The 288,358-nt window shown below is 43.9% G+C and overlaps 2 protein-coding genes and 3 non-coding genes across 8 annotated transcripts; 1 reads left to right on the forward strand and 4 right to left on the reverse strand.

The window, feature by feature from the left end:
* The first annotated feature begins 2,174 nt into the window (after nucleotides 1–2,174).
* ACTR2 (actin related protein 2) lies at nucleotides 2,175–35,319 on the forward strand. Its single transcript, XM_032497694.1, has 9 exons — nucleotides 2,175–2,352; nucleotides 9,015–9,125; nucleotides 14,475–14,690; nucleotides 17,935–18,007; nucleotides 21,427–21,563; nucleotides 22,986–23,135; nucleotides 25,614–25,759; nucleotides 29,187–29,319; nucleotides 32,636–35,319. The coding sequence occupies exons 1-9, from the start codon at nucleotides 2,305–2,307 to the stop codon at nucleotides 32,804–32,806; spliced, it is 1,185 nt and encodes a 394-aa protein (XP_032353585.1). The 5' UTR covers nucleotides 2,175–2,304; the 3' UTR covers nucleotides 32,807–35,319.
* A 35,530-nt stretch (nucleotides 35,320–70,849) lies between these two features.
* SPRED2 (sprouty related EVH1 domain containing 2) lies at nucleotides 70,850–183,293 on the reverse strand. Of its 4 annotated transcripts, none has more exons than XM_032497696.1 (7): nucleotides 183,276–183,293; nucleotides 180,117–180,780; nucleotides 101,851–102,028; nucleotides 94,657–94,825; nucleotides 92,411–92,475; nucleotides 76,651–76,800; nucleotides 70,850–74,178 (listed from the first exon to the last, which is right to left on the reverse strand). In XM_032497696.1, exons 2-7 carry the CDS (start codon nucleotides 180,140–180,142, stop codon nucleotides 73,513–73,515), a joined length of 1,254 nt encoding a protein of 417 aa, XP_032353587.1. In that variant the 5' UTR covers nucleotides 180,143–180,780; nucleotides 183,276–183,293; the 3' UTR covers nucleotides 70,850–73,512. The 4 variants fall into 4 exon arrangements, with proteins under 4 accessions (XP_032353587.1, XP_032353588.1, XP_032353586.1 ...); XM_032497697.1 differs by lacking the exon at nucleotides 183,276–183,293 and adding an exon at nucleotides 169,352–169,471 and having other exon boundaries at nucleotides 180,117–180,791; XM_032497695.1 differs by lacking the exon at nucleotides 183,276–183,293 and having other exon boundaries at nucleotides 180,117–180,792.
* TRNAA-UGC lies at nucleotides 81,903–81,974 on the reverse strand. The gene has a single exon. It is a non-coding gene; the product is annotated as a tRNA-Ala (tRNA).
* On the reverse strand, nucleotides 97,268–97,340 carry TRNAT-AGU. Its single transcript has one exon. It is a non-coding gene; the product is annotated as a tRNA-Thr (tRNA).
* TRNAG-ACC lies at nucleotides 134,729–134,800 on the reverse strand. Its single transcript has one exon. It is a non-coding gene; the product is annotated as a tRNA-Gly (tRNA).
* Nucleotides 183,294–288,358: the final 105,065 nt, after the last annotated feature.

Raw genomic sequence — 288,358 nt, forward strand, 5'->3', positions numbered from 1 at the left:
GACCTCGTGCATGCTAAGCACACATTCTACTACTGGGCTATACCCTCCCCTTTATTTAATTTCGTAAAGAGGAAAAGTAAAAGGACACAGAAATGTTTGAGTTCAATTTGCTGAGACCATTTAAATAAACTTACAGAAAAATTGCAGAATGCTAGGCACTGGGGCCACAAATGTAAGACATGTAATTTATGAACTAATGTACTGTTCAGCAGGTTGAGGTCCCTCAATGACTACTGAAGCTGATTCAGGAAAGACATATTCCCCTGAGGCCTCCTACCCATCCTAACTTCTCAAACTTCCAACAACTATGGCAGCTTTATTTTGAGCTATTTTATATGTTGGGTTTCCATATAAGATTAAATTTGAATAAAGCATTCTATATCTTTATAAAGGTTTGTAAACCACTGTCTAATAAAAGAACAAAGTGAAAACTGAGAGGCAGCCTCGTATTATAATGCTGTTACTGGGGGGGTCATGATCCAAGTTTATTCTTGTCATTATATATATACAGCCATGTGAAAGGCACAATTCTAGTTCTCACCACTCAAAAATGACGGCATTTTTTTCTGGATGAATTTTAATATCATTCCTCTAATAAATATTTGTTGAGTGTAATACGCACAACAATTCATATATCCACAGTAAACTAATAGCAAAGAAAGAGAGTGAAGAGCACCTTGAAGGTTATCAGCAGTCTTCATAGATGTAACAGCTGGGTCTTGGAGCATGAGAAGTTTCCCAATTGATTAAAAAGAAAAAAGGTAGAGGCATTATAGAGAGAACTGCATGTTTAAGAGTATGGAATTAATAAGTAGCTACCACTACTGAATGGACGCTTACTCTGTGCACAGAATTTTATCCTCACAACAACACATAGAAGTAAAAATTATCATCCCCATGCATATATAGACAAGGGTATGCCCAGGTCACAGAATTCCTGAGTAGTAGGGCCATATTTGGAACTAGGGTTGTCTGATTTGAAAGCAGAGACTTTGGGTTCAAATAGGTACTTATACTTTATGTCGTGGGCACGCAACATGATGATGGTGACACAGGTTGGTAGAAGAGTTACCAGAGACCAAGAACAGTTTAGGAAAGTTTGATAGTTACACTTCTATAGGCAACAGCAGGCCACACAGGCAAGGGGAGCCTGCGTGAGAACCGGGGGTGGCTGTTCAGGGTCTTTTATTGGGGGTAGGGACTACAATGATCAAATCGTGCACAGGCACCCGATTGTAAGATCTGTCGGGGACTTCTCTGAACACTAGATTTTACAATTTTGGTAAAGGCAGGATGTGAGGCCTGTCCGCCCAGGGTATTGTGAGCAGGGCTATCTCTTCGGGCGGGCCCTGAGTTTTTTCAGGGTAAACACACATCAAGAGATGGGTTTTTTAATCCTACAGAAATGCAGTGGCCCTGCAATGGGGAGTGGGGGTTAAGGTATCAATGTCTCCAGGCACAGAGACCCCAGAAGTGAGGGGCTTATGACTCAGAGAGTGCCAGCCAGCTTCACAGTTCAGAGGTGTGATGCAACATGGTGCTGCTAGAAGGGAAGTGGTGAGAAATGTCGCTCACTTGACTAAGGGCAAACTGGGCAAAGATGGGTTGGGCTGGATTTGGAGGTACCACTATAAATTCATGAGTTCATGTCTGTGTACCCATCCCATCTCTGTCCACTGAACAGGCCTATTAGCAATAACACACCAAGCCATGTTCAATGGTGGGGTTAGCACGGGTGTCTCGGTTTGCTCCCGCCCTCCCAGCAGGCTTCTCTGAACACTAGTCACATTCTACAGTCACATTCTACTGTCATCTCGTGACAGACCCGGTTCCTTCACCTGCCTGCGCCTTCTGCAGCCAAGAAAACAGCTCCCTCAACTCCTGCCACGCCTTAGGGAAGGAGAAAGCCGCGCCCACCAGCTAGGCTACCATCAACGCCCGGGAAAGAGCCGGTAACCAGAAGCCGACAGGAAGAACTTGGGTGGGCGGCGACCGCGAAGGCGGAACTGGAGAGTGAGCCTGCGCCGGCTCCGCCGGCGGGGCCTCGAGCTCCTTTGTTTCTTATTGGAGCTCACCGCTGCCAGTCTCCGCCTGCTCCCTCATGTCTCCACCTCTTCCGCTCAGCACTCAATTAGATGGTGGGCGGGGCCGGGCGGCCACTTCCGGTTGGGGGAAGAAAGTTGGGCCGAGGGAGGGGCCGGGAAGAGGGAGGAGGAGGAAGAGGAACGGGCCGGACGGCGGCAGCTCTAGGTTGTTCTGCGGCGGCGGCGGCTCCGGCGTCTCCGGCTCTCTTCCTGGCGGACGATGGACAGCCAGGGCAGGAAGGTGGTGGTGTGCGACAACGGGACCGGGGTAAGCGCTCGGCGGGGAGGCTGCGGCGGCTACAGTTCTGGGCTGGGATGTGTGGGGGGCACGCGGGCCCTAGGCGCCCAGGGCTGCACCCGTGGGCCCTCGGTCGCGGGGGCCAAGGGGCGCGGGTCAGCGCTTCCCGCCTCCGCGGGTGTAGGGAACGAGCAGGCCGGGCCTGGCCTTGGTTTCCCCGAACCCGCCACCCTACAGCTCGGGGTCAGGCCGGCGGGCAAGGCCGGAGCTGGATGGGGTTCCCACCTGCTGCGGGCCGGGGCTGGCTCCCCGCTGGAGCCGCGGCAATTCGACTTAAGGACCAGAGGGCTAAAAGATTGGGTTTGTGTGTTCCAGAAGGGATCCTTTCCCCAGGGTCGCCGGTATGTAAAAAGGAGAAAGACCCAGAGGCCTTCCTCTTCCTGTATAGTGAAGATTCGGAACGGCAGGCAGGAAACGGGTTTAAAGAAAAAAGGGAAGTGCTGTCATGCAATGAACCTCAGTCCTTTCGCAGTGTCTAAGGTTTTTTTTCCCCCTTGGTTTTTTTTTTTTTTTTTTTGAGGGAAGGGGAGGCCACATCGGCAACGCATCATTTACTTTTAGTTCTGGATGCTGGAAGTTTGGCCCAGGCGCAACCCTGCAGAGACCAGCATGTTCCAGTGGATGATCTTGGGAGATACAGCACCCCTCAAGGCCCAAGTGTTTATTCCATTAGCCTTAGGGGAAGTTAATCAGTTGGGTACCCCTCCTTTTTCCCCTTACTTGCATAGTACAGACAATGTGAGTATTTAAGATTCTAAAATGCAAATTGTAAAAATCTGAGTAAAACACTGATTTAGAAGTTATTTGCAAGTTGTTTCTTTCAATCGCCCTCTCCCCATTTAAAAAAAGAGTATTTTTCACCAGCAAAGTCAGCAGGTTAGGAGACAGAAATGTTATTTATTTTGGATGAGTTCTGTGGTGATGACTCCCCGCTACGTTACAACAATGTAATCATTTTGGAGTTGCAATATTTTGTGAATTTTATCCTCTTCCTTCCATAAATGTAACATATGAATTAGAACAGATTTAATTTGAACTTTAAAGCACTTTGGAAACTGGATTGTTGAGGGGGAAAGAGCTGATATTCACTGTCTTGGTTGAATTTGTTACAGACTTTTACAAGCAATAGTTACACTAGCTTTATCTGAACTAAGTTAAAAAACGGATGAGAGTAAGAAGGGGTTTATCATATAATGGGACATCCATGCAAAATGGAATAGTCCTTAGAGAAAAGGAGGCAGATCTACCACTCTGGAAACATGTTTAAGATTTACTAAGTTTTAAAAAGGTTTTACAGACATTCCATTTACGTGACAGTTCTTTATTCAAGATATTTTAAAATATCTTTATTAAAGGTAAATTTGTGTGTCCACAAGTTTGTGTATGTATGTGAAGGTTTTGGAGGGATTCATAAGAAATGTATGTTCATCATGGTTGCTATGAGACTAGGGATAAGTGACCTAAGGTGGGAAGGACTTCATGACTCTTCTGACTTATTGGGAGAATGTTCTTAGTTTAACAATACATGTTTTGTTAAAAAACAATCTTGAAGTTAGCTATAAACGTGTATTACTTTTACAGTTAAAACTCAGTTAAATGTGCTTTTTGAAATTATTAGCCTGTTTCCACTGTACTCTCAGAATGACCTCTAGATGGATGTAAAGCTTTAAAATTTGAATTGAAAATAGTTTGTTCTGTGAATGTCAGCTTTTCTCTGTAGAAATTGGAGTCAGTTATATTTTAATGGGTTCCTCCACTCTGAAGGATAGTGAACCCTGTTTTTGTAGTGTATTTGAGTTTTTTCATAGTGTTCAGTTAGAACAGGAATATTAACCCGAAGCTTATTTTTATGTTACTGTTTTATTAGTTTATTAGAAAACTGATTGTGTATTATTGCTTAGTCTTCCATCTAATCCATAATTTAAGGATCTTGTTCCTTAAGACAAGAGATCAGTTATTATGACAAATGGGAAAAGCATAGTTAATTCAAATAAAAGCATATTTGGTGTTTGTTTCTAGTTAGTTTAAAATCTTATCCAGGTTTTCTATAGACATAGTTGACTTCAAGGAAATAGCTCTTGTATAGTATGTAGTCAGGAATGCTATGATAGTTCTGAAAATTTAGAGGATTAGTAATCACTTAGATTTTGTATTTTTTGCCACGTATACTTCATAGTCATCTTGATTTTATTTAGGTACCCAAAGGTCTTATAATTCCTCTGTGATTAAATAAAAGAAGATATTAAAATTTGATTTCTAAAAACTTGTTGGAATAGTTACTGCTCTAAAGCAACTTGCTTCTTACATATTTCAGGTTTTAAAATTATAGGCTACTTGAGAACTTGGTAATTTTTTTAAACCCCTCTGGCAGGCCCTAAATTGAATGCTCTGAGTAGGAGAGTTCTTGTGATCACATGCTGGTCCTGCTCCTCTTCCTCACCAGCTCCCAACCAGACCAGTGTCTCATTAGGGCCTCCTAGAGGACAAAAATTCAATGGATTCCAATGCCCTATGTGCTTCATCCTCACAACCTTTCAAACCCAAAATGTAGCCGCTGAAAGTAGCCGGATAGGTGAGAATGTGGAGATCTGCTTAGGTTCAGATGCCTTTCAGGAGTTGGGCCCAGGCCCCTGGTGGTGTGTATTCTTTTACCAAACTTGGGTGGTTTCATCAGCATTGAGTTAGTTCACCAACAATAAAGACATCTGGAGTGCTGAATGCAACTGGTATAATTTTTAGGGTCTAGTGATACAGAGTAGCTTATAATGTTAGGATAATTATTCTTGTACAATTCACATTTGTAGTTGATTATGGGGTGCTTTATCAGGCTTATACAAACTTAAATGTAGAATTTAGGAGTGTTTGAAGTAGAAACAAGTCAGAATCAAATTTGGTTTCACTTTGCAAAATGCTTTGGAATATATAGAATAAATACTTTGGTAGTCTAAGATCAGAATAATCACTGTGCAGTTAAATTAATATCTTACATTAATAAAGGAGAAATACAAATTGAATTAGCCCAAATGAGGCTTTATTAATCCCAGTTTAGTTTTTGAGGGAAGAAAGTTACTTTTAGAGCAAATGTAGATTGACTTTGTCTTCATTTTTTGCTTAAAAGAATATTATACTGTTCATGTTCTTACCATTTGATGACTCAGTGGGAAGTAAGGCAGCCTGCTTAAACCACAGTGCTGTGAAGAGGAAACTATATATGGTAAAATCTGTTTCTTAAACACAGCCGTATCACACACAACGAGAGAACTAAGTGACCAAGTCTTAAAATGATTCGAGTGGGGGAGGGATTTCAAGAATTAAAATGATGCCAAAAGAGTAGTTTAGAATATTTTCTTTGTATTTTATTACATCATGGTTTAGATCTTTTAAAAAATTAGTGACTTTTTGCAAGAAAGGAAATGCCAGATTGTCTGTTAGTTGTGTATTATTGAGAAATAGATACTTGTAATTAAATTCTTGTCATTGTAGCTATTAATGCTTTTACATTTAAAATAATGTGAAATAGTGTAGCTACTGCCATTTGACCAAACATCTAGTACCCTGTAGGAATGCCAGCACTGAATTACTGTGGCAGCATCTACTTCCAATGAACTACTGCATAAGCAGAATAAATAATTTCATTAATAAGTGATTGATATATTTAATTTGAACTAAAGGCCAAATTTCCATTTTTTGTAAAGCACAGGAATAGTAATTTCCAATTATTTTTATAGTTTCAGGAGTTATCAATTTTTGTCTTCTTACCTTAGGCCCTTGGCAAGTATCTTGTCCCTTAAAATATACTCAAACAAGAATTTTAAGATACAAACTACCCATCTGAACAGTTATAGTCAGTAAATATTGAGTGTTGTGATAATGGCTTTGCCGTGTTGCTTGTCTCCCAATATGTGGCTCAGAATGAGGGAGGAGGAATGTCAGCCTTCCCTGCCTCCTCCCTGCACCAGGACTTGACTTGTGCCCCATGCCATGTTCCTCCTCCCACCTACAACTTCTGTTATGACTTCTCACTTAAATCATTTGTTTTTGTTTAGTATGCTGAAAATGCCCTTACAAAATGATAGATTCTTTTTTCATTCATTCATTGTATCATTTTCTTTAAGAACATTTATACCCACATGAGCATTTTCAGCCTGGTAAATGGACACTTTTGACCCACCCAGTGTCCTTATCTGTTTGTTACTTTAAAATAAACTTGAGAATTTAATGTCTATATAGTATTTGCTTTCTATTTTTGGAATATATGTGTATATTGTGACTAATGTGATATGAGGCTGGTGATCGTGACAAATTTTAAGTTTTATAGAAATTTGGGTATGGTTGGGATAATGAGGTTCTTTGCCCTTGTATATGATTTCAGTTCCTATCAAGTGAGCTAGCTTTTGACTTAAGGACAAAAGAGTTTGATTTTTGAAAAGAAGGATAGGAGAGGTTTGTTTTTTTGTTTTGTTTTGTTTTGTTTAATTTGAATGGACTAGAAAATAGTAGGTATTCTTTTCCTCCATGGCAGTTGTCTCTCCAGCTCTGTCTGGGTTACACTGGTAAATTATTTGGAAAGACTTTGTGGAAAAATGGACTAGCACTTCTGATTTCTGTTAAACACTTTTTTAGGATGGAAAGTATGTGATACTTCTTTACTGTCAACCACTGTTCAAGTGGAGAGCTAGCTAGGTAAGAGCAAGCAGGTTGTCTGTTGCACGTGCCATCATATCACACTAACTTCTGTCTTGAAAGATAATACAGTAAGAATTGCATCATAGTTTCAGAAACAGGTAGGTATACCTGAAAAACACCCTGGCCTTGGTGGCTCAGTGGTAAACTGACCAGGACTAGGTTTTGTGGATTTGGAAGGCAACATCTGAAGAGTATGTTCATTATAGGTTCATTATACAGGTTCTAAGATGTAAACATGAGCTGAGAGGATAGGTGGTATTGGAAATATGAAATTTTAAAATTTTAGACAGATGTTTTTCACACTGGTAGCTTTATTCTGCTGAAGACATGACTTCAACATTTTTAAAAGCTCTATTTATAAAAGACTTGAAATTATGCATGGCAAAATGTTCTAGGCTATTTATAATTTAAATGTGGTTGGTTCTTCAACATTTCCAACAAGGTTGTCTTTGAAATATAAAAATTTTGCATATTGAAGGGTTAGTCAGAAGTCAGTTTAAGGTTGTTGCTAACTTTTACCGCTATCAAAATAGTTCCTTGTACATAATAGCTTTCTGTCAAGGGGTGGGTTTCTGTCCATTTTTGTGTTATTACTGTCATCCATCACATTCAGATACTGTTTTTTCTCCTCAGTTCTTCTAGGAGATCAGTATGATGGGTATCTCTTCCAGGTCAGCATGAGTAAGTGAGGAAATCTCTAAAGTAGGCAGAGTAAGAGATGACAAAGTTAATGGAGAAGATAAAAATAATCAGATTTTACAATCCCAGAATGAGGTAAAAGGTCACTTTATTTCCTCCTCTCTCAACATGTGATATTTAAAATGATTTGGTTTTCAAATTTTTAAAAGATTATTCAGTGAAATCTCAGGCAGTCTATGGTGCCTGAAGCCATGGAACAATAGACTTTGTCAATATTACACATAGTCTCTATATTCAAATAATCATTGTATCGTACTCTCAGATCAACAGCAAAACTTTTTATATTTATTGATCAGTTATTTAATATGCACTTACTATGCATCAGACGCTATTCTAGGTGCTTGAGATTCATCAATAGATACAAAAATCCTTGCAAGACGTAGCTTACGTTGAAAAAAGGCCTGTTAAGGGAGAGGGTAGAGACTCCAGATTGCATTTCCTTATATAGCTTCTTCCTCCCACCCTGAAGTTTTTAATTGCCTTATCCTTGTAATGGTTGCTCTTAAAAATAAGACTAAACAGACTGTATTATTGGTATAAGAATGAAAAACCCTTGGTTCTATTTTTATTTTTACTGTTATATCTCCTAGAATATCAGTTTCGTACCCATAAAATGGAAGTAGTATCAGAATCACTGGTTTGTCCTTATTGGAGAAGTACACTACTGAATATGAAATGATGTTACCTGGTATTACTAAATACATGCGTCTAAATGTAAAAATGTAAATAGCCCAAAAAGCCTAATAAATGTTTATTTTAACATGATGCTAGTCCCAATGCCATTTGATCTTCCCATTTTGGAAAATGAGGTTGTTTAAGTGAATTGCTAGAAATGAATGAAAGCCTGCTTTGGAGTTAAAGCTTTAGTTCTGTTCACTTTCTAACATTTCTCTTTTAAAAATAGTAGAATTTGTTGAGTGAATTTGTTCCTTCCCCACCGTGTGTCAAGGCAGCAGGCTCAGCATGAACTCAGCTTGGCTCGCTACTCTCTTGAGGCTTTCCCTGTGATGGGGAGACCTAAGATACTAAAGAAGCAGCTAACCGATAGAGTGACAGGAGCTCTGGTCATAGTGCTATAAAGGAAGTAAATGAAGGATATGATAGATGGGGTGACTACTTTGGGTAATTTGAAAGCACCAAAAGTTTAAAATATTGTATAAATGCACAGCGGTGTTTTTTGGATACTGTTTTTAAATGAATATAGTACACACCTTGACACTAACCCACTTTTACTTTTCTTTTTCCAGTTTGTGAAGTGTGGCTATGCAGGCTCTAACTTTCCAGAACACATCTTCCCAGCTTTGGTTGGAAGACCTATTATCAGATCAACCACCAAAGTGGGAAACATTGAAATCAAGGTAATAATTTATTTATTGATAAATGAGGATCAAAACCTGTGAGATGTTCTTTGAATTAAGTAGTTTTAAAATGTGATGCCTTGAAAAGCAAAGGAGGAGGGCAGAACTTCTTATGCTTTTAATTTTTATCAACACTGAAGAAAGGCACAAAAACTGAAGTTAATTTCATCTGACTTTAAGTATGGCTTGATGCCATTTCTCTCTGAATGGAGTAAAATATGTAGTAAGATTTTTATGTTGATGTGAATACTATGTTAGTGACTTAAAGTCCTATTATGTAGTATAATTTTTAAAAGAAATCAGCCTGGTATTTTTATGTCTTTCAGTTCCACTATTTGTCATTCTATGTTAGTGTCTCTTTGGGACCTAAGACTTTCCCTTTCCACATTCTCATGGCCAGATCCCCCTACATTTTTATAAAGCTAGTCAGGAAAACACAGGATGTAAATCTTACTGGTTCCTTTTTTCACCAATATAACTGATTTCCATAGTGTGCAGAGGAAGCTGTGCAAGTCTTTATTTGGCCTTGTATTACTTCTCTTCCCACAAGGAGTTGGGGGAACGTTGTTATTGCCTATGCACTGTACTCAGTGTGAGAGATCGGACAGTAAGGATAATAGATTTTTCTCTTCTATTAGATCAATTGGAAATCAAGTGGGAGTTACAATATTTTTCACAAAAAAAAAAAAAGCCAATCGAAAGAGCAGTCGTCACCAGTTGACTTAAATTCCTCAGGTGGCCTAGGGATCAGGTATACAAAAGGCAGTGGAATTTAGGGGCCCTTTAACAGAATTATTTGTGAACAAGTTAGCATTGTCGGTCCTATCTGGACAGTCTTTGGCAAGACTTGATTGAATTGTTAGATTATGAGTTAGGGTGTACCTCTTTGGGACATTTGTTTCAGGTGTCTAGAAAGGTAATAGGGGGTAGAGATTTGCTACTTGGTAGCTCTCTGCTCTTAGGACTAGAGACTTGGGTTACACAATGAATAAAAACACAAACTGAAAGGTTCTGTGTTAATTTTTTAAAGACCTAAAAGAGTGAATGATTCTGGGCTCTGTTGTATTATAATCAGAAAGGACTTTCAGTATGAGAGTTTTTGTGTTTTGTTTTTATTTATTTATTTTTTTTAGGGTTTTTTATTCAGGATCAGGCTTTTAAAGAAGAATGGCTTTTTAATACATTTTATGGATAATAACATTTTGAGGTATTAAGATGCATCACATATAGCCATTTTTATTGTCCAGCATAGTCGCAAATAATTACATATCTTTTTCACTCCAACTTTCTTACTTTTTAAGACCAAGTGATAGAAATGAAACCAGGTGATACTCTCAAAGACATTTTTGCTAAGGAATTCCCCAGTAACATTTGCTTGTACAGTTTGTCATTCTGTGTTCAGTTGGCTTACTTCTGTTCAACCTGCTTAATCTTTTAAGTCTTTCAAGTTAATTTGTTCTTTGAGTAGAAAATGGTGAAAGAAAAGAGACCTGTGTCAAATTTAACTTGATTGCTAGAGCTTGGAAGATCAACTCTAAATACCCTTTACCTATTCAGCTAGTCCTTTTCTGCTATTTATTTTCCTTAATTAAGGTTTTTAAATTCAGTAATGAATTAAATTTGATTTTTGGAATTACTATGCCTAGTGGATTGACTTATACTTTTTGTGTTTTGTTAGCTAAAATGTGGTAGACTAAAACCTGGAAATTTAAATTGTTTAATAAGTTAATTTTCATTCAGGCATAATAACTGTCCATGTTAAGCTGGCCCTAATTATTAACTCCGTAAACTGTAGTAGTACTGCATCTGACCTCGACCTAATTTGTCTCTATTGCTTGTATGTTTAAAAATTTCAGTGAGGATTTTATTAGGCCTTTTCTGACTCTTACTTCTACCTTCTCTCTCTTCACCTTTCTTGACCTGTTGAAGTAGAATAACAAAAAGATGGTAAGTGAGGTTACACACATGCTCTCTGTTTGTTTTCCACTTTTGCTTGGTGGGACAGTAGTTGTTGTTTTGTGTCCCTGTAGTATTGGGGAGGGGGGTAATTCCATATTTTAATTTTAATTATTTTGATTTTTTAACCTTTTTCACCGCTTCAATTTGGTAGCAACTAATTAAGTCTTATACTTTCCTGATTGCATACAATGGACCAAACCAGAACTAATTACTAACATAGTTTTGAATTGTTTTTCTTGTGTTTTTTGTAGATGAATGTTGCAATTAAAATGGAATGTGGTGTGAATTATATTAGAAAACAAGTGGCTTTATTTAGGATTTGTGTGATCCAAAAAATTGGGGCGAAGGTGTTATATTTGGATAAATCGTATTGACCAACATGAAATTAGAACATTGCCTGTCATAGCCTGTATATATACTTGCATTCAGTACAGTATCATATGTGTACTTAATAAGCTGAGTAAAATTTTAATGTGCAAATGAACTGTAGATAGTAAAGGGTTAGAAAAAGAGATTGACTCATTTCCTGTATAATCCTTATCGATGAGCAGATTTTACATTATCTGAGGATAAGTAAGAAAAAGGTGAAAGTCTTCTAAGACTTTTCCATAAACAACAAATTTTCCCTCTAAATAAATACCATTTTGTGGCGCCTTTTTCTTTCGAACTAGAAGCTTACTTCATCCCAGTTGACTCTTACTGTATTTTTCTGACAGTCTAAGTACTTCTATAGTAGATATTTCCAAGTTTCTTTTTAATATTATTTGTAAAGATGAATATCAGGCATTTCTAGTGATATGTATTTTAACTAGTAACAGTAACTTTGTGAAGTTTTCTTTTGGATAAACAAAACACTTAAAAGTGGAAATTCCTATATTTATTCTAAATAAAAGATCCTGCATTTGGCTTAAAGTCCTAAGGAGATTAAGAAAAAAGTGTACTTGTAGAGAACAGTGTGGGCTTAATTTGATTTTTTTTATGAAATTTTGTTTCAGGAATTTAATTGTGGTTTTAAAGTATGTTTGCTCTATTTTCCAATTTGAGTTGACATTATTCAGAATGATTCTTGGCAAATCTCATCTACACTGCCTGCTTTTCATAAAGTGTAAATACCTTTAAAACAGCATCTCAGACAGTTACTGTAATTTTTCACTCTTCCAGGTAATAGGTGATGGTTTAGGCTTGAGGTCTGGTGATAAGGTGGGTGGTAAAAAACTAAGGCCTGATCTGGGCACTTATAATTTTCTTAGAGACGGTTACAAGTTACATAAAGCTCTTAGCATTTTGGGGTTTTGGAAGTTGAAATGTTCTAGGGAAAATTGTATGTTTTAGGAGTTTTTAAATTAAAATTTTAGATAGGGATAAATTTTTGAATTAGGTAGCTTGAGCTACTCAAGAATATTTGCACTAATCTGATAAGTTAATACTTGTTTTCTTCCACTTTAAATATCCTCTTTGTTCAGAAGGATGGTAAGAACTCAATGCCAGATGTTTCTTTAAGTTAATTCTTTATAGTATGTATGTCTTACAAGTAGAGGCTTTTATTTTGAATTGGCATTGGATCAGACATATGTAAGCCCCTATTGCCTGGAATAAAAACTAAATATTCTGATGAAATCAGACCAGTGTAAATCAACAAATTATACTGAATTTGTTGAAATATAGTTGTGAATGTATATCGATGATATAAACCATCTAATTGTCCAATCTGTTATTATCTTGTACAGCACAAAGATATAATTCTGGAAGAAATGAACAAAATTGTGTATTTAATTATATTAATGGCTAAAAGGAATATATGTACTTGGAGGTATAGTATCCTCCCCCTAACATTTTATTAGGAAGTATTTAGAATGTACAGCAAAGCTGAAGGAATTTTACAGTGAAGCCTATACATCCATCACCTAGATTCTGACATTAATATTTGCTGTACTGATATGTCACTTATCTATTCATCTGTCCATCAGTCCATCAGTGTATCTTGTTTTTTGATGTATTTGAAATTATCAGTATACTTCTCCCTAAGTAATTCAACATATGCATGTCATTGACTAGAGTTCGCAAATACAAATTTTTAGTTTTGCATTTTCCTATCAGATGATTCTAAATAGTTGATAATTAAGAAATTTGAGTATTAAGTTATGGTGAATTATAAAACTTTGTAAGAAATTAGTTCCAACAGAAAAATTTTAGTGAACATTTCTAGCATCTGCTTTAACTTTGTTTTTCCTTTTTGTTGTTGCTTTCAGTGGATTTTCCAGAAATCTGTGTTTTTTTTTGTTTTTTTTTTTAAAGTAGGGTCTTCACCCTGGTTTACTTCTTAGGTTTTTTTTTTTTAATTGTTATTTTTAAAAGTTTTAAACTCATATATATATATTTAAACCTCTGTTTTAAAACATCTTAAGGTGTTGTAGCAAATTGTAGCTATTTCTGATACTAGGGGGTTTTTTAATTGAATTTATCAGTATATGTAGAAGTCAGGATTATTTAATATTTTGACTAGTTGATTTCTAAAATAAGTTTAAATTCTGGGACATCATTAGCCTTATGTATATAAATTTGACTTTTCAAATATGGGCCATCTTAAGTATGCTCTCATTGAAGACAAGACTTGTGAGTATTCTGCTTCATGTGTGACAGCATAGTTTTCCAGTATTATATTTTAAGATTGAAAATGTTGCTCATGAGATAATTTTAAAGAAGAATGACTTCTCTATGTCTTAATTTTTTATATCTCTACAACTTCTCATTCATCTTGGTGAGGCATATATAGAAACTTCATTTCAGTTCTGATTAAGGCATATGTAGATAGAAGTTTGTGAAATTTACAATTTATGTGGTGCAAATATCCATTATTATAGTGTAATAAAAATCATTTTATTTTTTGCTTCTCATTATGCTTTATAGTACTTACATTTATCATTTTGATAAATAATAGTACAAAGAAATGTGCTGCATGCATTGAGCATCTTTCTACAAGTTTTTTTTTCCCTGATGTGCTATTTCACATATCACAGGCCTTATTTTTTGAACATTTGAGCAAAAGAAACAGATGAAACCTCATACAAAACCCTTCAAAATATGAAAATATGGGGTTTATTTGTGCTAATGCCCCTTCTTTTGGAAACATATGTATTAAAGGTAAGGTCAATTTATTGATTTAAACCACATTGTACATAAAAATTTATTATTCACGATTAAGCTTTACAAGGCATTGTTCATGAAAAAAATTATCTTTTTAACTTGTGGAATGAAGAGCTTTTATCTGAAAGTGCCAGAAAGATTAAAATTAATTATTCCCAAGTTTTCCGAAGTATCATGGGAGGATAATTTTCTGAAGGTATTTTATGCAAAATTTTGGTCTAAAGCTTTAATATTATAATTTTCTAGGATCTTATGGTTGGTGATGAAGCAAGTGAATTACGCTCAATGTTAGAAGTTAACTACCCTATGGAAAATGGCATAGTACGAAATTGGGATGACATGAAACACCTTTGGGACTATACATTTGGACCAGAGAAGCTTAACATAGATACCAGGAATTGTAAAATCTTACTCACAGAACCTCCTATGAACCCAACCAAAAACAGAGAGAAGATAGTAGAGGTAAGTGTTTAGATGGGATGTGCATATGTGTGTCTCTGTGATGTGATGTTAAAGCTGATGTTCTTTCTTTTATCTTACCATTGTTAAGAATAAAGGGAATAAATGTTGTTTTCTTCTCCCAGATCCTATTTATTGAACACCTAGCTATGTGCTAGTCATTATTTATAAATAGAATATGTCAGTAAACAAAACAAAATCCTGCTGCCATGGAGCTTACCCTCTAGCAGGGGAAAACTGACCCCCCCCACTCCAAGAAGTGAGTTAATTGGTTTGTTAGAAGATAACAGATGCTAAAGGGAGGAAAAGAACGTAGGTTAAGGGGGACAGAATTGCAGTTTTCATAGGGTGTGGTAGTACGTGTCCATGAGAAGGTGATGTTTAAACAAAGACAGAGTGGGGGAGTTAGCCAGAATATATGGGGACAGAACATTCCAGGCAAAGGGAGTAGCCAGTGCGAAGGTCTTAAAATGGGAAAAAGCCTGGCATATTAGAGTCAGCACTGAAGCCAGTATGGGAGAGCAACAGGAGATGAGGTGGGAAAAGTAATGGGACCAGATCATCTAGGTCCTTGTACGCCCTCGTAAGGAATTAGACTTAAACTCCAAGTGACACAGGAAAGGGATGCTGATACAGGTTTCTGTGACTGCTGTGTTGAGTGTAGAACATACGGAGGCAAGAGTGGAAGGGAGACCAGTTTGGAAACTTTTTTAGTTATCTAGGCAGATAATGTTGGATTAGGGGTAATAACAGAGAAGGCAGTGAGAAGTGGCTGCGTTGTGGCTCTGTTTTGAAAGTAAGGCCAGAAAATATTGATTCCTTAGATGTGGATAATAGAGAGATAGCTACAAAGGTTTTATCTTGAGCAACTGGAGATGATGGAACGGGATTTGGGAGGAAAATGGATCAGGAGTTCAGTTTTGGACATGGTAGACCTTTTTTGACATCCAAGCAAAGATGCCAGGTAGAAGTGTGTGTGTGTGTGTGTGTGTGTGTGTGTGTATAAGATCAAGTGCAGGAGAAAATTCTGAGGCTGGAGATATAAACTTGGTACTCATGAGGATGTGGATAATACAGGTTGAGAAGGCTAACCCAGGGATAGGACGGCTAGGGAAAGAGGTAATGAGGTAGGCAGTTACAGAGAGGAAGAAGTCTATGTTCTTAATAGTTGAGATAGATAACTTTTCAAGGTTGTCTTTGATTTTGTGATATATGAGGTGGAAACTTTCAATTGCTTTGTATTGTAGTAGCTTTCCAGGTACTACTTAATGTAAATGTTTTCTATTACTCTGTGACTGTGTTTAGATGTTGATGGAAATTTTGGAAGAGATTTTGAAGAGATTATTGTTAGAGAATATTTTGAAAGTCTAGATTGAAGCTCAGTTTTTGTATTAAGTTTTAAAAATTTGAGATCATGGTTTTAGTTACAGAATCCATATCATTTCTTATGATCCATATTCTATTACTTCTTTCCTCCTAACCACCCCTTAAACTAGGAAAGATGGGCTTTATTGTATTAGTTCATATTGTAATTACATTTTACATTTTCTAAGTGATTTATAATCACTAATACTTTGTGATGGATAAGTAGTCATTTGTAATCGCTGTTTATTTTTAGCAGTACATTACAAAATCAGAGTGCAGAGATATTTTTGCATTAAACCAAAAGGTTGCTACACAAGGAAACCACTTTAGGAGAGTAATGCAATACCAGAGTGAAAATCAAGTTTTTTTTCCAAATGAAAAGTTAGGGAGATGATATACCTGGGTGCCTCTTCCACTAACTAGCTATTTGGCTAGGACACATTCTTTTTAATCTGCCAAAATGACAAGAATTGGTCTTACTACATGCTAAGGTCTCATCGTTGTTTAATACTCTGTTTTAGAACTCCAGGTACTTTTTAACATTATAATAAATAAAAACAAATTTTAACAGACTTTCAAGTTGATAAATGCAAATACAGTTGACCTTCAGACAGTGGAGGGGTTAGGGGCACCAGTGCTCCACCCTCAGGTGAAAATTTGCCCAGGTGAAAACTACAACTTTATAGTCAGCCCTCCATCTTCGAGGTTCTGCATCCCTGGATTCAGCCAACCTTGGATGGCACAGTGGTGTAGTATGTATTTGTTGAAAAAAATCTGATTAAGAGGACCTGCTCAGTTCAAACCTCTGTTATTCAGGGGTCAGCTGTATAGCATCACTCTTCCATTTTCATCCCTGTGGGGGAGAATAAAGGATGATGGACTAGAATACTAAGTAGAATATCTAGTTGCTTAATTGATGAGTATGTGTTTCATTTAAAATTTAAATTATATATAGGGGGGAGGGTACAGCTCAGCAGTAGAGCATGTGCTTAGCATGCACAAGGTCCTGGGTTCAATTCCCAGAATCTCCATTTTAAAATAAATGTATAAATAAGATGAATTCTATATAACTCTCATTGTGATCAGTTGTAAAATTTCTAAATATCTAGATATTCATAGTGGTAGTCAGCACTGCCAGTTAAGGAGTACTCAGTGTAGATGACAGAATCTGTATTCTGCAGGATCTAAATCCTACAGGATGTTCCCAGTCAGCCTGCACTACAGAGAACGAGCATGATTGAGCATGATTGACCGGTGAGGGCGTGAGGGAACCCCTCCCTCCAGTGTACTTCAGCTGAGGGTGGAGCCGCAGCCTTGGCTTCAGTAGGGGGGGCAGGCCCAGCAGCTGAGCAGTTTCTATGTGTGCCAGCATTCAGGAATTACTGCCTTGTTTTCTGTTTGTTTTTCTGCAGTACCCTTTTACTACTTTTTTTTTTTTTCAACTGCTGGAAGTAGAGCCACAATCTTGGCCCAGGTTGAGGGAGAGGGATGGGAGGGTCAGCAGTTAAACAATTTCTGTAGTTTGTCTTTGAATTAAAAGGTATTTGCCTTAAGGGACATCAGTTGAGAAAGGCTTGTTCAAAAGCAGGAACTTTCTTTTACTCTAATCAGCTATTAACTAAAATACTCAGAAATCTTTGCTTTTGTAGCACTTTTGAAATGCCTGGGGACTCAGTGTGTGTTCAGAAATCTGTCCCCAAAATTGGAGCTCTGTGGCAGCAAGACTTTAATAAAAGCACGAAGAACTGAAGAGAGTGGAGGACTCTTTGGGGTCCTTTTATTTTGGCAGCTAATCCACTCTGACCATCAAGAAAGCATATAAATATTTATTATGTAACTTCTAAATGCCAATTTTTTTTTCCCTTTCCTTTTGCATTTTCAGGTAATGTTTGAAACTTACCAGTTTTCTGGCGTGTATGTAGCCATCCAGGCAGTTCTGACTTTGTATGCTCAAGGTAGGTAAAGCTTAACTTTTAGAATCATCCATTCAACATTTATTAAATGTGTTTTATGTGAGAGGAATTTGATTTTTCAATAAGTTGTAAATCCCAGAAGAACATAGTATTTATATATTTTATTCAAATATTTCTATAATTTCTAAAATGTGTCAAATGAAAGATACACGTTTTTATTTTCTTTACTAAACAGTGAAGGACTTAAAAGGTAAAAATTCTCAATTTTTTTTTTAAAAGTAGGAGATTCTCTCTTTTAGGCTATTTAAAGTGAAAAGTTTTATAAAGTGGAGAATAAACATGGAATCTGCCCTCAGAATTGGCAGAGTTAAAAAAAAAATAGCCAGTAAGCTTACTGTAAAATCATGCTTGCCAAATACATAGATTAAATACAAAAGAAAAGGCAGACATTTGGGTGTGCCTTCCTAACTTTTGAGGTGGACTTAATGGAGGAGACCTACCATGTTTTCTTGGTACTGCTTGCCATTAGTGACTGCCTCCCTGTCTACTTGGAATAAAATATTAGCCACTTGGGGAGAACTCTCTATATCCTGATAGTCTTCTTGAGAACTTAAGGGACCGTCAAATATGTGCCACAGACTCTGTTAGGCACTTAAAATGTAAAGATGCCCTCAAGGGTTGAGGGAGGGTATAGCTCAGTGGTAGAGCACATGCTAAGCATGCATGGGATGCTGGGCTCAATCCCCAGTGTCTCCATTAAAAAAGAAAAAAATGCCCTCAAGAACTTAGAGTCTGGTTGGAAAAAGATACAGATATTGATGCAGCACATCAGAAAGTTTCTGAAGGAGGTGACAGCTGAGTTAAGTCTCAGGCCCGAGTACTTAAGCAGTGCATATGACTGTGTGCCATTGACCCCTGAACAGGTTTGAACTGCATGGGTCCACTTATACACGGATATTTTTCATCAGTGAATAATACTACGGTACTACATGGTCCGTGGTTGGTTGAATCTGGGGAGGGGGAGGGCCAACTATAAGTTAAATGCAGATTAATCCCTGAGTTGTTCAAGGGTCAGCTGTCCTTAGAAAGCAAACTTTAATATTATGGTGATCCATCTGATTCTACAAATGGATGAGTAAAAATCATCTTGTCAGAATACATACTGGGTTTTTAAACTGTCTTTAGTACTACAGATAGATACTAGGAAAGTACTTGGAGGAATTAAATTTTTAAAGACGCTTCTATTCATCCACTAAGTGTGGCATGTACCTCGCGTTCTGTTCAGTGAAAGGGTGCGGCAGTGATTAGTCGGTAAGCTGCATGTAGTCTCCTTGCCCTTAAGGCAATTATAGTCCACCTGTGAGTAATTAGTGCGTGTCTGCATCTAGAGGATTTTGTTTCATCTTTTTAAAATAAAATTTAGAAGTTATTTGAGAAAATACTTTGGAAAAATAGCTATTAAAATTTTTGAATCTAAGCTTTGAAATGGGTGATTAATAGTTCCATTTAGGGGGTGAGGATGGGACCCTTCTGCTGAAATGAATTTTTGTTTTAATTATGTCTGAGTAAAATTGACCTTAAAAGATTTTTTAAGCAATATTCATAAATTCATTTCTGTCCAAGGAGAAGATATCTTCTCTTAATTGCTGATATTTAGCTATTTTTGTTTAACCGTTGAATTCTTAATTTTAAGAAATGATAGTCCAGTAGCATTAATCAAAAGAACTCTAAGCTGTGGAAAAATTCTCCTTCTGAACAAGGTGGCTAGTGCTACCAGTTGAATCAGAAAAAGTAAGAAGCAACATTTGGAGCCAGGGGAGTTTGTGAATAAGAGAAGTGACAGTGAGTCAGGAAGGTATGTTTGGCTACATTTTGCAAACAGAATTGAGGGGAATAACTGAAGTTACGGCATTTGGACTGGAGGTGAGAGTAGTCAGGAAGGGTATAAATGGAAAGGTAAGAACTAGATGAGCTTTAAAGAATCCTTAGGAATTGAAGTGGAAAAAATAGATAATCCAGTGACAAAAGAGGGTGGCACTGGAAATGATCAGATGTGTACAGGGAAGGGCCAGGATGTAACCTGGTGGGAATGGAAGGAAATGAGGTGAGATTGGATGGGAAGGTCTGTTTGAAAAATAAAATACGTAAATCTCTGCTTTAGTTAATATTGCTGGGAGTACTTTTGAATTAATATTGTGGATTCCTCCTTTTTGCAATGCAAAGTCTCTTGTTTAAAAGAATGCAACCTCAAAAGGCAGCGTTTGATTTTTATGAAACTTACAGCATCAGTCAAGGAAAGATGAATTATATTAGCTTCAACTTCAAGTGGTTTGAATAAATGTATTCAAAGTAAATCAGTTAGATATTTAGTATATTCAAGTTTGTATTAGAAAGAGGGAGACAGCCTATTCAGGAATGGGACAATGGTAAAATAATGCTTAAGCAAGTTATAGATAATGCATGTTCTGACTAAAAAATTTTTTGTTGAAAATATTATTAGACTATTAAAACCTATTAATGAGACTTGCAGATACTATTATATATAAAATAGATAAACAAGTTTATACTGTATAGCCCAGAGAACTATATCAAGCTGTATTCAGTATCTTGTAGTAACCTATAATGAAAAAGAATATGAAAAGGAATATATGTATGTATATGTATGACTGAAACATTATGCTGTACATCAGAAATTGATACAACAATGTAAACTGACTATACTTCAATTAAAAAAAAATTTCGTTTTGCTTTCCCTGAATTAACCCTGGCACAAAAGGTAAAACATTAATTTGTAACCATTTATACTTTTAAGTAGTACATATGGGAAACAAGACAGCTTCTTTGCTGTTCTTTTATTACAAAATTTAACTGTTGTCTTTTTGGTTTCTGGTGAATAATTGATCCTTTGGCTAGTCAAGATGAGTTATTCACAGATTTCTTGCTATCTAGTATCAACAGGAATTTTCAAAACAACAGTTTTGACTATACTCATGTATGATAAAAAGAATAATGAAAAACTAGATTATTTCTTTCACTATCAGGTTCACTATCAACTTATATAATATTTACCTTTTACAATGGTTTTTATAAATTTATGTTATCCACGATGCTTTAGAAAATTTTACTTTGAGGGAATTCAGGTATCAAGATTAAGTTGGAAAGAAAAATAAAGAACATGTTGTGTTTTATAGTCCTAGGTCTGAGGGTCTGTTTCTTGCCATGTCCTAGGGTAGCGCATGATTAGATCAAAAGTCTCACAAGGGACATATGAGAGAACACTGGCTTTAGTGTCTGGGTATTAGAAATAAGCTGCAAAATAAGCAAATAATAAAGAAATGCTGGCTTTTAGGCCACTCTGGTTGGTGAAGTTTCTAGTTCGCTTCTGTACAAATATTTGAAATTTGTTAGCTTTGATTTTTCTGAGTAGGCTTTTTATTTACAACCTCATGGTTCATATACAGGTTTATTAACTGGAGTAGTGGTGGACTCTGGAGATGGCGTGACTCACATTTGCCCAGTGTATGAAGGCTTTTCTCTCCCTCACCTTACCAGGAGACTGGATATCGCTGGGAGAGATATTACCAGATACCTTATCAAGGTAAGCAAAAGCAAATATCATAGAATTAGATTTTGTAGTTTGTGTTTACTGACTTAACACAAAATTGAATGTATCATCTCAGGATTCTAGTGAATCTATCACTAGAGAAATGGCCCAGTTCCCTCAATATTCATATAAAAATCCATGTAAGAGTTACACACACCATCTCTGGTTTACTAATGAGAATACATCATTATATAATTGTATTTGCTGTTCCCAGGGAATGGATAGAGAGGTATTTCAAAGATGGAAGGAGACTCTAAAACTTCCTTGAACAACTTAAGCGGCCCTTCTGCCGTAAACCTTCCTTTGAACAGGTGTATGTTAAAGTTTACTTCTGAATATACTTAGTTACAATTTTCTTTAAAACATGCTGGAAAATGTATAAAAGTCCACTATTTGGAGGCATGTGCATTTTTTTAAGATATAAAAAAATAATAATAATTTAGATTACTCTGTACCAGAATTCTGTAGTGTATTCTCTCCAGGTCAGTGACTCTCAAACAGGAATGATGCTGCCCCCAGGGACATTTTGCAGTGTCTGGAGACACTTTTTGGTTGTTGCAGCTTTGCAGGAAGGCTGCTAAACTTCCTACAATGAACAGGGCAGCCTCCACAGCAAAGAATTGTAAGATCCAAAATGTCATTGGTGCTGCGGTGGAGAGACTGTTCTAGGGTGAAGTCTGTGCAATAAATTGGACTGCATTAGGTCTTCACCTTCCTTTAGTCTCATTTAGAGTAATAAGATTAAGTTAATGAGAATTATAATACTCTCATTCTGAACCAAAATTCTCTCTGAGAGTGACCACTCAAGGAATACTGAAAGGGCTTCTTTTGAACATAAATACAAAGATTAGGGGATTTATTTTTAAGTTTTTATATGAAAAGTCCTGTTTCTTTGTGATGCATATTATGGTTTTTTTTCTGTCAGCAGGTTGAATTCTCTTATCATTTATTTAACAAATGCAATTGCCTATCTTATATGTGTCAGACGTAACACTAGAAACTAGAAATCCAACATCCTAAGACCTAAGGGTATCTCATGAATGTGGCATTGATTGAGCAAATTAAGATTATGGGAATTCAGTGCTAAAATAATATTTATTAATAGACTTAATGATTATCAAAAGTATCTAAATATTAGTACTCAGTACTCATTTTTAAAACTAGGTTGGTTTTCTTGCTCGTTTTACCTATTTATTATTCATGAAATGTTAATTCTGTTACTCTGTGTGAAACTTTTCTGTGAAACTGAAATATAAATCCTTTATGGCAAGTACTATTCCCATTTTTGAAATGTTCAGTAAGAGCTAAGGCTCTGTTGTCCATCGCGTTTGTTACTGACGTGACATATTTAGAGAGCGTTAATAGCTTTTGCGGAGTGGAACTCGTTCAGATTAATCATGCTATTTTTTGTACCAGCTGCTGCTGTTGCGAGGATATGCCTTCAACCATTCTGCTGATTTTGAAACAGTTCGCATGATTAAAGAAAAATTGTGTTATGTGGGGTATAATATTGAGCAGGAGCAGAAACTGGCCTTAGAAACCACAGTATTAGTTGAATCTTACACAGTAAGTATTTGTCGTGTGTAATATATTTGTGATTTTAAAATGGACAACCATAATTATTGGTGTGTGCTTAAGGATATTTTCTTGAATCCAGTATTTTTGTTTTGGGTTGTTAAAATATGTATGTGTATACCTTTAATATCTTTCTACATTATGGTTTATGATTTAATTATTTTAGGATACTGTGTAATGTAAAATAAGGCAGGAATCATATATTGCTTTTCTACCTTAGGGTACAATTTAGACATGAGAGGTTATTTTGCGATCTAGTATCTGGAATAGCATTTTTCAGCCTGGGTTTTACAGAGTATTATTTCTCTGAGATGTTAGTAGGTATTTCACAAAAATTAAAATGGGGGTTACATTGTCAGGTAAGTTTGGGAGAGTCGATTTTACTTCATTGAAGGACTTCTCAGAGCCTTCGATATGCTGTTATGTAAATGACTACAGGATTCTTATGGGACTGAAGTATCTTAGTGGGAAGTGGTCATCTTACAGTATTGCTTTAATAATTCAGTAGATGGCCATCTTCCTGACTTAGTATTTTCTTAATGAGATATTCAGAACAAATGTTAACTTGAAATTGTAACTAGTGAGACTTAGAACCTTGTTACAGTTTACACCAGGGGAGTTGATCTTACCTGAATTTTTAATGGATTGCTATCTTTAGTCTGTCATTTTCATCTGGGTATAAAAGTACTTAATATTATGTCTTTGAAATACTAGTTACTAAAATGAAATGGAGCAATAGGCAATAAAGGCAAGTATTTTTGAACCACTTGATTCATGTAAGCTCAACACATCACAGATATGTACAAAATAGTTATTTTGAAAATAATTATAAATTCTTAGAAGTTTTAGAAGATACTGATCCAAATAGTCAATAAGCCAATACACTGAAACTTAATGACCTGCCCTGGGGATTCTTTCCTGAAGCCTTCTTGACAGTTCCCCTAAATTTATAATTTGTCATCTACCTGACTTTGGAAGAAAGTGGCACAAGGCAAAAGATGAGGCAACTAGAAATGTGAGACATATTTATTTATTTCTTCCATCCTTTCTCAAAGAATTTGAGGTAGGTTACAAAAATATGATCAACAAATAAACAGTGAATGGATGAGTAAATGAAGAGGGATGAGAGTGGATAAATAAAGGGTAGGATAAGATTTGATGCAGAGAAATAGAAAGCATACTGTTTTAACAGTTCCCAGAGGTAAGTAGTTCTGAGGGTAGGTGGCCCCCGGCTGGCCCACAGCCAGAGCTTTGAGAGGATCCATACTATCAGAGGCTGGAAGGGTGAGGTACAGAGGATTTGCAAACAGTTGTCTGCCATGTGAAGTTTTTTCGTACATCTTAGGTGATTTCATTTGGTTTTTAAAGTCTGTGGACAGCTGTGGGCTTTTTTTTAAGGGTAAATTCTTTCTAAGAAATTTGATATAATTTATAAAAATATAATTCTAGAGTTTTTGAAAGATGTTATTGGCTTTGCACATAATTGTAAACAAAGCAAACATGGAGTAAATATCTTAACTTGATTTGTGATACTTTGTCATAATGGAAACTCAGTTTTTGAGTCTAAATATAATTATTGTAATTACATTATCTTAAATATACTGTTAGAAATGTTAATGTAAAATTTATTCTAGTATGTCATACAGAAATGCATCATATGCCAGCATACACAAGCATGCTTGTTACTTAGGTCAATCCAGAGAGCTATGAGGGAGCTCTTATTTAACATTTCTCATTTAATTAAAAATAAACATGATGTAACTTAAGAGTTTTCTATGAAAGGTCATGTTGTAATGGTATCTGACCTGTTGCTTAAATCTTTTCTTAAAATTGTATTTACCGTTATCATTTAAAATTTAATAGGACCTAGGATACAACAGAATTGCTAATAAAAAGTGGTCTAGGTCAATATTGGTTAAGCTTTTTTAATCATAAAAATTTTTTGGATTAAATGATTTGACATGAGTTTCACACTAATATAAAGTGTTTTGATGGCAAAATAATAAAGTTTCCCAGAGTAATTATTTGGTGAAAGAAATGTATTAAGATTTTTCATTGAATGTGTCTATGCTACATGGTAAAAAATATCCAGAAACTCACAAATGGGCAGTGACCCCGGTAAGAATCCAGACGCAGTGGTGGGTCAGCACTGCCTGAGCACTTAGCTGCTCACACTAGTGGGACATCGTGCGCTCATGCATCGGCGGTTCCTCCAAGGAATTCCTGATACTTAAGAATATGATGTACCATTTTAAAAGCAGAACAGAGCATGATAATAATAATAACAGTTATTTTAATGTATTTTATTTTACCTTTTTTTGGTCTTTTCTTAGAAATGTATTTTAGGAGAAATATATTGTTGGCAATGATTGTGGTTATAGAGCAGGTGTGTTTATAAGTACTAGTGTCTAGAGAACATTGGGAACTTCTGAAATCTTTTGCTAATACCTGTTTCTTCTTGATTTCTAGCTCCCAGATGGCCGCATTATCAAAGTCGGGGGAGAGAGATTTGAAGCACCAGAAGCTTTATTTCAGCCCCACTTGATCAATGTGGAGGGAGTAGGTGTTGCTGAATTGCTTTTTAACACAATCCAGGCAGCTGACATCGATACCAGGTACCTTAGAAGTGGTTGTCTCAAAGTTGTTTAATAAAATTGGATGGAATATATAAATAGTTACAGTGACCAGGTTGTCTGTTGTCTCACTCATGTTTTTGATAGGATGGCACTGGACATTGGACAGCATGTATCACTGTGTCTCAGATGCCTCTTTGAAATAAACTCATTTTGAAATAATTTAAAATTTAAAAGTTTTAAGAGTAGAACAGAGAACACCTGAACACTCTTCATCCAATTTCCCATTTTACTGATATTAATGTTCTGTGTGTTTGCTCTGTCACTCTTTTCTCTTGAGCCATGTGAGAGTAGGTTGAATGCATAAGTCCTCCTTACTCCTCAGTGCTCACCTTGTATTTCTTAGGAATGAGGATGTTCTCTTACAGCCACAGTGCAGTTACCGAGTTCCAGGGATTGATTACTGCCATACTTTTACCTACCGTCCACATTTCAGTTTCATCCACTGTCCCAATAATGTCCTTTATACAACTTTTCTTTTCTCCAGTAAAGCATCAAATCTAAGATCACACCTTCTATTTAACTGTCATGTTTCTTAGTCACCTTTTATCTGTTACGGTTCCTTAGTTTTCATGACATCGACATCTTTGCAGAGTACAGTTTGGATGTGAGTGTTTCTCGTGATTAGATTCAGGTTACACATTTTGTCTAGGAGACTGCTTCAGTGATGTGTTCTCACGTTATCACATCCAGAGGGGATGTCTGGTGACTCCTAATTGGTGATACTAGTAGTAGGCTCTTCATGAGGTTTCCTGTTTGCTCCACTGTGTAGGTTTCCTTTCTTTTCTGCTTTCCTAATGTATAAGTAATTTGTGGGAAAATACTTTGAGGCTGTGTAAATCTTGTTCCTCGTCAAATTGTGCCCCTCACCCCTTTTAGCATCTATTGATGATTCTTGCCTAAGTCCATTTTCTATTGTGCTAGTGGCGAAAAGGTGATTGTTCTAATTCCACCATAACTTCTGTATTTGTTAGTTGGCATTCTAGTGTAACAGTCCTTTTCCTTCTCCCTTGTTAATGTTTGTTTATGATCGGTATGGACTCATAATTTTATTCAGTGGATTATAATTTATTACTGCCTTGTTGGTACTAAGTTGTTCCTGATGAGGTCTATGAGAGCCCCTTCAAGCAGCTCCTGTGTCTTTTGATGTGCCCTCATCTTTTTTTTTTTTTTTTGAGCACATTCTGTTTCATTTTGTGGCACAGGATATTCCTGGCTCACCTTTAATTTTGGTTTTTGGTTTTTGAATAGGTAGAACATTAACAGTGTAGTCAAAACTATACAAAAAGTGTACTCTGAAGTACTTCTCTCCCTGCCCCGTGTCTTCCACCCTTAGTCCTCCTCCCTGTGTTCCTTATTTTCTTACACAAAACGTAGCATACCTTAAACACTCCTTTGTACTTTGGTTTTTTGACTTAATGTATCCTAAACAATCTTATACCACTTCCTGGGGGTTGTGCTTATTCTTTTTCTACAGCTGCATTCTTTTTTCCATTGTTCACATATCATGGATTATTCAGTGGATCTTGTTTACTTAGGTAGATTCCAGTATTTGTGCTGACAAATCATGCCATGGCTAATTATGTTGTGCGTGCTGTGTCTGTGTAATGTTGGGCATGTATATTCTGAAACAATATCTGGGGTGGGGGGAGTAGTTGGGTGGAAGGGTGAATGCGTGTAGTTTTGTTATTGCTCAGTTCCTGCCCCTTCTTCTTTCCCACCAGTAGTGCATGAGGTCACCTGTGTCCCCGTAGCTCGTTCAGAGTTTGTCAGCTTTGCTACTGTCGTGCCGGTCTAATGAGTGAGAAATGATATCTCAGTGTAGCTTTAATTTGCATTTCTCTTAAGAGTGAAGTTGAATGTATTTTTCTATTTCTAGGGCCATTTTTCTATCTTTTCCTGATGAATTATCTGTTCATGGCTTTTGCCTATTCTTCTATAGGATTTTTTAATTTTTTTCCCCCTCAATTTTGAAAAAAGTTCTTTTTATATGAGCTCTGTGATATCTATTGTAGATAGTTTATAATTTTTCATTTATCTCTTGCTTGTGATGTTTTTGGCCATACAAAATTTTGTTTTTATTTAGTCATATTAAAAGATTTATAAACTTTATTGCATCTAGAGTTTGAGTCATAGTTTAAGAACTCTTCTCTACACCCAAGTTACTGAGAAATTCACTCAGAAGCATTTTGTTAAGCAAGTGTTTGCTTACTTGTTTGTTTAACCCCGAATTAAATAACAGTCTAATTTTTGTGGGATGGCTGGGGAACAGGACAATAATGGAAATTAATAAAAATAGCAATTGACTTACAACAAGCTATAAATCTAATGGAAGATGGTCAAAAGTCTAATAATTACAATAAAATCTCATAGTAGAAGTTAGGTAGATGCTTTTGTCGCTTGATTTAACGACCATTAATAGTAAAATTACATTTAAAAGTGCATGCCTGTTGGTGGTGATTAAAGTTTTGGCATTCCTGAAGTGCTGGGGTCTGGTTCAGTAACCTCTCCGCAGAGCTGGCATTGTAAAGTAGCCCAGCTCAAATGTGTTTGGTGTGTTCTGTGTGTTGAAAGCATTCTTGTAAATGCTCACGGGCACGTATCACATGTGGCTACACCTCAGTTGCTTAGCTTATGCCGCACTCATGTGCATACTTCTGCAATTAAATACAATACAAAACCTCTTCTGGAAGCTAGAATTACAATAGCCTCAGCCCTTGAGAAGCTGAAGGTAAGTAAAAGCCTGGAAGCAAGTTTGAATGAGGGCAAGATGGATGTGACTCAGCTCCTGACCTTTACTATGAGAAGGGTTCCTCAGACCCTCACTCAGATTATATTATTTTACCACACATGTGGTTATTTTAGATTTGATTATCCAGTGTCATGACTGGCAGCCTATTTAGGGAAGAAAAGAGGACTGCTCTAAGAAGCAAACCCATCAATCTGAAGAAAAATAACAGCTGACAGCCTCAAGGCAAAGGAACAAAAGGGAAAGCTACAAAAGGCAAATGGAAAAATTCAAAAGCCAGAACTAGAATCATGGTAGAATATGGTTAATTGTAGTAGACAGCCACGTCTTGGTGGCCCCCGGGAAGCACTGTGGTAGCGCAGTCCAAGTACTGCAAGTTTGTAATGGAAACTGGACGTTATTAAGAGGCTCAGTTACATTCTCAAGAACACATGTTACATTCTTTGAAAGTATTGTCATCAAAATTACAATAACTCTTCTATACGTAAAGAGGGTTTGTTATCTATTAACAGTGGTAATAGCAAACATTCAGCCCTGTGGTTTACATGTTGAATTTTATTTAATTCTCCCAGCAACCACCTGAGATTGGCATTAAAAAAGGAACTCAGATACTGTTTTCCTAATCTGAAACCCTAATGAATACCTATTATATCTTTCTAGATCTGAATTTTATAAGCACATTGTGCTTTCTGGAGGGTCTACTATGTACCCTGGGCTGCCATCACGGTTGGAACGAGAGCTTAAACAGCTTTACTTAGAACGAGTGTTGAAGGGAGATGTGGAAAAACTTTCTGTAAGTATCCATCCACCAACAATCCAACTGTTAACATAGATTTAAAAGCCTGTAAAAAGCTGTGAATCTCGACTACCACCAGAGGGAGCAAGAGGTCTTCCTAAACAAACTGCTCATGCAGTCTAGTGCAGCCTTGAAGAGGTGGGAAGTAAATGGTTCAAGATGAGCTCTGTCTCAGAATGGTCCGGGTGCCCGGTCAGCTCTACATTGAGTGGATGAAGTGACTAGGTCCAAGACCAAATGTTCTGGTTCTTCTGTAACTAACAGCCTGGAACCGAGGTGCCTGTAAGTGCGTGGGAAGAACCTGCTCTGCTGTGGAGAGAGATGTGCCACCCTCCTTGGGTTTTTGTTGTCCGACTTGTTTTTTGAATATGTGATGAGTCTTCAGTGCTCCTCTTGAACTGTCTCATGTTTCTTTCTTGTTTTTCTGAGGAGGGAAGTTGATTAGGTTTATTTATTTATTTACTTATAATGGAAGTACTGGGGATTGAACCCAGGACTGCATGCATGCTAACCACACACTCTACCACTTGAGCTGTACCCTCCCCCATCTCATATTTCTGATTCTAAGTTATTTTCTGGATGTTTCTTGCATATGTCTCATCTTCCCAGTCAGATTGTACAGCCCCATGTGTCCATTTATTTTTGCATCCCTGTCAACTATCATAGCTCTTGAAACAGGGTTTAACTGGTGGTTGTTGATACACGGAGTAGGAAGAAATTTTTAAACTAGTATGTAATAGTTGATGGTTACTTGGCATTGATTTTTTTTTCCTACAAACTCTGGATTCTGTGAAGTACACTATACATACTATGCACTCAACTAAGAATCACTTAATTCTGCATTAATCTATAGGGTCATCTCACCAACTTTGATCAGTTGCTATAGATAATTACATCCTACAGAGGGCTGGACGTTTTGGAGACACTGTTACATCTTTCATTTGTGACTGAAATTGCGTATGGGCTCATACATTAAACAAATTAAAAGACCAAAAAGGAGCCATGTTGTCTGAGTACTTCACTCATTTGTCTTATTTTATTGAGTTATACATATAATTTAAAATCAGCCTCAGGTGATTATTCAGCAAATATTTCTTGAATTCCTGGATGCCAAACACTTGTCTCAGTGCGGGGACAGATAAAACAGAAGTCCCCACTTTCAGTCTGTGAATAATGTATCAGCAGTGTTAAGCACTGTGAAGAAGAGTTGGACTGGGGGCTGGCAAGTGGTAGTGACTGGGGGAGGTGGTGTGCTCCTCCGTGTAGTGTGATCAGGGAAGGGCTCCCGTGAGGTAGCTTTGGAGCAAAGACCTGAAGGGAGTGACGGAGTGAGCAGCCTGACTCTCTTGGGGGGAGAATCTTCCAGACAGGAACAGCCCCGAGTTGGTGGGAGTGTGCAGATGTGGCTGGAGCAGAGTGAGCAGGGGAGAGGGCTGGGGGTCAGCTCAGAAAGGTAATCAGGATGTAGGTCTTATTCAGCCACGGTAACGAGTTCCACTTTCCTCCTAGTGAGCTAGGAAGTCTTGGGAGGAGGATCTTGAGCAGAGAAGTAGGATCTGACTTGTTCAAAGGCTCATTAAGTCTGGCATGGTGAATAGATTGTTGAAGGAGGAAGGAAGAAAGGTGGATGTAGAAAGCTGGGTTAGGAGGCTCTGAGGAGGGAAGAAGTATATAGAACAGAGGAGGAGGTGTGCAATGGTTGGAGAGTGGAAGAGAGGAGAGCGAGGTAACGGGATTGCTGAGCAGCACTGAGGGGCTCAGTCGAGGTTAAAGCTAGATGTTGAGTTTCTCTCACACCGTGTTTAGTTGCCTGAGGGCAGGGGCAGAGCAGAGAATTGATCACTTGAGTTAGTGTTCTGCTGAATGAGAGGGAGAGGACAGGGTCACTAAGGATGACGTCAGGACACGGTGGAGAGAGCTTGCACACATGCGCAGCAGAGCGGGAATGAGAAGGAATAACGTGGGGATCTGTAGATGCCCTGGGCAAAGAGGAGTGGTGGACGGAGTAGTCTGATCGAACAGGTTTCCGAGGGGCTGTGGAGTTGCAGGGAGGAGGGAGAGAGAAGCAGCAGTGAAGAACCAGAATCTCTGTTAGCCAGCCTCCGGGGTTAGGAAGGGTGTGAGAGACAAACTGCAGCCAGCTGAGAAAGCTTCAGGAGCAGCAGTGTCCTGGGGGCCGGCCAGGTTTCCCTGTGAGTGCGGGTGGCCAGACCACAGTCCCTGGCCCACACCTGGCGGTTTTATGAATAAAGTTTTATTGGAACACAGTCAGGCCCATTCTTTTACACAGTGTTACCTATTGTCACATATGGCCTGTGGCTGCCTTTAGGTAGTGCCAGAGAGACCCTCAGAGCCTCGAGTGTTTACTTTCTGGTCCCTTGCAGAAGTTTGCTGACCCCTGCCTAAGAGTAAAAAAGTGACGAGAACAGTTAAAACCGTTAGGTTAGCCTCAGAATTGGTTAATAAATAAACTGATGTTTTTCTGTGTCATGTATTATGACAGATCCTATGGTTCTTTTATGTGATGTAAAGGCAATTTAGAGGACATAGTTATTTTGAGTCTTTTTTAAAGGATTTATGACTCTGTAAATAAAATTACTACTTGATTTTAAGGTTTCTCTCTTGGGTGTTGACTGACCATATAGATGGAGGCCTGTCCTTGTTAGACAGTTAACAGTGGCTACAGAGTATAAAACGTTTCCCACTTGTCTTTAGTTTTGGTTACTGTGTTCATTTTTTCCAACATCCCTTGGTTTATTTTGGCCATATTTGGCCTTGTTTATTTTGAGAACATTTTGTTTGAATTTGAGACAATAGAAAGTGAGCTTTGCTTATAAGAGAACTTCAGTCTTAGTCCGCTGCACAGGATTCCAGTCATAGGGCTGTTGGGCCTTGAAGAAACTGTGGAAGCCCCTTAATGAACTCTTCATCTGACAGCTGGCCAGGTGGTTTGCCCACTGGTGGGAACCCTGCCACAGTCAGGGCTCTGGTGCTTAGGCTCTCCGGAGGGTGACCATGGAATTCATTGTTCAAATCAGGACACTTCTGAGAGTGACAAGGGGTGCTGTTAATGATGGGGCCACAAGTGTAAACGGGGACCATTCTGAGCACCCTGGGATGGATGTGAGATCTGGCTGTGAGCTTTGGGCAAATGACAAGATGTCTTGTGTACCACAGGTACCAAATCCTGCCGTCCTGCTTACATCACAGGACCTTTGTGAGAATTCAACAAGAGAATGTATGAAAAAGTTGTTTTCATAAAGCGGAGCACTACGCACGTATGATGTTTTATTATCTGCTCTTTCTCCCTTAGAAATTCAAGATCCGCATTGAGGACCCCCCCCGCAGAAAGCACATGGTATTCCTGGGGGGTGCGGTTCTAGCAGATATCATGAAAGACAAGGACAACTTCTGGATGACTCGACAGGAATACCAAGAAAAGGGTGTCCGCGTGCTGGAGAAACTCGGGGTGACTGTTCGATAAACTGCAGAGCTTGTTCCCGTCACACCCCTAATGCTTTCTTTTTTTCCTTTATTGCCAATCTTTGAACTCATTCAGCTCCAGGACACGGAAGAGGCCTCTCTCTGCCTTTTGACTGGAAAGGTCAGGTTTTATTCTGATGTCTTGGGGAAGCTTTGTTAAATTTTTGTTAATGTGGGCAAATCTGACTGTTTAATTCCACCACTTCCCTACAAACACGAGAGGGCAGGGGTCCTGACTGCTGCTCTGTTTCTTCTAAGTAGGTGTTTAGATCACTCCTGTAGGCTTCCTATTTTCACTTTACTGCTCTAATGCTGCTAGTTTTAGTCTTTAGCACACTAGGTGGTATGCCTTTATTAGCGTAAGAAAAAAAACCTTAACAGGAGCTTTTACATATTATTGGGGTGGGGGTGGTCGGGGCTGGGTGGGCGGCATCTGAACCCTTTATGGTGTTTCCTCTGTAGTGTGGAGCTTTCAGCGGTTACTGCTACAGCTTTAAGTACCTTAAAGCTTCTGGTTTTAGGAAAATGTGTTAGGCTCAGAACTAGAGTGTTTGGTGTGGGTTTTTGCGTGGAGGGAAGGGGTGGTCTTTTGATTTTAATTTTTTGATTTTTGAGCTTTTCTGCTCTGGGGTACGTAAGATGAATTTTATTTACGTAGTTTGATCTGGCAGGTTTTCTACTTTGGTCTGCCTGAAACTGTTTTCATCTGATGTAAAAAGCAAGCGTAGTGTCCCATTACCATGTGGCTTAAGGATTTATTTGTTTTTTTAAATCAACCATGTCATCTAGAGCTAGACTCCCAATCTATCAATGGAAAAGTAACATTGAAAAAATGCTTTTGGAAATTCAGATTACAGGCAAAAAGTGCTTAAGAGCTGGTATTTTCTAAGTGCTTCTGTTTATGCCAGAAGCATTAGGGTAACCCAGTGCCAAGTACCGTTCTTGCAAATTACTCTTTTATATAACTGACCAGTGCTTATTTGATTAAAAAAAAAAACCAATAGACACATAGCAGGAATTACTGGCAGTGGTTGTAACCGTTGGGGTGAAAGTGACATGGGAGTGTGGGGCTTGTTGCCAGTAGTTCTCACTAGTTTTTTTGTTGGTATGTTTGATTTGAAACTTCGAAGTGAGTAAAATTGGACTATTTAAAATGTTGGCCAAAAAAAAATCAAGACTTAAATGTGTATTTGTGCTGAAAAACGAATCATAACTTCTAAATCTCAGCCATCTTATGCTGGAAAGAAGAATTGTTGGTATTTTGTAAAAGTTAGCAGACTAACCTGTCAGAAGATCATATTTATGAATCCGTTGGTATTGATTGCTATCTGAAAAATATCGAATAGTACTCAGACTTGAATTCCTTCTAAATTTGAAAAATAAAGTAATAAATTGTATCACGTGAAGTACAAAATGCAGGTTCTGGGAAAAAATGTTTTCCTTTATTTCAAAACATTCTTTACTAATAATGATTTTGAAAGAAGAAGCTACTTTTTGGTGACTGAAATTGGAGAAATTACTGGCTTGTAGCATCTCTTTTGTGAGAAAACTTAAAAATCAGCTTACATGAAATAAGCAGCAAAAGAAGGCTGGTTTTAATTATGCAGTTTCTGTTAATATTACATATTTTTTGTCTGTTTTACCTCAATTTGAGCAAATAAAAGAAGTTTGCCTGCATGCTGGACATGCTTCAGTACACATGATAGCCTGTGAATAACGTCTATTAGATTTTAGGGACGTGTCGGAGTCACTTTGGAATTCTAAAGTGTTCCTAAATCATGTTCTTATAAATCCCCCCAGGTTTTTGAGTACAGTTGTTAAAGGACACAGATGTAGGATTGGTACCTACTAGTTGTTGATTTCAGGTAAATGGATTGACTCTCGCTTGACCTTTGGTCATTTTAAAATATGGGGGTAGAAGACAACAAAGCCTGGGATAGACTCTTAAATAAAACAGTGAAAGCATTTGTCATTTGTCCCTTGAATGTAGAATTTGGTTTTAATTTTATAATTCTGCTAGCAAACATGACAGTTAAAATGATGTATTAATATATAGCAAGAGTATAATTTTTAAATTACATTTTATAATTTTCGTATTCCAAGGTGAAGTAATGCATTGCGTAATTTTTGGGGGGGTGGGGGAAGTATTATGTTTAATTGGAGTTGTCAAGCGTGAGTCCCTCAGAAATAAAAATTTTTTCTGTTTTAAAAGAGATCTGATTTATAGCTCTTGAAAACCATTACTAATACTTAAATTTCCAATAATGATTAAAATTCTTTTCTTTTAAAATTAGAATTGCCCATGCCTTGATCTTTGAGGAGGGTTTCTTAGAAATAGATCCTACATTTAGTTTTTTCTTTAAAATGTGGTGTTGATGTTAACTTTCACAGTTCTGAGCACTGTCAACAATATCTGGAAAGTATTTTGAGAGATCAATGGAAAGCTAAACATTCTAAATTTAACATGAATACACTTTTTGATTCAGAAAATAAAATCAGATTTTTCAAAGTAAATCTGAATTTTGTCTTTGTTTTTCCTCTCAGTAGCTTTTTTCTTTGGTTTTATTTTCTTATTTTTATTCATATTTTCAGTTTTGTTAATGCAAGATAGATTGACAACTTTATGCTAGTTGATAGACCAAATTCAGTTCAGTGTCATTCAGTTTAACTAAAAAATAATTGATTTTTGGTGTGATCTTTATTTTTTGATGTGATTTTAAATACATAAGAAAAAAATCCTAGAAATAAGAGCAAATTACAGCTGCAGCTCTATTACGGATGTTTTTCCTCAACTAGGCTGTTTTGTTTCCAGGAAGGTTTAAGGTGGCTTTCGCAGTGCTTGGAATGCTCAAGAGACCTGTGTGGAACATGCCTCTTTCAAGAACATTTTAGCTCCTCTGCAGACTTTTAGGCATATTATTTTTTAACAAAACAACTAAAGGCAGATGAAAATTTATTAAACTGACCCTTTCTTGCTTTCCTACTAGCCTTTGAGGATGAGGGGCTGGGGAGTACATGCAAGTGTTTTTGTTTTTCCTTCTCCGTGAACTTGTGCGCTTGAACCTCATTGCTCCCTTCATGGCCAAAGTCCCCCAGGACTTTCTGAGGTTTGCCTCTCGTGTCTTTCATTTAGCCTCTGAGTCACCAGAAGAATAATGTGACTGCTGTCTTTATGTGTTACAGAGGGAGAAAATCCTGGGCCCCGCACTAGGTGCTGTTGATGGAGTGAATGTCTCAGTGCTCTTGGTATTTTTTCACCCACAAACCTTGACTGCTGTACAACTGAGTGTGGTTATTAACTGTACTAATTTTATTTATTTTTTATTTTTTTATTTACTTATTTATTTTACAGTTTACTCTTACTCAATCTGTGCAGGATACTACTTTTTTTTTTTAAACTGTATTAATTTTAGAACCATCAAAGAGGGTATCCAATTAAAGTGAACCAGAAACTCGAGGGTTGATTTTACTTCAATACTTAACATGCTGTCTAACTTTGGACTAATTGGCCAACTACCCACAGTACCTGGGGTATTTGTAGGTCACTTTTTTCCTCCCACTCAAATTTCTTGAGCTATTAGAAGATTGAAAATGCTACATCAGAGGTAAGTGGAGGAGGTGGGGGAAGAACCTGGGAAAGCATATTTGCACTTTGTAACGGTCAAATCACTGACTTTAGTAATTCCACTGTGTATCAGTAACCTTAGCCATAGAATAAATGTAAAGTTAGGAATATAAATAAGGCAGCTATTTTAATTGGTATCAACGGGGAATTGGTTTCAGGACACTACCCTGCCCCTTGCATCCATGCACCAGGGTAGCAAAATCCAGGGATGCTCAGGTCCTCATATAAAATGTGGCATAGTATTTACATATAACCTACACCCATCCTCCTCTATACTTCAAATCACCCCTAGATTACTTACAATATTTAATACAATGTAAATGCTATGCAAATAGTTGCTGGGGCATGCAGCAAATTCAAGTTTTGCTTTTTGGAGCTTTCTGAAATTTTTTTCCTGACTATTTTCAATCTGCTGTTGGTTGAATTCGCAGGTGTGGGACCTGCCATAAGGAGAGCCAACTGTATGTAAATTCCAGTGATTTTTCACATTAAGCTTAACATTTTAAAAGCATCCTAAAGCATCTTTCTCTACATTGGTTAGATAACATCTAAAGTTAGAAAGAAGCTATTAAACTATAGTTGCTTTTGTTTAAGTCATCTACACTATGGCAGTGACAAAAAAAGTGTTGTACCTATTATAAATATCTTATTTTGTGTTAAGTGCAGTTGTGAAATATCTAACTGGGCAGGGGGAATCCAAATCATCTCTCTCCTTTGGCAGAAGAGAGTTCCTGTCCTTTCTCAGCTCTCCCACCCTCTAGAGGAAAAAGGAAAGCCTGGAAAGGAGCCTGCAAATTTCCTTGAAATAGAAGAATTAGTATTTTACCTGCATTTGCATGGACCAGTTAAAGGTCTGGGGTTCAGAAGCGTGGAAGCCAATCACAAGGATAAGGTATGGTTTTGAAGTCGAAGGTAGACTCCTGAGTCAGAACAGTGCCTTTTGCCATTAACATCAGGTTGAGCTTTTGCCTGTTGAATACTATTTTTTTTCTTTTAAGATGAGTAAAAAGAAAACTAGTGAGCTGCTTTGTACTTCCTTGAAGCAGGGTTTGAAAAAGGGCCCCAACTCTTCAGAGTTAAGAATTCCATGCATAGAAGAGAGTGTTTATAAATATTTGAATGTAAAGGTATTACTATGAAATGAAGTTGACTTTTTAAGCAATTACTTCAGGAAATTCTGAAGTTAAGACCCGCCACAATATTAATTTGATCTTCTTGTTAAATGAGTACCTTGATATGCAGGGGCTTGGATTTTTATTTTTTAGACCTTTCATATGCACATGAAAATTGCAAGGCCTGTCTTATCTTAGGGAATCAAATCTAAGAATTTCCTGAGTGAGAATTATTTCTATGAACTTCTTATGTTTCCATATTTCATGCCAACTTAGTGTTTGAAGAGTAGAAATCTGGACCTTAACTGAGGTTCAAATGTTGAAAATAAGTTGATAATAAACATTTGACCCCTTAATTTGAAATCTTCAGTGTACCCCCAAGTGTGCATGTGTATTTGTACATTGTCCTTTCTTAGATCTACTTACCTGTGAAAGCATCTGACATTAGTTGAGTTTAAGAACTCTTGACAAGGAATGCAGGTTTGGAACCTAGAACTATTGACTAGGTACAATTCAAAGGACTTACATCAATGAGGGAAACCATTTCGCCTGTTTTCACTGTGCGGTTTAGGTGGAGTTTAACATGTTAAGTATCCTATAGAAATTGATGTAGCTGGAGTGTAATTACCTAAAATTTAAAAACAATCAGATTAGGGAGAGGGTGCTAGCTCAGTGGTAGAGCGCAAACATAGCATGCACTGGGTTGGATCCCCAGTACCTCCATTAAAAAGTAAATAAATATATATAAATAAAGCTATTAGCATTTCAAAAAAACCCAGTCAAATTGTTTGCCACTCAATGGCTTTCTCAACATGAAGACAGAATCAGATGGAGTGCTTGAGAAGTGCGGGTTCCCTGGCCCCACTCGTGGACCTACTTGACTCAGGCCCGAGGATTTGCCAGTTTTCCAGCTGCACTGACGGTTCTGTTCCCCGCCAAAGCTCTCACATCCCTGTTGGAGGATATTAACAGGGTGAGCAGGCCCCAAAGTACAAACTCCCCTGGGCCCACACCTGCGTGCCCTTGCCTCACTCTTCTGCAGCTTCCAGCAAATAGGCTCAGAAGTGAAGAAGTCCTGGAAACGGACTCTGAGCGGGGCTGGGCGGCCAGTGTGCTGATCTCCACCCCTCCTCCCCAAACTCAGGTGGTGATAATGTCCTTCACTTCAAAATGCAAATTCTTCTGGGAAGGCTAAAGCACCATCAGTCATTTACACATTTGTGTGAATTAAAAGGAAGTCCGGTTTACTCAAACTGACACCTAGTGAAGATTAGCAGCTCTTTGTGATTTAAGTGGAGGGAAGGTCTGTAAGCTTGGCCCGAGTCCACTGGAGAGAACAGGCAGACTCCGGAGGAGATGTAAAGAAGTCACGAGGGCAAGGTCACTTTTTAGGAGTGGGTGCTGGAAGTGGTGGAAAAAACCAGAGCAAACTGCTAATTTCGAAGTTGGTTTTAGAGATGTTTTCCCTTCACTTCTGACTTGCATGGTTCCCAGCTCCCTGAACTCAAGCTACTACAGCTGGTGCTACGATTCAGCAAATTGATGGATGAAAATAATTTGTCCTCTGGCCAAGCAACCCACCTACCAGATGTAGCTTTATTCCTGGAGAGGAAATGTCTGTTTCAAGTTGCATGCAACTGACATACAAGTGAACTTTTGGAAGCGATGTGGAGACCACCTATATCTAGTTGTTTCAAGTTTTGATTTATTTTAAAATATAAGCCCAGCTGGTTCCAAAGTTTGGAATTTTGTGGGATTTAATGATTTTAGTTAATAGCCACGAGAGAGAGAGAGAGAGACAAAAGCTTACCCTTGCATTTGCTCTTTTAGGCAAGAATAATTTAAGCCAGAGATTTGAACGGAGAGGAGGAGGGAGGGGGCCTGTGCTGCTCCTATAGATTTAAATTGTCAACAGCTGCAGGTAAGTATATGAACGAGAAAGATTAAGTAACTAGCTGCAGGTAAGGAGGTGGTTAGTTTTCAGTGCAGGAACCCTCTCTGAGAACGAGTTTGTTGGATCCTCTGGGTGAGTAGGAAGTGACTTTTGTCTTCTGAACCTAATTCTTCTCAAGCCCATGTAAGTAAGCTTTAGCATTTTCTCTAGATGGAGAGCGTGTTTGATGCTGGTTGTATTTTCTTGATATTTGTTTGCGTACATATCTCATTCGTACTGTTTTCACCATGATCGTGTCTCTTAAAATGTTCATTTTACCCTAGAGCACACAGCAAATATCCTGCAGCTTTTTAAAAAGCACCACTTCTGATGGTAGCTAAAAATGCACATTAGATGTTTAGAAGCCTTGTTTGTTCTCAGTGTTGACCGAAATTTGTCCAAAAGTGGAAGTGTTTGTTCATTATGACCGATAGTCATTTTAATGACTGCTATAAATTTCTTATGATGTAAAAGTTACCTTTAAACCACAAGGTCCCCTAAAGCTGAATGCTCTTCATAATGTGGATTTTGGGGGTATCTGTGTTTGCTCTTCGCCTTTTCTCAAACACACAGGTGGAGGTGTTCTAGGAAAACTATCTTTTGACTTTAAACTACTATTTTAAAATAGTGTGAGAATTTCATGGTTTATTCTTTGTTTTAGCTTTGGTTAATTCTACCAATCTCAGGAAAGAGTTGGCTGATAATTATCTTTTTTCTATTTTATGTATGCAGCACCCTTTTATGCCATAAACTTTTTTTTTCTGTTTATACTGTCCAAAAGAAGCTAAGATTTTTGGTGGGAGCCAACAAAAATCTTCTCCTAGGTGCTTTAAAAACAATAAGAAAGGCTTCCTTGAGCGTTCTAAATGAAAGTTTTCTTAGTGTTGTTGCATTTGTGGGTCTTCTGAACAGCTATGTGAGGGGCAAGATTTATGTAATGAAATTCCCACATTTTAAGAGTCTAAAGAGGCTTAGATTTATGGCGTGCCCCCCCCCGCCCACCTCTGCCCTTGAATCACTGAGACGAGAAAACTTCTGAATATGACCCAGAGCACACACACAGACACAAAAACAGCCTTTGCTGTTCCCACATTCTCTGAAATGACAGGATCAAATGAAATATAAAGAGCACCGTAAACTCTTAGAACTCAAGCTTTGCTAACTGGCAAACTAGCTAAGTGGTAGTTTGCCTCACTGGCTGATTTTATACCAAAGCTGTGACTGTTCCCCACTAAATTTCAGAACAGTTTTTACTTTCAAGAATATATCCTGTTTTCTTCAGGTTCAGAACTTGTCTGCTAAAATAATTAGCTGTGAGGCAGACAAGGAAAGAATTACATCTGCAAAAGGCAGGACAAGGTTTGAAGAGGCGGAGATAAAACCCTGGCTTGATTCACAGCTGCCCACCCTGCAAGGAGAGAGCGGGCCAAGAACAGCCAGGCTGATTTATGGAGGAGAGATGAGGAAACCATTTATACCCCAGATCTCTTGGATTTTTGACAATGTCGGTGTAAACTATTTCCATTCAGACCGAGAGAACGGGGAGTCTCTGGGGTATTCCCTCTCCACACCTTCACCTCTTCCTCTCCTAGCCTTTCCGGCCACATTGAGGCCGGTGGTTCTCAGACTTTGAGGTGCCTCTTGGGGAGCTGGTTATGGCGCAGATGACGGCCGCACTTCTAGAACGTGAGGCGGCACTCTCAGAAGGGCTCCTTTGCACTCAGAAAAGCATGGATCAGAAACCAGGGGAGTTTTGTACAGAATTAAGCTACAGCCTAAATGATAAAAATCTGAGTATATTTTTACCAAAAAAATAGGGAACTTTCTAATAGAATGAAGACAGAATCTCTCCCGCCTAGAACTTACTACCAGCGACTCTTGGATTCCTGGTTTCTCTTTCTCTCCCTGTCTCCGTCTCTCCCTCCCTCTCCCCATCTCTCCCCCGATCCCCCATCTATGCCTTGAAAAAACCAGCTTCCTTTATTACCGCACCTTAATTTTACTCACAAAGGAAAGTGTTGCCAGTCTTATCTGTTTCAAAGGGCCTTTGTTTGAAGTCCCTTTTGGAAAAGGAGCACGTTTTCCTGCCTTGGTTGACTGCCTTTTAGAGAACAAGACTGCATCTTAAACAAGTGTTCATTGAACTTTTAAATTTCCTTGACTTTTCGTGAGCTGAGCCAACAGGGGACTTCAGGCCCTAGGTTCACTAAAGGAGTCACACAGGAAGTATTAGTGGCAGGAATGATGACGAGACCGAAAGCTGTAATGGTCACCATTCGAGTGCCCGCCAAGAGCCAGGTGCTGCCCCTTGAGCACTTCTACACGCTTTCTCTGGGAGTTCAGGTCAGATTTATTACCTTCACTTTAGAAGAGGAAACAGACTGCAGAGGTGAAGTAACTGGAGCAAGGGCTGGGAGCTAGGAAGCTGTAGAGGCAGAGTTGAACCTAAGCGTCACTCTGGCTGCACAACCTTCGCTTCAGCACCCTGCGATGATTCTGAGTGATGAGCATCTGAGTCTGTCTCTCTCTAAGCTTTGAGCAGCTTGGGACCCCGCCTTGACCCCACTGTCACTCAGAGGCCTTGGGAAAAGCACTCATCTCTTGTGTGCCTTAATTTAATTCAGACTGAGGAGTAGAGTGCCCCCAGCCTGGAGTGGCTGACATCCCAAGGGCCATTAGAAAGGTGCTTTGATATGAAGTGCCCCGTAAGAGCTCGCTCTCCTGTTTATTGCAAACTGTTCCTGTGAAGAAAATTAAGTGGAGGCTCTGGGAGTGAACAAGCGACTATCTGCTGGGCACACGCATGTAAATCCAGAGGGCTTGGCACACTTTTAGGATTTATCAAATTCAAACTTTTGGTAAGGGACGGGGAGGGGGGTCAGTAGGCTTAGTTTTTGCCTAGCAGGTGTTCGTTCTAGTCCAAGGCCCTGAATTTCTGTCAGAACTTGGCAAATTAGTCAGTGGAGTTTTCAAACTCTCCACTCACAACAGGAAGGCAAGAGATGGGAAGAGTGTCAGTTACGAAGGTTAGCAGTGGCCCCTGGAATCCAAATGGCCCTTGAAAAGAACACTTGGGGAGGGGAAACATTTGAGTCACTTAAATCGGCTAAGAACTTGCCCCGGGTGGAATGTTCTAGTGCAGTGGGTGCATGAGAAAGCTCTCAGAGTGACTGTCGGTGGGGACAACCTAATGGGAGGCCGTCTGCAGAGGCTAAACCGTGTAAGGGGCGATGCCTTCTGGGAGACATTAACTCTGCTCCCATGCAGAGCAGCTGTGTGCCACTTAAGCAGCAGCTGAATTCACTTGCTATCTGAAGTCAAGGGTGTTCCCCAGATCTCTGTGCCGCGCCCTGCACAGCAGTGTTGTTTAAGATGGCCAGGAGCAGAGGGAGGAGCCTGGATCCGAGTCCCCATCACTGCTGCAGGAGGACGTGATTAGTGGTTAGCCTATCTCTCAAAGCCCTGGGGAGCCAAGGGTAGGAAGGAAGGAAGGAAGTTATGTAGGATAAACAAAACAAAGCAAAACCAAAAAAGCTGCGAGAAAGTACTTCAGATGTGCAAGAATCTGTAATTCACAAACTCATGGGACAGTTGAGGGTTAGGACCTGGATTAAATGTTTTCATATGAGATGGGAAGACCAAGAGGGTGGAGCGCCTGGCTTGGTTTGAAGAGGTCCTGGAAACAGATTCCTCTTCTGTTTCTGGATGTTTACACACATCAAGTCCTATACAAAAATTGTTTTAAAATCTATTTAGCAGGTTTTATCATAAAGCCATTTATATTACCAGTCTGCCTTCAAGTTTTTGTGATGGATAAAATACACTTTACAACTTGGTTGAAAAGCATCACTTTTTTAAAAACTGTGGTTTAAAAGAAGTGAATATCTGATGAAACGTATGAAGTGATTTCTTGAGTGTTCATCAAAACCCATTCCAAATGAAGGAGTCTCAAGCAGAAACTATTTCAGAGTTTCTGTTGCCTGGTGACCTTCACAATTCAGTGCTTTTATCATCAAAGAAGAGATTCCTTGGGACTGATGCTGTGGGACACCCCTCAGAGGTGGGGGGTTTTTCAATATCTTAATAGCCCTTTGAATAGAACCAAACGAACACCTTTAAAAAGTAGGAGTGGTGGTTGGTTGCTGGTTAACAGGTTGCTAAATTATCTCAATATAAAGTGCGCCAAGGATTACTAAGCCAAGCGGTATGTTGCAGTTGGAAGTGTCAGCCTAATGCAGCTGTCCCGGTGAGGGGCTGGAGGGTCAGCTCGCGTGGGAGCCAGAGTTTTTGCAAGTTTTGTTCATGTTTATGTGTTAAATTAATTTAAAGGTGATCTGTCAAGCTGAACTTGACAGTGAACCAGAAACCAAAACAAACAAAAAGAACCCCCAAATCAACTCATGACATTGTTCGTTTCAGTTTGTTGCAAAATCAGCACGTGTGAGAGTTCCTGTGTACTGAATTGACTTCATAGGAAACTTTTTTTCCTCCCTGGGTAACGTTTTATCCTATGTGAGTTACAGTCATTTAACGGTAAAGCTTGCGTGTAAGATTAGGGGCCCCATTGTTGAATGATCTCAAACTGCGTTTCCTAAATCAAATGGTGGGGGAGGGGAACCAACTTCCCACAACATTCAAGAGAACTTGAAAGGGACTAAATGTCTGCAGGTGCTGATCCCTCCTTCCCTTTTTAAAGTAGCCCACAGAATTGGTCTGAAGCCAGTGACATTTAAACTCGAATTTGCATGAAAGTCTCTGGGTTTTGAATTTGAAGAAGTTAAGTGTTCAGCGGGGCTCTAACTCAGGTGAGAGGCAGCATGGGGTAATTTCCCCAAGAGTGTTCGGTGCAATCCAAGCCCCAGCAAGACACCTTACATCCTAAGTGTTCTCTGTGGCCCTACTAGATTTAGGGAAACTGCATCAACCTCCCTTGCAGCATAGTGAAGTCTCAGGGAAGTCTTGCAGGAAGAAAATTGAGAGGACTTTATTTATTCCCTGCAAAGTCTCCCTCGTAATCACTGCCTACTTTCCTTCTTTTCCTCTCTTTGGCCACCCATCTATCAATACACTGCGGAGCACATTCTGGAAAATCCTGGTCCTGGCCAGTAGCATAGACAGTAGCTGTGGCCAAATCCCACATTTCTGGGTCCCCTTTTCCTCATCTGCAAACAACAGGTTTCAAGGTGCTTGGAATAGTTATTACTTCCAGTCTCCTCCTCACCGGGTTCACTTTAGAACAGAGACTTGAGGATTTTACAGATTTGGGTTTGCATATTCAAAATAAGCCTTGGAATGCCAGGACAACAGAGGAAGACTGAAAAAGCAAGTACAGGGGACGAGTGACTGCGAAGGAAACCTAGAAGCTGGGAGTCTCTCAGGGTTGACTGTTCCCACGTTAATGCTGTATTCCTGGATGTTGGTCACGATCCTGGTGGATCTTTGGCAGCCTCTTTCCATATTAAGGGGCTTTTCTACATTGTCAGTGCTGCTTCCTTGAGACGGAAGTCACTAACTCAGCCTCCCAGCCTTTCTTGCAGAGAGGGTCTGCCCATCAGTCTCTTCCCACTTGGGAAGCAGACACCCAGAAGAATGCTTTCTTGCCCAGGGGGCAGCACAGGCCTGGGGCTTTGGGGTGTTTTCTGGGGCAGTCGCACAGGGCACCTGGTATCCAGTGCCCAGGGTCAGAGGTGTGGGCAGCAGAGGCTGCACCCAGAAGGGGAGATGGGGGGGTCCCTGCTGAAGGTCTTACTCCTGCCTGGATAAACTTCAGTTGGATCTGACCCTCATAGGGATTCTGTGAGCTCCCAAGTATCCCTTAGTAACTTTTCTTTTCTGCTTACACCATCCAGGGCATGCTATGTTGATTGCAGCTAAGCCCCTAATATAAGTACTTCCTGCCGAAGATGGTCAGGATGCAATTCTGTCTTAATGAAACTGGTACTTTGCAGTCAAGGACACTGGAGGTATTTCTGTAACATTTCGTTCAGTTAAATATAATGTGTTTATTCTCTCACATGTCTGGGACAAGAGCCCTGTAAACCACGCAGAGTAGAGGCTGGCTCAGAATTTGTCAAATTAAAGACAACTTTCTTTTTCAAGCCAGAGTCCCTACTCAGTTCCCCTGCATCTGGTGGAGTGAGCATCTGACTTAAGATTTCATAGGAATAGGAGGTCAGAAGAGCAGAGAATGTGCTCAGCTGTGTCCTGCTGAGTTTGTTTTCTTCACCCCACGAATATGTAAGAGTAGTAACATCCCAAATAAATTTCCAGGAAACGTGGTGGAATTTATAAATGATAATAAAGTGAGACAAATTCACAGTAGGGTTTCCCCCTTCCTTTGAGGAGCTGGGAGTGGAGTGGGGAGGGGGTTGGTGAAGGATCAGGATTTTATTTGTGCCTCCTCTGAAATCAAGCAGACGTGTTAGAAACCAAGAAAGCCACGTTGGAAAGTATTTTCCTTGGTGCCAGGAAACTTCGGAATTATTTAATCAAATAAAAACAAAGATTCGAAATTCACTATCTGCTATGGGCTTATCTCTCTGTTGGCTGCTATAAGGAATCCTGCAGCCACATTTATTTTTTCCGAACCATTTGAGACATCACGGCCCTTTGTCACTTAATACCTTGATGTGTAATTCCTAAGAACGGGAAATTCTCTTACAGAGCCACTGTGCAGTTACCAAATTCAAGAAATTTCATACTGTTACAATAACTTTTTCTGTTCTACACTCCATATTCCGAGTTTGTCAGTTGGCCCAATAGGGCTGCAAAGCGTGTCCCCCACTCCAGTGTGGAATCAAATCCACCACCTGCGACATTGTTTTCTTTACTCTGGAACAGTTCCTCAGCTTTTGTCTTTTATGATGCTGGAATGTTTGAAGAACGGGGGCCAGCTATTTTATAGAAAGTTCCTCCACTTGGGTTGCTCGCAGGCTTCCTCACAATGAGGTTCAGGTTATGTAGCCTTGGCCAGAAGATGACGTAAGTGTTGGGTGATGTCCATCTGCTAACGCTCCTTCTGTTCACCTGGTCAATGCGCGGTCAAGCTTCTCCACTGCCTAGTTACCACTTTTCCTTGTCACGAATAAACAATCTCTGGGCGACAGACCTTGTCTTCCAAAGGGTGGGGACCTACCGCTGCATTAATGGCGGAGGCAGCAGAGGGCGATGATGAGAACTGGCTTAAATCCTAACTCTGCCATTCACTAGCTGTGTGACCTTGGGCAAGGCACCTCACCTCTCAGATTTACCTTTCCTCATCTGTAGAACAAATAATACTTCCCTTCCAGTGTTGCTGAGAGGATAAATATGAGAGGTGTTTGGCACACAGGAGATGTAGCACACTGGTACTCTTCTCATTCCCTTCCTCCACATTTTATTAAAAATCATTTTTTACTGAAGTGTATTTGATTTACAATGTTGTGTTAGTTTCTGGTGTACAGCGTAGTGATTCAGTTATACATACATTCTTTTTCATATTCTTAATTATAGGTTATTACAGATATTGAATATAATTTCCTGTGCTCTACAGTAGGACCTTGTTGTTTATCTATTTTATATATAGTAATTAGTATCTGCTAATCCCAAACTCCCAATTTATCCCTCCACCTCACCCCCTTTTCCCTCTGGTAAACATAAGTTTGTTTTCTATGACTGTGAGTCTGTTTCTGTTTTGTAAATAAGGTCATTTGTGTCATTTTTTAAGATTTCACTTATGTGATACCATGTGACATTTGTCTCTCTCTGTCTGGCTTACTTCACTTAGAATGACGTTCTCCAGGTCCATCTGTGTTGCTGCAAATGGCATTATTTCATTCTTTTTATGGCTGAGTAGTATTCCATTGTGTGTGTGTGTGTGTGCACCACAACTTTCCAGTCATCTGTCGATGGACATTGAGGTTGCTTCCACGTCTTGGCTGTTGTAAATAGTTTGCTGTGAATATCAGGGTGCATGTACCTTTTCAAATTAGAGTTTACTTCAGATGTATGCCCACCTTCTTCCACCTCTTTAAAGTTACTTTGAAGGTGGTCATTTGTTGATATTACTCTTGTCTCCAGTGCTATAAAGAGACATCAGGAACAAGCAAGTCATACAATGTAACGCCTTTGGCAAGAGCCATGAAATACCAAATATGCAATAGAGGCCCAGTGGGAGATGTCTGGAGTTCTCTTTGGAAATGGCCAGGAGCTGCGGGTGGAGGTAGCAACAGAACAGCTGCCTTGAGATGTGTGGCCCTGCTCGGCTGGAGAGTCAGCTGTGAGGGAAGTGGGACTCAGATTAGGAGGCTGACTTGGGCCCCAGGACCCCAGCTCTGCAACCGCAAGCCCCAGGTCTTCGCCCCACACCCACACCAGGGTCAGTTCTGTGCCCCCGGGAAGGTCGCCAGTCTTCTCTCAGCCCCCATTTCCCTATCTGTAAAAGGAGGGGCCTTGACCAAACCTGCAGTTCTCAATCCAGGCTGGGCATTAGAACCAGTAGGGGAATTTTAAGAAAATGCCATTCCGGCCCATCCCCAGACCAATGAAATCAGAACCCAGACATCAGAAATTTTCAAAAATTCCCCAGGTGATTCCACTGTAAGCCAAATTTGAGAACCACAGGCCTAAATAATCTCAAATGTCCTTCCTAGCCTTCAGGGTCTGTGAGTCCTTGAATGGAATATTCTGAGGAACTGAGTTTTCTGGTGAGCTTGGCATTCACCACCAAAAATTCCTCCTTGTTTCTATTCCTAGTTTTGAATATGTTTCTAAAGTGAATAAGTCTAAATAATCATGAAGGTCCTTCTTACCTTGGCGTTTCTGTGACTACACTGAGAAGGATATTCTGAGCAGCTGGGGTTTTCTGGTTAATTTAGAATTCCACCAAAGATTCCTTTTCATTTTTATTCCTGTGTTTGGAAACTTTTCTGAAGTGTGCAATTTCCTGCCTAGGGAAACAGATAACAACTTCCTAACCTGGGGGCTGCTGCGTGCCCTTTCCCTAGCCAGGGCAGACGTCACTAATTGATGATGACACCTCTGACTTGCCATAACAGCCCTTCTCAACATTAGGCAGCCACAGCCAATCAATCAGCCGGCACTTGAGATGAAACCCATCTGCCATTCTGGGTCTGGTGAACTTAGCTCAATATTTCTTTCATAACACGGTATCTTCCAGGGCTTCAAAGGCAACATTCCAAATAGCCCCTTCCTCCCCTCCATCTCCAAGTGCACAGGACTGTTGAATAGGTGATGTAGGGGGCTGTGCTGAATGTACACTGTCTCCATAAACTTTGTGGCATAAACACATGCACATTTTTATAAAAGTATGCTTTGCCGCCATTTACTTCTTTTACTTAATGAATACAGAGAAGATAGTTCTGGGGAAACGGCGTAGCAAATAGAGTAAGAGCCAGGGTTCAAATTCTGATTCTGCCACTCACTAGTTGGGTCACTTTGGACCAGTTACTGAAACTCTCCTGTATAAAATGTGGCTAAAGATAGTATCCACTTCATAGGGTTACTGTGAAGTTTGAACGAAGTAGCAAAGCTAGCACATCCAAGGGCTGACACACAGGGACCTCTCAACAAATATTACCTATTTCCCTTGTTGATATCATTCATCAATGGTTTCATTAAGTGAGTTATGATTAATTAGAATTGCACAGAAGTGTTACAGGCAGTAAAGATATTAGCAGTGGGGGTAATAGAAATACTTATGCTGGTGGGAGGGACATGCATATCTGTGTCCATCCGAAGTGGGTGCTTGTCAGTGAGGTCTTGGGGGGCAGTGACCCAATCTGGGATGTGGTCACATAAGCCTGGGGTAATCAGCAGGAGCTGTGGTGCCTCCCACGGGGCATTTTGGAAATTGGTGGGTTTCATTTTTGGTTGACAGGCCCATTGGCATTTGGGGAGGAGGAGGAAGCTAGATGTCCTGCAGTGTTTGGGAGACTCCCTTACCACAAAGAACTGTTTTGTGTTCCCACATGACTTTTGAATGTTCTCCCAGACTAACCTCACTACAACTGTAAATCAGCAATACTTAATACATGATAATTCTGAAAATAGTTCTAAGAAGTTAAAAAGCTCGGTGATTTAGAAGACCATTCCATGGAGAGAGACTTAAATGGAGGAAGGATGTTGTCTGGCAATGATAGTGTAATTTACTCACGCTATGCAGGTTGCTGCTTCTATGCATTAAGCGTTTCTAACTACAAATTTTCCTGAAAAGGGTTTCAATGCAGCAGGGCAGTTACTGTGCAGTGAGACCAACTGAAAATATGAAACAGAGAGCTGAGATTTCTTTGACTAGATCTTGAACCAGATACAAATGAGCAGACTCATAAGATACAAGTTTCTTATTGAATTTCACTGTTCTAAAAAATACTGTTATAATTTCGCCATCTATACACACACACGCGCGCGCACACACACATACACAAGCACGATGATAAGAAATCTAGGTTGTGAGAATCACACTTCCAAATTATTTATTTTTCAATTGGTCTGTTCTTTATCAACACTATTCTAATTCCTTCCCTGGAAGTCTTCCTACTCCTTGGTCTCTTTCAGTTCATTCTCATAGGAGACAGCCCCAGTTTCTTGTTGAGTACTTGAGATTCTGTCACTACAGTGATACCCCGATCATAAAACAGGGAACCGCCCTGACAATGTGCCTACATAAGTCCCAGCTCATTTATGATTTTGCGTCTGTAGCTGAACTTAGTAGAGTATCTCCATTTTAATTATGGTTATTTTATCCTTTCACTTATGTATAGGTAAAAGCTCAGTTATACTTAGCTTAACACTCATTTTATTCTAATGTCCATCCGTCCTGCTGCCCTTACATTTTTCTGTTCTTGTAGAAAGAGCTTCTGATCTTCTCTTTTTTTTTTTAATTGATTTACAATGTTGTGTTAGTTTCTGGTGTACAGCATAGTGATTCAGTCATATATATATATATATGCATATTCTTTTTTCATTATAGGTTATTACAAGATATTGACTATGGTTCCCTGTGTTATACCGTAGGACTTTGTTGTTTATCTATTTTATATGGCAGTTTGTCTTCGATCCAAACCCCTTCACTGTCGGTGGGTGCAGGCAGGCGGTTGCTTCATTCCAGGACGGCTGTGCTTGAGCATTTATATTTTGAAATACATGTTACTTTATTATACATTATCATCTTCTTATTTATCCTTTATGTTAGAGAAGTGGTTCTCGATGGAGGATTTTGCCCCACAGGGGACACTTGGCAGCGTCTGGGGACCTTAGTGGTTGTGACTAGGGGTGAGGTGCTGCTGGCAGTGGGTAGAGGCCTAGGGTGCTGCTAACCCCTCTACAGTGCACAGGAGTGTCACGTGTCACTAGTTCTCATGTTAAAGACTCTGTTAGAGTTAGGGTATTACATTAATATTTTTAAAATGTGCATAGATGGCTTATACAGCCCATGACTTTCATTTAGGATTTTCAAAGGCGTTTACAAAACATTTGTTACACAAACAAGCTATAAACCACTGGCATAAATCAAAATAGGAGGAAGTTGTCTAGGTTGACTTTGGATTCCCCATTTCCATCGTAGCCCTTCAACTCGTTATGTAAATAGAAGATGACTTTGAAGAAGCTTCTGTCCCCTAATCTCATGTGGAAGCCAGAGGTCAAATGTGAAACTCCCGTGCATCTAAATGGCTGAGCACCACCCCCTCGCTGTGTTCCTCAGGGGACTGTCACCAAGCATCCTTGTCTCAGGAGACAGTTTTTTGACACCTGGAGAATCTAGTCTTCCCCCCTCCCATGTTGACGATGAGTTTTTAGGGAACACTCAGGAGGGTCCAAGTCACCCATGTGATTTGGTAGAAACACTGCCCCTTCAGTCAACACCCAGCTCCGGGTCGTTATCGCAGCCCCTCTGCTAGAGGAACACAGCTGCCAGGAGGCAGTACGGGCTTCCGCCCTGTGCCACAAATATCCCGAGAAACATGTCTCGGAGTTATTTAAAGGCGTGGCCCTTAGGGTGGCTAATACATGGGAGAAGTCAGTTTGTATATAGTATCATGAGCACATTCCTTCCCAAGATGCGTGGGGAAGCCTGCACTGCAAATGGCGTTAAACAAATGGAGTGGAAAATTCCAGAGTCTGCAAAACAAAACAGGGGTGAGCAGACTTTGGGAGAGATTCTTACTCTTTTCCGGTGCAGTTAACTCAGCAGCATTTGGCCCCCAGCGCCACCATTTATCATGCTGTGTGGCCTTGGACACAGCCTTATTCATCCGGCGGATGTCCTCTCTATAAAAGGGATGTGGAATACCTAGCTGATGTCTGGCACACGAAAGATGTGCCATGTGCTGCTTTTGTTTCATAAATCCACTCAAGGCTGGAGAGTGTAGGGAAAGGATGGACTTCACCCATGTCAAAACTGGAGCTTGCTTTAAATGAGTTATGTTCACGGCAGCTCAGATAGCACCAGGGAAGGGTCCTGGGCGTTAATTAAGCCAGCCCTGATCTCTGAACCACCTAGAGGATACTTACTCATTTAGGCCTGGCTTTGGACCCTCAGACCATCTCAAGAGGTACCACTTGGTCATTACAAGTGCTTGCTATGTGCTGGATTATATGTACATAATGTAATTTTATTCTCATGATAATCTAAAATATAGGAACTATTGTCCCTTTTAGTGGGCGGGGAAAGTGAGGCAGAGCAGTGATGTGAATTGCCCAGGCTCACAGTGGTGAGGACTGAAGGGCCAAACGAGGCAGGACTGAGCCCAGGCATAGCTCTTACCTGCTGCCTTTGCACCTGGTCAGAATATCATTCCTTCCTTCTGGGGAAATCACTGCCGAAAGCCAACTCTCACACCTCCTGGGCGGGGAGTTTTGTGAAGCCGGCCAGCCCTTCTCCGGGACTCCCAATTCACAGGGCCTCAGCCCATCACCCCAATCTTGGCTCTCGGCAACCACATCTGCTTGGTGGAGACATAGGTGGGGCCCAAAGAGCAGATTTATTGCATCTCCAGGGCCTTGGGCTCTGTCCCAGCCACACAGAATTGGAGCGATGACAAGGATTAATGTGTTTGGCTCCAGGCTCAGTCACTGAGGATTTATTTAGCACCTGCAGTAATAAAAAATAAAGCTGCAGCGTGCAAGGCGCTGCCCGGGCACGCAGGAGGACGCAGAGAAGGCGTGACACAGAGGATGCCCGCCTGCTTTCCAGCTGCCTGCAGTCTAGTGATGGACCAGAGATGGTTCCCGGAGAACCTCAGAGAGGGAACAAGGTGGGGCATCTCTGAGATGAGGAACCAGAGAGGCTGTGTGCTCTGAGGTCACACAGTGAGTGAGGAACGGAATGACAGCAGCAGATTCTGTGACACATGAGCTTTTTTTTTTTCTTTTTAAATACATGTGGAAAAATAAAAATTAAAAATACAGCTAAGCAAAAAAGGAGTAAAAGACCCCACTACAAATCCTACTGCCTAGAGATAAGTACCATCACTCTGGTGGAGGACACTCCCAGCTTCTTCTTCTCTCTAGATGGGTGTGAACAAGTCTGCAGCATGCGTCCTTATTCTACAAAACTGGACAACACACGTGCTGTTTAGGAACCTGCTTGTCTCTATTATTTAAGTGGCTTCCTGCGAGGGGGCTGTCCAAGGGCAGGGAAGGGGGCACCTCCGGGAAGTTCTTCTCCCCTGCAGGCAGCCTTGGGCTCTAGGAGGGAGGAAGCCCTCCCAGCAGGACCTCAGGAGGTAGATGGGAGGGAGGGAGGTGAAGGTGACACCTGGAGGGAAAAGGATGAGCCCAGTGAGATGTGTGGTAGGATTTGAGCACAGAGATGCTGAAGGGAGCCAGTTCAGGTCTAGGGGACCACGGAGGAGGCAGAATGTAGAAAGAAGTGTGCGTCAGGACTCCTCCAAGAGATGGAAGATGCTGGCGAGCCTGGTTTGGTGGCAAGGAAAAGTCCCATCTCTGGGTTTGTTAGGTAACCAAAGCAACCGACTTTCCTGCGGCTTTCCACATATCTATTCAGACGGCACTTGAGGAGGAAGAAAACACGAAACTGGCATTTTCCAAGATGTGTCCCAGGCAACACAAATCCCACAAAAAGAGTTCTCCAGAAAAGGGGTTAAACAAGTTTGAGAAATGCCATCTACAGTCACCCCACCTTGGAGAATCACAATGCACAGAAGAGAAGTACGGAGATCAGCTTAACCCAGGGCTTCCCAAATGTGTTTTCTCAGCAGACTGCTTACCGTCCATGGGATTTCCCTCTTGCATCGAGGCCAGTGATGTTGGAGAAGACACCACAGAGCACTGGGCTGGGAGTCTCCCCTCATCGAGGCGGCTCCCTCACCATCAGCGGAAAGCCCCAGGCCTCACAGGAGTCAGGTGTCCACACCCAGCCCCAGCAGGGCCCTGGAAGGGCAGACGTCAACCATCTCAGGGTCTCCTCCAGCTCCAACATTGTTTCCGAAATTCATGCCAATCGAATCTCACTTGGAAAGAAACCCTAGGGGGTGTGGTGGCCTCGGCAGTTAAATTTGTCAGTTAAATTCACTCATTTACTCAACAAATATTTCTTTTTTTAAAAAAATTTTTTTGGTGGGGGAGGTAATTAGATTAATTTATTTATTTACTTAATGGAGGGACTGGAGATAGAATCCAGGACATCAGGCGTGCTAAGGATGTGCTCTACCACCGAACTATACCCCCCTCTCTCAACAAATATTTCTTGAGTCTCTTCTATGTGCCAGGATCTGTTCTAAGGACTGGAGATTCAGGACTGAATCAGATAAGATCTTTTCCCTTATTGCTTTCATGGGAGAAACAGATTACAAACAAATAACTGTATCCCATATATGTCGCCTAAGGGCTTTGAGGATAAATAAAATAGCGTAAGCAATGAGTGTGGGATGGGGAGACTGGGAGGAGAGGCTATGTTACAGATAAAGTGATTTGGGAAGGCTTTTCTAAAGAGGTGACATTGAACAGAGACCTGAAAGAAGCCAAGGATGAAACCCTGCAGAGATCTCAGGGCACAGCATTTCAGGTGGCAGGAACAGCAGGTGCAAATGTCCTGAGGCAGGAGCATGTTTGAGGGACAACAAGGAGGCCAGTATGGCTTAAGGGAGTAAAAGAGGGGGAGCTCATTAAGGGAGGAGGTCAGAGAGGTAGTAGGGGTTGATCCTGTAGAACTGTGAAGGTCACAGGAAGATCTCTGATTTTCTTCAGAGTGAGATGGGGAGCCGTTGGAGGGAAAGAGCAGGGGAGTGACAGGTGATAGAAAGGGAGAATTTCTGCTCTCTAATGGGGGAAGACAATCTTCTAAATGGTCAGAGCCCACTGCTTGGCTTTGAAAATAATAGAATTCATGAAAAGTAATTGAATTTTCATCTGACGACTGAAGATCTTGAAAGGCCTCATGGATTGATCATGCATTCGTTATACAGTTATTGAGCATCTACTACGTGCCAAGCTCTATGGTAGGTACCAGGGATACAAATGTAGTTGATATGACTTTTAGTTCCCAACTATAGATACAAAACCATCATAATTGCTTTGTCCTCTTAATTAAACAGGACTCCAAGCTCCCATCTGCCATGGTGGCAAGGAACTCCATTTCAGTCATATTTCAGGAGGCAGATTCCTCTCTTTCCTCTTTGGTTGCACATGAGTCCAGTAACTCGCAGGTGCCTGGGAAGGGAGGGCCACTGGTCTCCAGTCTGTCACGGATGATGCCAAGATGCTCATGGTCTAAGCCTAGTGGTCTTTTCAAAAGCAAGCAAATCCATCCCTCTGTACCAACCAGGGCTTCCAAGATCCTTCCCTTGGTCCCAGGATCACGGCTTTTAAGAACACAGTCCCCCTGGGATTCCCTTCCCCACTCTCAGCGATCAGGTCATTAATGGATGCTTCATGCGTGCGTAAGGCACTGTCCCCTTCCCTGTGCCTCTTACAACCTTTGGTCCAGCAGACAAGTGGAGTGGAGTGTGGCTGGGCTCTGTTGGGGCAGCAGGATAGACTCTGGAGCTATTTTTCTTACAAAGAGTGAGCCCAAGTAGGTTCTGCAACCCATGTTCTTAAGTGGGTTTTTTTAAGAGTGATGTTCAGTTTTTAATGTGACTAATACAAAAATTATTCATTCATTTCCAGTTTTGTGCGACAAGGGAAGGCGTAAAACAGGCTGCTTCTGTTCTTGGGAAAGATGCTGAATTTCTTAGGACTGTAGGACAGAAACAGAAGTTTGTTGTTTTCTTTTTCTTGGAGGTAGAAGGACTTTCAGGGACCATCTGGATCAGATGATAGAACTGGGTTAGTCCCTTAGCCTTGTCAAGTTACTTGACCTCTCCCAGCCTCAGTTTCCTCGTCTCATGGTTTTACCCTCCAGAAGATATTTACTGTGTATCACCGTCAGTCTTTTACTAGAAACAGTAACCAGTTGGATAGAATTTCCTTTGTCTATTCATGTACGTTCTGCTTTTGTTTCATTCCCTAGTTACTCAGGGAAAATTTCTCTCTCCTTCAACTGTTTTCTTCACTGTTTGACCCTCCTTTTTGCTTTCTTTACCTCCTTTTAATTTGTTTACTGCTTTATTATAAAGGCTACAGATGAACAGCCAGATGAAGAGGTACCTAGGGCGAAGTCTGGAAGGGTCCCAAATGCAGGGGCTTCTATCCCCAGTGGAACTGGGGTCCCTACCCCACCCCCACATGTGGATGTGTTCACCAGTCAGGGAGTGCAGAGGTTGTTTTTAGGATCACTTGAAACTCTGGGTGACAGGAGCCACGCTCGGGTGATTTGTACTGGGCCCCACAACCCCACGTGGACCATCATGTCAGCCCAGGGGGACCCCCAGCACCCTTTGTTCCGGAAGCAGAGGTGCCGCCGTGATGTGCTGTGACGGAGGTTTGTCCTCTCCCGTGTGGGATGCTCTGCGTGAGGGGTCGCCGGCGGCCGGTAGCGATGCCACAGCACCAATGAGGTTTAGGAAGTGCTGAGCTGAAAAGGGCATGGATGGGGTAATTGAACTGGTGTCAGACACATAATGGCTGCGAGAGCCTTTCCTCCCTCGTTTGGGAAGAACAGCCTTCTTGTTTTCCCTCACATCCTCCATAAAAGCTCAAGGAGAAAAGGATGTCCGCCCAGCTATCTATCAACCCTGTCTGTTGAGTAGGAGTTTTGGGAAACCGTATGGAGAAGCACACTTTTAAAGAAGGTTTCGGAGACTGTTAATAGCAGTCTGGGCAGGGCACAGGAAGAGGCAGATGAGTGTTTTCCACGAGATGCTGCCAGGTGATAAAATATTAAAAACAATAGCAACACTTGCTCTTCAAGGAATGGTCTTAATGATCCTGTCAGATATCTGGGCGCTGTGGTCAAATGGACAGTGAGCTTTGGGCTTTATCAAAAACAGCTTAATGGGTGCCATGAATGGATGCCAAGAACGCTTAATGGGTGCCCGGCCCTAGGCTCAACGCTTCTGCATGATCTCATTGAATCCTTACAACCATCCAGTGTGGGAGGCACTACCATTCTCCCCATTTCATAGATGAGGAAACTGAGGCTTGCCCAAGATTGCAGTTATGATGACATGAAGCTTGGCTTGAAGTCTAGGATTGGAATCCAAGGCCAGTGTTTCCTTTCTTTACTTCTCTGATTTAAAAACAAAAAATTGTAAGGAAAACAGTATACATCCAGTACCAAAGAGCTTACAATGAAAATTAATTCTGTCTCACCAGAACCCAGTCCAGATGCAACCACCATGACTGGTTTCTAGTGTTGCCTTCTGGCTGTATAGAATACGCATACAGATGTGTCTGTGTGTGTACAAATGGTCGAGTGTTCTCCACACGATGTGCACCTTGCTTTCTTCATTTAATATGTCTTGGAAGGCTTTAGCGTCAGTACAAAGAGAGCTGCCTGGCTTTTTAAAAATTAATTAGTTAACTTATTTTTAATTGAAGTAGATTTACTATGTTGTGTTAGTTTTTGGTGTACAGGATAGTGTTTCAGTTATAAATATATATATATATATTCTTTTTCATTTTAGGTTATATTGAATATAGTTCCCTGTGCTATACAGTAGGACCTCGTTGTATATTTATTTTGTATACAGTAATGTGTATCTGCTAATTACAAACTCCTAATTTATTCCCCCCACCAACTTTGGTAACCATAAGTTTGTTTTCTAAGTCTGTGAGTCTGCTTCTGTTCTGTAAATAAGTCAATTTGTGTCAATTTTTTAGATTCCACATATAGGTGATATATGTTATTTATCTTTCTCTGTCTAACTTACATGACTTAATATGATCATCTCTAGGTCCATCCGTGTTGCTACAAATGGCGTTATTTCATTCTTTTTATGGCTGAGTAGTATTCCATTGTGTATATATACCACATCTTCTTTATCCATTCTTCTGTTGATGGGCACTTAGGTTGCTTCCATGTCTTGGCTATTGTAAATAGTGCTGCTGTGAACATTGGGATGCAAGTATCTTTTTGAATTAGCGTTCCCTCAAGATATATGCTCAGGAGTTAGATTGCTGTATCATATGGTACTTTGTTTTTAGTTTTTTAGGAACTTCCATACTGTTCTCCATAGTGGCTGCACCAATTTACATTCCCACCAACAGTGTAGGAGGCTTCCCTTTTCTCCACACCCTCTCCAGCATTTCTCGTTTGCAGACTTTTTAATGATGGCCATTGTGACTGGTGTCTACAATAAAATTTATTGTAGTTTTGATTTGCATTTCTGATAATTATCGATATTGAGCATCTTTTCATGTGCCCATTCTGCCTGGCTTGTAAACGGCTGCATAGTAGTTTGTAGTATGGATATATTGAACCTTAACCAATCCACTCTTAGGGACATTTAGGACTTTCTAGATTTTTTTTTTCCCTTTCTAGATTTTTGCCATCAGTAACAATATTCATCCTCAGGCAAATGCCCCCACATGTGTGTGAGCAGCATTGTACTTTTGATCACAAGAACAAGATGACATCCAGGGAAGTTGGGGTCACTCACCAGGTCACTGACTCAGAGATTACACTTCTGTCATCTCCAGGACACTGAGCATGGCACCCAGGGACCATGCAGGCTCTTAGCTTTGGGTCATCCCATCCGTACAGCCCTCCAGGTTTGACAGTAACAGACTTCAGCACTGCTCAGTGGCCTGGGGACATTTCTGAATGAGGATAGGAATGTGGATAGCAGAGGTTCCTCTCTCCAGCCACCATCTCATCCCAAACCCTTGGGGCAGTAAAGGTCATCGGTTCCACCTGCTTCGCCTGAGCAAGCAGGGGCTGAAATTCAGAGAGGAGAAGCAGCTTGCCTAAGGTCACACAGTAAACATGATGGGGAGGACTGGGGGGCAGGGCTGGAGCAGGGTCTTCCATCTCCTCAAGCACTGCCCACTCCACTGTCGCCTCTCATCTCAGGAAGATCTTCTCAGCAGAGCTTTGCCTCTTCTCTAGTTTGTAAGGTTTGAGAAGATGCTGAAGGCTTGCCCGGGCCCGGGGGAGAGGGTGAAGGACTGCTTAGCGATGCCTGCCCTGTGTGTAGGAGGATGTTGTCTTCTTGTTACCTTCTTGCCTTCCTTTCACTAGAGGGAAGCAGACTTTTTGTCTCATGTTGATGTTTCTTATCTAAACTGCTGTTATCTTTGTATTGGTCAGGGGAGTCTTTGGTGGTAACAAACAAACCCAAAATTATATTGGCTGAATACCAAGATTTATTTTTCCCTTTCTCATTCCTTCCCAACTCAGGCTACTCCCCATGTCAGCTGTTCACCCTGTAGTGACTCAGTGACCCAATATACTTTTACCTGGTGGCTTTCCACCTCAGTGGGTGGCCTCCATGATTGCCCTGGGGGAGGGGGACAGTGCTGGGGAGGGGCGGGGTGGGGAGAACACAGGAGGGTCACACACTGACTCTTAAATGCCTCTCTAGGTCACTTACGTTCATAGCCGATTGGCCAGAAACAGGCATGTGGCCACACCTAATTGCAAGGGAACTAGGCACCGGTGAGGGCATGGGACATGGGTAACCCTGAGCAGCCTCCAGTGGGGCCATGTGAATGTGGGCTGCATTAATAGGCTTGTTGCTATTGTTAATAATAGTAAATTTGGGGACCAATATTAGCTTTTGGGTGCTACTCAATTGCTAGTTCTTCTGTAGAGGACTTTTATTTTTCTTAACCATCTTATTGCCAAATCAAACAGATGCGCAGAAACCCCCACACAACAAACATAGAGCTTAACCACAGAAAATTATTGCAAGGCAAACATTCTTGAAATTGCCTCCCAAGGCCAGAAACAGAACTTAATGGTAAAATTAATTGTTTTAATTTTCAGACTCAGAACTCTACTTCACCCAAGTTGAGTCTTAACGCAGCTTTGGAAAAGCAAAGTTTTGAATTTCAGAGGTAAGATGTGCCACTTTTATGTCGAGGGCTGTCTGATCTCGACAATGAACTTGTAAAGTGCCAGTGACGAAGGCCATGAGGAAGTCCTCCGATCTCCCAGGGAACATGAGGACAGGGATGCAGGGCGCTCGGGGAAGCAGCTGTCAGACTCTCCCCGGGTGCCCTCACTGCACTTGGCCCTGGGGTCAGCCGGCTCCTTGTGGCCCCGGTGCTCCCAGGCAGTGCTGTCCAGAGAGGCCGCCACACCCACTGTGTGGCCCCTCCTCGGGCCAAACTGCAGCCTGGAGGTCAGCCCGACCTTGGGGACTCCCAGTTCTGGGCAGAAGCCCCAGCACCCCTGCCAAGGTATGTGTCAGCCTCAGAGCAGCACACCATGTTTTGGTAACTCGCAAAGGCCGAATCCTAGAAAGACTGCATGTTCCTGGCGGCTGGCCGCCCAACCTTGGCGATGTTCAGCCCTCCTCCAGGGAGCCCGACGCACCTGCTGGGAGGCAGCATTGGGGAGGGTGCTCCCATCTAGTGCCGTCAACGCATATTTCCAGGCTCAAGTCAGACTCGGGAAAGCATGGCTTTCTCCTGACCCACACCCTGGTCTCCCTGCACCCGTGAAGCCACGGATTCAGTTTTTGATAGAAAAATGGGCATCTCCACAGGACAGGTAGCAAATCCGTGCTGCCCTGATCCAGCCCAGACTCAACCCTCCTTCTGAGGAAGGGGCGAGGCACCAGGGCTTTCTCCCTTTTCAGAGCATTTGGAACAAACTTCCAAAATACCAGAGGCTGAGTGCAAACCTCCTTGGCTGTCAGCGAGGGGAGTGATGAATCATGCAAAACGCGCAGTTTCTCTCGTCCCAAAATACTGCATATATACTTACATTTAGTGTCATTTTACATGTGCAAAAAAATTTTTTTTTTTATAATTCTTTCCTCTCTCGGTCTCTTTTTTTTTTCCAAACCCAAAACACCAGCTGTAAAACCCACTGCTTCCTTCCCCGCCAAATCTGCAGGGTAGGAGGTGGCGGCAGCAGACGGCGCAGGGCCCCCTGCGCTCTGAGTCAGGCCTCCCTCCCAGTGGCTCGCTGCCTGCAGAACCAACTTAAAAGCTGGTGAATGGCACTTAGGGGCCCGCAAGCAGGCAGGGAGGCCTGAAATATTTGCAGAGGCGCACACTCTGTTTGGAGAATGAAAGGCTGCTATGTAAATATCTGAGCCCCATTGGGGCGAGGCAGCTTCAAAGTGGCTTCTGCTTGTCGCATCAGGCCAGCAAGGAAGCGAGGACGTTCATTCAAGAGCAGCACACAGGCACCACACCAGAACTTCCTGGCCCCAGAGGGTAGACTCAAAAAGGGACCACAGCCCCGGGTCCCATGTTTCTCCTCTGCTGCACACCGCACGGCGTGGTCCTGTGACGGCCTACAATGTCAGCTTTCAGGGCTGGGCAGACGGGATCAATTTTCTCTCTTTTGGCAAGGAAAGACATTTTTGGAAGACACTCAAAAGGCAACCATAGTTACTAATGGAGCAGGGCAAGTAAAAGACAGGAGTCGTTGTTACCCAGGCTTGACAAAAGAAGAAAAAACGTCAGATGGTTTTTACATCAAGCCACAAATATCCGTCCTGAGGACACCCAGGTGAGTGCAGAAGCAGACCAGGCACACCTGACACGCCCTGCAGCATCCCCTAAGATCCCCAGAAAGGCTCACACAGACGTGAAACCTGGCAACAGCCCTCCGACCCAAGATGAGGCCAGCAGCCAAACTCCAGGCAGTAACCACATTGTCCACTGGGATGCATTTAGAATAACATTCTTGGATTTCGCATGATTTGTGTTGCCCCCTCTGAGCCAGAATGGGACAGACAGCCCCCCAGGAAGGAAGGAAATAGTTTTGTTTTACTCAGTCTCTTTGTTGGTGATCATCTTCCACCCAGGTGGACAGGAATTGTCTTCCAGGTCAGAGAGAACCTAGTTTCATCCTCCTTGTCTGCCTCTCTCCAAAGCAACAAAGCCTGCAGTTCCCAGCACACCACACAGTGTGAGAGCAGGCTGGCTGCAGGCGTGCTTCACCACCTTCAGAGATGTGATTGCTGGAGGAAGTGTCATCATCAGTGATGGAAGAGCGAAGGGTGCTGGAGGGACTGCTCAAAGGTCTGCAGACTACATTTGATTCTCCAGCCTAAGCAGAGATCTCAAGTGCTGAGCAGAAGAGGAACCCCAGACTGGCTCAGAGATACCCCAGGCAGTGCTGACCAGCATGAGTGTCTGAGCCAAGCAGGCTTCGGTCCCCGAGAGGAAGCTGCCAGCATCCAAGTGGGAGGCTAAGGACACTGCACTTAGCTCATCTGATGGCCAAGGCTGAGCCTGGCTAGAGGGCTCTCCATATGATGGAAAAATACCAACAGAGGGCTGGTGAAAAGACAGCAGAGCCTGAAGGAGAGGAAAACTGCCCTCAAGACCTGGAGACAGCAGATCTCTATGATGTGACTGTTCTACAAGAAACAGATGCTGGTCTTAGATAGCGGCTGCCCTGTGTCTTCTGAAAGATGCAAGAAGATATGGTCTTGATGGAGCTGGGGAAGAAGGAGCTGAAAGGAACAAAACAGTCTGAGATATGAGAAAAGATACAAAGAGAGCTGGCTAAAATAAGATAATACAAAGGACCCGAAAGAGAAGAGCCAGAGTCATAGCTGCATTTGAAGAGAATGGGAGCAGAACTGAGTCAGAAACAGCCTGTTAACCAAAGAGAGGAAGAGGCCACTAACTTTTTGTTTTCAGGACCCCTTTATACTTCCAAATTATCAAGGACCCCAGATAGCTTCAGTCTGAGTAGGTTAGAGCTATTGATCTGACTGCATTAGAAATAAAAACCAAGAAAATTTTAAAATATTTATTAAAAATTCCTTTAAAAGTAACAATTCATAAACTCTTTGCATGGTTAACACAGGTAATGCTTGTAATGAAAACTAGCTGCTTTCCAAATAAAAAGTATTTTCATGAGAAGAGAGTTACTGGCTTATATTTTACAAATCTCTTTATGTCTGACTAAATGGAAGATAACTGCATTCTCACAGCTTTTTAAAACTTGAGATATAATTTACATATAATATTACACTAGCTTCAGGTGTACAACATGATGGTTCAGTATTTGTATATATTGTGAAATGATCACTGCAATAAGTTTCCCACCACACATGGTTAAAGTTTTTTTTCTTGTGATGAGAACTTTTATGATTTTCTCTCTTAGCAACTTTCAAATACACAATGTAGCACTATTAACTATAGTTACCCTGCTATACATTATTTCAGGGCTTATTTTATTATTGGAAGTTTGTAACTTTTGACCCTCTTTACCTATTTTGCCCAGCCCACCCTCCTCACCTCTAGCAACCACCAATCTGTTCTCTGTATCTGTGAGTTTTTTGTTTCTTTCAGAATCCACATAGAAGTGAAATTATACAGTATTTGTCTTTCTCTGTCTGACGTTTCATTTAGCATAATGCCCTCAAAATCCATCCATGTTATCACAAAAGGCAAGCTTTCCCTCTTTTTTGTTTTAAATTGAAGTATAACTGATTTACAATGTTGTGTTAGTTTCTGGTGTACATATAGCATAGTGATTCTGTTATACATATATATATACATATTCTTTTTCCTATTCTTTTGCATTATAGGTTATTACAAGGTACTGAATATAGCTCTCTGTGCTATACTGTAGGACCTTGTTGCTGTTTATAACTTCCTTCTTTTTTATGGCTAAGTAATATTCCAGTGTATGTGGTGTCTTGGTTATCATAAATAATGATAGAATGATGATTCTATCTGCATATATCTTGTTGAGTTAGTGTTTTCATTTCCTTTGGGAAAATACCCAGAAGTGAAATTGCTGGATCATATGTTCTATATTTAATTTTTTGAGGAAACTCCATACTGTTTTCCATAGTGGTGGCATCAACTTACTTTACCCCCCAATGAGGATTCTCTTTTCTCCACATCCTTGCCAACACTTATTTCTTGTCTGATTGATAGTCATTTTAAGAGATGTGAAGTGATATTGTGGTTTTGATTTGCAATTCCCTTATGATTAGTGATGTTGAGCACTTTTTCATGTACCTGCTGGTCATCTGTATATCTTCATCAGAAAAATGTCTATTTATTTCCTCTGCTCATTAAAATTTTTTTTATTTATATTTAAAAATTGAAGTGTAGTCAGTTATAATATGTTAGTTTCTGGTGTACAGCACAATGTCCCAATCATGCATATATATACATGCATTTGTTTTCATATTATTTTTCATGAAAGGTTATTACAAGACATTGAATGTAGCTCCCTATGCTATACAGAAGAAATTTGTTTTTTTTTAATCTATTTTTATATGTAGCGGCTAACATTTGCAAATCTCAAACTCCCAAATTTATCCTTTCCCAACACCTCCTTTCACCCAGTAACCATAAGATTATTTACTATGTCTATGAATCTGTTTCTGTTTTATAGATGAGTTCATTAGTGTTCTCTTTTCTTCTTTTTTTTGGATTCCACTTATAAGTGATATCATATGGTATTTTTCTTTCTCCTTCTGGCTTCACTTAGAATGACAATCTCTAGGTCCATCCATGTTGCTGCAAATGGCATTATTTTATTCTTTTTATCACTGAGTAATATTCCATTGTATAAATAGACTACAACTTATTTATCCAGTCAGCTGTTCATGAATATTTAGGTTGCATCCATGTCTTGGCTATTGTATATAGTGGTGCTAGGAACAGTGGGGTGCATGTATCTTTTCAAATTAGAGTTCTCTTCCAGTATATGCCCAGGTGTGGGATTGCTGGATCATACGGTAAGTCTATTTTTAGTTTTCAAGGAATATCCATACTATTTTCCATAATGGCTGCATCAAGTAGTTTACCACCAACAGTGTAGGAGGGCTCCCTCTCCTCCACACCCTCTCCAGCATTTTTTGTTCGTGGACTTGTGAATGATGGCCGTTCTGACTGGTGTGAGGTTATACCTCATTGTAGTTTTGATTTGCGTTTCTCTGATAATTAGCTATATTAAGCATTTTTTTAATGTGCCTATTGGCCATTTGTATGCCGTCATTGGAGAATTGATTGATTAGGTCTTCTGCCCATTTTTGGATTGGGTTGTTTGGTTTTTTGTTATTAGTTTATATGAGCTGTTTATATATTCTGGAAATTAAGCCCTTGTCAGTCTCATCATTTGCAAATATTTTTTCCCTTCCCATAGGTTGTAATTTTGTTTTGCTTATGGTTTCCTTTGCTGTGAAAAAGCTTGTAAGTTTAATTAGGTCCCGTTTATTTTTGCTTTTATTTCTATTCCCTGAGTAGACTGCCCTAGGAGAACGTTGCTAAGATTTATGTCAAAGAATGTTTTGCCTATGTTTTCTTCTAGGAGGTTTATTGTGTCTTGTCTTGTATTTAGGTCTTTAAGCCATTTTGAGTTTCTTTTTGTGTATGGTGTGAGGGAGTGTTCTAACTTCATTGATTTACATGCTGCTGTCCAGTTTTCCCAACACCACTTGCCAAAGAGACTGTCTTTTCTCCATTGTATATTCTTGCCTTTGTTGAGATTAATTGACCATAGGTCTGTGAGTTTGTTTCTGGGCTTTCTATTCTGTTCCACTGATCCATATGTCTGTTTTTATGCCAATACCACACTGTTTTGATTACTGTAGCTCTGCAGTATTGTCTGATGTCTGGGAGGGTTATTACCCTAGCTTTTTAATTTTTCTTCAGTACTGCTTTTACAATTCTGGGTCTTTTGTGATTCCATTTTAGGATTATTTGTTCTAGTTCTGTGAAAAAATGTCATGCCTCTGCCCATTTTTAAATCAGGTTGTTTATGGTCTTGCTACTGAGTTGAATGAGTTCTTTATATATTTTGGATATTTACTTTTCAGATATATGGATTTATAAATATTTTCTCCCATTCCATAGGTTTCCTATTCATTTTGTTGATGATTTCCTTTGCAGTGCTGAAGTGTTTAGTTTGATGTGATCCCACTTCCTTATTTTTTCTTTTGTTGCCTTTGCTTTTGGTGTCAAATCCAAAAAATTATCACCAAGAACCATGTCAAGAAACTTTTCCTCATGTTTTCTTCTAGGAGTTATATAGTTTCAGGTCTTATATTCAAGATTTTATTTTTATTTTATTTTATTTTATTTTATTTTACTTTATTTGTGGGGTGGAGCAGGAGGGAGGTAATTAGGTTTACTCATTTACTTATTTTTAGAGGAGGTACTGGTCTAAGATGTCGGTTAGGCCACTGTTTTCTTGCTGATTTTCTGTCTGGATGATCTATCCATTGATGAAAGTGGGATGTTAAAGTCCCCTGCTATTATTGTATTGCTGTCTATTTCTCTCTTTAGGTCTGTTAATATTTGCTTTATGTACTTAGGTGCTCCTATGTTTGATGCAAAATATTTACAAATGTTATATCCTCTTATAGGATTGACCCCTTTATCATTATGTAATGCCCTTCTTTGTTTCTTATTACAGTCTTTGTTTCAAAGTCTATTTCATTTGCCATAAGTATAGCTTACCCTAGCTTTCTTTTGATTTCCATTTCATGGAATATCTTTTTCCATTATTTTACTTTCAGTCTCTGTGGGTCCTTACATAAGAAGTGAGTTTCTTGTAGGCAGCATATAAGATAGGTCTATAGAGGTACATTATACTTAAAAGATCAAAAGTTAAAGACGAGAAGAGAATCTTAAAAGCAGGAAGAGAAAAACAACTTGCTACCTACAAGGGAAATGCCCTAAGATTATCAGCTAATTTTCAGCAGACACTTTGCAGGCCAGAAGGGAGTAGCATGGTATGTTCAAAGTGCTGAAAGAAAAACTTTCAACCAAGAATTCTCTACACCCAGCAAGGTTTCCTTCAGAGTTGAGAGATAAAAAGCTTTTCAGATGAGCAAAAGCTAAAGAACTTTATCACCACTAAACCAGCACTACAAGAAATGTTAAAGGGACTTCTTTAAGTTGAAAAGAAAGGGCATTAATTAGTAACAGAAAAACATATGAAAGTATAATCTCACTGGTAAAGGTATACATAAGTATATAGTAAAATTTAGGATAATCTAATATTGTAAAGGTGGTGGATTAATCACTTATAAAGCTGAAGTATGATGTATGAAGGTTAAAAGACAGAAGTAGTAAAAATAAAACTACAATAATTAGTTAAGGAATACACAAGATAAAAAGGAGTAAAATGTGACATCACAAATAGAAAACGTAGTTGGGAGGAGAATAAAAATGTAGACTTTTAGAATGTGTTCAATGTTAAGTTGTAATCAACTTAAAATAGACTTTTTAAATATAAGTTGTTATAGCTAAGCCTCATGGTAACCACAAAGCAAAAACCCATAGTAGATACACAAAAGATAAAGAGAAAGTAATCTAACTAAATCACTAAAGAAAATGATCAAATCACAAAGGAAGCGAGCAAGAAAGGAACAGAGGAACTACAAAACAGTTGAAAGCAGTTAACAAAATGGCGATACATACATACATATGAATAATTAATTTAAATGTAAATAAACTAAATTCTCCAATCAAAAGGCAGAGAGTGGCTGAGGATGTATTTTTAAGTAAAAGCAAAACAAAAACAGGTTTTAAAGCAGTATAGATAGGATGTATTTTAGCTCCTCTCCAAAGAGAAAACAAATGTGCACACACACACATACGTACACCCATCTGTGTATAAATGTATAGGAAGTCTGGGAGACACACAGCGCTTACTTTTGATGAGACAGAGGAGTGTTATGGGTTGAATTGTCTCTCCCAAATTCATGCGGAGTCCTAATCTCTTTCCTCAGGATGTGAACTGATTTTGAGGACAGGTCTTTACAGAGGTCATCAGGTTAAAATTAGGCCATCAGAGTGGGACCTAACCCACTATGACTGATACCCTCATGAAGAAGGGCAGTTTGGACACAGATTCACATAGAGGGAAGATGATGTGAACAGTCCTAGCAAACTAGTACAAGGAGAGTCTCATTTTTATACTTTGTAGTGTATGACTTTTTTTTTTTCTATGTATATTACTTTTATAATAATCAGAGCCCTCCTCCAAAGCTTTTGGGAGAAAAAAAAAGAATGAGAAAAGAGACAGAATGAGAGGAAAAGAGAATGAGGCATGACTATCATGTAACTGGTTTTATTCCGCCTTTATAAATTTACAGAGGCTGCCTCCTACTCTCTGCCCCCCAGTCCCACCCCCACCCGGCCCCGGCACCAGCCAGCACTGCCCTTTAAGTGGTCAGCTTGCTTCAAAGGAGCCACGAGCACTGGTGGCTGTTCTAGCTAAGGAGATGGGAGGGCCCTGATTTGCAAGGTCACAACTGGTATCTCGTGGTGCAAGATGTCTCCAGGGTTCTCTCCCTTCATTCCACCCATCTGGTTCTGGCCCAAACAAACAAAGTGTGATGTTTCTAACCATCTCACCCCACAAATCAGAAAGCCCAGCAGGCCTGTAATAAGAGTGCCTGCAAGCAGCTGGCATGCTTTTATAAACTTTGGCCCCTCGTTCTCATGGATGGCACTGTGACTGCTTGCTCGAAAGCCACGCTAAAATAACAAACCACCCGAGTCCCTGGAAAACAGAAGTCTTCCAACAACACTCTTTCCTGTGGGAGGATCTCCTGATTTCCTGGGGAGTGTGTGTGTGGAGGGCCCACTGTTAAGGGTGGGTGGCAACAAGCAGTAGGAGAGCAGCAGGGAGAAACAGGGAGTCAAGGACACTGACTCACCCCAAAGGCTGCAGGAGAGGGGCTGCGGGTTCAGGGAGGCAGCTCCTGTGCATTGGCTCCTGAGCAGTCAGCCTGCCTAGTGCCCCTCTGCAGCCTTCACAGGGGCTGCTGAAGTTTCTGCGAGAGCCAGAGAGGAATCAAAACCTAATTTAAAATTGCAGAGAGGTGAAGAAAAAGAAATCGCAACATACAGGTTGTAGGTCTAGATACTTACAAATACCCACAAGGGCGCCAGCCTCCTGTGCTTCAGAAAAAGTTGTTCTCTCCGGTTCTCGATGCTTCGTCAGAAGAGAGGAGGGACTGAGGAAGGAAGGAGCATTCTGTGCACTGCACTCTCACTGTAGCGTGAACTGTGATCATTTAACCTGGTGGCATGCTGAGGGTGGGTGTTATCCCACTTGTCCTACCTGGGGAAACTGAGGCTCAGAACAGTGACATCACTTGCCCGAGGACTGATGGTAGTAATGGCAGAAGACTGTCCAGCGACCGAATTAATGTGGTTGCTCTACGCCTGCTTCCTCACCTGTAAAGTGGAAGTGAACCCTCTACTCTGCAGAGGGTTAAAGATGATGGATGTAGTGAGCCCAGCTCCTGGCTGAGCACGCAGAGCACCAGATGACAAGTTCATCCTGAGGTAGCCCCATGGGCCCGAGAGAGCAGGGAGCACTGGGCGAGGCTCTTGCTTGGTGCCCACTTTTCAAGCCCACAAAGAGGGAGAAGGTGAGCAGAGCTACCAGTGAGTCTGGGAAAGGACCTGGGCTGTGCAGTTTCCTGGTTTGGTCCTTGCCTCACGTGACTGTGGGTTACCTTAGTTAACCGATGCTTTCTAAGCCTCAGTTCCTCAACCCTAGGCAGGATGATGGGAGGGACATGCCTCGCAGGGGGATGAGGGTCAGGTAAGACCTGAGGGCTCCTGCCCCCTGCAGCTCTGGAGGTGCCTTTCAAGTTCTCCTCTCATTTTTAAAAAAATCAGAGCAATTTATTCAGGATTAATGGTCATAATAAGTAAATGCATATATTATCTTGGCAGATAAATTTTTACTTCAATTCTCCCTCAGATCAATCGCTTGATTCCATCAAACTTCTTGAAAACGTGTTTTACATTTGATGTTTTTATTTCTTCCATGGTGACTCTTCACCCCACTATAATCTGGCTTGTGCCCCTCCTACGCTAATGAAAGAGCTTTCATGACTCTAACAATCTTTTTTCTGAACTATCAATGGGCATGTTTTTTTTTTTTTAATTCAAGTATAGTTGATTTACAATGTGGTGTTAGTGTCTGGTGGACAGCATAGTGATTCGGTTATGCATATATTCTTTTTCATTATAGGTTATTACAAGATATTGAATATAGTTCCCTGTGCTATACTGTAGGATCTTGTTTATTTTGTATACAGTGGTGTGTATCTGCTAATTCCAAAACTCATCTATCCCTCCTTCTGATAATCTCTTAATTACCAATCTTCATGGTTAGTTTCTCTCCTCAGACGCTCTAATTTCTAGCATCTCCTGTTGCTTTTCACCTTTGTCGGTAGCTTGGAAAAGTGGACTTTTGGGAAGAGTTGAGACTAGGCTGGAGGGGACCCTCTACATCTCTCTTTTTAAGGCCCCCACTTGTTTCTCTAGAGAAGGCGCTGGAACTTTCTCTGTGAACCCTTAGAAGACCCCACAAGACCCTACACTTTCCTTCCTCCAGGAGATTGTCCCTGTAACTTTTGAACATCCGAAGAGCCCATTAGGAACTGAAAGTGGGCCAAATACCACTGCAATCGAACCGCTCTGAGACCAAGGATCTTGCGGTTTTAACTATGTTCTGTGAGAAACTGTCTTCCGAATTCCACGCACACGCGCGCACACACACACGAAAGGTTCAGCAGGAACCAGTGGAAAACAACTGAGAGGAAGTACAGCTGTTCCCTCTGAGGAGCACGTGTGGGGGAAGCCAGGCCGCGGAAGAGGGGGTGTTCCCCGGGCGGCGACATGCAGCATTCTTTTCACTTGAGGCATCCGAGCCCGAGGAGCGGCAGCCTCCCCCGGGGAATATGACATAACCACGGGCGGGAAGGGCCTCACAAAAACAGGCCGGTGTCCACACATCCTTCTCCAGAGGAAACCCCTTCCCATCCTGTGTGCGAGAACTTCCACGTCCGCAGGGGCTCACCCGCCACCCCGTCTCCAGCTGGACAAAGAGCCCGCAGCCAGCCATCAGATAGGATGTGTTTGTATTTACACGGTACATTTTAAAGCAATGGCTACATTGGTCATACATATTAGAAACCATAAAAAAAAGTTAAGAACTAAAATGTACATCATACACTTGTATATATATTTTTTACACAGAGGTAAAAAGGCTTATTATAAAAAAATCAATACAACGGGGTTTTTAGTATACAGGTAAAGAATGAATTATGCTTCAGGCACTTTAATTTGTTAATGTGAGCAAACAGCTTGGTGGAGGGGGCGGGGGTGGGGGTCGGTGGGGGAAGCTTCCAAACAGAAAATCTTTTGGTTAATGTTTTGTTACCACAGATACAAAAATAAAATCTGAATAATTTCTCTCAGATGATTGACGTCAGTATGGCAAAGCTGACTGGGAAAACACTGCACGCTGTTCAGCTGCAGTGTGGCAATTAGAGAGACGTATTTACATAAATGTCCCCATGGCTGGGCTATCCTTGTGCCCTTAACCGCTGCCTTCTTCACAAACCAAAAAGGATACGCGGAGTAAGACTCATTAGCGTTAACTCTTCAAAGGGGTGGAAGAGGACAAGGGGGAAAGGAAGTTAGAAACAGTAACGACTAACTAGCGGTGACAAACAAAAAGCGGCCGGGGTATGTGTCTTCTTACTGAAATAAATAGGGGCACTTGAGCTGCGGTCGAACAAAACATACATTAGTGTTGTGCTTTGTAGAGAGGAGACCTTGAGAAAGGGCCTGAGGAAACGCCTCAGGTCTGGGGAGAAGATGGTCTCTCAACAATGTCTGGAGGCTGCTTGAAGGTTTTCTAGATGTTCTCCAGGCTGGGAAGCGGCTCTCTTCTTACATCACCAGATTGACAGCTCGCTGCTCTTGTCCCAAACCAGAAGGCAGGCCCAAGCCAGCCACTCCAACAAATGAAAACATCTACAACGGAACTCGTAAGCACACTGGGTATTTACATGGATGATCTGATAAAGAAATGCTATGTGCTCTCAGGCAAGCTGAAAGCATTCCCATGAAGGTAAGCGTGGCTAGCACTGTCCCAACACGACTGGCAGCCTGGAAAAAGAAAACAGTCCCTTTCCTTGAAGACTGATGTCCTGTGTGCAACAGAGAAGGGATGGGGCGGTGGGGAGAGAGGGATCGGGCCGTGCCCTGAGCTGGCAATTACCACAGGAAGATCATGGCAGGAAGATCATTGCAGGTAGATCCGCCAGCGTTGACAAGCCTGTCCCCTAGGGTCTCCACGACGTTCTGATTGTACTATGCTAGATACAGGTAACCACTCTCCACTTTTCTTTCTGCAGTAAGATTTGGCTATTCCTTGCAATATATTAGAAAAATACTATTTTCCAGCTAATTAGAGGCCTCCCATGTGGCAAGGTGCCAGGTAGACCCAGCCTGCGGACCTAACCATCTGTGCACCCGAAGTGGTAAGTCTGGGTTTGGAGTTGCAGGAGAAAGACACTTAGGCTTTGGAAGGGTTTCTACATATGGCCTTGTTTTTTCCCAAGTATAAATGAAGAATTTGATGACGTGAGATTGAGTCCAAAATGAAGACAAGAACACAAACCCATGAACAAAATGCAACCCACCACTCTTCAAATTGATGACATTTAAAATTTCCCCCAATTAATAGAAAAATAGCCACTGGGGGGGAAAGTTCCTATAGTGTTATTTACCACAACCTCACTGTTTCTCAACTGGTCCGGGTTTGGAGAACACCAGTTTGTGTTTGAATAGACGATTTGGTTTGCAAAACCATGAGCAAAATTTCTTACATCATTTGCATTGTCTTCTAATATTGCTAAATTTTTACAAGTGGTGGCGACACAATTTTAAAAAGTTCTACGTTAGGGGTAACTGGGGAGGCTCAGAGAAACCTGAAATCCCCCTTCTAGCCCTGGTCCGAGAGGATGCAATGCAGTTTAAAGAATTTTCCTGATTCTCACAAGTTAATCTGAAGTTAAGGCTCAATTCTCAGTCATTTTACAAGTGAATGTTTTGCATCAGTGAATGACGGATTTTTTTGGGGGGTGGGGGTGGTGACAGAAGATGAAGGATGGGCTCAAGATAGAAACTGCAGCTTACATGGGAAGTTTGGTTTCGAAAAGTTAAAGCGATCTTGCTTTGTGGTAGAAGTTTGTTAACTAGCTCACCTCCTGTACAGAATAACTGACTGCAGGTTAAAATACGTCTGGTAGGGTTTCATCATCTGACATCCCATTTCCACAGGAACCCGAGGAAGCAAGCTCGTGAGCAACAGACAAGCTGAACCAAGAGAAAAGATGGCCTTCGGTGCTCTTGGAAAAACCAACAAAAACCCACCAAAAATCAGCAGTACCCACTGCAGGCACCTTTGAACTGGAAGAGGTGGGCAGGAAGGATATGAAATCAGCACAAAGCATGAGACAGTAAGCTTGGTTACAGATCGTTAATAACACATCAGCGTCTGCGCGGAGGTTCCCTTCCTTAGAACACTGTGCGTGCGAGCGTGGGTGGGTGTGGCTGATGCGGAGTGGGTGGCCGGGGGTGCAGAGTCCACCGGGCAGGTTCCCCGGGCCGGAGCGGCGCCTCAGGTACCCGGGAGCGGGGGAGACGATGAGAGGATGGAGGAGACAAGTTCCCTTGGGGCTGTGGATGGAGGAGGGCGAGGGAGGGAAACCGAGTCACACAGCCGCTTTGTGCTTCCCCCCGCAGCACCTGCACATCACTCCGCAGTGGTAGCAGGCCCGCAGGGGCAGGTAACAGCACATACAGGGGGCCAAGAAAGACAAGGCAATAAGAGCCATCCACCGGAGGCAAAACTTCTCGTCGCTAGTATCGCACGAGCACGGGTCTGTATAGTCTCCCTCGGGGTCCGACATACAGTGATAGAGCATGCTGTCCGCACACCACATACAGCTCACCCGGCGGATGCAAGTTCTCACGGAGTCGGGCGCGTCCTGACAGTGGCCCCTCCGGTTCTCCTCGTGGTTGAACATGTCCCGGCAGTACTCGCACCGGGAGCGCTCGCCGTCCTCCTTCCGCCGCCGGGACTTGCCCCGGGAGGGCTGCGTCTTGATCACGCTGCCCCCGCGCCCTTTGGGGTCCTCGCCGAGGCCAAAGTCTGAGGAGTCCACGTAGGGGTAGTTGTAGTCGTGCTTGGGGACCTCGCCCTTGGCGAAGCGCACGTAGGAGTCCGCGTCCTCCGAGGGGTCCAGGTATTTGCCCCTCACCGGCGCGTGCCGGTAGTCCTCATAGCCCGTCATCCAGATCTTCTCCCTGGGGTTGATGCGCACAATCTCCTCGTCGTCGTCCGGGAAGCTCACCTGGCGGTAGGGCCTTGGTATCGGCTGCCCCAGGAAAAGGAGATGTTATTTTATAGCAGTGGCTAAACCCCTCCCCACCAAAAAACCAAAACCTCCAGTATGCATGTTTCACCTTTACAAAACCATTTCTTTTTTTTCCCGTTTTTTTTTTCTTTGAAGTATAGTTGATGTGCAATATAAGTTACAGGTGTACAATATAGTGATTCATGATTTTTTAAGGTTATACTCCATTTATAGTTGTATATTACAAATTATTGGCTTTACGACTGACCCATCCTGTAATTACTGCATAGCTTGTGGGTCAGACATACTTCAAATTATGAGTTTCAATCCCTTCCCGGGTCAGGAAATCAATTTGATGGGTCGAGACCAGCATTTCCCCTCTTTTTGCTGACGTACTGCCATATATGCAGGAACGTGTACACACTCTGAGAATAAAGTTTGAATTTTCAGAAGCTGAACATGCCCAGATAAAAGAGCAGAACTCGAGTCCTCCCTAGGACACCCTCACTGCCCTTCAGTGACCTCCCACCCCTGAGGTGATGGTGGCCGCTAGCCTGATGTCTAACAGGTTAGTATCACCTGTTTTCGCACAGTACGCACTGTTTTGTAACTGGCTTTTTTTCTTTTTTTTCCCAGTGAAACAGAGGAACACTGGACTGCACTGCATGTTACAAGGTAAGTACATTTCATTATCTTTGTGTATGTAACATGTACACTGGGCCGTAATATAAAATGCATGTCTCTCTATGGGTTGTGTTCAAAAAGGCAAAAGGGGATACCAGAAACTATAAGGCTCACAAGTACCTTATAATCTGGTTGGGAGGATAAGATGCTGGGACATGAAAAGGTTCTAGAGGCTGACTGCCTGGGCTCGAATCCTGCCAGGATCTCACAGGTAGTGCGTGGCAGAGCTGGAATCTGAGCCTGGGAGGGCCCGACCCAGAGCCATACCCTGTAGCCTCCAAATCCAACCTGTATTCTCCCTTAGAGTGAAACAGTCATCTCTGCAGGTGGTCCTGCTAGAGTTGGCATCAGTGCCTTGTCCAGAGCAGCAGGCGCTTGAATAAATAGTTACCGAATGGATACAGGTAAGCCTGCCTTGCACAGGGCATCCCAGTTGTGGCAGACAATGATTTTCTGCCTTCGAAGCCTTTGAGTATGAAGGCTTTTTAAGGGGTGAGGAGCATGGCTCTGAGTATGGAAGTCACTAAGCCTCAGACTTGGTTTCCCTGACTATCAAACCACACAGGGCTATTGTGAGAATGAAGAGAGAGAATCCATCCGGTGTCAGCACAGGGCCTGTCACACAGAATACACTTGATACCTGTTGCCAGGATTGTCATTATAATATTGTCACAGAATTTATCACATGGTAATTAGATTTACCCACCACTTCCCATCAGACTGTGAGCTCCTTGCTGGCAGGGGCCAAGTCTCACAGGCTTTGCCCTAATTCCTGTCAGATTCTTGATGTCAGAGTTTCCCCAACTTTGGAAAATCACAGTCCTACAGTATTTGCAAAGAAATCTTGGGAGCTGACACAGACTCTGCTAATAATTTATTTTACAAAGTACGGAGAGTCAAAAAGTCAAGTCCCATCCACTGCTATCATAATGTGATTTTGATGCCAAAATATTAGGAAATACACAGTAAAATGATTTTGAAAAAAAGAGTCATATAAACCTAGCTTTATGTTTTAAAAAACCTCAGTGCCTCATGCTTTTTCTCTCATCAAAGTAGAGTGGCGGCCACATCGCCCACAGTTTAGGAACCTGCTCCAAAAAACAGCTGCTTGGTAAATATTTGCTGAATTCCTGAATTCCAGCTATAGCTAAAGCGCCCTGAGCCAGCCTGGGTCTGCAGCTGGCAATGCCAGGGGGCTTGAGTCAAGTGTACAGTATTCTTTTTTTGAAGGGGGGTAGTAATTAGATTTATTTACTTATTATTTTTAAAATTATTTTTTAACGGAGGTACTGGGGATTGAACCCAGGAGCTTGTGCATGCTAAGCAGGCGCTTTACCACTGAGCTACACTCTCCCTACCCCAAGTGTACAGTATTCTGCAGTCTTGAACGCAGCCCTGTGCTTTCACACAAAGCCAGGAGGCCGTTGACAGAGGAATGTTGGAGGCAGCAGTGTCCTAGGTGAGCAGAGCCCTGTATTTCAATCTTGTTTCACTAGGGTCTCTCTCTCTCTCTCAGCCTCAACTTCCTCATCTATAAACTGGGGATGCCGAGGACCTGCCTTATCGGTAATTTGTGAGGGTAAGAGGAGATAAGGCACATAAAGGGTTTGGCAATGTGTCTGAAAATGCACAGAAAACTGAGTAAGGGTGAGCCGCCCCCACCCCTCCAGAATGGCGGTGTGGACTGCAAAGCAGGAGCCCAGAAGCAGCCCAGGCTCGGGCATGTGGCCACACAGGAGGGGAAGGAGGCCATTCCAGAATCGGGAGCCATCCACCCCGTGACCTCCGACGAACGAGCCTGCCGCTCACCTGTTCGAGGTGATAGTGGTCCGTGGGGTATGGGTCGTGGAGGTGGCCCAGGGTATAAATCCTCCGGTGCTCACAGGATGTGGGCGAGGAGATTGTCCGAGTAGGTTGTTCCCTCTTCTGAGACGAATTAGAAGAACTGTCTGTAGCTGTCTGCATAGGAGGAGGTAACCAAGAAGTTAATTTAAAAAAACAAAAACAAAAACCCTAACACACTGTCTACCCTGACTTGTGGCGTCTTGCTGGACTTCCTGAAATCTCGAGTTTATCCTGGCTGTGGGAGGCAGAGGACCCCTGAAGGGCCAGATTGTCTAAACATGACGGGCAGAGAAACCCAGCCACCAGACCCTGGAAAGGTGGGTTTGTTTTCTCAAATGTGGGAGCAGCGACCGGCGCTGAGGAAGGGCTCACCGCACCAGGCCTCCCGCTGGTGCGTTCCAGTTTGATCAAGAATGGTCACCTGTTTGTGGCCCTGGCTGCGAGGTCCTCGAGTGAGCACAGGAGAGGCAAACAAGCAGAAATCAAAGCCATATGTTTCTCTGTGGGTCTAATCCCAGCCTGGGAAAGTCTCAGAGATAAGGATGCGTCAGAGGTATTATGGGTCCTGGCTTTCTAGGAAGAAATTTTGTAATCTTCAGCTTGGAGGCAAGCGTGGGGGGTCACTTTAAACTGGAAGTAAGATGGACGCTTGCAGAGAGGGACGAAGGCCACCATCTCTGGGGGTGAGCACAGATCTGTTTTCCCAGAAGAGGCGACGAGTTCAGTTTGGAGCCTCTGTGAGGGTATCTTTGGAAGGTGGTCAGATATCAGGATGTACTGTGGCTGTGCGCAAAGCACGGGCCTGATCGCCTTCCAATATACCTACCACCTAGGTGCTTTGTGTTCCCAAGTGATCCCAGGAGCCACAAGCTCATTCAAGAGCTTTGTAAGATGCAGCTGGCACCAACCTTTAAAACCAGGGCACCTCAGAAACCCCATTACTCAGTAACTTCCATTTCCTTACAGTGATGCACCCTTTTTTCTTCTTTTTTTTCCCCAGATAAATGAAATGGTTTCCTTGAAATCTAGGTGTCCTATTGTGGTAAATAACTACAAACTCCTCCTTGGCTGTTGCTCCTCACTCTTATATTCCCATTATCTCATTTGCAGATTTCTCTCCTTTTATTTTACTGTTTTTTGTTACTCTCATAGATCCTTTTGGGGGCAAAGCAAGGATCAAATAGACTTAAGAAAGTTATTTTTACCTCTTCCCCATTTATAAAGTAATAAATGCTCAGAAAAATGGGATTGCAAGCATTCAGGAAAAAGAAAAGATACCCATATTTCCATTATGCAGCACAACCACTGTTGATTTTTTAAAGCTTGGTGGACAGGTGTAGTATGCCTCTGGAAAGCCAACCCTCCTGGATTTTTCTTTAATTTTGGTCCACGTGATGTGGGCTGAAGCCTGTTTCCAGTCCCACAATCCATAGTGACTAATTCAGATATGAACACACACAGTCCTATCTGAGGCAATACAGAGAGACTTTGGATGGAGAGGTCAGAAAAGATGCTGTCTCTGTCTCTGAAGTTAAGATCTAAGGGCCCCCCCTAAGCCTGGAATCCTAGTGAGGGTGCAGGGAAAGAAACTGCCCGAGGATAAAGTAAAGCAAAACCAAGGGAAGAAGGTCCCCACAGACACCATTTGAGCTTCTGGATCCAGCCAAGCCTGAATCATCACTCACCCTAAGATGTCCCAATGATACAAGCCAATTCCCTTTGGTAACTTAACCCAGAATGCGTTGGGTTCGTCCCTGGGGTGAACTTTTCCCTCACTCCCGATTCCTTCTCTGTGGCAGCCGTTCCACCTCCACCAGCATCACAGCCCTGGCCTTGCCTTTGCCTTGCTTACTCCTTTCCACAGCAGGCGGAGTGCAGTTGGGCATCCAGAGCCTGCTTCATTCCTTCTCTGCTTCTTGGGAGCCACTCGATCGGCAAATAGCACGTGCCGGCAATCATTCTTGGGACAGTGTGGTCCACTTGGAGGTGGAGGGCCCACCGCAATGTGGGGAGGGTGTGGAGACCCAGCGCTCATGTGCCTGGTGGGGCAGATCTGTCCAATCCTGGGGTCCAGCCCTGGGATGCCCATTTCCCACAGATGTAAGCCAGGACTAATATCATCAGTAATGAAGGGTCTCCCATCATTTTTTTCTCAGTTGGTACGGAGCTCAGATAGGAAAGAGTCGCTATTTACCCCTCAAATCCCAGTAACTAAAAAAGACCAAATAGATACACAAGACTTTTTCCTTTCTTCCAAACTCTGCCCTGTCCTCCAGCTCTCACCGACCTTTTCCTTATGTCTTTGGAGGTACTGCCTCCCTCTTTTAACACATGTGTGGTTGTAGGTCGACAGCACAACAAAGCAAACAACCCTTAACAGTCTTATGTTATGTGAGGGCTTATGATGTGCCAGGCCCTGGCTAAATGCGAACACGACTGCAGGTAAAATATCACGTCCATATCAGACAGGAAAACGGAGACTCCGAGAAATGCAGGACCCTGCCCACCGTGGGAGGTGGCCCCTGCCCACCAAGCCCAGTGGGATCTCCATGCACAACACCACTGCTTCTCAAGCCCGGGAGAGCCCACGCCCGTGTCTGCTCTGTGTTAATCTTGGTGAAATTAACCCAAGTACAACTTTTCCAAGTAAGAAGGTGCACCCTGATGTATACAGTCCCTGGAGATGAGGGGATGGTATCTCATAACACAAAGGTTTCTACAGATCTCAATAAATACTTTCCACATGAGTAGATAAGGGCTCTTCGGTGTGATTCAAATCTCAAGGGTTAAACTCTTATCCAACACCCAAGTGACAGTCACATCTTAGGTTAGAAGCTACCCTGGGATTGGACACTGTTATATGCACTGTGCATTTGGGTCTCAGAGACCCAGTTAACACATTGTGGCCACCTGTGTGTTAGTCATCTGTTCACCCGAATCCACCCTGTTTTCTGGGACCTATCTATGTTCAGGTTAACAGTGTATGGAACATCATTCTGGGAAATGAGGCACGCCTGGTATTCCTGGTAATCCTCAGCCAATCAAATGCCACCTTCTGACACTCCCATCCTTCCTCCCTGAGCCAGACCAGCCTCTTCCCACTGCAGAGTCAAGTGCAAAACTTCCTGGACAATTTTTGGACAATTTAGAGAATGTGAGACTGAGAAAGACCTTTCGACATCTCCTGATCTGATGACAAATCTGTACAGAGGAGCAGGGAGGCCAAAGGACTGAGGTGCGCCCACAGTTCACCACCTCCCTTGGGATGTCCCAGCCCAGCCCCCAGCCTCCCGCACCTCACTGCTCTGGGTTTGCCCTGGACCCTGGGAAGAAGGGCCCATAGGAGAAAATCCATCAGAAGCCAAGGATCATCTCAGATCTCTGCTATCTAACAAATCCTGCCAAGTGGTGAGTGACCTACCAACAAAAGGGATGTGCTATCAGGGCATCTCCGAGAGAGGCGAGGGGAAAAACCTCCTTTCACCACATGCCCCTCTGAACTGGTGCCCCCTAACTGCTCATGAGAAAAGCAGCCCACTAAGCTGTGCACATACGTACATCAACAAGCAAGATTCTAGAACGTGGCTGTGTTACTTGTGTGCACAAGCTAATGACACGCACCAGCCTACCAATCTGACAGCCTCATCTTCAACCTGGAAAGACTGGCTGCGTTTTCAACTTGCCTTACTGGGGGGGTGGAGGGTGGGCACCTTGGAACTGCTGCAGGTTTGAGCTCAAGAAGAACACAACCAGAAGTCCTCCACGCCTGGGGACCTCAGGCTCCTTAGTGGGGTGGCTTCGGCGGCAGGTGTCCCAGAGTCAGAGAGGAGTCAGAGCCAGCCTTTGATGCCACTCACTGTGAACAAGGCCAGACACGGCTGTTGCCACCTGGGAGCCGGCTACTTGGGGGAGGTCCTGTGCAATGTGATGCAGTGAGCACAACCACTGCCCCTTGTAAATGCACCCTCCAAAAAAACCTACCTCTGGGTTTGACCGTCTCAATGTCAGTGTTTGCCAGGGATTTCCAGCATGATGTGATAGTGGCCCTGTTTCCTTGAACCAGACTTTAATGGGACAACTTCTAATGATTCTCTATTAAATACAATGTTTCCAGATAACCGGAATGATGATAAAATTCCAAAAATTTCCTTGTATTCTAGATTGCTAAGGGTTTTCACAGCAAAAGATGTTGGATGTAACCAGATGGTTTTTTTTGTATCTATTGAGATGATTAGTCTTTCACCTTTGTTTCATTAATGTCTGAATCAAACAGTTAAGCTTTTCGAATATGAACTATCTTTGCATGCCTGAGATATTTTCTACTCTAATGATCTTTCATTAAATTTGTTGTACACTAAATGTTCATTGATAGATGACTGGATAAAGAAGTTGTGGTATATTTACACAGTGGAATACTACTCAGCCATAAAAAAGAATAAAACAATGCCATTTGCAGCAACATGGATGGACCTAGAGATTGTCATTCTAAGTGAAGTAAGACAGAAAGAGAAAGGAAAATACCACATGGTATCACTCATATGTGGAATCTAAGAAGAAAAAAAAGAAAAGGACACTATGAACTCATCTACAAAACAAAGACCTGCAGACTTAGTAAACAATCTTACGGTTAGGGAAAGAGGGTGGGAAGGGATGAATCTGGGAGTTAGAGATTTGCAAATGTTAGCCACTATATATAAAAATAGATTAAAAAAACAAAATTTCTTCTGTATAGCACAGAGAACTATATTCAGTATCCTGTAATAACCTTTAATGAAAAAGTATGAAAACAAATATACGTATGTATATGCATGACTGGGACATTGTGCTGTATCAGTAATTGACACATTGTAACTGACTGTACTTCAATTAAAAAAAATTTAAAAATTGTACAAATATTTGATGTGATTTGTTAATATTTTACTTTAAAACTTTACATCTAGACTCAATGAGTTGGGCTGCAGTTTTTCTCTACTTGGGCTATTCTTGCCCAGTTTATAGCAAGGTTATGTGAGTCCTGTACACTGAGCTAGGCAGTGTTCCACCTTTTTCTATCCTCTGGAACAGTATCTTTTTTTTTCTTTTTTTCAAAATTTAAGTATAGTTGATTTACAATGTTGCATTAGTTTCAGGTGTACAGCAAAGTGATTCAGATACATATATATTTTTTCAGATCATTTTCTTTTTTGGGGGGCGGGTAATTAGGTTTATTTATTTAATGGAGGTACTGGGGATTGAACCCAGGACCTCATGCATGCAAGGCATGTGCTCTACCACTGAGCTATACCCTCCTCCCTAGATCATTTTCTATTATAGGTTATTACAAAGATATTGAATATAGTTCCCTGTGCTATGCAGTAAATCCTCATTGCCTATCTCTCTTATGCATGGGAGCTGTTTCTTAACTGCCTAAATTTGGTCTTTTTAAGGGGTATGCCTTTGACAACATTTTCAGATTTTTCCATAGTTATCTAAAAACACGTGTTTTGAGTAATAATCTTTGTGTGGCCTGGGTCTAAAGCCCTCTAAGATGGCAGTGAGCTGAGACAGACTTTTTGATAAGGAAGACCAGGAGGCTGAGAAAAGAAAGGGTAAGGAGGTGGAAGCAAGAGTCAGAGGGCACTGAACTGAAAAAGCAGGTACTGCCAACCATAAAATAAGAAAATATTGCCACTGATCAGCCTGCCCAAGTCCGCACTGGTACTGAAGACACCCACCCCCCTCTCCCCTGAGGGTTTTTTTGGGTTTGGGCTGGGTGCTTTGTGGGATGTGGGCTCAGATACAGGTGGACACGGGCAGGGTCAAGGCCAGGGCTTCCCTAAGGAGCGGCCCGGGAGATGGGCAGAGGGCATGCTAGGTGGGTGGATGACGTAGACCTAGGTTCAGGAGAAGGAAAAAAAGAGGCTCAAGTGTATCAGTGAACATCTGATAAACTCCTTTAAAAAGGGCAAGCTGTTAATGGCTGCACTCTGCAGACACGAGCTGTGCTTACTTTGGGAACTGAGATTTGCCTATAATTCCCCAGTATTTATCAACAAATAAGAGGGAAACCACGGAGCTTCAAAAGGTGATACAGACTTTTCTTTTGAATAACTGACTTCAATGGTATGATTCCTTGACAATAAATTAAAATCTGAAGTCCAGGACACTGGGCTGAGGCTGCCAGTTTCCCCAAGGTCATTGCTGCCTGGTTTGGGTGGGAATTGGTCTAAATGGAGAAAGGAGACCAGAAGATTGACGTCTAACGTTACCTGGGTGGCTGGCTCCCTCCTGTTGGATGGGTGTATGTGTAAAATGTGATTTCTTACTCTTGGAAGCTTGACTGTTCTTCCCTGTCCTATGAAGGGACCCTGAGTTTACCACCTGGAAGTTCTTAAAGAAGCACATGCATCTGTTCACATGCCGTGGGTCCGGGGATGGGCCTTTCCATGTGGAAGGCCAACCTCTTTGACCAAGGGATGCTCAAGGAGGGAGAGAAAGAACCAAGGAGGAGGGTAAGAACCAAGAGGCCAGACCAGCTAAGGAGGCAGTTTGCCTAAATTACCCATCCTGGGATGGAATCCCGGCTGCTGACCGAGGGCTTCTGGGGGCACCCAGGGTGGGTCAGGTCACACACTTCAAAGTGAAACATGCATTTTTCAGGACTATGTGCATCCCTTCAACTCCTCTGGGTTTTCCTGCTAAATCTGTTTTTCCAAAAGGAGGTTGGGGTGGGGAACAAAGACAGCAGCAGCTGGCGACCAGTGCTCATGGGAGAGCAAAGGTGTGCCCAGGGCTGTGTCTTCAAGGACACTTGGAACTATTAAGGGGCACCTGGATGACATCTTTCTGGAGTGAGACACCCTAAGTACATTAGTGAGATCATGAGAAGGCTGGTAACAGTTAATTTTCTCCTCGCTCTTGGGGATGGAGACAAATGGGGTGAAGCCTCCCTCCAGAGAGGCAAGCAAACAAGTAGAGCCCCTTTTCTTCCCTGTGTCCCCAGGAGCACATGAGCTGATGTGAACACCCAGCTCCTGCAGCCAAGCCAGCTCTGAGCAACCATTTCTAGAGGGCAGCAGGCCCAGAGATTCTGAATAAGGCAGAGAAAATAAAGTGAAGACACTGCGTAAGGAGCCAGTCCACATCCTCCAGGAATCATACAGCGATGTTAAGCAAAACTAGCACCGTACGGAGACGCTGGAAAACCTCAGTGCCAGGCCAGGCCCAAGTCGCGGGCCAGCTCTCTCACCTCTGTGGGCCTCAGTGTCCTCATGCGTGCGATAAGGAGGGGCCCTGGGTGATCTGCAGGGTCTGCGTGAGCTCTGACAACTACGTGTAACCCCTCTGCCGCCCTCCTCACAACATGTTTGTCACAGAGGAGTCTGTCTAAGACTGTGGCTCAAGTGATTCAAGAGCCCCAGGATGTAAGGCAACTATACCTCAATAAAAAAATAAGGCATCACCATAGCTAAAAAAAAAAAAAAAAAAAAGCCACAGGATTAGTTCAGGTTGATAAACTAGATTTCTGCCCTGTCTGTAGACGCCGATACTTTCAAGTTTTGAAGATGGCTAACTAGTAGTAACGACTACCGTGTGTACTATCTTTACGGCACCCCACCACCAAGAGAGATTTCAGCAGCGGGTGCAACCAAAGCAAGATTCAATATTCTTCCTGTTGCAAGGGCTTCCCGTTTTATTTACTTTTTAAAAAAGCATGTATACACACATGCACTTATGTATAAGTATAAATATATACCGTTCCTCTCAACCTCAGGCTAGGAGACGAGATTGATCACAAGGAACTCTGGGCATCTCCTGCCTTTCAGAAGACAGTAAACCGGATGGTTGCGTGTGTCAGAAGGCTCCCCGGCTTGGGTGGTCTGGGGATGAGCTGTTGCCTAACTCTTGAGCAAAGCAAGCCTGTCCCCTCAGTAGCTATTAGACTGACAGGTCTATGGCCAACCCCTTTTCCTTTGGTAAGTAGGAAGTTGTCGCCTCTTTTGTCAGCTGGTCTTTGGGAACAGGCAGCACTGGCTCATGTGTCCTAAGGACCTACACTGGTTTCAGGTGTCCTCTTTCAAAGAGGCAAACAGACAGGAAGTCAGCCGGGCACATGCTCTTTTACAGCCCCAGGTAGCAGGCACATAGGGTCTAAGAGGCAGCTGGTGGGAGAAGGGAGATGACTTTGTCCTAGACTCAGACATTATCCCGTCCAGGACCCAGGGGATAGATGCAGTGGGCATTCTTTTATGGTGAAAACAACAACAACAAAAATTCCTACGTGTTAGACAAAAGCTTTATGTTTCTAAAATTTGAAATTAGGTGAAATTTTGACATGAAAGGGCTCTGACAGACCCACAGCTTAGCTTTTACTGGCCAGTAAGCAAGACCAGGTGTCAGGGAACCTGGAACATGTACTCCGCATGAATTAATAAAATGGAAATAGGAGTATCCTGCTATCCACAGCTCAAAAAGATGAGATGATACATGTGTCAATGAAGAAGGACACAAGTTGGTGGGCTGGCAAAATGCCTTTGGGCTTCCTGAAATTGAGACCATGTCAAAGCTTTCGTGTGAGCCTCAGACATTTAATTGCTTTAATTTAGCCACTGAAGTTACCACATATTGAAGTAAAAGATCCTCCTCTTGCTATGCAACGTGAGCTTGATAATGACTGTCCTTCAGAGGATAAAGCAGCTCCCATCCGTCCTCTGAGAACTTCCTGCCACCCCATGCCGGGCTGGGTCTCAGCCAGCAGCTCCCTGGTGTTGACCATAAAGCATAGCTGTCCTTCCTCCAAAACGTTTTTGCTTCTCTTAATAAACCACCATGGATGAGTTTCACTAGTTAAATTTCGCAGAAGGAATTTACATTTTCAACTTATTTTCTCTTTAACTTAGTCTCTCCTGGCCCCACTCGGTCCCAACCCTTTAATTCCACAGGTAGAGACAACAGAAACATTTTTGATCAATTGATCTTCTAAAATGAGACTGGGGTTCCCAAGCAGGCAGAGGAGAACCCATAGCTCCACTGAAGAGCCAGCTGAGGTTTTAAGCCAATGCCCTTGTTGAAATGCCCACCACTTAGGTGGTTCTTTGGCAAGTCTGAAAATCTGGTATATATCTGGTATATTTCATATGTAAAATTTACTGAAACTTACTGAATAAGCATTTCCTTTTCTTAAAGTTTTCGGAAAGGGAGCAGGCAGATTTAGAGTTTGCATTCTGGGTGAGCAGAGTGTGGAACTGGGCATGAGTCGCTTCACCGCTCTGAGCCCCGGTGACTTTATTTGCATAAATGGACTGTCAGTAAGTACCTGATGGACAGCTGTGAGGACCAAATTCACTAACGTACGAGAAAGTGCAGGGCACAGGGCTAGGGACAGCTCCACACCATGGTGCCTTTCCTTACCCTCCCCTTGGGCCAGCAAATAGAAACTCAAAGGAAGTATTTCATCCTGGGAAGGTTTTGAGTCCAAAGGGATCAACGGTCACAGCTCATTAATGGCAGAATCAAGTTTAGAGTCCTGGCCTCTCCCCAGCCTCCAAACTCTGCACACAAGGGGGTCACACATCACTTCACCTTTTCCAAACATCCTCTTTCTTAGAACATCAATAAACGAACCCCATTTATTATAAAACTGGTAGATTAGCCTTCAGTGTTCCTGGGGATGGATTAGGTGGAAAACACTCTTTAAGAAAAGGAAAATTCTGTGGTATTCTGCACCCTTCTGCTTCTGTAAGTGAAAGCTTGATATTTACAAAGCTCCGTGAATTCACTTTTTTCCTACTTACTCAAGAATGAAAATAAGCACAACTTGCAAAGACTCAAAAGCTCATCTAGGACAAAACAAACTGCTGCTTTGTACTTTGGTTTCCACCACTTGCTCTAGCCATGCTTCAGAAAACACCTGGGGTGGGTGGGAGGGGTTTGAGATGTCATTCGGGGCAACTGCTCTGAACAGCCAGAAAGTAATAAAATGCAGCTTGTAATAAACAGGATGTCAAGGGTTCATGCATAGGGCACGAGGAAGAACCAAGTTTTCCAGTCCGGGCAGAAACATGGCTAACAGCTGACGATGCTGTAAAAGACATTTTCCTACGTGAGAGAGGAACTGCCTGCCTGAAGAATGAAAGTGCAACGAGACACTGAAACATAACCAGCTTTTTTCAAATGGGTTCTAGGGAAGAATTCAGACCCACACAAAATGTTATGAATGACTCTAACCAGTTCTGCAATGGACGGTACACAGTTGGTAGTATCCTAGGTGCGCAGGAGAGAAGTCACCTCGTTACAGAGGATGGATGCCTTAAGGTGTGAGGGGTTCATTGGGAATCCCTATGGGACAGGCTGCCCAAATCCAGAAACAATACTTAGGTGGTAGTATAAACCTAGGAGGTGGGGGAAAAAAAAAACAAACCCAAACCACATGCAGGGTAGGCCTTCCTCTGGCGAAGCTTCAAGTTGCATTCTGGGGACTTCCAGGCTGTGACACTGGCTCAGGCTCCAAGGCCATCACCTGAATAGGCCACATGTGCCATCAGTCACCAATTTATTCTCTTACCTCTCCTCCCCTTTCCAACTTGGGTCCAGGAGAACCCTAAAACACAACTCTTGAATAAAAGAGTTATATAAAAAACAGAACAGCTGAAATACCATAGATGTAGGTATTCAGTGCAGGAAGAGAAAAATGACAGTGGTGAACAGGAAAGGTGACGAGGTGGCGTTCACCGCTCCTCCACTCTGAGCCAGCCGTGTCATCTTTGGCGAGTCACCCATCGGACTCTGAGCTGCATCCATGACTGTCTATAAAACGAGGCAGATCCTTCTTTGCCACAAGGAAGGAGGTTGGCTCATCTGATATAAACTCAACATCCCTTCCAATTCCAAGACCAATAATTCTAAGGAGCTGGCAAGCCAAACATTTCCAGCTAACTCTTCGTCATTCCTCCTACCTTTAATGTGCCATTATTTCCACGGTGGACACACTGCTTCCTAACACTTAGGTGGAAAAAGCAGCCACAGCACCGAGAGCCACGGAACTCAGCCTGTTGCGTCTCTCTAATCTCTTTAAACCCCCAGATGGGGGATATCAGGATTGCTGTCACTGATCAGGATTGCTTGATTCCTCCTCCTCCCTTGAATGCCTCCCTCCCCTTTTTTCCTTAAAAAAATATATATATATATATATATATGTTTATCATTTCATATCTCAAATAGCAGTCTCGCCTCTCCCCGTCTTAGCTTCTCACTCCCCAGAGAAATACACATGCAATTCTTGTGGCTCTGTCTTCTTGTATTTCTCTCCATCTTTTCAATGGCATCTTGTTATTCTACTATTTCCTGATTTGCAGATTTAGATATTATTTAAGGACTTCTTATTATGGAAGATGGAGTCTTAGCTATTTTATACACCCCCAAGTATCTTTCTATAAAGCAAATATTTCCCTAAGCCCCCTGCTTTAGAGCCAGGATCCAACCACTCAGCACAATGACAGCTGAAGCATGGACGACACTTGACCACAGATTCTAAATGAGCCTGCTCTGCAAGTCCATGGACCCTGCAGCTGCATTCTCCCAAGATCAGATTCAAATTCTCCTTCATAGCTCTGGCTATGAAGATGCTGATAACGTTTTTAAATGATTTTAGAGTTCTGCAGTGGTAAATAAAACACCAGATTTTAATGGACCAAATCTACAAAATAGGAATTTGGAAAATTTTTCATCAAATGATCATAAAACCTGGAGCCTCGCTAGTCCTACACAATCCATTTCCTTTAATCATTCTCTCCCCATCCCCGGTAACTCCCTTCCTTGCAGACTCCAAACCCTCTAGCCTCAGAGTCCTGACAGCAGGGATCCCAGAGGAATCAGCCCTAAGCCAGGGAGCAAACCAGCTCAGCCTATTCACAGAGCTTAACCATTCATATCTCAAGTTTACATGCACCTCCTCCATGAGACATGCCAGAGCACGTTCCCCCTCCCACCCCTGCCCAAGACAAAAGCACGACAGAGGAAGCGACTTGAGGGTCCTTCCATTCAGTCCCCCTCCAGGCTCCCCAGCTCTGAAGAGGGAGATGTGATGACAGCGTGCTGACTCTCAGCGATGCCCCGAAACGCCCGCTACAGAATGCTAGCCTTTGTTGTCGTTGCTTTGTATCCTTTCTATTACTCATCTTATAAATTTGCACCAAATGGCTCAGGCACTGGAATTCCCTCCTACATCCACATTTAATGCCGGGCACACCCTGGCCACCTAGGTGTTTGTGTTCATCTGGGAGGATCACGGTAACCGAGGTCTCCCGTGGAAGAGAGAGGACTGTACGGCAAGGGAGGAAGTCGGTGGGAGGCAACAAGAAGCATGAACAGCCAAAGGCTCATAGCGAGTGGCGTTGCTTGGAGCTCACCTCCTAGTTGTAGACTCAGCAGGAAACACAGCTAGAAAAATATGACACGAGGCTACTGAGACTCCCTTAAAAATTACCCACCTTTAGATGGTCCCCCAGGATAACAATAAAGCCAGTGAGTAAGACAGGAAACCCGATGGCTGTTCCACACTGTACTGGGGTTCAGATCACCCATTTATTGAGCACCTAAATAGCAAAGCTTTATAGGGCTGCAGAGACTATTCTGAAGAATAACCCGTTTCTAATCAGATGAAGAATCATTCATTCAGCAAATGAAATATGAAGACCAGAAAAAAGGGGCAGACTTTCAAGTGGCAAGAGAGAAATAAAGGAGAGTGCTACAGGATTTGAAAGAAGAGAGAACAGTCCTAATTGGCTGAGGGAAAACTAACAAGGCACACGGATGGATGAACAGCCCAAGACTCAGAGAGTCAGAGTAGTTGCTAATCAGCAGCCTCTGGTGGTGGCTCCGTCAGGAATGATGTGGACACATGCCAGGCTGGTGGCAGGAGAGGCGCAGAGGCAACAGTGGTGGTGACTGGCAAGATGCACGGGCAGGGTGTGTGTGTGTCTGCACATGCGTGCACACACCTGCTACGCTGGATGCTTATTTCACTTGGAGGCGTTGCAACGTGGTTGTACCAACCTGAGAAGTCAGGGGGACAGGCTGGCTTAGAGGCTGAGAGTGGGCAAAGTGTGAGCAGAAGACAGACCATGCTTGGTGAGTGCCCAAACAACTGCTCCACGGGGTTTGGGGGCGCCCCTTCCTCCACTTCATCCCCCAACGTAGACTGTGCAACCACATGCTGTCCACAGTGTCCTGTTTCCCTCCTGGCCCTGAGGAAGCCTCTGAAACAGAGGGAAACCCCTCACTCCAGCAGCAGAAACAAAAGAAATACTCCTGGTTCCTCAAGGTGTGCCTCTAAAGGTTTTCTTGTCCACACGCTGTTCTCTTAGAACAAGCTGTAAGAGGGCGTATCACCATTTACACTCCTTCTGTCTTAACTGAGTTCCAAGTTCTAAACATCTGTCTTACCAACGTAAGTCTTAGAATGCGAAAGACCTTGGGAAGCTGGAGGCTAGACAGGTATGAACGCAGCCGCTCACCTCCTCGGCTCCAGCTTTCAGAAACTTTACTTACTTCTTAGGACTGAAAGTCTAACAAACTGCAGGGAGCTCGGGAACAACAGGACACCTGACACGTTCGCCCCTGACGACCCTCCCATCCTTACATGGGATGCTGTGAGTCAGTGGCCTAAGGACTGGGCTTGTCTTAGGGAAGGGAGGTACTGCCATCAATAGGCCCCTGTTTGTCAGCGAGTAGGAGGAAGACAACAGGCACCAGGGCCCACAAGGAAAGCAGTTAAGCCCCACTCCTGCTGCGGTGAGTTTCCCGGTGTCTGGAAGCAGCAGGGCTGTGTCTACACCCCCTTCCAGGCGTCTGGTGTGGCCCTAGAGCATCACGTTGATCCCCTTTGGAGTAAAGGACAAAACCAGCAGGGAGGCTGGCTTCCGTCACCCCATTCCCTCTCGCCCTCTCCTGATTCCATAAATCACTTCTGGCAGGTAGCTGGGAAGCAGCTGCAAATGACAGTTTCGCTCTGGAGTACAGGAAGCCACCTTTTAACCCGCCTGCTGTTGTTTGCCTCTCAAAACGTGACAAAGGAACAGATGTAAGCAACATGCCAACTGCTGAGAGGATCTGCCTGGAGCACTGTAGGAAGCCTGCTCAGAGACACATCACACCAGCCACTCCACGGAGGCACGACTGAGTTCATTTCCTGACCCCCACCCCTTCAGGGTGCAACGCTCAGGCAACACCACGTACATCCCTGCTTCCGCCTCAAAGCGCCTTCCCAAACCCTGTTCCAATGCCACCGAGGTGCAGTCTGGTCTCAGCACCCGGGGTCTTCTCTGACCCCCATGCCCCTCCCTGTTAAAGATCCTGGGCCAGTTTCTAAGCTTCTCAGAGGCTCATCTCATCTCTGTCCAAACCACCCTGTTCCCTCCACAAGGAGCCGTGGTTCACACCCCTCTGTCTTCCCAAAGCAGTGTTTTTCAAATCACAAGTTGCAGGATGAGTGCATCGGGAATCAAGTTTAAAGGGTTGCAACTAATGTTTAAAATATTAAATAAAAAGCTAGCTTATGAAAGACACTCTTGGGACAACTGAGGAATTATTGGGGAACTTTGAGCTGATATTACAAAATTCCTACTAATTTTCTTCAGTGCAGTAATGGTGTTACGGTTGTGGAGGAGAATGCCTTATTTTTAAGAGATGCAAGCTCAAGTATTTAGAGGTGACTTAACTTTCAACTGGATCAGTAGAAAAAATAATGTGTGTGTCCATGTATGTGTGTAAGTAACTCAAATGTGCACAGATAAAGCAAATGGGGCAAAATGTTACAACTGCCGACTCTGGGTGTAGTGTCTACAGGCGTGCACTGTACTACCCTTTAAATTTTTCTGTGTGTTTGAAATGCTTCATAATAAAAAGAAGAAAACAAAAAAAGAAAAGAAAAAAATCTGAATGCAGAGCATAGACGATCTGGTTTTGGGTGTCTATGGATGTGTGTCCTAGGTTACAATGTAATGTATCTCTTACTCTGGGTCGAGACCAAGAGTTTGAAAATGGTGCCCTCCCTACAGCTCCTCGCTGCGCCAAACCCACAGCAGGCACACTGAACTAATTGTTTAATTAACTTCTAGGAGCACAGAATTTAAGCGAGGAGGCAAGCTGAGAAACCATTTTGTCTCCAGTTACATCCCATTAACTCAAGCTGTGCCAAAATATCCAAGCCCATTCCTGCCTTAGCACACTGGGTCCTAACCTCAACTTGGCCTTCAGGACGTTCTTATCAGATGTTTAACTACTCATCAGGACGGTTACTCCCCGCCACCCCACAACCCCCTCAATGCCAGGAAGGTTGAGGGGCAGGGGTTGTTAATGGAAGACTCAGAGTAAGGTGACCAGTTGTCCCAATTTGCCTGGGACTGAAGTATGTATTTTGTGGGACTGGGGGCTTTCAGCAGTGAAACTAGGACAGTCCCAGGCAAACCAGGACGGCTGGCCACCCTAAACGTGAAGGACTGTGAGAGAGCGTTCGACAGCTCCAGGAGAGCTGACACTATGTGCCTCGTGGCACCGTTGCAACACGGGTGACCAGGGCAAACCCCAGGCAGCAAAATTATGACAAGTCAGAGATCTCCCTGCCGGCATCCCAGCAGCAACAGCAAATGCTAAACTGTAAAGTGTCTTTTATGCCCCGAAGCAGAACCTCTCTCTGATTAGTCACCAACTCATCGCAAAAGCAGAGGACAATGTAAGAGGAACTTACTGTAAAAACGTCATCATCGCCAAGCTCAGCTTCGTTGTGGATGGTGGAGGAGGATGTTGTTGAGCCTAAAAAGACACAAGAAACATGAAAAAAGGGTTTTCAAAGATGATTAAGTCGAAGCCAATCATTTAAAAAGTATATTGTAATAAAACCACATTCTATTCCTTTCACATGGGAATCACCAGCAGAAATATCTTAACCTGGGAATTAAATGTTTTTAATTTTACTCTTCTTGACTCCAGGCAGGACGTTCCCTAAATGAACTTTGCCTACTGTTGTTCCCAATTAATCCCGCAAACTTCTATATTGGCTGCTGGAGAAGCAGAGAGGCACCCCACAGGTGGTGCGTGGAGAGCCTGCCCACTGCTCTGAAGGGCATGCATCACGACCAGCCCCCACCAGTGCCCCCACAACATCCCCACCGAGTAGTGGGAAAAGCACTAAACAGAGAGCCCCAGGTGAGACCCGCCACAGTCTCACTGTGAGACTGGACTTCGATCTCTGGGCTTTTCATCTACCTGTGAGGGGGTTTGACTAAGTAGCTACTGCGGTCGCCTCCTGTTCTGAAATTCAGATACTGCCTTCTAAAACCCAGACTGTGGGAGCCGCCTTCAGAGCTGATGCTTGAGCAAGGTTTTCTCTTACAATACCAGGGCATCAGTGAGTTTTCTGTTTTTGCAGGCCAACATTTAAGCTCATGTCAGAAAATCCAGTTTATTCCATCAGGGAACGAACTGGTCATTCAGGCAGGGTTCAACTGATTTACCTGTTCATCTCTTTCTTCATTCCCTTCTAACAGCACCCAGTAACGTGTGGCTCAACTTAATCAACACTGTTAATGGCCAAAAGCAAGAATATATTTAAGCTTGCTTAAGTGATAGATATACCAAACGGCAAATGTAGTCTCTATCTTCTCCTTTTCTTGCTGAGGTCTTACAAAATGTGCATTTAGAAAATATTTTGCTGTTACATAAAATTGAACTGAAAAGACTTGCTCAGAAAGGGATGAGAAATACTTAAATTTCCAGTGAGGGATTCACAGGAGCAAATGTACGTTCCACAATACCCTGCATGCAGTTCCTCCTGATCTTGGAGGATTCTTCTCTACTATTTGAATTACTCTAGTTAATCAATATTTGAGGCGAGTTTGACAGAACAGAGCGAGGAAGAGTGTATCCAGAGAAAAAAATTACTAGAGAATCCAATTTTGTGTGCAGCTTCAGTGATTAAGTGCATGGACATACGGCAAACTTCTATCAATAATACAGGAGCCGTTTTCTCTTCTAAACATGTCAAAGCTACGTTTAATAACACGATTTTAAACACTTATGTCAGACCTATGATGTGAACACTGGGGTTTACTCAAAATGAGTTGGCTACCCCATGGCTACAGTTAACAAATTCATGTTCCAGCCAGAATTATTTCACCACTGATGCTAAGAGATTTTCCATTTAAGATCTGCTTTTCTCTCTTCCCCCAAATTCACAATGAAGAAAATGACTTCAGAATACATTTATTTCTTATACAAATGACACATATATTCTTTTGTGATTGATCTCCCCAAATTCTGAATTTGGCTTCACCATGCCTTGCTGGATATTCCTGTCTTCACAGGGCCCTGGCAATGGCACCTTTAACCCTCTGATTTGATAACTCAATGTGTTGAAGTGGACAGTTTGTGTCTCTGCATCTGTGGATCAGACAAGTCCACGAGGAGGACTGACTGCCCAAGAGCCTTCCAGGCCATGATTAAATGCAACACAGTATCTACCTGCTGCTGACCCAGGGACTAAGGAGTCACAGAGCCCTCTCCTTTTTTTGGTGGCAGCCGTCCACTCTGGGCTTGCACTACAGAACAGTGGGAAGGCCTCGAGCCTTCTGGGCCCATTAGAATCCACTGTCTACTTCTGAACCAAGACAGATTGGACCAAAGCCGTTTTTCAACAGTCAGGGAAAGGTGAAATCCATCAAAAAGTCATTCACAGGGAAGCCCAGAACTTGTCTTTTCAGAGCAGAGTCTAAAAACCCACTGGAACCCCTCCTTACTCTGCCCCCCATCTCCTTCTCCCCTGCACTATCACTTTGTTTCTTCTCCTTGGATGTTCCCCAAGCTTTGGCCTCTGCTCACCTGTTCCCCCAACCCTCTGGCAAATTAACCACAAATATATGATGGCAGACAACTGGGATTTAAAGAACCTGGGAACTTCCCACAGTCCCACTGAGAACGCAGCGATAAATCCAATACCTTCTATGAGGTCTTCGATTGCTTTCCTCACTCCCCTGTCAAAGGCTCGAGCATCAGCAGGGCTTTGGAAAGTAAGTCCAAACTTCCTATTGTCGACCTTCCAATGATGAAAGGTTGGGTTGGCTTTGGTGTAGACCAAGTCCTTTCTTACGTAGCATTCTAAAACCACCTGAAGGATTGAAACACACAGGCGGGTTACTTGTTAAACAGCCATGATGGTGTCTGGTTATAAAAGTCTAACTAGGAACCATGCCTGCTCGGTGGCAACTAACTAAAACCCTCCCCCCACCCCCGTCTTCATGAGTCTGCGCAGAAGGCTTCTTGGAGGAACCTTCGCCTCCCTCTGTTGACCACCCACTCCTCCCCCATCACTTTGGGGGTCCTCCGTGTACCACTGCGCTCCTCAGCCATGCTCGTCATCACACTCATTTTCCTTCCCCCTGCCCCTGACTGGCGGGCACTGAGCCCCAGACGTGGGGCTTTGCTCTGTTCCAGGTTGACTGCTTCTACATCAGGGCCTTTGTATTCATGGCCCTCAGTCTTCCTCCCTCAGCCCTAACGGGTGTTTCCCAGTGACCTCAAACTCAACCAGCTAAAAAGTTAACACATTCGCTCTGAAATTTCTGCCCCTGGTTCCTTCTCCCAACTTCTGCATATCTAGCAAGGCCAACCCCCTTCTATTCATTCTCTCTGGCTCAAATCTCTGTGGTTTTCTTTTGCCTCTTCTGCTTTCTCTGTCCTCTGTATTATTAACCACCAAGTTCATTTCATTTTCCCGACAACATCTTCGGTACCTGCCCTGTTTCAGGTACTGTCACTCTGACCTGGGTCTCAATTAACCTTTTATCTGGAGTATTACAACAGACTCCACATTTCTAGCAGTCTCCTCTCAGAGCTGCCTTTTACTGAGCTATAACTTTGCACAGATTGTCTCAGACCTTTGACCTTTTCATCTCTAAAACAGAAGTAACACCAACATTATCAGTGAGAACATGCACATGAACATGCTCTGAAAACACCCAGCAATGAGACACCCATCAGGGTCACGCTCACTTCCCCGTATACCCCATCATGTTTTACTCTTATTTACTTCAGTTTTTGTCACCTTCACAATTTAGTACTTGATTTCACATTATTCTCCAGTAGTTTCATGTGCATTACATGAGTTTCCGGTTAGTTGCTCCCCTAACTAGACTAAAAGATCAAGATGTCGTAGAAAATTACTCCCTCTGTGTGTAACGCAGGGCTATTGTTGGTAAAGACACCAGAGTTTAATATAATAGAAGAAAAGAGGCATTGCGATCATGGGGATGTAAACTTCGTTCTTCATTCACAGGAATCTCCAAAATAACAACAACATTTATTACTGTGGCTTCATGATGTATATACCAAAACGATTTTGCTAAGTTTTAACAGCTTTGATCATGCTCTGGCAAAGTTCTACATTTAACAAGATGAGATCTTATTAATTTTAGACTAGGTGAAGGGGAAGAGTAAAGGCTTGCCTAAATTAGTATAAATTCACATTAGAGAATATTTTTAAAGGAGTACAAGTTTCAAGAATACATCTAAGCAAACAAATTAAGTACTGCCTAATAAACGTTCCTTAACTTAATAAACAGATGAGAGTAACAGTCAAGCCGGCATATCCAACAGCAGTCCTGCACACTTAACTAGGTTACATTGTATTGAAAGAAGACAACAGGCCCCTCACACGGTTCTATTTATGATTAAATTGCTTATTATGGCCATTTCCCCCTAAGAATAGCGCAATGATAAAATGTCAGCCCAGCCCCATCCCAAATTGGGGAAATCCAAATAACCAAGGCTTTAACTAACAAATGGTATCTATTTTAGAATTTAATAGTCTCAATTCAAGGTCTCAAAATAAACTTTTTTTGTAAAAACAAAGACTTCCAGTTTCTCCCTATTTTCAGGGTGGGTAAAACTAGTCTTGGGTTGACATTTTCTGAGTTTAAGATTATTCCAAAGGTACATTTTCCTTAGGAGCAGTTTAATAAATTCTTAGCAAAGTAAAGTTCAGCCACGTAAATTATGTGAGGGGGGAGGGGGCCAGACGCCATCGCTTTGTCCTCCTCTTCAACAAGATTACGTCATTACATATCTCAGTTGAATGACAAAAGTGAGAAAGTTCAAATGCTTTAATCTTCACAACAGGTATAACCCCTCTAGTGAAGCTTTGGCATCACAGGTATAAGTCCTCTGAAATGAAGTTTAAGCATTAACTTAAAACTTGAGAAAAGCTTTTAAAATGATCTTTTTAAATGAGATGCGTGGGAGAAAAAAAAAGAGATTTTTGATTCTTACTGGAGGTTTAAAAAAAAATCTCCACGAGAAATTCATATCGTGAAAGATTTAAGGAGTTTGGGTGAGTACATGAAGGTTCCGTCCTCACTCATCTCTCCCTCCCTACCCTTAACACCGGTCCATCTCCAGAGCTGCCCACTGTCAGCATGGCAGACACAACCCGTTTCCTTTCTACAGCTCCTTTACATACTCACCTAAGTTTGTGTGTGTGTGTGTGTGTGTGTTTAATTTTTTTTTTGGAGGGGGGGAGGTAATTAGGTTTATTTACTTATTTATTTTTTAATGGAGGTACTGGGGATTGATCCCAGGACCTCATGCATACTAGGCATGCGCTCTACCACTGAGCTATGCACTCCTCCCAGTTTGTGTGTGTTTAAATGTAGCCACACCTATAAGTTGCTCTGCAACTTGCCTTTTCCTTAATGACATGTCTTAGAGATACAGGAAGGTATAAAGGGCTCTGCTTAATGGCTGCATAATATTCCTCAGCATGGATATATTAGAATTATTCAGCCATTCTCCACAGTAATGCACTTTTAGGTCATTTCTACTTGGCCACTCTTGCAGACAGTGCTGAAATGAACATCCCTGTACATATTCTCAGAGGTTGGTCTCTGGGCTCTTGAAGTCTTCCCTCTCCATCCTCAGGGCCTTTCGGGGCGGGGGTGGGGGTCCAGGATGGCAAAACTATTTTCATAGAAGTAAGACATATTTGCCTTTTCACTGTGTTGCCATTTCTGCTAATGGTGCCAAAGGAACGATGGGTAACGCTGCTGTGCTGAGACATGAAGCAAGGCAAGGCGGTGGCACCAAACGGTACCAAAGTCACCGGGTTCACCACTGTCCCTCGGTCAAAGTAGAAAAGGCCGGCTTTCATGTAGGACTGTTCTTAATGAAGCAGTTAAAAATGATTAAATCCTGACCTTTGAATATGCATCTTTTACTTCATGTGAAGTGAGAAGTACATATAACTGGATTCTCACATCTGCTTCTGCATTCGATCTGCTGTAATACGCTGCTTTGGTTGAAGTATGTGAAGAAACTCTCTGGCTTTGCACAAAGGTGGAGCTGGGAAAGGGAAGGGTATTTCTAATAGCCTTTCCATTTCTGTTGCACGTGGAAGGATGATGATTGTCTCAAGGAAAAACTTGTGCAATTGTTGCAGCTGTGAGTTGAACTAACTGCTTTTCTCATGGATCACCAGGTTTACATGAAAGAACAAGGAACAGATGAGCTATGGTTATTCAGACTTGGGTACCTGGCAGACAGTTTCTTGAAGATGAACACGGTATGCCCATCACCTCAAGGAAAACAAGGAGATACTTGTTGCCAACAAAAAAATGTGCACTTTCAGGTGAAAATTAGAATTCTGGACAGCTTCCCAATACTTAAAGACTTTTCTAATGACATCAGTGGTGAGATTAAGAAATGTGATTTTTTTTGATACTACAGAATTAAATGTATCAATATTTAGAAGATCTGTTTAACTTACTAAACTATTATTTTCCAAATGACCAGTGCATGATGTTACAAAATCAGGGATGAGTAAAGGCTCCATGCAAAGAGAAAGAGAAACCAGTGGATCTCAAAGTAACAGAGGATTTAAAGATCATTGATAAGGCTTCAGAGTCCACATTTAAGCAACCACTATAAGCTCTGAGTTTTGGTGTTGCACCAAAGAAGTATATCTATGATTTCCTGAAAAGACTATTAGACTATTTCTTTGTTTTCTAACTACGTATCCGTGTGAGACTGGATTTTTTCCCACATGCTTCAGTCAAAACAAGATACTGCAACAGACTGAAAGCAAGACTCCAGCTAGCTTCTATTAAGTCAGATAATAAAGGGCATTGCAAAAATGCAAAGTAATACTACTCTTTTAATTATTTTTTTCCTGGAAAATAGTTATATAATTATTTGCCATAAAGAACGTCATTTATGCTAACACTACTGTTTAATTAAAATTTTTTTGTTTTAATTTCTAATAAAGTAAATAGTAGTAGCTAGAACCACAAAACAAAAGCTTTTCCTCACATTTTTAGAGTAGACAGGGATTCCAAGACCAAAAATGTCTGAGAATTTGTAGCTGTCAATAGATTTTTGTAAGTCTATTACCATAGGATAGTTTAGATGCGAAACGGCCAAGTAAAAAGTAATACATATTTAAAATTAATATCCTGCCAAATTTTGCCTTTTGAAGAGCTTTGCCAGTTGGAGCTCCCACCAAATGTGTGTGAGCGTGCTCACAGACCTGCACAGGAATGATCAACCTTTGGTTTAGATTTTGTGATTAATTTTCATAAGGTGATTTCTCACAGGATTCATTTAAGTAAAATCCTCATGTCCATTTACAATAAGAGTCAGCTCAGAAATTTTTAATTTACAGTATCCTTTCTCAGGAAAATCTGATTGTCTCTAACCGACAAAAAATTATCCAAATAATGACTTTGTGAATAGATTATTTGGAACAGAGACTTTTCCCGAAGAAACAATGGCAGTTAAGTTCACAGACATCAACAGAGAATTCAAATAAAAGCAGCAAAAAAAAAAAAAAACCAATGTGCTGAATTCTAGAACTGTACTACACTGGAAAAACTATTGCCAACACTGTTTCTATTAGAAAAAGCCCTTCACGATTTAAAAGAAATCTAAAGGCCATCTGAGGTTGACATAATCGATGACAAACCACAGAAATACCAGGAAAAAACAGACCTAAAAACATGTAACTATTTACGTAAGCTAATTTGTGAACACAAAAGTAGTAACAATAAAAATAAAAAAGGGAAAAAGTTTTCTCTATCCAAATTTTTGTAGAAAAAGAACACCAACTAAAATTTAAAAAGGCAAGCAACAGATTATAAAAAAAAATATTTGCAGCAAATATATCAGATGAAGATTAATAACTTTAACTTGGAGGGTAGACATATCAATCAGGCCCCCCAAAGATAATTCAGTTATAACTGTTTAACCAACAAAAAACCACTTGATTTCATTATTAACCAACAATAAGATACTACATTACTCTAATCAAATTGATAAAGATTTAAAATATCTGACTTCAATGTATTAAAGGAAATTCTCAAATATGCTGGTAGCAGTTCCTTGTACAAGTATCAAAAGTCATAAAAATCTGACCCCCCCCCAAGTTATTCCAAGAAAATAATAATTGTGGAAAATGCAGGTAAATAATACTGAGGTAGGGGGTGGGCAGGGAAAGAGTATTAGTATTTGACACTAAGGAGATCACCAAACAAACAATGGAACACTGATCTGATATCAGCAACATGGAAAATTTCTTATGAGAAAGTTAGAGCAAAACAAATGAGATCCAAAACTTTTTACGAGCTCTGATTACAGCTACGTAAAAATAAAAACAGGCACAAGGGGGAAAAACTGTATCAAAAGGCCAAAGGTGGTTGTGCACATGGGACTTTGGCTCTGTTTGGGTCAGAGTGACAGGGCATCGATTACTGGTTCCCGGCCCCCAAAAAGGGGTTGGTCACCCAGAACAAGGAGTCTTTCTGAATCTTAAGTCTCTTTGGTTATAATTATAAAGGCTGCGGAAAGGATGCAGTGACAGACACAACTTAACTGAAAGGCCACAACCGTTCTTAGCCCTTAGGCAAATGCTGGATGAAAGGCAGTTGTTTTACTTTTTCTTGTAGTGTGTTTACGTTGCCTTTACTGTGACTATCTGATAAACAAGTGTTTTATTTGACTGCGACGTAAGGAATTTCTCGAATGGGCACATTTCTTAAAATGAGCTATATTTTCCCTTTAAATTTTTCATTCATTTTCAGAAATGAATCAAGTGTGAAAATATCATTTCTGATCCCCCATAAATAACATTTAGAAATTGTTATGTCAGATCTATTTTGTGCCCTTAATAAACATTAAGAAGTGATTGCAAAAGAAGATTAAATTTGTATACTTGGCACATAAAACTCAACAGATGCCGCTGTCAAGGGTCTCAAATGGACCACTGACGTATCCCTGTGGTGTCTGTATTTTCTCTGTTGAGATCTTGTGCGTTCTGAATCAACGGTTGGCTTTGGAGTACACGCTCTTGGATCAAATACAGATAGGACCATGTTCTCCCAGGTTCCAGGCCACCAATTAAAAACAGACACTCAATTTTCCTTCGTAGCACCGAATCCTTCATAACATAGAACTGTCCATCCAAGTTTCTCCACGAAACTCTCTGTTATAAACTATCAACGCCCCCATCGCTGTGAGAGAATGATTACTCTCCAAAGTGCCTATTTTTAAGCACGCAGGATTAGGACAGAAGTGTTTAAGGCCACTGCTTTTTGTTACTTTCTTTTCCCAAACATGTTTTTATTCATTATCTTAAGAAATAGAAGCTGCAGTACCTTTTAGATAAGCTTTTTTTTTTTTTTTTATAAGTAACAAAACGTTAGATGACTTCGTCTTTGCATTTTAGCTTCCACCCTCCAAACCTGGATGGCATGTTCCATGAATAAATCCTACCGTTTAAGAGACTCTGACTTCACAGCTCACTACAGTGTGATTCGTAATAAAGAACAGACTTTTGTTTTGAATATCTCGTTACTGTGACAGAAAGACAGCTTAACTAATCAAAGACGCAAACAGGACAGCCACATGCACGACTCCTAAGCATCTGAGTTTTATGGTGTGTGGTTAAAAAGTGACTCCACTGGAAAGCCAGGGTTCCAGTTTGCAATTTGGCACCAGCTCCGGGAGTTCTAACTTTGGAAGCTTTTGCGAGAGTTTGAGGTCAGAGAAAGACGGGAAAAAAAAAACCTACAGGAAAGGGGCTATGATTTAACGTCAAGAAATCAGTCATTGCCACTTTAACCCACGCGTTGCACGCCTGCCATTTACCAGTTTGTCTTTCTGTCGTTCACCATGGATGAGAAAGCCGCTTCGTCCATTGCCTTCGGGGTGCATGACCTTACAGACCCCCACGCGACTGATCCCGCCTCCTTCCTGTGGGAACCATCCCCCGCTGGAGTCATCTCTGGTCATAACCACAGCCTTGACGCGCACAATATAGCTGTCACTAAAACGACAACAAGAAGAAGGGGACATGACAATGGTCTGGAGCTGGAGGACATGTATCACAGTGTGTAGGGTGACCACAGCCAGTATTTTCGGGACTCATTGAAAGAAAAGCGACACCTGGCAAGCAACCTTAAAGGTAGCCCATCTCACTGTTCAGGGGAAAAACAATAGAACTGAACTCGATAGAAATGAACATTTAGTAGGGGGAGAGTATAGTGGTAGAGTAGGTGCTTAGCATGCACAAGGTCCTGGGTTTGGTCCTGGGTTCAGTCCCAGGTACCTACCATTTGAATAAATTAGTAAAAACCTAATTACCACCCCCCCCAAAATTTTTTAAAGAACATTAGAAAAAAAAAAAAAAAGATGCCCAGTCCCATTAAAAAATATTTGTGAGTCTTGGAGGATGTATGCAGGCATAACATTTTCCAGTTTCTAGGTGTAAGTATTAATAATAAAACAAATGCACTGCTATCTACAGTTTGGCATCTGTAAGTTAGGAAAGGCAAATCTATTAACTTAAGAGGATATTCTGATTTCAACCCTTAAGACTTGGTGTATAATTAATGACCAAGGTTTAACATTTTATAAGCTTTAGCTTCTGATTTAGCATAAGAGGACAGTCCACTCCCACATCACAGATTCACCATGCGATCATTTATAGAGGTGGAAAAATATTTCGATTCAAATACCCTTTACACAAGTGTAGCCTTCTGCTTATGATTTTATTTTTTCCAGTCTAAACTTCAATTTCGCAATAAGTTCTTTTGCACATCTGCCAAAAATCCTCTTTCTCCTCCAGAGACCCACTCTAGCTTCTTTTCATTCTTCATTACTTTTCGAGAAATTTATTGGGATTTTTGGCTAGGCCATTAAATTCGCACTTGCTGTTTTCTTTCTTTGAATAACATTCCTTTCTTTAATCATTCAAATGTATATTCCCATCTTCTTTCTGTGAGCCAGGCGCTGTGCCAGATTCTAGGGAAACAAAGATGCAGAGTAACACAGAACCCCCTCTATCCGCCCCCCCAGGCCCAATGCTCAGAGTCTGGCCAGGCAATCTGCAGGAGACCACTTAGATGCCAGGGTCCCTCTGCGCCACATCCCTCACCTCACTCAGCCCCAAAGGCGCCACCCAGACCTCCCACCACGCCCTGCAGCTCACGCGCTTCTATGACCCAGCTCCCCTCCCACTGTACCCCAGGGGACTGGAGGTCCAACATTGGCTTATGTCCTCATCCCTTCCTTTCACTTGTTTCTTTCCTTTGGTAAAATACACACGACGGAAAACTGACCATTTTAGCCATTTTAAGTGTACCATTTAGTGGCATGAAGTACTCTCACACTGCTCCACAACCATCACCAGAACATCAGCCATCCACGTCCAGAACTTTTTTCATCTTCCCAACTTGACACTCTGTACCCATTAAACACTAACTCCCCATCCTCCCCCCTCCCCAGCCTCTGGCAACCACCATTCTGCTTCCGGTTTCTAGGAATCTGACTACTCCAGGTACCTCATGTAAGTTCCTTCCATTTTCTTAACCTAAATGAAAACACGCTCTGGGCTGAGTCACGTGGCTACTCACATGGCTGCCTTTTCCCTCCCGCATCCTCCCCGCTGAGCCTAGATGTGGGGTCGGGTATCACCTCTGTAGCAGGCTGTTGGCTCTCTCTCCAGTTCCCCCGAAGTTCACAGTCTGACCATGCTCCCACTGCCCTTCTTCAATTTTCCTCAGGCCTCTGGGTCACATCCCCTCATTCCTTGAAGACATTAGTAAGTGGGCTCACTGTCCCTCCATCTCTTCACCATGAGCCCTGGCATGATTCTTTGTAATTTCATTATTCACACAGAGGATCCTTCCAATTCTCTGACCTCTCAGTTTCTGGAGCTCTTCTCCTCCAGTGCCCTTGTCTTACACCCAACCTGAGCCACCCATGCCTAGGTCACACCCTTGACCTTGTCAGTCTTAAGCATCCTGCTCTCCAGCCACCACCTCCCAAGGGTGCAGCTCACTCTCTCCAGACTCCAGTGACTCTTCACCCCACTGGGGCCGACCCTCTGTTGTTCCCTGTTCCCCACACCCTGCAAGTTCTCATTTGATTGTCTACCCAACTCAAGTCCCATGGTCTGTCATGACATCACTGTACAAAACCTTAACATCTGCCCCCTCTTTCCTCATTGCAGTTGCCTGGCCAAACTCCAAATCTTGGGGAAATTCTATCGTCTACTTAACTCCATGCCTCTATTCAGGCTGCTGTACATGGGGAGAAGGAAAAACCCATCCTACGATGCTCACAGGTCTAGTTTTAAAGTCCTACCCACTAAACTCAAAGAGGGTCCACCCAGCAACCTGCTACAATTCCCTGATCCATCCCCAAGAAGATTGTTCCACATGTCCTCCTGCCCCCTCCCTCTTAGGTGATGGATGAGCTTGCTTTAATTTCACTAAGAAAATAGACACACTCAGAAGAGATCTTGCACCAGTGCCCACCAGCATGCCTACTAGTCAGTCCCAGTGTTTGCTCCCTTTTCTCCTGTGAACATGGCCAAACCACCCATGATCCAAGCCAGGGCCAACAACTCCACTGAAATATTTTCTGTGTGCTCACAGTGCCCCAGTTCACATTACCATACCCAGACCTCTTCCCCAAGCTTTGGATCAGTAAAACCAACTGCTTATGTGATTTCTCTATTCTGGCACCCCAGTAGGCACCTCAGTCAACATGTTCAAGATTGAACGCTTGATTCCCAACACTTTCTGATGCTACTGGTTCTTCCTTTGAAATATACCCAGAACACCTCTCAGACAATTTCAACAGTCTCCAACTGGCCTCCTGACTTCCACGCTTGCCCAACTTTCTAAGAAAATCAAAAGGTAAGTCAGATTAAGACATTCTACTCAAACCCTCCAATAGCTTCATTTATTACTCTGAGTAAAAGTCAGAATCTAGTGCTTATCTTACTACTCTCCTCCTTGCTCATTCCACTTCAGTCCCACTGTGCTTGATGGTCCTCCACAGTAAGCACACTCCTACCTCAGGGCCTTTGCACTTGCTCCTTCTTTCACCTCAAACCCCATTTCCCACTCTTCTCCCCACACACCAACTAGGCTCATGTCCTTATTTCATTCAGGTCTCTGTCCAAGGTTATTTCATCAGAGAAGACTTCTCTGTCCACTTCATATAAGGTAGCACCTTCCACTCCTCTTATAACCTCTCACCGTGCTTTCTTTCTCTACCTGTTACTAAATCAATATCTGCCCTATTTGTTTGCCCACTCTTCCCAACTAGGATGTAAACTCCATGTGAGTAGGGACTTTGCCCTTTTAGTTTACTGCTATATCTTAGAGCCTAGAGTGGTATCTTATATGCAGTAGATCATGCCATGAGTCTGTTAAATACACAATATTTATAAACAAGTTTTTTAAAAAATCATTTATAGCTAACAAAATCTCTGAGATTTTGTTAAGTATTCAATACTTAATTTGCTTATAAGCCACAACAGCTTAACTGGGATAGGGTAAAGATTTCCTTTTCATTAATAAGAAAATTGAATTTTTAAAAAAATCACATGGTTTCTATCATTGATCTATTCATCTCAGGATTCAACATGCATACTCCTTTAGATCAGAGAGATTAAGAACATTTTATAGTATTTGTTTAGATTGGTTACATACAAACAATTTGAGAATATACTCCCACCACCCCAATTCCCCATTTATTCTAGAAAAACTAAGGGGTCTCAGGATGTGTAATTCTCCAGTATGAAACACAGCAAATCTTCTGTGAATGGACTGTGGGTTCATCCCAACAGGAAATGGCCAAGGTGAATAACTGAAACTCTACACATCCCTGGTTAAAACATGCTTTTACTTTTTTTGTTGCAGCTGTCTGCTTTTCTCTCTTCCCTTGAAGGGATTAAGTTAACAAAAAAAAAAAAAAAGGGAAATTTGCATTACTTATGTCAGTGCCATAAACTTATTTCTGAAAAGTCTTCATTTATTAGAGATTCAAAAAAATACCCTACTCCCTGGCTTCCAGACTACAGGGGCTGCAAATTTTGGCCTTGGCTTGTGGTCCGCAGCATCCTCTTTCCTGCCCTGATTCCTCCTATGCCCCTTCCTGAGGGCACAGGCTTCTCTGTGATGGGCTGTGTGAGTTGGGGTGAGGGGTGGACAGAAGCCCCCCATCTCCTCTGGCAACAACCCCGACAGCCAGCATTAACTGAGGCAACTGGCTATTTAAAACAAGGCAGGGGGATAGAGTGTTGCACTAAAAGCTGCGAAGGATGTCTGGATAATCCAGCTGCATGGCTGCACGCCAACTGCTTCCTATCTGCAGTGTATTTACGTTACTCAGGAACCCACCCCGCCCAGACAGAAAGGACAATGAAGTCTACTACCAAAAAGGTATAAAGAAGGAAAACTCCTTCCCACCTTCCCTCTCTCTTTCTGGAAAGAATTAAACATGTTTAAACCAGATGTGGGGTTTGTTTGGGGGTGGGGGGCAGGATGGAGCCGGAAAGGCAAGAGCAGATTCATTTCTCAATTTGCACAAGGAAAACGCTGCTGGTATGCTTGAGAAGAATTTTCCAAAAAAACGCTATCATTGTCAACAACAACAACAGCGTGCTTCTGCAAGTTTCAACTGTTAAACCAGTGTAACTGATTAGAACCTGGTGAAGTTCCAGGCGTGGGTCCAAACACCAACTGAATGGAGCCTTGTGTCTGAACATGAGTTAAACTGACCCTAAGAATCAGTGTCATTGCAAATGGTGTTTGACCACCACCATATTCTTTGGGTGCCTTTTGAATAAAACTGGCTTTTCTGAATTGGGCTGGGGATCTGCCCAAACGTGGTTCCTTTAAGGAAAAAGCTTTACACTCCCCACCCATGGCCTTATTTGTAGTAACAGGACTTGCTATTCTGGGATCACTGTGATCAGGCAACAGAGGTAGGTGACATCCCATGGCAGGATGGGGAGGGACTGAAAGATCGACTTTAAAGCCAGATTTTTACTTTGGGGTGCCCATTCTAAGGGGGAAAGGAGTTGTTTTGGATCTCAGGCCTTTATGTTCTGTTCTCCCCAGATTCAAAGGAGGTCCTGTCCGGGCCACGTTACAGAAGTAAACCAAGGAATTGTAGGAACTGGTGACGAGGCAGCACTGTGTCTATAAATGATATTCAGAGCCAGACAGGTCAGCACGGCCTTGACCTTCTCAGTAGCTGAAGAAACTCCTCTTTTTGAGCTTCAGTTTCCTCATTTGCAAAAAAACTCAAGAGCATACCCTGATGGGATGTCCTAAGGGTCAAAAGCAGTAATAGAGGTCAAGTGCCTGATAGAGAGAAGTTTGGTAAATGGTAGCCGTCATAATTTTTTTTTTTTCCTGAAAGGCTGACTTAAATTACAAAAACCAGGTCCTTTCAAGACCAGCATCCCTAGCTACTGAGGACTAGGTTTCCTGCCTGCCTGCCTTTCTCAGCTGTCAGAGAGCAGAGTGGCAGGGAGGCTGTCAGGCCCTCAGCAGGAGAAAATACCAAACAGACCTCCAGCCATTATTAATGCCAGGCAGATTTGCAGATTTATAAAGAACAGGTTTGAGCGTACATTTCAGGCACACCTGTAGAGGAGAATCATTCCATCTGTCGTCTGGGGACTGGTCCTCTGCTCCTTCCCCTCCCCCATCAGTTTCAGAGACAGAGCCTGGAACTTTTACATCCCCCATAAATCCTTCCCCAGCCCCCTCCTCAGCCAGCCCTTATCTGATTACATGGCTCCTTTATCTCTCCATTATGCTAAACATTACATTCACTTCCTCCCGGCCCTCTTTCCACCCTTCTCCACTTCACCAGACCTTGAGAGGGATTAGTCAAGATCCCAGCCTCTCAGGCTCCCTCTTTGCCCAGCATTACCCCCCGCCCCCCCACCCCCGCCAGTTGAGCCAAATATAACATCACGTCCTCCTCCAGGGGAGTCAGCGCCAGTCTTCACTGTAATCACCCACCCCCGCCCACCCCCAGTCTTCCTTGTGCCTGTAGATTTATAAAAACTCTTCGATTTCATCAAATTATCTATATATATATCAAGTATTACACGTATATATAAAACGTGTGTGTGAAATAGATGTCTCGTCCTCTTTTGAAAAAGCATCAACAAAATATTTCAGCTGAATCAAATATGTTGACAAGCCAAAGATATCGGTCAAATTCTATTTAAGCAGGTAGTGGTTTCGTGATTTTGATTAAGTATCAACTCTGTAAGAATTTTTTTTGACTGCCCTGGCCTTAGAAATAATCCTAGCTTTCTAGGCAAGGAAGTTGTAGATGAGGTAGTTTTGTGCAGCTCTGTACAAGCCCCTGAAGGTAGAACAATTGCTCTGACTGCTTACTGTCGACCAAACTGTGTGCTGTTTGTATGGTGAGGCCATAACAGACAACAAGTGATGAGAAAAGCCAGCGAGACACGTGAGACCTGGCACCAGCTCAGCTCTCCTCTCAAATGCTGATGAACGGGCACTACAAAGCAGAGAAGAAATTTTCTGAACATTAAATGTTTGCTCCATAAAGAGAGCTGGTTTGCATGATATCAGAGTTGGGGGAGCTAAAAAGCAAGCTAAGATCACTTAAGAAAGAGGCTTCCCCATGTTACTTAACATCCACGAAATCAGCCACGAAGCACACTTGATGGAGAGCCGTTTTGGAAATCGCCCTACCCCAGCGTCTGCTAGTAACAGAATCCATGTACTCCAACGGGTACTGACACCATAATTGGGAGCACAGGGCACCAAGGCGCTGCCTGTGACCAGATCTACCTGGAGAGGAAGGCAGGCTGTGTCCCTGCATTTCTGAGATGCTGCAGCCCGTCTTGCCCATGCAGAGTCATCCCCACTGAGGATAACAGCAGGGATTTTCTATGTCCCATCTTCATAATCAATTTAGGTATTTTAAAAATGGTAGGTAATGAGTTTTCAGGAACAGATCCCCAATATAAAACATGGTACCTGGAAGGGGTTGGTGGTAGTGGGTGCTTGCCTTGCAACGAGTGGGGACAGAACCTTCATCCAGACACTAATTAGGCTGAAAGCAAGGGGTTCCTGCTGATATTGTGGGGTGTGAATAGATCCTCCTCCTTTACAATGTGCTGGGCTCAGAATCTGGGAAATAACTAGAAAATGTTTTAGCAATCCTCACTTTAATCTTGCATTATCGCTAGTAAGCTCTGCTGTCCTGCAAGGTCACTAGAGCGTTCCCTGCCCCTGTTCCACCCGGACCCAGAGGGGGAGGTATGGGACACGCCCCATGTAAGCCCGGCATCTTTGTTGTTCACGCTACCTAGCTACCCTGAAGCGTATAAATAGACCTGCTCACCCACACACCGTTTTCTAGTGCACTTATTTGAAGGGGGCGTCTTCTCTGTTATGAAGGACACTGCCAGCACCATTGATATTTGGAACAGGAATGATGATTACATTTAACAATTTATAAAACATTCTTTAGAACTGATCCTAGCAAGTTGGAAGTTTATTAGACACGGGTCTCTAGTCCTTTTGTTTCCCTACTGAGATTTTAATACAAAACACTCCCTTTAGAGTAACTACTGTGAACTCCTGGCTTTTATAAGCTAGTGCTTCTGTGATTCAAAATAAATGTCCATACCTTGTTCAACATACAGTGCTGATGTAGGATGCTATGGGCATCTATAAGATTTTCCTTTAAATTACAATGTGCTGTAAGGAGACACCTTTTCCCATCTCCCAAGTGCTACCTTACACTTTCAGGCTGCCAAGAGCCAGAGCAGCATGAGCACAGAACACTCCTGCACCCTCTCTGGCACGTGGGGCTGAAACCCACACCCGGCAGATGTCCATGGGAATGGACGGACACCTGCCTGCTGTCCCAAGTGGAGGGTACCTGCTGGTCATGTGCCCTGTGACTCGTGATGGCCAAGAAAAGGAAATGGAGCAAAGACACAAAGGAACAAAGATCAGGGCTAGAAGTCAAAGCTGTGAGCTTTACAGAGGCTTCAGAGGCCTGCGAGGAAAGACTAAAGGTAATCAGGGGTCCCCTGGCATCCCTGCAGCCTGGGAACACTGGCCAGGGAGCACTCCCCGACAGTTCTGGTGAGCTAGAAAAATCTACAGCCGGCCGGGGCAAGTCAGAGCTTCTGGTCCCCCTACCACAGTGCCCAGGCACAACGGAAGTTTGCTTTAAAACACTTTGGGGGTTTCCTTCTCAGCAAGGTTTACAGAGTTCCAGTAGAATCACTCCACTGTACTGTCTTTAAAACACAACCTTAAATTTAACCTCCACGCTTTTATCACCTGTAGTCTGAACAGGCATAAATCCTCCACAGGAGAAGAGTGATTCGGCTAGATGTGCTGCTCTCAATTTTCTCTTCTTCTGTAAAGTCTTTTTACCAAAACCTTTGAATTTTTCTTACTTAATATGGCCAACGTCTTAAGGATGGAGTTAATTTTTTTCTTAAACAAAAATACCCTTTCTACCTACATTTAAATTCAGAACTGAAATCCAGAAGCTGCGAGAATACTAAATGTATAATCTCCACAAGGAAGGGTCACCTGCAGCTGGGGCACAGTAAAGACAAAGGCGTTGGGGCTGTTGTGCTAACGTACAACCTAAAACCGTAACACGGGGCAGTATGAAACCTGAACAACGAAGCGTTTGATGAAGTAAATCTTAGCACCCGAAAGGCAATTTTACAAGTTGTGTCTAAGACAGACGTATTTTTTTAAATGGCTCTTTGGCAACTCTCCCTGTGTCAATGTAACTTTCCTGAGCAAGTACCTCTTGAGGTGAGTAATGCACCCAGCTAGAAAGGCAGCGAGATGGGGCAGGGCAGGTGTGCTAGTTGATTGTGGGAAATGCACAATCAGTGAGGAGAGTCATCATTTTTTCTTGAAACTTGAAATTTGCTCTAATTTCTACTCATAGCAGAAATCCTAATTTCCCCATCCTGGGGGGATCCAGGGAACTGGAGATTCCTGGGCATGTGTGGGCCCCTTAAATCCTAGGTGGGTTTCCTGGTTGACCACTTGGGACCTCTGTATTCTTATCTGTCAAGGATCTAAACAGTGGGTAATTACCTTAATGCAGGCTCTGGGATGCATTTTAAATTAATTTTGAGTTTTAAACCATTGGCTCCAGGAAATTAACTCATACTACTCTCCCCCACCAACAAAAATCCTTAGATTTGGAAGTAAATATAATACAATTAATTATTTTTAAATTTGCAATTTCATTGAATTCAACAGAGTTAAAAACTTGGGGGAGGGGGGAGATGTCTTTTAAAAAATCCAGCATTAATGATTCTCTGCACTGTTGTAGGTGAGGATTATATTAGCAAAAGGGGGATAATTCTGATTTAGACTCTTCTTTCCAAGGCAAATCTCCTACACCAAGCAAAGCTGCCAGACTCAGATGGCCCCAACCCACCTCCACTCCTTCCTTTTACCTGTACAGCTGGGGATCGTATCTGCTGTTACTGAAATAGTAGGATAAACATATACATGGATATGTGTGTTTTATTTTAATGTTAATTCTAGTATAGCTGTATACATAGATTCTCTAACATGGTTAACATGGATATTTTAAGATCACCTAAAACGTTTTAGGAAATTATAGCATGATTTTCTCAGTTCATTCACATTCAAGGCATCTATGGAGATTTCTGAGTTATTCTCAAAAATCACCAAAACACGGACTAGTTTGATACGAGTAAACCACTTTAAAAAATGAAATTTATTTTATTCAGACCAACAAAGAATGAATCTACTTTTTATAGACTGAAGTGGTTCTATCCTAAAGGGTGAGTTTCATGGTGATCACACAGTGCCAAGTGGGGACGAGAGAGTCCCGGCAGGTGAGAGACCAAAGTCTGAATCTAGGTTTATGATTTTGCTTTTATTGTCTACTGCTCTGCTGAGCCCAGAGTTCAGTGGAGTTCATAATTAATCAAGATCAAAGGATTACCAGCTTGAAACAAACAAAATAACCCACCGCTGAAGAACCCTTTCTTCTCCTACTTTTTACTCCAAAAGCAATAATTTCCTTTTGACTTGCTCTCTGTTTTACACACCCTTCCAAAAATGGAATTTACGATCCACATTTAAACCCCCAAAGGCCCGCTAATGGAAGTGGTGGATTACTGAACAAAATTAACTTTCACCACATTAAAGTATACACGTAACAGAGAAATTGGTACTTCGAAACTCAAATGGCAAAGAGAGCTGATTTAAAGTTAATAATCTCCAATTCAGGTCTTTAAATTGCAGCCCTTGAACTTCTACACCTGACTTTCTCAGAAATCTTTGCTTTCTCACTGAATCGGAGAAAACGAAAAGGAAGAGAGTGCTTTACGATCACATGATGACCCATTCCAGGGGAAGCATGCTGTATCTCCAACAAACTCGGAAATGCATTAAAAAAAAAAATCATGGCATCTTCGGACGGAGCGAGGGATTGATGGATGGATAGATGGTGTGATAAAGCGGGAAGAGTTAAATGCTAGGTGCAGACTGGAGCGGGTGGGTATCAACGGTATCCTTCTTTCAACTTTTCTCAACACTTGAAGACTCATAAGGAAAAAGAAAATGTGCAGGGCTGTAACCTAAATGGACAGCAATACTAAATTCTAAACCTACAAAATCTTTTATAAGCCAGTCCTTAATAAGACCTGCTCTCACACAAAAGGAGGTGATAACTTAGCCCACAGGGAGGAAAGCAAGTCAGCATGTCCTGTTAGCAACAGGCTGAGTGGATTTTAAGATCCACTGGACGTGGATGTCCTTTCAAGTGTCAAGAATACCAGTTCACTTAGTTCCTTCATTCTAGGATTCTGCCACCTCCTTCATCAGTGATGAAAAGCTTAATAAATAATGCACACATGAAACATTCGTTATCCCTGAAGAATTCTGGGCTATTCCTTTCCCAGGTAGAGACTGGAAAAGAGGAGGGCCAGCAGAGAGAGCTTAGGTTTTCAATTATGACTGGTGAAGAGCCACCAAACAAATCAGTTACTCATTTTTTAAGCTAGAAAGAATCATAGAAACCATCTACTGCAGACCCCTTGCTTAGATGGAAAAATTAAAATCGACTGGAGAAGGGACTTGTTCAAGGTCATTGGCATTAGGGACAGATAAGGGACTAAAATCCAGTGTCTAAACAACCCCCTCAGGTCCCCTCCACTTTGTTTTGAAATGGCCCAGAGTTGTGGCAAAGGATCTCCCATCTCAGGTAGGTCATCTAGAGGATACGAGAGGTTAATTCTCATTGGCCTCAAAATGTACTGGATGGGAAACCGGTTGACAAAGAAATCATAAAGAGAGATGACGAGGTATCACTAATAACACAGCCACACACAAAAATGGCAGAGCTGGGGGTGGCCAAGTTTCACACCAGCAGAGGCAGTCCTCATTTTTGGATCAGGTGGTGTAACCGGTGCCCTAAGTCAGCAGACTTGACTTCTGCAGCCCATCTCCTCACTCCTGGGTGAGACACCCCCAGCTCTACCAGTGAGCCACAGTGTCTTCACATCTAAAATAAGGGGGAGGGGCCCAGTGACCTCTGAGGTCCCTTTTCAACTTTGGCCTCTTTGTAACTTTGTGTGGAAAAAAAAACACGTGGCCTTCAAGCCATGCCAGAGAGCTTAGCAAATATTCTACAGAGCAGATCAGAAAACTTTCAGCAGCAAAATGCAACTGAAAATATCTTCCGAATCAGAAAAAAAAAACCAAAAACAAACTCAAACCACAAAGACCTGAAACCACGACAGACTAACAGATATGTTCCCTCAATGCAAGTGGTATTATGCAATTATAAAGCTCCCGGGAACAGAGCTGGCCTATCAGAGGACTTTGAAAAAGCAAGAAAATGATGAAAAATGAGTTTTAACAAGTTGAATAAGATCCTTTGAACAAAACAGGGACAACCCAGCCATCTAGCTGGGTTTACGCACCCACAAATGGGAGATCCTCCTTAGCCACATGAAAGAAAATCACCAAGACGTACTTGGGGTGCAAATACAGGAAGAGAGAAGAGGAATCTGCCTCTTTTCTCCCAAATCTGCTTTATCATTTGACTCAAGACAGCCATTCCCGTGTCGATCTTGACTACATTCAGAGAGCAAGAGGATAAACGTGAGGGAAAGGTAATGAAACAATTGCTTAACTTAAAAACGGGGAGAGATGTTTACTTGTAGACCTTTGCTAAAGCAGCTCTGGGTATGTCAGGTTACACCTTGGGTCTTCGATGTCACCAATGAGCTCTGGTCTAACAGTTTTCTTGTAAATCAGTTGTTTGAAACTAGAATGTCTTTTCTGCACAGGAACAACATAAAATGGTGAGCAGCTGGAACCTCATTCCAGTCCACGAAAGCCTAATCAATTCCTAAAATACGTGAATCGCAGATCTGTTCCCAAGTGGTTCGTACTGCCTGCTGACAGTCTCCGAAACAGACGCCTCTCTCCCTTCTCTGCTGGGAAGGGTCAGTTCTATGGGCTCTGGCTGGGTTTTGCCAGGAGTTTTCTACCTGGGTGTGGGATGGGGGAGAAAAAGGGCAATCAATCAAGGAGAAACTCTTAACCTCCTGATTTAGGTTTCCTTTTGGGTTCCTGGAATTTGGCACTACTGGATCTTGAATAGCTCAAAAGAGAGCCAGTGTGACAATCACACTTTAGGACGAACCAAAAGGAAAGCACTTATGTTACCCACGCTCACGAGGACTGGTTTAAATGCAATGTGACTATGGTTATCAGTACTGATGCTTTAGGAATTCCAAACAAGTGTTATTGGGGAAGTTGTTCTTTTCTTTTATGGCGGCAGTGACAGCTGGTGAGCAATTAGCAAGGGCAGGGACAAGGCAAGGATTGCAGGATTCTTGATGAGTTCTTGACTCCAAGGAGGGACAGGATTTGACCTACACGGCAATTTCCTGCCGCGCTATCACAAGACTGAGCCATCCGTGGGGTACACGTGCTTCCATTAAGTTTATTTCCTGCCATAAAGGAACTGGGCGGGAGGGAGAATGTAGAGGCCAATTAGCTACCGAGCTGGCTCATGGTTTAACACCATCTTCTTAAAGTGCTGTTTCATTTGTAGGAGAGTAGTCTAGTTTTTGTTTGTTCGTTTTTTAAGTGGAGGTACTGGGGGTTGAACCCAGGGCCTCATGCATGCTAAGCACACGCTCTACCCCTGAGCTATTACCCTCCCCCTGACCCCCAAGAGTATTCTAGTTTGAACTTCCAAGGAACACTAGAGCTAATTAGGGAGACTACTAACCATTTGATTTCAAGACTCATGATCGTCACAAACAATTGAGACCCTCGGAGACTAAGCTGCCGAATTTGGGCTTTCCTGGCTATCACCAACCGGCTCGTGCCAAGGAGCCCAACCAAGGTTCTGGTCACGCATCAGCGGTGGCTAAAGATCACTGCCTGAGGCAGGTCAACCAAGCAGCCAGGGCCAGCTTCTCCCACCAGAGAGCTTTACCAGCAAGGTGGCAGTCTGGGCGGCCAGATACAATTACACTACCATGAAGCCATGCAGTCACTGCAGGCTGCCATCTGGTATCAGAAGAAAGGATAAAAGGGCTCCCGTCCTAATGTCTGATCAAGAGGAACTACCCACAGCCCAGATCATTCATCAGTGTGTTTCAGCCACTCCCCAGGACTAAGCTCACCTCTAGGAAAGTCATGATCCCTGAAGGAACCATAAATACACCATCCTGGACTGAAAATCACTACGTACCCAGCAATTTCCCATAGTAACTTTACCGAGCTCTTGTGTAAACTGGGAAGGCTAGACACGGGGGATGTGACATGGTGGCACTTTTTCTGGTGTGTTTGCATGAATGAATTAACCCTAACATTTATCGAAAGTCAACTACTATTTCAAAAGACAGTTCACTTCACACGTTCACTGAAGCATTATCAGAATAGCAAAGGGGTGGAAACTGCCTAAAGGTCCATCAGGGGACGATGGATAAAGAAAATACATTCAACGGATTATTTTTCAGCTTTAAAAATGAAAGAAACCCTGTCATATGCGACAACATGGATGAACTTTGAGGACATTATGCTAAGTGAAATAAGCCACTTACAAAAAGACAAATGCTTCGTGATTCCACTTTTAAATTATATCTAAAGTAGTCAAACTCATAGAAACAGAAAGTAGAATGGTGGCTGTGAAGAGCTGGGGTCAGGGGATATAGTTGTTTAATGAGTATAGAATTTCAGTTTCCCAAGATAAGAAGGTTCTAGAGATCTGTTGTACAATAATGGATGTATAGTTAACACCAATACACTGTACACTGAAAAATGGTTAAGACAGTAAATTTTATGTTGTGTGTTTTTGCCTCCCCCGCCCGAGTCAATTAATCTGAGAAATAAAAAGGGGCTGCTTGAAATAGGTATATTCAACAAAGACTCTAAATTCACAAATCTGAGGCTTTGGCTAAAAGAACATTTCTGTTATCTTTAAGAAGTAAACATTGCCACTATTTTAAAAAGCCCATGAAACTCTCCCCTAATTATAAAAATAGCATATGTCTGCTGTGCAAACTACATACATTATAACCACGCCTTAATCTAAGAAATATTCTTCTATACTTTGAGGAACAATGAAAAACCTGCAAGATCTCCTCAAGGTAACTATAAAAGGGAGGTCTTGTGTCTCCAATATGAATGTAAATGTTGCCTTAGCTCTGTTCTTGGGATAGAAGGCAAATATATGAAAAACACAAACATTTCCTTTGTAATTGGCTTTACTGAGACAAAAATAGCTTCTCTTACAAGATCATATGAAAGAACAGAAGAAAATTAAGCATAACAGACTCACCCCTAATTGTTAGCTCTTAACAAATTCCCCTAACCCTTAGCCAATTCTACTAGAACGCTTGCCACGTTTACAATATAAGCGGCAGAATCCCTAAAAATATTTTTTATGATTTAAAAAATCGCCTTTTCTCTCTTCTGTTCCAACCTCAGTTTTTAAGACTATTAAAAATACACACACACACAATTTTCTAACAGTTGCATTTCTTCAACACGGGGGCTAGCGAGATTTTTTAATATTTTTCAAAGCAGAGAAAAGGGGCTGCTTTATTTTTCTTTGGAATGAGCTCCTGCCAGATTTTGCACATTGCAGTTCCCTGGCGATGCGATGAGAACACATGCCCGCCCACAGACACTAATTTTGCTCTTCACCCTTCCCAAGCAGCCTCTGTGACACATGCTGTCTGCTTCGTTTGATGGAATTCAAGAGGCCCAGTCAAACAGCAGGCCCCACGGGGCCGGAGCAATGGCAGGCAACCCCTCTCTTCCAGGGGCTGGGGACAAGGAATAAGTGTTTAAAAGAAAACCACAAAAAAAGCCAAACCCAACTTGGACATCTCCAATCTGAAAACCTTTACAACTCTATGAATTAACAGTGAAAATGAAAAGTCATCTCTTGGGTTGAAATCTGGAAAGAGATAGTATCTTGCTGTGGTTCCTTGCACAGAGCTCTATGAAGATAAGGCAGCAGACGCCCTGAGCTGGGCTCAGAGTGTGCAGTCAGGAAGGCAGACCGTCATGCCAGCCAAAAGCCTTCGAAGAGGGCTGAGATCCCATCCCGGCTCTGAGGCATTTCCTTTCTGTTTGGTGATCATTTGTCGTGAAGAAGTGCTGCTGATTAAGAATCCAGCTGGGAATGGGCATGGCTTCCATAACTGTCCCTCGTCCAGCTCGTCCAGCCTAAGACAGTCTGGGCCTAGTTGCACATAGGCTGCCAGCAAACTTATACCTGGAAAAATGCTTAGGGCTAATAAGAGCCCAGGCTGGTTTGATAAGAAAATGGTCATTCACCCCGTTCGCCTGTCCTTAAGAGTGGGGTTGATGTCCTAAGGCTGCTCTGTTCTTATCTCTAGCTTTTCTGAGCCACACGGGAAAGTCGGTATTTCCAGATAACGATACAAGATGTATCTACACGTGCTATTAATCCCACCCACTCTGTAGGCAGAGTGGCCATAAACTCCGGATGTGGGGAGAACAGTGTCACAGCAGAACAGTGGGCAAAGGACAAAAATGAACAGGTCTAGCTCTTCCCCGGGGCTACAGCTCTCCCCGTGCATCCATAAATTATCCACCAAGTACAGCAGCAACAGACTGCGGACTCACTGAGCAGGTCTCTCTAAATACAAGTAAGTAAGTTTATTTTATCTTTTTATTGAAGTATAGCTGATTAACAACGTTGTACAAGTAAGTGTTTTTACTTTTTATTGAAGTATAGTCAGTTTACAATGTTAGTTTCAAGTGTACAGCAAAGTGATTCAGTTATGCATGCACACACATCATACGTATATTTTCAGTTTCTTTTCCATTGTGGCTCATTACAAGGAATTGAATATAGTTCCTGGGCTATACAGTAGGTCCTTGTTGATTATCTGTTTTATGTATAGTAACGTATATCTGTTACAAACTCCTAACCTATCCCCCCTGCTCCCCGGCTTTCCCTCCTGGTAACCACAGTTTTGTTTTTTATGTCCATGAGTCTATTTCTGGAGAAGTAAGTTTTTTTTTTTTTTAATGTTGATAGTAATTTTAAATGTTTACTGAATTCATCATAGCTTCGAGTAATTAGAATATAATTTTAATAGTTGCTAGAGAGGGGAGGGGTCTTCAAAAATCAAAGACTGGGAAAGACTGTCCTTGCTGTCTGCTATCTGTTCCGCTAAAATATCCTGGATGCTCTAAGCTCTGAGGATTCAAACACCCTCCCTGACTGCCACTCCCCCTCAAGGAAGAAGGGGGTAAAAAAGACCCTTTGTTGGAGGCTGTTGGTCTACTTGGCTGAGAAAAGATGGCCACCAAAACTATCAAATGAATTTCTGCATCGGGCAGTTCTTTCTTGATTTCCATCCAAGAAAAGTCGGATTCTGAGGAACCAGAAGGGAATAGCCAACAGCTGCTTCTAGACAGAACAACAATTAGCAGCTCTGGATTACAAACTCCAGTTAATCCAGGAATGAAAGAAAACTGGGAGGAAGCTATCACCAGTAACGGTGGATGGATCCCCACTGAAGAGGGAAGGAAAGAAAGGTCGGGGCTGGGCCTGGAACACAGCAGTTTTAAATTTAACACCACTCAGCACAGAGCTCTGAACAGGGCAGCGTGTCTCTCAGTATCTATCGATTGCTTCCAAGTTGAATGATGGGAGACCCTCGGCACCAACCGTATTCCCTTTCCCTCAAAGGGGAAAGGAGGAATCTGAAAACTACATGGTCACTCTGGACTGATGGCTCATGGGGTTTAACGGTGAAGGGGCCACCACGAGCTGCAGCCACATCCCTCGGGGTGACTGTCACCCCCCCCAATCTCGAAGAATCAATATGCCCTGGGGGTGAAATGTAACCAAAGCCAAAGCCGTCTACGCTGCCCTGAGATAGTGTGGACAGGACCTGAGTTAGTCTCAGCTCCAGCAATCACAGGACAGCAAGACACTTCCACAGACACAGAAAACGCCAATCAATCAAGAACTTTAGAAGAAATGTTTTTTACATGCCTGCCTATAGTATTTTCTGTAGGCCTCAAAGCAAAAATAAAAGATACCAAAACCTAAGATTTTGGCGAAACCAGAGTCAATTAGCTACTCTCCCTTTAATTCACATTACTAGGCCATTCTTTTCCTAATGACTTTGGACAAAGTGAGCCCTGTGGCATCTGCCAAAGCTTCAAGAGAGAACCCCCGTTGACTGGAAAATGGCAAAATTCAGGCTTGAGTTCAAGCTAACATTTGAAAGGAGCTTTTCTTCCATAACTTAAAAAAAATGTTAATGAGAAGGCACGAAAAGAACTCTCACTTTGAATCTGAAGCATTTTTTAATATCACCAAATGTTATTATTAAATATTCACTATATATGCATGTGTACACACACATATAAAAATAAGCAGTACAGATGTGGGCAGGAAAATTCTTAGCAAAACCCCCACATATTTCAAATACTGTTCTTCCTCATTATTGTCCCCGACCATAATTAGCATGTTACAGCATAACAGGTGGCTTTCATTTATAGAATGCAAAATTAATGAAATTTGGAGATGGTCCTGACTCCAAAAACAAATTGGCCATTCTAAAAAAAGCGTACCCCTTAATCTACAAAACAAACAGAAACAAACCAAACAAACTCACTTCATGCTGGCTCACCAGATCATCCGAATTTCTGAACGTGTTTAAATAAGTAAACTGAATATATTTACTGATAGTTTCAAATACACATACCTCAAGGAAGACAAGTCATTTTGATGGTTTTTTACAAGAAAGGGGAAGAGGAAAAAAGACCGCCTACTTCTCCAGCTTGGTAACCTCAGATCTGTTTAATGCTCTCCGAGTGATAACAGAATTTACCACCCCAGGCAGGGCTGCTTCACCAATGCTCGATCTTAGGCAAATTTGCGGGCAGTTATGATACAGGTCCTGACCCAGCCATGCTGGACAGACAGACCAGAAAAGCATAAATAGTGCTGCTATAAACTAACTATAGCATCTGTCCCTAACAAGCAGGACACAGAAAGTATTTTTAAAAAAATATGAGGAGACACTGAATGGACTGTCAACACACAGAGGAATGTTGAATACACTCAAATAAACAAGATATGTGCCTTAACTAGTCAGGCATTGTTTAAATTTAGTGATTGCAGAAAGGGTCAGACGGGCAACACAGCCTCCCAATTATGCAGAACAATCCTTCAGATCATGTGAAAGCTATAATTAAATGCTGTTACCAAAGCTCCACCACCCTTTCTCCCACCTAGAAAAAGTTAATGGATGGATTCAGTAGGAGCACATCATGATTTGCAAAAGAATATTCACTTAGTAGGGGAACAGAGCTTTCTGGCATTAAGTCTTCCATCTTGAGGGGGTGGGAAAAAGCACAATACTGGGGGGGGGAATCCAACATAATAAGTCCAACAGTTATCATCAGACCACCTCCTTGGTTCATTTCTGCTTATTTATTTTTGTTTTTTTGTTTTTTTGTTTTTTTGTTTTTAAAGATTTCAGCTACCCCACTCCCTCTCAAAAGGTATACCACCTCTGCAAGCTGTTTCCTAGGCAGCATCTTTTAAACTCCGGGCTTAGTGAAAAGGGATGGGTTCACACCATCTCTCTCTGAATATCCTAAGGAGAAATTTGTTTTCAGAAAGGGGGGATGAGTGGACAAGAGCTCTGTGTCCATCAAAAGACCAGTAGTTACATATCTGCCCTTGCACGTGGGTGCGAGCACACCCCCCCAACACACACACAAACACACACACTTCAGTTCTTTACAGTCAGAATAATGTTTTCCCCTCCCTTAAAAAATGTTAAAAGCAAACACCGGAAAGGCTAGGCAGAAGAGAAGAACCACAAGAAAATAAAGTTCAAGTAAACAGTAAGCACATACCTGGCGGGCGATGCCATTTCCTCTACATTGTGGGGCCCAACTGCTGGGTATTAGCATTATTGCTACTGTAGAGCTTCCGATAAAAATGGATCGGCTCCTGCGGACCTGAGAACCAGCTGGCTGCTTGAGAAGTGGTTTCCCCCATATATGATTCAGTCTCCTTGACAAATATACTGCATCGCACTGGATGAGTCATCCGAGGGTTAGTCCGCATTTTATAGGCCTGTTGTGTCATTACTCACATTCAACATCCTGCTTCTCAAAAGTGGAAGCTGGAAGCCTGACAGCTGACAGATGCTTTTTCCAATTAAAATATTGTTTGAAAAAGATTCCTGTAAGTTACGATGATCAATCATTGATGATGCCGTGAAATGCCCAGGGAGCAAACAGCACAGCTCTCCCCCCAAGATTACAGCCTGTGGAACCACAAGTGCAAATTGTTTACCCGCCCCTGTCTCCAAATAATTCTGTTCAGAGCTGAAAGCACGGACCCCCCCCCCCCTGCCCCCAACTTCTTTCAAGCCATCAGTGACATTAGCACAGGTATGTTGATTCTTATGCTGTAAGGTTATCTAAGTTGCAGGAGCTTTGTAAAAACAAACAAAAACACACATCAAATTTTTGTCCCTTCTGTAAATCAACTATACTTCAACAAAATAAAACGTTAAAAAAAAAAAGTGTCCTTGGATTTCTTCTGTTAGGTGGGAAAGTGGCATTGTGTTTCTAAAATGTCTACTTTTAAGAAAAAGTATGTTAGGGATGAACTGCTGTAATATCTGGCATTTGTTATGAAAGACGTTAGCCCAAAAAAGGGAGAAGGTAAAGAAACGTGACAAAATCTTGATAATTGTTCCATCTGTGTGGTATCTGGGAACCAGCTCCGTTATTTTCTCTTCTTTTGAGTATTTTGGATCATTTTCATAACAAAATGTTTTTCAAAACTCAATCTTTTTTCAGTCCCTATGGTCTTACTGAACTCACAACAAAGCACCTTTCTAGTTAGGGATGAACCTACCATCCGTGTGAATGGGGGCGTCATTCACACAGGGCCACCAAGTGGCCCCGTAGCAGGTGTGATGCGTGTGTCCTGAGGCCGCCGTGAGGGCTGCCTCCACCCGCCGAACCCCCTGAAGGCCTGGTGCCCTTTCCTCCCAAGAGTAGGAGATTTCTTTGAGGACATAAGCCCCGGCTTCATTCGTGAGCTCAGTGTTGACATTACGAGGGAGAGGTGACTCTCTCCAGCTTCCTTATATGGTCTGGGAGAGGCTCCATGAGAGATTATGTAAGTCACATCCACAGTCCTCTCACACCGCAGACCTCTCTGGAAGGTGGTACAGCGTTTGTGCGACTCACTTTCTGCTCGAAATTGGGTTATTTAAACCATCTGAAGGAAGGGAGAGAGCTTTGATTTCACGGCCAGGAAAATATCCAGTGATGGGAGCTCCAACGTAGGTTAAATGGAATCACTGCTGAAGCTAGATGTTGTTGAAAAAATCATCTGTGTTTGTATTTTCTCAAAGTGTGACAAGTCACCACAGGACACTGGAAATACAGAGGTCCTACAAAAGCCCACGGCCTCTGGGACTGCTCTCTTTAGGGCTGAAACCAAAGGAAAGGAGGAAGTTGGCTCCCACCTCAGCCAACAGCCAACCCAGTCCTCAAAGGACTCAGCCCAAGAGAGCTGCAAACAGTTGTGATGGTCTGCACACCACTGCCCGTGAGCTGAAACTGAAGCCTCCCTTGGTTTTGACAGCTTCTTTCCCTGATCAGACTGCAAGCTACAGGCTTATCAAAATGTCCCCTCAAAATTAAAAAACAGCCTTTCATACACTTGCAAAGTATAATTTACCTTAACACAACAGGTAGAAATGGGGGAATTAAACTTCTAGCCTAATCTGAGTTTCTGTGAGTACTGAAGAAATAAATCCAGAGCCCATTAAAGACTTTTATAGCTCAGATTTCACAAACTGAAAATACAAGAGTAACAGCAATGATACACACACACAGAAGGAATGAGAATAAGGCAAATACAATAAAATGTTAACAAGTGGGGAACTGGGTACAGAGCAGTCCTTCATACTATACTTGAAACTTTTCTATAAGTATGAAATGTTTCAAAATAAAGTTAAACACACAAACACAAGGAAATACATCACCCTCATTATCAAAAAAAAAAGTTCATAGATTTAATTAACCACCATAGTTTTGCTGCTGCCACCCTCACCCACTTAAGAAAAATTCTTAGACCATTAGGAAATTTACCAAAATGTAAACATTAGGAAATGCCTCTGGGTTAGGGTTTCTCAAAGAGGGTTCCTTGCAAACAATTTTATAAGAGGCTCCAAAAATAAAACAAGAATCCCAAATAAACATTTTGGGAAAACAACATACTACATCCTCAAGAATACTGTTTAAGTTTGTTTAGTCTTGCATTTCACAAATTGATTTGAGCACAGGAACTCCTCCCTCAACCACCTGCATCCCTTCGAGCTGAAGAAGGCACCCTGGGACACACTGCGGTAAGGAATGGGATATGGGGCACTTTTTTTTTTCTGACCTTTTCCTCTTTCAAGGTTTCTTCAGAACACACTTCACTTACTATAACAGAAGACATCCAAACTTGGTTTCTGCCATCTTTAACAGACACTTCTGTTTCATTTGGTTGACTTGCATGCGGATAGCCACCGGCATCTCCCCTGACCACACTCCAGAGGCCCAGGCCACCATGAGTGACCCTGCACCTGAGCACAGCAGGTGACAGCTCACACTGGTGTCGGGGTCTCTGTTCAGAGGCGGCAGGCCCTTGGGGGAGGCCAGCCCGAGGAGCTGCCGAGGCCCGGGTCCCCTTCGCCGTTCTCGGAGGACAGGCTCTTGGATCCTGAGAACCAGCCTGGATGCATGCCTTTGGCCTCTGAGCTCCCCAGGCCTTTGTACGCTCACCTCTGAGCACAGATCCTTGGGTATATTAAGCAGAGCCAGCTGGGAAGCACAGCAGAACATGGCTTCCGATTTCCTCTAACTTGCTAATGGATTCTGTAAAAAAAATTTTTTTTGTCATGTACAATTGTAAATAATGCTGCTGTTAATAGCGGGGTGTATGTATCTTTTTGAATTAATTCTTAGTTTGTGGTTGGCTTTATTCCTTTAATAACTATGTAAAAAGCTAAAGCTCTAAATGTTCTTAGAAACAATGAACAGCACATGTATGTAAATTTAAAAAATACGTGCAATATATTGTGTATATGTATTTACATGCAATATACTGTATATGTGCTGTCAAACTGTAAATTCTACCTAATAAAGTTGAAAAATGAAAAAAAAAATTTTTGCCATGTACTAATTTATATAAGAGTTTTAAGGCAATTATCTGTATGTACTGGGAGGGGTGGGCCGTGGTTAAAGTTTAAATACTGGTTAATGTCAAAATCTATAAGCATATGTGGGTATCAATGATGTAGGTACCGTAGGCCGTGCAGCGCAGTGGTAAAAAGCTTGAGCCTGGAGTCAAGCTGTCTTGGTTCAAAATCCAGCCTGGCCCTTACTTACGTTATGGACCTTCTCTAAGCCTCTGCTTCTTTGTCTGTAAAATGGGCACAATACTATTAATAACCTCATAGAACTGTTCTGAATGGGATAAACGTGATCATTCACAACAAGTACTTAGCACAGGGCCTGGCCACATACTGAGCACTCGTTAATTTATACAGACAATAACGGTGAGGATGTTGGCAAGTTTTTATAGACGGTCGGGGTGGGCACACATAGCTGGCTACCACACGGGTCTGTTTACCTATCGTCTGTGGCTGCTTTACAGCTACGAATGTGGCCTTGAGCAGTTGTGACAGAAACCACATGGTCCCCAAAGCAGAAAACATTTACTATCCAGAAAAAGTTTGTTGACCCCTGGTGATCAACATTTGTGTGGATAAAGAACCAGATCTTTTCCCTACGGAAGTGTTGGTTGTTGTTCCCTTATTCTGCTTAACATCTTAATTTAGAATCAGATACACGAGCATTATTTATGGTGATTTGGTCCACGTGAGCTGTAGCTCATGCCTTCCTCACAAAGACACACACCACAGTGCTCCGTCTCATGGCTGGTGGGGAAACCGGCGGAGCCCGAGGTCCGCCTCCCCTCCTTCCTGACCTCCCCTATTTCAGAGTCCAGTGACCCCAGCTGATGTGAGTCCACAGCTGTAATTCCCCTCCCCCAAGCCACATCTGTGCATTATGTCGAAACCACATGTGTCCCCAGAGCCTCAAGCCAGAGGTGAAAGATGATCTGGAAGAGGCATTCAGGAAACTGAGAGAACAGAAATGAAGGATGCTTTCAACAGGGCTGGACAGCCATGGGCAGGATTCATACAGCACGAGGGCCCTTCAGGAATGAGGGCTGCTGTCACACTGCCCCTGCCAGCCCAGAGCTCAGGCAGGAGACTGAAGGCCAAGCCAGAAAAATGAAGAACACGCCTCAAATGCAGGTCCCAGGACGCATCCCTGCATCCAATAGTGCTGCCTATTTTCTTTGGCAGGAAAGCTTGTTTATTTGGGGAAGATAAACCCTCAGTACTAATGGATAATGCAGGTGAAGGGACTCCAGGGACTGGTCTCTGGGAGAGGAAATTTGAACAAAAGAAACCATTCTAACTGCCTTTCAGTTAGTTCTCTTATTTAAAAAAAAGAAAGCCTTAGCCAGCTGTTCGCACAGAGATGAAATCTGGGGTGTACTCAGACACACAGTCTTTCTGGTGGTCACTTGCCTTCCTGGCAAATATCAACATCTTTGCAAAGTCAATTCAATAGAAAACCACCTGTGTTAAGTACCAAAGTGGGGCTGGGCTGGTCCAGGAAGAGGGAGGCAGATGATTTCTGTTGCTACCTACTGAGAGGAGGATTTCAGAGACGGCATGCTGGGTGACACATCTCACTTGAACCCAAGTCAGTTTTCAGCTGTGTTCCTTAAAGTGTAACTGTCTAGCACAGGGGTAAAATAAGGCTCTCTCCAAAGCTCCTGGTTAACCTGGGGATGTTCCGCTTGGCCAGAGCCAGAAGACCTGCGATGATTAAATGCATACAAGTTATTATGATAAGCAGATTTTTTTTTTAATAAGAGACCCTATGATGTGAGGACCTTTCAGAGCTGGGCTTATAGATTCAGCCAGGTTTCTTTAGGGAAAGGCAATAGAAACTCATGTTCACCCGGTGCCCATTTGGTGTGGGGTGCTCTGTATGGTTATATCAATGAATCCACAAATTTTGTTCCTGGCCTGTGTGGAGGAAAACGGCGTATGTGTGTGGGGGGAGGTGGGTGGGTGATGAATGACTAGGTCGATTTAGTCTAGAGAGTCTAAATTTTTCCAGCACAGGATGTTACACAAATAAGACTGATAAAAGAGGAAGAAGGAAATCTGAAATATATCAGAAATAGAAGGAATCTGAAATACATCAGAAATATGGGGACACCACCCTGGGAAATTATGGAAGAGGCCATGGGGCAGGTTAGCAAGAAAAAGATCAAAGTGGTCAGGGTTCTGGGTCTATGGCTGAGCTTTGGGCCAGGCATCCATCAGAAGATCACTCTGCCCTTCCAGCCTGCAGAGCAAACAGGACAACAGGGCCTGGCCTCAGAGACACCTGGGCTGCAGAGAGAAACCAAACCTACATCCTAGTGGTTCACGGGATGAGGCTGCCTCAAGACCTAAATCTGTCTTCTGTAAAGACAGATATGTATATGGGGTGCTTAAGGGGTGACTATTTAGTGTTATTAACATCTGTCAGGCTGAACAGTGCAGTCTGTTGCTTGAAATCTGCTTAAGGTTGGATGGCTTATTCCTCTCAGTGCACTTGTATCGTCAGGACCACTGCACAGACTAAGTGCAGTTCTGCCATCAGCCCAGTTCAGCCCACTCTTACTTCTCTAACTTCAGGCCAGAATTAGACCCAAAGCTGCTCAAAGGCTGTATAATTCCAGGGATGGTCTTCAGAAGAGGAATTTACCATTCACCTTGATTGACGTCGGTCACAGAAAACTTATCCAAGACAATGGCAGCCACCTCTGTCAGACGGCTGTACAGATATTCAGCTGTGGAAATGGAAATCTCTTCTGAGAACTTCCAGCAATACTCTTGAATCATTCACTTACGTATAGAGCACATGTTATAGGAGTCAGAAATTCTGCAAATTCATTCTGTTGCGAGGCAGCAGCTTGGGCCTGGCTCCGCCACTAGTTATATGACCGTGGGCTGCAGGGTTGCGTATCTTCTTTGTGTCTCGATTTCTTTGTCTAGTAAACAGAGGGCTTCAACTAGTTCAGTCCCTGAAGCTCCAAAATGGTACGAAGAATGGATCGGTAACAGCTAAGTGAGAAAACTGCCTAGTAATGCCAGCAGAAGAGAGGGAGGAGCGGGAAGGAAGCTGGGCAATGCTGGTGGACCAAGACCAAGGGACTGGGGGCAAAGCTACGTTGCTGACCCTGGATCTAAGAAGCCAGCTTAAACTAATCCACCAGTTTAAAAGGAAAGGAATCTCACCCCAAAGCTAGAGCTGACTTTTCCTTACAAACAACATCAGTCAACATTAGCCACGGCTGTATCAGAGGCCTTACGACCTCACAGGACTTGTAATCCCAGACAAAGACTGGGAAATTTGGAAACAGTCTGGCCCATCCATCCTGTTCTCCATCTTCACAGCTGTCAGTAACACAATGACAGCATTTTGTTAGGACTTGCATGTTACCTTTTTGCCATTGGACTTGAGATTCTAAGAGAAGGTTTTTTCTTTCCTTTACTTTTGCTGCTCAGCGTCTGGCAAATGGTAAACCCTTAAGAGATCGAGTTTCTTTCATTCGTTCAACAGACACATTAATTTTCACTGGCTTACATAAAGGTGGAGATGAAGATTCTAGGAAGGTAAGAAATGACAGAAAGGTGGTAGCAAATTCTGGTAATGTGTATTTTTTCTTCATGACAAAATTGTTAGGTTCACTGTAGAGCATTCAGGAAATGCAAAGAAAAACATTCACCTGAAATGACACCTAGCTGGTAGATTTTATGAGCATTACACACGTTTATAGTTATGTGAAGCATGTTTGCTAACCTAATGTATGCTTTGCCAGTATCTGAATCCTATTAAAAAATAATTGGGAAATACTTCCCTATTTTTCTATTTATTCATTTCTGATAAAAACAAAAGACATTGCATGCAAGACTTAGCCAGATTTTTTCTTCCCTGTGTTAGTTTAGCACCTCAGAAGGGCAAATAAATAATTTATGGGTTGAACACCTTATGAGCCTTAGATATTAACTAAAAACCAGAAGAGCAGCCTGGAATTCTAAAATGAACCTTAAGAGATACCTAGTTCTACATCCACCACATTTGACAGATGAGGAGACTGAGGCCAGCGGCCAAATTTCTTGTTCAAATTTAGTTGTAGCAGCCAGAACTGGGCCTGAAACTTCTAAGTCCGTTGTTCCTTACTGAGAATTACCTACCCAGTTAAAACCAAAAGCATCCCTAAATTCTGCCACACTGTTAGCTTTTGGATTCTGAAAAGCAATCAGAGATGATTCCAAAAGAAGAAAAGTAGATGATGGTGTCCAGAATATTTGCCTGCACTAGAATTCTCAGGCAACAGGTTAAATGAATCGTCAGAAAGGTAGAGTTACTCAATATTCTGAAAAGTGTTTCTGACTTTGCCATCAACATCCCAGTTCTACCAGAAATTTGAAAAATTGGCTGGTGAACCTGAGTTAGGGCTCGCTGGTCAACACCTTGCAAACTACCAGATAAGGCTTACATATCTCTGGCCCCAGCTGCTTCCCCACGGTCACCTGCGTCCCACATAGGAGGGCACAGATGGTGAGCATACAACTTGCTTCGAGTAGCCCCTTTTCTCAGGAGCCCCCCAAGAGTGGTCACAATAAAACCTGCTGGAAGAGGTGAGGAAAGAATTCAAAGGAAGATAAAACAAAAGACTTCAAAGTCTCTCACCAGCAAAGAACCTTGGGCTGGGTGATAGTTAAGGTGAGTGCCTTACAGGGAAGCCTCATATATTCACAGTTAACCTTCCAAATTCAACACCATCCACTCAGCAAGAGAACAGAAGCAAGGGTCTGAGTACATTTAAAGAGGGAGGAGGCTCTTGCTCTGGATGAATGCATCCCCTGGAACTGGCTGAGACTTGGGGACCCAGGGACCACGTGCCTCTCCTGGTCCACTGCCACCCTTGACGTGACTCTTGCATTTAAAGATGGAGTACATACTCAACTTCCAGCATGAACTCTTAAATGCTAGCCAAGCACCTCATTTCTTCCTCTGTCATAAAAAAAATAGCCCTTCTTCACAAGACTGGAGGGAGGAGGTGAGAAATTGTATGCTGGATTCCTATAGAATTATCAAGGGTAATTATGACCACATATGGTTTTCATTGTGTATTCAGCTCTATTCAAAAGAGGAAGAGACCTGTGGGAGACACACCATGTCCCTGATTGAATCACAACCTGACCGGTACCCACTGCTAGAACAGAACTCCCTGTAGTACCTGTCGAAGGAAGAGCAGGCATGCAGGGGGGCTTATGCACACTCTTCACTTAGTTGCCACTTAAAAGGACAGCCTTCAAGTTTTACTACAATAAGCATCAGATGGCTTGCAAACTACCAGTGAAGGCGAATGGACGATGAATGTGGGTCCCCCTGTTTTATAGACGAAAAACCAAAAAGTAAGACCCAAATGCACAAACTGGAATAAAATATAAAGGTACATTTGTGGCAGAGCCAAGAAGAGGTCCTGAGTGTCCTCGAACTTCATCTTTCAGGATCCTTTTAAACAAGGCTCGCGCCTGTGTGTTCTTTGTTTGAAGTCTCCTCAAAGATTCTCTCTGCCCCTTTCTCCACTCAAGAGGAGAAACTCACTTGTTTGTTTCCTCTGAGCCCAGAAGAACTGCTCTTGGTCCTGAGAATACGCCAGATGTGAAGAGCAAGTCTTAAACATTAGAACATTCCAAACTACCAGGGTGGGACCAGAGCAGCTCAGAGGGATTTTTGCTACCACTCAATAGAAGCTGGAAATAAATACAAACACAGAGACAATATGGTACACAGGATGCCAATGGATAAGCAAAAGATTGCACAGAGGGACTAGAATGGAAAAGGAAGCCATGCCCGCCCTCTGCAGCTCCTCCCGCCATGCCTCCTCCTCAGAAGACAGCAGCTAACTAACTGTGCAGAACACAGGCAGCCCACCTTCCCTGTCCCCTAGGGCTCACTTTGGATCTGGTCAGCTCAGTTTATATTTTAGGATGAGGAAGAGGGAAAGCCCAGGGGCTTTATATTTATATATTTATTTATAATCTAAGATTATAAGTATTTATAATATTTATACTCTATTGCTGAGTAGTAGAGTTATAAATATATTTATAATCTACTGCTGAGCAGGGCATCACGGGAAAAACATGGCACACGTTCCGTGGGCTGGTCATAGCCTCACTGGTCCATTTCAAAGCAGACCTGGAGTGTTTAAGTGCAGGGTAACAGTGTAACACAGGATTAGCTGGGGCACAGCAAATAATCAATTTGTCTGTAAGTAAAGATATATTTATCCCTTTTAATTTAGTTAATTGTTCTGCACAGGTAACACATTCATAAATCAAAATGTGAAAAAGGCACACTCCTACCACATCTCATCTGCCCTGCTTCTTCTCCCACCCAACAAGCCAGCAGTGAGCATCTTTTTAAATGCAGCTGTGCATCCCATGAGGTGGTATGTCTAGAATTACCTTAAAAATGCTCATGCAAAAGAAAAGTGAGGATGGATGACATGTCTGTCAGAATCATGGTAAGATACGTCTTAGGTACATGGTTTTCGCTCGTTTATTTTGTTTTTGCTATTTTCTCTATTTTTCATGTATTTGAAATTTTCCATAATTTTTTAAAGATAAAATGTCTATGAAATTAAAAAAAAAAGTTGTATATCCTTCCAGGGTTTATGCAAATATATCTCTCCTCACTCCTTCTCAAAAAAAGGTAGCACCTCATTCACATGTTCTGGACGTTGCTTTTAATCCCTTGTGGATCTTTGCATGTGGGAACAAAGATGACTAATTCATTCCCTTCTTACATCTGTACAATATCCAACTATAAGGATGTTCCATGATTGATTTAACCAGTCCCTTATTAAATGAACATATAGGCTTTTCTGAATTTTTTGCTATTGAAACAATCCTGGGATGAACTAATTTATATATTAGAGTTGCCTTTATACATTAAGATGCTTACCTACTGCTCTGTAACTCCCCGACCGTGACACAGAGAAAGAAAACCCAGCAACTGAAAATCCATCTGAAAGCAAAACAGAGCCCCTCTAAAGCAAAAAGATGATTGTGGAAGTATATAAAATGACACTTTGACTTGGTGTGATACATGTGGAGGAGGCACTCCATCGATATTTGTAGAAGGAACTGAGGCAGGGTTCAATCATTTAGGTTGCCCATTCTCCACTCCCCGTCTTCTGCTCACCCCCCAGAGCCTCACCCTCCATTCATCCTAGGGGTCATCCAGACATCTGTCCCTTTAAGAAATTCTTACAGCATTATGGCTTATAGATACTGTCAAAGCAATGACTGTGAGGCTTCTGGTGCTACATCAGAGGGCAGAAAGTAACCTTTCTCAGTCCCTGGTCATCATCTGAACCCAAACTCAGAGGTCCAGCTGTGTGAACCACACAGAGCCATGTGCATCCCTAGGGAAGCAGCGCTGAGCTGTAGGCTGCTCCCCACGTCAGAGCCCAAGTCCCAGGTGAACCCCCAGAAGTAAACAGCAAAACAGGACTCCTCAGCCGAGCCCAACGAGGGCCCAAGAGGCAGATCTAGCCCTTCCCGGCCACTGCCTCCAGCACAGGAGCAGGAAATTCTAAGCTGTCCACGGAGCTGACTCATAATTCTCTTTTCACAAGCATCCTGAAGGTTCTATTCTAAGTTTACCGATGGGAACATGCTTTCAGGCAGAAGCAGAGCAGCACAGAAGTGGCTGCGGCTGGGGCCTCGATGAGCATTTCCTCCGTGACAGGTCAAGTTCCCACCAGGCTAAGGAAAGAACGGAGGAGAGACCAAACGCCATGCACACCTCCTTATGGAGGCGCACCTGCATCATTACCTGTGTTTGTGCACAGTGATGGCTTAATTACCCCAGGGTTAAAGCTAAGCATGAAAAATGAATTATTCTTGTCTCTGAACCTAACTGGGACAGACCAAGTGTATAAAAGCAGTTTTGAAACATATTGGAAAAAACTGAACATGGATTTGCTATTAGATGAGATTACATAATTACCGTTAATTTTCATAGGTGTGACAATGGTATTGTAGTTATATTTTTAAAGTCATTATTTCTTAGAGATACACACTGAAGTATTTATGGATAAATGATACATGGGATTTGCTTGAAAATACTCCACCCCCCCCCCAAAAAAAAGTGTGTGTGGTGGATGATGGCTGAGTGATAAGTACATGGGGTCTGTTACACTGTCCTCTTCACCTCTGTGAATATATAAAACATTTCATAAGAAAACAGGTTGTTATAGTAGCTATATGCCACTGAGACCTCACTACTGACTAGAACCGGCAGCTCAGCCCCTTGGGGTGACACCTTGCCCCAGATGACAAGTGTTAGTGACCACAGGAAAGCAAGCCAACTCAATGAGTAACTAATTGCACCAGAAGGTTTTTCTTCCTGTCAAGTAAGACACTGGTTCTCAAACTTGGCTGCATACTGGAATCACCTGGAGTTTTGTGGGGTTTTTTTTTAAATTGATGCCTAATTTAATTGTTTGAGGGCATGTTCTGGGTTTATGGAATTTTCGTAGTTCCCCAGGTAGTTCTAATGTCCAGCAAACTCTGAGAATCAGGGTTCCAGGAACCTAACAGGGTCGTTCACAGAAAAGTCATGGGTTAAGGGTGAGAGGACGGGGTGGCTGGCCACTCTCTGCTCGAGTCTACCTGTGACCCCTTAGTCTAATCAGTCGTCTCTCCAGGGCCCGGAAGTCTGGGGTCTGGGTCAAGCTTCCCTGAATTACTGATGCAATCAAGGACGACACTAACACTATAGTAAAAACCAGAGACTTGGCAAATAGATGCAAACAATTAAAACCAGAAGCTTGGCTTACTTTAAATCCAGAAGAGAAAGGACCTGTTAGCAATATCAGGGCTGTAGTTCACATGGAATGTTCCCTGACTGTTCGCCCTCATCTACCTGAGCATTAAGTACCAGTGTGCATCCTGTGAGGCCAGACTGTATCCGCCACAGAAAAGCTCTTGTTCGAAGAGGCCGATGGGTCTCAGGCAGCTTAATGTGTTACAGCTGCTGAGTGTTGGAGTCCTAAGAGCTGGCCTTACACGAAGCAGGGAGGAAGTGGCAATTGTCCTCTTGGAGTGCGAGCCTCACCTCACAGAGGGACTGGGGGTATTTTCCTGCAACAGGTGGCATGTTCTGATGTATAACCGGGGGCCTATGCCCACATTCCTCGGGCAATGGGGTTAATTCTGGTGTCGTTCTCAGGGCCCTGCGAGAGGTAAGAGAGGCTTGCATCTGTGAAGGCTCCTCATACAGGGAACCCCTCTGACCTGCCCTCACAACCACCCTAAAGTGTTACTGTGTCCCCACTTTTCAGATGACAGAAGTGAGGCCCAGGCAAGAAGCCTCATTATAACACCATAGTCAACACAATAGAGAGCAGAGCTGGAGTTTGACCAGCCGAGTTCCAAAGCCCCACGTTCTTTCCACAGCCACGTCCTCCAAGATAAGCTGGACGTGCTACCTCTCACTTCCCCCCGTAGGAAATAATCCAAAGGTTGCTGGTGGCCCAGCCTTCCTGGATGTCCCTATTAGTCATCATGAGCCTGAAGATACAAAACCCTTGAACTTTCTTCCCTCATTCACGGGGACACGCATTTGTCCTCCACCCCAGGTGAGCCCCAGCTGAGGGCCACTTTCCAGCCACTTCGGGGTCCATGGACTCCAGAAGGAGGAGTCCTCACATGCCCAGCTTTAAAGTCCTAGCTGAGGATACCAACTCGAGAGCCCTTCCCTAGACTACATACACACACACTCACTCTCACACCCCTCCAGATTTGAATTCTGTGTATCACAAGGGGTAAACAGACCTGGAATGCAAGTCAACCTAGGGCCAAAGCCAGATTTTAGCCTCTAACTCCTTGTTTGTTTTGGGTTTTTTGGGGGGAGGGTAATTAGGTTTGTTTGTTTGTTTGTTTTAATGGAGGTACTGGGAATTGAACCCAGGACCTCCTACATGGTAGGAATGCAGTCTACCACTGAGCTATACCCGCCCCTGGCCTCTGCTCCTTGGATGTGGGAAACCACCTGCTACGAGCCCCATCCGCAGCTACGCAAGTCCAAATGCAAGGCCAACTCAGCAGGTACTTTTAATAGAGTCGGTGTGTTAAGACTAAGTTTTGCCCCCTCCAAACATAACCTTCAATATAAATAAATGAATAATTTTAAAAAAATAAAAAATAAGTGAAAGGAGTTTTAAAAAAGAATGAAAATATTTAAAAGTAAAAATAAATAAATAAAAATACTGCCTACTTTCCCTCAAACCCCTGCCTATAAAGTTTATGTCCAAGGAGACTGCTAATTTTCCAAAGATGCTATCTCAAGTGAAAGCTGCCTGGAAGCCTTCTTCTGGAACTGCCTTCAAGGCTAGTCTTATAATAAATGAGCCGGCCATTGAAATTAAAAACAAACAAAGTCAATCCTTACTTTTCAGTTAAGCACCATTTTGTAACTTAGATTGGATCCATCCCCAAAGCTTATTCTCAAACTTAGTTCTGGTGAACTTAAGGCCATTTCCAAACTTAAAATCTACCTTTAGAAATACTATCACCATCTTTTTTTCTTTTTTCTTCTAAAGAGTTCCAAAAAGGCTTCTGAAAATGTTTCAAGCAAATGCCTGGGAGATGGAGATGTGCGTGGAGGTGCCCAAGGTGAAGTCACAGCTTTGAAAGATACAACACTCAAGTACAAAGGTACATACTACTCAGCTACAAAGGTATGTGCTCTGATACCTTTGCCTTGAAACAACAAGGAACTCAAAGCCATGTGATCGTATCCTGCAGTGCAGTTATGTGACGATCATCCATCATGCCGCATGAAATGGCATTAGTAATAATCGTGATAAAATGTTAGTGGACATTGACCTGATGAGCCAGGTACACTATGCCTTTACGTGTGCTCTTTCCATCTCACAGCCTTTATCTGAGACAGGGTCTACGAATATCCTCATTTTACAGCTCGGGAAACTGCCACCCAGAGAATGCAGAAGCCAACCCATGAAGCCATTGAGTGGTAGAATTAAAAGAGCAGTTTGACTCCTGAGCACACAGTTCTCAACCCCAAGGCTCACTTCCAAACCACGCCAGGTAAGCCAGCCAGCTGTGGAGCTGCCCTTTCTGCACCAACACCACAGCTGCATGGCCCTCTGGAGAGGCTAATGGAACACCTTTTGAGACGGCCCTGGACCCTCCACCACCACAACACGTGGGATGAATGTTCTGCAGCACGTAGCATTTCGAAAGCCAGGTGAGAGGGTGTCCTCCCTGCAAAGCTCAAAAGCACCAACAGGACTCGATTCTCAGCTCGGCTGGTTCAGCAACCCAGGACTGAACCCTCCCCCCGTGTCCTGTCCCAGCCTGTACTGGCAACATGTGGATTGCAAACAAATGCTCATGCAGAATGGAGCAATATGTACAGGGGCTGGTCTGGGCAGCGCCGAGTGACACCCTATGGTTAAACACTCGGATCTGGAGTCACACAGTCCAAGCTGCACTCCTGGCCCCGTCGATTTCTAGCTCTGAGTTCTCAGGCAACATATTTCATCTTTCTAAACTGCATGTTCTCCATCTGCAAAGTGGAGAAACGATGGCACCTACTCGGGGTATCTCAAAGTTTGTGATGTCAATGAACTGTCACATGTATTGAAGTACATCGCACAGAGCAAGCACTTAATAAATGCTGGTTCTCTAGTCGATTATTCCAGCAAAGGTTCAGTATAGATGGACAGCAGTGTGGACCAAAGGTGTCAAAATGACAGCGTGCCTCGGTGCAGTGCTGTTCTGGTGGCTCATGACAGAACCCCCCAGGCCCCCTGCCCAGAATAGGTGCCCAAGTGGAGAAATTTCACAGTGTCATATCCTTTGATAAATGATACCTACACAATCCATCAGGTTCTTCCTGGCCCTCTGACATCAACATGAAACTCCTCCTTGTAACAGGGAATTATTTGGGGTTTTCAAACACCAGTGGAATTTCCCTGATTTTTTTCCTGAAAGGTCAGCCTGACATTAGGAGGTTGGTTGTGGTTCTGTACTTCTCAAAGCAGGCGCTTCCTAAGCTTCACATCCACTTTGTGTTTTCCCAAGATAAGTTCACACTTGAATAACCACTCCAAAGGCGGTGGGGGGTGGGGGAGGGGGCGTGACAGACCTGGGGGTTGGTCTGAAACAACGGCTCCCCAGGCCTATCTGGGTAGTTCCTGGGTTGGCAGCTCCTGGAGCCTGACCTGGGGCAGAAGAACAATCTAAACAAGGGAACAAAACAAAACAATAAGCACCCTGGACCCCACCATCTCTACAGGTCCCATGCTGACAGAGGGGAAGAGTTCTGAATCTGAGGGGAAAAGAAAGGCTTTTGCGAAGGAAGCTAAGAAAAAAAATGAAGCCAGGAGGGGGGCTTTTTAAAAATTCCTTCTGCTGCTTACTAAGTTATTAACTCTGCCTACAAGTCGGCTGTCCGTCCCACCGCCCTCTGCGGTCTATGGTAAAGGCTGGGTCACCCCTCAGCCTGGCCACCAGGGAGAGGAGCCTCTGGGACTTGTATTTGCCTCCAAGCCATGAATGGCAGCTGACCTCACAGCACCGTCCCAGAGAAATGTAACCTAAGCCCCATAGGCTTTGTCTAGTAGTCACATTAAAAAAGTAATAAAAGCAAGGCCAAACTAGTTAGAATAAGATAGATGACATAATCCAGTATATCTAAAACATTTTCATTTCAACAAGTAATCAAGATGAAAGAATTGCTCACGGGAAATTTCACATTCTTTTTCTGGGTACTAAGGCTTCAAAATCCGACGTGTATTTTATGCTTACGGCCCATGTCAGTTAGCACCAGCCTCGCTGCAAGCGCACGGCAGACCAGGTGGCCAGCAGCTAAGGTATTGGGCAGCGTGGGTCTAGAGCAGCGGGTCATCCCCAATCCAGTCACCTGAACCGCCAAGGGGGAGGAGTGGTGCCTGGTGCAAAATGCGACATCCCAGCCCCACCTCGGAAGGCCTCAGTGAGAGGCAGCTGGCTCCCCTCCAAATTCCGCTGCGGCACAAGCTGCCACCCACGCAGCCCGGTCCCCGCGGCCTCTCTGTAAGAGTCATGCAAGAAGGCACACGTTTAAAATATACCCGCCGGCCTGCTGGCTTGGGATTCATAAGCACAGAAAGGAGGAGACCAAGAAAGGTTCCCAGGGGCAGGTGGACTCACTGGGCCGATGAGTAAGCTGCCCACACCTCCTGAACCAAGCTGGTCCGTTTGCCTATCGGGTTTGAACTTGACCCAAGCTTCAACATGGCTCTTCTCTTTCTCTTTGTGCACAGCGATCAGTACCATGTACACCTTGTCTGTGAAAGGAAGCAGGAAGGTGGGGACCCTGTTTATAGTAGGAAGATTATGGACAAATTATGGTCCAGTGAGGGGTATGTTGAATACAAGGGGGCAGAGACATTTCTGGAGACCTTATTCCCCTGTGGCTATTCGTCGGGCATTTAAAATTTTCTCCAGTAGGGCCCTCTGCAGCTGTCACTTAATCCCCCTAGGACTCTGGCCAGAAAGAAGTCACCTTTAACCTGGAGGAGGTGGGCTGAGCATGCTCCTCAAAACCCACTGCAGGTCCCAGCCTCACCTGGGCTTCCCGTGTGCTGGGATAAGCCTTTCTGCGTTAGCCTTACTTGCTGGGGTGCTTAAATTGACCTCTTTCAAAGGAAAGAGCCTGACACACTAGTGTGGAAAAGTTCTCTTATCATTTGGAGAAAATAATTTAGGGCTGGGTAGATAAACATGTACAGGAAATACTTCTATAGAGGTCCTGATCCTCTGAAGATTAATAACCCACGGAACTGGAGACCAGCCTCAAACTCGGAGGAAATAGGCAAGTTATAAAAACAGGAAGAACGGGAAGTTTATTTTTGGATGAATATTTGTTCTAGTGAAGCTCTCGATCCTGACAAAAACCTTGATCTGCAGGTCGTTTGCTGCAGCGGAGCAGCTGCAGTGCGTGTTTCCACAAGCTGTCCCACCAGAGATTTCCGGGTCTTTCTGGAAAGGCCTCGCCCCACTCCTGCAAAACATCTGCCTCACTGCCACTGCTCAGGGCCCCCTTCCTCCTGCATTCCTGCCGGTGAGTGGACTCTCCAACCCAGCTAGAAATTTCAGCTATTGCCACCAGCCCTCTCTGCCTTTGTCCCCAGGGCCCGAGGCCGGCCCATCTCCCCCAGGTGCGTGCACAGTAGCTCTTGGCTTCTGCCACATCCATTCCTGCATGATTTGATCAGCCTTCCTCCACAGACTGCCAGCCTCCCTCTCCAGTTCACCTTCCATGGCTCCCCACTGCTCCAAGGGGAAAAGCCAAATCTTCTCCAGTGTGACAGACAGAGCTCTACACCATCTGGTCCAATCCACCCTTACAGCCCTAACTCCATATGCAGGACTGGCTATGTGATTTGCAGGGCCCTGTGCAAAAGGAAAATAATTTGTGGGACACTTTGTTCCAAAATTAAGAATTTCAGGATGACGAGAGCAGAGCATGAATCCAGGCACAATGGGGCCCCTCTAGGCTGAGGCCCTGTGTGATGGCACAGGCTGCACACCCATGAGGTAGGCCCCCACCGTACACCTCCCTGAGAGCAACCCCAGAAGCAGCGAATGCTACCACCACCAGGAACCTCTCTCACCTCTCCTCACCTTCACTGAAACTCATCCCTCCCCTCAAAGATTTCAAGACAAGGCAATGGGCCTCCATCCTCTCAGGCGGCCCATTCAGATGCCCCTTCCACTGAGCTCCTGGGCCTGGTTTATAGTATGGTTATTTATTTACCTGTCTCTCTACCACACCTTTATGAGACCAAGAGGCCCAGGGCTCCAGGTTTATTGCTTAGTCATTTCTGTACCCTCCCCTCCCATTGTTCCAGAACAAAACTTAGTACACATTAGGTCCGCTATAAATTTCTACTCAATGGCCACCAGGAATATTGTGCTCCACCTCTAACCGCCACTTACAAAGCCTCCTATGACCTTGCCAAGTGACCCATTAAAGGAATGATTTTAAAAAATTCCCTGGAGATCTTGCTTTTACATAAGAGATGCCCAGGTCCTCCGGAGACAGAATCCCACGATGAGTTTGAGGGCGTCCGAACAGGAACTCCCATTAAACACCATTATGAAACCTACTGGCCAGACACCAAGGCTGCGCATGTTGACTTTGGCAGTGGCTTCTCAGGTGGCCCAGCTGGCACAGGGGTGGAAATCTCACCACCTTTCCAGCTGCTGCCAGCACAGTGAGGGGCGTGGTGGAGGGACGGGAAACAGGAGAGCCAGCATTACCTTCCTCCCTTCCTCTGTGGCACAGGGGTGGGTGGAGCCCCGAGAAGACAGTGAGGCATGTTTAATTCAGTGCCCTACCAACTGCCACTGGGAAGTAGGTTAAAGACAAGAACCCTGGGTTTTCACCTAGAAACTTTAAAGCATGTCTCATTTCCCTTGACATGATGAACTTCTCAGGGAAAATGCTTGTGGGAACTTAAGTTCCTTTTGAGCAAAGCAGCAGAATGAAGTAGGGAGCAGGAGAGAGGAACAATGATCACCACTACCTCTTAAATGCAGATCCGCTTTCTAATTCTTTCAGAAGAAGAAAAACATTGGAAATCCCAAAAAGCTTCCTAGACATTCAGGCAAAGTTGATTTTTCCAGCAATTGTCAACTGATCGTGCTCGTGGGAGACGGTGAGGCCAAGAACGGGGGGATGATGTTGGATCAGAAAGTACAGCTACTAACTTTGTGTGCCCTCTGGTACTAGAAGATCTTCAAGGAACCTTCCTCCCCCAATAGGCCATTCAGTAACAGTAACCATAGTAACAGCTGCCGCTATCATTATTAAGCCCAGGTAATCACGGGGTGAGGGCTGGACCAGTTGTTCTCAACCACATCTCTCTTGGCATTGGGACCATCTATACTTTCCTTGTTTACTGGTTCCCCTGCTTATTGTGTAGCTCCCTTTTAAGAATGTAAGGTCACCTCTGCTCACCCAAGGATCAGAACAGTGTTGCCAAACTAGCAAGGTCTTAACATCACCGTGGACTTGGAAAGAAGCTATCTCCATTCTAACAGCCTGGTTCCCATTTTAGAAGGGAAAGAAAAAAATCAAGGAATACACTCAGGGTGTCTAAGGAGGCACGATCCAGGTTTGGGACCCTCTGCTGTCACTGTGTGTTTAGAGCACGTGGTTGTTTCAGGAGCCCCAGGCTCTGCATCCTTTACGAAGGCCCCTGGAGAGACCTGCCTTCCCTGCCACATTTCACCCAGCAAACATTTCCCAAGTAGAGCTCTTTAAGATACACTTTTTTTTTTTTAAGTTGAAGCTGGTTCTAATGTTATATAAAATACTTTGTGAAGTATTCAGCAAATACCCTGAATATCTAAAATCCCAAGGTGGGGGCTGGGGTGCTCTTCCACTACAACAGGGTGGTTTTGCGGGGAGGATCCTAAAATCCCATGCAAAGTGGGTTATGTGGTCGGGACTCAGTCGATGCTGGTTCCCCCAGCAGTCATCCCAGAACACAGGAGACAGGAAGTTCCAAGTGGCCACCAGAACCATCTCCTCCTGAGTCTGTGCTCCAGGCTCTTGGCTGTCCTTTCTGTGTAAGGAACATAGATACTGCTCTCCAGCTATGACCACAGAAAAAGTAGTAAGAACTCCCTCCAACAGAGGCTTCTAAATTTCTTATCTAATAATTTGTAACTCTGATCAATTATTTTCCACACAAAATAACGGCAAGCACATTCAGATCTCAGTGTACTAAACGGACAGCAGCAGCTAAATATATTCAATTCTGATACCAATGAGTGAAAAAATAATACAGAAATCCAAAACATACTGGGTAAATGCTTCCAAGTTATTTCTGAAGTAAAGAGGACTTAGGTTGGAAAGGTTAGGTAATTGTGCACACGTAAACTCCAGAGTGAAGGTACTAAAGCATTTAGTTAAACAAAATCAAAAATATTAAAGTAATCAGTCCTATGCAACACAGAATGAAGAGCTGTTTCCAATTCAGATCTGTCTAGACTATTACCTAAAAATGCAAATTGTAATCTATAACATGTTAGTTTACGTGAAAAGGGAACTTACAAACACTGAAAAACTAGGGAGAACAAATACCTCAAAGTCTCCTTGAGTTGGCCATGAAGCTCCTGTCAAGGTCAGGTTTAGTGCATGACCCAGCCAGAATGAACCAGGCCAGCACCATCCCCATTAGCCGTGTTCAGTCCCTTATTTTAATACACATGTGTGAGGGGATACGGGGGCATTCACCTGAGTCAATCCAGAGCTTGTGAAACTGAATCTGAGCCCTCGAGGCAAGGATCGCATGTCTCCCATTAGGGGCAGGGCCAGAGACATTATCAGTGCCCGACAAACGAGATGGGCAAGGTGATGCCAGCCCAGGGCACCATATGGGCAGGCCGCCCCACCCAGCCATGCAGCGCCTGCCTCCCAGCTAAGGTCTCTGCTCCCATCATTCCTGGGCTGTGCTCTGACTAGCCCAGGCCCATGCCGTGGGTTTGTGACTCCATTTCTGGTGATTTCTCAGGCCCAGAGTGCAGTGAGGACCCGTGGTGAGGGCGACTCGGAGGGCTTGGCCTCCTCCCTGGGGGTTTACTGTGTGCCCTTAGGGGCTGTTATCAGTGGGACAGAAGTCCCTCGGTCCCCTCCAAAGACTCTACCAGCACAGGAGAGGGACCAAAACCAGTGGGGGAAGAGGGGGTGGTAGAAGTGACTCTTCCCCCAAACACACATACATACATACACACACACACACACACACACACACACTCACCCACTCTCCTGCTGGGTTCCTGGTCATTTCCTAGATACCCAATGCAAAGCCCAGACTCTGAGCATGTGGTACCAATATTGTAAATTCATATATTTTTAATACTATATATTCAGATTATTATGCTATAAATTTAATTACATGATCTTTCTCAGTCTAGCTCCTGGCTTACCCATTCTCCTTGGCTTAGAGGTAAACTGCTGTCCTGGGCAGCCACACGAGCCACCAACTCAACCATTACCCACAGGCAGTACAGGTGAATCACCGGGGCAGCTGTCTCTGGCTGGGGAGGGGAGCGGGGGATTCTGCGCTTCTAGCTACTCCCCAGGGATGCTGGCCCCGTGGAGGAAGCTGTGGGTACCAGGCCTCTGGAAATCCTGACTGGACCAGCCTGTCCCCTCCCTCTAGCATCTCAGGACCCATCCCTCTTTTCTCTGAAGGATGAAAAAGGCCCTTTAATCCACCTGGCAATTCTCTCCAGCTCTTACCACAGCAAATGCCTCATTTCCCTTCCAGAAAGGCAGTAATACAAAGATATAGTAGGTCTTTTTTTTTTTTTTTTTTAAAGGAAACATCTTGCCTTGGGAAGCACAGTCTTTTCCTTGAACATTAAACATTCTGAAGACACACTACTTTTACAACTGAGAAAGAATACTTTTGCTACATACTTCCCTCTTACCTCCCCAAAAAAGCGTGTTTAAGGGGAGGGAGGGTGAATCATACTTTTGGACTTTCTGGAGGGAAGAGGATTAAGGAAACACAGATTCTTTGAAAACATTAACACGCAAGATGCAAATTTAAACTTTATTTTAGCTTAAACACCACAGTCCCCATAAAGAAGTTACGTACCTAAAACTTTGTTATTTGTCAAAAAGCAAATTTCTAAGATTTGAAAGCAAAAAAAAAAAAAAAAAAATCTACCCCCACCTCCCTAACCAAACACCTAAAAAGAAATTTAGATTTTGTGTTTCCACCTCAGGGGTGAAGGATGCCAGGGCCCTCTCACTGTTCAATTAACGTGACAAACTGAACAACACGCAACTCCAGCAGAGTTCTGAGCAAGGTACAAGTTCAGGCAATAGCTGAAGGTATTTCTTCCTGGTACAGAAGTGAAGTTGCTCTAACTTGAATGAGGGTTAGGCAGCTCTCCGCCATGCACAAATTTTGAAGGAGCTGGAAATTCTGCAGGAGTAAAACTGCTTTCTAAATTAAAAAAAATTGAAATTCATCTTTATCTGGAAAGCAAGTTTGTTGAAGTGTTTAAAACAGGTAAGCCAGAAGAATAAATACTACATGTGACACACCACCCAGAGGCCACCAGTGCCAACAGAGCAATCACAGGGGTCCTGGCTGGGCAAAGCTGAAGGCGGATATCCTGGTATACATCACCCCCTCCCCACGCTCAGACTCATCTGGAAATCTGCACAGCATCCAGAACCATCATGAAAGATTCCAACACTCACAGCCAAAATCACCTTCAGAGAGGAGGACTACTGATGAGCCAGACTTGACAAAATAAAGGAAAAGGAGAAGTGTTTCCAGAAATAATCAAGGCGGCACCTGGACCCAGCCCTCTGCCACAAGATCATGTGGCAAAACTGAAAGAACTCTATCACCAGAGGCCAGCGCCTCTGCATGGAAATCCCCACGGCAGGCTCCGGATGAGGGGAAGGTGTTTCCTCTGCTGGAAGTCAAAGGCAGCCCTGGCCACAGGTCAGCGGCAGCCCTGGCCATGGCAGGGGCCGGAGTGAAGAAGCACTGAGTTGAATGTGGCCAACTCCGCGGCCTGGTGTGAGCAGTAATGACATAAATACCAGGAAGGGCAGTGACAGGAGTGGCTGCAGAGGGGGATCGCAGATGCAGGGGGTTGCTAACAGCCCAGACCCTGGATCCAGACTGCCTGAGTTAATATCCAGACTCTGCCAAGAGCTGTGGGACCACAGGCAAGTTAATCTCTCTATGCCTCCATAAAGGGGGATGTGATAACAGTACCAACTTCATAGGGCTGGTTGATTAAAGAGCGTTAGCCACCAAATGCATTTAGAAAAATACTGGCCACATGTAAGTATTATTTAAGTGTCTGCATATTTACTTTTTTCTGTGCCTTCAAAAGTGAGCCATATTAATTTTGTCACTAGAAAATCCATTGCTACACAGGTCGCATCAGCTTGTCACTTGTCACCTTATGTATGCCCCTTCCTGACAATGGCACAAACTCATCTCAGTATGTACGCATATATACTAGAGTGATTAACTGTCCAGGGTCGGACTTGCAGTGCTAAAACCATGGCAGTGCCGGGCAAACCTGAACAGCTGGTCACCTTAACATATTCATAGAAGAATAAGTAAGGAAACAAGAGAGTCACGCCTGTAACACCACAGCTAGAGATGACCCCCACTAGGACCTATAGTCTGGAATAGTTCCTTCCAGTCAGTTCTAGGCGAAGTTTGGATTGCGGTATGTAGATACGGAGTTCTGTATCCTGTTCTCACCCAATGCTGTATTCTCTATATTATTAACAAGTCCTTGAGAGTACTGTTTTTTCGAGGCTCGATATTATCTGGTCATATAGATGTTCCACGTGGCTTAACCACTCTCTTGGGCTCTCTTAGCAACCATTTCAACTCACATAACTTCAAAACACCATTGCCCATAAATGGGTTTTCATCTGATTACTATCTTTAAATTTCCAGAAAAGGGATTTTTGGATAGAGATGAACTTAAAAAAAAAAAAATAGTGGTATACATCAGCAAATTGCTTTCCAGAAATGGCACACTAAATTCTACTCCCAACAGCAGTGTATGAAAAATGCCACCTCATCAAGCCATACCAGCATTTAAAAATATTTTTCTATTGATAATTAATAACAGTTAAGAAAAATACTATTGTTTCATTTGCACTACTTTATAAATTTGAGAATAACTGCTGCTTTCACTGCACTACTTTAATAATTTGTGGGGTTAACAATTTTGTTCCATGTTTAGCCAACTATATTTTTCTCTTTTAACCAGCTAGCTTGGCTTTTTTTTTTTTTTTTTTTAATGGAGGTACTAGGGGTTGAACCCAGGACCTCGTGCATGCTAAGTATGTGCTCAACCACTGAGCTATACCCACCCCCCAGCATTTTTTTAAAGTTTTAAGTTGTCTATTTTTCTACCGGTTTTCTTAGTGTCTCTTTTTGTAATTTCCTCAACTCTTCACAGTTTCATATTAACTCTGTATATCACAAGGAAGGCAATTTTTTTTTTTTTTTTTTGCAGTTTTGTCTGTTAAATCTATCCATGGTATCACACAAACCAAAATTTGGAAACTTATCAGTGATTTCCTCTATAACTTCTTCCAATACTTCTGTGTGGACAACCCTTCTTCCCTTAGAGATGAGTTTAATATCCACCTATGTGTTCTTCTAGTTTTTGTTTTTTTTTTTTTAAGTTTTCAGCTTTAAAATATTTACCTCACAGTTTTCAAATAAAATGAGAGGGGAGGCTCTACATTTGAAGGAAATCATAAAACCCAGGGTACAATGGAGTTATGCTGAAATGAGGAAATTGTTAAGAAATTAAATCCGCAGGATACAAACTGGGGATTTGCAGGAGACCTACTCTCAGTAATGAATCAGCTCATTAAAAAGCTGTACTTGACAATGAATAGGATTAATCAGAACGTGCCAGGGACACTCAATCCTCCTCCTTCCCCAACCCTAGCCTTCCTAAGTGTGGTTTTAGTGGATTGTTGGTAGTTGAGGAGAAAGGATGAGGGACGGAAGGAGAGGGCGGCACAAAATGAGAAGTGGGGGCTGGGGTCCATCAGGCCCTTCCGGCCCCAGAACTCAGTGAATGAGAGATTCTACCTGCCACCAAATAACAGGAAATATGGGACTGTGAGGAGCCTGTGAGGAGTTTAAAACAGATCTTTCCTCTGCCTCCTTTTCAAAAGGCAAAAAAGATCATAGAACAAGCGATTTTTCTTATATGAAGTTATTGCCACAGAGATTAAAAACAAGGCAACACCATGTTATTCAAAATAACACTGAGTATAGCATTCAACCACGGCTCAGACGCCTGCAGAGATGCAGTCCTACTGTGGGCCGTGCACTGTGTGGGGAACGCGACACCTCTCCCAGCTTACCCCTCCACCTGGGTCTCTAGCCCCAAATCCAGAGCTGAAGAGTACAGTTTTACTCAATACTTATTTGTTGAATAATCATAGTTTTTTTTTTCCTTTGCAATAATCATAATAGAGGGACTTACCAGACATATAAAAGCTTTTTTGGTGTCTCCTGGTCTGTGGCCCCTTTCTCCAAACAACCATCTCAAATACCCTCTCATACTGGGGGGGGGGGGGGCGGGGGCGGGGCACATGGACTATTCTTTTTGAAGTCATTTATTCATTCATTCATTGTTAATGCCAACTGACAGGCTACTGCTGATCATGGGAGCAGAGAGCCATGGTGCAGCCAGAGGGATCCAGGTTCCAGTCCCAGGTCTGGCACTTTCCAGCTAGGTGACCTTGATAACCTACTTACCTTCCAAACTTGGGCTCCTCATTTCTAAAACGGGTTCAAAACTACACAAGTAAAGACTGTTGTGAGGACAACTAGGAATGTGTGAAAAGTACACAGGCAAGAAAACTGTAAAATGGCCATCAACAGTGCCTGCTACCTGGGGGTGGGGGGGACGCTCCCTGTGTCCTATGCATCTGTGGATCAGATGTCTCCTCAGACGTAAATTTTTTTTTTAACGTCCAGCAAACAATTTAAATTCTCATTTCCTCTCAGGTAGCTAATCTGCTAGAAATTGATCAACCACAGTTCAACAACGGAGCAATTACACATCATTAGGTTCGGAAAGATGATTCCGCAGATGAATCCCTGCTTTTAAAATTCACATCTGGCAAAGTGTGCTGCTTTCAGAGGCCTGTCATGGATGGACGTGGCGGCTGGCGCCCAGCACAGGGCTCTGGTCTGTCAGGAAGCTGCTGTGAACGGACACGGACAGGGCTTAGTGGCCCTTGTTTCAAAGCAGCCTCCGTAAAGCCCCAACCTGAGAATTACCCCTGAGCCACATCTGACTGAGGAACACACACTCTCCAAAGACTGATTCATCATCGCTGTATGTTTCATAGACACTCATTCACCTGACCCCCTTGAACTTGGGAGAGAGAAGCGCAGGCCCCTGGTGCTGACTGAACACCATGGGGACAGGGCTCCTCGGTTCTATCCATTTCTGATATTAAGATTGCTAAGAGCCCTGAGCTGTCTTGCTTATTAGCTCAATTTCCCAGCACATCAAGCCCAGTTCGGACCACAGTGAGACTCAAAGAAGGTGGAAGATAGATATTCAAGACTATCCAGCAGGGTTTTTTTTTCCCCTTTTTATATGAATTTTTTTAAAAAAAATTTTAAACCACTACATTTTCACATGATGCTACTTCCATGTTTTATTTTTGGTAAATGTATGCCCAGTCCTAGTGATGTTTATTCATTTTCTCAACGAGGAAAATGAGACTGCCTCAGATTGGGGCTGACTCCAGCCTGCAAGTGTAAAAGGTACAGAGATGTCCCATGACCAGGGCTCGCCACATCCAACGATTTCCCTCCATCACCAGCTCCTCCTGAGGGGTCCAGCCCACTGGCTGCCCATCCACGTGCCCCTGCTTGACTTCCCTCATTCCCTCTCAGGTTCTCCTCCAGCCTCGGATTGAAGGGTTCCACCTTGCTCCGTTTGCAGCCCCTTTCCCCTCCTCCACACTCTCTGCTCTTACCAACTTGCACCCTCCACGGATGTCGCCCCTCACCTAGCCCAGCCCTCCGTCCTACTGGCAGGCAGAACGCCCCAACCCAACCCTCTCTTCAAATGGGTCTGGTCTGCGGGGTGAGAGGACGACGACTAGCTCACTCTCCTGCACACTCCCCAGGGCTCCCCCGAACACTGCACCCCTCAACAACCGGGCTCACACCCCTTTAGCTGCACCCCAATTCTCTCGCATCTGCGCATCTGTCTGTCCTCCCGGCGGCACATCACCCTGTCTCTCGTGGGCTCCTGCAGTGGCCTGACTGATCTCTTTGCCTCTGACCTCAATTCCACTTTGAACAAGTCTATAAACCTCTACTTAAGTCTCCCTGTGGGTAAAATCAGGGCATGGATAGCACCATCTCATAGGCTGTTGTGAGGATTCAAAGACATTTCGGGAGTCAGGCACCTAGCGATGAACTCAAGCCTTACAGCGGGAAGCCCTGCTATGGTCACGTCACACCCCATTAAAAGCCTTCCATGGCTCCCTGCCGCTTACAGGGAAATTCGCTCTGCATTCAAGGTTCTTTCTTCCATCTGCCTCGAACCACTTTTTTCTAAACTGTACCCTTTCACACCACTCCTTTCCCCCCAAATAGCTTTTGCTGTAGCCAATACCTGCTCTCTCTTTGAGGCTAACAGTGTAAGATTTCGAATTATATGGTCTTGGGTTCAAATTTCCACTCTGACCACTTATGAGCCTCCTTGGACAACAGCCCTTAGGGAAACTAAGGGAAAAGGCAGGGGGAAAGTTGCTGTGAGGATTAAATGGGATAATGAGGGACATCCTCAGCCAAGTGCCTGGCATACGGTGAGACTCAGCAAGCACTGATCACTCTTTCTTCCCTCTCCATCCTCTCATGTGTTAAATGCTTCTGCCTAAAACTCCTCCCCCTCCGCATAGCTAAGCCTGTCCTTCAAGGCTCAACTCAAATGTCACCTTCCCCGTGATGGTTAACTTGAAACCCACCCATCTAACTAAATCTCCTTCTCCTTCTGAACACCTTCAGCGTGTGGCCCTATTCCTGGGCACTTCATGGTAAAAACTCCCGTGTGCTTGCCCCACTGCAAAACGTCCTCAACTGACAACATTTATGGACAGGTCGCCTGTCTGATTCATCTGTGTTTGCCACACGGTCCTGCACAGGGCAGAAAGTTGGTAAATATTTGCTCAGTGAAAGAACAAATTTTTGGAGGAGAGGCAAAAGGGAGTTCCAAGCTTTGAAGACTAAGGACCCAGCACCTCGGTGTAAGTGAGCAACAGGACAGAGATGGATTTGTCCTGGGACACACTGGAGAAGTAAAGAATGTTTTATTCCAAAGGAGCACTGAAGCCAAGCTCTACAAAGTACAGTGAAGTCAGCCTCCTCCCATCTACTCCAAGTGCAGCATGGCTGTCTCTCCAGAGCCAAGAGTGGCCACCATTTTAAACAAATAAGTTAAGTCACACTGCCTCTAGGTACAAACAGCCCTCAAGGCTTCAATCCTGAGGGGAGGGACTCCTGTATAACATGTGCTTGAAAAATTAGATCTTTGATCCCAAGACGCTATTCTAAACTTCTAACCAGGCCTGTCTGCTTAGCAGTCCACTCCTTAAAAGCATGTGTTGGTAGCAAGTACAGCTGCATTCTTAATCACTTACACCCCACAACCAACTAAAGATAGCTTGAGGAGGTCTGCCATATGCCAAATTCTTCTTTTAAATAAGAACACAAGAACCGTTCATGCAAGAAAAATTCAGTCATGGCCATGAGAAAAGGAAAAAGGAAAAAGACTTGGCTTTGCTTTGTTTTGAATGAAATATTGAAGTAGAAAAATGCTGAGAAATAGATGCACACTATGTCCTGGTCCCCCCAGCCACCAGGTTTATATCATCTCCACGGCCTGGCCTCTGAGACCCGCATCCCAACACTGACGAAAATCCTGAAGATGACTCAGGCCTGCCAGAAATCAGCCAACGACAGTGACAAACAACAAACCCAGCCCTCGCTGCTACCATCTCGAACAAATAAGCCATATTAACTCTTCTCCTTGGCAACTGGAATGGACTGTGGCTTAGGACATCTTTCTTTTCCTTTCTACCCAAATCCTCCCAATCTATAGAGGCAAAACTCAATTTCTCTCTCTGTGAAGTTTCAACTACCTAAAACCAAGATAAATCTCCCCTCCCCCGATCAAATTTCTACAATGTTTTTGGCACCTTTTTTTTGGCCCTTTGCTCACAATACACGATAACTCACAGACTCTAGCCTTTCTAACTAGATCGCCAACTTCCTGAAGACAGGAGTCTCAGCTAGATGTCTTTGGACATGTCACTTCCTCCAAAGCACCCGACAGGCCTATTCTCAAGCCTTGCAGAGGATATACATACATGTGTGAATATTTCCCCATTCAAACTACTGACATCCTTCTGACATCAATTTTAGTGATTATATACTGGCGTTCCCAGGCTTAGCTCTCATACGTTCCACAATTCCCCACCTCACTCTTTCTTAAATAGTTACATGACATTTTAATTAAACCAAGATTTGGTGACACACTCGTATGAGTATATAAATATTTAAAGCTGGCCTTGTAAAATTCAATGGTTATATTTTCTTTCTCATGGTATACTGTTCTATTCCTCCATAAAAATGGCCTTCTTTTGGGGTGTGGAGGATATAGCTCAGTGGTAGAGCACAAGCTTATTAGCATGCACGAGGTCCTGGGTTCAATCTCGAGTACCTCCATTAAAAAAAAAAAATTTAAAAGGGTGTTTAAAAAAGATAATTCCATATTTAAAAATTTTTTATCTATTTTGGGGGAGGGAATTAGGTTATTTATTTATTTTGATGGAGGTACTGGGGTTTGAACCCAGGACCTTGTGTATGTGTTCTACTACTGAGCTATACCCTACCCCAAAAAGGCCTTCTTTTAAAAATGTTTGCTTACTTTTCGGTGTGTCAATTACTATGTCATCTACAAACTGGGCCAGAGCTGAAACACATGCTCTCAATAGGACCAAAAGCATTTTTGCTCTGAGTGCCATCCCTTCTGGGACCGTCCATCCTGCATCCCCCGCATCTGGACTGGCTGTTCTCGGGCTCTAAATATGTGGCTGCATAGCTGCAGCTTCTTCCCGTCCTTTCTGTTCTGTGTTGGATTCCCAGATTTCGTGGTGTTCTCTTTCTTTCTCCCCTGCTCTGATGGAATGTTCCTTCACTCCGTTTTTGGTTCAGCACTGCATCTGGAATCCTAGCCTTTAGAATTCTGTAGCAAACACCAGCGTCTATCCCACCCTCAACTTTGTACCACCCACCCAGCAGACAGCTGGGTTCCGGCTTTCTCTGCTAAGTCAGCATTCACACACTGGCATTCCATCTTGCAAAATTGGGTTGATCTCTCTCTGGAGGTTTTGGGGTTCATACTGTTTTCATTCCTTACTGTCATTTTATTAGAGTTTTGGGAGGAAATCGAGATATATACACTTGTTCAGTTTACTATGTTTAACCAGAAGTCAAGGACAGAATGTTTACAAACAGAATTACAAGGTCAGTCACTATGTCTCGTAACACTTTTTTCCTTCTAGCATCAAGTATACAAACTTATAAGCAGTGAGAACTCAAGAAATATTTGCCAATAATAGTAGGTCAATAGTTTAATTAAATAAATGCTAAATTTAGACTGCTCACAGGTTAGAAATGGTAAAGCAATCAGAATATTAAAACACACAATCATCTGTTCATTTTTCATAGGTAATTCTAAAGGCACATGGGTTTCATAGGAACTCGAATACCACTAGGAGTACCTCACCTTCTGATATACAGTGGAAATTGCTTCTTTAGAATACAACAAAACAAAGCCAAAAAAAAAAAAAAAAACTTTAGGAATAATATGTTTATTTTGTATTCCACTTTTTGCCCAAACAGTTGTGAATAAATACCACCTGCTAGTAGAACTCTCAAGTTCTTTGCATCCCAGATAAAGTCATTCACTTATTCAACAAATACTTAAGATTCTACTGTGTTCAGGTACTTTCTAGGCGGCACCAGCATACACTAGAGAAAAGATAAATGTGGTTCCTGCTCACATACAGGGAGACTGGCCATGAACATATAAATCAACAGACAGTGGTACATCCTACACAGATTTAAAGTTGGGTGATGTAAAAGAGGGTCGGGGAAGGCATTCCAGAAGGGCTGACATTTAAACTCAGATACAATTATCAAGAAGGAGCTAGTGATGGGAAGAGGAGGAACAGTATATTAGTCAGAGAGAATGGCCAATACAAAGATCCTGGGACAAGAAAGAGCTTGCCTGGCTCACAGGAGAATGGTACCAGATGAGGATAATGTGTGATACAGACTGAAGCAAGAAGCCTAAGGATGGGTAAACCAGGTCAAGGGTTCCCAGTGGGAAATTGCTACAAGTTTTAGGCAAGGAAAGACATGAAGTAATGCAGTTTCAATAAAGATTATTTGGCTATTCTGCAGAAAATGTATTATACAGGGGCAAGAGTGGGGCAGGGTGCCAGAGGGCTACAGCAATGCTTCAGGTGAGAGACTGTGGAAGCCTGGCCAACGGAGGTCACTGCAAAGAGAAGACAATTTCCTCTTGTCCTGGAGGAAAAGCAGATAACCTTGCTGATGAATTAGATACGGACAGGCAGTGAAGAAAAGTAGGATCAAAGGTACCATAGATTTGGGACCTGGACCACTGAGTGAATGGCGGTGCCATCTGTCAGGACAGGGAAGGCTGAGTGAGTGAGCTGCCCACCTTTAGGGGATCAGAAGTTCTGTTTTGGACATTTAAGTTCAGATGCATGGTAGACGTCCACGTGGTGATACTGATACCAATCTGGAGTTCTGGGAATGGCGAGCCTGGAGAAGTCAACCTGTGAGTCATCTGCACACAGACTAGTACATAAAGCCATGGGATGAGATGCCACCCAGGCAAGCCTGCAGAGAGAGGAGAAGCAGGCAGTTTGAGCCCCTGGAGTGCTCTAACCCTTAACAAGGTGAGGCTTCAGGAAACACACGGTAATTCTCATCAGCGTTCAGTATGCCATCACAGCATCTTAAGACAAAGTAGACGTTAAGTGCACACTTGTATTACTGCCTGAATAAAAGCCATGCAATTCCACAAAGCAGCTGCATCTGAAGAAATTCTGACAATTCAGAAATTATTAAGACCAACAGGCATGGTACAGACATGCAAAGAATCGTAATTAAGGTTTTCACTTTGCAAGATGGCAGAAAGTTTGCTTCAGCATTAATCAAAAAAGAGTTGATGAGCACATTTGGTCAAACTGAGAAACAGAAATGAATCTACCATGTTCGGGGCATTTTACACTACTGCCAAAGAATTTATTGGTGCAATCCTTACTTTAGCCAACACTGAACCCAGTAACGTTTGATTTACATCCCAAATCCCAAAGACATTCCCAAAAGCCAAATATAAAGCATCAGACTTCACTCAAGGCCCACAGTGAATCCCAAAATGTCCAAGCTTCAAGGAGTGGCTCTACTAGGCAGTACTGTGTCAGGTGTGTACAAATCAAACAACGGCCCTGCTAGGGAAACGACTATTTCCAGGAAGGATTAAGTATAAAAAAGCCAACGTTCAGAATGATATACCATATATCTTTAGGATACAAAGAAAAACCTCAAAAAAAAAAAAAAAAGGAACAAAACTAAAGACAGATTAAAGCTGTGCTGTTCAAAGTGTGATCCAAAAAGCAGCCAACAGCAGCATCAGGAAAACATAACAGAAATGCACGCTCTCAGCCCCTCCGCCAGCCCTTCTGAATGGGAACTTGGGCTCAGCAAGACTCCCCAGGGTGACTCACATGCACATTGAAGACCTGGTCTAGGAGGCTTGGACCTCAGGGCACTTGCTTGAACCATGCAGGTCAGAGGGATAATCAGGTGAAAATAATATTTAAATACTTTGTTCCAGGGGGAAGGTGTAGCTCAAGTGGTAGAGCATATGCTTAGCATGCACAAGGTCCTGGGTTCAATCCCCAGTACCTCCTCTAAAACTAAATAAAGAGACCTAATTACCCCCCCACCAAAAAACAAAAATTAAAAAAAAAAATTACTTTGTTCCAGAAGCAGCAGTATAATCAGTTTTCAAAAAGGGAATGTTCATGCTAATAATGTTCCCATTAATTGTTCTCAGGATTGTGTGCAGGCAGGCAGCTGTATAAAATAAAGTTAAAATCTGTAGTCACGTATACTCACAAAGTTAATCACATGTGTTAAATACATTAAGGAACTGCGTGGGAACTAGGTGAGCACAAGTATAGACTGCTTGTCTGTAACCAAACCAAGTTGTTTCAAAAGTTTCTCTTCTCTTTATTAGACAGCTAAACAGTCTCAGTTGTGGCAGTTTTCTTGGGGAGTTTTCTCGGGGAGCACGTGTAATTTAACATCGATACTCATTCCTACTGGACCCCATTCATTCATTCAGCAGATACTGCTTGAGCTCCTCTTCTACCAGGCACTGAACACAGCAGTGAACAAAACAGACAAACGCCCTGCCCTCCTGGAACTAAACCCCACTGTGCGCAGAGCAGACCTGGGGTCTCTGGGAGCTGGAGTCAGCAGACCACCCCCCAACAAGAGTGGGCCACAAGATCCCGGAGAAGCCACTGAGTGAAGGGTACAGGCTGTAGGTCTACAAAAAGCACGTGTCTGTTTCTTACAAGTGCAGTCGTCCTGTGCACACATCCCCGGGCCTGGACATCACCCTCTCCCTTCGGCCAACCAAACGCAACCCTCCCTCCCCAACGACTGGCCCAGGAAACCTTTCTTGGACAGACCTCACTTAGCCCCAGGCACCACTCCCCAACAGGCCTTTCATTCATTTCCCTCCCGTCTGGTGGCTCTTTGGTGCAGTAGGTACACGATGTTATAGAACGTGGTTAGAAACAATGATGGTGATGATGACGGCTGCGTGCTAACATGCTTTGCCGCGTGCTAGCTTCTGTGCCAGGTGTTCTCATTCACCTACAGGAGCCCATTTTCCAGGAGAGAAAACTAAGGCTTACAGTTTATGTAACTGCCCTTGGTCAGCTGACAAACAAATGGCACAATCAGGACTCGGTCTGCCTTCTGAGGGCACTTTTCCACTTGGTGGAGCAAAGTACAGAATCGACATAAAAATATCGATAGAGGGAGTTGTTTTCCAGGGAGTTCCTGAAATATCCTTTTCATCTTTCCTTTTATCACTCAAATAGCAGTTAACAAGGGCCAGGGCCATAATCACCCTCGGTTTTCCCTCTGGCTTAGTTCTTCTTTTATTCTGACGCCAAATATTCCTAGCTGAGATGTCCAACAGTGATTTTTTTCCCCTTTATCGCAAATTTGTTACAGATGCCAAGTAGCTGGGACGGGTTGTCCAAATGAGCAGGAGGTAGGCTCCCCCAATTAAGTCCAATACACGCACCTGAACTTAATGGGCCTTCAGCACCCCCAGAAGACGCATCAGCACTGCGGGGCTCCCCAGCACACAAAGGCTGTTTTGTGGGAGGAGTGCAGCGCTGCAGGTCTTTTCTGTGATTACACCTCATTTTATAACAATGTTCAGACATTTGGTCTGAGCAAGGATAGTAATTACATTTCTCACTTTGAACTAATTTAAGCAGCTACATCTGAGCTCCTCCACCAGCCCTCAGACTCATCTGCCCTCCTCCTCCTACTGAGAGCCCTCCGGTCTGCAGACCCGGGGCCTCTCTTCCGAGGGACTGTCCCCACTTTCCTGCAGGCACTTTCTGCAAATTAAAACTAACTCTCCAAGCTGACCCCCTGCAATGTGCAGCACCGCCCCCCCCCCCCCCCGCCACAACCCCAGACACACACCCTTTCTTCCTGGCACATATTTGGATGATCCCAGTGGGGAGAGAAAACCACCCAGCCAAGCAGCCTCCCCCACCACCCTGCTGTGGGACCTAGGGCTCAACCCCCCCAGGCCTCAGTGTCCTCCTCTGTTCAGTGGTGCTTCTGGCCTCAATCATGTTGATGGCCACTCTTTGGAGCTGATAATGCTGCCCTGAGGTTGGAGGTGGCCAGCCCTCCAGAGCCTGGGCAAAATCCAGAGCCACAGACACCATCCCGGAGGCAGTAAATTCCGCAGCCTGGGCCCCAAAAGGAAACCCAAGAAAGCAGGTTTCCTAATCCTCTTCCTACACCCAGCAACTTTCCAAATCCTCCAACCCCGTCATTCTAATTCACTCTTTGTAGCGGTCAAGAATAATGAATCAAAATGTTAAAAACCCAGAAAGCACCACCAGTGCCCACCCCCTTACCCTCCCCCAAATCAAAGAGCCTAGTTTTGCAAGGTGCGACCCATGTTTTACCCACTCGCTTCCATGCACCCAAAGTTGCCCAAGGATTTCAAGGAGCTTTTTAGAGAGACAAGGGGCTAACTGGTTGTGGAAATGAAGTCGGTCACTACACCATCCGGGCACCACACCTGAGATGTCCTGACTTGTTATCTCTTGGGGGGGATTTATTTTCGGGGGGGGGAAGGGCGGGGCAGGTGGCAACACACACTTCAGGAGGGGTGTTATTATTTCACTTTCCTTCTGCTTTGACAGATCAGCCCTTCTTGCTGCAGGGCTGAGACAGGCCGGAAAGAGTTAACATCCGGTTCTCCTTTGCTGGGAGGGAACCTGTTCCACCAGAAAGGCCTGATAAAGGGAGCTGCCACTTCCTTAAAGATAAAATCCACCTGTCTCAGGAGCTCAGAGCCACGAGTGAGGCCGGGCCCTCCACCCAGCCACCCCTCACCGTTCACGTGAGCTTCTTCTGGTCCAAGTCACTGGACACTACTTGGGGCACTGGAAAGTTTCATCTTTCTCAAATGGGACATTCAGCTCCTTTATTCATGGCTAATCGTCCCACGACGGAGTCTCTGACCTTATAGCTAATGCAAACTAACAATGAAAAACTCCCAAATCACAATGACTTCTTAACAAGAATTTGAGATGGCTACACGTGTGTGTGGTGGGCGGGGCGAGGAGGATGATTAATACCTATGTCCGAATTCAAGGAAAACGCTGTAATATGCAGGAAAACCCATCAGATGGCAACCTTTAGAGACATTTAAATTGTCCTCATCAATTGTCCGCACAAGGGGGCTCGAATCTGTTGTAGCGTGGCCACAGGGGCAGGAGAAAAGCTGGTAAATCAAAGACGTAGGTGCCAGCATGCAAAGTTTCTCTCTGCTAGAGGTGGGGCTGGGGGGCGGGGGGCTGCTGCCGTTCATTTCAGGCAATTTTATGCTGCGTCTTTTTGTGCACTGTCACACACACCTGAGTTCACTTTTTGTGCACTGACTGTCACACACACACCCAAGTTCACGTGCTTGGCAAATCTAGATTTGTGCCTGCTTTGCTTAAATCAAAAGATCAACTTGTATTTATTTACTCTCTGGCTAGATTGCGTTGTTCTTCAACCTGTGAAGACGCGGTACCTGCTCAAGCTTCAAGCTTCACCTTGGGAGCACAGGTGACTCCCCAGAACTCCATCCTGAGGACAGTTCTCCCTCTGACTCTTGGGAGTGTCTTAAAAATACTATTACTAACACACAAAGGTGTGATGCCCTAGTAATAATTTTACTCTCCAGAACAAACAATAAAAATATTGAAAGTTGGGTAAGGAAGACAAGGGACTAAAAGGATAGAAAAAAAGGAATGTTATCAAAATGTGACATGGCCCAAGGAGGGGATGTGTACTCCCCAACAAGCCACCAACCCAGGCCATGCCCCCTTCCCTCCTCTCTCCTATCTCTTTTGCAGCGTCCCCTCTGGCACCCTGCAGGGTCAGAGATCCTTGGCAGAGTCTAGGAGAACCCTAGTACTCAATGAACCAAATGGGCGAGTGGCTAGAGATCCCCTGCACTCATTTACGTAGCTTAGACAGGATTTATCAGTTTGTTTTCAGCTCAGTTGAAAGAACCAGCCCCTCTCCTCTCTGGCTGGTTCCATCTTTCAAGCTCTTATCAGAAGGGCATAATCATTCCTTCTGTCTACGTCTCAAGCCCCCTCAACAAGACTCTTAAGTTGAAACTGCTTTTCATTTGCCAGAAAACACTCACCTGGCTCAAACGTGATGGACGCTGCAGCAGGGACCTTCATGTGCTGGGTCCAAATGAATCCTCAGAAGTCTCAAAAGATTAGTCCCATTTGACAGACGACAAAGCCAAAGTTTGGGAAGGTAAATATGCAATACAAGGGACAAGGTCCAAATTTGAAGCCAGCTGCCCTGCATCTGAGGCAGAGACAATCTTAAGGCTGCCACAGTGATTCCTCCGAAAACCACCTTCTCTGAACTGGTGGTAGAGCTCCAGGCAAGTTGCTCAGCCAGACCCAGGGCCCTGTTTCAAGGCTTGTGTACAAAATCCCAGTCTCCAGTCCCAGGAATCTGCCAGGTTTTCTGGAGTTCTCCTTCAGCACATAAATATTGCTCTAATACTGGCTTTCACCATAACCTGCATCCTTTAATCCACACCCTATGCAATTAACAGTGGGTATCTCAAAATCATGGATGCCAATTACAGAGCACCTCTTCACAGACCCAGACTTTTTATGTACACACAACATCTGACTTAATAATCACAACAGCTCAGAAAAGTAGATGCTATGTCCCTCTTTTACAACTGAGGTTTTGAACAGTTCAGGTGATTTACCCCTAGTCACATGGCCAATAAGCAGCAGAGAGGCGTCGACACCACGTCTGCCTTACTCTAGAGGTGCTGCTGTCTGATACAGGAGGCACCTGTGGCTACTGAACACCTGAAACACAGTTGGCCCAAATGAGATGTGCCACGAGTGTAAAATAAACTGCCTTTCGAAGGTTTAGTACCAAAAGTGCAAAATCACTCATTAATAGTTTTTAATAACAATTACATGTTGAAATGATCATTTTTAGATACACTGAATTACATAAAATCTACTGACATAAATCTCACCTGTTTTCTCTTTACTTTAAACACTGCTACCAGAACATTTAGAATTACTCATGTGGCTCGTGTTGTATGTGTTTAAATCCTGCAGTCTTTACCAAGAAGCCCTACTGCCTTCCTACAATAACGTAGCTCTTAGCAATTTACATGCTATATACTATTTTCAAAAGAATAAACCCACTTTGACAGACTCACCTCTAGTAACAAGAATTTTGTTTCTTGATGAAGACTTTAAGGATAATTCTTAATCGGTGCCTTCTGCCTCAAGCAGCTCAACAAGGGCACCTTCAAGGAGCAGAACGACAAGCCTTACTGTGAGAACTGCTTCCTGAAGCTCTTCTGCTAGGCGCCCCCCTCCCTTCCTCTGCACCCTCCTCCCCGGCCCAGCCTCCCAACTGCTACGTGACCCAGAGGCCCGGGGGTGGAGGGGCAAATGCGACCGAAACTGGAACCACATCCTTGGCTGGTGCAGGATGGCACGAGGACCCCGAGGGGTCCCGCCTGTTTTTCTCACCGGCTGCCAGAGCCTCTGGGCCTCCTTCCTCCTCCTGCTGCTCTCCCCAGGCTGCCAGCTCTTCACCCTCCCCATAAGCAGAGGCTGGAGGGCCCCACCCCACCCTGCGCGTGTCCCCACCAACCCACCTGGCCAGGACAGCACCCTACCCTGGAGCCATCCCTTCCTCATGTTTCAGCAGTGGAGCCAGCGGGGAGGGCAGGCAGGGTCAAATGTATCCTCCCCCCTCAACCTAATTCCCCTTGTTCTGAGAGTACTGGGGGACTAAGCTCCCTCCAGACGGCCAGCATTCATCCATCCATCCATCCATCCATCCAAGGGTGGGAGGGCCCAGGGGCCACAGAAGGTTCCTTGTGCTCCTGCCCTTCCAGCCTCGCCAGGCCTGGGCGACTGCCCCCACCCCCCATACCTGCTCTGGTGCTGCTGAGAAAGGCCGCTCTCCAGCAGTAATATTTTATAGTCACTCCCTCCGTCCCCGGGGGACGGCGTGCGGGCGGGACTTTCACCCCGTGCCTGGACACGGTACCAACTTTGATAGATTTCTACACTGAGGTTTGAATTCATATCGTCTGAGTTGCTTTTACCTCTCTATACAAAAATGATTTTGAAGATTTTAAAAGATGTTTCTTTTTGTACTCTACCCCAGTGTGCACCGCCACTGGTCCTGTGGGTGACGGTGGCTGTGGTATATGGGGTTTGCCTTGTACTGAGGGCTTGGGGTGGGGAAGCAATCGGTATTGTATTTTTTCTTAGCACAAGCAGGTAAACTGGGAGCAGCTGTGTGACTCCCCTGCTTTAACTTCACAGCTCACCTGGACTGTTTTTATAAACTGCTGTATTCCGAAAAAACCCTTACTGCCCAGGCCCGCAAACTCTTCACTGAAATTGGCCTTAAGGGTGTCTTGCTCTTTGGGGCCCAGAATTCCGAACCTCATCCATTCTGTTTCTGAGGGAGGAGAAGGGGGAAGTACATTTTGGGGGCACTGCTTCCCAAGTAAGCCATTAGGAGTGTCCGCTTCCCTTTGAACTTTCTGGCAACAAAGAGAACATTCTCAGCCTCCTCACTGCCTCTCTGGAGCTCTTTCTTCTGCCTTCTCAGGAAGCTAGTATCTGATTTTCACCATTAGCCTCGTTGATTCCACTGGGTGCATTATGTCCCCAAGTTTCCTGCCCTCCCTGGAGACTGGAGGCCTGGGGGGAAAGAGCCCAGGTTGTTGCAAGGGGGCCTGATAAGATTCTGGGCACAGAGACAGGATCCTGCTGAGACAGCAGGAAGCTCCCAGAGTGCTCTCCCCCAAGGATGAAACAGGCAGGGCTCTGGTTCCAGATACAGCAGAAGCTGAGTATGCTATGGTCCTGAAGAGGGTCCCTCCTTGGTGGCAGGGCTGGGAGCAGCCGGGGTCTGGGAAGGTCAGCCAGGCACCCCCCCCCCCCCCCAGGTCTGATGTCTCCATTCCTACCCATAGGCCTTACTGCTCTGTTTACATTGACCCGCCCCAGGTCCCTCTCCTAGAGGGCATGGGTTTCAGAGGTCTATCCTCTGGGTCAGTGGTTATTTGATGATTTCATTTTTTTTTCTTGTTTTTTCTTCTGTAAACTTATAACCTGGCTTTCCCCCATTTCAATTTCTGTGATTTATGCCAACAAAGTTTGCCATTATTTAAAAAATTCTTAATCAAAAAAAGTATAATTTCACATGCAGACGCCAAAGAACTTGCACGCATCCTAGCCAGGCTGTCTCTCTTCCCTGCCACGCCGCAATCTCCAGCATGGTCATGGCATTTCATCATACCTTCTTCTCAGGCACTTTCCTTTCTCTTGCTACTTGTACTCCCCATCCTAGTTCTTAACCTCGAGAGATAAAAATGGTTCCCAAATCAAACCAAAAGAGGACCTAGCTTTCTGCTACTAAGGAAGAGACTTTTACAGGTGAGAAGCTAGGCTGAAAGCTGTCAGGCACAGAGTCTGCAGCTATGACTTTTCCATACCTTTCACTGGGGGAGCGGGTCTCCGTGCAGGGCGTCCGGCTGGCTGGCCTCTGGCTGGGGTTCTGGCCGCTGCAGCGGGACCTGAGGCTGTTTGCTCTGGGTGCCTTCACTGTGGAGAACCTGCCAGCTGAAGCTGAAACTGCAACTGCTAACCCTAAGTGTTGGCTCTCTCTCAGGGCTTTCCTGTTTTACGTTCTCATCATCATCATCAGCTACAGCTGACACCCATTTTTCAATTGACCGCTTTCCACGTACCAGGCGCTGTGCTGAGCATGTAACCCAGGTTATCTCGTTTAATCCTCCAGCAAGTCTTTCAGGCATTACTCTCTGCAGACAGAGAAATCACAGCTCTGGACCCAGGCAAGACTCATCCACCAGCAGGCTCTGAAAGCAACACTAAGGGAGACTGAGTTTCCCTGCCCTTCTTCCCAGCATTCCTGGGATAGCCCAGCTGCCACCAGTGGAAAGGGTGATTTGGTCAGTTGCAAAAAGTGCTAAAACTGCATCACTTAATAGTTACTTAAATTACTTGCTTTTAAACAGCACTCCTCACATGATGACCTGTCAAATGGCACTTTAACTGTGTGCTAGTGCCAGGCCACACATGTGCAGGCTAAGCAAAGTTAACTGGTTTGAAGGGTCTTGTAAAACTAAACTACAACAGGGGACAAAAGTTAGGGATGGAATGTCGGCCTGAACAGCTCACTTCCTTGCCTTAATTGGCTTCTATCTTGGTGTTAATTGACTCTGAGTTAAGAGCCTTTCATATAAATCGAGGGAAGCTGACCTTTGGAGCGCTGGTGACTTGTTGGGTAAATATCTCTTTATGGACTTCATAAAATGCAGATTGTGTAAACACACACTCAGGAACTATTAAAAGCACTGGGTGGCTGGGGTAAGGCACAAAGGTGGCCTTTAATGCTCCTGAGTACTCAGTAGTTGGACATGTAAGGAAACGAACATCAAGGATATGATTACAATTTCGGAAACAGAACTCAAACTCTGGCTTCCAGGCAGAGGAATCACTTGGGGAGCCTGTCAATAATACAGATTCTCTGGGCCATGTGCCCAGAGAGGTTGATCCAGGAGGTCTGGGGGGGCCGCTGACATCTGTATTTTAACAAGCCCTGCAAACTACCGACTCTGAGTAGGTGGCCTGGCACCAGCTTCAAGAATCAATGATTTCAGTGGTATAAGCAGCTCACCCACCTTCTCACCTGGTCTTCTGCAGTCCTGCCAAACAATACCACTCGGAGAACATCCCAGACTAAAGTCCTTCGTTCAGAAGTGGAGAGATGCTTTGGAGCAGGTGGGAACTCCCTTCCCCACCCTGCCCAGCACACCAAGAGCCAATAACTGACGCCCAGTGAGTACTCAGGCTGGCACCAGGAGAGCCTCCTTTCTGCCTCTGAAAGGGAGAGAGATCTACTCCTCTAAAGCCCAGAGCAGCTGATGGTGATCGGCACATCTATTAAAGGAAAATCAAGGGTGCAGACTCTGTAGGGCGGAACGCATTTTCCAGGTGAACAGCCTTGTTCCTCCCCCCTAACTGCAGTCCCCCCACCCGAGACTACACGGAGAGGCCAGCATCCACAGCATCTGTGAGTCTGTGGCATCTGGAAAAGCACCTCCAGTTCTGGGCCCGTTTTACAAGAAACACGGCTAAACCTGAGCACTGATAAGGAGACCCGGGCGGCATCTGGGCAGCGGAAGAGAAGAGGCACTGCCTCCGTGTACCAGCGGGGCGGTCAGCACAGCCGAGAACTGGCTGTCACTGAGGACAGTGCTTCCACAGAGGGACTCGCCTGGGATCAGGGCCGCGTACCCGAGTCACCAGGCACAAGGCTCCCTTATCTAGGAAGAGTCTGAGCTGCAGGGCCATCCGGGGAGGCAGCACAACGCCTACCTCCCAGCTCCCTGAGTTGCTAAGATCTTCAGATGCTGTGTTACAATCCTGGGTAGGGGGCTGTGCACTTTCACGTGAACAAACGTGCTTTCGACCACGAATAATCCTTTCTCCAGAGCTTATCAGGACAACCTGTTACAGCATGTTTTTCCCGCTGGACACACAGATTGCCGAATTAAGTATCAAACCTGAGTATTCCCCAGGCCAGAAACTGTCAAATCTGTAAACATGGGTTTACATTTACAGTGAGTTTATGAATAAGCAGAGATTATCAACAACCAAGGATGAGTATCTGCAGGTTAAGAGTTAGTTTTACTGAAAAATTCATGGAAGCTAGAGATGTTGCTAATAGCCCCCCTGTAGGTGCGTGCCACCTCAGAGACACCGACAGTGCAGCGGGCACCCACGTGCTACCAGTAAAACGACTTAAAGAGGAAAACAGCAAGTCTTACCAATAAGAAAAGGGGCTAATATCTTCAAAGGACAAGCTGTTTTCTCACAGACATGGCCTCAGCATACATTCATTCTCATGCGTTTGTTTGAATTAAGGGATTTCTTCATTCCCCCGCCAGGTTAGAAATTTGCTCATCTCCAAACAGGAAAGGAGGCCGGGCGGACTGGCTTGTTTGGTTTTTACACGTGTGAGTAGCACATTTTTTTTTGCATTATCATCCTCTGAAGCGGGCCCTCCTGCAGTCCTTGAAATGCACCGAGGCTCTGGATGAGGCGTGCTGCCCAAAGCTGCCTCCCCTCACCCCTGGTCCGCCTGTCTGGGAAAGGCCCATCAGCCCCCCAACCCACCACCAAGTTCCTGCACAACTGTTCAGAGCTTTCTCAAAGGTTCCATCCCCTTGTCAAGATGCTCTAGTCTAGAAAGAAACACACAGACTCATCAAATGCAGGAATCTTTAGGAAATACAAGGCCTAATCTCAAAGTCCATCTGCCTCCAACTTCTGTGAGGGGAGCCTTTTTGGAAGGAGGGGCAGGAGCGCAGGAGACTAGGCACAGATTGACAGGAAGCCGGAGATCTATAAATGAGGATGTGAAATAGGAGATGCGGTGTCTGTGACCCACTGGCCTTGGGAGTTGAGTTCAGACTGCCATTTTTCCAGAATGAAGTCTTTGAGTTCTTATTAAGTCATTAGTTGAGCTGATCCCATTAAAAAAAAATTTTTTTTCAGCTGTAGCAAAATATACACAGCATGAAATTTATCATTTTAACCATTTCCAAGTGTATGGTTCAGTGGCATGAAGGACATTCACATCGTTGTGCAAGACTGTCCCATGTTCAAAGTGTGCCTTTCATGTTTTCTCCTAAGATATTGAAGCATTTTTCAGCCTTTCCCACGTCTGCATGTGGTGCCACACTTCTGGGTGACAGGCTACAATCTTAAAACCTGGCATCAGTTTTTGTTAGAGACATCTGTTTTAAGTCAATGAATTTTCGTTTCTAGGTAAAAGCATATGATTCTATAGCTCTGTTTTCCTTTAAATTCAAACAAATTCTGGTCCCACATTAACAAAGTGTTGTCAAAAATCAAATTCAAGAACTATTTCTGTTTTCTGTAAAATAACTGGCCCCACTTCACCCCCCCCAAAAAAGAGGGCAAAATTTAAAAGAAAAAACTCCTATATTTACTCCTTTAACTATGAAAATAGCTAAATTCGTAGCCTAGAGGCATGTGTAGTACATCACTAAGGAAATTGAACAAAAATTATTAGGGCTTTTAAAGTTTTAGCCAAACCTTTTTAAAAAGTTAATTTTTTAAAATTCATAATTTTAGACAGCTGTAGGCGATTTTTTTGTGTGCTTTAGAATGTTTTTTATTAAATAAAAGACCTCTTGGGTCCACAATTAGAATATATTTTTTATTTTCTTGTGTGATCTCGCTTCACTTGGAACATCAGTTTGGTACCTTCCTCCCTAAGAGATTATTTGCTACCTAACTTGAATGAGATGGAACCAAGAGGAAAGAGCAGGAAGGGAAGGCGTAACAGCCCCCTCCCCTGACAGGGATGTGCGTGGCCTTTGGAACACCCTTCTACATGACAGGTGACTCAGGATAAATTAACAGGTAGTGATAAGGGAATCTTTTTTTTTTCCTTTGGCGCTACCACTGACACACAACATTGTATTAGTTTCAGGTGTATGTGATTTGCTATCTGTATATATTGCAAAATGATGACCACAGTTAAGTCCAGTTAACACCCACCACCCAGGGGCGTTAGTCTTTTAACGAGTAATGTTCCTTGGGCAGTGCCGTCTTGGTTGGTCACAGCCCTCTAGATTTGGTGGGTGTTCCCCTCTTTCAAACCCTGATGAGTCTGTGACACATCAGAATCTCCTGGATCTTTTGAAATACTGACCCAGGGTGTGAGGGTGAAATTCTAATGCAGTTCGTCCAGGGAGGAGACAGGTTAAGAGTGGAAAGATGGACAGGTGTGGTGCCCTAGACAGAAAGCATCCCAAACCAACCCTGGATATGCTCCACTTTGGGCCTCTTGTTACACTGAGAAATTGCCTTTGTTAGGACAGTGGTGGGTGGGCACGGAGGGGGGTTCTGTCTCAGGCTGCATGGGAGGGGTGGAGGCTGGACCACACCGGCCTATTCTCCTGGTCACTGTTGTATTGCTCCATGTGGAACAAGAGGCATATGGCAGGAGGGATCAGCAGGTAAACCATTTATAACCAAGCCACCCTGACCATTTGGATGATCCAGAAGCGCTGCAACATGGAGCCTGAAACTTCACAATGCAATCTTTAGGCTCACGAGGGACCCTTCACTCTAGGAGTAAGAAGGATGCCCAGCTGATGAGGATTAACAAACGGGTGGAGTGGGGGCACAGAACCCCAAGAGAAGGAAAGTTTTTAAAAAAATTTTCAGTTTTGTTAGGTAGAATGGTTACAGTTTGCACATATATAGTATATTGCATGTAAATACATATACACAATATACTGCACATACTTTTAAAATTTACATGTATGTACTGTTCATTGTTTCTAAGAACGTTTAGAGCTTTAGCTTTTTAAACTTACAGTTATCAAAGGAATAAAGCCAACCACAAAATTAGAATTAATTCAATAAGACACATACACCCCCGCTACTGACAGCAACATTCTTTATAATTGCCAAGATATGGAAGCATCCCAAGTGCACATCAACAGATGAGTGGATAAAGAAGACGCAACATAGCAACATATATATGTAACGGAATACAACTCGCCCGTAAGAAAGAAGGATATTTTGCCATTTGTGGCCAAGAAGGAAATTTTTTTTAAAGTACCCGCTTCCTATCCTACACGAGCAGTATGATTCATCTTATTATCCCAAGAGGAGTCCTGAATGAGAGTTTCAAAGCAGGATTAAGAAATGAACCAAGTGCCACCATGTCAAGGTGGGGTGTGTCCTCCCAGCCTGTCTGCCAGACGGCAAGCCCTTGGGAAGAGTGTGTCTTGGTTTGGGGGTTGCTTCTACATGGCCATCACATTTCCTCGCTGTGTGATTCAGTATGAAGGATCATTTCAGCTTTATCTGGAGTTAACCTATGGGGCAGCGACCTTATAAAACCTTAAAGTAAAAAGCTACCGTAAAATGTAATGGCCTATAATGAAAAAGAATGTGAAAAGGAATGTATGTGTGTGTGTGTGTGTGTGTGTGTGTAACCGAATCACTATGCTGTTTGCCAGAAATTAACACAACATTGTAAATCAACGATATTTCAATTAAGCAAAAAAAGCTACCATAAAAAATACTCATATGGCTGGCTGGTCAACTATTCCCTCCATCTCTCTGCTGTAACAGCACCTGCTGGCTTAGAAGCGTGCAGTTCTCACCCAAACCGCCACCCGTCTCATGCCGGCACCCACCAGCCCGCCACCCCCACCCCTGAAACCTGCATATCAAATATTACTTCCTGCTGTCTATGACCACGCCGCCTTGGCAGTTAAGATGAAAAGTAAACACATGGGGGGGGGCGGTGCTGGAGCTGGGAGAAGGGACAAGCGTAGATAATGTTTCATAGACTTTTCTGCTAGCTAGCACCCAGGTGCAAACACCTTGGAAGGTCACATGTGTTTCAGCTTTTCACCTAAGGGCTCATCTTCTCTCCCAGGATGGAGAGCTGAGGGAGGCCCACCTCTACCTCCTGTTCCTGAAACACACCCCTGGAAGCTGTCCCTGGGGACCCATGTCTGTTACCCAAAGGCAAGCTACATGGGAACAGCATCTGACAGCTCACCTATCTCAACCTGGTGCAGGGGCTGACCAAGGCTGGCAATCTGTTCAGTGTTGAAGGTTCCCTGTCAACATGGGCTACATTTATCTGAACCAAACAGGTTCCCACCATCTTTTTCCTGTCTCCTGAGGGTTCAACAACTCCAAGGTAGCAACTGTCGTAATGTTTAACAGAGCACCCAAAACAGGTCTGGAATCAAGGCCAGATGACATCTGCCTGCTTACAAATCCCAAGCCACCAACTAGCTGTGTGACCCTGGGTTTGTCACTTGAGCTCTCTGGATCGCAGTTTTTCTGGAAAAGAAGGGAGTTGGCATTTTCCTAAGATCCTCTCCAGTTCTACAATTTTATGGTCAAGTTGCAACCATTTTACTTCAATGAGAAAGGGCAAAGAATTCTCCACTTCACAAGAGCAATTTCAGCTGAGCGGTGCCATGTTCCTGCAGAAGAAACGATGCTAAAAACAAACGAAAACAAAACCCCTCACTCGGTTTGTTACCAGCCTGTAAGTTTGATCTACGAAGTAAGTTGATTCATTTTGTTTCGAATTTCACATCCCCATTTGACTATCTTCCAATAAACTTAAGGACAACCTTTTTGAGACAAGGGTTCCTACAGCAGTGCCTACTGCCTTTCATTAAAGCCAGAAGGAAAGCCCTGCCCAGATACGGAGGAACCACAATTACTTGTGGCCTCCCTGACTCCAGCCTAGCCTGCATCCTCTAACTAGTTTGCATTTACCGATACATCACTTTAATCATTTCTCTGCTTCAAAACTTTAAACAGCTCCATTCTACCTAAAAAACAAGTCCAAGTACCCACTTTGTTAGCTTGGCATGTAATAACCACCCAAATTTAGCCTCACCTGACTGGACCAGCTCTTTTTCCGAGCTCTCCCAGCATAAATCCAGAGGTGGAGCTTCCTTGTCTGTGGAAGAAACCTTTGGACACAAGATGCCTCCTCTCCAACTTGCCTCACCTGCCCCTCTCCCCACCATCCTCACCACCATCTTCATCTGAGTCCTCTAAAACCCAAGTCCCACCTGGTTGAAAGTGAACTCTCCCCTGGCTAATGCAGCCAAGAGGTATTTTAATTTCTTCTTTCTCCCTATTTTAAAATAGAATATTATAAATTAGAATAAAAGCTTTCTTTTTTTTAAATAAGAACTCTCCTTGCAAAATTTGGAACATGAGTTCTTCAATATTATGATATTTTTCAGTCCCTTTATTTCAGAGATGAGAAAGCCAAGTCCAGGGAAGCAGCTCGACATCTTGCCAAAGGTCAGAGAGCACGTTAGTGGCAAAGAAGTGATGGAAATCTAAGTGTCCTGACTCCCAGAACTTACTGCACATGGCAGCTGGGCACCCGTCTTCTCTGCTACTCGGTATCCATTCAAGAGCTTCTAGTGGTGGGTGTATCCTCTTTTCCACAATACAACACAGCACAGGTGTTCGATAAATGCTGACTGCAAGAGGGGAAAGGGGGGAGAGCTGGAAGACATAAGATGCACTCCCCCAGGCCCCCCTCCTGTAAGAAGACCCAACTTTGTGCTAAGTCTGGTGGGGGGCAGCAGGGGGGATGTCCTGACTCATTTTCAACCCCCCCACCCCATCCACCTCCAACCAATGTCCTCTGCTTTCCTTCAGACCCTCCACCCAGTCCACCCCAGAGCATGCATCCCCTACAGAATGACCACACTTACGTCCTTACACCAGAATGAGGGTCACAGCTATGATTTCCAACTTTCTAAAAGTACTCAAAGGCAGAAAATTCAAGGACTAGTCTCCCTCCCCAGGGATTACAACTATATTTTTTAATAACTGAGTTGAGAAAAACACGACAAACATCCACAGTGAATTCAGTCATATTTTATTGAGGTTGCATTTTATTATTCTATAAATGTAGCTACATACATTGAAAGAGAGTAATACATACATATGGGTGACATTATGGGCATATTTGGTTCATGAACAACACTCGGAGTGGTTATGTGTCCCCAGCCACTTTTGGGCAACTGCTGGGTGATGGCATTAGTTCAAGACTTCAGAGGGAGGTATCTAAATGCTGGCAAGGGACCTTAAGTCTCTGATCACCTTCCTCTGAAAGAAAAATACAACAGGCGAATGCAGGTACAACCGGAGAGGGTCTGCAGTCAGCTCGTTCAGATTTCCTGTTCCATCTGCCTTCTTGTTGGAGTTATTACCATCACAGGCATTGGTATTTTTAGCACCTCTTTTTAAGGGGGGGAACAAAGGGTCTCTCCTTCCTTCAGTCCTCTGGGCTGTTCTTGGCTTTCCGAGCAATGCTGCCTCAGGTGGAAAGCCACTTCCCGACTCTTATTCCAGTCTCTTCCCCATCTCTCACCAGGAATTATCTCTAAAGAGTGAGTTGCTGACAAGTGATGGATAATTTGCATTTTAACCCTATTCAAATTTGGGTAAATGGTTTAATATGCATGCTAATATTCTATCATTATTCCAATTAAGGAAACTATTATGTTAAAGTGTTTAATCAGGAGAATTAGGGAGAACTCCAGACACCTAAAATTAACCTCTAATAGTCTTGACATTCATTTCATTTAAGTGCAATTTGCCAAGCTATAAGCAACTCCCCGCTCAAGACTTCTGCTTAGGCACGTGGGGATTCCTGATAAGACCTAAGAGCAATTCATTTCCTAACTAGATTGCTGTCTAAAAGAATAAACGAAAAGGGCTGCAATCTAAACACAATCAAATCCCCAAGCAGCCACATTCCAGAAGACTTAAACACCATCATCTCGATCCCCAGGAACAACAATGCTATTCGCATCAGGAACAACACAACCACTTCCTCTTTCTCTGACCTTCTCTGTTTAATTACTTCCTGTGATTTCTTCTAGGGCTGACTGTGCCTGCTTCCAGGGCAGCAGGCTTTCCATGCAAGACTAACGTCTCTGGAAGGTGCAGAATGCTAGCTGCCGACGGACAGAACACACACAGAGGGCTGGGACTTCCTACTTCTTTTTAGGGTGGATCTCTTGGGCCACCTGACATTCACCAAGAACTTTTTTAAGCCGTAAGAAAAAAAGAAAAAAAAAATTCTTCCGGGACCTTCCCCTCTAAAATCAAGCTATACCTCAAAGTTGGAAGTCTTGCCAAGAATGGTGATGGGCAGGCCCTTGAAAAATCTCTCTCCTTCTTGTCCAATGAGCTTCTTCGATAGATTCCAAATGCCAAGTACGTGAGGTAGCCTTTGAAGACACAAACCTGGCAGCTGGGAGCTCACTGTCGTCACAGCCACAGACAGGCTCTTGCTGTTCAAAATGTGGTCCCTGGATCTGCAGCTCCAGGAGCACCTGGAAGTTTGTTAACAGTGCGCACTCTCAGGCCTTCCTGAATCAGAATCCTCGCTGCACAAGATTCCCAGGTGATTTCTTGAGCACGTTCAAGTTTAATCCTCCTCTCAAAACAGCTTAGGCTAAAACACAGGTCCAGGAGAAAAGGGTGATTTGTTAGCCATCCTGCTCCCACACACTTTCCATCAAGGGTGAGGGGGCTGGTTCTCTTTCCAAAGGAGGTATCTGGAGAGCTGCTCTTTGTGTCCGTACAGAAGAGGCCAGCCCAGGGGGCCCTGGTTCCCTACTCCCACACAGGAATACAAGGAAGAGATGTCACCTGGAAGTTCTGACGTGTTTACAGGATTCTAAATGAGCTCTAACTTCATTCACTCCATGGTAATATAAATCAGGCTGTCCACGCAGCACAATTTCTTTGTACGCAGAAACCAAGGCGCTGTGAAATTATGACACATAATGCTGTTCTACAGACGTCAGGTATGAAGTCAAAGGACCTGGGTAAAAATAACAGCGCTTGTTCGGTGACCTCAGAAAGGATACTTAACTTTGCTGAATCTTTTCCTCACCTGTAGCTGTGGATGCTTCGGACTGCTGGATTTATTCCATCTATGTGTGAATGTGCAAGTGTGTGTACACAAAACACATGCACATGCACACGCACACACACATACACACACTTTCACCCAAAAAACAACTCAAAGAACTTGTTGGGGGATTCTGAGAAGGGCAGGCAGTTCCTTTAATGCTCTGGAGGAAGAGTTCCCTCCACCCCAGATCTGGGCGTCCCAATGCCTGCAGCTCGAGGAGGAACCCTGCAGGGGAAGGGGAAGAAGGGAAGCACCTCTGGCAGCCAGTCAGTCCATCATCCAGGCGGTGCTGTTCTCAACCCTCACGGCAGATGCAAGTGCCCAGCACCCCAGAAAGTAAGCTCCCCGAGGGCAGAGGCTCCCTGAGTCACAGCTCGGGTCCTGTCTGGCACACTGCACACAGTAAGTGAATGGCACGCCACAGCTAGTCACCCCCTCTCCTCAAGCCTCACCCCACTGCTATTTATTTTACCCACAAGATAATTTACACAGGGCTTTGCAGTTAGCGTTCAAGTATGCTCTAAAGTCAAGTTCTTTAGATTCAAAGTCTACCACACTCCACATGGACACCTGTAATCCTGTATCTGCCCACTTTCCGTAGTAGAAAAGACATCTAAGAATGGATGCTAAGGGCCTCAAAGCTGGTTTGCAAACTGCAGGCTCCTGATCTGAAACCTGTTCACCTGTCCCCCTAGTGGGAGAAGGCAACCACTAGGCCTTCAGGGCTGGAAGTGACGCTGAGCCGGGGCACTCCATCCTGGCAGAGCAGACCTGTTTTGGAATTCTGAGCCTGAGAAAAATCCCAGATTTGATTTAATCTATTAAGCAAAGGAGAGAAATTTAACGAATAGGTCAAGACTCGCTTCACACTTACACAGCTTTAAAAGGTCTGTAAAAATGAGTAGAAGTCCTGGGATGTTGATGATTAAATTAAATCTCTGGTCCATCATCCGCTATACTCCTTGGCTGGAGATACAAAATGCAAACACCAACATGGCAGGCAAGCAGACAAAAACAAGTCATAAGCCAACTTACTCCTAAGAGAACTCTGGGCCCCACCTAGCCTATTGATTCTTGTTTTAGACAGAATTTGAATGCTGCTGGTAATAAGATTTCTAGACCACAGACTGGCAAGAGAGTGAAGAATGCTACTATAGGTAAGTACCCTCTTCAGTAAGAGTCAGTAGAGGGCAGAGGCAGGGTGTGACCCCAAAGCCCACATTTCTTCCATTACCGTCATGGCAGCCTGCCCATCTCGGCAGTTTTGAAGAAAGCAACGTCAGAGTCTTTTTGGATGCAGGTACAATATGAATAATCATTTAATTTTTTACATAAGGTAAAACTATTTTTCAATTAATGAATATTTACATTAGCTAATCAATAAACGTTTGCAGAAAGCCTACTGTGATCTCGGCATTCTGCCAGACTATGGGTATTAGGGTCAATAAGCTATTATTCCCACACCGGGAAGGGCAGACGGGCCAAGCTTCTCTGTGCATGCTCAGGGTGGGATGCAAATACAAAATAAACAGTGCTTATCTGAAAAATCAATACTGGAGGCCAGGGCCAAAGCAATGCAGTGCGAAAAAGAAATACGAGGAATAAATAATCAAAATGAAAGACAAAGATGTCAGTATTAGTTGAACTAGGAAAGACAATTAAAAAAAAAACTTCGCCTGATAATTAAGTTTTAAGCATTCATGAATGGACCACAGGGAATATTGCTAAAAATGGAAACAACCAGATTTGAAAAATCATTATTTCAGTACAAAGAGGAGCCAAAGCCATACATTTTGGAAGCTGCCCGTGTTGTTCTAATCTCTTCAATCCCTAGTGCTAAATGCCAGGGTGAAGTCAAAATCCACTTCTCCGCTTCTCTGCTCTTGGTGCAAGTAAACACAGAAGTGTTGTTTTTAAATACATACTCAACCACCCTTTGAAAGAGAGTATATAACAGAGGCATGATTTGCTATCTTGGCTGCAGTGTGCCCCAGGTGAACATACTGCTGACAAAGATGACCTGAGAAATGAATTGCTATAAACAGCTGCTCTTTAATTTAGCCAACCCCTCTGCCAGTTAATATCAAGTATTCACTGAGATCCTGGCCTGACTTCCTTTCCGTGACAGGTGATATGTCAAGCTGTGGGAACAAAGTTTCATGCCTACCCAGGGCAAGCATACAGAAAACGCATCTTGCTTCCCAGAGCATGGTGTGCACCAGTGCAAAAGATATTCCTTCTACTCCGCGGACTAAAAGCCCTAGGAAATGCTTTTAAAAATCATCAATGTTCTATCCTTAAACATTGATTAAAAATAGTTACACACTGATTTAAAATATTTACGAGAACAGTTATCAAGTTTATCAATATGACTGGGTCTTTAAAAAAAAAAAAAAAAACAAACCCAAAACAGCCCCATTTACTTAAGAGAATACAAGCCAAAACAAACAACTGAACACAAAAACTTCCTGCTCTGCCTCTATTATCATGTTCAGTTTCTGAGGATTTTTGCTGTTAGACTGTGTATTTGTGTTCAGCCCCGTAACACAGGGACTATGCCAATACTGGAGTTCACCAGCACAGCTGTCTCCAACTTCAAGTGTCAAGACACCATAAGAACCCTGTAGCTACAGCAAATTGCTAATACTGTGATTTCTGCAGAGATTCTCCTGCAGAGGCAGAAACACAGGCCCTGGCTTATTGCATTGAGGATCTTCCACTTCTCAGTTCCCCCAACAGTGCCTGGAATCAAACTGGTTTTGAGTCGTCAATCACAGATCACCACCACCAGCTAGTTCTGCACCCAATTTCCACAAAACACGTCAAGGGCTTCATGTGAACGTGGAGCTTCTCCAAAGGAGGCTTATACACATCCTAAGTTAACCAAATCCAACAATTGTCATGATTGCATTAGTCAGCAGGGACAAAACTGCATTTTAAAATAATTAAATACATTTTTTAAGTTCAATAGATGTTTATTAAAAGCAGCCACAATGTGCCCAGTGGTGTTAGGCCAACAACTAGAAAACTAGGCAGTTAAGAGGTAATAATCCTGAATCCCAAAAGCTCCTATTCCAGGACAGAATCTGGGTATAAGCCCAAATCAAAATGGTGATTATATGCCAGACGATGGAGGGGGAAATGCTATAGAGTCAGTGATCTTGACTTACTCGCGGTGGGGAAAGTCTAGGAGGACCTCATAAAAGGAATGCCCCAGGGCTGGTTGAGGGGAATGAGCAGAATCTCACTTGTTGCAGGAAAGGAAGAAAGAAGAAGATTTCAGAATAAAGAGCACGAGCAAGCAGACTGTTGAGGCAGAATAGTTTCGATACTCACACCGATTCACTTATAATACACTTTACTGGTTAAAGGAACTGGAGAGCAGAGGGGATCAGCTACAGCTAGAAAGGAGGCAGCATTTGTTAAGATCCCTGTGGAAACGGACCCAGCAGGTGGAGGTTAGTCCAGGCCCACCACCTAACAAGACGTACAGCCTTGCAGCAGGAATTTAATTTTACACAGTAACAGTGTCTTTATACAATGACAACGTCCTAGCTTATAAGCTTGTTAAGGTCTTTCCAAGTTTTCTGTTTTGCTTTGCTTTGCTTTCAAGATTTTCTGATGAACAAATCAAGATTCCAATTCTGAATAGTCAACTCCATGTTTTTAACATTTAAGGATTTTAAGTAGAGTGGAAACACACTCCCTTTTTTTAAGGCTAATACAAAGAGAATGGATCAATATTTATTGTAATGGGTCTAATTCCCACAACTGTTATTTCAATGAATGTAGATCTAACATTCCAGTAATAACCAACCCTGAATTCACACTCCCATTATCTTAAGGTGTATGGCAGAATTCTCAAGCCCAAGTTTATTCAAATTCACTTTGATTCAGTATGTGCGTCATAGCATTTTCAGGGAAGATAAGGGAAGTGAAAAAAGTTATGGCAGTGACAGACTGTCACCAATTCAGAAGAATAAGGGACAGCATGACTGGCAGAAATGGTGTGAGCTCTGAAGTCAGTATGACTAAGGCTGCCACCCTCTCCCCTTCTGAGACAGTACCTCATGCTGGTTAAAAACAATCCTTTCTGAGCAAGGCTGCTGGGGTTACTTAACTGCTCTGGGCCTTTGTTTTGCCATCTACAAATGGAGGTAATAATGCTATCTACTGCATAGAATTGCTGAGAAGACTAAATGAATAAACTGCTATAAAAAATATTAGCTGTCTTCGACAAGTGACTTTACTTAAGCTTCCATATCAGTTAAATGGGGTGACAACCCCTTCACACGTCTGAAAGTGAGCCTGTAAGAAATCTATCCCAGCGCCCAACAAAGAGCTGACACCAGACACCTGTGTTATTCGTGGTGCCGGCTGTAAGCTTTACACGGGCTAGCTCATTGAATTCCCACAGCAACTCCATGAAATCAGTCGTATTTATTGCCATTTTATTCACTCAGATAAAACCAAGGTGAGATACAAAAGTAACTTGCCTTATATCAGAAAGTGAGCAAACGGCTAAGCATTGAGTCTTAAGTGCACATTACAAATGAATTTAAAGCAGGATTGTTGGCCCTTGTCTGAAATAACCAGTTAGAAAGACACTTTTCAGTCAACTGAGACTAAGAGTTACAGACATCAGGGAATTTATTCTTAATTTTATTAAGTGTCATCATGGTATTGTGGTTTCATGGCAGAGTAGGCTCATCTTTTGGAAGGTAAGCTCAAGTAATTGGAATATAAGGGTTATAATGGCTAATTTCTTTGAAAAGTTTCAGCAAAAATATTTAAGCCTTTTTTTTTTTTAATGGGAACCCTTTCAACATTAAGGAAAATACAACTGAGGGCTGAGCTACAAATCCATTCTCAGCAAGATGTGTGTTGCAGAGAAGGGTTCATGAACCAGACAGAAAGCTGAATGGTAGCCTGGTGTCTCCTGAGTTACAGCTCATTTGAGAAGGGTTTCTTCATTTTGTCTGCAAATTTCCAAACCATTCATAGCAATGATTGCATGCTTTAAAGATACAGATGAAATACACATGATTTAAAAAAAATTTTCCACTCCCTGTGTACAAAAGACCACTTTCAATAGTTTGTTGATGCTCTTCAATTTTTCAATTATAAAAAAAAATCTGTAGAGTTGGAAATCTTAACATGCATTTTTACCTGGAGTGGGATCAAAAAAGGATCAGGGTATCTTCTATGTGGAAACTATTGTTTAAGACCATCGGTGAAAAGGGCAGGCAAGCTTTCCTGAATTTATGAGCATATATATATATATATATTAGAGGAGTTTTAAATCGACATGGAAAAGAACAATAGAAGATGAAACTTGTTTTTTTAAATTAAGCATGATTTTACCATTCTGAGTTACTATATTCTGATCAAGATAGTTAAGTACCTGTATTGTTTAATAAAAGCCTTAAATATATGTGGACTATCAGGAAAATGTTTTATCTAAGGCACAAATATATCCCCCAGTCTCCAGTTTGATTACCTCCCTATAAGTAACATACCTTGCCTACTTCCAAAAGGAACCTCAAACCACTAGATGAGAAAACAGGCGATCAAAACGCACACAGAGGAGGGGTAAATAAACCTAGCAAAAACCTAGGCTAATATGGCACCATAATCAAGCAAAAATTTTAGCTCTGAGCTTCCTGACAGTGGTAGGAAAACAACACAAAAGCAATCACAGCAAGCTCTGTAACTCAGACAGAAACCTTCTTCCCAGCACCAGCATTTAAGAGGAATTTTTCAGATGGGTCATTACTTAAGAACATTGAACAATATAATGGACAGTGTCCACAAATGGCAGTTTACATACAGCCTGTCTTCTTACCAGGCATTTCATGTCTCATGACAAGGTCATTACATTAAAAGTAAACCCAAGAAGGCCAGAATGCTGCAGCGGGCTACGGTGCCACAGCTTTCTGATTCTCTAACTGAAACCAGAACCTATACTCAAATATCCATTGTCTCAAATGGGCTTGACAGCAGTTGGGGCAGCTGGTTCCATGCTGAACTGCTGTGAAAGCCTGGAAGAGAGTTTTTTTAATTTATTTTTTGCTGGTGATCCCATCTGAAATCCTTTTGCTTTGGATAGCAGACGGGAGGATGCAAAGCTGACATGCCTCCCCGAAAAGGGAGAGGCCAGGCCAGTATTCCCAAGAGCTGGAGCCAAGGAACCCAATCTAGGGTGGTGAACCAATCTCCAACCAGCCCAGAGCATGGCAACCGTCCCTCCCTGCTACTACTGCTCTTTGTGTGTGCAGGGACAAACAAGGACCCGTAAAAATACCTGTTTATTAGTCAACTCCAAAAGGGGGCAAGGCCCAGCAGTATATCCCTCCCCCACCCCAACCTGTATTTCTGCCCTAGAAGGTCAACATTTTTCATTTTACCATTTAAAGATACAGTCTATGAAGGCAAAGCAAAAGGTCTAAAATACACAGACCAGCAGATGTGGTGGGACAGCCACAACACGCACACCAGGCAGTATCCTCTCCAGCTACGTACGGAATGGGTGTCCAGCAGACCAGGGGTAACTGCAACCAAAGCTCCCTGGGGACCCACAGAAAGGAAATTCCCTTTCCCAAACACCAGTCCTCCCAACACCCCCTCCCGCCCAGCCTGGCAAAAGCAGAGACCAAAGAATAAAGGGGCATTTAAAAAAAAGTGAGTAGATTCTTAGAGCACAGCATTCTGTCACCTGCTGCAAGAGAAGCCCTCCCTGCCGGCCAGCCCTGAGTCACTTCCCCTCTCTGCACTGAGTCCCAATGCTCGCGGGGGCAAAAGACCCACGGTGTCTGGCGCTGGCTACCCGCAGCCCCCACAACCCTGCAGACACGCGCGGGGCCTCCCTCCAGGCACGTCCCCACGGCTGCCCACCGGCTCTCCGCGCCCAAGCCAAAGAGCACCAGCTGGCGCCACCGCTACCTTAGCTAATGGCAGCACTGAATGAAAGAAGCCGAGGCAGGCTCCGGATTTATGAATGTGCAGGGGAGGAGGGGAGGGATATCATGTGACAATAAAGGAGAGCGTCTTATTCACAAAAAAAAAAAGTGGCTGGTGGCGGGCACAGCCGCTGAGCAGCGGCGGCCACTGCGGTGCGGTGACCGCTCGGACCCGAGGCGGACAACCTCAGGCGCCGGGCTCGGTAGCCCTGCCTCTGTAGCACCCGCGATCGGAAACGCCTCGGGCGGGGGTGGGAGAAAGCCAAACCCGACTCGGCGACCGCGGGGCCGGAGGAGCTGCACCTTGGCTCAGGGCTGGAAAAAGACACGGGTCCCTCGGGAGGGCAGTGGGTCCGCCCAGGAGCCCCTCTCGAAGCGCCCGGAGCATTGTTCCCCTCGGGCCCGCGGGCTGGGCACGCACGCCTGTGCACGCGCACACACACAGATACACAGACACACATACAGATGCATACACAAGCAAGCCCGCAGCGCGCTGCCCCTCACGCTGCCGCCCGCCCCCGCCGCACACCCTCCGATCTGCCCCGCGAGCACCCCGGACCCCGCGGGGCGCCAGTCCCGGGCCCGCCAGCGCATGCACACAAACTCATATGCGCCGCGGAACCCGGGGCGGCTCCGCACACCGGCCCGCGCGGGGACCCCGGCGCACGCAGACCCCCGCGCAGCCGGTGCCCAGTCCTCCCTTCGCTCCGCTGTGTTTTTTATGAATGAAAATGTGGTATGCAAATGAGAGCGATTCAAGAAAACGAAATGGCGGAGCCTGGGCCCCAGTGGGCTCCCGAAAGGACCGCGGGGCGAGCGGCGGGGCGGGAGAGTCTCAAAGTCACCACGTAAAAACCCACCGACTCCAGGAAACCAGAGCGGGGGTGTCAAGTCTTCCGCTCCAGCCGCCGAGGATCTCGAGGGGAGGGGTATTTGTGAGTCCCCGGAGAGGGAGCCGGGACCGCCCCGAGGTCACCCTCGCGCCCTTGGCCCCCGAAGCCGCCACCAGCCCAAGGACCCAAGGCGCGCCCCCGCCGGCCCGCAGCAGTTTTTGCCCCCTCCTCAATTCAACAACAAGGGGGGAAATCTCGAGTCCCAAACCCCACAGGCCAATGAGTCGCGGCACCCCACGCCAAATTCACCCAACCAATGTCCCCGCCCGCGTCCTCAGCCCCGGCCCCCACGCTGCCCCCGCGGGGCACACTCGTCCCACCCAGCGGCCAAACTTACTCGTCCGGGTGTGTTTCTTCGGTCATTTTCCTGTTCACCTAGACGCCTGTCCCGCGGCGGGCAGCTTTGCTCCCTTCATCTTCCTGTCCGCTCACCCCCCTTTCTTCACATCTCCGGAGATCGCCTGATTTGGTTGGAGAGGGGGGGGCGGCTAGAGATGAAGGGGGCGCCGCAGAAGGCAGAAGGGGAAGCAGGGTGACCGGAGTGCGGGGTGAGGTCTGAGGAAGGGGTGCACAGGCAAGCTTCGGGAGGAGTAAGCTCCGCAGCGCCGAGGGGCGAGGCGGGCGGGGACTCCGGGGGCTCGGGAGTCCGCGGAGGGGAGAGATTTGGGCAGGGGACGGCGGTAGGGGAGAGGAGGAGAAAAACAAGCGCGCCGTGAAGCGGCGGGGACTGCTGAGAGCAGGAGGAGAGGGCCGGCCGCGGGTGGGGGCTCTGCCCGGGGTCGCCCCCGGGGGGGCCGGGCCAATCACGGTTCCGGGGAGCGGTCGGCGGCCGGGGGAGGTGCGCCTGGGAGGCGGTGCAGGGCGCCCCGTCCGAGCCCCATCTCTCGACTCCACCGATTTACTCCATATTGGATTCTCACCGCCGCCAACAGGAGGAGGAAGTAGGGCGGAAGCGATGACGTCTTCCCAGCGGCCAGAGGTGGTGGAGTGCAAAAAGCTTCCTACTTGCGACCGAAAAAAAAAAAAAAAGGAGAAAAAAAAAAAAAAAAAACTTTGTCCCGCCTACTGAGCATGCCCGGCTTCCTTTCCCCCTCCCTCCCGGCTCCCACTCCCGGAGGAGCCCCGGAGCAGAGTTGTTTGCACTGTGTCTCTCTGACTCCGGATCCTCTTAGTTAGCGCTCCGGGTTTTAAGATGCCCGAGAGGAGGGAGGAGGCGGCAGCTCGGGACTCGCACACATCTGGCTCCCGTTTGGTTCCCTCCCTCCTTTCAAACCCCTGGATTAAAAACCGGAGGGCGGGGAAGAGGGGGGAGATATGGGGAGTTCAGGGGAGGGCCGGAGGGGTGCTCGCGCTCTTAAGACCAACTACCCTCCCACCGTGGGGCGGGAGAGTGGGGGCGGCACAGGTGCCTTTGCCAAGGTTCTGAATGGCAGAGGCTTTTCAGTTTCACGTGAATCTTGAGCTCTTTTTTGCCTCGTTAAGGGAACGGACATTTTTAAGGAGCCATTATTTGTACATTAAAAAAGGGTAAATCCAACACAGCCCAGAAACATCTGCATTTCAGTAGAAATAATGGACTTTCTCAGGTTAAAAGGTAAACCCAAATATGTTTTTTAAATTATTCAGTAAATTTCTCTCGAGTTTAGTGGAGGATGGCCCTCGTCTCAGGCCCTTGAAGGCCACAGTTCCTGGGGGAGAGGTTGCCCGCTGCCAGTGAGATGCAGTGATGGAGAGCTCCTCAAGCCCACTCCCCCCTCCCCTTTGTCTTTAATTTTTTTTTTTTTCCTGCCTTGGCATGGGACTCTGGGCCTAGGTGGTGCTCTTCAAAGCAGCACTGTCTAGACAATGGGCAGGCAACATGCACAGTTGCACTGGGATCTTTGCTTGGCATGATGCTCTGTTGTTGCAGTCTTGAAAGTCATTAGTGTTTGAACAACGGGCTCCATATTGTTACTTCGCAGTGTGTCCCATAAATTCCATAGCCATTGGATAGCTTCTTCTGGGGCTTGCTAGGAAGCAAGAGATACTGTCCCTGCCCCTTCCTGCTCTCCAAGTGCAGTAGACTTTTCTATGCTGAATGTGCCAAGACACTAGACAGAGACTTTTAATAGCAACCACTGAACAAATTAAGAGATTAAATATATGCCTCCAATGTAGTATACCTAAAGGGTATACGTATGCATTTGGAGAGCCACAAGTACTCCAAAGATAGTAAGAGTTTCACCTTGAGTCAGGGAGAAACTAGTGGTTTACCCTAGGCTTCGTGCTTATCACAACCATAGTCTCTGTGGACATGGATTGGGGTTCACCCACATTTGATGCTGATTGATGGTGTGTGGTGGTGAAAAGTGCATTAGACAGGGGAGAACACCTGGGTTCTGGTTTTCCCCTAGCAGTCCTGAGACTCCGAGTGAGGCTTTTATCAATTCTTCAACTTCTTTATAAACAGGGATAACAAAGAAGCAAGATCTTGTTGTTGTCTAAGTCCCCATAAGGATAAGGCAACTACCCAGTTCCCACTTTTGGCCATTGTTGCTTCTCAACAATGTTTGAAAGAGTTCCCACTCAGTTATTCCTGAACTTCCAGGAACATGGCCATTTTGTCCATGTCAAAATTATCCACCCAATAGTCATCTCTTTGGCTCCACCCTCCAGTTCCAAAGTGCCCAAATGGCAAGGTGGCAGGTGAGGTGATTATTAATTTCTGCAGATTGGCAAGCTGAATCTGTGTCATCACAACTCCATTCATCCAGCTCCCTGCTAATAGCAGTGAATGACTCATCCAACCCTGGGACTGGGCAGCCAGAGGAGTAAAGGGAAACTTTCTAAGGTTCAGGAGTCACCAAGTCCCCACTTGGATGTCCTGGTGCCAGGCTTCAGCAGGTCTTTAGGCTCTCTGAGCTTCGGGTTCGGTGTCTGTAGTGTCAGGATGATCCCCACAACATAGGGTTGTTGGGAGGATTAAATGGCCATAGAGTGAAGGCACTGTGCTAAACACAGGGCAAATAGATTAATGGCAACCCTTTCTTCCCTCTAGCCAGTGGATTACAGATGCTCCCCCACCACTCCCGGTCCTTTATGTTCCTCTAAAGAAAACCTTCCAGTTCTCTTCTGCCTTGTTCATTACCCAAAAAGAATCTTTTGATGAAAATGTTCCTAGCAGGTCACCCCCCTTCCCCTGCCAATTACTGTGACTCCTACAGTTTCAAGGATAAATGCCGTTATTGGGCGAATAACTCAGATGTTTATTGATCTGAGTATCAAGGTATTATCAAAGTCTACTGGATTGTCATGAGAATAGGGAGTATCACGGATTTAGGGCTTAAATTTAATGTCATTGTCGTATCCTCATCTGTCCCCCACAACCAGCAAAATAGGGAGCAGGCAGCTCTGAACACGATCAAATCAAGGGTGATAGTACAGCTTCAAAAGTAATGTCGATCTGCTTACAACTTCACGCTAACCCAGCGGAGCCCCCAGCAGGACCCCCACTTACCCGCCTCTCAATCTAGAGTCCGGGGCGGGGGAGCACCCCCTCCTGAATCCTCCCCGTTGACCGCCAGGAAAGCCCGGAGCCCGGAACCGGAGCGACCCTCGGCGGCGGTGGGACGGGCATGCTCAGTAGACCCGCAGGTCTTGTTTCACTCGGAAGCGGGCCGCGGCCCCCGCCCCTTCCCTCCCCGCACGGGCGCCGGGAGAAGCGGACATTTTCTCCTTCTCAGCAAGCCGCTGTCTTTCGTGTCCTTCGCCCCATCTCTGCGTCCTCCCAATTCTCTCCCGTAGGGGTCTGGTAGGGTGGGGAGTGTAGATCTCCCAGGGGTGGGCTGGTGATAATCATTCCCCTCTCCTGCGGGGGTCCCGGGGGTGCGGGGTGATCAGGGGAGGACTCCACTGTGCCGTAAGGTTTGTGCCGCCCGGCCGCGGCCGGCAATAGCTTCCCACTGCAGCGGCGCCCCGGCTCCCCGCCCCGCGAGGCGCGCGCAGCTGCGCCCTGCCTGTCCTCACCTCACCCCCATTCTGCCCCTTCGGTATTTCTCAATGACCGGCGCTCGGAGGACACTTCCGACCGGGAGGGAGCGGGTATCATTAGCTCCCGCTTTATCAGTTCCTTCCGGTCTGCAGCGAGCCCAGCCCTGCACGCCGCTTGGCCGCGCCCGGGGCGCTGGGGTGGCTTTATTATTCTGTTTAAATAAGCAGTCGTGTGTGCCAGGGTGTGCCAAGCGAGTTTGCAGCCCGGCTGCCTTCCCCTAGACCCGCGGGCCGGAATGGAAACCCAAGCTCTCTCGTAATCAAGGGAATGATGCAAACTTAGAAACTGACCCGGCGCCCGGGAGCGATCTCCCCCTCCGCCCCTCTCCCCCCCCCCCCCCCCCCCCCCCCGGCGCGCGGAGTCCCAGTCCAGGCATGAATGGCTGGAGCTGGATTGCATAATCGGCGCGGTATAAATAGCCAGCGGGCGGGCCGCTGACGCGCTCTCTAGTCCCGCTATCGTGAATACTTCATCCCCAATGCGTTCACTCGCGGGTCATTTTCCCTTTCAGCTGCAACGCTGGGATTTTAAATAGCAGAGCTGAAAGGCTCTTGTCCATGCCTCCTTAGTGTCTTGAGTTCATGTATTATGAATGAAACGCCAACCTCTCTGCTTCCCAAGGTGCTCCACTTCGGGTAGGAGACAAGCTCAAAGTCAAGGCAGCGGTCCACCGAAACTCGTGTGTGTGCGCGCGCGCTTTGGGGAGGGAGAGAAAGCAGGAAATGATTGACAGGGCTGGGCGACCTTGTCGAGAAAACGTAACCGCTTAGGGTTTGGTTTGCCTCTAGAGTTTCAGCCTCAATTTAAGAGTAGGTTATGCAAAGGGTCTCTTCGGCTGTGGCTGCTCGCTCTCCCTAGTAAGGCCTCCGCCTCTGAAGAAGTGCTGTTTCATTCGGAGGAGCTGATTCCCTGTTCCCCCCCACCGGAGACAGCAAACATCCCCGACTATAAGAGCCCTGGGAACCTCTGAGGTCTGGGAGAAAAGCAGTGCGACGGGTCAGTTTAGCCATTCTCCTATTCTAGAACTCTTCTTAGAAGCCTCTGCTATGTCCAAGGCTGAGGAAGTATAAAAACATTCTTTTCAACTGTTTTTCACAAATATGTGGTCATTTAAAAAATGACAGTATGCAGAGGGGTTTTTCTCTCCCTTTCTCTTAAACACCAAGTTTCAACTTATTTTCTTAAAATAAAATTACTGGTTTCTCACAAATGCATTTCTGGCATGTGAAAAGCTATGTTCTGTTCATTATTTTTCAAACTGGAGGCCCATTCCTTCCACCTGCATTTAAAGTGCCAGGTACCCTATGAGGCTATGGGGGTACATTGATCAATGAACCCAGGGTCCTGCCTTCTAGGGGTTTGGTCAGGTGAGGAAACAGACCTGTAAAGAAAACATCGAGGCAATGGCATAACTGCTCTAAAACACGGGGGAAGCAGGAGAGAAAGCAGAGATCAGGGAAAGGAAGGCTGACCAGAAGAAGGGAAATTCGAGCCAGATCTTGAAAGAAGGTGAAAGGCTTAGATAACTGACAGCCCTGTGAACTCACAGCCCCTAAGGTGTGACAGCGTGGGGAGCCAGGGTAACGGAAAGGCAGAGCAGGAGGCCAGGTCAGGGAGGCTGCACAGGACATGCCAAAGGAGGTTAGACTCTCTTGAAGTCTTGGATCCTTTTGTAGCAGTTTCACAACTGAGCTTTGTCGGGTCCCACTCATTGCAGTGGCCCCATAGTTATGCAAATTTGGGGTAAGTGGGCTTCCATTGTTTGGGGATTTACAAACTGATCACCCCTGGGTCAGATAAGGCCCCAGACAATTTTGTTTTGCCTGCTTTTTTTTTTTTTTTAATCAAGCTAACAGTGTAAAATCAGAGTATTTCACATAAAAGTCAAGATTTTTGAAACTTCCTGAAAAAACTCCAAAGATGTGGGGAATGTGAGTGCCAAATTCCCGCTTGGTAACAATTGTTGCTAAGTGATGGCTTTCCTGTCCATCAGGCTGCTGGCTCTTGTAGGCATTTGAGTTTTTCACCTCTGACATAAAAGAATCCTTTATTACAACATTGTAAATCAACTATATTTCAATTTTTAAAACTATCCTTTATGACTGGATCAAGGGCCCGCTCTGAGACCCCAAGGAAGCAGAGCACCAGGTACACAGCACTTTGCATGAGGAGCGCCTTGGCCTCTTGGGAGGAAAGACCAATCTCCTGCCCCAAGAATGTTTTACAGTTAGGGCAGTTTGCAGGGATAGCTCAAGTGGTAGAGTGCATGCCTAGCATGCAAGAGGCCCTGGGTTCAATCCTCAGTACCTTCATTAAAACAAAACAAAATAAAAATATATAGCTAGGCCAAGCAAAGTGGATTAGAGTGGGCTCAGCCACAGCCCTATGCCAGGAAGCAAGGAGGCCCTTAAAATAGCAGCAAATAACAACACTTATCCCCAGCTCAGGCTCTGTTTCTAGGGAACTCAACCTAAGATAAGTGGAATTTCTGCTAACAGGGCAGCTGGGATTCAAGAGATCCACTGGAAAAATCACCAACTGGGATCATGTTTGTACCCCCAAATTTATGGAGCAGCTTATACAAGTTACATAATCACTCAGATTTACATTTTTAATCGATTACTCCAGGCATGGAGGATTGTTTGCAGGAAGCAAAACAAAGACTGGTTAGGGAGAAATTTTCTTCTTCCATTACAGGAATAACAATGCATGACAAAGCACAGTGGCGTTGGCCACAAAGAGGGAAAAGGAATTCCAAAGGCGCAGATGGGATGGAAATGACTTGGCTTTATGATCTATTAGATATGGAGACTAATGGTAAGGTCTGGGATAACTTCCAAGTCTTTGACTTGGGAAATTGGATGGATCTTAGTGCCTTTAACATGATTAGGGTAACAGGAGGAGGGCTTGGTCACCCAAGGTGGAGAGACTAGACAGTTGCCACCACTCAACTCTGAGACCCACAGAATAGGTCAGGGATTGAGGGATACAGGGAGCCCAAAACATAGGAAAGCAGAACCTAGAGACAGAGATGGAGGGTCAGTTCCCTGAGGACATCATTTGAGCAACAAGATTCAACCTTGCCTGAAGCTTGAGGTTGATCTGGCCTTTTTAGATCAAGTTGGGCTTCTGTCACTTACAGCCAAAAAAATCTAACTACCAAAATAGAAAGCCATATTTAGGATAGTGAAAAAGATTGAGAGGAACTAAGGAATAGAACACAGGGGAATTTTAGAATGTATGTTTACAATTTAACATAGGGACATCTGGAGTCAGTGCCAGGGAGTTTCATAGAGATTCTCATTTAATAGAACAAACTTCCAAGAAGTTAGTCACCATTTTATGAATTGTACCAACCTCTCTTTCTGGCCTCAGCATCTCATCGTCACCACCTTATTTCATACCTCCAGCTCCCTTCTCACTCTTAACATCTTGCCTCCTTTATACTACATTTATTCCCTAGCCCCTTTCTTCTATGAAGATCACAAGTGAGAAAGGAAGCTTAATAATATAAGAGAATATAAGCTTGTAGAATTGGAAGAAAATGAAAGCGCATATGTTTGTGGCAACTGTGGCTCCAGTTAACCAAACGTTTTACCCAAACTTTTTGGAATGGATAAAGGGAAAAAAGGAAACCAAAACTCAGTAAGACGTGATCCCTGTATCAGTTAGCTTTTGCTGTATAACAAACCACTAAACAATTTTGTGGCTTAAAACATACTATTATTTTTCACAAGTCTCTGGTCTTTTGACTGGGTGACTTCTCTGGTCTCGGCCCACTCAGCTGGGGATGGCTGCTCTAGGATGGTCTCTCATATATCTGGTGATTGGCAGGCTGATTGGTTTAGTAGGGCCTGAGCTGGACTAGCTCAGCTCTGCTCCACGTGATTGGTTATCCTCCAGCAGATCTGCTCAGGTTAGATCACATGGTGGTGGTGGCAGGGTTCCCACATCAGCAAGAGGGTAAACCCCAAAGTTCATGCATTTTTCAAGCCTCTGTTTATATCCCATTTGTTAATACTATTTCGTTAGCCAAAGAAGTCACATGGCCAACCCAGAATCCAAAGTCAAAAAGGAGACACAAATGAACTTATCTACGAAACAGAAACAGACTCGCAGACATAGTAAACAATCTCATGGTTACCCAGATGGGAAGGGGATGGGAAGGGATAAATTTGGGAGTTTGAGATTTGCAAACATTAACTACTATACATAAAAATAGATTAAAAAACCAAATTTCTTCTGTATAGCACAGGGAACTATATTCAGTATCTTGTAATAACTTTTAATGAAACAAATATATGTATGTATATGTATGACTGGGACATTATGCTGTACACCAGAAATTGACACATTGTAACTGACTATACTTCAATTTAAAAAAAAAAATAAATGAAAATTTAAAATAAAATTAAATAGCAGTTTTCCAATGTTTTTTGAAGTTGACCACAATAAAAAAAATTGTATTTTACATTAAAAAAAAAGTCAAGAAGCAGGGAAATAAACTCTCCTTCTTGACGAGAGGGGTAGCAAGGTCGCATGGCAAGGGATGTGGGTACAGGAAGAGAGGAATTTGTAACCATTTTCACAGTCTACTTTTCAGTCTCCAATGCAAATTTCACAATAAGAGGATATTTATGATAGCAATATACATTGATCACGTATCTATGATGTGTTGTATATTTATTTATACAAATACATGATAAATATCAAATATACTATATGTAAATACATATATATTTTATGTATTATATTTTATATATAAGTATACTATTATGTATAGGAGTACTGTTGATAGAATTAACTTCTGTTATTATGGTCACTGATTTATGGCCATGTAAATAAAGCTATTAATGTTTAATAGATTTGTGCTATAAAACTCTTCTCAATAATTTAGTGAATGAAGAAAGAGACCTTATGAACTTATTATCCTTTCCCTTCTTTCTCAGCATGAAAATGCTGTCTCTGATATGCCTTACTTCTTAAAATAGGTATATTCCTAAAGAGATCTAGACAATTAAAATGTTTAAAAAAAAACAAAACCCAAAGCACATATAAAAAACGCTAGGGAAACTTAACTATTCACAGTTGCTATAGATTGAATAATTCAGAAAAGCAAATAATCGGCCCTTCATTTGTTCATTGTATTAACTCAGATTTTATACATCATTTTTGGATTAAAGCAAGGCTCACTTGTATGCTTTTTTGATGGTGGCAGAGATCGTGCTCTTGACGGGGGAGGCGATGATGGAATGGTTAAGTGGCAGTGATGAAAGTAATCGGTGATGGTGGTGGAAGTGATGGTGGTGGCAATTGTGGTGGAGGTTATGGCAATTATGGAAATAATGGTGGTGGAAGGATCCAAAGCAGAAACCTTGAGTTTGCTGCTAGAGTTTCCCTGTGGTCCTCTCACCAGATCCTAGACATTCAGGTGGCTGAGCAAAGGCAATGTAGAAAGGAATAGAAAAACAGTAAGTCAAAGGAGAGAATCAGATAAAGCGTAGAATGAGATGCCCTGTAAGTCAGGCAATTTCCCATGATGCCAAGAGGGACAACCAAGTACTCTTCTTTCCAGCCAGGTGTCACTTGCTCCAGAGAGGTGACTCTTACCTCCCCTTAGCTGGGCTAGTGCTCTTCCCATGTACATCCTCGTCTCCCTCTGTCCTAACCCTCTTTACACGTTTCATAATTTGCTCTCTGCTTATCTATATTGCCTCCCACTGGACTGTAAGCTCACTGAGAGCAGGGATCGCATATTTTGCTCCATTATTCAATAGAAAGTCACTATAATACTTACTGAGTGAACGACAAGTCACCATAGCTTGCCTTCTTTCTGTCCCTCTACAAGTACGTATTGCTCCGTGGAATCAGAGAAAGTGCTCTTCTGAATGACTTCTTGTGTATTGCTGACTCAGCTTTCTGGTTTCAGATACAGCCTGAGAAGGTCCCCAGTTGAACTGTAATATAAAGTCATGGAGTAATGGAGTTCAAAGGACTCCACATTAAAAAACTGAAAACATCCACATGTTTTAAGATGAGGAAACTGGGGATCAGATAGGCCAAGTGACTCAGTCAAGACCACACAGACAGTCAGGGTCACATCCAGAACCATATCTCAGGAACTCAGAGTCCAAATTCCATAACGAAGGTGCCTTTGTTGGAATAATATCGGATGCATGCTTGGCAATTACTTCTCGTTGCAGTGATGGGAGGCAGTGCTGCTTATCAATGTGGAAGCTCGTTCATGAATGAGAATATGAAGACCTGCTTTTAGCTTTCCAAAAACTACTCAGAAAGCTGAGTAGACATATCCATACATATATCTTGCGTTATGGCTCACATTAAATTCTACCTTACACTGCTGGTCTACGGCAATGACCGTAATCCCTTCCTCGGGTTCTTGGTTCAGGAGTGGCTGTGGTTTTTCCTTTTGAGTGAGTGCTACTTTCTCCCCTGTTTTCCTTTACACTGAACTGTCACAAAGTGGCCAATAAAATGCAGGGATGTCTGCTAGGAAAATTCTGGGAAAGATTTGAATTCCTAAAAAAAAAAAAGAGAGGTACAGGGTAAAAGGGAATGGTCCCTACTCCCTCCACTCCTGCCATCATTTCTCTTGTGAGACAGTGATGTTCAGGGCTACCAGGAGAGGAGAGCCAGGGCAGTCAAAGGAGAGCTGACCGACAATCCTGAAATTGCTGAGCTACTGAGTTAACCAGACTTGGAACCCGTGTACCTCTGGCCTTTAATTATGTGAAATAGTAAATCTTTATTGTTTAACCCCTTTTTACCAGTGTCTTACATGCAGTCAAACTAAGTGACTGACACTATATTCGTTTGTTGTATGCACAGCACTCCTTGATTTAAGTAAAGCCCAGTGTTTCACAGCAGGTGTCTTGTTGGCTTGCCACCTTGCAGAAGACTAACCAACAGAGTTAACTTCTAGACACATGTCTTTGTGATGTCATCTGCTAAAATTTCTAGGCTGAGAAATTTTTGTTGCTATTCATGTAACAACCAAACATCAGACGATCTAAAGAATGTAAAAACCTCTAGCTTATAAGCACACAGATTTCATGCTTGTAACATGCAGTAGTTAATACTCAATGGTTTTGTTCCATTGTTATTAGTGATTATAAAAGTAAGTCCTGTTCATTGTACAAACACTTAAAGTGCAAAAAAGTATAGCAAGGAAAATAATATCCCAGTAATCCCACCTGCCAGGTATAACCCCTGTTAATATCCTGAATGTGTATCTTTTCTTCCAAATTTAATTAAATTAACTAATTTTTTAATGGAGGTACTAGGGATTGAACCCGGGACCTCGAGCACGCTAAGCACACACTCTGCCTATGAGCTATACCCACCACCCCCGAATATCTATCTTTATATACTTTTCTTCTATATATAATATATTTTAATAAAATATAGTGTATGTTTTAATAAAAATAGGTTCATACTAAATATACTCTTTTGTAGCCTCTTAAAGAAAACCTCAGTAATCATACGCATGTGTTTAGGGTCCTAAATGTCTCATACATGTTTTCTAGAAAGCAGCTATGAGTTGATATCATTCACTTATTCTTAATGTACATTTGTATAGATGTAAAAGCTGTTGGCAAATAGTTGACAGCTGGCAAAATAGTTTCATATAAATTATTTTTATGAGCCCCTGCTGTAAGCCATCTAAGCTAGTACCTTAGCATTTATAACAAACATTGAACTTATTTGAATTAGCCTTTTTCACCAAGTAAACCATAAATTCCTGGAGGGGATGGGGAAAGCAATGAACAAATTAACTACGTTTTATACACACATATCTGTATCCATTAGAATGTGTAGTGTATGCAAAGTACCCAGGAAATGTTTATCGAATGAACCTCCCAAAATGCCTGTATAGTTTTTGTTTTGTGATTATAATAAATATTGTGTAGGCAAATTTACATCGCTGTTTGCATTGAAATTCTCATTTCAAACCGGTTAAGATCCCACAACGATTAACATCACAAAAGAAAGAAGCATTACTTTATTATCGTCATCATCATTCTATATCTTTTAATGGTCTGGACTTGAAGGTTCTGCCTGAAGTCTGTCTTCCAGTTCTGGACTTGAATCTTAACCATTGACATTTTACCCAGCATCAAACTTAGAACTGAGTAGAAAAGCCATCAGATACCCCAACATATCAAACCTGATATTTTTGGTTAGCAGATTTTTAAAAATTCAGTTAGTAGACTAAATGTGTTCATTTAAGTTTTAATACTTGCCGTCCCATAGCTGTATAATCTCTAGTTTCCTATCTCTTCTTCCTCATTTCCACTCCCTCCTAAACCCACCCTCGTCTAGCTTCTGTCCTCACCACTTCACACAAGCTGCTCCGTGGTTAGGTCACCTCATCTGGTTGCTAAATCTGACGGTCTTTCTTCAGTATTGATTTGTCACCTAACATAGCTGACCACTTCCACCTTCCTGAAACTCTTCCTCCAGTGGCTTCCATGACCCCAACTTCTGGTTCCTCTTTACCTCTCTATTTATTCATTTGTTCAGCAAAAAATTTTACTGAGTAGTTTTGTTAAGTGTTAGTGTCAGAGCATGCAGCAATTATGCAAAGTACTCAGGAATTAATAAAGCTGGTGTCTGCTGAGTGCTTCCCAAATGTCAGGCGATGCTCTAATTTTAAAAATTTTTTTGTGGGGGGAGGTAATTAGGTTTATTTGTTTGTTTGTTTGTTTGTTTGTTTTAATGGAGGTTCTGGGGATTGAACCCAGGACATTGTGCATGCTAAGCAAGCTGTCTTACCACTGAGTTATCCCCTCCTTCAATGTTTTTAAATTTTAAACACTTTACATGTATAGACAATCTCACCAGAGCAAGGGTTTTCTTAATGATAAATATTTAAAAATTTTTTTAAATAAATATTTTCTTAAAGGTAAATATTTTTGGCTCTGCAGACCCTGTAATCTATGTGACAGCCATTCATCTCAACCACAATAGCATGGAAGTAACCACAGATAATACATAAATGAATGAATGTGGCTATGTTCCAATAAAACTTTATTTAAAACGCTCAATTTGTCACAGGGGCTGTAGTTTGCTAACTCCTGCTCTAAAATCTAACACAAGTTCTGCCGTGGTAGGAATTTTTTTGTTTTGATATATAATAGATAGTAAATATTTGGTGAATGAATACTCTCCTTCTAAGATAGGAACTACATATTTTAATCTCCGTTTTACAAATAAGGAAACTGAAGCTCTGAGGTTAAATAACTTGCCCAAAGTCACCAACTGGTATGTGACAAATCCAGGATCTAAACCCACGCAAGTCTGGCATCAGAGCCTGTGCTCTTATCACCGCCTCTACAGTGGTGGCACAGAGGAGAAGTCCACAGTGATTCTCACGGGAGTCTGGAGAAGTTGTTTTAGCTGGATCTTGAAGAATGAAGAACTCACCAGAAAAAAGAGAAGTGAGAAGGGAGAGGATTTGCATGCTAGGATGTAGACACTGCAGGTGTACAAAAACTGACACCTGATCCAAAATGGCATTATGACCAGACTGGCAGTGGAGGAAGAAAGTTGTTTGGGGAATGCATTCACTTTTCAGTAATTCACATGGCTGGACACAGGATTTAAGGTGGTAAGTGGTGGAGATGAGGCCAAAGAACTATGCTGGGGGAACTCCTGTGACATGTGAATGAATTTGGATTCTGACTTGGAGGCAGATGGGCTACGGAAGTGTTTTGAGCATGGGAAAGAATGACCGTATTTGCATTTTAGGTCAATTTTTAAAATTACATTTTATTTTAAAATTAGATGATACACTTTTTTTTTTTTTTAACCAAAGCTGGGAACTGACTTGCTGCAGTCCTCTGATCTGGGAGTACCAGCCCAGAGTCGGGTGATCAGGTTTGTGTTTCTGAGGCCCAGTGCCTTCATCTGTGAGATGGTTGTGGACAGACCAGGCCTGTCAGCTTCCTAGACCAGTGTAAAAATCTGGGTCATTGGATGCAAAGGGGCTTAAGAAAGAATATAGATTTTTTTTTTAAATTAGATGATACATGCATCTTGTACAACATTCCAAAACTGAAAATGTCTTCCTCCTGCCTGCTTCCAGCCATTCAGTTCCCTGTCCCAGAGATACACACTGTGTCCTGTTAGAAAAACAACTTTCACTATAGTGGGAAGAATGGATTAAGTTGGGGTGAACTGGATGTCTTATTAATTGATTTAATTTACTTAGTAAAGTTACTAGTAAATTAATGTTTCTCCTTTGGGTGGATGATGATGAAAAAAGGTGGAGGAAGACTGCCCTACACCTTTATAAATAGTTCCTCTATTAAATCCTCTTCAAATGACTCAAGCCAAATGCACCTGTGTCTGCCCATGCGCCTCACTGAGAACAGATACTGAGGCTAGGATAGAGGGTAGTTATCCACGTGGTACGTGATCATAGATAAAGGGCAATGTAACGTCTTGGTGGTAAGCACAGGCTGCCGGGATTAGAATGTGTGACCTTAACGTCTCTGTGCTGCTGCAAGGTGGGAGGTGATAATGGCACCTGTCGCCTAGTGGTTGCAAGGCTCTCACTCCATGTGTGTTAGCTATTGTTCAACGGGTCAGATGATAAGAACTTCAAAGGGGGAGGAGTTTCTGCAAGAGGATGGAAGGGTAAAGGTTTGGAAGTGGGACTGAGGAATATGGAGAGTGCCATCGCCACTTTCCTTGCCCATGGACGTGGGAGAATGAGCAGTCCCCTTTTCAGAATTCAGCAAAGGAAGAAAGTTCCATAGGGAATACATTCACTCTGCTGTTAAGTCAAGGAAGGAGCTAGAAGGTTAAAGGTGAAAAGAAGCTTATTTACAATTGAATGGAGGTTCTGGGGCACAGAGGAAAAGGCCTGAGAAAGAAAAGGGCAGGAGGTGGAAAGAAAGCCCAGAGCAGGATGGCGGAATGGAGGTTAGTGAGGGAGAGGTTAGTCAGAGAGGGAGAAGAGAACTGGCTGGAGGCAGGGCCACTGCCTGTGACAGCTCTGCACTGAGCAGGGCAAGGAGTTGGACAACTATGGTCATATCTAACCAGCTGCCTATTTTTGTAAAGCTCGTGAGCTAAGAATGGTTTCTACATTCTTAATCATTTTCAAAATTGAAATGAGGAATAATATTTCATGATGCATGAAAATGATATGAAATTCAACGTCAATATGTGTACACAACATTTTGTTGGATCACAGCCATGCCGAGTCATTACATTTTGTCTGTGGCTCTTTCACACTTCAGTGGCAGAGTTGAGTAGTTGCAATAAAGACCGAATGGCCCACGCAGCTGAAAGTATTTACTGTCTGGCCCTTTCTAGAAAAATCTGGCTGGCCCCTGCTCTAATAGGTCATCCAGAGTCTACAGTATGAATGGCACCCCCTGGAGTTGTGCAACACGGGGACCCTGGCCCTAGGAGCACTCATTTTGGATGGTGATAAAGGATTTCAGTGAGGAAAGGCGTGGATGGAATTGCAGGGCCTCAAAGCTCTTTTTGGAATGTGGGCACTAAGTTGTTTTGTTAGAACAAAGCAAGGCCTGGATTCAAGTCACCAGCTCTTGGAATGTTGAGGAGCTAGGAGTGGTAGACACAGCTAGTTGCCCACACAGTGTCCACTTCTCCTCTTGTTCCTATGAACAGAAGCCTGATTGATCAGGGCGGTAATGTGCATCTCAGATAAGAAAGGTGTTCAAGGAATGATGGGGACACGTCAAAAAGACACAGAGGTCAGCTTAAAGGGGCCTCTAAAGGCCAATCTGTAACAACTTGAGCATAGAAGTAATGACAGTAGTTGATGATAACCCATTTGACTAGACTAGGAATCCATGAGTCCATACAGAAACAAATAAATGAGGAGGAAGAAAAGTTCTTCTATATGGGAAAAGGAAAAATAATACATTGCAGAATGAATGACAGAATTAGCAAATCACCATTTTGTAATCACCATACTGTTGTTTCAGGCAAGATCATCAATGAATGCTAAAATGAGAGGTGAAAGTTTGACAAGAAACATGACACTTATATAGTCCCCAAGCATCTCCCACAGATTCTTATTAATTTAATTTCAAAGGGTAAAATCATAACTTTGTAGTAAGGGAAATCTGACCAAGACCACCTCGCCACTTTAACCAAGTAATCAAAGTATCAAAATTATATACCCTGTGATATGATGCCCCAAGAAGGTATTCTAGCCAAAAATATGTAACCAGAATCATGAGAAAACACCAAGCTCAAATGAGGGATGTTCTCTAAGTAAGTGGCCTGTGGTCTTCAAAAATGTCAATGACATGAAAGATAAAGGCAGTTTGAGGAAATTTCCTTAAAGTAAACTAAAGCATCATGACAACAAAATGCAATTGTGTGATCCTGGATTGGTTCCTGGACTAGAAAATACGTTTTTTAAGGGGATAAAGGATATGAGTGAGACAATTGGCAAAAGCTGTAGATTAAATTTTCCCATTGTGTCAATGTTAATATTCCGATTTTGATCATTGCACTGTGATTATGTAAGAGAAGGTCCTTATTCTAAGGAAGCACTTACTGAATTATGTAGGAGTGAATCAGCATGAGAGAGAGAAAATGATAAAGTCAATGTGGTGAATGTTAATATTTGGAAATTTGGGATAAAGAATACATAGGAATTCCTCAGTACTACTTCTGCAAGTTTTCTGTCAGCCTGAACTTATTTCCAAACAAACACTTAAAAAAATGAAATCTCTTCCAGGCACCCATGTGGTGAGATATTTGTGTCTCCAACCCTGGCTAACGAGTTGAAGGTTTTATTCTAATGTGTGAGACTTCTCAAGAGAACTATTGTTCTTCTGATAAAAAGGTGGAAGCTTGGCAAATGCATTTTGCCCTTTGTCTCTCCCCCTCTTTCTGCTTGGAACGCAGGCTTGATGCCTGAGGTGGAGCAACCATTTTAGGACCATAAGGACAGAAGGAGCTGGAAAGAGCATGAGTCTTGGTGGCTTCATTAAGCCCTGCCTGGACTGCCTTCTGGATGAGAAATAGTCAATTTTCTGTTATATGCAGCCAAATGCAGTTCCAACTGAAGCTAGAACATCTAAGGCTCACAGTGGTGTTTAAAGTTTAAATCAGTCATTTTCATGGGCAACTGCTTCCAACTGCTCCTTAAATGTTGATGTTCCCTCAGTTTGGGTCTCCAGCCTTCTCCTCTTTCTATGTGGCCTCCTTGAATTACCTCATCCACTCCTACTTAGCATTTAAACTCTGATGACTCTCAAATTACTATGTCCATGTATTGTCTCCTAAATTGCAGACCACGTATCCAGCTACCTACTGGGAACCTACGCCTATGGTCCACAGTCACTTCAGCAGTTACAAAGTGGAATTCTTTTGAAACACACACACACATTCCCTTTCTCTCTCTTCTTCCAACCACCATCCGCACACTTTCCCAAGTCAGAAACTCAGGAGTCATCCTCTCCTCTTCCTATTTTCTCACCCCCTACATGCAATTAGTCATCCAGGTCCTGATGACTCTATTTCCTAAATAGTCTCTGAATCCATTTCCTCCTCTTCATTCTCATTATCCAGATAGATGCCTCATCATCTCTCACTGGCATTTTTTCATTAACCTTCTAGATAATCTCCCTGTCTCAGTCCTTTGCTCCCCTAGTACATACTGCAGCCCATCATCTTTCTAAAATATAAATCTGATCACCATACTTTCCTACGTAAAAAATTTCTGTCAATTAACTGCTTATGGTGATAGCTTCCCCCCTCCCCCCGCCAAATTCCTAGTACACTACAATGATGCTCACAGAATAACCTTCCTCATTTGGCTGGCTTTCAGTGCGATGTCTCTATGAGAGAAGGCCTGTTGACTGCTCTGGCTGGTTTGTTATATTCTTAGGAGGCAACTTCTCCCAGATTCCAGTAAACCAGTGGTCTCCCCTCGCTCTAATGCTCTATTACTCACGGCAAGATGTACCTCGCTTTATTCCATGTCAGGGGACCTACACCGTTCTTTCATTTGTAGCAAAAATAGATTCTATATATTGATTGAAATGAGATGTTGCAGCCACTGTGTGTGATGGTGAGAGGTGAGCACTGCCTGAACCTAATGAACGTCATTCACACAGATGATATTTTAACCTGTATGTGGTGGCCCAGGTAGGTGAGCTCCAGCGATGTTTATAACCCAACCTGGCTCCACACGGTGGGCCTCCTGTTGCACTGACTGTTTTTGAGTTAAGCAAGCCTAAGGTCGTGGGCCTGATTCTTCCATTTCCTGAAGCCAGCTCCTGGGACTTGAGTGGGACGGGAGAGTCAGCTACAAAGCTAGAAACGAGGTTACCGTCAGTGGAGATGCTGGCCATCAACCCTGTCCGTTAATAACCTTTCCCACTCTGTTCCTGGGGAAAAAAAATTATTTTTCAAAACCCGGATCAAATGGAACCATTTAAGCCTTCCTTCACCCAGACAGAGATATTCCTCCTAGGAGCTCCCATGGTAGTTAACCACACTATAAATCCATTATGTTTTTGCAGGTCCATTTCTCTGTTTTTGGTTTCCAGCATCTGAACGCAAAGCTTACAAGATCTTTTCAGTATGTTCCCCCATGAGCATATGTTCCCTAAGCAAAGCCTGACGTCTGGGGAATAATCAAGAAGTGTGTGTCGACTGATTAAATGAATGGATGTTTCTTGTGGGTTCTATGTGGAGTGTAGTGGAGAGAGCTGGGACCTGGGTACCATTCCCAGTTAGTTCTTCCACTAATTAGCTTGGTGACCACACTCTCTCAACAGCTCCTTCCCGTCATTAATAAAGTGGAGACAAGGAGACCTACCTTGAAAGAATTGTTTTGAAAATTCTTGATCATTTATTCATTCGACTGTAGGGATGTACTGAATTCCTTTCAGGAAACAGGCACTGTGTTAGGTACCAGAGGTATAACATTGCTCTCTTCTTATAAGGTGTTTCAGTCTAGCAAGAAAGACAGATAATTAAATATCTGCAATAGAATATAGTGAGAATTATAATAGGGGAAGAACAAGATACCACAGGAATATAAAACAGGGGGTATCATCTCGTTTAGGAGTTAGGAAAGACCTCTCCGAATGGTGTAAAACAATTGTAAAGTACTGTACTCATGTCAGGCGCGATATTATTACTATAGGTAATAATAACTTCTTGAGTTCATAGGAGGCGGGCATCACATTGGGAAGTAAGGCTTCCAGGAATAGGTGGAAGGTTGAGCTGGACCTGACTTTCTCTGATTGTTGCTGACCAATCTTTATCAAGAGGTCATGCCCTTTGAATAGTGTTTCCAGGATCAAGGATGGATTTGCCTTCATCCGTCCATCCTCTAACTTCCCTTGTGGCTCTAAGAACCAAGCTCTCCAGGTAAAGGAGAATGTAAACCACAAGGAGAGGGAATGCTGAAGGGACATTGGAGGGACCAGTGATGTTTGTAGGCAAGGCAGCAATGTAACACTTTTGACTTCTGCCTGCAAACACATTCAGAATTCAACTGCCTTACACCACCTCCTCTAAACCCCTGGTCTAGGCCACCATCATCTGTCACTGGGATGACTGTAAAAGCTTCCAAAATGGTCTTCCTGTTTTTACCCTTGCCCTCCTACAATCTGCCTCCTCACATTTTCCAGCTCTAAAAATTTTGTTCCTTACTTTGGGCACATTAACTTGAAGAAGACTAGCTGTTTGCAAGGAAAGGAGCGCTTGGATGAAAGAATATAGAAGGAATCGTGCTCACTTGCAGGATGAGGGAGCGCAGGTAAGTGGTGCCTGCCTACTTCACAGTGGGACCTGGTGGTAGGCAAATAAACAAGACAAATAAGCCTTCTGCTGCTGTGTTTGTATTAAAGAGTTTTTAGATAAGCTCCTGCTCCTTCACCCTTTCCCAGACTCCCCTCCTCCACATTTCCCACACATTCCCTGAGTTGTTTCCCAGTTGCAAACATCCCAACTCTCTGCCCCCTCATCTCCTTCCCAGTTTTTTCCTGACTCACCCTTCACAGACTCTCCCAGAAATGCATGAATATCCTCTTGTCTATCAAAGCCAACTCCAAACAGTCATCACAATGTCTCAGAATAAGGGAAGGAGAAGGGAAGCCAGCCCCCCATGTGGTTAGCGCCTGAGTGTGACAAACAAAAATGCTAGACCTTCAATGTGGGTTTGCAATGAGGACAGTTGACCTGATCCAGAGCTTCAGACAGGACCCCATCTTCTCAGGGTGATCTATTTCAGGTCTTGATGTTTTTCACATGGCCAGCAAGGTAAGGAATGGAGACACCATCTATTCCAACACCTTCATCTTTCTTCCCCCAATTTTTATTCTGAATTTTTTTCAAACATAATAAAGTGGAAAGATAAGGCAACGAAATCCATGGATTCTTCACCTAGATTAACAGGTTTTCATATTTGCTTTCTTTTTCTCATCCTTTTCTTTTTTCTTTCATTTTGGAGATTATCTATTATCTATCTATGTATCTATGTATGTATGTATGTATGTATGTATCTATCATCTATTGTTGGGGAGGAAAAAATTTTTCTCTACTCTTCTTGGTTCTTCTGCTGGTCTACAAATTAAATTAACATAAGAGATTAAAGGAGGAAAACAAATTTAATTAGGTATGTACAGGGGTCCCCAAGAGAATATGAGACCCAAGGCAAGTGGGGTAGGAAGCCTCATATGCTGTCCTGAGCTAAGGAATGAGATAGGAGCCTGGGGCTTCAGAGGGGAAGAGGGTAATTCACAGGACAATGAGAAGAGCAGATATTGGGTAATTAGACGTTTGCCCTTCCGTACAGATAAGTCATTCAGATAAAAGGTTACCTCTAGTCATACCCCTCTCTCTGAGCCAGGTCCCCTATCTAAATTCTTTTAGGTAGTTAAGGGGTAGGTAAAAAGTTCTTCCTGAGTCTTTTGGGTCTCCATTGTTTTCAGACCAGAAATTATTTGAAGGTCTAACTAAGATTATATGTTCTGAGGTGTGTAGCCATTTGAAAAGTTTCTAGTTGGCTTAAAACACATGTGCTCATGAAATATGAATCAGGAACAAAAGAAACTAATTTACTTAGCAGAAAGGATGAAGTCATAGAGGTAGCCCCGGAAACCACCGTTTTCATTACACCGTGAAGGTATCTGACACTAGAGAATATTTTCTTTTACTCTAGAACCTTCCACGGCAATGCCAAGCTTATGAGAGGTAATACGGATCATCAAAACATCAAAAACTTGTGACTAGGGACAAATTACTTCACTTTTCTCACCTCCATTTCCTATGGTAAATAATGAGAATACGGGTATCCCCCACTTTTCGGAAGTTTGCTTTATTCCCCTTTGCTTTTACGAAAGACCCACATTAGTACCTGTTTTCTCTAACCGCAAGAACTCTGTAGAGGATTTTCACTTTTATGAAAGAAGTGAAAAGTGAAAAGGGCATTCAGTGTGTGTTCTGCAGGAGCCGTTCCAGAGGCAGCACGCCCCGAGCAGCAACAGTGAAACCGCGCAGCTCCTTCCCGGGAACCACACTCAGCATCTCAGCCTCCAGCCGCCATGGTTTTTAGCTGTGTCTGTGAGCATCCGTGCTTTATCTCGATTTATTCTGTGCCTCCATTAGCAAGATGTGTCCTAACGTAATTGCTTGTTTGCTTTAAGCCATTTGGGCTTACGAAAGATTTCACAGGCACCGTCTCCTTTTGATAGTGGGGGAAACCTGTACTGGTAACCGCTCTAAAGATTTTGTAATGATTAAAAATAATGCTTGTCAAATAGTAGGAACTTGGGGCAAGTCATTCCTTTCAAAAGAGAAGTAGAGAAGGGAACTAAATTGGGTTTACAAGAATGGCTAAAACCTGTGTGGTAGTAGCTAAACAAATGTAAATGAGCTGGCTGCACTGAGATGGAGATGCTCTAAAACCATTTCCTCTGCTCAGGGTAGCCTGGAGCAAATGCATCTCACAGACTGGAATATACATTCCATGGAGCAGGGATTTCCAACCTGTTTTATTCACTGTTTTGTCCCCAGTGTCTGAAATGTAGTAGGTGGCTCATTTGATATCTTTTGAATAAATGAATAAATAAATGAATGTGTGAATCAATATAGCTTACCAGATAAAATAGACACCCACTGCTTACGTAACTCAAAGGCATCAGCCTCTACCCTTCTCCCCTCTTTCTAGAGCTGGCTTCCTCTGATATAAAGTGATGTATCAGTCAGCACTGCCACAGTTATGCTGTCAAACAAATTATCCTGAAGCTGTTGTTTAAAACAACAATCCTTTATTCTCATGCTTATAGGTCTGCAGGTAGGCTTGACTGAGCTAGGCTGGCCCTTGGCTCAGGGACCTAAGTGCCAGGTTGGATTCAACTATGTTTTATGTTTCTCTCATCCTCCTCGGGCCAGTGGCTATGTGGGGCATGTGACCTGTGTCTCCTTCTGGGGCCCATGGTGTAGGGAATGTGTGTTCATGTGGGCATGGCCTCTCTAAGCTGAGCTGATTTTGGGTTTTCCCATCACTGTAGCTGCAGTGTAAATAGTTACTCTCCTGACAATTTCAGGGGGTGATTTTGGGGTCTACTCGGTACAGACACATACACACACGTCACATTCTCCTCTCAAAGACAAGCATGAATTCTCAGAGGATTAGGAGCCTCTAGGACTAAGAAAGGAACCATGCACCTATGAATGGATGCTTTCTTACTTTCTGAACTTTCTGGAAGGGATTTGACTAAATTCTTAGCCAAGAGCTCTTGTTCTCAGTTTTCACAGGGGTAACAGCAGGGAACTGTTTATTCCCTAAGTTACACATGTGTAGCAAATCAGGGCAAGATGAAGAAAAAACCATGCGATTACAACAAACCTTTACCATGCCCCTGCTGCCCCGCATCCAAACCCCAACTTTCTCATGCCGCCCACACCCCACATGTCAACAGACACCTCTACAGATAAAGCCACCAAAGAGGAGACCCTGCAACCTCTCTGCAACCCCAACCTAACATCTCTTCCACATCCCTACCAAACTTTGCTTTTTTTCTGATGGCTTAATTCCCCTTTCTATAAAGTTTTCAAGTCCTTTTGAGTGTTGTTTTGTTTTGCTTTTTGTTTTTTGTTTTTTGGTTTTGCTCCTAGAAGGAACATTGGGGAGGATTTTGTCCATCTTCCACACTTAACAGATGAGGAATCTGAGGCCCGGAGAAGGCAGGTATAACACTAAGCCTAGAATCCCAGCCTCCCGTTTCCCCTTAGCAATCTTTCCTCTGTGTGGTATTGCTTCTCTTCTGCACCACCCAAACAAAAAGAAGTGAAGACTATAAAAGTGCACTTCTCTGTACAAAGTGGGGTTCAAACACTAGATATCAACATTGTGATGTGCTGCAGGAAACGACTTTTACTTCCTCTTCCGATTCATTGTGACTGAAAGATAAAGGCATCTGTCTGTAGGTCATATTCTCCCACCCTCCCTTTATCTGGTGGCAGTAATACAAGTAAAAATGAATTTCTTCTGGCACATTCTTTCCCCTTGTTAAAAGGCAGGGGACAGGGGGAGGGTATAACTAAGGGATAGAATGCATGCCTAGCATGCACGAGGTCCTGGGTTTAATTCCCAGTACCTCCATTAAAAAAAAAGACTTAAATAAATAAAACCTAATTTCCCTCTCCCCCCCAAAAAGGTAGGGGGCCTTCTCATCCCATTTGGACCTGTGCTACTGTGGCTCCAAACAAGGCAGATTGTCTTCCCTCCCTGTGAGTGTGAGGAGGCCACCTGGTCCGCAGGAACTTGGCTTGGACTTGGGAAAGAAAGCAACTGCTCAGGAATCCCACCTGGTCTCGGGCTGTTCTTGAAATGCCATCAACACTGATAATAACAACTATTTATTGAGTGCTTATGACATGCCAGGTACCGTTCGAAGAATGTCATGTGTATTAATTCATTTAGCCTACCAACCACCCTCTGAGATACGGTACTTTCAATACCAAACCCATTTTTTTTTTTTTTTTTTTTTTTTTAGGGACAAGGAATACTAGGTACAGACAGGGTAAGTAACTTGCCTAAGGTCTCTCACTGGTAATTGGGGGTGGAAGCAGAATCTGAACCCAATTCTCTGTTTTGTGGGTTAATTTTATCTACTGTGCATGGAGTTGAGTTGCTCGAGATGACCGGCTGTGGCTTATTTCCAAGGCTTACAGGAGTGGCTATGGTGGAGTCAAGCTCCCTGATGTTTCAAGCTACAAATATAGGAACCGAAGTCACGATCTATTTGCATTTCTGCATTTAGGAACAGATATTATTTATGAACGAACTGACTGACTGACAGGGACGCCCCAGGAGAAGGAGGTTGAGAGCAGAACCTGGGGTTGCATGCAGTTACCGCATGGCCTAACTCCTGTTTCAGAAAATCTCTCTCTGAAAGGGAGTCCTCAACTGTGGATCCCCATCCCAGCACTGAAAAGGCAGCAGACAACCCTCCTTTTGTAGGCACTTCCCAAAATAACTCTCAACAGGATATGGCCCGTTATATTAGTTCTGTAATTTTATTTTCCAAATGACGCTTGTCTTTGAAGCTTGGCTCGGGGAGCTGTAGCTAAGATTAAATGGGGTTCAATGTTTTATGACGATATTTCCTTAGATTTACACGTGACTTTAAAATATCTCTCTCTATATATTTTGATATCTTAAAACCTGTGACACAAAATATTGGCTCATCTTCCACCCTGACATTCGTTTTCTATATTTACTATAAGTGCTGAGCGCTTTTTATTGTCAGACCCTTCAGTGGAGCTGGGGAAGACACACTGAGCAGAAAACCACCAGCCTCTGATCTCAAGGAACTCACAGCCCAGTGGGATCGTACAAGGAAAAGTATAATGCAGCCGTGAGACCGGCCAAGGATGCCAGGGGCTGGTGCTAGGAGACTGTGCATTGGAGCAATTTGGTATAGTTCTGGGAGGTCAAGCCAAGAGAGGGGAGGGAGCAGCAGACTGTGTTCAGGATCAAGGACTCGGCCAGCAAGGCTGAGCAGAGCCGGGATAGCGAGGGCAGTGGCAAAGGCACTAGAGAGACAACAAGTGCCAGACTACATGGCTTTTACAAAATGTGGTACCCAGGCCCCACCCATAAAGATTCTGATTCAGTTGGAGAAGAGACTAGGAATAACTTGTTGCTATTAAGTCCTCCAGGAGATAAGTAGCCAGGGCTGAAAATCATTAGCCTAAGATTATTTGATCCTTAATCTAAGGACCATGGGAAGCTACTAAATTGTTCATAGCAGGGGAGGACATGATTCAGATATACATCTTGGGTCCCTAGGATGCCTGCACATACATACACTCAGTAAAGAAAAAAAGGAAGCCTTAGAAAATTATTAAAATAGCTTTCAACTTTACAAAAAAGACTTTTTTTTTAAAGATGAAAAAATAGAGGCAACAATAGACGTGCATTTTCCCCCCTAATGCTGCTGAGTATTTGTTAGACTCTCTGGCTTTATAAATTTGAATTTAAATAGAGTGGTGCAAATTTAAGTTCCAAGTCTTCAAAGAATTTTTCATTTGTCCTCAGAAAACTATCATCCTAAGTCATGGAAGCTCCTTCCTTTGAAGTGAAACCCTTATACTCACCTAGGCTCTGTAGTTTTTTCAAAATGTTTCTATGAAAGAACCACAGGTCATGGAAATTGTTCTGATTTTGTTGCAAGCAGGGAATTTGTGATATTAGGATTCGTGTGATACCCTTCCAAATAAATTGCCTTCCAGATAAACCAATTATGCTGGTGTTGAAAGTGTTTCCATAATAATATTTCATTTGATTCTTACAGTGATATCGTGAGGAAATTGAGGAACAAAGACATTAATGACTCCTTTAAGGTCAAACAGATGTTAACAGCCAAACCAGAACTAAGCCTCAGTTCTCCTGGCTTCTAGCTTCATGGCCTTTTTTTTTTTTTTTTTACCTCATGCAAGAACTGGGAAATGTGGTCTCATAAATCAGGACTTTTCAGAAGATCTGAGTTATGTGATTATAATAATTATAACATACAGCTCTCTTTTGTAGCCGCCATTAAATTTATTAGGCCTAATAACTCCACTTCAAGGACAGAATTACTTCCATTTCACCTTTGTTCATCCAGGTTCAATGTCTTCCCCACTAGACAGTCAGCTCCATGAGGGCAGGTCCCACGTCTGTCTTATTCGCTAATGCCTAGCATATACGTAGGCAGGCAACAAAAAATGTGCTACTCAGCTTGGAATTTCTCTGAGGACAAGAACTACAGTTGTTCTTTTTAATTTGTCTTAATTCATCTGATATCCCCTTATGCGGCCTCTGGGACTTAGTAAATTCTTAACTAACTAGTTAGCCTGCTGAATTAATCCAGACTTTAAAAAGATTAGGATGTCACCATCTTTTTTATTTTTAAGGTGACCAACCATCCTGGTTTGCTCAATACCATCCCAGCTTTAGCACTGAAAAGTCCAGCGTTCCAGGAAACATTTCAATTGCAGGAAGACCAGGACAGCTGGTCACCTAGTTAGACGCAGAACTTAAGACTTTCCTCCTGTAAGAATGTAACTTTCCACCCAGTGGTTCTCCAAGTGTGATCCCCACACTATCTGTATTAGCATCTCCTTTGAATCTGTAGGAAATAAGCAAATTTTAAGGACCTCCCTGGTCCTATTGAATCCAAAATTACTGAAGTGGGCCCAGCAGTCTGAATTTTAACAAGCTCTCCAGGTGACTCCAATGCCAGATGAAGTCCAAATCACTGTCAAACTGAGCATTGTTTGATTCAAACAGGAAGTAAATAGAGCCCTTCAGGGTTCCCATTTGTGTCTTTCTTTAACTTTAACTTTCTTTGTTTGCTTTAAATCCTCCAGCTCTGGCTAAGCCCTCCTTCCATTGAAGTGGTAAAGTCGTGGGTTGCTTCTTGACACACTCTGTGGCTTCAAGTCTTGGAAGACTTGGTCGACGATAAGGTAGTTTCCAAGCAACACTGGTTTTGGTGGCAGCATCTTACCGGGCACAGTGGGTAGAGCAGATGAAAGGAATGATTTCCATAGATAAGTGAGCAAGAATATGCCACATATAGATCCATGAAGCAGAAGACAGTAGCAAAAGTTCAGAAGGGTGTCTTTTAGAAAGAGTATGTTCACTATTTTCTCTTGTTTAACCACTAGATTTTCAGAAGCATGAAAGACAGGGCCCGCCCACATCCTCCAGTTATTCAAATTCCTGAAACATCAATGAACTCAACTGTGAACTAACCAAATGTTTTGCTGGTCTCTGTAACATTGGACACTTTAGGTAAGATTCTTAGGTACACAGATACCACAAACTCCCTAAGGAGATAAGTAGGAACAAAAGGCCCTGAAATGGTTTATCCTTTTTCTAGATAAGGAAACTGAATGGTTAAGTGACTTCTTTGGATGATTTTCCTGAAGGGGCATCTAAGCCAAGAAGTCAGTGACCTTATGCTTCTGAACACAACTGGGGCCATTCGGGCTGATAGGCATTCATCTTTAATGACCTGAAGATGGGAAAACTTTTTGAATGACTTATTAGACAGATGGAGTGATGGCTTCCAGCCATGGAATTCACTTGCTCTGGATGGCTGTCAAGGATAAAAGCTCTATTTGCAGGTCTCTCCCATGAAGGTTTCCACCCTCGTCCTCAACTTTTTTCCTAACATGGCTCCAAACTGGTTTGGTTGGTCTGGATAATGGTGTTAATTTACTTCTCTCTGGGGTGTTAGACCATGTAGGGATAAAGGTGTGGGCACCATGCCGGGACACAGATTTGTGAATGGTGCCAGCCACAACCAAGTTCTGACTCACCAAGAAATGATGTGCTAGGATCCCTTAAGATGCCACTGTATTTTTCTGGGGCAGTATATTGACTAAATGACCTTGCGAATCTACCTCCTTCTCATCTCCATTTTCTCATTCTGTTGTCTCTCCATTAACTAGGGGTGAATAAAATATCCTCTCAAGTTGATCTCCAAATTTAAATAAACTAAAAAGAGTGATAGGTAACATGTATAGTGTTTATTATGTGCCAAGATCTCTTCAAGTTGCCTTATATATAGTCTTAACTAATTCTTACCATTGCCCTCTCAGGTAGGTACTATACTATCCCACTTTCCGGATGAGACAACAGAAGCACAGAGAGGTTAGACTACTTGCCCAGGATCACACAGCCAGTAAACAATATAACTGGAATTTGCACCCAGGTAATTTGATTCCAGACTTTGTGCTCTCAATTGCTGCCCCAATTACCCCCTTTATAAAGGGTAAATAAAGCTAAACTTCCAATCTTCTCCACTACAAATATATCTGCAAGATGATTTCATACAGCAAATATTTCATTTGGCTTCCATAGGACAGATATGGGTGATGTTAGCTACTAATAACTAGAATGTGAGCTGCTTGAGGGCCTTTCTGAGTCCCCCCTGTAGACCTAACACCTCACACACAGTAAAATCTCACTAAGTGTTCCTGGAATGCTATGGAGAAGCGTTTGGAAAATCATGAAGTACTCTAAGATCTTTCTACAGATGTTAGAAGAAGGTATAACCCTTGTAAATATATATGCACCCAAACTAGGAGCACCTCAATATATAAGACAACTGTTAACACGAAGGAAAAATTGACAGTAACACAATAAGAGTGAGGGACCTTAACACCCCACTTACATCAGTGGACAGATCATCCAGACTGATGATCAGAAAATCAATAAGGAAATACAAATTCTTATAAATACTCATAGCTCTATACCAATCAGGACTTATATCAGTATCTCTACTGTTTCCTTCTTTCCCTTTCTTTATATATATAAAAAATCATGCACACTTTGCACAGACACTCCTCCATCCCACAGAGCTTTGCCAATTATTCCTCAGTCACTCCCTACGGCAGCCCGAGCAGGGCATATCCAGCCGTAGCGCCTGGTAACTCCCAGCTTTCTCATGAGCTCACTCCCTCCAGCCCTTTTCCCCTCCCCTTTCTCTCTCATCAAGTAGAATACATTTCTACATTACCAGCTTGGCCTAGTCAGTGTTTTCAAATAAATACATAAATAAAAAACTTTAAAATACTTTTCGGTGGTGACCAAACAATAAAATCAGTTAAAAGTGACACCCATGTCAGGATGGCCTTAGTTGGCAATGATTTGAAATATAACGAACACAAAACTTTCATAGCATTAAGAAAGGGATGACTTTGTTAACATGATTCCTCTTCAAACATATGTTTCAACTGGAATTCAGGTATTTAGAAAATTAATTTTGTTGTTAAGACCCAAATCCAGCTCTTACTGTCTACGGAACAATGTGTCAACGGATCAGCTCATTCATGAACCAGCTCTGTTTTTGGCAGGTGTCTGGCATATGAGCACAGGAAAAACTAGCAGACATAGAACTAGCCTCATGCTTGTATTTCTACTGTCTGGGCTAATTATCTGATCAGTCATCTCTCACATAAATATCAGTGTCCTGACAGAAAACTCAGTTCTTAGGCTCCAGACAGGTGGAAGGAATTGACCTCAGCTCTACGAACGGGTGGGAGCCAGGAAGGTAGGTCTGAGGAGGGTGGTGGGTGGCCCCTGGGTCGGGCCTCATCTGCCCTGGGCTCCTTGCCCCCAGAGATACAAGGCCACTGGCACGAGGGGCCTGGAGAGCTGTGGGGAATGAGCCCTGACCAGTAACCTGGGGGAGACAGAGCAGGACAGGATCTTGAAGACTTAAAAGTGTCAGCCAGTGGAGACCAGCCATCCTTTGTTGTTGTTTTCTTTGGGGTTTTTGGCTTGTTTGTTTTTCCTATGAGCTCAGTTATTTATTTATTTGTTTGTTTGTTTTGTATTTTAGTGAAATAGAGTTGTCTTGACATCTGACATTTGCATACATTATGAAACAACCACCACAACAAGTCTAGTGACCGTCTGTCCCCGTGCAATGTTATTACAGTATCATTAGCCATATTCCTTACACTGTAACTGTGACTTATTTATCATGTAAGTGGAGGTTTGTACCTCTTAATCCCCTTCACCTGTTTCACACTCTTCCCACCCGAGACGAAGAGTCTTCTGAGCTAAAAGGCTGAAGTTGTCTCAAGCAGCTTGAGGCCTCCCCAGGTGTGATCTTAAGGCCTCACTGAACTGGGTTTGTCCCATCCGGGCTCTGCCTCCACTTCCCCTCTGCCCCTCAACCACACATGGCCAGTGCTGCCCTCTGCCTTCCTGGCTTCTGTCTGCCTGTTTGGTTACGGCCCTGAGGCTTCCACTCAGAGATCTCCTGTCCCCTAGCTGTGCCTTTGGCTCCAGATGTCCATCACCACAGTCTTAATTTGCATCTGCTAATTTATGACAGCCAGCACTTGTATAGAATTTACTTTGCATCAGGCACTTTCGTAAGCACAAAGTTATGTTTCCTTAGACCAGTACATCAGTCCTAGACAGCTTGTAAAACAGATTGCAGAGCCCCAGCTCCAGAGTTTCTGATTTGATAGGTCTGGGGTGGGGCCCAATAACCTGCATTTCTAACAGGTGCAGATTCTGGTCCAGGTGCCACACGTTGAGAACCTCTATTGTAGAGCATCAGATAACCCACAGGTGGGCTTGTTAGAAATGCTCTTGTGCAACACTGGAAGGGCATTGGATGGCTTCTTCTCGATAAAAGAAATGCTGAAGGCACTCTTCATCAGAGTTCTCTTGTAAGGTTTGGAGATTGACAGATCATACCACGCTAGAGTTGGAAAATCAGTGGGTTCTTATGGGCCTCAGCACTAGACATCAGAATGGAGGCGGAGGCAAGGAAAAAGCATCACCATTGGTGAGTGAGTGCCTGTTCTGTGCCAGGCACTGTACTGGGCACTTTGCCTCCATAATAATCTCACGGGGTCAACCACCCAGTGTGGTTGGTGTTACTCTCCCATTTTGCAGATGAGGAAACCATGGGTTAGAGGGCAGAGGGTCTACAGCAGAGCTTCCCCATCGATTTGCAGGAGTGGGTTATGTGTGCTCAAGAATGGAGCCCGAGGTGCCTGGAACACCCCGCCAGTCACCTCCTGAGGAGAACACAGCCCCGTCCCCATGCCCCGCCTGTCTACTGCAGGGTGCCCTGGCCACACACAGACCCCCAGTGAGCTCAGATTCAGGGACAGACACTGCTCCTCTGTCCTCTGACTCTCAGAGCACTGGAGGGCTGGGGCAGAGTTTACAGGGGTGACCTCAGGAGCCTGCTTGTGGCCAAAGGCAGAGAGAGTCTGGAGATAGAAAGTTCTCAGGATTAAGGTTGAGGCACAGGTGTTAATCTGGTGATAGCTTCCCAGGCAACTTTGGGGAAAACAGACTCCCTTTCTTGTAAGAAAGCAAACGGTCCCTGACACTTGTGCACCACAACCTTAGGACATAACTAAGAGAAGGCAGAGGGGGAGCAGGACCCTCGGCCATCCCAGCTCCCCGAAGCTGCCTGTCAGCAAGGCCAGAAAGTAGCCAGACTTTGTCCCTGTGAACGTGGCAGAACCAGAGATTTACGACCCAAATTTTCAGTCTCTTGATTGGATGATTGGAGCTCCCTATACTTTCGTCTGCTGGCTAAGTAGTTTGGTGTCTGCCCAAGGCCCTAGTGCTGAAGCCAGACTCTGGGAGAATCGATGGCTATGTATGTTGAGAGAAATTTTGAGTAACTCAATTGACTTTCAGTTGCTGAGAGCATTGATTTAAAAAAAAAAATTTTTTTTTTTCAAATTGCACTTATGGTTTCTAAGACTCAAAATAGCCTTGGCCAATAGAGCGCAGGTTGCACTGTTAGTTTTTTAGGCAACTCTTGACGTATTCTGCCCTCTAAAAGGGCCAGTTCATACATCAGTTAATATATTAGGAACTTTGAGTTCAAGCCAAAGATTTCCATTGATATGACGACTGGACAATTGATACTTCTATTTATTTCCGGGAAGCTAGTTGTCAGAGATTCTTGTGTCTCCGTATAGGTTTTGGGAGATATTCTGCTTAAATAAGATAATGTCTGGGGAGCTCTGCAGCCTCCTTTCCATTCTGAGTGTGAGCTGGGATCTGCCGGCACCTTTTCTCTTTCCTTAAGGACTTCTGTTCTCAGAACCGCCCACCTGCTCGTGCTGTGGAGAGGAAGGATTTTCCAGGGAGACTAATTATTCCTCATATTTGCGGAGGGCTATCTAGTCTTCAGTGTTACAGACAACGTTACAAATATCATAGACTCCTCCCACTTTTATAAGTGAAGAATTAAGGCCTAGGGAGGTTAAATGGATATCCAAAATGTCACAGCCAGCAGGAGGCAAGGGCCAATAATTATAACTCCAGGGTCCTTGCCAGGACACCAGACTAATCTATTTATGGGTAGGGGATTCAGGCTCCATGGAGTCCCGGGGGGAAGCTCTTATTAGGTTTATCCAGGTATGTTACTTCTCTGCCATTTTCATATGTAGGGTGGGATGGGGTGACAAGGACACACCCAAATGAGAATGTGGCAGAGAAGCCACAGCTCCTGCGTCCTCTCCGTAGGCAGGGTCTAGAAGGCAATGGAAACGTGCCTCCTTCCCCATCTTTCTCCTATTCAGAAACTAGGTCAAGAAACCAAAGCTAATGGAATCAACACAGAATCGATTAGCTCTTTCATTGGCCTAAATGGTGCAGCTTAAGAAATGTTTGGGAAAGATGATACCAGGGAGACCAAGGCACTTATGCAATTTAAAAATAAAGAATATAAAGACTGGTCCTCGGGATTATGATTGGGACTGACAGATACACATTACTGTATATAAAACAGATAAACAACAAGGACCTACTGTATAGCACAGGGAACTCTATTCAATTTCTTGTAATAATGTATAATGGAAAAGAATCTTAAAGAAGTATGTATATATATATACACACTTTCATATAGTTACATACTGTTTATATAGTTACATGTATACACACATACAGTTATACGTATATATCAATTTACTGTACACCTGAAACATTGCAAATCAACTACACTTCGATAAAAAACAAAATTAAAAAATAAAAAAAGACTGTGCGTGAATGACCTGACTCTCTCAGAGGTTACACTTAGAAGGGCGGCCATATGTACCAGGTCTGGGAAAGAAGGTTGCAAGGCCTGGAAGGCCCTTGTTCTGACCCATTTTGTCCAGGCCACAGGGCTGGCACCAGTTATACAGATACACCCAGAGAAGAGTGGAGAGAATTTTACAGCCGTCCATGAATTCATCCTGGAAGGATTTACAGGACAGGTACTGTGTGCCAGGGGTGGGTGTGCAGATCTGAAGCCCATCTCTGTGAGTTCTCAGTCCAGCAGAGAGATAAGAATATGGGGCCTGGAGGGGAGGTGGAGGCAGACACTGTCAGCTCAGCCTGGGTAGAGGGGCATCAGGGCGGCCCCCTGAGGCAAGGCAGCTGTTATCTCATGATATCTGCAGCCGTCAAGTCTCAGTGGTCTCAGAGGGCTCACCCCATGTTAGCTGACTGGTCCCCTTATGGATTCCTTCCCTGTAGATGGCTTTTAGGCACCTAAAGAAACTCAGCTGGGTGACAGGAGTCAGTAGACTTTACCCTCACACCCCCTTCCATGCTCATAATTCAAGACATTGCTTTAGGGGTCACATTTTCATAGCCAAATGTCACTATATCTGGTCTGGTATGTGAAGATGAATTTGAAATCAATGGCAATATTTTTCCCAACCTTGGAAGTGTGGCTTTAGGCATTATTGACTAAAAGGAGTTGCTTCCTTTAATAAGAAAAATATTTGACATTTATCAGTCACTTACTCTGTGATTTAGGCCGTGTATCCATTAGCTCACTGAATCCTCCCAACAAGCCATCGGTAGGTCGTATTATTATCCACCATTTATGGGTGAGTACCTGAAGCTGAGAGTCAATGATTAGCCCAAGATCACACAAGGCGGGAAGTGGCTTAGTGGGGATTTGTAACTCCTAAACCCATGCTTTGAGCCCAAGCAGCTTAGTCACCACATTAAACTGAATCTTTGCCTGAAATAATGCAAGACCCAAGGCAATTTTCTGTTTCAGGCCTTTTGAAGAAGTGGGAGGGGCTTCTGAGTCAGAGAAGGGGATAGTTTGAGGACAGCATGTTTACCATAATATTTCCTATAGATTCTTTTATATTTAAAAAATGAATGACAGTTAGACCTTTTCACATGACCTTAATTAAGGGAGGGCCCTCATCCCTAACCAGGCTAAAAATCTCTCCGTGGTGTTGGCCGCAGGGAAGTGGAGCCGAGTTTCCGCATGGGTACAGGGGGCGGGACAGTGGCACCCGCCCATTGTGAGGCTTGAATGACATCAAGTCTGTAAAGTTTCTAGCACTGGGCTCAATAATTAACTCTTATTGATTACTCAGGATTTTAGGGAGAAAGATTAGTAATTTGACTAAGTAATCAAAAGTATTTTTATTAAAATAAATTGGCATGGATACAAGTAAAATGAAAACATTGCATATATTTTAAAATACACAAATCAAATGTCAAAGGAATGTGATGCCAGGTATGGGGCCTCTTCAGGGTCTGCCCCAGATGTCTATCTTTCGGAACTATTTCAATGAAAATGGCTAAGTTGCCAGGCCCTAAAAAGTCCTTTCCTGTTTAGTGCCTCCAGCACCCAGAACCGGCAGGGCTGGCGCCATGTGACTTCCCTTGAGCTGTAAATGAAGCCTCGGAGACCCAGGCCCCTAAAATGGCCCATTTCAGGTGTGTTGTTTCCCCAGACTCTGTGTGTCTACTGAACCCGGGGAGGGCTGTGGGGAGGGTCTGTCTTCCAGGTACCATCCAGAAAGGGAGCCCCAGGGGGACCAGGGGTGCTGTGTACGAAGCATGGCAAGCCTGAGGAATCTCGGTAGCTTCCTTTTGTGAGTTTGCCTGTCTCCTTTCTGTCTCCCTTTAGAGATTCGCAGTAACACCCATCCACCACTCTCGTGGAGGAGGCCGACCTGATATCTTTATTTCCTTTTTTCAACTCTGAGGCCCAGAGAGGTTGTACTCTTCCTCACAATCTACAGAAAACCCAGAGGTGACCTGGAGGCCCAAGCGCACGTCTTCCAAAATCTATGCTGACACACTTGCCCCACTAGACCAATCGCATCTCCACAAGGGCCCTTCTGGAAATCAGGGTCGGGAGACCTGGACCCAGAGTGAGCCAGACGGGCTTTGGAGTCCCAGCCCCACCTCTTACTGGTGAAGCATGAGGAGCCGTGGGACATCTCATGACCCTGCTAAAGCTTGGTCCCCACTGCTGCAAAGAGAGGGCTTAAATGAAATCTCTTCAAAGGCTGAGCACAGGGCCTGGCAGAGAGGAAGCCCTCAAAAGATGTTGGCTGTTCATATTCTTCCTTACAAGCAATTCAAAGAAGTGCATTTGGAGATTTAAGTGGGAGGAACCCACCAGCTTTTTGAGTTCACATCCAGGCAATGACGGCCTTCTTACTCATTCAGAAGTTGCACGGACTAGTCCTTATTCAGAACTACCCCCATGTGAAAGCTGACACATTTCTGTAGTATATGAAGGTCCCTGGAAATACAGGGCTGAGGTTCTTGATATACCTTTAGAACCAGGGAGGTGTCATTTTCACCAGGAAAAGGGACATTGTCCATATGGCAGCTTTCAGCCCTACAGAGTGAGAGTTCCACGCTGAAGGATGAGTTACTGGAGACAGTCATCATGTGGGGTTCCACACACGGGTCACCTCACTGAAGAAGAACTAGTTTGTAGGGAACTAGCTCGTTTACTAGGTGGGTCCCAAGAAGCAGAACCTCGCTCCTTGCCTACCTACCATTCCTGGGTAGGACGCCCAGCCCAGGCACCGGGAGGAGGTTGTTAAAGGAAAAAATGCTCAGTGATGCCTGTTAAAGATGGTAAGGCAGACTTTATTCAGGACCGTCATGATAGTTATAGGGACCACAGTGATGGGATTTCATAGTGGGGGAGAGACACAGCTCAACTCGGAATGTAGCCTGGGCTAATGGGGATTTACAGCCAAGGAGCAGGGTTGGGGTCCGAGGATGAAAAATTACTAAGAGGAAACATCAGGGGTAAGGGAGTTTCTGGCTAAATCGACCTCACAGGATTCTTGCTGAAGACAGGCCAGGGTGATCAGACATCACTCTGAAGTGGGCAGAGGGGGTGGAGTGGGGAGGAAGATAAGGAACCCCAATCAGATATTGAGGGTGAAGGCCAAAGTGACTCATCAGGGTTCCTGTTAAAACTGGATTTTACCAGGACGTGTACAGTTCAGGAGCCTGACTAAAGTTTGGTCAAACACAAAATCTTTTTCAAGGCCGTAGCTTCGACGTTCCTCGGTGCCGGCAGCTACTGGGCTTCCTGGATGCCCCTAGCCTTTGCTTGTAAAGGAAGGCATTGCTCTGGAAAGCAGATCGGACAGGCTTACAAACATCCAGATTTGGGTTGGGGAGGAGAAGCATCCTGTACAGTGAGGAGTCCCTGTCTTACTGAGAGAGTTTACAGTCCAAGAGTAAAGGAAACCCAGTGAAGAGAAAAATCCACACTTGGCTAAAGGGGCAGCTTATGTCTGACCACAAGAAGCCTGGAACATCATTTGGATTTCCTTGAGGAGGCTGAAAGCACTTCCTGTCCATTATCTCCTTTGTTATGAAACCTCTAGGGAAAGAAGGGGTTTTTCCTCAGCCCCCACAGTCCCTACAGAGATGAGTCTCTGTGCCCAGAGGTGCCAAGTGTCCAGGCTCAGGTGCACTAGAATACAGGCTCAGGGAGGCTGCCTTGCATCCCCAGCCCACCTGGGCTTCCCTCTTAACAGCGGGACAGATGGACAAAACACCACCTGGTTCTTACTAATCACATTTATAATCCGAGAGATGAGTGATGAGCTCCAGTTATAAGTTGATTGAGGAGAAAGCCTGTGATGGAGGCTCCCAGTTTAACTCTTTTCTGACCAGCAGAAGCATAATAGGATGCAAAGATCCTACCCTGTCTTCCCCCCTCCTCTTTTCCGGAGGAAGAAGTCTGCAAAGCCAGACTATTTTTAGCCTTTGAGGTGAGGCTAATCCACCCCTCCCCTTACCCTTTTCTTTGAAATGCAGTCCTTTTCTCGATTCCAGCCCAGCCAGGGTGTCCCGCTCTCACTCTCTCCAGAGCCTGTCCTTGAGCAAAGATTGCTCAAAGCTGCCCCATCAAGCAGGATGTCGGCCACGGTCCAGTGGGAGGTGGGGGCGCAGCTAACCTGCCTGGAGGAAACGTTTAAAGGAACTGAAGTAGCCATGCTTCCGGCTGTCAGGATTTAAGTCATCAATCAATTGGTTCATCCGAGCTGTATCCCAAAGAACATTCAGAGCGGAGAGAGATGGAGAGACAGATGGAGAGACAGAGACAGAGAGAAGGAGAAAGACAGAGAGACAAAGAACTGGCAGCAGGGTGTTATTTCTAAGGAAAGATCGAATACTTTGGTAAACACAGAAATACCCTTTCTATGATTTAAAAAAAAAAAAAAAAAAAGCCCCGCAGCACAGTTTCAGTTACTTAAGAAAGAAGGAAGTATATCTTAAAAAAAAATTATCAAGAAATATTTCAAACATGTGAAAAAGTGCCGAGTACATTGTAACTCATAAGTCTGAACTTTTAACACCATGACATTTAGCGCTACTCATTTTTTTTAAGGAATAAAATATTATAAATATCAATGGAAGCCCCCTTGTGCTCTCCCCTCACTTCCTGACCCTCTCCAAAGGGCTGTGTCTTTCTTGTCCATCGCAAGTAGTTCCAAAGTGGTAAGAGAAATGGCAACTTGTAAATGAGTCACTAGCATTAAAAGCAGTCCTTTAACTTCCTCCTCTCTTTCAGGTCAGCAACACTGTCCTCTTCACCAGCGCCATTATTATCTGTTCCAATAAAACCCATCCCCATTCCGCTGTAGATTGCAATACAGTCTCCAAGTGACAGACTGTTGGTTCTGGAGCGGGTCTGGAATGGGCCTTCACAATGAAAGCTGAGAAAACCAAGACCCCCAGAGCTGAGGTGTCTGTGTGCTGTCTGTGCGCACGCACACAGGGTCAGAAGCTGGAAGAGAGGCGTTGACTCTCCCGAGCACCCCAGCACCCATGGCACAGACCCTGGCACAGGAGAGATGCTGCATGCACACTTGTTGCATGATTGCCTCTGTTCATGAACAAATGAGCACTCAAATCTTGCCCGCAGTGTGCATACGGTCCGGGTCCTGAACTTCATCTTAATCCATGAGCACCTCTTTGGAGGGGATTCATCTTGTTACTTCATGTAATGAATGGAGGGTTCCACTAAACTTTTTCACTATAGAAAAGTCTGCTTAGGATCTTTAAAAGAGTTTAGTTGGGCAGTAGGATTTTCTTTAATAAGCAACAGAAAGTGTTAGCTAGGAGAATCACACACACACACACACGCACAACAAAAGAAAGAAAAGTCTTAGAACCTACGATTAAACAATGTCTAGCATAGTCCAATAAAAATGCCCAGAAGCTAGTTTCCCTGGGATGGTACATCCTATTCCTTTATCAAACATCTGCGATGTGCCAGGAAATAAAGAATGGATACATCACAGCCCTACAGGGGCAGGGGAGAGAGCACACACAGCTTTCACCTGGTGTGGCTTTTATGAGCTTACCGACTTGGCTGAGGGCCATCGCTAGTGGCTGTAGGAGAGAGATTTTAAACCCCCTAGAGATGCCAGCTTATTCGTTGGGACTCAAAGCCAGGTTTCAGTAACACCAGGTTCTAACCCAGCTAGATTGCTTCCCAGTGTTCTCAAGGGATTATATCAATTTCTCCCCAGAAATCCAGGTTGGGCAGAGGGCAGGTGGTGGGAAGAAGGGTGGTAGAGTGCAGAGCAGTATGAAATATGAAGTATGAAGACCCACTGATGAGGGACTTCATGCTGGGACTCTTGGCTGGATAGTCACCATGAGACCTAATGCTGAGTGGGTGTCAGGCACTGTTACTGAATCCTTGTAACAAACCTGTGAAGTAGAAGCTGTCAGACCCTCGTGTACAGATGAGGAAACCGAGACTCAGAAAGCTTCAGTAACTTGGCTAAGATCACACAAAAGGAAGTGGTGCAGCTGAAGTGGTGCAGCCTTCTTTCCCAGGCTGGGGACTCCACAGTTTATGTCTTTTTTTTTTTTTTTTTAGTTGAGGTATAATTTATATACAGTAAAACTTACCCTTTTTAGTGGTGTACAATTCTATGAACATTGACAAACGCATATGGTTATAAAACCGCTGCCACAATCAACACATAGAGCAGTTCTGTCACCCTCAAAAATTCCCTGGTGCCCCTTTGTTAAGCCCCTCCTCCCATTCACCTACAGCCCTGCATCCAGGAATCTGTTTTCTGTCTGTTTTGCCTTCTCCAGAATAAATGGAATCATACAGCCCTTTGAGACTGGCTCTTTTCACTTAGCAAAATGCATTTGAGATTCCTTCTTCTGCTGCTGCATGCATCTGCTATTTGTTCTTTTTTTTTTTTTTTTTTTTTTTGGATGAGTACCATTACATTGTGTGGATGTACCACAGTTGGTTTCTATTCACTGGTTGAAGGATACTTGGGTAGTACCCGATTTGGGGGAAGATTATGAATAAAGATACATAAACATTTGTGTACAGGTTTTTGTGTGATCGGAAGTTTTCACTTCTAGATATTTACTCCTAGTAAATATCTAGGAGTGGGATTTGCACAGCTCACGCTTCTAACCAGGCTCCAAGATGTTAAGGGATCAGTGCTCACACACGCATCTCTTGTCCTTGTGGTCTGCTGCTGTCTCTGACAGTATAACCTAATAAACTCCTTTCTATTCCCATTAAAAAAAGATGCTATGGGATATTCAGTGCACCGGAGGTGTCACAGCCCCTACTGCAGGGGTGAAGGCAGGGAGAAAAGATTTTCTTTTGATTCACGCCTTTCTGAAAAACTCAGAAATAATTTTTGTTGTTGTTCTAGTCTTCACATTTTCTAATATGGAAAAAATGATAATGTTATGATCACAACAGTTCGAGTTTTAAGATTGAAATGTGATTTGTGATCTGTGACACATGTGGAAAAAACTCAACCCTACACTTTTTCTCCCCAACCATTTGTTATCTTAGTTCTCACACCGCAGACAAAATTCAGCCTCCCCCACCATGACATGTACATTTCTGGATATTTCCTACATCACTCTGAAAACCACTATGATAAGACCCAGGCATCAAACAGGTGTAGATGAGGTTTTCCTTCCCTCCTCTCTTGAGAATTCTGCTCTAGCCGCTCAGATTTATTTTAACTCTACCCCCATTCTCCCCCACTTCTCCAGCCCCTCCCATATTCTCACCAAACAACTGCTTTGGAAGAGGGAGCTGGATTCTCAAATGGGAGGCTCCTTGCTTTATTTGGTTAAAATCGCTATATGGAGTCAAGGACACTTAAACATCAGCCAAACCACGTCACTGCACTTAGTGTCCTGATGGGTGCACGTCAGAAGCGTGTGAAACATCCCACTTCTAATGAAACTGTCCTTCCCATTTTCACATGGTGAGTCAGTGACCCTCCCACAAGATGGATTCTAGTGAACTGACAACATGAAAAAGACTTGGTGAAGAGAACTCGCTTGCCATGCCTTCCCCACGGAGCTAGAGGGATCATTTCCTCCTCCTCCTTTAGGCTGGATGTATTGAGAACTGCTCTCAGAGTTAGTGCCTTACTGGTTACAACAGAAAGGGTCATGTTCAAAGCAAACAGAAGCAAGGGTGGAGGAGACCTTCACTGCTGTGCCCTGTGGGGTCATTTGCAGAAGCCAAGTGATACATTTTGAGGTTCCTGTGCCTTAGCCTAGGTTCTTCCAAAAGCAGAGCCTGTTAGGAACGCTTATACGTGAGTTGTCTATTTGAGAGTGAAACAGAGAAGGCGGGAGAGCCAATAAAGCAATGAGTTATTGAACTGGCTGCCTCCTGAGAAGCTTTGTGAAATGCAAGGCAGGAACGGGGTGAGGGGGTGCGGGGTGAGGGGGGGTGCGGGGTGAGGAGGGGGTGGGAAGCCTGTGTCCTACTGCTCCCATGCCCTAGTGGGCAAGGGTTGCCCTCACCTGGTCTGTGGCAGAGTTTGGCGAAAGCCACGAGCTTCAGGCTCTTACTGAGTAAATGATAAAGCTATACGGAACTTTCTGGGACTGGGACACAGCCTTTGTCTTTCTATCGCCCTGGCTGTAAGACTCTGGTTGCCCCACGTGAGCTGGCTGTGAGAGTTCTGTCTGAGGGAGACCTGGGGGCAGCCATCTGGCTGGGACTTGGGCGTAGGTCCTACAGCTGTGTTTGCAGAGCAGACATGGTTTTTACCTAGACTTTATGTTTACTAGGGGGTGGCTGAAGGATAGTGGGGGGCTCTTAGCTCTGGACACAGCCACAGAGGTGAGGTCCTTTTGAGCGAGTTCTGCCCATGGTTCTTCAAGGCTTCCCATGCCCAACCTCTTTACAGATCCGTGTAGAGTGCTTGGCTGGGCTCTTTCCCGATCTCATCCAGCATGCCAGTCTGGTTTGCCCACTCCCTCACTGGGGAGAAGGTGAGGGCAAGCAAAGGAGAAATCCTCCCCTGGCACAGGAGCTATAAATGAGGTCTCGGTTGCCAAGCCTTCAGGGAAATCTCTTCAACCCCCAAAGTTCGTGACTCCTGGGTTCCATGCTGTGTGATCCAAGCACAACAGTGTGAGCTGGCGGTTACCCAGCGTCCTCTGGTGCCAAGTTTTCAGAGCGGGAGCTCTGGCAGTCACATGCGTCATCACACTCAATCATCCCTTAGACCTGAAGGAAAGGTGACCTCCTTAGTCTGTGATCTGCATTCCTTTTTGCATGTCTTGGCTTGAAAAGCAGGTGCGAATTACTGTGGGTCTAATATCCTCAGGGATTGTCTCTCCAATCTCGGTTTTGCTCCTGGGAAATATCTCCTTTTCCTCCCCAATTAGCTTTGCCTCCAGGAAGGGGCAGGGCAGAATGATGAAGAGAATAGCCCGGATTCCTTTGCTCTGTGGCTTTGCTCGCCTGTCTGTCCCCTTTCATTCTCCCTTCCTGTTCCGGCTTCTGGTGGTCAAGTTGCCCCCACCCTCTAAACCCCACTTCTTCCGGTTGTCTGTGGTCTGTCCACTCCAGTTCCCAGAGATTACCTTCTCCTCTGCAAACATGGCCTTTTTCTAATCAACTCACTTGAGGTTGCATCACTTCTGCCCAAAGACACCTCTAGTCTTGTAATTTATCTTTCCAGCTACTTCCAGCCTTATTTTTAATCTCTGACCCCTCCCCGACCCTGGTAGATCATAAGCTCCTTGAATTTGTAACCTCCACAGGGCCTAGTCCAGTGTCTTAGACACAGTAGGATCAATAAATGATTCTTGAATCAATAAATGAATAGAAAAAAAGACTTGTAAAAATTTGGGATACGATACTCTAATGGCTTTATCTCCACTGATAAAGATTTAACATGTTAGAGGAAGTGGCTGGTGTTGGGCCCTATCTCCAGCATCGAAATAATGACCGCTTTGTACCGATGCTTGTTGAGTTTGCTTGTTAGCATTTTCCTTCTTTTCATAAATATTTATTGAAACCCATTCCTGACAGCAATCATTAATAACGTAGGCTTCAGAGAGAGACCACCTTGGTTCATATCCCAGCTCTGCTTCTTATAGGCTGTGTGACCTTGGACGAGTAACTTAAGACGTCCGAGTTTCATTTTTCTCATTTGTAAAATGGGAGTAATAATAGTGGTGGCCCCTAAGGGTTGTTTTGCAAATGTGACGAGGTAATGCACGTACAACATTTAGCAGGGACCAAATGGTAAGCGCTCAGAGGAATATGATTAGGGGCCTGTCTTTAGGGAGCTCACTAGCTAACAGGGAAATGCATGCTCACAACTATTGTATCGGTGCCCAGAGGCTGCCCAGGAGATGTGGATTTAAGTGTAACTGGTTTATATGGGAAGTGACCCCAGGAAGCACAGAGAAGGGACTGGGGAAGTGAGGCGACACAGGATACTTTAATAAGCAGGTTACCACTGTGGGCAACTGGAACTCAGTCCTTTTGGGGCCTCTGGGAAATGGCAAGGAGCACAGCCCAGAGTTGTCCCCACCTCCTCCCAAGGGCAAGAAAGCTGGGGTATTTTTCACCTTCTCCTGTTACTCATTGCTTGAGGGTTGCTCCCAATGGCTTACCTCCCCGATGCTTTCAGACTGCTCTACGGGGGCGGTCAAAGAAAGCTGTCAGGCCAGGAGTGAAAGGTGCCTGGGCTCAGGGTCCTAGTCCCCCCTGGACCACATGCCCGGGGACTATGTGTAGGGCACTGACTGTGAAAGCACTTCTTATGAGTTGCTCCTTTTATCCGTAAGAGTTAGTGGAAAGGGTAATAAGCCTGCTTGAAGTTGTCCGAGGGGAAGGTTTAGGTATGGGGCCCACAGCTCTGAAAATAACCCTGCTGCCTCTGCAAAGAATTTGCCATGATGGGGTGGCACTCACATCTCAGCGTCTGCCACGCCCTTCCAGCACTGAAGTCCAGCTCTGGAAGCTCAGAGCTGGCTGCCCGAACTCCAGAGAAGGGCTCAGCCCTCACTGTCTCAGCGAGAGCTTGCGACCCTGGACCCTGCCGTGGTAGCCACGCACAGGCAGCGCCGCCGGGGCAGGAAAGCGCACGCTCACTGGTTCAAGGAGAGTGCTGCTTCCGACACCTCCCTCAGCTTGTAAACCCTGAGATAGCACGAAAGGGAAAAGATCTGCAGAAAGCACGCAAATGAGGGGAAAGCGCAGCAGTTTTGCTTTTATATGCTCTTCATTAAGGTCTGTCTTTTCCCTGCCATGATCTTCTCTATAACCTCTGGTTCCCTGCAGGGTTTAGTTCAAAGCACGTTGGTTGACTTAAGATGGTAAAGGGAGCTTTTTGAAAGGTATATGTTCCTGGAAGGCTTGGCTCTTTATAGCCTGGCTGCTGTCACAGCTGCAGAAGTTAGGGTGTCAGATGCTGAGACAGGGCCCAGGGGTAGGGGGCAGTGGGCAGTTGCCTCCTGGGAGGACTGGGCAGTCCTAGGGAAGGGAACTGAGAGTGAGCCAAGTAGGGGAGGGCATAGCTCAGTGGTAGAGTACATGCTTAGCATGCATGAGGTCCTGGGTTCAATCCCCAGTACCTCTGTTAAAAAATAAATAAATAAACCTAAATAAATAAACCCCCTACAACAGACCAAAAAAAAAAAAAAAAAAAAAAAAGAGAGAGAGAGAGAGAAATTGAGTCAAGACTTCCTTCATCTGCTTTCCAATTTTGGCAGGAGCTGGCCTGGTTTCAGGGCCCTCACATCTAATTATGTGGGTTCAAAAAGGCTCAGACACTCCTGGGAGCAGGGCAAATCCTCAAGAATCCAAGGTCCTGACCGTGGATTCCTCCAGCTGGACGGACTCCAGAGGACTGGGTATCACTGGGGGTGAGGAGAGGGAGTGGTGGTTTGGGGTTGAAGTCAATTTAGCAAATAGCCCATTGTTCTCTTCCACCCGCTGTGACAGAGGATCAGAAGTTCACTGCACTGCCCTAAGGAAGTTGCTGGTGGCTCTGTTTAGAACAGCAAGATTTTGGAAATGACCTAAACATCTGGCAATAGAGGATTGGTTATTAAAGTGTGCTTTAGCAAGACACTGGAATTCTATTCAGCCATTAACAATAATGTCATGGATTATTGTTTATTGATATGATAAAAGGATATCATATATGGAAAACAGATGCATACACACGTAATATTTTACATGTATTAAGTATGTATGGTGTATGTACGTACGTGTAGGGGAAGATCCATGAGGAAATACGACCAAGGTTATAACAGGGGTGTTCTCTGGCTGGTGGGATTATGGATGACTTCCCCTCTCCAATGGCACACATTTGTTTGTAATGTAAAACTAAATTGGTTTTTAGTTTAAAAAAATGCTCCTGCAGTATTCTACAGGTTGAATGAGCTTCCTCACTCCTCTCCTATCAGAACTTACTTTTCTGAATTTCTTTGCGTTGGTTTGAGTCAACAGACAGCCATCACAGCAGCAAAGAGGAAAGCTCATTGCCAGGGCAGATGGGAAGTCTGGTTGGCCGCTTCTGGCAGCCCTTGGGAACCAACGCTTTGGTGCTGCAGGACAGCTGAGGTCACCTGTGATGGTCCTTCCACACCGTGCAGGACAGCGGCGGCTCCCCTGAGCTCCACTCATGTTACGTCAGCCTCTCACTCTCTCTATTAAATATTGTCCTCCTTGAAATCCCAAGCCTTGCACCTTATCTTCTCTAAACATTGATTTTTAAAAGTTATAATACTCTACTTCAGTTCAACTCAGCCAGCATTTATTTCACTACTTATTTTGTGCCAGGCGTGGAGTTAAACTGCTGGGGAGCAATGATCCCCAAGACAAGGGTCTACCTTCGAGGAGGGACAGTGGCTGACGGAGCAGCCAGGTGCCAGGCGCTTTGCTGAGGATTTTATGTACACTCTCACTGTTAATTTGATCAACACAACAACGCTTTGGGTGAGCGCTGATATTTTTATGATACAGATGAAAAATTAAGGTTTGGAGAATGCTCAGTACTTGTTTAAATAGCAAGATGGGAATTCAAATCCAGTTCTGTCTGAGTCTACTGCAGTGGCCACTCTGCTCTCACTCCCCCTCCTCCCCCCCTTGACTTTAGTACTGCTTCTTCTTGTCCGTGACTCCTCCTCCTCTGCTCTGTGAGTGCCCGGACGACCCTACCCTACCTTAACGTTTACTACTATTACTACTGTTATTACTCCTCCTGCCCTCCTCCTCCTCTACTCTAACTACCTTGGAGTTCCAAGAAGTCTCCACTATACAATGCCCTTTGTATCTGTGGGTTCTGCATCCATGGATTCAACCAACCATGGCTCAATAATATTTTCTAAAAAATCCCAGGAAGTTCCAAAAGGCAAAACTTGAATCTGCTGCCCATTGGCAACTATTTACATAGATTTACACTGTGTTTACCACTATTTACATAGCATTTACATTGCATTAGGTAGTATACGCAATCTAGGGATGATTTAAAGTATATGGGAGGACACATGTAGGTTATATGAAAATACTATGCCATTTTATATAGAGGACTTGAGCACCCTTGGATTTTGGTGTCTGTGGGGGGTCCTGGAACCAATCCCCCATGGATACTGAGCGACAACTGAATTCCTTTATTTGGAGCAACTGTGTACTTTTTTTTAACTCTTATTTTTTATTGAAGTATAGTCGACTTATAATGTTAGTTTCAGGTGTACAGCAAAGCGATTCAATAACTATATTTTTAAGTATTTCCACTATTATAAAGAGACATTGCTATAATCATGTGCCTACACATAGCTTTTGCTGACCTTTAAAAAAATCTTACACGTACATTATGTAAAATCTTACATATACATTAAAAAAACTTGCACATGCATTATGTGTGTGTAAGGGAAAAGACTGGAAGAAAATAAACAAAATGTTAAATAACAGTTACATGGGGGAAATGAGACTGGTCATGGGAGGCACAGGAAAAATAACTTCTACTTTAAAAAATAGACTTTGTATTTTAGAGCAGTTTTAAGTTAACAGCAAATGTGATGGGAAGAGGCAGATACTGCCTATAAATCTCCTCCCCCACACCTCCAGCCACTCTCACTATCAACATCCCCCAGCAGAGCGGCACATTTGTTATAATCAGTGAACCATCACTGACACATTATTGTCACCCAGCGTCCATAGTTGACATTAAGGCTCACTCTTGGTGTTGACCATTCTATGGGTTTGACAAGTGTATAATGCCATGTCTCCCCCACTAGCGTATCATACACTAGTCCTGGGACTCCTCTGTGCTCTCTGTTCATTCTTCCCTCTCCACAACCTCTGGCAACCACTAATCTTTTTACTGTCTCCATCATTTTGCCTTTTCCAGAATGTCATACAGTTGGAATCATGCAGTATGTAGCCTTTTCTGCTTGACGTCTTTCACTCAGTAATATGCACTTAGGGTTTCTCCAGGTCTTTTCATGGCTTGCTAGCTCATTTCTTTTTAGTACTGAGTAATATTCCATTGTCTGAATGGACTACAGTCTCTTTTGCCACTCACCTACTGAATGACGTCTTGGTTACTTGGAAGTTTTGACAATTGTGAATAAAGCTGCTATGAATATCAATGTATAGGATTTTGTGTGGACATAAGTTTTTAACTCATTTAGGTAGATACCAAGGGATGCAATAGCAGGATCTTATGGTAAGAGAATAATTTTGTAAGAAACTGCCAAACCGTCTTCTGAAGTGGCTGTACCATTTTGCTTTCCACCAGCAATGAGTGAGAGTTCATATTGCTCCAGATCCCTGCCAGCATTTGGTGCTGTTAGCATTTTGGATTTGGCTGTTCTAATAGTATGTAGTGATAGTGATATCTCATTGTTTTAATCTGCAATTCCCTAGTGACATCTGATGCCGAGCATCTTTTTCTATGCTTGTTTTCCATCTGTAAATCTTTGGTGAGGTGTCTGTTCAGGTCTTCTGCCTATTTTTAAACCAGGTTGTTCATTTTCTTATTGTTGAGTTGTAAATATTCTTCGTATATTTTGGATATCAGCCTTCTATTAGATGTGTCTTTTGCAAGTATTTTCTCTCAGTCTGTGGCTTATCTTATTCTCTTGAGAATTTTCACTTTTTACTTTAGACATTTCAGTATTGTTTGAATTTTCCCTCAAACGGCAGGCAGTGCTTTTCGTGATAAAAAATTTCTGGTTTGTTTTTTTTTTAATATTACCTTTCAATGCATTACCAATAAACTAGGATTTATCACTAATACAACTGCTTTTAGGAGGATTCCTAGATAAAACAAAAGATTTCCCCTAACCAGAGAGTTCACTTTCCCTGGATCTGGGAAGAGGAAAGAGTAGTAAGCATGGTGAATATTTCCCACTGGAGGTAACAAACTTTTTAATAGCTTGTGTGTGGTTATGACTGTGTCATGTATTTCAGAGTTTAATGACTATATTATACATTTATACGTCTGATAGAAGCTTGGATAAACAGGAGAGTCTCTGCCTCCTTGAAAAGAAATCCTAATGAATTGGATTCCCTTTGGCTAAAAGGAAAAACTGGAGCCAGCTGTCTCAGCTAGAGAGAACAAAGAGAAACTTTAACAAACAGAGCACACTGGAGGCCAGAAAAAGACACTTGACAGAGGATAGACTTCTTTGGTTGTCAGACTTTTGTGGTCCTTGTGGGAGGAGGTTCCACATTTATAGTCAAAAGTGTTGGGTCTCAGACCAGCCCCATCATAAACTGACTGTGTGACTTGAAGCAGATGCTAAGCTTTTTGTGAGCCCCAGTTTGCTTATTTTGGAAAATGCAGCTGATCATAATAGTGATGGTCTCAAGGAGTTCTTAAGAAAATTAAATGATTCTTCATCTGCAAAGTGCTTCAGAAAGAATGGAGTGCTTGTTCTCACGTGCTATGCAAGCATTCCTTGGGTATTCAGACAAATTGTGTTTGAATGCATACTGTGTGCAAACACTGGGCATCCAAGGAACAATAATTCTTGGTGTTTAACCTCAAGAACCTATCAGGCAATATAAAAAGTCAGTTATGTGAAAGGATCATCCTATGACTGTTGCACTGAAATTTATACCAGATAACTCGCCATTTAAGAACACAGGGTCATCTGTGTCGTCGATTATCCCAAGAATGTTCTTCTCATCTTCCAAAGTACATTGCAGGCTCCCTAAGGGTAGGGCCATGGCCTCTTTTTCTTTCCACAGCAATATATACAGTGTTGAGTGAGTCACATCTACTGCCAGGTATGGAGGGCTCTCTCTGGACTAGGCTCTGTGTTAAGCTCTTCTAGATATATATTTACATATATCTTACGTGATCTTTAAAACAACCCTATGAGGTAAGTTCAGTTCAATCAGGTTATTTCAGTTTTACAGTGAGGAAACGAAGGCACAGAGCAGTTGAATAACTTTCATGAGGCCTCTCAGCTGTTGGGTAGTGTAGTCAGAATTTCAACTTTAATCTTAACTAATGTGCTGGAGCTCTGGAAACTTATTAATTGAGTTTGAGAGGAGGCATGAGGTGAAGTATTGGGGAGCCCAGAGCTGTGAGAGGGAGCCTTTGGGCTCTTGTCACGGCCTGGGGGATGGGGGGTGGTGAGGGTGGGTGGGGTGTTCCTGTATGGTTGGGCATTGCATGTAGTTTCCTGGTCCTGCTCTGTGAGAACTGAGAATACCTTCTCTCATTTAGCAACAGCCAACTAAAGATCCCCATGGGTTCCGCCCACAGGGACGGGCCACTCAGGACAAGAACTCAGTGTGCTCAAAGAGTGGCATTCAGAGTAGTTGTCCAGGGGCCAGGTGGATCTAGGGCTGGGGCGGGGGTCACCTGGCTGGAGCTTACACAAGGACTGAGTGTTAGAGAGGAGATGAAAGCAGGAGCTGGGAAACAGAGATGCTGGGAGAAACAGTGAGACAGACTGGTGGACCAATGGGGCCTCAGATTGAAGATTCAGATCTTCATGGTTCTTGCTGTTTTAACTGAATGTAATTACCTCTCTCAGTTAGAATCAGTGAATGGTGAAGCAAATTGCAGAAAGATGCCTAGACTAGGATGATGTGTTTATAACACACACACACACACACACACACACACACACACACTATTGAAAGTCTATTAAATGCTCCAAGTCTATTGTCTATTACGGTGCGTTGTGCTTAAATAAACGTACATGTCTGTAAGTTCTGGAATGACAATAGTGGTTTGTACGATGGAGGTGGGAGAAGGCTCAAGATTGGGGTGACAGTCAAAGGGGATTTTAGATGTGGGAGACACATTGTTGCCTAATAGCCACCATTTCCCACACTCCCCCATTCTTCCATGCTAACAATTCAAAATTTGAATATCACGTATCAAAGGGGAACACTGTGCTCAGGGAAGGTGGGTCCAGGCATCAATTCATGACTGATCTAAGCCACATACACTTAAACCAGTTCTCTTTGCCTTTGGTTTATCTCAGGGGAGACATATGACCTAGTCCACTGGTGACTTCTAGGAAATTTTTTTTTTTGCTCTAATAACAAAGAGAGTATAGTTCTGCCTCTGCATCTCCTTTCCATCTTAGGGTGATGTTTTAAAATGTGATGCTTGGAGCTATGGCAACCATTTTATGACCATTAGCGAAAGGCCAGGAGAACCGTAGAGCTCAGTCCAGCACCCTGACATCTTGCTGTCCCAAAATAGTTATTCTTCATCAAACTTGTTGTTACCTGAGATATTTAAATGTCTCTGTTGCTTAAACCACTGTTAGGCAGGCATTCTGATACAATTAAATGCCTCCTCACCAATGCAGTAGCTTAAACTGAAACAGTTGAAGTATTTTCCTGGGAGAATTTATTCTTGTGCTACTTGTGTAAACATTTTTTTGGGAAGCGACCTCATGCGCTTGTGCTTCATCTCCAGAATGGACCTGGTTCACCTTCTGCTGGCTCCCTGGGGCTCCCTCTCCTCTTCAGAGTCCTTGTTTGCCTCTGCCTCTGGGCTGCTTTGATTGACGATACAGGTGGACAAGACTTTTGGAATAAATCCTTGATCCCTCCTGAAGCCCCCGTCTCCTCTGCACCCCCTCAGGCTAGGGGACGCACTCTCTGGGGCTGCCCTTCCCACAGCCCTCTCTGCAGGGTAGGGGGGACTGCCATTTGGTAACAAAAGAGGTCGGGGAGACTGGAGAGGTGAAGTGTCAGAGAGGCCATTAGGTCCAGGGCTAAAGCCAAGAGCCCCGATCTGGGCAGCATTCCTTTATCCTGCATCCAGGCCTGGGCAATGAATATTATAAAGAAGTTCCTTCTAGGTTTATCCAAGGAAGTCTTGCAGCTCCTGCAACTTCTGAGGTTGCTTTTATATCACTAGCGCTCACGGCCTCTACTGGAGGTCCTATTCATTGGATTTCATGCCCACAGTGATGGGCCCTTGTGAAAATATCTTAAAGAGGAGGATGAGTGGCTTGGGCAGGTTTGTATTAGTGGAAGGTCACTCTGGAGGCCGAACTCTGTTGCGGGGCCCTTGTGATAAGTCGAGGGAGAGAAGCTGGGTTTCAGTGGGAGCTCAGGGTTGGGGTGCAAGGGAGAGAACCTGTGTGAGTTCCTCTCTTCCTTTCACTGTGGGCGATGCTGTACATATGGTGACAAGGCATCTTTTCCGCCTTCTTCAAAGCAAGGATGAGGTCTTTTGGATGTTGTTTTCAGGGATGTTTCAGGGAGTTTTCTCTAAGGGTTTCCTTTGTCGCCTTTGGCAGGCCGTCCCATGTTAATCATTTCGTTCATGGCAGGAGGGCTCGGCAGGGGGATGGGAGAACAGGACTTGCGTTGTTCCTTTGTCAAGCTGAGCTCTGCACCCCCATTGTGAGTGGCAGTACCTCCTTCCTTCCCTCTCCACCTGCCCTCTTCCTGTTCACTGCACTCAGGGTCACAGGAAAGGGATACCTGTAGTTGAAGACTGAGTGGGGAGGGTGGGAAAGAGAGAATAAGAAAAAGCAAACTTTGGCCTCAGATGCCCGGCTGCTTTATTATGCATGCTTCCCTCTTTCTCACTGTTTTTTGGAAAGGCTGAAAATAAACACTTTTGTAATACTGACTTGTAATTCACACTTTCTTGACAAGTTACTCAAACTGCAGCCACAGCGCTCAAAGAGGGATTTGACGCAAGCCTTTTTCAGCAGGCGCTTTCTAATTCAGAATGTTCTGGCGCAGCTGATCTTGCTACTTCTAAACTAGTCGAAGGACCCAGGAGGGGATCTGGGAGCCCTGGGCCGGCCAGAACACCACCAGCATGTCCACCACAAATTCAGACTTTGGAAACTGCTGGTCCTCCAGGATGGTGTTCAATTCACTTTTCAAGTCATGCTGTGGAATCACTGAAAACCTCACTTGGAAGGCACCATGGAAATCGGTTAACTCAAGACCCTGATTCTATAGAGAAGTGACTTCCCTGATAAAAAGACCAGACTGGTTCATGGAGGAGCTGGAATAAAACCCCAAGCTCTGGACTCCCAGTCCATGTGCTTTCTAGTAAGCCAGGCTACTCATTTCTTGGATTTTGTGTAAGTTTTTATTGTGGAAAATTTCAAACATACACAAAAGTAGAGAGGCAAGTGTAATGAATGCCCAGGTACCCATCTCTCAGCTGCAGTAATCATTTGTGTTCCGACGTTCTTGTTTGACCTGCTCCCCAAGATCCCCCCTTTGCAACCAGACATCATAGTGTTTGATCCGTTAATACAGCCGGTATGCATCTGTAGCAGAGAGCTTTAAAAAATAACATAACCACAGTATGGTTATCACACCAACATAACGAACATTTCTTAGTGTCATAGTGTCTAGCCCGTATTCAAGTCTCTCCAATTGTGTCAAAAAGGTCTTTTTGCAGCTGGTTTAAATCAGGATCCAAACAAGGTCTACACATTGCATTTGTTGATTTTTTTAAAAAGGGCTTTTTAAACTGTAATAGTCCCCCCTCCCATACTTTCCCCAGGCCATATGGTTTTTTTTTTTTTTTTTTTAAATTGAGTCATTTGTCCTTTAGAATTTCCCACATTCCTCATTCAGATTGCATCCTTCTGGAGTCTTTTAACATATTTTTCCATCCCATTTCCTGGAAAGTTGGTACTTAGATGCAGAGCAGCGGCTCTCACCTGGGGGTGATCGCCCCCCACCCCAATTTGGCCATGTGTAGAGACACATTTGATTGTCACAACCAAGTGGTGGTGTTATTAGCCTCTAGTATGTAGAGGCCAGAGAACCTGCTAAACATCCCATATGCACAAGAAAGAGTTAGGTGTCCCAAAATGCGAATTTTGAGAGCCTGACCAGGGGGCTTGATGAGGATCAAGTTCTTTTCCTTTTGGTGGATAGGGGTGGGGAGGCAAGGATATTTCATAGGTGGTGCTGTGGACTTCCCTGTGGCATCACAAGAGAGGGCACCATGTCTCATGCTAAGGTGACGCTAATGTGATGCTAACGGCCATCAGTGGGTTCCTGGGGGGGAGGGGGGCGATGCCAGCCTGACACCTGTTATCAAGTTAGCGACACTGAGATTTTTGGAGAGTACAAGAGAGCACTCTTAAAAACAACAACAACAACAACAACAACAACAACAACAACAACAACAACCCCCATCCTTCCGCGCCCTTCCTCCCGCCAGAGTGGCACGAGGGTGGGTGGGAGAGGGATCTGCGGATGAGGGCAGGCGCGGAAAGGCGGCGGCGAGGGGCGGACGAGGGCGGGCGCGGGAGGGCTGCGCGCTCGCACGGCGTGTCCCTCCGCGCAGCGCGGGGACTTTTGCGCGGGGCTTTTGGGCGCCGAGCAGGCGCGGCGTCTTCGGAAAAGAGCGGCCTGTGTGTCCGCGGCGCTCGGTGCGCAGCGGGGCCGCGTCAGCCCCGCGGGGTACGAGGCGCCTGGGGTCCGAGCTGCCTCCTCCTGCTCCCCTGTCGCCGCTCCGCTCGCGAAGCTTCTCCAGGTCAGTGCGGGTCTGTGTCGGGCCCTGTTCGAGAGCATTCTTAACAGCCGAAAACCGGCATGGCTTTGGCAGACAGGGCCTTGAGGCCATCCTATCCACTGACGTTTCAGGAGCTTTGTTCAGCTCTCACTGAATTTCTTTCACACTCCTCTCCCCCTCCAGTTTTTATAAAAGTTACAGGGGCACAAAATTTGAAAACTCACCTGATTTTCTTAAACTGGTTGCAGCAATTTCCTCATTCCTCCCCGTTTCCCTCCCACTTACAATTTTTTCACCTGGTTCTTTTTAATATTTATCTTTGCATATCCTAATAATGGGCTTAAATTGCTACTTCTTGGGCAGTTTAAGTTTATGGCACTTTCGAATGACTTCTCGCTAAAGAGCATGGTCATTTCTCTCTCTTTCCAGTAATGCTCCCCAGCCCCCTGTTTAAGCACCTTTTCTGTCCCTTTATGTTCTCAGAATAGTTAAATCCTAATTTTAGTTGTCTGCTCTGGTTAAAGAGTGGGATATTATAAAGCCAGTGAGAAACTCTGATCTCATGAGTGGGACTTGTTGATTTGGGGCTTCACCGTGGGGTTATCTAACGTGCTATTTCTTTAGGGAATCCCCAGTGTCAGAAAGTTTGTCGTTATTCTTGGACCAATAGAATTGCCCAGAGAAGAGCTTTCTAGTCTTCCACCTAGAAGAGACAGACAGGCCTGGGTGCCAGGGTTCCAGGAGTTAAGGCGGGACTAGAGGGCTGTGAGTCTCAGTATTTCAGTCTGTGGACTTTCATGCTTTAGACACGATTCCCTTGCCATCAGCTGTGCCCCTGTCCTCCATTCCACCGACTCTCTTGACTTCCTCTGAAGACTGACCTGACTGAATAGCAGAACTATGGAAGAGCCGTTGCCCAGTTATACAGAATTGGGGAAGGAATCTAAGGATCAAACTTTTATATATATTTCATACAGCTTTATTTAGGTATAATTGACATAAAATAATAGCACTTGTTTACAGTGTACAATTTGATAAGCGTATGTGAATGTACACACCTATGAAGTCATCACCGCGGTCAAGACAATGAACGTATTAACTGCCACCCCAGTTTCCTCTCGACCCCCAGGCAACCACCGATTTGCTCTCTGTCATTAGAAATCAGTTTGCCTTTTCTAAAATTTTAAATAAACATAGTCATATATTGTGTGTGCTTTTGAGAGGAGGTGTTCTGGCTTTTTCCACTCAGTATGTTTATTTTGAGATGCATCCATGTTGAGTGTATCAGTAGCTCATTTCTTTTGATTGCTAAGTGGTATCTCATTGTATTAATAGGTCACAATTTATTTATTTGTTGATGGACAGTTGAATTGTTTCCAGGTTTTGGTTATTACAGATAAAGCTGTTAGGAACATTTATGTACAAGTTGTTGAGTGGACCTAGTTTTTCATTTTTCTTGGGTTAACATTTAGGAGTGAAGTGGCTGGGCCATACGATACGTGTATATTTAACTTTTAGTGAAACTGCCCAACTGTTTCCTAAAGTGGTTCTATCAGTTACATTCCCACCAGCAATGGATGAGAAAATTCCAGTTGCTCAACATCCCTGTCAACACATGATTTGATCATTTGGTCATTTAAATGTTAGACATTCTAGTAACCGTGTAGTGGTATCTCACTGTGGTTTTCATTTGCATTTCTGAATGGCTACCGGTGCTGAGCATCTTTGCATGTGCTTATTTGCCATTTGTACATCCTCTTTGGTGAATTGTCTGTTCCAAGATCTTGCCCATTTAAAAATTTTTGTTTTGTTTTCTTACTGAGTTTTAAGATTTCTTTCCATAGTTTAGATGTGAATCCTTTATCAAATATGTGACTTGCATATATATATATATATATATATATATATATCTTTTTTTCCCCCAGTTTGTAGCTTGTCTTTTTGTTCTCTTAACAATGTTTTTCAAAGAGTTAATATTCTTAATTTTGATGAAATCCAATTTATCGAATTTTTTTCTTTTATTCATTGTTCTGGTGTTGTAGTTAAGAAATCTTTGCTTAATCTAAGGTCACAAAGACTTTCTCTTGTTTTCTGCTAGAAGTTTTATACTTTTAGGTTTTAGATTTAGGTCTGTGATCCATTTTGAGTTGATTTTTTTTTTTTAACATGATGTGAGGTATGGATCGAAGTTCTGGGTTTTATGTATGGATATCCAACTGTTTGAGCACCATTTGTCAAAAAGATTATGCTTTCCCCTTATTTCTATATTCTCCATTCTATTCCATTGTTCTACTTTATCTTGAATCCAGTACCACACTGTCTTGATTACTGTAGCTTTATACTAAGTCTTGAAGTTGGGGAGTGTAAGTCCTCTGCATTTATTCTTCTTTTTCAAAGTTGAATTGGCCTATTTAGCTCTTTTTCATTTCCAAAAGAATTATAGAATCAGCTTGTAATTGTGAAAATTAACAATGTAATGTATAATGTAAAAAGCCCACTGGGATTTTGACTGGGATTGTATTGCATCTGTAGATCAAACTGGTGAAAATTTACATCTTAGTATCACTGAGTATTCCAACCTAAGAAAACAGTTTATCTCTCTATTTTTTTAAAGCATTCTTCATTTCTTTCCAGTGTTTTTTAGTTTTCATTATATAGGACTTAACACGTCTTTATTTTTCAGATTTATCACCAAGTATTTCATATTTTAAAATAGCATTATAAATGGTATTATATTTTAAATTCTATTTCCTATAATTTGTTACTAGTATATAGTCATATACTTTGATTTTTTACATTGCTATAATATACTGAAGCTTTAGTAAATGCATTTATTAATTCTAGTAGCTTTTTTTTGTAGATTGCAAAGGATTTTCTACATAGATAATCACGTCACCTGTGAATAAAGACAATTTGACTTCTTTTCCAACCTGGATGCTTTGTTTCTTTTTGTTGCCTATTGCAGTGGCTAGAACCTCCAGTTCAGTGTTGAATATATGTGATGTGAGCAGACATCCTTTCCTTGTTCTGATGTTAGGGGGAAGGCAATCAGTCTTTCACCACTAAGTATGATGCTGGCTGTAGGTTTTCCTAGATGTTCTTTATCAGGTTGCAGAAGTTCCCATCTATTCTTACTCCTTTTAAAGTTTCTATCAGGAAAGTTAGATTTTGTTATCCGTTGAGATGGTCACTGGTTTTTCTTTTTTAATTTGTTGACATAGTGAATTAAATTGATGGATTTTCAAATGTTAAATCAACCTGTAATCCTGGGATGAAACTTACTTGGTTATAATATATGATTCCTTTTGTATATTAATTTGCTAAAACTTTGTTTTAAGAAATTTGCATCTACAAATGTCCAGTCACTTTGTTGTACACCTGAAACTAATATAATATTGTATGTCAATTATACCTGAATTAAAAAAAGGAATTTGCATCTATGTTCATAAGGAATATTGCTGTGTAGTTTTTTTTCATGCGATGCCTTTGGTTTGGTATCAGAATGCTGGCCTCATAGGATTCCTTCTTTCCTCTTTGATTTTTCTGAAAGAGTTTGTGTAGAATTATTATTATTTCCTTAGGTTTTTGGTATTATTATTTCTTTTCTTATCCTTACTTTGAGTTTCATTTGTTCTTCTTTTTCTAGTTTATTAAATTGGAAGGAAGCTGAGGTCATTGATTTGAGACTTTCTTCTTTTTAGTTTTTCTTTAATTTAAGCATTTAGTGCCATAGATTTCTTTCTTTCTGCTTTAGTTATACCCACAAATTTTGATATATTGTGGTTTTATTGCCCTTCAGTTCAAATACTTTATAATTTTTCTTTTGATTTCTTCCTTGATCCATGAGTTAAGTGTGTTACTTAGTTTTCAAACATTTGGAATTTTTGAGATATTTTTTCCTTATTGATATCTGTTGACTTGAGTCCTTGTAAATTTATTTAGACTTGTTTTATGGCCCAGAATAGGGACTATTTTGGTAAATGATCTGTGTGCATTAAAGAATAATGTGTGTTCTGCCAATTTGGGATAGAAATAAAAACTGTCTCAGGACAGTAATCTGGGGCAATCATAGAGCTCATCTTTATTTTCTGTCTCCCAGGGATGGCTGTACTTTGTTGCCTAATATCCGATGTCTTCAGAACAATAGTGTCATATATTTTGTCTGTTATATAAATTGTGTCTGCTGGGGGAGTAAAACTGGTCCCTGCTGCTCCATCTTGGCCAAAGTGGAAGTCTCCTCCAACTGCTTTTAATCTGGTTTTTAATCAGTATTCCTGTTAGTCCTACAGTAACCTTCCACTTGCAGAAGTACCTGGTTCTGTCAATACTTGAGCCTTTGGGGGGTTCTAAGGTGTCAGTTGTGTGGCTTCTTGGCTTTCCTCACTGCTGGCCTGGAACCTAATCAACATTCCAGGAACGTTATTAAAGCAAACCTGGGACTACACAGGGGACACTGGAATTGGATGGTCATGGCCCTACCTGCCACTTTCTCGTGTGTCTGTATTGCCTGGGGCAGGGCCTCAAACTCAGATACCAACAAGGACCCTGCAGGGAAGGGAACTGAACGCAGAGCACTGGTGCTGGATAACGGGGAGAGGTGGGCACTGATATAACTCATCTTGTTTAGACAACTCTGCGGCCACGCAGGAAAGAAGGTTGAGTGCTGTCAAATCTTCCATGAATTCAGAGGCTAGAAATTCAATACTTTATGCAAAATTTCTTCTTTTAAAATTCTTGACAAACAATCCAAATTTTTAAAAATACAATGGTTGAAATGAAAACCTAACTAAGGACGATATCAGGCTTGTTGGACTGCCAGTTTGGTACCTTTGGATTTTCCTCCTTTGTCTGTTCTTGCTGCATCATGCAGGCAGCTTTCCCCACTTCCTCATGTGTCTCTGTTCTCCAGACATCGGCTCACACATGAGTGTGGTTTGCCATGGCACTCACTCTACCCCCATTCCACATGACCTTTCAGTTCAAGTGCCCAGCACCATGTAACTGACTCAATATCACAATATTTCAATTTCAGATTCCCAGAAGGGAGAATCTGATTGTCTGGCTTTGGCCTTATCAACTGTAATTGGAGAGGGCCAATTAGGGTCATATTACTAGCCTCTGGGGACTTAAGGTGGGGCAATGCTCTATGGAGAGTGAGGAAAAGATGAGCTTTCTGTGGAAACCAACTGAATCATATGATGGAAGAGCTGGAAATGATCTTAGAAAAGATCTGGTCAGACCTCATCGTATTACATAAGCAGGACCTGGAGCTCAGAGAAGTGAAGTGGCTTCTCCAGGTTTAAAGACTTAGTTTATAGTAGGGCTGGGTCTGGGATGTAATTGCCAGCCAAGTTTTCTTTCTTCTGTGTTCCGTGAGAGCAGGAAATACATCAGTGTCCTGAATGCAGTGCTTGATGCAGAGAAGGTATTCGGTGAATATTTGTCAAGTAAAGTGATGTACTGACTTGTTTTCTGTAATGTTAGCATACTTTGGTTATAAGTTAGGATAAGGTTTAGCTATATATAACAAAATCCTCAAAACAATGGCTCATACACAAAAAAGATTTGTTGAGCTCTCGTATGAAAGGAGTCTGGAGCTGGGATGGACCTTTAGGATGTCAACAATAACTCCATCTCCTGATTTCTGTTTTGTTATCCTTAGCATAGCTTCCATCTTAAAGTTTGTCTTACAGGCCTGGGGCTTGAGCCATGTACTTGAATTCCACGATGGAAGAATATACAATGAGTCCATGGCAAGAAAGTTTCCTGGAAGTTCCCCTCAGCTTCTACTTAAAGCTCATAGTTTGAAACTTAGACATGTGGCCACACTTGGTTCCAAGGGATGCTAGGAAAAGGAACTTGGATACATTGTCTTCTTGACCAAATCTGGGTTTTGTTAGAGAAGTAGGGTGGAATGGGTACTTGGTTGGCAGCTAGTGGTGTCTGTCAGAATTGAAAAGAGTTAATAATTGATTGAAATATGTTTCCTGTACTTTGATATGCACAGTAACCAGAACAAAAATATGAAAGTCTTTAAAGATACTTATTAGAAGAGATGCAAACAGAAAAAAATACTGGTTTAGTTTTGATAATATTCCAAAGTTCTGGTTCAGTTGTTTTAGAAAACATTGGTTGGTTCAGTTGTAGTTCACATAAATTTAGTAGGATTTTATTGGTTTTCATAGAAATCTTTTTGGGTGAGTCCACAGTTTAGAAAAAAATAGTGTTTGGTTTCAATTCAGTACTGGGTTTGCCAAATTAGTGTGATCCCTTCTAATTTTTAGTTCATAGCTTGGGCCACCTCCAGTTCCTGGTTATGATGTATCCACACTAGGAATTTTGCAATTGTGGTTTCAAATAGCAGACATATGCCAGAGAACTGATTTCTACAAAGGCAGGAGTTTATTAATCCTGCTTTTATTATGTAGGAACTAATAATTCTAATGGATTTGAATGATTCTAAATTTATCTCTGTGATTTGGCATGGCTGAAGGTCCCACTTGTGAAAGATGTGCCCAAATTAACACATTAACCTGTTTCATCCTTGCTCTATAATTTAAGACTCCTCTGCTTTTACTCATAAAGTTTGCATTTCTATGATTTGAAATTTCTTTTACCATGTTAATTCTAGACACTATTCTGGACTTCACTTGGTATGGTATCTCAGAAAATACCCTTAAAATTAGAAGTTGGAAGTTCAATTTTAAAAAATTGAAATACAGTTGATTTATAATGTTTCAGGTATATAGCAGAATGATTCAGTTATACATATATATGTATATTCTTTTTCAGATTCTTTTCCACTATAGGTTGTTACAAGATATAGTTCCCTGTACTATACAATAAGTCCTTGTTGTTCATCTATCTTATATATAGTTGAGTGTATCTGTTAATCTTAAATTCCCAATGTTGCCCTCCTTCCTCTTTCCCCTTTGGTAACCGTAAGTTTGTTTTCTATGTCTTTGAGTCTGTTTGTATTTTGTAAATAAGTTCCTTTTGCCATTTTTTTTTAGATTCCACATATAGGTGATATATGATATTTGTCTTTCTCTGATTTATTTCACTTAGTATGATACTCTCTAGGTGCATCCACATTGCTGCAAATGGCATTATTTCATTCTTTTTTATGGTTGAGTAATATTCCATTAAATATATGAGGGGTGTTTGTGTATGTGTATATGTGTGTGTGTGTGTATATATACATATATATATATGTATATATACCACATCTTCTTTATCCAGTCATCTGCTGATGGACATTTAGGTTGCTTCCATGCCTTGGCTATTGTAAATAGTTCTCCTATGAACATTGGGGTGCATGTGCCTGTTCGAAATAGAGTTTTTTTTCTTTTCTGGATTTATGCCCAGGAGTGGGATTGCTGGATCACATGGTAACTCTATTTTTAGTTTTTTAAGGAAACTCCTTAAGGTTTTAAGGAACTTTTTCCATAGTGGCTGCACCAATTTACTGTCCCACCAACAGTGTAGGAGGGTTCCCTTTTCTTCACACCCTTTATAGCATTTATTATTTGTAGACTTTTTGATGGTGGCCATTTGGGCTGGTGTGAGGTGATACCTCATTGTAGTTTTGATTTTCATTTCTCTGATAATTAGCGATATTGAGCATCTTTTCATGTGCCTGTTCGCCATCTGTATGTCTTCTTTGGAGAAATGTCTATTTAGATCTTCTGCTCATTTTTTGATTGAGTTGTTTTTATTTGATGTTGAGCTGAGTAAGCTGTTTGTATATTTTGGAAATTAATCCCTCGTTGGTCACATTGTTTGCAGATATTTTCTCCCATTCCGTAGATTGTCTTTTCGTTTTGTTTATGGATTCTTTTACTGGGCAAAAGCTTTTAAGTTTAATTAGGTCCTGTTTGTTTATTTTTGCTTTTATTTCCATTGCTCTAGGAGACAGATCCAAAAAATATTGCTGCGATTTATGTCAAAGAGTGTTCTGCCTATGTTTTCCTCTAGGAGTTTTATAGAATCTGGTTTTACATTTAGGTCTTTAATCCGTTTTGAGTTTATTTTTGTATATGGTGTTTAAAAGTGTTCTAACTTTATTCTGCTATCCAGTTTTCCCAGCAGCAAGTTCAATTTTTTTTAATGGGGCTAGAGAGATACTGTAAATTTCAGAAGCGCAACATGTGTTGGGAGTGATGGAACTCCTGCTAAAGGAAATCCAGGGCCTCTGGGGGAATGCGGCTCAACATTGCCACATAGTATAGCATTTTAATGAGAAATTGGAGATCTGAGTTTATATGAAATACTTCAGTTTTTACATATCAGCCACCAATTTTAAAAATTAAGGGCGGGAGGGTATAGCTCAGTGGTAGAGCGCATGCCTAGCATGCATGAGGTCCTGGATTTAATCCCCAGTACCACCATTAAAAATAAAACAAACAAACAAATAAATAAATAAATCTAATTACTTCCCACCCCCTAAACCCCCCCAAAGCAAAAAAAAACTCAAAAAAAATTAAAATCAATGAATGAGTCACTACTGTCAAGCAATACACATCGACAGGTCAGATTGTTGGGCTGCTAGTTTTCAGGGTCTGATTTAAATGCTCCACATTTCTCCATGTCCTTCTTGCTCTCTTCTATGCTTTCTTTACTTGATGGCTTTGCACTTATTATTTTGAATAAAAATGTTGGTAAAATATTTGAAAGTGGCTTCCTACTTTCGTTGGTGTCATACCACTGCCTAAGATCCAGACTTGTCTAGGAAGAACTAACTCCATGAGAAGCAGATGTTAACGGAGCCAGGATTCCAGTTTTCTGGGTGCGACCACATGCTTCTCGTAGCCGTTGGCCACCCCTGTGAAATTCATCTGGTCACTTTGCATATACGACTGCTGGTCATAAGGTAGAAAAGGCGAGAGGGTGTAAATGGTGCCTTACAATCCATCCCACGAAATCAGTCAAGGAGCAGATCCGCATATTTCTGTACCGCTTGTTTATTTTCCAAAATGCATTCAGTGAGTGCCAACTGTGTGCCAGGCCCAGGGTAGGATGGCCAGTGGAGTGTAGCATTGGTGGATGCCTTTCTCTGGACTTTGCTTGGGTGTTTTTAGGGAAATTAGGAGAATTAAAGGGAAGGAAGCCTTTGCTGTCTGGCGGTAAGCCGTGAGGCTGTGAGCTTTGACGCTGTCAGCAGGCACAGTTTCCTCATCGGGAGGAGGCTGGTCTGAGAAGATAAGGTCAACATGCTAAGAGGAGTGAGATCTCTCCCCAAATCACTATAGACTGGCTTTCTGACTGGCCTCCGTGCTTTTACGCCAGCTCACCGACAGTCGACTAGGAATACAGGAACTGGGGTGATCTTTCAAAATGAAAGTCAGATGTCACTCCTTTGCCCTAAACTCTGCTTTGGGTCCCCGTCTCACACAGAGTGAAAACTGAAGTCTTCTCCACAGCATACGTGGCTCCCATGTGACCTGGCCCTGTTTGCCTCGCTGACTAATTTTAGGCTGCTAAGTTAGGCTGCTCATCTCCCACAATAATCCACCTGGCTCACTGCAGTCCAGCTGTTCCTCCAAAATGCCTGGCAGGACCTTTGCACTGGCTGTTCCCTGTCCCTGGGAAACCCTTCCTGTAGGTATTTTCAAGATGAATGCTTGCCACTCCTCCAAATCATGCTCAAATCTCACCTTCCCATGGAGGCTTGCTTAGTCAAGTATGGTTGTCTGACTTGACCCAGAGTTCTTCATCTTACCCATATAGACATTGTCAGGGTCTTGACAAAATTCGTCTTTTATTAAGATATATCCTAAATACGTCTATGACAGATATAGCCTGAATACTTCTCTGGCATGACCTTGCTCTACCAGCCTAATCAGTCTTGCAAAAAGGACAGTAAGACTAGCTGGGCCTCAGGTTGGGCTGGATGAAATTTAAGACTCCTTCCTTTGTGAGGATTAATCAGAACAATTCTTAGTCTTACTCAAATTCACTGGCTGTGTTCCCCAAAACTGTATAACTCTATGGGATAAAATAACAGTAATAGTAGTAATAGTTGCCATTATTAAATAATGGCAATAATGGCATTACTATTATCAGAATCGCTTATTATTATTATTACTACTACTACTACTATTACTGTATAAGATAGCTAACACCAGTATAATATTTCCAATGTGCCAGGCACTGTTATAAGTGCTTTATGTATATTCACTCACTGAATCCTCACAGTCGCCTTATGAAGTTGATGTAATTGTCCCACGTATTAGTAAGAAAACTGAGGCACAGAGCTATTAAGTAAACTGCCCAAGTTCCCACAGCTCATGAGTCATGGAGCCACACTTTAAATCAGGCATTATGATTCAGAGTCCACAGTATTTTGGTTTTTCTGTGACAGAGAGCCCACCTCAAACTGGTTTGGGCTAAAAGTGGAACCTACTCCCTCCTGCAACTGACGTGTCCTGGGTAGGCCTTCATTCTGGCTCAGGTCTGTCCAAGTACTCAGACCATCGGGATCTGGTGTTCTTCCTTCTTGCCCCGGCTTCGTTCTCAGGCAGCTGCTCCCTACACGGTGACCCTAGCACCAGTAGGCCCACCCACATCATCACTTGAATTTCAGAAGAAAGAAGAACTGCTTCGATGGTTGCAACACAAGTTCCAGGACTGAGTCTCAGTGGGTAATAGACTCAGAACTGAGCAGTGGTGCTGGGATAGTACATGCTGACTGGCCAGATCTTGGTCTTGTGCCTACCTATTCAATGCTGGTGGATTCACTGGAACCACATGGGCCAGGAGTGGTGAGGAGCTATCCCACAAAAGATGGATGAGTGCTGTTACAAGCAGGGGGATGGGTATCAGGCAAGGACAAATGCTGGATGGTCACTATAGGAGGGTACTGTGCTTTGTCTACTTGCTTATTTTTTTATTGTTGCTTTTGTTTTTAACACATGAGGTACCTGAGGTTCATAGAGACTAAGTAATTTACCCAAGACCATAGACCATGAGAGTGGCAGGCCAGAATTTGAATTCCAGAGCCTGTGCCATGCTGCCATAGAAAGATAAACTAGGCCTGCTCAGAGCGGCAGGTGGCAGGGCGGTGTTTGCCTGGCCCCCTGTCTCATCACACCGTCATGTCTTCCTGCCTTTGAGCTCAGCCCCCGGAGCCTCCAACTCCTTGACCACTAGAACTGGTCTTGTTGAAGAAAGAACTTGGAGGGTGACTGGGATGGGTCGGGGGCTGAGGCATCCTTGAAATGGCAAACTCAGTGACCTAGAGGAGCCTTGCTTCTGTGGGCTAATCTGACTAATTTTAGGCTGCCAATTAGCTTTTGGAATTATTTTTCACTCCAGAAATTTTCCAGTTTTATTTGCACAGGGTGACTTAGCCTTTTCACAGACTACATCATTTCCTTATTTTTGGATCTGTTTAAAAAAGCCACCAGTCCTCAGGCCTTCCAGAAAGCAGCGCTGGAAGCTGAGCACAGCCGAGGGCTGAGTGTCCACACCTTCAAAGACAAGGAGGATCTGGAGACCAGAAGCTTTCATCCAGTCTTCTTTCCTTCCTTCCTCCCTCCACCCTCTTTCCTTCTTAAAAACCTTTCATTCTTAATTTGCTTGGTTTATACTATTAACAGTTACTAAACATCTATTAGGAGTCAAAATTTTTATGAAGCGTTTAAAAGAAGACAGGATGTGTTTTTGGAAAGATGTCTATAACTTACTTTCAAAAAGTTCAGCCTAGACAGAGAAACTGAAGTTTGCGCTGTTTGGTTTAAGCTCCATCTCCACGGGTGGCCGCTGCAGCCAGGAACACACAGCTCAGGGCGCGGCCGGCTCCCTTCTAGTGGGGAGGTTCAGGCAGCTAATTCAACCACCAGCACTATTGGTTTCTTTTGCTTTGCTCATTAGCATCGTGAGTGTCAGAAAGGGATTTTATTGGTGAAAGTAATAGCTAGTGCTTGCGACGTGAAGTGGGCTCCCAGTTTGGTGAAGGTGAATATGTTTGAGGCATGTGGATGGGCTGAAGTGTTTCAAAGCCACTTGCACAAACAGGGTAGAAGAATCTAGCAAGGCCGGTAGCCTGCGCTCTTAGGGCAGGCAGCAGATACTTGGTCCCAAATGGTCCCATATCCAGCATCCGTTTAGGAAAATGTCTGGTTACTTCTTGTCACCTGTGTGGGTAACAGAATCTGGCTTCTGGACTATTGTTCTGTCAGTCTCAGAGAAGTCTTTCCTGTGAGGCGGTGGTCAAAGCACTTCAAAGAGTAGAGAGCTTACACCTCATGGAGCTTATAGAACAGGCTTTATACATGGCTTTGTGTTTGCTTATTAATAAGTTATTTTTCAGTAGATGTTTGTATATGTGGCAGAATTTGGTTTGTGGTTTCCCATCAGTGCCACGGGGTGGGGAGGGTGTGGGGAAGCAGTGAATCCTCGCCCACCGCCAGCGTCTCCAGTGGTTACTACCAAAAAGAACCAATGTTGCGTGTAACCAAATTGGCGTAGGTCAGTTTTCAGTAACTCCGTCCTCAGAGAATTTGTGGTTTTAGGTAGAAAAATTGGCAATTGGATTAACAGTTGGAAAAGAAGCCTCACAACTCAAAAAGGGTACCCCATACTTCATACAGCATGTAAGCAGGACAGGAGGGCTTCAGAAAGGGCCAGAAAGGGTGAGAAGGGGTTTTGTGTTTGTTATTTCCTTATTTTTTCTCAATTTTTTGGTCAGTTTTTTTGACGTATAGTTTACATACCATAAAATTCACCAATCTCAAGTGCATAATTTGATTACTTTTGACAAATGTGTGTGAAGAATCACCTTGGCTAGGTGGCCGCCATCTTCCTGGCACAGGGTTGGGGTGGGGATAGAAGAGGCAGTGTGGCTCTTATCAGGTCAGTTCTTTTTTTGAAAAATTTTTTTATTTAGCTTTTAGTGGTTTTTTTGGTTCTCTTTTTGGGAAGAGGTAATTAGGTTTGTTTATTTATTTATTTAGTGGAGGCACTGGGGATTGAACCCAGGACCTTGTGCATGCTAGGGATGCACTCCACCACTGAGCTGTACCCTCCCCCGCATCAGGTCATTTCTTTAGCTGGATTCTGGGAGATGCTCTAGGAGGCTCAGCCTAAAGCCTGTGTCTCCACTCTCACAATAATTTTGTGAGATCGGCCGGAGTGGTTTTCTCAAAATACCTAACAAGTGGTACAGCCGGGCACTGAATCACCTGAGTGGTTGCTGTGACCAGTCAGAAAGGAAGTGGCTGTGAGCAGCAGGTAAGACTGCAGGTGTGTGCTGGTTGCGTGCCAGCCTGAGGACAACCAGTTTCCTTTCAAAAGTCCCTTTCTCCTTGAGCCACAGAGATTTCATTGCCTAAAACTGAGAACCTTGACTTGGAGAAAAACCAGTCTTTCAAGAGAGAGAAGCCATAAAGTCAGTTTACGGAGAGCAGGTAAAGGGGCAGAATCCATTGCAGGGGGGCCAAGGTGCTGGTTTCCATTCTTCCCAGGGCCCAGCTGTACCTCTGTTCTGCAGGTTGGCTGTTCTGTGAGGCGACCCTGCATCCTTTCCCAAGTCCTACTCCTTGACTTAAATCGTTTCTAACCCTTGCTAAATTAAACGTCCTAAATTAAGCAACCAAGAGTTTTGATGACTTCTTGGTAGATGCCCCCTGATAGAGGCAAACAGAAGTGTGGTTAGACCCTGTGAATTCCAAAGAGGAACGAGGAACACCAATTCCACATGGTCTTGATAGAATGTGTGTGCTCCTGTATCATTCTAAAATGGTATTCTTGAACTTCGTTGTCCTTTTCTGTTGTGGAGAGGGTACGCCAAAGGCCTGTTGCACCCCTTTCCCATCCTTCTCCCCCTTATATGGAGGATTTTGCCTCTGTCGTCAGGGGCAGAATAACAGAAAATAGGTGTAAATGGAAAGAGAAGAGATTTTATTTGGCCATGACAGCAAATTTTATGACATGGTGGCTCAGAGGAGCAAGGCCATGTAGTTTAGTGTCCTTGAGAACTTAACTCACACTGCATAGGAGACACTCCCATCTTTCTTCCTTTAAAGAGACAGAGAATTAATAAATTTGATAAGGAAAAGGAAACAATCGGCACAGAAGGTGCTGTTAAATGATGATTGATTTCATGAAGGAGCACACATTGGGCGACCTCTATGAAATGTGTTCGAGGCAGATCCTGAAGGGAAGATTTGAATGCAAGTAAATCATTTAGGAAACAACTCTAGGAAAGTGACGAAGTGAAATGGGAAGGGAAGGTGGCTAAGAGAGGGCACTTTGCCAAGCAAGTCAGCAGACTGTATAAATGGAGCTAAATTGCATTCAGGAACTTTGGAGGCCAGTGTAGAAAACATACCTCCTGCATATGCTATTTAAGAGGTGAGGGAGCTAGGGCATTTCTACACCAGCTCCTGTCACTAGCGGGTTGAGGGCGGCTGCTGGTTGGTGGTGGGTGAGAAGGAGCTGGCGGAGCAGGGACAGGTGGGGGAAGCCCTTAAGCAAAGAGATGCACCTTTGCTGGCGGCTGGAGTTTGGGCAGCTGCCTTGCCTTGAAATGAAAGGAGAGGGGACACAGGTGTGGCTTTGGCAGCTTCTGCTGGAGGACACCTATTACCCCGTTCTCTGTCCGCACGCCTGTGTGAGGTGCCACTTCCACGATGAAAGCATCACATGGCAGTGACATGTGATTGGGGGTCAAGATCAATGTATATTCATTGCTTATGTAATATAATTATTGCTTAAAGCCCCCTCCTCTGTTTGACTTGTAAGCTGTATGAGGGCAGAGGCTGTGTCTTTATTTGATCCCTTTTTTGTCCTCAGGCCGTAGCATGGTGCCTGGCACTTGGGAGAAACTCAATAATGCATTTTTACTGAATGGATATTGCATAACTCTAGAAACAATGTGAGGCATTGCCAGATGTGTAAAATTTGGGAAAATCTGAATGTGTGCAACATAAAAAAATTTATCTTGACAGCTCCAAAATGTCATTACTAGTTTAAGAAATGTGTTACTCTGTGACAAGCAAGTTGATTTACTTATAAAATTATTAGTTGGTATGTTTAGAGGTCTAAAGATCTTGTCAAACATTGGAGAATTTTTTTTTTCTTTTTTAACTTAAAAAAGTCTAAGGAGGGAGAAAGAAAATGTTGATTTTTCAGCTGTTTGTTTTCTTTTCCTCCTAATGCTCTGAGGCTTCTATGTGCTATTAAAACGGGGCCAAGAATCGCTGGCTCGAATTCTGTCTTTCCTTGGAGGCAGAAATCCCCCCTCAGGCCTCCAGGGTCTTTCCAGTCTGCAGCTTCTTCAAACATGGGCTGACCAACCCAGAAATGATCTTTTTTGTTGACCAACTGCAGGCACATGTGTTATTTCATGGAGGAGTATTTTTTGAAAGAAAGGCTGCAGTTTCCACTTGCAAGAGAGGAGCGTATTTTCAGAAGCTACTATGGGAGGCAGGGTAACCTCTGGACTTGCATGGAGAGCCTTCAGTCTGGGTTTTTATGGGGAACCTCATTTGTCTTCTTCCTTCCTTTTTCCTTCTTTCCTTCTTTATTTCCCTCTTTCTCCCTTTCTTTCTCCCTTTCTTTCTTCCTTTCTCTTTCTTTCAGAGCTAGTGTTCTCTGTACTTTGCTTAAACATTTTTATTGGATGGGTTTTACATTAGAGAGGGACAAGTGTTTTTTTTTTGTTTGAAGAATGTCTCAGGCTACTGGAATCCAGTTGGGTCCAGGGAATAAAATTGGGGAATTGAATTTCCTCAAACTGCATAGACACTTCACTACCCCTATTTTGTGTACTTCAAAAGGTGGCCTGTTCACATATTAGGCCACAGAAAGAGTTGAGCTAATTATTAAGTGAGGTGTTCTAGGCAAGAACAAGGAGCTGGAGCTACTATTAAAGCAGCCTTCAACAAAAGTCAACGATATGTTAATTAAACTCCTCTCTTCTGTCTGGACGCTTGTCTGTTCCAAATCGTCTTGTCCATTGGGAACAATGGTTAGAGTGATTATGTAGTCAAAGGAGGTGGGGAGGAATGTTTGAAATTAAAAAAAAAATTGTTTCATGGAGTGGATCAGAAGCTGACCAATAAAATATTGCAACATTGATGCCAACCAACCCTATGGTTATGGGTGCAACCGTACATAATTATAGCTCATTTTCATTTCTTTTATTTTTCAAGAGCTCAGAGATTTCTCTTTCAGCTAAAAACAGGACAGGAGATTTCACTGGCACTAGGGGGAGAACAGGGGGAAGAATGGAGTTGCCTTGTTAGTGGGCAATCAGGATATAGGCTTTGGTCCACAACAACTGAGCATAGAACCGACCCTTACAACTATCTGAAGTAACTATCCCTAGTTATTTATAGATAAACAGAATTAAGTTCTATAAACCTGAACATGTAAAGGAAAATTAAAAACCAGCAAAAAAGAGAGAAAAAGCATCTTCTCCTTAGTGTGCCCTGTTGGCCATCCCCAGGGAAGCCTGAAACTCCTTTTTCAATCCTATTTGCCACTTTTCTCCCACATAAAAATCATTTCTCAAGCAAATTTGCTCCCCACACCCATTTGTTTATTTTTTTAAACATTTTTTATTGATTTATAATCATTTTACAATGTTGTATCAAATTCCAGTTTAGAGCACAATTTTTCAGTCATACATGAACATATTTATATTCATTGTCACATATTTTTCTCTGTGAGCTACCATAAGATCTTGTGTATATCTCCCTGTGCTATACAGTATAATCTTGTTTATCTGTTCTACAATTTTGAAATCCCAGTCTATCTCTTCCCACCCCCCCGCCCCCTTGGCAACCACAAGTTTGTATTCTATGTCTATGAGTCTGTTTCTGTTTTGTATTTATGCTTTGTTTGTTTTTTTAGATTCCACATATAAGCGATCTCATATGGTATTCTTCTTTCTCTTTCTGGCTTACTTCACTTAGAATGACATTCTTCAGGAGCATCCATGTTGCTGCAAATGGCATTATGTTGTTGGTTTTTATGGCTGAGTAGTATTCCATTGTATAAATATACCACATCTTCTTTATCCAGTCATCTGTGGATGGACATTTAGGCTGTTTCCATGCCTTGGCTATTGTAAATAATGTTGCTATGAACATTGGGGTGCAGGTGTCATCCTGAAGTAGGGTTCCTTCTGGATATATGCCCAGGAACGGGATTCCTGGGTCATACAATAAGTCTATTCCTAGTCTTTTGAGGAATCTCCATACTGTTTTCCACAGTGGCTGCACCAAACTGCATTCCCACCAGCAGTGAAGGAGACTTCCCTTTTCTCCACAGCCTCTCCAGCATTTGTCATTTGTGGATTTTTGAATGATGGCCATTCTGACTGGTGTGAGGTGATACCTCATTGTAGTTTTGATTTGCATTTCTCTGATAATTAATGATATTGAGCATTTTTTCAAGTGTCTATTGATTATTTGTATGTCTGCCTTGGAGAATTGCTTGTTTAGGTCTTCTGCCCATTTTTGGATTGGGTTGTTTATTTTTTTCTTATTGAGTCGTATAAGCTGCTTATATATTCTGGAGATCAAGCCTTTGTCAGTTTCATTTGCAAAAATTTTTTCCCATTCCATAGGTTGTCTTTTTGTTTTACTTATGGTTTCCTTTGCTGTGCAGAGGCTTGTAAGTTTCATTAAGTCCCATTTGTTTATTCTTGCTTTTATTTCTTCTAGGAAAAAATTTTTGAGATGTATGTCAGATAATGTTTTGCCTATATTTTCCTCTAGAAGGTTTATTGTATCTTGTTTATTGTATCTATGTTTAAGTCTTTGATCCATTTTGAGTTGATTTTTGTGTATGGTGTAAGGGAGTGTTCTAGCTTCATTGTTTTACATGCTGCTGTCCAGTTTTCCCAACACCATTTGCTGAAGACACTGTCTTTATTCCATTGTATATTCTTGCCTCCTTTGTCGAAGATTAGTTGACCAAAAGTTTGTGTGTTCATTTCTGGCCTCTCTGTTCTGTTCCATTGGTCTATATGTCTGTTTTTGTACCAATACCATGCTCCCACACCGATTTATTAACTGAGGAATACTGCTAGTCCTGAACTTTAAAATGGTATTGTGCAAATGTTTCATTTTGATTTGTTAATATGATGTTTGAATTCATGTGGCATCTAGACTCAATAAGTTGGCGTATTTCTAACTTAATTTTAAGCACTAGGCTATAATTGTTCTCATTAAAGAGCTGTGGAACTGCCTGACTTCAAAAGGAATGCAGTGGAAATGGGGAGAGGAGGAATGGTGGTAGCTGGGCAGACACAATATCTATCCTCCCATTTTTACATAGAAATAGAATTCTCAGCTGAGCATAATGCTGCTCTGCTAAAGACTAATGCAAGGACAGTCTGCCCTGAGGCTGGGATGCAGACTCAGTTCTCGCCATGGGATGAGCAGAAGTGATGTGTTTCTTCAGGGGAGGGAGCTTACCTTGAACTTTCCCCATCCTCTGTCCTGCCATGAGTGACAGAAGTATGGACATTGCCATGAGACATCCTGGACTTGAAGATAAGAACTACGCTCCTGGATGGCAGAGTGACCAAACAGAAAGAGCTGGGGTCCCAAACCTGACTGCCACAGATGCTAGCCCTAGATTGTTTATATTCAGACTGCTATGTAAAAGGGAAATGACATTCTATCTTGTTTACACTGTGATTGTTTTTGACTTCTTTTGAAGCAGCCAAACTTAATATAGCACTGAAGAGTTTCATTAAAGACACTTCCTAGCCAAGGTGGTAAACTGCAGGAATTTTGCTTTGATTATTTGGACAGATCAATCCCCAGACATGTATTTCAAAAGGTGCTTCAGATTCTTATGCTTTGTGAAAATCAGTACTTGGAGGGCTAAACCGAGCCCTGAACTCAGGAAGTTAGTCTGTCCCTGTGGGAGCTACAGATGTTGGATGAGAGTAGGATAAGCATGCTACTAGAAAGAGACAAGAGGGCTCCCAGGCCAACAGGACTTGACTGTAGCCTGATCAGATGAACTGATGCATCTGAAGGAAGAGTGGTCCTCACAGCAGGACTGATCGGCCATGGAAGAGAAAGGCCAGTGGTGTCATCCTTGCTTTGTACAGGGGAGAAGAATGTCACTAAGCTCTCCTTGACTACTTCTCATCTTCACAGCCGTGCAGGAATGGGAGGGAAAGGGACTGCCAGTCCCCATGGCAAGGCAGTGTTGAGTGAGCAGACCGCATCGGGCTTTTCTCGGGCTGAGCCATGAAACTTTTGATTCATCACATCACCTTTGCTCTGATGCCTGTTCACCATGTCATCTTCTCCTGCAATTTGGCTTCACATCTGGAAATGAAACTGCTGATCATAGAGATCTGGAGCGTTTCTGGTCTTTGTGATGTGGGTAGCTCATGGCAAATAAAAAAAAGTAGCTGCGGGTTAGGATTTGGCTTCCCACATAGCTGGCACAGAGAGTGGATAATGCAGATCTTGCTGACACGGTGACCTGGGCCCATGTGGAGTAACTATATGTGCTTGCATTTGGTGTCTGCCTCAGGCTTGGGTGCATTTCAGTAGAATGAGACCATCTTTCAGCCCTGCTGATCCCTCAGTGAGTCTCTTTATTAGATTAAGAATCCACTTTGTGGCCCAGCCCTTATTTATTAGAAATCAGTTGGAGCAATGGACAGTAACTTTTTTTCTAATTGAACTGTAGTTGATTTACAATATTGTGCTAGTATCAGGTGTATGGCCAAGTGATGGCCAGTAACTTTTTACTTCTCATGAGTGAAGCATTTGATGGCTGAGTCCACTCCATGTGTGTTCCCTGAGTTGTACCCAACTCTAGCCCGCTGGCCCTTACCAGTGGCCTTCCACTCAGAACAGCATATTAGAAGGTGAGAATGCTTTCCATACAAAGGAAAATCCTGAATCCTCTCTAATTTGTAATGGGTAAGATCGGTCTTTGCAAAGCACATATTTCTTTCGCTGTGCTTTGTCTTGAGAGAGTCACAACCCATGTGGGGAGGCTGTGGTTATAAACTTTGGAGGAGCTAATTCTACACTGGCCTGCTCTTTCTCTGCCGAGGGTCAGGGGCACTGCCAGATTTGGTAAAGAATAACCAACTTTCCGGCTCTTTCTGAGAGTATGCTGAAGTACTCAGTCTTTTGTCTCTCTGGGTCTCCTTTACATCGAGGTAAAAATTTTATCATTTGCCCTTAGCTTTTTACCCTAATGTGCAATTTTAATATTACTTGTAATTTTTTTTAAGTTTTAATTTTCTAGTCTGCAGTAAATATAGTCAGTTTTATTTTGGAGACTAGAAAGCTATGTATTTTCAGCTTGAAATAAATGAGAGTGATGAGTTGAGAGTTTAGCTTCGTGGAAAGAGCAATAGTTTCAGAGTCAGACTTTTTGCTGCCTTCTCAGTAAAGTACTTTGTCTTTCTGAGACTTAACTTCCTCATCTGTGAAAAGGGCGTTCTGCAGGATGGTTGGGAAGATTACATGCTGTCTGTAAAGCACTAGCTGGGTCCTGGGACAAAAGACAGCAACGGAGGGTGCCCTCTTCTCCTCTCTGTCTGCTGGGGCTGCCCCAGAGCAGCACAGGGTTCAGCTCCTCAGCTCAGGTTGTACTAAATCCTCAGGGAGCCCCGTTGGCAGGTGCCTCGGCTGGGCGTGGAAATTGCTGGTGGTGGTGGCAGGAGTGGGGCTGGGGGAACAAAGTGTGCGGTGTGCCTGTGTGTGTGTCTGCCAAAATGGAGGGACTTCCAAGAAGGAGCAGAATTTAGTCCTCTTTTTAGGTTGTTCTGGTATAATATCCTTGTGACATCTGAGAGTTGGGTTCTGTGATGCTAAATCCGCACAGTCCTCAGTGCTTTTAGGAGAGATGGGGTGGGATTAATAGACAAGAAGTAATGGCTGGACAGGGGAAGGTAGGGGAATGATCACTTGGGCCAGTAGTGAGAGAGGCTCTGGGAAGGTCCTCATGTCCCTAAAGGTCCCTAAGTGCTTCTTCTCTTACATACTAATCTGAAGTACCTGAAGCACCACGGAATGTTTTCTCCTTCTCTCTGGGATCCCTCCCTTTCTTCCTTCTTTCCTGTTTTTTGTTTGGCGGCTGGTTTTGGGTTGTTTTTTCCTTTCCTTTAACTGCACACCCAGGCGGTTCACCCTGGCCAACTTGCTTGTGACCTTGTTTGAGCCACTTTATCCCTCTGGGCCTCTTCAAATTTGGTGCTTATCTAATGAATCTCCTCCAGCACCAACCAGCCCCCCTATTCTGAATGCAGAAGACTGTTACCGACCTGCATGTTGGCTTCTGAGTGGGCCTCTTCTGTATCACGGGGCGCTGAGTGCCCGTCTCTGGGGGTGGGGTAGGGCTGGGTGGGACGCTGAAGACAAAACGGACTCGTCTTTAGGGAGGCCCCAGGCTCAGCGTGGGCGAGCAAAGACAGAGGTGCAAAGAGAGGTCCTCATAGCTCGAGAAAGTGTCCTGTTGATGTTGGTCTCAAGCTGATGAGAAGATCCTCTGTGGGGCTGTCCTGAGAGTCCTGCCTGGTAGGACCCGAAGGGAGGAGAGGAGGAGTAAGAGATAAAGATGATTTTTATGTCTCCGTGGGTTTTAGGCAGTGTGAGAGCTGGAGTCAGGATTTCTGATTTTAAGGCCCAGGCTGATGAGCTGGGTGAACTTGACTTCTTTGTGCTTTACTTTCTCCCTCTGTCAAGTGGGGTGAGTTGTACTTGACTTGCTGTCTTTGGAGAGAGACTGTGTTCACTCACCCGCTTGCTCGCTCACTCCCTCCTCGTTCCGGTATCTTTTGAGCACTGGTTGTTATGTTCTGGGCATCGTTCTCAGAAGCCAGGATATGATGCTGAGCAAAATAGGCAAGGCTCTCACATCCCTATAACCCAATGGAGAAGACAGACAGAAAAGTAACTAAATAAATGAGATAATTTTGGATTGTGATAACCTCCTTGCAGGCACTACAGGCAGAATAGTAGGTGAAAGCAGTTTCCAATCTGTGAGTCTTACAGGCACTCCCACCCATAGCTGCTCCTGATCAGTGTCTTTGCTCTGTCGCCTGCTTTGGAAATGTCTTCTTTTGTACTGATTCACTGGAGCAGCGTAGGCGGTGCCACAGACATGGCATTTCTCTGTTTCTGGGCTGATTCATTTCTTTGTGGCCCCATCACTGAACTTTCCCATCTGCATTTTGCTCCCCATCAAGTAGCACGTCTCTCCTGGCTTGGGATGCAGAACCCATATTCTGGGGTCTTCTTAGGGGTGATGAGTTGTTGCCATAGTAACTGCCTTCTAGACTTAACAGTCTGTTCCTGTAAAAGTTTCTCCCTGACTTTTCAGGCTGTGGTCAGTTCTTCTTTCTCCTCCAATACCAGAGCTGATCTAACACTCCTACTTCTAATCTTCAAGAGGGAGAAACTGTTGACATTCAAGGAAGTCTGGTCTCCATACATTGCAGGTCTTCAAGAAAATAAAAGCAAGAGCAGACACAGAGGGGCCTCCTTCCGGGATAATGGCAGGTGCTGCCCAGGGCCTGTGTCAGGAGCCCTCCTTCCTCTTGCCCCTCACCGGTCTTTCCAGACCCCCTGGGGAATTATGCAGGGGGCTCTCGTGGCGAGTTCTCCCTCCCCATTTGGTAGTGTTCATTTTCTAGTTTCGCTGCCCTTTGGATCCCAATGCTGAATTTAAAGACCAGATTTATAAGGTCAGGAGAATCAAAGACAGCCAGTGACTCACACACTTTCATGTGTCTCAGCCCTTGCCTGTTGGCAGTTTCTGGGCCAACTTGTAACCACTTTCCTGGAGCCAGTGCAGGTAAAGGAAAGGAGCTTAGCAAACAGGGAAGGGGTGGGGGGCGGCCTGCCTGAGCCTGAGCCGGAGCCCGGGCCTGTGATGTGGTCAGGCTGCTGTGTGTCCTGCTTGGCAGGCCCCACCAACCCTGCGCTGACAGGCCAGGGCACACACCGCTGGCGCCGGGAGAGCTCCTGGGTCCCCTGCGGGGGGTGCTGGCCGGGTCTCTGCTCCCAGGGCTGCCACTGGGGTGTGCTCTGGAAGGTGGCAGCAGCCAGAGAGGGAAAAGCAGCGGTGTGTTGTAAAAACCCTTGTAAATACGTACTTGGCTCTGTGACTCCGTGTGTGCCTCTCCCCCTGGCAAGGATGAACTTCTGTACTTAAAGATCTTCAACAGAAGATATGTTTAATTCTCTAATCCTCCTTCTCTAATCTTCAAACTGGGGGTCATGATCCATAAGTGGAGCCCAAAATCAACCTAGTGGATTACAACCAACATAGAAGAAGCAGGAGAAAAGAGAAGATATAATGGAATGAATGTTAATTTTTCGCAGGCAGTGTGGACTTGTGGTCATGTGAGAGCATGTCTTTACTCCTAGGAGATGCATGCTGAACTATTAAGGTGTGATGCCTGCGATTTACTTTCAGAGAGTTCCACCAAGAAATATGCCTGTCTGTGCATGAGTGTGTATTTGAAGAAAGATAAAAGTCACATGGCAGAGTGTTAACTGTCGGTAGGTCTGTGTCGCTGGTTCTCAGTGGGAGTGATTTTGCCCACCAGGGGCGTTTGTCAGGGGCTGCAGATATTCTTGGTTGTTACAACTGGGTGTGTGTGGGGGACGCTCTTGGCGTCTAGAGGGTGGATGCCAGAGATGCTGCTGAAACATCCCACAAGGCACAGAACGCCCACCCCCCCATAAAGAATTATCTGACCCCAGATGTCAGTTTTGCTGAGGTTGAGAAACCCTGCTTTAGGTGAAGGATGTTTTGTTTCATTCCTTCAGTTTTTCTGTAGGTTTGAACAATTTCAAAGGTAAATAAATGAAACAACACAGACTAACAAAGAATCAAGTCTCAGAGTGCATGCTGTGTTGCACGGAGTAGGGGTGATTATTGTTTGGTAAAACTTGCTTCGTTTCAGTCATATGCCCGTTTATGTGTCCTGGGTTGCAGTAGGAAAGTATTTCTTGTGAGGCTTGTGCTCAGATGTTTAAAAAACACTGCTTAATCCATATCCTTCTGGTGCACTTGCTGTTGGGAAGATGGAGAGGCTTGTCAAATTACCCACTTTGAACTCGTCTTCAGTGATATCGTCACCTTATTACACACTGTCTTGTGTTTACAACGTGTCAGGCGCTGTGCTGGGCAGTTTACATGCGTGATCTTACTTAACCTTCACAAGAACCCTTGTGAAGTGGGATATTATTCCTGTCCTCATTTTACAGACAGACAGAGGCCCAGAGGTTGAATTGATGGCCCAAGGGCACACAAGTATTCAGTGGCAGGACAAAGACTTAGGTCACTTTGACTCCAAAATCCAAACTCTCCGTTGTTAGGCCATTCTGTCTCTAACCCTCTCAAACCTTCTAAACTCACCATTGCTTGTTTGGGAAGTAAGAGGAGCCTTCTTCTCCGGGAGGATGGGATGGGGGTGTCAGCAAGCAGCGACACCCTCTGCTCTCTTGCAGTCCATCTTCTGGAGTCAGCGCATGTGAGTCTGAGCCCTGCTTCGGCCCTGAAGAAAGATGGTGCTCATCTTGAGGTGGTGGAAGTTCGACAGAAAAGGGTCTTTAGGCCTGAATGGCAAAGAGGCAGCAAGTGATCATGAAAATACTTGACTCAGACTCCAGCCTGAGGGAGTCTACCCTAAAGATTTTCCAGAAGCCTAATGTAATGTGTTTGAGGGGCAAAAACGAGGAGCTCACACCCCTCCTTCCACCTGGACAATTTCTAGAGTGTAAAAGAAGCTTCAAAGAGTTGACTGAGGTCTTTAATGGTGGCCCCAACTCCGTGTGATCAGTGGACAGATGCCAACAGGCCCAAAATAAGTGTGGGCTCCCAAGTCTTAGGACAAGAGGTGGCCAAGCCCAGCCACAAGAGAGGGAGCACTGCCTTCCGGTCAGGATGCCCTGTTGGGTAAAGGCCACGCCCACTTTCTAACCTTAGTGAGAATCCTCTGTCATCTAGAACTGCCTGGCTCTCACTTCTTGCTTGGAACCGGTCACCTGTTCCTGGCAATTTAACGGGTTGCTCTCTCCGCGTTGCAGGACTCCTGTCTCATTTTACCTGGAGCCCAGGTCCGGGACCACTGTGATAACCTGCATGCAGATTTGAGCATTGCCCACAAAGAAGCCTGGTGATCCTTTGAAAACATCTATCTTCACTCATTACTCTCCTACTCAGAAATTTCCAATTCCCTTTTCATTACTGAATAAAATCCTCATTTCGTGTTACGGGATCCACTGCCTTTTAAAATCCGGTTCTCTCCTGTACTTCTCCTGTGCGGTGTGAGGGTGTGTTCTAACTTCATTGATTTGTATGTGGCTGTCTGGTCACTTTTTCATTCTGGTTTTCCACATAGCATCGTCGTGTCTGCCGTCAGGTGCCTTCGTGATGCTGCATTTCTTAAGAGAGCTCTGCTATTGTCTCTGGAATTTTCTACCAAGCTACTGACACCTATTGTGCAAGTTTTGATGCCGACACTTTCCTCATTGTGCTCTACAGTGTCAGGAAATGACGGTTGTGATATGATCACATACCTGCCTGGCCACCAGTGATAGTATGACACATTCTGATTTAGAGATGTTAAATGTGAAGAAAAATTGGTTGTAGAATTGGTGAATGCGGTATTTATCTTCCCAGCTTCAACCCCAACGTTGCCGCATCCCCGGTGACTCGCTCCCTGACTCAGTTCTCTGAGTGCCGTCTTTTGCACAGTTCTGAACTCCAGGCTTTGGACCAAACCCCATTATTCCCCCCCATTGTATCTACATTATCTATGCTTGTTTCCATATTGTCTCTCTCCCTGGACTAGGAACCTCTATTTATAAAATGAATATCTTGTCTGTATTTGTATCAACTGTACCTAGGATCATGTAAGAAATAATTTGTGTTTAATGAGTATTTGTTAACTGAATAATGATAATATGAGCCTGCAAACTATAGCTGAGATGGGGGCATCCTTACACGAACCTTCCTGGATGGGAATCTCTTTTCAGTGCAGTTCACTGGTGAAATCAAAGAGCACTTACTTAGGGGCCGTCCATCTTAAGACATAACTAATGATGCTAATCTGAGTTGCTGGAAAAGCACACCATGCTATGACAACATGGGGAAGTTAAAGAAGAACCAGGTTGTCAGTCGCAGTGAAAATGGAGGGGATGTGGTGTGCTTTGGGCTAGGAAAGGGGCAGTTAGGATTTCCTGGATGGCCAACCAAGGGCCAGGGGCTCAGTGCCTGGCTGAGGTGTGAGTTCTGGGGACTTGACAAGGTCTAGGGACAACCTCGTCTAGGACCGTGCAGATCCCAAGGACTCTGTGCATCCAGCAACCTCTGGTTCCTAGTTCAGCTTCTTCCACCAGGCAGAGGATGTGTGGAAGGCTTGCCTGTCACAACTGGCAGTGATGTTTCTCGTGATAAAATGGGCTTTTGAACTTTTTGTGGTCATCTTGAGATGGGCTAGGAGGAATCAACGTAGAGTTACCTGATGGCTTCTGTGTCAGTCCCCGCAGTCAGAGCTGCACCGGCTGCCGGCCCTCGTTCTCCACGGCAGGCTTCACCAAGGCCAGGCTGGACCCCAGGAACCCTTGGGATGGCAGTGTTAGCCCCCCACTAACATGCGGACCTGGAACTTGTCTTCTGTGTCTGTACGGAGTGTCTCAAGGACTGTGGGTGCCTGTCCTCACTGGAGTCAGCTTCCTACATGTGGTTAGTCTGCTTCACAGCTATTACAAGGCTCCAATAGCAGCACAGTGCCCCCGCACACCGTAGGTGCTCAGTGAATGTTACCAAGGTGGCTGATCCCAGTAGGTTGGTGTGGATCCCTTTTCCTGGTAGCCTGGGTGTGAGCGGTGGGTGGGCTGGGATGTTGTGTGGAGCCCAGGTTGAAGGTGGGTAAGTCAGTGTGTAAAAGGGCATGATTATTACTGATATTGAACAGGAAGAAGTACTACATAGTAACCCAGAAACATGGAAATAGGAAATGAAGCTGATGAAACAGGAACCAAATGAGCTGTATTCTTTGGCCAGCATGCTCAGGAAGTTGGCATTTGTTTATTTGTTCACCGAAGTCCAGGGATCTGAAGACTCTGGCCCATGAACCATGCCTGGCCCACCGCTTGTTTTTGTAAATAAAGGTTGATTGGAAAACAGCCACCCTAATTGGTTTACATATTATTTATGGCTGCTTTCACACTCCAGCAGGAGAGCTGAATAGTTGCAACAGATAGGGATTCACAAAGCTGAAAATGTTTACTGTCTGGCCCTTTACAGAAAATGTTTGCTGACCCTGACCCCCTGACCTAGTCTTCTACTTCAGGTAAAATTAAAAAAGAAAGTTTTCAATTATTTCTAAAAGTATACATATACTTAGATTGCAAAAGCCTACAATGATACAACAAAGTTATTTGTGATTTCCTATGGGAAATAGGATTTGGAGGAATTAGAGAAATGGAGCACTTAGTTTTCTTCAATATACTTTAATACTTTTTGAAATTTTAGTAATCTGATTCAATTACTTTTATTCTTAAAAAGACTATTTTGTTATATTAAGCTATTTTTGTTATATTAAATTATTTTCATTATATTAAACATAAATGACTATTTTTAATTACAAAAGCTATACATATTTATTTTAAATATTTTAAAAAATACAATGAAGCAAAAAGTAAACTAAAACTACCCATAATTGTACCACTCAGAAATTTCATTACAGTTCAGATTTTGGTGCATATTCTCCAGTCATTTGTTTGAATGTGTTACAATCTTCTAGTCTTCTGTCTGAGTATATATGAGTGCACGTGACTGTGTATGTGTGTGTGTATATACGGACACACACACATATATATACACAGACATTTAATGTACTCATTTCCTTTTGTAAATTATTTTTAAAAATTTAATTGTATTGTGAACATTTTACTGAGTTGTTAAATAGTCATCTATCCAACATTTAAAATGGTTGCATAAAAAAATGGTTGCATATTATTGTACCTTATGGAGGTATATGAAAATGTGTTTTACCAATTCCCTACTGTTGGAAATTTACATTACTTCCAGTTTTTTACTCTTATAAACAGAGCTATGGTGAACATTAGCTTTATCTGAATCAGATTTATCTACAGGAATGGAAATACAAGAACTTCTTGTAGATAAATCTTTGAGGGTATCCATTATGACTTTCACGGATACATCTGTATAAAGTGTGTACAAGCACTACGATTCTGACTCCAGTCTGGTTCAGATGTGTGGATTTTTTCCTCACATCAAGCCATTCTGGGTGCCCTACAATTCATCTCAGTTCTGACACTATCCGCTGCCCACTTCAGATGCCAACCACAAGTCCCGGTTGTCACCTGTGCTCCTGACTACTGGCTGTAAATCAAAGGTTCCCATGAACCTCTCCTTGGGTTCAATTAACCTGCTAACGTGACTCACAGAACTCAGAGAAACGTTTTGCTTACCAGATAACCAGTTTATTATAAAAGGATATAACTGAGGAACAGTCAGGTGGAAGAGAGGCAGTGGGCAAGATCGTGGAGCTTTCGTGCTCTCCTAGCACCTCCGCGTCAGGGCCAGCCCAGAACATCTGAACCCTGTCCTTTTGGGTTTTTATGGAGAACTCATTACATAGCCAAGATGGATTAAATCATTGGCCATTGGTGATTCAACTCAGCCTCCAGTGCCTCTCCCCTCCCTGAAGGTCAGAGGTGGGACTGAAAGTTCCAATCCTCTAATCTCAAGGTTGGTTCCCCTGATAACCAGCCCCTGTCCTTAGATAACCTGGGGGCTTTCCAAAAGTCACCTCATTAACATAACAAAAGACATCATGATCAGTCTCAACACTTAGGAAATTCCAAGAATTTTAGCAGCTCTGTGACAGGAACTGACAGAAGACCAAATTTTATATATATATTTGTTATAAATCCCAATATCACACAAGCTTTTAAGTTTTTTTTTTCCTTTTTCTGTTACTTGTTGATAAGATTGTGCCAATTTAGACCCTCATCAGTAGTGTCTGGGAATGCCTGCTTCCTCCAACTCGGTGTGATTAAATTTTACAGTAAGAGTACCTTTGCCACTCTAACTCTTGGTTTCCTGTTTTCTTAGCAGACAGATCTCCTCTTCACTCTTCACCCTACATGTCAGGTGCACTTAAGTCCCTGACTACTGAGACTTGGCAGTGTTTCTCAGCATCAGCCAGTTCGTGGATGTTAGCCCCACCGCGGACATGCCCTTTTCTCCCACCTCGCTTAGTGCCAGTGTTGAGTGGTGAGTCTGGTGAGGTCATGTGACCTTGCATGGACCGGATCACACAACGCAGAAAAGCGAAAGCTTTATTGTGAGGGTGGGTGACCACTCTCCTTCCATCCTTGGCCAACATTCTGTAGAGAATAGTATAAACTTTCTGCCTCCACTTCCAATCCTATGAGGTTCTGCTGAAATGGAAGAGTCGGTCAGGAATTTCCAACTCCCTGATCCTGGGTCTTCCTTTTGGGTCTTGTCCTTCTCCTCTTTGCAGTTCTTGATACTTGACTGTCTTTCTTGGAAGGCCTCTTGTCCACAGCCTGCAGTCAGCTGTTCATACTGTTTGCTGGCCCTTCTTCCCTTGAACTCCCTGTAAATATTGATATTCCGAAGGTTCTATCTCTCCTTAGTTCTTGTCTCTTTTTGTTCATGCTTCATGCTCAAGACCCTCTAACACCATCATCTGCAGACGATTTACCTGCTCTAAGCCTTGGTCACTTCCATACCGACCTGTCTGAAACGTAGCTCGCCTTCCCCCTGCCTCTCGTGTCTCCTTCCTCTCTGAACGCAATCACCATCTACAATTGCTCAGCCTCACAACCTCAGAGGCATTTGTTTGTTTGCTCTCTGTCTTGCCTGTCCACATCCAACATGTCACCAGACCCTGCTGGCTTTCTGTATGAATGTTCATTTGTGAGGGCGTCTAGGACTGAAATGCAGCCTCCTCATCCTTGCCTTCAGTGATCACAGCAATTTTCTGTCCCGTTTCCTGCTTCCTGATTCTCCCAGGCAGATCCTACCTTTTGTGCCAGATGCCGCAGCCATCTTTCTACAAGGCAAGTGTGATTTTGTTCTTCCTCCACGGAAAGAATCTCTTAGTGACTTCTCCTGGATGACAAAAGCCTTCACAGTCTGGTCCCTGCCTTCCTTTCCTGGCTCACATCCTGCACATTTTCCAGCCTGGCAGCCAGTCCTCGCTCCCAGCGGGTCACCCTCTGGGTCTCAGTTTAACTGTGCCCCCGTCCAGGATGCCCTGACTTAGCCTCTTCCGAACCCTGGAGACCCTGCCCCACCTAACCCCAGCACCACTCACTTCCTGCTCTCTGGCCCTTGGCACCCCCGTCCTATTGCTGGTAAAGCAGTTGTCACGTGTCACTCCAGTTAATCCAGTGCCTTCCCCTTCTCCCCTGCCAGCTGAGTTTGGCATGGACTGGACTGTGCCTTACTCACCTCTGTCTCTCCAGGGCTTTGCACAAGCCCAGGCACAGAAGAGTCACTCCTCGAATTTTGGTTCCTCTAATGACCTCACCAAGCTTGCTTGGTAATAGATATCTTAAAATGCAGATGTTATACTCCTAATTTTCTTAATTTTATGGGACTGTAGCCGAGTAATATCCTATCAGTGATCAGCTTCTACACTGATGTAAATTTTTGTTGTTGTCCATCAGACCCACATCTTATCTGTATCAGGTGGTGGGGGTGCTCCCTGAAGTTGGTGTTTTCTGTAATTCTATCACAAGTTCAGATTAGGTCTCCTATTGGAGGACGGAGGGAACAAAAAGTGCCCACTGAACTGAGAAGGCATCTTGAGACAGGGAAACGAGGCAGGTGGTTCAGTATAATCAGTGGATCCATTTATCACAGGTTAACTTACGGGGTGTGGGATGGAGTGGACAGCGATCTGGAAGCATTCGCAGCTGCACTCTGTCCTGCTGAGGGACCATGGGGCTGATTTTAGAGTTAACCTGGGGTTTAGGGGTGCATGCTTGGAAACAGGACATGTATTTCCAAGTCAAGATTTACAAATGGGTTACTAGCCTCCTGGGCGCCGGGACTAGGTCAGCGAAGGTCTTCATCATTGTTTGGAGACTAACGGAGCACAGAGGCCACCTGGACCTAATGGTCCTTAAACAATATCTGTTAACTACAAAGCCCTTGATGGCAGGGAAGAGATTTACTCCACAGCACAGCCGTAGGTAGGGTCAGTAGAAGGCCAGGGGGAACCGAATGGGCCCATGATGGTGTCAGTTATGCTAAAGGCTGCACACATCCTGAAAGTTACAGACTTAATTTTCATTTCCAGACAGGAAGTTAAAAGGCCCATGAAAACGAAGCAAACAAAGGGAACCAACATTTTTAGCAACTCCCTTGCCAAGTGCTTTGGGATTTTAGTTGGTTTGCACTAGTTTCTAGGAAGGCATTTGCTTGGGCTGACGGTGCCTGGAGCAGTGGGATGGGGGCTGCGGGCGCTGGCCGTCCTGCTGGCAGCCAGTGGCTGCTGCTGGGAGGGGTCCTCCCCACGTCTGAGCCCTGGTGTCCTCACCTGTAGCATGGAAGCGACGACCCTGCGTGAGGGGGTTGTCACCTGGGGTGAAGGATGAAATGCATTGTCACCGCTCAGCAGGCAGCTCGCACAGGCGGGGCGGCTGCGGGCGCCTGGACGTGGGCGGCCCGGGAGGCCCCTGCTCCCGCAGGCCAGGCCCCTGGCGGGTGCCGGCTCTCCACCAGCGCGGGAGGCAGCCTAGCTGAGGCTGTCTGGGCTTGGGCCGGCGCCAGGCGCTTAGCCGTATGCAGAGAAGGCTTTCTTGCTTGAAAATACAGTGACCAGGGAAGAAGTTTTTAGTGGTTCGGGGATGACCAAAATTGTATTGGTTAATTTTGTGCAAAAGTGTATTTTTTCTGAGGAAAGAGGCCTGAGCTTTTAGTAGCTTCTCAGGGGGGGGTCTATGACCTAAAACAACGTTAAGAGCCACTGGCTTGGAGTTGTACCAACTGGGGACACGTGTATTACTTTGAATCTCCTGGGGCCTGATGGAAACCATGCTGAGAGCAGGACATTCCCAGCCCTGCCTCACTGGTCAGCCTGCAGGTCTGGATGGGAGAGCGGGAGGGTCCTTGGTCAAGATGGACAGTGTGGAGTGAGGTGGCTTTGTGGGGGCAGGTGCCCTCCTTCCAGGCCCCGTTCCACCGCGGACCGTCAGCTCTCACATTCCGATGGGAGCTGTATTGCCCGAAGGTGGCCCTGAAGGCGGGTGTGGGGATGGATCTGCCTGGGCCCTGGGTGGCAGATGTTTGCACCGGCTACTGGGGGTGGGAGGTGCAGTCTACTGTAATCCAGGAATTCCATCAGAGATACCCAGTGATTCTCACACAGATGGAAGACAAGCCCGTCTTACTAAGCCAGGGCTCTAACCACCTGCTGTTAAAGCAAACTGGTAGCTACTGGAGGCTCACTGCCTCTCACAAAAGAGATGACCTGTCCTGGAGGGACATCGTCCAGGCATGATGGCAGGCTTGTAGGTGGAGGTGCTTCCCCCCAATCTTGTGCTGGGAGAAGGTTCTGCAGAGGGTTTCCCCTACCTGCCTCTGGCCTTGCAGGGGCATTCGGAAGGCACAAATGTCCCAGCCCTGAGTTCTCCTCAGAGGCTGAAGGTGAGCATCAGTTGGCAATCAGGTTTGCTCAGACCACCTGAGTCCCTGTTTGTTTTCACACACTGGGTTTAGTGGGGTGGAACGTTGTCTGGGAGTGCTCCGTGGCTGGACAGGATTCCCGGTGGAAATGCATTTATTCAGAAGCAGATGATGCTTCCTCTGTCCTTACAGTTCTACTCCAAGTTACTGAGTTTTCCCTCCGACTGAGTGGAAGTCCTTTATGCTCCTGGCTGAAGGAGAAAAGGATTATGCTGTGAGATCACAGCTCAAGCTTGTCTTCACGCATATTACATTCAGGTTTTTACAATGAATGTTTGATTTTATGTAGAGGAATATTTATTTCCAAATCCACCAAATGCTTCTCAAGGAAGGCAGCCTCCACACAGATTTTAATTGCTAAACCCACTTATTCTGACTCAGTGTCTGTTTGGTAAAATGTCTAGAGATACAAGAAGTGGGGAGGCAAGTGAGCTGGGCCCAGATGCTCGTCTGTGACTAACAGAATGTCCACCCGAAGTTGGGAGATGAGCAGCCTGCTGGCGTGTCACAGGTGGGTGGGTTTCTCATAACTCTTATTTAAAGCTGTGCCCTATTGTACTAAAATTATAATTTGTGAATAAGCACTGAATTGGAGTCATTGGGCTGAGCTGACTCACTGTTGGTAACTGGGACAGGGTCTGAGGGATGTCTCTGTGTCACAGTTAACTCAGTGAGAGGAGAAAAGCAGAGAACGCTTGTGGGGAAACCCCCCGCTGGCTTTTTCTGAGGGTCATTTCTGCAGACCTGGGTCACTCATTTTTTTTCTACTCATTCTTTCTGTCCCTTTAGAGGAAGAATAAGGTTATGTTGAAGTAATCCTCACTGGATCATCCAGTGGATCTCAGTGGAAATGCTTAAAAATCAGAGTTTTGCGCTTTGAGATCACATATCCCACATCCGCTCACTAGGATGACCCTTGCAGCAGGGGGTGGGGCAGGGGATACACAGAAATTTGGAAGGTGGTTTCAGAGCCAGATCTGGATGCAGCCTGAAATTCTCACCATCTGAAGTCATGGCTTTGAGGTCTTGGGAGAAGCAGGTGATGGCTCCAAGGTGGCACGGCCATTCTGCTGGGCTCTGTGTTTGTGGCAGGTGGGAGCAGGCTGGTTGGGTGAACTGAAGCTCAAGTGCTCAATGGCTTGTTGGAACAGCTTTTATACAGTCTTGTTGTGGGCCACCTCGTGCCATCTTGGGTATTTACGTCCTAGGATGCTCAATGTGTCATATGATTGATCCCAAGTGGTCCCCAGTAAGATGTTCAGTGACAGATGAAGGGTGGTGGAGGTGAATGTGGGTGAGGGAACCACTGACATCTATTTCCATTAACAGCTGAATCTTGAATTCACTCGTATTAATTGAGCAGCATTTCGAAAAACAGAGAATAAGGTTTGGAGGTGACAGACTTCAGGAAGCATAGTTTTCATAGAAACAGGGTAGAGAATTTGCAGAACACAGGGCCCCAGAAGAACAATGGGGTAGTGGGATGATGTAAAGGCTAGAACCCAGCGATTCCCAATGGGGGTGACATTTGGCAATGGCTGGAGACACTTTTAGAGGGGAGGTGCTCCTGGTATCTAATGGGATCTCAGAATCCTCCAGTGCCTAGGACAGCCACAGTAAAGAATGATCTGGCCCAACAGGTCAATAGCACCACTGTTGAGAGACCCTGTTGGAAATGGACTCCAGAGCATGGCAACTGCACACACACATTCCCTCCCTCCTGGGGCTGCCTCTTGTGTTTTATGTGTAACAATCACCAAGCATTTTGGGAGCATCATCAGTGTGCCAGGCACAATGCTCGGCCAAGCGGGAGGCTGAAGGATGACTAAGATGGTTCAGGAGACAGGATCCTGTCTCTCCTCTGCTGGATGGAAAGCTCCCCCAGAAAGTGGTGCATCCTTAGACTCTCACAGAACCATCTGTGGTGCCTCATGGCCTTTGTTCTCAACAAATGCTCACATCCGTTTGGGAGTGGGCCCTGTGCTGTGATTCGTTCTGGTGAGCTCAGTCGCCCTGTGGTGCTGTCCCGAAGGCTTCCTGGTTTCTCACATGTGCAGTTTCCCAGTCTGAGTAACTGAGATGGACTCAGATGTGACTGAACCCGGAGCTCAGCCTCTTACTTGGCTGTGATTGTTCATGGCTGACTGCAGATTTCTGTGGAGAAGCTCCTGCATCAGGCCTCAGAAAGCCCTGCTCGGGGTACAGGGTATCTTGGCAGGAAAGCTTTGGAGAAGGAGGAAGGTCCTGGGTGGCTCCCAGTCCTGTCATTCTAACCTGCCTTGAGTACACGTTGAGCCACCAGGGCTCAGGGAACTGTGAAGATTTGCTTCCCAGAAGGAATTTGGACTTGAGGGAGATGGAGAATTCAAAAGATATGAACTCTACCCACGACCAGGATTCAGAGGCTGCCTGGGCCTGCCCAACCCCACCCCAGCCCACCCGGGTCCCCATTTCTGGTCCAGGGGAACAAGATTGCTAGGGCAGTTCCTTTGCTGATGGACTTACATAATGTGGCTCTTTCGCACCACACATTTATATTCTTCATACTCTGTGCCAAAGAGCCCAGGGTGGGGTGGAGGATGCTGCAGAGTTATTGCAAAGGGTCCATGACTGGTGCCACAAGCCTTGGCCTGTAGCTCACATACGTAATGTTTCACACATGGATGTGCTGCTGTCCTTCAGATGTATGTAAATGCTGCTGTGATTAAACTATGGGGATTCATCCAGGTGCTGAGTTCAGAGTGAATTGTTACTCCCCTGCCACACCTACCTCAAAACATGGCCAGCTTTGAGTCTGTCTCCTAGCTCGCTCCAGTCCCTCCCCATTTCTACTGCTTCAGTCAGGAATCAAGTCTTGTCAGCTACTCCTTATAAACCTCACTTGTGTGTCCTGCCTTCCCCACCGTTGTCACCCAGGTCCAGCCTTCATCACTCCACCACTGCAGGATGAACAGAGGTGCCCACCTCGTCTGAGGCCCTATCCCAGATCACTGAGCACCCTGCCACCAATACATCTTCCTACTGGTCCATACAATTCCTGAGTCTAAAAATACTTAGGACTTCCAGTCTCAACCTGGCATTCAAAATGCTCACAGTGTGGCATTAAGAACCACCTCTTGAACACAGAATGAGAGTCACCTTATTATTTATTTACATGCCCTAATATTTTAAAAATATTAAAAAAAATAAGATCTAAGCTTCCCGTTAAAACACCATAATTTATAGTTGCTGTGTAGTATTGTTTTATTATTTTATCACGCCCTTCAGAGTAAAAGTGTTCAATAAGCATACATGCATGCAATGAAATTACTGACCTGGATGAGCAGAAAGCTTTTTTCATTTTCCCTAGGTCTTATTTTTTTCAAGAACAGATGTTCATCTCTTATTCCTTGGAAATAAGTTGCCCCAAACCCTAATGTTCTACAGAGTGCTGTGCACCAAAAAGTCCAGGAACTGCCGCCTTTGTTTACTGACTCCAGATCTGTAACATTTCACCTTCGCTCTGCTTGGACGCGCGTAGTGTGGGCAGAGAACTTGTCCAAACAGGACCTGCTGGCTCCCTCTGGTGGGGAGTGGGGAGAAAACATGCGGGAAGAAAAGTTGCTCTGGGTTTTAGCAAATGCTGAGGTACTGAAAGGGCCCTACGAAACATGGTCTGCAGGTGTATGTTCTGAGAAGGAGTTGCATTTTGCTCTGTATTGCAAAGCGAATTGGAAACCACTGAGGGGGTGGAGAATAAATAACTGGAAAGTATGGATAATTAAAATACCAAATTTTATCTGGTGGTTTCAGTGTTTGCCTTTCCACTAGGGCAGTTTACAAGAAACAGACTGTCTGAGGTCTCTTCCCCTCTTTCTCTTTTTGTGGTGGGACGAGGAGCAGAATGATCCAGCGGGGGACCGTGGTGAAGCTTACTGCTCCTGGCAGGGAGTTGGACCCAGGTGCGTCAGGCCAGGCCCCACGGGGTTCTGGGGCTGCCAGGATGTCGGCCGGCACAGGACACTGCGTCTCTGGTGCCCTACCTGCCAGCAGTTTCTCCTGACTGCCGTCAACCAGCCCTCGAGGCCGCTCAGCCCCGCCCAGTCACTCAATGGTCCTGCATGTTGGCCCTCATACCTTCCCCTTCTTCCTTCTAGAAATGGGGGTGTGGAGGACAAGGATTCCTCCCTAAGAAAGAGGTGGGGGCAGAGTGGACACGGTAATTGCGTCTAATGCAACCTGTCGTGCATGAGATGCATCAGGGGTTTGGCGTGCTCTGCTTCTGCGGCTGTGCCATGTGGTCCTTGATCTGGGTGGCGGGGAGACAGCAGCATTTGAGCATATTGACTGGTAGAGCACTGGAGAGGTCCCTGCTAGTGGCAAACTTCTTTGCTTGGCTAAATCTGGCCTGCCTTCCTGGTCTGTTTTAGGGGTCATTTACTCCAGGAGACCCTCTTTGAAGTCCCCCAAGGCAGGGGGAGGCGTTTCTCCCATGTGTCCCCCAAGCCCCCCAGCACACACTGATTGTCACACGAATTGCTGTGTACTTTGCAGGTTGACTTGGTTGCCACCACCATCGGGCTCCCTGACTCTGGCACCAACTAACTGTGTCTTACTCCCCTTTGCACCCGCAGGGCCTAGTTCCCTGCCTGGTACACTGTGACGGGTTTCAGGGAAGGCTTCCCATACGATATAACTTCTGGGCTGTGTCTTCAAGAATGAGAAGGGATCCTCCAAGAGACAGAGCATTCTAGAGAGAAGTGACACCATGGGCACAGAGAATGCATCCATTAGGTGAGGGAGAGAGGGGTCCTTGAACTGTGCAGTGCATCTCAGAGGACCCCCTGACCCTCCTTCAGCCCCTCCCAAAAGAAGACCACAGGACAAGGGGATGTGCTCATGCAAAGCCCACACCTCCCAGTCAGTGGGTTCTGCTCATGGTCCTGAGCTTGCTTCCAGGGCCTGGGTTCCTCCTCGCAGGGTCAGACTGTGCTGCTGATGCACAGACGTCCAGGCCCAAGAGGCAGCTGTTTGGGGGTATATAGATGGAGCCTGAAAGCTGGTGCTGGACTGTCCACACACATTCATGGCCTGTGGGGTGAAGGACAGATCCAGGGGTGGATAGTGAAGGAGCAGGCTGGGCGCTGAGGACCAAGGGCTGACTTCCCCTCATGCCACATTCCAGTGCTAAGCCCCAAGAAGTCTGATGAGATGATTGTAAACGCAAACTCGGTCTTCTTTGTCATTGTGAAGGCATTTGTCAAGATAGGAGGAAAAAATATTTTAACCCACTAGGATGGCTGTAATGAAAAAGATGGACAGTAACAAGTGCTGACCAGGAGGTAGAGAAATTGGACCCTTGTATACTGCTTGAATGTGAAAGGTTGTAACTGCTATGGAAAGTTGATATATGACCCAGCAGTTCCACTCCTAGGACTATACCCAAGAGAATCGAAAACCTGTGTCCACACAAAAACTTGTACATGAGTGTTCCCAGCAGTGTTGTTCATAATAGCCAAGAGGTAGAAACAGTGGAAATGTCCCTCAACTGATGAATGGGTAGATAACATGCTATAGCCACACAGTGGAATATTATGCAGCTGTGCAAAGAATGAAGCACTAGATGTGCTACAACACTGACGAAACTTGGAAACATTATGCTAAGTGGAAGAAGCTGGTCACAAAAAGGTCACATAGGCAGATGAGTCCATTCATAGGAAGTGTTCAGAGTGGGCAGCTCCACAGGGGCAGAAAGATTCGTGGTTGCCAGGGGCTGCGGGAGGAGGGAATGGGTAGTGACCATTAGTGGGTACAGGTTTCTGTTTGGGGTGATGACAATGTTCTAGGAGTAGATAGTGGTTATGGTTGTACAATGCTGAGAACATACAAAAAGCCGCTGAATGGTACACTTTAAAATGGTGGATTTTATAAGATGTGAATTATATCTTAATTTAAGAAGGAGAAAATGTTTATTGGACAGTGTGTTAGCTTGATTTAGACATTTCAATGTTTAGATACATGGTACACCGGCCTCTGTCGGTTCCCTTACCCCAGGGCCCTGCAGATGTTCCCCGGGAGCCTGGACATGGAGGTGTGAAACAGCTTGTCAGTGTCAAGTTTTCTAGTGCACCTGGAGTTGAACATTTGTGGTGGGGAGTGTGGGAAATGGGGCTGGAGCATAGGCAGGGCCAGGTGGCAGAGGGCTTATAGACCACGAGGGGGCTCAGACTTTGACGAGGGAGGTCTTGGTTGCAGGTGGGCATCGAGATTCTTAGACTCGGTTTTGCATTTTCAGATAAACCCACTCTGGCAGCTGGTGGGGAGGACAGCTGTGAGGGCGGCAGGACTGGAGTCAGAGAGGGTGGTCAGCTGTTATACCAGTCTAGGGGAGAGGGTGCAGCACGAACTGGGGCAGCGACAGTAGAAATGTGGCAGAGGGATAGGCCAGGTAAGATAAGTATTTAGCTGATAAACTCAGTAGGCTTTAGATATTAATTGATCGTAGGAATAGGAAGGAGGGAGAAGAGTCCAGGGAGACCTGATGTGGGGCATGGTGGCCCCAGCAGCTGGGCAAATGCAGAGAAAGATGCCTTGTTGAGTTGAGGTGGGACTGAGGAAGTGACCAGTAGATAAGGAGAGGCCAAGCCTGGAGGCTGATGTGGGAGGGTCCTCAGTGTCTGGTAGCCCAAGCCACAGAAGAGGATGAAATCTCCTGGATTTGGGGGAGAAGATGAAGGTTGGTGCTTGGGAGGGACCAGGGTCATCTAGACTAACAGGAGAGAACCAGCAAGCCACAGAAACCACGGAGGGAGGATGGGCCAAGCAGGCCAATCATGGAGGCTCAGCAACACGGCGCAGATTTAGCAATGACCGTAATGGGAACCTTTGCCTAGCAGTTTCCGTGGGATGGTCGGGGAGGCTTGTGGAACAAGTGTGAGGCCGGGAAGTGGAGGCAGAGAGCCAAGACGGCTGTGGACGCCAGGGCGGAAGGGTGGGGTGGTCCGGGGAGGCCTTTTTCTAGAGAAGAGGCAGGGGTTAAATCATTACCTTTTTATTTATTTGTTTGCTATTTTAAATGAACATATTACACATAAGTGTGAAAAAAATCAAATGCTATAGCAAATGTATAAACTGAAAAGCAAAATTCCGTACCTTTCATTTCTAAGTCCCTCTCTCTTAAAGTAAGAATTATGATCAGTTTCTTACTTATCTTACAGAAAAAAATTTTTTTCACACAAATGGAATTCTCCTCTTTAAAGATGATAGAGATTTGGCTGAGTTTACTCATACTGGAGGAAAAGGACCTTGCAGAGAAATGGTGACGATGGAGGGAGTACTGATGAGAGGTAATGGTGGTCACTGCCCGGCGGGAACGGAATCCAGAGGTGGGGAAAGAAGCTCTTGGTGAGGCAGGCAGACGTGCGTGCTCTGCTGAGAGGGCGGGAGGGGCAGAGACCAGGGCTGGCGGAAGGGAGGACGCGAGAGAGGTCACAGGCCACGGTTTTGATGTCAGAAGTAGAGCCATTCAGGGGTTGGCACGGGTCTGGGTGAGGCCGCGTGCATGGATGGGTGGAGTGGAGGTGAAGTCCAGAGGGCTGAGGGGTGCTGAGCCGGGGGTGTTGGTTGGAATGAGGTCGTTAGGAGGTTGATGGCCAGTGCCAGGGTTCTCCGTGGAGGCAGGTGTGGCCTGGAAACAGGAACTGGACGTGGTCGATGTTGGAGAGTTGGAGGAGCTTGGCTGAGGGTGGAAACTGGTGTCTTGGGAACAGCAGCTGCCAACTGCTCTGTCGTCTTGCCTTGGGTCTGGGGCGTGTGGGAGAAGCAGGAGGTGGACAAAGTTTTCAGCAGGAAAGGCTGCAAAGCAGAGGAGGGTGTCTCCCTGGGAACAAGGGTTCCTGAGTGTTCCTGGTAGGGGAAGGGACTGGGGGTAACTGGGCGGTGGTCAGTGGCCCAACGAACCAGCTGGTGGAGGCACCATGAAGAAAGGAGAGACACAAGGGGGCTGGACAGGTTGGGGGGTGTGGATGAAGCAGCAGGTGTCAGTGTTCCGGTCTTTGATGCTCTAGGCAGGGCCTACACAGAGCAGCTGCTCACTCCCAGCCAGGGGGTGTGCTCAGCGTGCTCGTCGGCCCCAGGGCCTGCGGTGGGAGTCAGTCACACCTGGGTTTGCAGACCGACTGGGCATTGTATTAGTTTTCCAGGGACTGTAACAAGTCCCGTAGACTGGGAGGCTCAAGCGATGGAAATGTGTTGTCTCCCAGTTCTGGGGGCTGGAAGTCTGAAATCCAAGTGTTGGCAGGGCTGGTTCCCTCTGAGGACGGTTAAGGAAGGGTCTGTTCCAGGCCTTTCTCCTTGGCTTATAGATGACCGTATTCTCCCAGGGTCTCTTCACAAGTGTCTGTCTCCAAGTCTCCCCTTTTTATAAGACACCAGTCATGTTGAATTAAGGCCCACCCCAGTGACCCCGATTCAACTCGATTACCTGTATAAAGACCATATCTCCAAATAAGAGCACATTCTGAGCTACTGGAAATTGAGACTTCAACATAGGAATTTTTTGGGGGGGGGGTGCACAATTCAACCGCTAACAGTATCCTTGGGCAGGGCGCAGAGCCACCCTCAGCCTCGTTTGCTCTGGTAACTGGTGACCGCAGCGGTACCGACTTGCTGCTGTACTGGCTTGTGAGGATGAAACAGGAACAGTGTCTGGCGCATTTTATACGTTTGATACAAATTGTCATCACCACCTCCATCCGCATTCGCATTCCCCCTTGCTTGGTTGGCAGCCTAGCAAACAGTGAAACCAGTGAGTTCTTTCTTATTCATCCTCCTCTTGAAATTAGCTTCTCAGGCGGGGACTTGACAGTTGGCAACTCTTTCAAATTTTAAAAGCGCTGGGTCAGCCATTACTGTATCAGACAAACCGAATGCATCTGTGGGTCACTGTCACCCAGTGGCCTGTGTACCCAGCCTCCTTGGCAAGGACTGCTCAGGCCAAGATCTGGCTTCTTCAGACAGACAGATGGACAGACAGATAGATGAACCCTTTGGGCCTTGTTTCTCCTGATTGCCCAACAGAAGGCTGATTTTCCCAGCATGACCCAAGCCAGTGCTCTGACTTAAATCCTTGAGAACCAGCGTGAGGACTGGGCTGTTGGGGCCCCGAACTTGAACTTGATCTGAATTTGGTAACCTTTGGTCATCGTGTCCATCATCACAAAAATATCAGAAAATGACACCTCTGGCTGCTCCAGCTTCCTCTTATCTTCTCAGGCTTTCCTTCGAGTTCCTGCCTGTCCTCAGACCTCCAGCCTGCTTCCTATTTCCTGGTAACAACCGGATGATGGCAGCTGATACACCGGAAGAGTTTTCCCTTTCTTGGCTTTATACTCGAGGGCCCTTTCAGACCAGAAATCATTAAAGAACTTGAGGGCTCAGGGTGCAGTTTTCTGTATGGAAAGGGGCCAGGGACACACCGGGCGCTGCTTCCCTAATCACCGCATACTTCCCTGACGTCCAGCAAACATCCTGACCCTTTTAGGCCCCCTCCCACAGCCTTCTCCATCTCCAGAGACCCGCCTCACCAGATGCCAGCTTGATGAGGGGTTCGGGAGCAGTAGGCTCCCAGATCTGCTTTATCAATGCTTTCTTCTGCACCTCCTTCGACCCCTGGGTTACTTTGTAGCGCCGTGAATCTCATTTCCCTCCCTCCTGGGTCTGTGTGGCCATGGGATCATGCAGTTAGTATGAATCTGGAGCTTTCTCAAAAGTGTCCAAGCTGCGTTTGGCACAGGTCGTTTGGCTAGGAGCTGGGAGGTTGGTAAGTAGGGCAGGAAAGAGGGAAAAAAATGGGGGAAAAGAGTAAAAATGTGCTTCTGTGATTCCTCAGCTTCTCTGAAACTGGCTTGGCTTGTGCAGAAACTTAGAAGAAAATTTCTCTGTGGAACTTTCCCCAGGGTGTTCATTTGCCATGAAAACTCTCCGTTGCGTGTGTGTATGTGAGCTGCTGGGAGGAGGTGCTGGCTTGTGTTAGGTTTCGTGGAAGATATTTGGTTTCTCCACGTGCTCATTACAGCATGTGGCAGCTTGAAGTTCAAGTGCGCTTGCTGCCTTTTTGTTGGTGCTTCTGAACCAGCTGGTGTGGGGGGGAGGATGGCTGTCTCGGCATTTTTTGGACAGCAATTTGGACACATTCCTGCCAGGAGAAACTTGGGAAATTTCTCTTTTGCTGGGGGCATGGGGTAGGGGACAGGGTTGTTCTGAAAGTATTTTAGTTTGTTTTTGCTGTGACTCCCTCTCTTCCGAGTAAATCCCTCACCCACGGGTTCAGCGTGACTTTCCTGAAGCAGCCAGCGTGCCTCCGGGGCCGCTTGTGTGAGGGATTTTGGCACGCATGGGGGTTCTACTGACGGTGGGCGTGTTCAGTTCTTGTCTGGACGTGTGACTCCAGCTAGGGTTTGGGACAGAGGGGAAGAGGGTCCTGAGCTTGTGGGGGTTGGGGACCAGGTCCTTGAAAGCTGTGTGAGGCCCGGGCGCAGAGGGGATGCGGGTTTGGGATTTGGAAGCCCTTGCCCCAGGTGTCCCTCCTTGCTAGCCTCGCTCACACTGCTCCCAGTGGTTCCTCTGCCGCAAAAATGCAAACGCAGATGTGGCAGATCCCGGGCCTAGCTGACCGCAGCACTGTGATGGGACCCTCTGCTCCTGCAGCTCTTTCCCTGGGGCCCCAGGACAGCGGGGCCCCTCCTCTGGGCATGAGGTCGGGTGCCCGCAGGGACAGCGAGCGGGCAGGAAAGGGGGTTGCCCGGCTTCCGGTTTTGTGGAATTTCTCATTTTAACTAATTCCACTGCAAACAGCCACATGCATCTCGCGGCTGTTGTGTTGGAGGGCTCGGCTCCCCAGCTTCCTCCTGGGGGTCTGTTCAGTGGACTGGAATGATTTCACCAGACAGGAGAGCGTGTGAGGGCGCGTTAACTGTCAAATGAATCATGCCTCCGAGGCGACCGTCACAACAGCCCCACAGAGAAGTCTCCGGAAGGCTTTTAAAGGGTGACTTTGGTGGTGGGGGTTTTCAGACACCCTGACAGGCAGTGACAGCATGTCTTTACCTTCTGTGTGTGTGTGGGGTGGGCAGATTTTGGCTCCCCTGACATCACGGCTGTTCTGCACACGGCTCCCCCACAGCCGCACATGCACAGGCTGTGGATCACACTGTTCCAGAACAGTCCTTGTCTCCTGTCTTGTCTTAGAATGAAGAGTTGGGGGTGGGGGTGGAGTGGGACTGGAAGGGAGAAAGGGCATTTTCATTATATCCGCCACCAAATTTCCACTGTATACATGCATAACTTTTATCCAGATAAACACATACACAAAATGATGATAGATCCCTTTGTTCAAGTTTCCACTGCGTAAATATTGGCATGGAAAAGTGCTCAGGATGTTTTGCTGTGTGAAGAAAAGCAAGTCACAAAAACCAGATGGCTCCTTTTTGGGGGACACACATGTACCCAAGGAGGAAAAGCCTTGATGGGTGTATTCTGAGTGTGACTTTGGTTACTGGGGTTTTGGATGATTTTTAAGTAATTTTTTGTGTTGTACTTCCTAACGTTTCTTCAATGAACATGCATCTCTTGTGTTGTAGAAATAGTGATGAGAACATAATTTACTACCAGCACAGTCACAGCAGAACTCTGTTCCTTTTCTCTTAGGCTGTTGCTTTTTTTTCCCCCTCAGTGCTTAAGTATCCTGGTTTAGGAAAGAAGGTTAAAGAAGTGATTGAACACTTGAATTCTAAGTCTGTATGGGCTATTTAGGAAACTTTAAATTAAAATTGAATAACAGATGTGGCCTTTGGAAAGGAGACTTTAAGAAAATGCAGTTTTCTCTCCATAGCAACGCTGTGGCAGATCTGTGAACTGTGCATGGCTGGGAAACTTCTGTTTTTTTTTTTTTGTTTGTTTGTTTTTTTTTGTTTTTTTTGCAGTTATTCAAGTAGGTTGGTTTTGGTTCTGATTTCTTGCTGTTACTAGTTGAATTATGCCCCTCAAAATCTGTATGTTGAAGCCCCATGCCCTAGTACCTCGGAATGTGACTGTATGTGGAGACAGGGACTTTAAAGGGGTAATTAAAGTACCATGAGTTTATATGGGCGTGCCCCACTTGAGTATGACTGGTGTCTTCGTAAGCAGAGAGATTGGGACCCAGGCAGCACGGGCAGAAGGATGACCCTGGGAGGAAACAGCAAGACAGGGGTCACCTGCCAGTCGAGGATGGAGACCTCAAAAGAAACCAGCCCTGCTGGTACCTTGTTCTTGGACTTCTAGCTTCCAGAATTATGAGAAAATTAATTTTTCTAATTTCAGCCACCCTGTCTGTGGTATTTCGTTATGGCAGCCCTATGAAACTAATAATGCTTGGGTTTTGTGTGACTTGCTTCATTTAGGCCAAAGAAAAATTGAGGAATAATTTTTGCTGCACTTTTCCTTGGGCCCCAAATCTGGCAAAAAATGTCATCCAGGTGGGAATTTAAGTCATTGACTACGTGAGGGCTGTTTCTCGTCAAACCTTTGGGAACAGCGACATCTAGTGGTCCTTTCTTTTATGTGCCCTTTTCCATGGTTCTCAGTCTGGAGGCATGTAAGAATCACCCAAGAAGATGAGAAAATCCTGATGCTCAGGTGGCGCCCCAGGCAAGTTATGCTGGAATCTCTGTGAGTGGGACTCAGATGTCAGTATTTTATAAAACTTACCACGTTAGTCCAAAGTGCAGCCCAGTTTGGTTGAGAACCGCAGCTTTCAGTGGGTTGCCCTGCTAAGTGGTGAGAACACAGTTCAATGAAAATAATTCTGGGTCGTAAATATGATCTATATTATGATGCACTTTCTTACTCTATGAAAAAAGTGTGTTAATTTATTTACTTAGGTATTGTTCCTCTGCCTCCAAAGAAGGTAAACTGCACGAGGGACAGAGGGAAGCATGGTCTGGTTGACCCTGGGGTCCCGTGAGCCTGCAGCAGTGCTGGGCAGAGTCTGGGCTCATAATAGCTTTTGTAAAATGAATGGGCAGAAGATAGAGCCCGATCTCGGGCTGTGTCCATTGTAAATATGATATTCATGTGATGGAAAGCAGCAATTTCACTTCAGAGTTTAGAACATGTTCTGTTGGGTTCAGTTCAAAGTGGCTTGTGGAATATTACAGGAAGACGTCTCTTGGTCTGTCATATAACACATAGATTGAATTCGTGGAGTCTTTCCCACCTCTGATACTAGGAGAGGATTTTTGGGGGCTCAGTTCCGTGGCAGGTTCTCAGTGTGTCTTAGTTACAGAGAGCTGCTAGACCTATTATCTTTACCTCTGTGCCCCACCCCCACCCCCTCACTGCATCTTGGCTCTAGTATTTCAAAATTGGTTAAACATTTACTTAAAAGTTTCCCAGTTTCAGAATTGTTTCTTTTTTTTAAAATTGGCTCCAGATATCTCGAATTATTTATTTTTTTTGCATATGATTCCTAGTGAGTGTATAATTTAAGATTTTTCTCAAATCCAAGAGCCAGTCTTGCCCACATGATTTGTGAATATACCATCCCCTTTCCTGGTTTGCGATGCTTCCTTTATCCTGAATCAAGTCCTTTTATATACTGATGTGAAAGATGTTAGATTGAGGTTTTCTTAGCAAAGGAAATCTCTGGGAACCTGCTGCCTGACCTGTGGACGTCCTTAAAAAGCAATGAGGAGAGAAAGAAAAGAACAAGAGTCTGTGAAGAGATTTCTTTGAAGAGAGCTGTTACTGTGTTTTGAGCCCCCAGCTTCCCTCTTTGGGGAAGGGTGGAGGTGCTTCCTCTAACCCCTGGCTTGAGACACCAGAACTTTGGAAAGTGCTTTCCATGGAGGAGACATGGAGCATTAGTGTCGACTCAAGGCAGAGTGTGGACGCCCACCTGGAAACCTAAGTGGCCAGAGAAGGCTCTTTGTCCCCAGACCCCAAGTTGTATAGAGCACAGGATGTGCGAGTGTGTCTTGAGGACCAGGTAGGGAGCTGCCCGGGAGAGAAAGAAGATGTGGGATTGTTGTGGTTTAAAACACATTAGCAGATTGTTCAATACTTCTTCCTTCAACAGATGATGGTTGACTCCCCTGTGCTTGAGTCTGGGCTGGACTTAGTGACTTGCTTCTAATGAATATAGAATATGGTGGAAGTGAAAGGGTGAGACCTCCAAGACTAGGTTGTAAGAGGAGTTGTGGCTTCCTCCTGGCTCTCTCTCTGGGGTCACTTGTTCTGGGGGAAACCAGCTGCCATGTTGTGAAGACAGTGAAGCAGGCTGTCAGATAAAATACAGGATGCCCAGTTTAGTTTGAATTTCAGAGAAACAGTGAATACTTTTTTAATGTAAGTGTGTCCCAAATATTACAGTGACCGAGCATCCTTGTTTTGGAGTTAAGACTTTATTTGGGATTCATAAGTGACTCAGGCTTGTCTTTGATGTATGAGTGGGCAAAAATACTGGTGGCATTTTCATCTGAGAAAGGGGGTGATACCTTTCTAAGTATAACTTAAAGGAGTGATGGGAGACAACAGTGATCTTGTTTTGATCGCTGTAATCCAAGTATCTTGCTTATTCGGTGTACTGATTGCAACAGGACTGATTGGAGGGTTATCTGATTGTTAGGGCTCCTTCTCAAAATGTTCCACATGTGGTCTGTGTCTTAATTAGGGTCTTTTTGTTGGTTGCAAATGACAGAACCCTCCTCAAACCAGGTTAAACGGAAATGAGAGTTTACTGTAAGGATGTATCAGGTGGCTCTAGTAATAGGCATCCAATATTTTTAAAATAAATGAATGAGTTGATTTAGGGATAGATACATACTGTGAACTCAGACCAGTCAGGCTTTCCCCTGACAACAGTGTTTGGGATAGGAAAGGAGACAAAATTTAAGTTTGGCCAGTTAGAGTGAAGTCAGGCCTGATTTCAGTGGCTGGGGGAAAAGAAACTTTTTCTGTTCAGTGTACATGGCTGTGAGGTATGGAGCTGCTGTGACACCTTGAACAAAGCCAGACGGGAGATGTTGCAGAGCCAAGGGTGGGGGCAATTGATAAAACAAATGCAGAGAAACAAAGTCAGAGTCCTGATCAAACCACTCCTGAAGCCCTCAGTACTTTTACAATTTTCAGGTACACTTTTGCTTCTTTTGGAAAAAAATATACTGAAGAATATTTGACCTACACTATTAGTTTCAGGTATACAACACAGTGATTTGATGTTTTTATAGATTACACATCATACAAAGTTATTATCAAATATTGATGACATTCATACATATCTACTGGGCTGGAAGCACCATGAAGGCGGGGGCTCAGCCTGTCTTCTCTCACACATCCAGTGTCCTGGGATGTGGTAGGTCTTGGAACATACATGATATGTAAATGAATCAATGAACAAATGAAAGACCCAACCTTAGATATTTGAGCCAGCCAGAGGCAGTGTCTCTTTCTGCCAGGGCAGGGGTTGCATCAATGCAGGTTTATTTTCACAAGTCCATTCCTTTTCACCATTCACCAGTAAAATGGTGCAGCAAATTCGCCCAGTATATATCCACTGGGATATTATTCAGCCTTAGAAGGAAGGAAATCCTGTCGCATGCCACACCATGGATGGATCTTAAGGACATTATGTTCGATGAAATAAATCAGTCATGAAAAGACAAGTATTGTATGATTCCACTTACGGGAGGTACCTAAAGTAGCCAAACTCTTAGAAACAGAAAGTAGAATGATGGTTACTAGGGGCTGGGGCAGAGGGAGGAAGGGAGATGTCACTCGTGTGTGTAGAGTTTCAGTTTTGCAAGATGAAAGTTATAGAGATCTGTTGCACAACAAGGTGTATACAGTCAGCACTAATGTACTGGACGTGTAAGCATGGGTAAGATGGTAAATTTTATGTTCTGTATTTTTGAACACAATAAAGAAAGAGGTAATTAGTAGGAATTAAAAAAAAATTGTCCATGTGGGTTTCACCTTGAGAGACTTAGCTGTATTTAGGAGGCAGGGCTCAGGTGGCATCTTTCTCTGATTGTTTTGGGCTGATTCATGAGATCTTACCGACCTGTCTCAGAAGGTGAGCTCGTTATTAAAATTCTGGGGCTCCCCATCGGGTCCCCCACACTGTCTGAACCTCCAGCCCAGCATGGTGCCTGGCCGGCCCTGTCCTGCTTCTCCCTGGCTGACGTGGGGAGAAGGGTGGATGCCCAGAGCCTGGGTCGTAGCTTGGGATCCTGGGCTTTGGTCCTTAGGCAGCAGGCAGACCCGGAAACAGCGGGGGCCAAGGATCCACTCAGTGATGTAAGCAGTCGAGGTGGGTTTTCCACGTCCTGCCGCAGAGCCTCCCGCTTTGTAATTACGAGACTCCTGAGGCGTGTTCCCGTCCCTCACACAGAGCTGTGCCGCGCAGAGCCTTTTCAGTCATCTGTCCGAGCCACAGGCAAATGGCTCTCTCCGGCTCTGCGAGGGGCCTTCACACCTAGTGTGGCACCCCTCCTGCTTCACCTGCTCCCCCCTGCCTTTCCGCTGGGCCTGCCAGCCACATAGCACCTTGGCTGAACAGAAGGCCTGCAGCCCGGGGACAGAGGTGGGGTGTTAGGGGGTGGGGGGCCCAGCTCCTCATTCCCACTGGGGAATAGAGGAGGCAGGTACCCTCCCTTGCCAGTATCCCTTCCCCTGCACAGGCTTCTCCCTTTCCTGAGAAACCCACGTCGGAGCAGCTGTGGAGCACCCAGGAAGAGTAGCCACGCCCCCCTCCTTCCTGGGAGGACCCTGTGTTAGGTGTGTTCTTTTTCTGACAGTGTTTAATGTCACATTCCTACACTTTCCTCCTAACTCCAGTTTCGTATTACTTTCATAACCCAGGGAAATTGGTCTTGAAGTTGCGACCATAAGCTTGGCGGGGGGGAGAAAGAACTTAAAAATCCCAAGAGTAGGATGTGTTCATTGAAAGAATGGTTAGGAAACAGAGATAAGGGAAACAGAAAAATTAACACCAACCATAAAACTGTGCCACTCAGAGATATTCAGAGGTCAGCCCGGTCTGCCTAAAATAAGGGCCTGAGAGGCAGCAGGGGCCAGGGAACCGGGGACTGGAGACCGAAGCAGGGAAAGGAGAGCCAAAAGAAGGATGTGTGTTGGATCCGACCACTGCTCTGGGCACTGGGGAGCTTGATCCTCTCCGACTGCTCAAGAGGCCTGGGGCATATGAAGTCCGGGCTGCGACTTTTGGGAAAAGGGAATGGGTACTTACTCACTGGCTCTCATCTCCCGCTGTTGGGACATTTGCTCTGTGGGAGGACACCTTGCCTGCATTTCTGAGTCATGCATGCATGAACAGAGTGGGTGCATCCCTGTGAGAAAGAGAAGGAGGACCCGTGTGGGCCTGAGTGTGGTGCTGTAGGAAGTGGTCTGAGTGGACGAAGAGACAGGTGAGGCCGAGGGAATCTGAAGTGACGTGCGAGAAGCAGCTGGTGCACCTACGGTTTCGTTTAGATATCCCCAAATAGCAACGTACCCAGCGGTTACCCCGAGCCAGGTGCAGTGCAGAGTGTTTTTCACAGATTGTCTCATTTCATCCTCCAATAACTCTAGAAGGAAGTACTGTTATTATCGTCATTTTTAGAGATTAGAAAACTGAGGTTCAGAAAGGCTGTTTGCCCAGATGACCCAGTTAAAAAGTGACAGATCCAGGTTCCAAGTCCAAGTTGTCTGAATCTGGTCCCACTCTTTCCCTGCCTTTATAATCAGTGCACGTTGACCATTTGGGCTTGTCCGGCATCTGATCTGGCTTCAGGTTGGCCTGATTGAGTGATTCTCTGTTAATCTCTCTGGTCATCTGTGGTGTCTGCTGCATGTTAAGTCAGCCAACAGCCCCCAAAGCAATATGCTTTCCTGCCCATCTCTGGGGACAGAGATAGAGGGGTTCCTGCCTGGAGTTCCAAGTCATCAGCTGACTGGCCCAGCCCAGATGGCCTGTGTGCTCATGAATAGTGAAGCTGGGGGAGTGGGATGAGTCAAGGGCGGGGGGTTTGGGATCCACTTTCCTTAAATAATGAGCAGAGGAGCAATGGAGCTTGAAATCTCGGCTTGGTTGGGAAGGGGAGGGGGGAAGTAGGTGCTGGGTAGGCGTCCTTTGGCCATTTGGCCATTCTTCCTTCAGACTTTGTATTTCGAGCAAAGTGCGCATAAATGGAAGGAACATTGAAGAGGTGGTGTGCTGGCCCACACTCCCTCCTGGGACTCCATTGTTGAACGTCCTACTTTCTGACCTCCTCAAGTCTGATTCTCTGGTCTTCTGTTTAATCTGAAAACAATCCTTGCATTCCTCTGTGCTACTTATTCTTTTAATAAAGTTCTCCTTGCCTCAGTTCATCAGGTAAGATTTTACTGTTTTTCACCCAGACCCCTGACTGAGTGATGTTGGGATTTCTGAGGAGAGCCAATAAATTCCACCCTACTTCCCCACCTGGGCCCAGGCAATCAGAAGTATGGCCAAGAGTGCAGACAGAGGCCAGGGTGTCTTCTCTATTGCTGATAATGGAAAAGTTGGAGACGTAATTTAGTGTGAGAGCCACATGGAGCTGCAGACTGAACCCCAGAATCAGACAGATGTAGCCAACCGGGCACAGATGACACCGGACTGGGTAAGACTCCTGGTCCAGGGGGCAGTGGAGGCTGTGTGTTCACTGCAGCCAGGTCACTCCTATAAGTAAGAATGGAGAAGCAAGCCAAGTAGATCTCTGTTATTTAACTCAGACTTACCAACCAGATAAGTTATTACCCTTCCCTGGAGATGGAATGAGTTAAGGGGATGGAGAGAGACCAGTAGAGTTTATTGATAATTCCTCCTCAAGGAAACCTGGGGTGGAGAAGAAATATTCTATCCTAACAGATATGTAGCATCTCTGAGTTATTTCTGCCTATCCATCCATCCATCCATCCATCCACCCACCCACCCACTTATCCATCCATCCACTTATCCATCCTTCCACTTATCCATCCATCCATCCATCCACTCATTCATTCATCCATCCACCCACCCACCCTCTCATTCATTCATTCATCTGTCCATCTGTCTGTCTGTGTGTCTGTCTCTCGCACAAAAATGGACTCATACTATAAATCCTATTTTACTTCCAGTCCTCTTCTAACAACGTGTCATGAATATTACTCTATATCAATAAATATACCATTACCACATTTCTTTAAATAGCTTCCTGGTATTTCATTGTTTGAGTTATCATAATTTATTAAATAATTTGCTATTTTGAATATTTAGGTACTTTCCAAATTTTCACCATTAAAAATGCTGTCCATGCCTTTGACTACATCCCTGATGACTTCCTTAGAATATATTCATGTATTATTAGTTAGTATATAATTATGAGATTATTAATATTAGAAGTGATTATCAAGTCAAAGGAAATGCATATTTTAAGGGTTTTAATGTATTTCCTGAATTTCTTTGCAGAAACATTGTGTTAAATTATATTTTTACCAGTAGCATGTGAGAAAATCTCTGCCCATTTAAAAAAATCTTATCTGATGGGAAAAACTAATTGCTTTAATTTGTACTTCTTGATTAATATAGTTGACTAGTACTCATTTATTCATATACGTATTGTTCACTTCTTGCTTTTGTCTCTTTTACTTACTTTTCTGGTGGTTCTTTTTCTTATTGAGTTAACAGGTCTTTGTATGTTTTTATTTGAAGTATAGTTGATTTACAGTGTTGTGTTAGTTTCAAGTGTACAGCAAAGTGACTCAGTTATATATATACACACACACATATATATTTCAGATTCTTTTCCATTATAGGTTATTATGAGGTATTAAATATAGTTCCGTGTGCTATACAGTAGGTCCTTGTTGTTTATCTGTTTTGTATATAGTAGTGTGCCTGCTAATCCCAAACTCCTAATTTATCCCTCCCCACTTCCCCTTTGGTAACCATAGTTTGTTTTCTATGTCTGTGAGCCTACTTCTGGTTTGTTAATAAGTCCGTTTGTATCTTTTTTTTTTAGATTCCACACGTAAGTGATATCATATATGATGTTTGTCTTTCTCTGTGTGATTTACTTTACTTAATATGATAATCTCTAGGTCCATCCATGTTGTTGCAAATGGCAATATTTCATTCTTTTTAACGGCGGAGTAATATTTCATTGTGTATATAAAACATTTCCTCCTTATCCATTAATCTGTTTGTTTTGTTTTTTTGAGGGGGTGCTAATAAGGTTTATTTATTCATTTTTTTTAATGGAGGTACTGGGGATTGAGCTCAGGACCTTGTGCGTGCTGAGCATGTGCTCTACCACTGAGCTATCCCCTACCAGCCTCATCCATTCATCTGTTGATGGACATTTAGATTTCTTCGATGTCTTGACTTTGTAAACAGTTCTTTGTATGTTAAGGACATCGACCTCTTGCTTGTCAAATATGTTGCAAGTATCTCCCCCATTTGTGGTGTTTATTTTAATTTTATTTAATATCTTTGACCTAAAAAATGAAAGAACTTGCAGATGACCTGTCAGTTTTATCCTTTATGGTTCTCATCTTGGAAATCGTGTCTACAGGATCTGTAGTTTTTTTTAGACGGGAATATCAGATCTCTGTGAAGCTCTACATATGGGGCAATATGCTTTGTCTAAATACTTTGTACCTCTGCCCACCAAATAGTTTCTTTTCTAGAGCTTTCACAAACGTTTTTGTTTCCTTTGGCTATGGAAAAGCAACCTTGAGATCCAGTTAGCACTGACTGTATTAAAATGGTTTGTACAATTCTCCTCAATTTCTACATTTCTGATTTAAAGTTGATCATCAACTGAGGATGTGATAAGGAGTTTAAACATTAATTTTCCAATAAGGTATGAAGCCTAGCATCCTACACTCAGGCAGTTGGTAAATTCATTGGTTCAACTGCATAAAGCAGTAGATTCTCTGATCCCTGCTTAGGGAAGACTTACGTGGTCAGATCCCAAGCTAGAAATTGCCAGGGATGTCATGAAACTCTTTTCTCCTTTTCCTAACAATTATTAGCACCACCCACACAGAGATTGGTGGGAACCAGGCAGTGGAAGGAGGGCAGTGGACATTTTGCTGAGGCTAATAGTTTCACAGAACTATTGTGATTAACTCCGGTGATCCTGTCAATTTGTTACTATATTGTCATTGAGGCCTTTGAACTGGATCCTATGAAATACCCTTGGGATTTTGTCAGCTGTCCTTCAGTTTCTATTATGTCTCCAGTTTTCAAAGATGGTTACTGTATCCGGGATATCCTGTGGGGATGTTTCTGCCCTCCTCATCAAGTCCCAGAGAAGCCACCAGACACAAGTCCTGATGTACCTGAGGTCCCCAAGTTTCCCAAAGGCTGGGCTGTGGTTTCAGAAGAGGCCAGGTGTGCATTATTTCTTTTTTGAGGGTCTCCAAATAGCCAGCTCAGAAAAATCCTGTGGGTGGTCTACTTTTGTATAAACCTTCCTTGCAAGCTTCCTACCAGGAAGTTCACATTTATTTGTGTATTTATTTTTAAGGAAGTTGTGCTAATTCCAGGTCGTGATAAAGTGTACTTTACGTCTCGCATTAAAGAGTCCTCTGTGGAACTTCCAGGCTTGGCTCCGGGAAACCTAAGCTTTTTCTCCTAATTGCTTAATAAAAAGCAAAGCTCCACTGATAAGTGAATCACAGCCACAGAACTGAGGACTGGAAGGCGGTCTTCAGGGATCCTTTGGGCAGCCCTGGGGGGAGGGGTTGGAGTGGACAACTGCAAAGACCATGCGTCTCTTAGTCCAGGTAGAAGCTGGAATAAGACCTGGGGAGGTGATGCTATGTACAATATATAATGGGTGTGTGGTTGCGTGTATGCGCGCGCGTGTGTGTGTGTGTGTGTGGAGTGTTAAAGAGGCAAGGGTCTGGAATATTCAGTGTGTTAGGTTCCTATTGCTGCTGTAACAAATTGCTACAAACTTAGTGGCTTAGAACAGCACACATTTATTCTTTTACAGTTATGGAGGTCTGAAGTCCTAAAATCAAGGTATTCACAGTTATGGAGATCAGAAGTTTAAAATCACGATGTCAGCTGGGCTGTACTCCTTCTGGAGGATCTAGGGGAGAAGCTGTTTCCTGGACTTTTCAAGCTTCTAGAAGCTGCCTGCATGAATTGGCTTTGTAGCATCTTCAAAGCTAACAGAGTAGCATCTTCAGATCTCTCTGATTCTCTGAGCTCTACTTCTGTCGTCACATCTTCTTCGACTCTGATACTCCTGCTTTCC

This window comes from Camelus ferus, chromosome 15 (genome assembly GCF_009834535.1).
Source record: "Camelus ferus isolate YT-003-E chromosome 15, BCGSAC_Cfer_1.0, whole genome shotgun sequence".
In the NCBI taxonomy this organism is placed as follows: domain Eukaryota; kingdom Metazoa; phylum Chordata; class Mammalia; order Artiodactyla; family Camelidae; genus Camelus; species Camelus ferus.

Coding starts and splice junctions, on each gene's coding strand:
- ACTR2 (XM_032497694.1), top strand. CDS start 2,305: ATGGACAGCCAGGGCAGGAAGGTGGTGGTGTGCGACAACGGGACCGGG. Junction 14,691..17,934: donor ACAGAGAGAAGATAGTAGAG/GTAAGTGTTTAG, acceptor TTGCATTTTCAG/GTAATGTTTGAAACTTACCA. Junction 25,760..29,186: donor GCAGCTGACATCGATACCAG/GTACCTTAGAAG, acceptor ATATCTTTCTAG/ATCTGAATTTTATAAGCACA.
- SPRED2 (XM_032497696.1), bottom strand. CDS start 180,142: ATGACCGAAGAAACACACCCGGACGA. Junction 102,029..180,116: donor GAAGAAACACACCCGGACGA/GTAAGTTTGGCC, acceptor TTGTCGTTTTAG/TGACAGCTATATTGTGCGCG. Junction 92,476..94,656: donor AATCGAAGACCTCATAGAAG/GTATTGGATTTA, acceptor GTGTCTTTTTAG/GCTCAACAACATCCTCCTCC.